This window comes from Cinclus cinclus, chromosome 3 (genome assembly GCF_963662255.1).
Source record: "Cinclus cinclus chromosome 3, bCinCin1.1, whole genome shotgun sequence".
Taxonomy (NCBI): Eukaryota; Metazoa; Chordata; class Aves; order Passeriformes; family Cinclidae; genus Cinclus; species Cinclus cinclus.
Window position 1 is genome coordinate 2,837,902 of NC_085048.1, and position 287,340 is coordinate 3,125,241.

At 47.7% G+C, this 287,340-nt stretch overlaps 4 protein-coding genes across 4 annotated transcripts in view; 3 read left to right on the forward strand and 1 right to left on the reverse strand.

Annotated features, from left to right (window-relative positions):
- Nucleotides 1-13,364: 13,364 nt before the first annotated feature.
- Nucleotides 13,365-180,432, reverse strand: XKR6 (XK related 6). Its single transcript, XM_062489603.1, has 3 exons — nucleotides 179,702-180,432; nucleotides 33,701-33,897; nucleotides 13,365-15,288 (listed from the first exon to the last, which is right to left on the reverse strand). Exons 1-3 carry the CDS (start codon nucleotides 180,430-180,432, stop codon nucleotides 14,324-14,326), a joined length of 1,893 nt encoding a protein of 630 aa, XP_062345587.1. The 3' UTR covers nucleotides 13,365-14,323.
- Nucleotides 180,433-216,353: 35,921 nt separating this feature from the next.
- On the forward strand, nucleotides 216,354-216,929 carry LOC134041614 (small basic protein 1-like). The gene is made up of 2 exons (XM_062488468.1): nucleotides 216,354-216,411; nucleotides 216,799-216,929. The coding sequence occupies exons 1-2, from the start codon at nucleotides 216,354-216,356 to the stop codon at nucleotides 216,927-216,929; spliced, it is 189 nt and encodes a 62-aa protein (XP_062344452.1).
- Nucleotides 216,930-241,614: 24,685 nt separating this feature from the next.
- On the forward strand, nucleotides 241,615-258,249 carry MTMR9 (myotubularin related protein 9). The gene is made up of 10 exons (XM_062488385.1): nucleotides 241,615-241,799; nucleotides 243,297-243,405; nucleotides 243,716-243,841; nucleotides 248,821-248,994; nucleotides 250,997-251,214; nucleotides 252,123-252,284; nucleotides 254,034-254,175; nucleotides 255,323-255,543; nucleotides 256,971-257,122; nucleotides 257,659-258,249. The coding sequence occupies exons 1-10, from the start codon at nucleotides 241,615-241,617 to the stop codon at nucleotides 257,820-257,822; spliced, it is 1,653 nt and encodes a 550-aa protein (XP_062344369.1). The 3' UTR covers nucleotides 257,823-258,249.
- Nucleotides 258,250-278,484: 20,235 nt separating this feature from the next.
- The window catches only part of LOC134042374 (L-threonine 3-dehydrogenase, mitochondrial-like), a 12,655-nt gene continuing 3,799 nt past the window's right edge, over nucleotides 278,485-287,340 (forward strand). Inside the window, exons 1-8 of the mRNA XM_062489604.1 lie at nucleotides 278,485-278,605; nucleotides 281,023-281,136; nucleotides 283,353-283,554; nucleotides 283,875-283,917; nucleotides 285,071-285,141; nucleotides 285,672-285,821; nucleotides 286,148-286,320; nucleotides 287,278-287,340. The exon at nucleotides 287,278-287,340 is cut by the window's right edge and continues 28 nt beyond it. Of these exons, the coding sequence (XP_062345588.1) occupies nucleotides 283,371-283,554; nucleotides 283,875-283,917; nucleotides 285,071-285,141; nucleotides 285,672-285,821; nucleotides 286,148-286,320; nucleotides 287,278-287,340 (684 nt within the window). The 5' untranslated portion in view covers nucleotides 278,485-278,605; nucleotides 281,023-281,136; nucleotides 283,353-283,370. The remainder of the gene's footprint in view (nucleotides 278,606-281,022; nucleotides 281,137-283,352; nucleotides 283,555-283,874; nucleotides 283,918-285,070; nucleotides 285,142-285,671; nucleotides 285,822-286,147; nucleotides 286,321-287,277) is intronic.

Below are 287,340 nucleotides of genomic sequence, written 5' to 3' on the forward strand. Positions count from 1 at the left end.
CTTCCCTCCTCCCTGCCAGCGAGGGCTGGGACAGCGGCTCGCTCGGAGCAGCATGGAAAACTGAGCATCCAAAGAGGAAAAATAAACCACACCAAGTTGCTGGGGCAGCTGAGATGGAGAGGCTCGACAGCGGATGGTTTTGCTCTTGGTGGAGGGTATAACACCGCTTGCCACAAGGTGCAGAGGAAAAGGCAAGGATGCTGCCCTGGGATGCTGCCCCACTGACCCCATCATCCTTCTTCTGTGGCAAGGGGAGACCTCCCCATCCCACATGAGGAGGAAGATGTGGCCTGGCAGCATCCGCTGGGAAGATTTGGAGAAATTTTTAGAAATTTCTATGATGTGAAACAGCATCTTTCACTGAGAGCATTTCTGGGAGTTGGGAGGGGAGAAGGAAGCTGGAAAAAAAAGAACAAAAATCCATAGGAAAGAGAAGCTCCTCGCCAAAGTTGTAATGTTTTACAGGACATTGAGCTGTTGGTTTCCCTTGAGCAGTGTTAATCCTGCAGGGGAATGATCCATTCCCCAGACAGCGCATCAGAACCTCAATTATATATATAATTATAACTATAGCAATCTATCTATCTATCTATCTATCTATCTATATTTATATAAGTATACATTAAAGTGTGTTACTGCACTGGCACCTAATACAGAGGAAAAGTACTGGCGTTGCTGCTGGATAAAGTGGTTGCCTTGACTGGAGTCCTGTGAAGGGTGAGCACCACAAGGAAAGGCACCACGAGGCTTTGAAAGTGGAAATGTTGCTGCCCTAACATAGCCATCATCAACAAAAATAAAGAGCTTGGTGGAGTTAATGAGGACAGGTGGGGCCAGGCTGAATTCTGGCCTTGCTGATGACAGAAGAACAGAGCTTTCCCAGAAAAAAATACTGGGGTTTACACAGGGTGGCTGATGCTGAAATTGAGACCAGAGTTTGGTCTTTTAAGGGGCACGTTGATTTTGCGAGCTCTTACGTAGCACTTTGGACACTTTTTAACAGCTTTCCTAAATTCAAATGGCCTCTTCATGCTGTGTTCAACACGCCTGCACCAATGGAAGAAAAGCAGGATTGAACTTTGAGTGCTCAGTGAATAATCTAACACAAAGAGGGCACAGCCTGCCCTGGGCTGCCTCCCCGGATGTGCTGGATGCCTTCAGCTCCCACTAAACCAGGGGAAGTCGAAGGTGCTCAGCAAGTCTGATCTCATGCCTCTGCAGAGCCCTGCCCTGAATATCTCAATCTGTCACACCCTGGGAGCCCAGAGAATAAATTGTCCTGGAAACAGGCAACAATTTTGATGGGTTGGCAGAAGTCCTGCCAGGCTGAGGCAAAGATGAAACCTGCACCTGTCTGGTTTTCTGAGGTCCTAGCCCATGCTTCTCATTCCCTCCTTAATCAACATTTCCACTCTGCTAAACTTTTGTGTTGGCCCTTGCTCTATTTCTTCTGCTCATAAACTCACGCTCAAGCACATTGCCCTCCAAGATGTAGAAAACAGAGGAAGAGCCAGGAATAAGCCAGAGCACATCTTCAAAGCCCTCCTGCAAACCAAGAAGTTGCTGCAGACACTGCCCATCCCCAACGGGCTCCCTGTGTATAAGGTCATTGCTTGGTGATCGAAAAAGAAAAAGAAGAGACTCGCAGGCACTCTATGCCAAGTTAAGAGCACAGGTTTTGCACCGTGTTGACACCTGTCAGCCCATCCCATCTGCAAATCCCAAGCTCTTCCGACAGCTGCTGATGAGCAGCCTGCTCCTGCTGTCAGCGGCACCGCGCCAACTCAAGGACAAACCAACGGATTGGGTGGAAATTCACTCGCTGGACAGAGAGGAGGGGTAGGACTGCCCCCAGCCACTTCTGGCTAGCTCAGAGCAGGAGTTGGTGGAAGCCACGTGTCACCCAAGCACCGTGTGTGTGGCTTGCTGGCAGAAGCCAGGAATGGTGTTGGGACACCACTGCGGGGCACAAAGGAGTTTCCTGCAGCAGGACTTGATGTAGTTTTCTTTGTTCATTCACATCGACTTTTGGGCGTCTAATTTGGATTCCAGTCTTTCTAGAATCCCAGAAAGGCTGGCTCGGGTGCAGAAATGACCTAGGAAGGAGCCAACCTCTCCCAGATGAACTGAAAATCCTTGATCCTAACTTGGATGGATGGGCATCTAAACCTGCAAGCCACGCTGGGTCAGGATGGCACTGGAAGGACAACTTCAGATGAAGGACCTGGGTTCAGAATGGGCTGAGTTTGGTTTATAAGGCAAATTCAAGGCATGGGCATGACCAAGTTTCAAGCTTAGTTAACAAAAAATGTACTTTTTACTTGGAAAGATTAGGCCATTATTCCTGCCTGATGCACCTGATGGAGAGGGTCTGGGGTGAGCAGAATTCTTCTTTGGAATTTTTTCAGCCAGACAGGATTTAGGGCAGGAGAATAAAACACAGGGATGCCTGTGGCATGAACTCTTGGGAATGCACCTGAGGAACCGTGTGCTCTTTCCACCTCTGCTGTCAACAGTTCCATGGCCCAACAGGACTGTGCTAAATCCTTGGTTTCAGTTGACTTCCCTGGATGCTTTCCACAGGGAGAGAGGGGCATTTCAAAGGGTGGAGAAAAGTGCTTCCCAAAATCTTATTGTGACATTTCAGAACAATCTTCCTGGTTGTGTCTGTTGAGCCAAATGGGGACAAAAGAAGGGTGACATGATGGATTTTTCCTGCTCTGCCCACCACCACCATGGTCCCATAAAACTTTTGATGTTAAGGTCTGGAAGTACATCACCAACATTGTCTAAATAATCCTCCCATCATTCTTGTGCAGTAACCTTTATCTCTTCCAGTTACAGTTGAAACGTGGAGCAAAAATCCCCCAGAACCCCCAGGTTAAGCCCCAACAATATTTTTACCACTTTGTAGTGATAGTGGAATTTGTTCTTGAATAAGGTTTATTTGAGGAATCAAGTGCAAGAGTGTTTTCTAGGTTTTGAGTGTTAACGAATTCCAGTAGTGATTAGTCAAATTTCAATGTTTATGGGAAAAGTGGCACTACTGCAATAGAAGTATTTAAATTGTGCTATTCTCTGTGGCTGTGACAATTTTCCAGTGCTATCAAAATTCATTAATCAAAAACTCTCCTAAGATGACACCTCATTTGAGAGGTTTCCGAGGATTTTTAGGATTTCTTTCAATCAGAAGAGCTAGAAGCAAGAAGTAAGATTGGCAGAGATCTTTAAACGCACATTGCAACACCTAGGGTAAGCATGGCAGAGATCGGGGGATGGAGGTGGCAACAGACTGACCATTCCCATATCACATGGCCTGGAAAACAGGCCAATGGCACCAGGGAACATCTTACACCTGCCAGCAGACACAACCCTAACATCCTCTTGGCTTTCCCATCCAACAGCCCATGGCAGAGATGGAGAGAGAATGTGGATCCTCAGGCACTGAGATTTTCAAAATAAATCCAAAAATATTCACATCACAGGAAGGGCATTTCCTTGCAACCAGGAAGTCATTCAAAGCCTCCAAAATATAGAGCCTACCTGTGATACTCCTGGTTTCAGGGGAACAGCCCCACCATGGAGCACGCTGTCACATTCCCAAACACATCCCTATTAGTCTGGAACAAGGAACACACAGAAAACCAGGCAAGAATCTCACCCCACCTGTTTTCTCATACTGTTTTCATCATGGGTGTCCACATCAGATTTAGTGGAATGGTCCGAACTTGGCCCAGCAACAGGAGTCACCTAACCAAGATATGAAATAGTCCTTCCCTGAGTAAATAAAACACTTTTAAAACTAATTCCCATTCCTCATTGGAACGAAAGGCTGGAATGGTAGAAGTTTGCAGAGCAGAAACAGTAGCCAGAGCCATTGTTTTCTTCTGATAGGAAAATATTTTCCATGGAACCCCCCTCAAGTTTTGGATCCATTTTGAGAGGGGATGTATTTTGTAGCTAAAGGAAAAATTTGATATGCAAGGTAAAATCTCTTCCCTGTCACTGCCCCTACACAGAAAAGATGGGAGACATAGGTATTTGGCTGTGATACCTATTTAGACCCTCCTTCACAAAACACTCATCACAGCTCTCCTCCAAATGACTGCAATTACATCCAATTTAAGGCTTGTTTAATTGCTCAAGTAGTTCTGGGAAGTCTATGGATGGGTGCAAACCAGTCCACTTTCCCTACTTCTTATCCATCATGAGTTTGTTGGCTGATATTGAGATTTCAATGATTATTGACAAAAACAGGTTACATGGGAATGGGGTGGAATTGAAGTAATTTGAGGGGGTTGCCTGGGGAGCACTTTGTCTGTCTTTTCTCTCAGAGTATCAGCTCATAGAATCAGAATATCCTGAGTTGGAAGGGACCCACAAGGACCATGGAAGTCCAACTCTGGCCCTGCATGGGACAGCCCCAAGAATCACCCAGTTGAAGTCAGGAGGCTTCAGCTTCAGGCTACAGAAATTCCTGCCAGCACGTGTCCCTGTGTGTACTCGTGTGCCCTCAGAAACTGAAACCAGCCCCTCAAGTGAACAGATTGCAGGTGTAATCAGCTGGCATTTGTCCTGCATCTTCCTTAGTTAGGAAGGAACTGTGTTTGCTTTTAGAGTGAAGGAAGAGGAAAGGCGGGGGCGGCGTGCAGGTGGCGTTCAGCTGGGGCTGAGGGGAGGAGGTTCTGGCACTGGCAGCGAGTTTTATTGGTAAATACAGCTAGAAAGGAAAATATGAACTGCTTGTCCTTGTGACTGATGAATGGGAATGACATCTGGAGGCAAAACAATAATCATTCCCTTTGAGTGGCATTTGGCATTTGAATTTTAAGGGCTTGAAATCAGATTTGGAGGTTTTACTCCCTGCAAAGGAGGGCCCCATTTACTGTGTGTGTTGACAGGACTGTTCTCATTGCAATGCTGACACCGGTGAAAGGAGAAACCATCTCCTCCTCAGCTAAAGCCAGGGACCACAAAGCCCCCACAGAGATCAGTGGTAGGCTACACTCAGATGGCTGCTCTTGGGAAGGTACTTCTGCTTTTGCCCAAGTTTTGCCGGGGTTTGGCAAACTCTACAAGCTCAAAGATGAAATCTATTATCACAGTTGAAGAAAAAGACCAATAGAGCCCTGCTTGGGCTCCCTAACACCAGTAGAAATGCCTGTTTTTAGCATAGATAGTGTAAGGAGGCACCTGGCCATCAGTGGATCTCTACTGATTTATCCTGATGCTGTGCTTGGCCCTCATGTTTGGTCTGATTTTGGCTTCCAAATTTCTTAAGAAGTGGAAGATCAGGTGGGACAGCATTTCCTCAGGACCTTAAGCCTCTGATGGTATTTTAATTAAAAAAAAAAAAGCCTCTACAAGGAATGTTTATTTCAACCCTGCTTGCAAATCCCAAATTGCTAGCACCTCTCACCAGGAATGACCTTCCTCATCTCAAAAAAGCCCTTTGGAATTCACAATTTGTTCATATATATTAAAACATATATACTGCTGCAGTAACATGGCATGTATGCTCACCTATATTTCCATGGGACTGGGGATATAGACTCAGACATACATGTTGATTAATCCCTTTAATCCTGAAAATTCATAGGCACCCACTTCACTTCAGGCTTAATATATAGTAGGAGGATTTTTCTCTCTTCCTGCTGTGTTACTCTCGCTGCTGAAGTGGGTCATACCAAAACAAGCGGCTGCAAGCACAGCCAGGTGGTTTCCCTGTTAAACACTACAGTTTCAGGTGAATTAAAGGGTGATTTATCAATAATGTGAACTTCTTGTCTTTTATTTTTTTTAAATATATATATATATATATAATGCCCTCAATACCTTATAGGCTATATCCTATTTAATTCCACAAGATGGGCGACAATGAGCTTTGAAAGCAGTCTGCACCTACATCTTTTTGCTCTACCAGATACACATGAGACTTTAATTGCTTTCAAAACCACTCTTGCCCTCTCTCAGCCCTCTCAGTCCACCCCTGTTCAAGACACAGATGTGTGGTGCTTTTTAGGACAAAGAGGGAATATCCATTTGTTGGCCAGCATTTGGTTGGGTCAAACAAAGCAGTTAGCATAGCACCGAAGGAGTTACATTGCTGTTTTTTCCCAACTTCAATCCTTTTTTTTTTTTTTGTTTTGTTTTTGTTTTTGTTTTTTTGGAACAGAAACAGTAAAAAGAACCCAGAAGCACCAAGCTGAGTGCTTAAAACAGGGCAAAGAAACAGCTGGGGAGAAGGAAGGGGAAGGAGCAGACCCAAAGCCAATGCAGATGAACAACAGCTCATCTGCAGGAGTGGGGCTTCTAAATTTGCTCTGCCCCATCAGGAAGATGTGCAGCTGCCTGGAAATTCAGGTGGAAGAGCCTGGCCCCTGGAGCCAGAATATTTTGAACTCCCTCCCCATGGTGGATACAGAGAAGGGACAGGGAAGGTACGTGGCAGACCAAGACAGAGCTTCCTTCTTGCATCATGCAAGGCAAGTCTTGGGCTAGAGAAGACAATGGCCATCTGAAACATCTCCCAGTGACACCAAAGAGACCAGGCTCCACAGTCCTTACTCAGGACAGAAAAAGAGACCCAACAACAAAGCCCAGGAGTTTTGCCTGAGTAAGGAGTGCATGAGCAGACTTCACAAATCTTCTCAACAAGGGAGCAGGGAGCCCTGCCTGGCATTGCATTCCCACAAGAGACATCATGTAATGGTCAGGACACTTAGACAATAAAGCCACAAAAAACTCCTGAACCCCAGGCTTTCTATCACGTTTTCCCCTTCTGAATCATCTGACCAGTGGTGACATTTGGAGCAATGAACTGGATCCCTTCCCTCGTTCTAAAGAAAGTTATCCTGGCTTTCACCTGAGTGGCTTGGGGCTCAACCAGGGAAGAATCCACTTCAATTGACACGGAACCAACAGCCAAAACTCCCACATGTGGCAAGGGAAGTTTTGCCTGCAGGAGGATGGTGAAGGCAGTCTGGTCTGGTCTCTCTAGATGTGGCACAGGTTTTTTCTCCAGGAAAGCAGGGACTTCGGGAAGAGTTGCACAGGAGCAGCGTTGGGTCTATTTTATCCTTTCACATCCCACCTTCGCCCTTCGTGTAAGGAAACAGTTCAAAAACCAAAAGAAAAAAGCCACTGTACAACCAAGTAAACTGGAATTATTGTGCTGTCTTAGGCAGTCAAGGAACTTAAAAGGCAAAAACAGAAAGGAAAAAAAAGATATTTTTTCATGTGTTTATCAGTTGAGACACTAATTTTCCCATGCCTACAAGAGTCCTCAGCAATACCAGCCTCCCAAATAAGGTCCAGGCTATTCCAAAACAGCGTGAGCAAATTTTTCACTGTATTCAGATGGAAGCTGATGACTGAAAGATTAGTGCACATTTAACCGTGGCTGATGAGAGCAACTTTTAAAGAAATTCAAGTATTCATCAGTAATCTGTTCGGTTCAGAAATACTTTTGTCATCTTTAGTTTCAAGTTTTCAGAAACAGCAAGGAAAAGGGAAAGGTCACCTGTTGTGTAAGAAAATAATATTGCAAATAGTGCTGTTACAATTGACCAGGAAAGCAAGGCTGTCCAGTTGGCGCACAACAATTTTCTCCGTTCCTTGCTTTTGGGGAGAGAAAAGACTTCAAAACACTTTCTCAAGACATGCACCAGCAGGATTTCCTTCTGCATGTTGTAACCCACCCCTTCACTGCTCATCCCCCAGAACAGCACAAACCCAGCAAGAATGAAATTTTCACGGTGCACTTCCAGCACCTCTCACACACGTTAACTTAAGCCTCACAACACCCCTGTGAGGTAGGTAAATATTATTATACCCATGTACAGATGGGTAAACTGTAGGCACAGAAAGGTTAAATCATTTGCCCAAGGTTACACAGCAACTTCGTGGCAGAGCTGAGGTCGAAACCCAGGAATACTGTCACCCAAAATTCTGCAATGACTTTTAGACCATGGCCACTTTCTACGCTCTCTGTAAGAGACCATCTGACAAACACAGCATTGCACAAATCCAATTAACTCCGCGGATTACAAAGTGCCTGGCTTTCAAACATTTTCCTTGCTGCATGTGTCCCAAAGGAATGGGGAGGGCATAAGAAGGTTTATGCTCTCAAGTATTTTATTTCCATTTGCAGGGCTTGGTTTAGGTTTGGTTTCGTTTTTAGGTTTTTAATATATGACAGGAAATGGTACCCACATTATTTTAGCAACAACTTCACTTTCCAATTGGGTTCTGTGTATGTCTGAATATACACTGAGGTCCAGATGTTTTTTTTTCAGATTTATTTTAGTAGTCACCAATTGCCTCCCTCCTCATCAGCGAAGAGCCAATGGAACATATGCAGCGATCTGTCATCTCATTTTCCCATTTTTCTCATTCTTCCAGTGCCTGAGATTCAAGTAAGAAACAAGGGTTGAACACAGGCAATACCCAGCACAGCAGGAAAGCTCCTCCCTTTCTTTACATCACACCTTGACAGGAAAGAGTCACCACACCGTTATTCCCAAGTTCAAACACAACAGAACAATGAAGCGATTCAGAACGTGCTCATGGAGAATTAAGTGGATTGCAACAATCTCTAGCGTTACCCAAAGGTCTGGAAATGCGTTCTGCACACAGTGAAAGGTTTGCCCACGTCTATTTGGGATAGCCTCAAATCTCCTCATTCAAACCAGGCTGAGATTCTCTGCACCAGAATACACCTGAGCTCCAAGGAAAAATAAAACCAGCAATCATATCCCTGGGAAAGCACCAACCCCAAAGCCCCCAGGGCTTGAGACAACTGCCAAAAGAACAGCATGCAAGCTCCAGCAAGCAAAGGGTCCACAATGGAGTTCACATCATCCCTACTGTCCTACACCAGCCACCTCAGCTTCTGTGGGGATTGGCATAGACCTTATTTTGTCATGGTTACTTGGGTTTTTTGTTTTCTGGTGGGTTTTCTTTTGCTGGACCACATTTGATCTGAACAGAACCCAGAGAAAAGCAAACCCAGGAAAAGAAGGAAAAATCCTAGGAAGGCCTGTTTCCACAATTTTCCTCTAACTCCAGCAACTTCCAAATTGTCTCCTGCCCAAGCTGCCCAGCAAGCAGGCACTAAAAGGTTTTGCAAATGCACAGTAGTAAGTTTTCCTTTTCAAAGCACCTCTGAGCTTCAATGAAATCATGCTGGACTAGCCTCAGACCACATTTTCTTTAGGAGGTTTAGTCATGCTGCAGGTGTGTGGGTAACAGGTGGGACATGCAGGGGGCAGGGGTGGGATAAATTGTGAAGTGAATCTTGTGTGTACAAAAACATATCTGAAGAGCATGGGGTGATTGCACTCTACAAGTCAATAGTGATGCTCCTCACATGAGCCAGGTTTTAGCAGACCATTCCCTAAAGCTTGAAATTAATTTTGCCCTGTATAAAAATACATGCAAATGACTGCTGATTTTTGGCAGGTGAACAAAAGGACGGGGTGAAGCAGAGAATATGCTCCAATCCCAAACACTGAAAATATATACATTTACACTTGAAATGGGTGTATCACTTGCACTTTGCACTGGTAATTATTCACCATTGGCTCCTCTTCTTCACGTTGGATTTGCTGCAGACGAAAAACACCTGGTGTGGGTGGCAAAGCATGACAAGGGCATGGGCAGGGACCTTGTAATTCTGTGTTTCCACCGTTGATTTGGTCTGGTCTGAATGATTCCTGTCTCCGAATTAGCTGCCTATGGATGTGTAACACTATCACAGTAAACATGCCATCCATCTGACATGGATGGAGGGATGGATGGGTTGGCATCTGAGCCATAAAAGTGACGCAGTTTGCAAAACAACCTCAGCAAAAGGAACAAAGCGAAGTGAAAAATAACTTGTCCATTGACTCAGGCAGAAAACAGAAAAATGCTAGATCAGAGCTGATGTATTCCACCACGTCCTGCATCCCGGTCTGAGGCGTGGAGTTACATCTTTGTCAGGAAATTACGCACTTCCAGGATCCATTCTGGCCACAAAGCCAACTGAATAGTTCTGGCCCTATCCTGACTCCAAAAATCATCTGCCCCTGCTATGGAGCAGCTGCATCCAAACTGCTAACTGGGGACAGTCTCTGGCCAGTGCCAAAGCCTGGACAAGCTGTGTCTGAGCCCAGGGCTCCTTGGAGTGGATCAAAACCATGCCAGGGAAGGTTTGAACAATAACAGTCGGGATGGTGGAGCCCTCGTGCCTCGGCATTGCCCTGGCATGGCACGGTTGGCCGGTTTAGATGATCCCAGGGTGAATCCAGCACCACAAATATGCCAGAGAAGTTGCCCACCAATCTTTTGATGTGAATAAATACACACTCAACTTTTCCGTGACTGTTTGAAAAGTTCCTCATGCAGTAACTTCTGGCCCAAAGGTGGGATATGGTATAAAAAAGGTACCAGGGAAAAGCTGAGGAGTTAAAATCAAAGTCAAACCAAGACAAGTTGCTGACCATCCTGCAAGGTGCACACCAAAAATACAATGGGCAAAAAAACCCCTCAAAAAACAAAAAAAAAAAAAAACCAAACAGGAGAGGATGAGACTCTTAGCACTGGGATTAGTACCAATAGAGAGCTGGGGTAGTTTTCCACCCTGAGTTTTTGGCTTGGCAAAAGACGCTGTTTGGCAACAAGATCATAGGTAATCCCAAAAGGAAATGGTCACCACCCCAAGCTGTCCACCAGGAGCATGTTGGGAGTAGTGGCAGAACACGTGCTTTATGTTAAGGCTGCAATGAAGTGCTGGAAAAAGAAATAGCTCTTCAGGGATGACAGAGGCTCACCCTGGAAATCCTTTGCTAAATGAAGATGCTAATGGATATCATTCAAAGAAAGGACAAGCAGAGGCAGAAAGTTTATGCAAGTAATGAAACAGCCTTAACTTGCAGTGGAGGCACCTGCTTTTGTTGTTTTCCACACGACGAGCCACAAAGGAGGAGGACTTTGGAACAGGGATGTATCAAGCCCTTGGTTAAGCTGGTTTGGTTGTGAGAAGTTAGCACTGCATTGAGAAGTAAGGACACTTCCAGAGAGTTTTGCCCCTCTGCCCCCAGCAAGGGTCAGAGGCGCCGGCTGTTGGTGTGGTGGTGTGGAGTAAGATCCCGTTCCTGAGGGAAGGCAGGCTGGAGTTGCTCATGAGAGGCAACACTGAAGGGTCTCCTCCTCCTGGCACCTGGTGATTGTGCCTTGGCTCGTTGTCACTGTCCTGGTGGGAAGGGTCCAGCTGGTCTATGGGGTCAGTCATCAGCACTCCCTTTCCAAGCTTGATGAGTTTGGGGAGCAGGACATTCTTACAGTGCTTTTGAAAACGAGAATGCCACCTCCTGGAAAAAATGGTCCCCGCGGAACAGCAGGGATGTTTGCCATCCATTCCTTTCTCATGCTTTTGCCATGGAAATGAAGGTGTGAGGAGGAGAGCTCTTCATGCAAGGACCAACATGGGAAATTAGATCAAGATAAGTCTACACTAACATTAAAGGCAAGTCAAAAGAAAATTCTGGAAGGAGAAATGTAGGCCTATAGCTGGAGGATGGGCACCTCCATGGTTTTAGGACTCAGCAAGTGGGGACAGCAAGTTCACTTCACAAATTACCTCTTTTTTTATGGAGACAGCACACTGATCAGGGAGAAAAAGGGTGAAATGTTAGTAGGACACTTGAGAAAGAACTGGCTGTGGGGCACAGACAATGGAGAAGGGAAATGAAAGCTTTTCCCAAATATATATCTGTTCATGTGTATATATATATTTATATGCATTTATGTGCACAGCAAACAAGGGACTGGGGAGTTAGATAGGGGATGATGAGACCAAATCCCTCCCTTTGCATGAAAATGTGACCATCACATTGGTTGTAATCAGAGCCCAGAAACATCTGCCTGAAATGGAGTTTGACTGGGAATTACAGTACCAGTGACAATTTGGCTTTGTATAAACTTTGCCGTGTGTCTATAGTTTGGCGTGAAGGAGTCCTGCCCTCCTTGAAAGGGGCAGACACCAGTTAAAAGTTTGCTTTACAAAACAAAATGAAACAACTGAAGAAACCCCCAATGTTTTCTCAGAACACTGCAAAGGATCACTGATTGAAAAAAATGTTTCTCTTCAGGTATATTCAGGCGAAGAAAGCATTCAGCTTCTTTAAACTGTTATATAAAATTGGTACTAGTTTCTTTAAATACTATCATAATTAAAAAAAACAACTGATTCCTGAAATTAAAAAAAAAAATCATAATCATAATTTAAAAATATCCCCCCATGCTGATCTTCTCTTCAGAATAGGTCAGCATGGGAGTTTTGCACCCTAGACAGTTACAGTATTTCTGGAATAAAAAATTGCAATTACACACAGAAAATACTACAGCATTCACTTAAAAATATCTCATGTTGTTGTTGTTGTTTTTCCCCTCCCAAGCAGAGGGATGGTGGGATTGAAAAGATGCCCTGAAACGGGAATATTCCTTTAAAGGAGCAATACTCTCAAAATGGAAAAAGGGTGTCGGATAGATGCAAACCCAGTGATTTAACTCAAAAAAAAAAAAAAAAGAAAAAAAAAATCAAAAACCCAAGAGATTCCAGCACAGAAACAGAATCCGAGAGAGATGAGAATGTTCAGACACCGAGCGGGTTATTTGGAAATGTCAAAGACAACTCCACAGCCCTCGGCCGGGACCGTCTGGGCTTTGCCAGCTTCGGAGGTGGCAGCATCTCCTGGCGGTGGAAGGCTAAGCTAAACCACAGCGCTCTCGCTACGCTCTTGGATTTCCTCTGGTTGTTGTTTCTCGCCATGTACTTACAGCAGAGGGTGGCACGAGACAGTTTTTATCAGCAGTTCCCCACACGTAACCGAGTCGAAGAATTTTCTCAGCTAAATCACAACAACAACATCAACAAAAATACAAAGCACCAAATCATCTCGAGACGTGAGTCAGTTTTACAGGTTATTACCGTTTGAAGAAGTTTTGTTGGTTTTTTTTGTTGTTGTTTGTTTTTGTGTTTTTTGTGTTTTTTTTTTAATCCCGACTTTTCATGTTTTGTTTTCCTTAAAAACAAAACAGAAACAAAACAAAAAATCAAAACCCAAAAATCCCCAAAATGGAACGAAGGATGCTTTACAATCACTTTAAGGCTCGCACTGAATGAGACATGACAGGTCTTACACGAGATTACAAATAATACATGTATGCCTTTCACAGCCTTAAAATGATACAGTAGGTCAAATTATTTTGCCAGTCACTGATCAAGTATTGTGCCTTTAAATTGACTCGCTTTTTGCTACCATGCTGAGTTTTATTATTACTGAAATAATTATTAGATATGTGGAAATGTACTTTCGGATCATATTTTTGGTTTGTAATTTCGATAATTTTTCATTTTCCAGAAATCAAGGTGGCAGGCCTTATTCTGGGCTCAGACTGTTGGTATTTGCTCCACTGGAGACAGTGGGGCTTTAGCATGAGTAGTTGTTGGGGACAAGATCAGATCCTGTATTTTCACACTGATCTGGTACAATCCCACCTTTGTACAGGGTCCATTTCCACAAGGAAAATGGCTCCAGGGTGGGGTCACCTTTATAACACAACTCGGTCAAGGCTTGGCCCAATGGTGTTATAAATTCCTTGCCAAATTGTCTTACAGACCTGATTTTGTCTTTCAGCTGTTGGAAAAATCAAACTCCATTGGGGTTGTCTTGGCTTTACTTTCTTATCTTTGTTTTCTTATCTTTAGACATTTGGAGGGATTTACTTCTAAATCCAAAAAGAGCAACAGGATTTGATTTTTTTCATACATTTCTCTCTTTTTTGTTGTTTTTTTTTTAACTTTAAGGTTTGCATTTCAGTTGGATGGTTTGTTTTATTTTTTTTTTTTTTTTCCTGGCATATAATCATCAAAGAGTTTTGCATGAGAAAGGTGACAGTACTTAATGAAACTCAGCACCTAAGGGCATAAGGCAGTTGTAGGTTTGTTTGTTTGTTTTTTTTTTTTATTTTTCAATCAGCACCAATCCCATAAATAATGTTCTACACTTGGTGTACGGTATAAAACTGATGTGGAGATGCCTCCTTCTCCACCTGTGAATCCTAGGTGTGGAAGTTGAAATACTGTTTCTTGTGTGTAAAAAACAAAAGAAAAGTTTTTCTTTTTGTTTTTACTTACAAAACATAGAGAATATCTTTTTTTTTTTATACATACAGCAACCAGAAAGAAAGCTTATCTGAAGGTTTGTGTTTGTTTCATGATCTGTGTTTACCGTAAACAAAAATAAGGTCCCCTCTTTTACTTTTGCTTTAAGGAGCTTTAAAGTGAAGATTCATATTGTAGCAACTCATATAAGAGAGGTCCATCTCTATATCTAATACCTACAGCTGTGGGGGTGACATATTGGAGGATGTTGATAGTTCTTCTTAACCTCCTGTCTACAAAATGAGCATCCCAGGCAGGATATCTTTTTCTTGGGATGTCAATCTTAATGAGAGGCCCCTCAGGGGGGTAGGGTCGCCCAGATGGAGTAGATGGTACCATTGCTCTCACCTGGAAAACGGGCAAGCAAGTGTCAGCTGTGAGTTCCTCCTGTTGCTCCGTGACCGCTCTGGTGGGCGTAGCCTGGGCCCCCCGGTACCCAGGGGTTTGGGGCGCCATGGGCTCAACATCGGGGGGCAGAGGAATGCCCCAGAGCAGCTCGGCGCAACAGGAGCTGGCAAAGATCTTAGCTCTTGGCCCCATGGGATGCAGCACACCATAATATAACAGCATCAAAGCTATCCCAGCAGCAAAGCTAAGAAAGACACAACACAGTGCTGGCACGGCATAGGAGTCAGTGGTGTCAGGATCTCTGTAAAAATACCAAAGGAGCGTCAAGGCAGCGTTCTCCGTCAGGACCACCGTGTAATACGCAAACATTCGGTATCGAGTCCGCCCTTCCTTGACATTAAACCAGCAGAAAATGTACACAATCCCTACCACCATGTTGAAGAGGATCTCCTCCCACTTAGACATGCAGAAATCTGTCCCACCATGGATGATCCAGAAAGCCATGGCACACCAATGGACCACTACAAAGATCCCAAAGTAGAGCTGGAAGATGGAAGCAAAGAGAGCAAAAGAAATAACTCGGGATGAGATGGTGAAGAGGCGCCAGAAGAGATGGATGAGGGCCCCTCTGTAGCTCATACTCTTCTTGTCGTCCCTAGAGTCCCGAAGAAGCTTGTGATAGGAGGCTAGCACCCAAGCCAGGGACATCAGGGAGGCCACAGAGGACACACCTGCCGGAAGACACACAGATCCACTGAGTTAGACAGGAGCTTTGGTGGAAAACATCATCTGCTCACTAAATTATTGCATCTGGGGCAGGCTCGGGAGCCTGAAGGTTCAACTCACGTCAGGTTGTCCTTACAGTCTGGAGGAGAGAAATACAGAGATATCAGTGTGGGAATTGGAAATGGTGTGTCATATTCAGGAGTTCTCAGACTCCTTGTTCTTATCTTTCCGAGCCACTGGATTGGCCACCCCACCCAGCTGTTCCAGTAGGGAACAGCCTCTGTGCTCTTCCTGATGGATCCACATTTGAGAGTTTGAAATCCAGATCCCATCTATATGCTGAAGTGCAAGTGTGAAAGTTACTCTCTTGGAGAATAGAATCTCTTTTGGAATGCACCTTGGCAAGAGCAGAACTCCTGTATTCCCTGCAACTGCATGGATTCATTTTTATTCTAAAATACTTCTATTTAAGCAACATTCCTATCGATTTTTCCTTACTCAGGAGTCCCCATTTGCATTTGCCTTTCGGGAAAAACAAGGTTTTTGTCTCCTGCAGATAAAAATATAAATCCAGGGAGCAGCAAGACTCATCAATACCCTCGAAAGAGTCCCAAAACAAAGGATCTGATCTCTCCACCAAATCCCCTGCCTTGTTTCCAGGATGGACCCAAGACCTATATTGGAGGTAGCTCTTCTCCAGACTTGTCTCCTGGCTGGAGCACAAATCCAAGTCACAGTCGTGTCAGGGAGGGCAGAGCCTGCACTGGGGTCCCCCAGCACATCTCCCTGCACCATGGGGCAGAACCCCCCATGATATTCCAAAGGGACCTGGTTTTATTCTCCATCCCAACCAACTCTTAAACAATTTGTTTCCTCCAGTTGATAAAATATGTGGCCCCACCACACCTGAGAAGCTTTTAAAAATATAATTCCATTGGTTATCACAAGGGTGGAATGAACAACTCATGGAGAAATGCATCACAATAAAAGTTAATTGAGAGATTCCTGGGAAAAGAAAGCGCTGCTGGCATCATATTCCTTTGTCCCTGCTGCTGTTCACTGGACAACTGATCTGCAGCTGAGGAAACGGTGATAGACCTAAATCCACATTTGGGAAGCTCAATAACTTGTTAGCTATGGTTGGATTGGGCTTTAGCCAAAGATTTATCTGGGAACATCACCTTTAAAGTCCAGAGGAAAAACTGCTAATGGTTCCAAGCAAAACAATGAGAAATGCCCCTCCATTTCTGACATGTAACTGAGTGATAAGGCCAGACCTTATTTGGCTTTGGCTTCTTTAAGAATATTCAAGGAACATCATGCTGAGCTGTTCAGAATTAAAAAGGTAAAATGTCTGAAAAATTTAAATTTCTTCTCCTGTTTTCTCTCTGCTCACAGGGGCTTGGCTTCCATGGGAATGAAAATAAATTCCATTGACTCCTCAGACCTCACTCTATAGAATTTATCTCGGTTTTGAGGAGCCTGCCCTGCAGTGTGGTGGGGTTAGATTTCCCTTCTTCCAACTTGTCCGTGTCTGGAGGAGAGATGATGGAGAAGAAGGACAAGAATGATGGCAGACTCCAACTCTGCCCTCACTGGAATTCTCACAGCCTGCAAAGCCCACCAAAACTACACCTTTTCATCAGCTCTCAAGTTTCCCTCTGAAGCCCTTGTCTTTGGCCTCAAATGTGCATTATAATTTCAGATTGAATTTTAAAAAACAAAAAACAAAAAGCAAAGTAGTGAGAGCAGTGGCCTTATCCAAGAGGGAAGCTTTAAGCCACTAGCTTTAAGAAAATCACGTTTTCCCCTGAGTTCTAAGTCCTCACTAAGAAACATTTGCACATAGGACTTGGGGATTCCAGCTACAGACTCACAGAATGGCTGGAGTTGGAAGGAAGACCTGGAGATCATCCAATCACTCTGCCAAGGTAGGATCACCTGGAGCAGGTGGCACAGGAGCACATCCAGGTAGGTTTGGAATGTCTCCAGAGAGGGAACTCCCTGCTGTCCCTGGGCAGCTGTTCCAGTGCTCTGACACCTTCAGTGTAAAGAAGTTCTTTCTCATGCTGAGGTGGAACTTCTCGTGGTTTATTTTATGGCCACTGCTCCTCATCTTGTCACTGGGCACCTCTGCAAAGAGTCTGGCACCATGCTTGACACCCCTTGGAGGTATTTATATGGATTATTGAGATCCCCTCTCAGTCTTCTCCAGACTGAACAAGCCCAGCTCCCTCCGTCTCTCCCCATAATGGATGGAAACTTCTAATATGAACAACCACATACTCAAGCAGATGTAGATTAGATTCATTTTTAACCTACAAGATGAGTTACATTTTTTGTAGACTTTATTAACAATTTTGGAAGGATGAGTCATGCCACAAAGGTTTGTTGTGTGTGTAAGTACACTTTGTTGCACTCTCTCTTGGCTATTCAGTTTAAAAGCTTTCCATGATTTGCTGGGGGGGAAAAAAAAAGTCATTTGTTGCCTTGTTTTAGTGCTGTTTTACTAGAAACTTGTACAGCATTAGCTGTACCTGTACAGGAAAACTCAAGCAGCACCAACCCACAGGAGACAGATGTGTCACCCTGGATTAAAAATGTTTCTGTTGGGCTCATTTCTTCTAGAAAAGAGAAGGCAATAAAATACACTCAAAACAATCCCCCAGTTTGCACATAAAGGCTTTACCTAATGTTTTGAGGGCAGAACCCTCCACTAATCACAGCCTTTGCTGCAAATTGCAGAGAGCTGGCTCAGAGTGCGCGTGTTGAGTCACTCGCATGGCACCCGGGCTGCTGACAGTCATCTGAACATCTCCTCCAGCCAGCAGAGAGAGGCAGACACCCCCAGAAAGTGATTCAGCCTGTCCTGACATCCGTGTGTGGGACAGGGAGGGGTTGACTCATGCTCCCAAGGTGTCTGACTCCATCCCTTGCCAGGGGACCAGCAGTCAGGCAGGATGAGTCTCCCCCCGCACAGAACAGCTCATTGTCTCTTCATCTGCACCAAGATCTGAGGGAGGCAATGAAAGATCTCTGGGCATTTTGACATATTTTTGCCGTTGTTTAAAAGTTCACGAGTCTTGTGTTGAATGTGAATTTTGGCACCCTGGTGATGAGCAGGATCTGGACCTGGGTGTAAGGGGGGAGATCTGTAGGTGGATGTCAGCAAGAACCATGGACTAATGTAAAGACTTTAACATCACTCTTACTTCTTGCTGTGTTGCCACAGAAATTATTCCCGGTCTCTTTCATACAGACCTAAATGACAGAGCACTTTTGTCATCTTGACCACAAGTTTCCCATTCCCAGATTTCCCTATGACTTCTAGCCCATGGTATCTTCAAACAATTACAATTCCCACAGACTATGGGATAAACTGTCCCTGCTTTTTGTCCCACCTTCTCCAGACCTTATTTCTAAGCAACTGTAGAGATCTCTTCAATTATAATTAAAACAAGAAGTCCTGAAAAGTTGGATCACATGAGCAGTAAGTTTTTATTTTGATTCTGACTCTTGCATGTGGTAACTGACGCACCTTTGTGGAGCACGAGTAGGTTTCAACTCCCTTCCAAAGTTTGTTTATCAAAGGGATGAGATTGGGTAAACACTGAAGTCACTTCAAAAAAAGCCCACTCCGATTCTTCCCACTCTGTTCTCAGTCTTGGGAGTGGAACATCCCCACCATGCACAACCACATCGCTGTGGAAATCAGCTCCTATGGGGCTGACTCCTTGTGGCTGCAGCTCTGTAGCCCACAATGAGCCAAACTGGCATGGACTGGGATTCTCTTCAAACCTCTCTGCCCTAGGAAGCCATGAGTGATGCACAGGCCAAAGTCAGCACCACTGAGGAGTCAAGTCCCTGTGTCTTGAACGACGCAGCACAAGAAATAATCCCCCAGATTCCTTTAGGAATGAATCCTCAAGTCCTTGCAGTGAGACATCTGCTCACCCATGTTCAGCACGGGGAGGTAGAGCTCTATAATGTCCCATTTGACAGATGAAGCACCAAGATTTGAAGGATTTACCCAAAATCTCATATAAAATCCAAGCTAAAGCAGCGAATAGTTCTCCTTCACATCACAGTGCACTTGACAAGACATTTCAGACAGGACTCAGCTCCTACTGTAGAGACTTCCCCCAGGGTGCCCGTGGTTAAATGATGTCTCTTTGCTCACAAGAGCATCAAAGCTTAGTTCAACCATCACAGGTGGGAATCCAGCAATCTTTGAGATGCTTTATGATATTCCAGACCACCACGTGGAGCTGGCAGATCTGACAAACTTGCATACAGAGGAAAAGAACATTTCTGAACTGGGAGCTGGAGTGAAGGAAGGCACTCAGAGCATTTCAAATTACACCAGCCAAGACTCAAAAAAATTCTGCCTTTCTCAGAGGAGCTCACAATCCCCCTCTGGTGATAAACACGTGTGGCACAGAGGCTGTGCAACAGGAAATGGTGCAGAGAGATGAGAAAGCAATGGGAAATAAGACAGATGCAAAAAAGTTAGATTTCTGAGAATGTCAGACCAAGGAATAGATTCTCTGAGAAAGGGAAACAAGAGCTGTTGCTTTGGATCATGAAAACATGAGTGGACTTGAGTACAATGCAGACAGTGATCTGATACCAGAGGAGAGGAGCCTGAACCACTCTGAGTTCAAGGGAAAGTGCTGAAGCTCATGGGAGCACCCTGAATTTAATCCTGGTTTGGTTTTCCTCCTCTGGTTCCTACCCACAGTCCAGAAAAAGAAAAGGTCATCTCAGATTTGTAAAAATGCTCTTTGTAAAAAGCCCCATCCACATGAAAGAATCAAAGCAATGACTCCCCTGAAATTGCCACGGCTGCTTTTAAAGCCTAGGAACAAAAGCAGTGCAGGGAAAGCCATCCCTGGCCTATTCCTGCTATGCAGTCGTGCGGGGTTTTACAATCAGTCTAACAGGAAAAAACACATACACACACATATACAAATGAATACTTAAAATGAACAGTACATTCATTTTAGCTTTACTCAGTGTTGTCCAGCCGAGGAAAGAGGATTTTCACTAGGGGTAGGTACAGTTTTCATCACAAATCCAGCTGCAGGTTGTTGGCTGCCTATAATTTGGATGCAGTTGCTGTAGCACATTCCTTGAGTACTTCCCATGGTGCCTGTCCCTTTAACGTTGAAAATAATGCCTAAACAGTGCTCTATTTCTTTTTTGACATTAATTCTCCTTAAGACTTTACTAAAACAAAATGGGAAGATACCAACATTTCTGCCGGGTGAGCGGGATGGCAAATATTGAGCGTGACATGAAACCTTCCCTCAGCCCCTGTGCAGAGGCAGCTCTTGCTTAATGCCAAGTGCCACATTTCAGTTCATCCCCATCCCTCACTGCCTGCTCAGGCCCCTGTGCTGTGAACCCTGTTTTCCCCTTTGGGTGGCATGTTCCTCCCTGAAGCTCAGTAGGAGACGAGGAACAGGCTTTCATTCTGATGCACACAGAGTGAAAATGCATTTATACACAAAAGAGATCAAGCCAGATCCTGCTTTTGTAACAACAGGGCCTGAAAGTCACTCTCCCTTATTTTTTAATCTGATTTAATTTGTTTGTGTCAGAGTAAGAGGGGTCAGAATCAGACCCCAGGTCTGATTTTCATTGTTTCCTGATGGATTTTGATGTTTGAGTTTTCTTTATTCTTCCCCATCAGAGGAGGGAATGACTCGTGTCTTTTTTCCTTTATTTTTCCTCTTTATTTGTCTTTTTGAACGTGGAAAAATGTGGAACATTGCCAGTATATGAATAGTAAAGGGCTGCACAGACTATTTTGCCATTCATTTTCCTCACTGGATTTCAGGACACTTCCTTAAACAGTTTCTTCAGTGTGCCATCAGTCCAGTATGGCAGATGAGAACTATTTCACCTATTGTGAACATGGTGCAAAAGTCTGACCCAGGAATGGCCTCCTCACATTTTTGTGACACCTCTGTGCTCTACTAAGAGCTGGAATTACCAGGGATGAAAAACCAGATCTTGACACTGGGGAAATTGGGAAGAGATATCACATCCGTGCCCTGTCCTTTGCTCTTTTCTCATGGAAAATATTTTGGTTTCATAAGGCAAGGGGTGAATTTCACATCCTGAGCACCTGCTCCCTTGCTATGGAGATCCTCTGGGACCTTCCTCCAAGGGGTATCACATCCCCATCCTCCAGGATCCAGCTCACCTGGACACAGCATCACCATTCCGTAAGAAACAGAAAACTGCTGATGACTGGGAAAGGCAGCACACAAAGGTAACTCCTTTCAGGGATAGATTTCCAAGTAGATCTGGATAACAAGAAAGCCTTCTACCACCAAATCCCACTGGAATCTCACACAAGGCTTGTGTTGATTTTCTGCACAGGATATTCCATGTCCAAGCTGGCGGAAGGAGAACTCTTCCACATTAGACCAGAGGCACAGCCGTGCTCCCAGACCTTCTGCTCAGGGAAAATCCATGCCAAGGCAACCCCACAAGAGCTCACTCACATGGAGAGTTGCCCTCCCACCCCTCAACAGTTAAAGGCTGGCTCATGTCCTGAAATGCTGTTTCCTAACCCCTTTTCCTTTTGCTAAATTCAGATATCCTTGGTGACCCCAGAAAAGCTGAATCCCTCCTTAGTTTCTCCCCCAGCCCACATCTCAGCACTGCCTTGAGGAAACACCCACGGGGTCACCAGGGATTGTGTTCCCAAAGGCCTTTCCTCCCCTTTCTCCTGCTGCCTTTCAGCTGTCCCCAGTGTCCCCTTCTCCCTGCTGCAGGAAGAGGTGACCAGTCACACTCTGATCTGTGCTCTCATTATCTCAGCTGCTTCTGTCATGTCTCCTCCTATTCATGTCCTCTGTGAGCTTTAAACCAGCTCCAACCCTGCAGCCATGGAGCCTTCTATCTCCTCCTGGATGCAAGCCAGAGACTGATCCTGCTGCGGGAGGCACGAGCACCCCGGGCCAAGCAGAGATTGGATAATCCACTCTGTGTTTGAGATTGTCCTCGAATAACCTCAGTGAAGTGTCAGTCTCCTGTTCAGAATGTTGGCCATCCCCTACCACATCAGGATTGGCAAAGCTTCCCCTCTGTTCTAAAACCCCCTGTATGAAGATGCTGTCCATCACATGCATCAGTGTTTATTTCACCCCAGGAATGCTGTCTGAGACATGGGATGAGTTGTCTGGAAATGCCTCTGCCTCTCCTTTGACTGTTCCTGGTGAATCATGGAATGGTTTGAAAGGGAAAGGTCCTTAAAGCTCATCTCGTTCCAACTTCTCAATGGGTAGAGACACCTTCCAGTCTCCCAGATTGCTCAGATCCCATTCAACCTGGTCCTGAATGCTTCCAGGCATGGGGTTCAAGCTGAAATAACCAAAGAAGAACATGGAAAGATGAATAGTAAGTAACAGTGGTTTGGCATCCACCAGCTCAGAGGAGAGCACAGAGTCTCAGCAAGGTGAAGAGAGGAGAAAGAAAGATTGCTGAAACCTGTCCCTGGCTCCAGGATGAGCAGAATAGCCCACAGTGGCTCCTTCAGAGCAGAAGCTGAAGGCCCAGCATGACGTGGGAATGTTCAAGTGACACAACACCATGAATTTATACCACTGAAGGTCAAGCAGGAAAAACAAGCCCCCAACACCCTCCTGAAGTGAAAAGGGTGCCATGGGCAGTCAGAGGACATCCTAGAACAGCCCGACAGTCACCAACATCCTCAAGTGGTAGGAGAAAGACAACATCTCTCTCTTACATCATTGAGAAGAAGGCTGGTCTCAACAGGCCTCATCAGCATGAAAATCCATTTTTGTTCTCCCTAACAGTCTTACTCCTTTCCCAAGATGCTGGCTGCAGGTATCTCAGATTTTACCTATTTAGAGAAAGAAGCTGCTGACGGCTTTCAGAGCTGGATCCAGATTCCAGAGCTTCGAGATGCAGCTCCAGAGCGGGATCATTTTTGGCAGCACATAGGGGAAATCTCAGTCCCTGTATACGCAAACAAGCCTCATCTCACTTGGCTAAGTGGGGTCTTTGATCCTGTGTGGTGAATTGTCACCACAGGCTGGCTCATAAAAAGCAGCAGAGAGGAGAAGGACACATGGGAAGAGAACCTGCTGGTGGTACCTTAACCACAAATGAGAAACAGGATTATTTGTTGACCCTGAGCCCAGCTGGCAGAATCTGCCATGCCCATCCTGTTAAAACCTCTCAGGAGTTGTATCCAATCTTCCCAATGGGAATGGTTCCTGGACTATGTGAATTTCTTTTCTCATGCCTGGGAGAGCTTCAGGAAAGGGCTGGCAGGAAAAACTCTACCAGAGACTAATTTAGCACAATCACCTGAGTGCCAGTGCTTGGGCTCCAACATTGTTTGTGTTACAGGTATAGAAAAAATCTAATCATAGTCCTCTCTTTATCACAACCATGGTCATATAATCCCTTTCATCATGTTAAAAATAATGTGGAGGACCTTTGGCTCAGCTCTTCAAAGCCTGGAGATGAAGCTTCTCATATGATCAGATTTTCCAGACTGGGCAGAGTAAATGAGTCCAGGTGGCTGCTGGGTCTGGACAGCTCTGGGGAGCCCAGGTATGGCAGGTAGAGCTTAAGTAAAGTGTAATACAGATGTGGGGACAGCTTTCTGCCAGAAAAAAAAATGTTATTTTAGCAGGATAGGGTAATCCTTCCAGGAATCTGGTCTCAGCTATGCTGCCAAAATTATACCTGAAGAAAGTGTCAGTGTGAGTCCATTGATAGAACTAGAGACCCTGCCCTCTGCAGAGCAGCCTCTTCTGAATAACTCCACCCAGACATCAGAGCCTCTGATGGGAGTTTAATGGTAGAGTTCAAGGAAATGACAACACACAAACCCACTTTTCGGGGGGAACAATGCATGGCAGGTATCTAAGTATTCCATTCAGGAATTTGGAGTGAGTTTGGTGATTTGACTCAGTCCTAAAAAAAGCTGGAGGCAAACAGGGAACAGAGAGACACACACAGTCTTATTTTTGGAGTTCCCGTTGGTATGGCATAATTGATATAAAAGTATTTATAACACAACACTATTTAGTTTGAAATGGCTCTTCCATTTTGAAGCTTCCCTTAAATATTAAGAAAATGGAATGAAATCACTGTTTTTATTTCAGCAAAAGCAGATTTTTTTCCCTCACTGAAAGAGCCCCCACTTCAGCAGATACTACTTTGAGAGTGTTCATGCAGAGCAGTTCTTTCCTTTGTGATTTTTAGAATCAGAATTCTTATTAATCTTACTGATGGTGCTTTCTGTGTCAGTGTGGGGCTGCATGAATGATGTTTCCAATTAGAAGCGCTGCTGTTATCACTTAAATTGGGACTCATGTTTACCAGTAACCCACATTAGAGCAGCAAGTACTCAAGTGCCAAAATCTTTCTAGCATCTTTCCACCATGCCCAAGTTCACCTTTTCCCAGTGCATCCTCTGGAGATCATGAATCCCACAACTCCCTGACTCTCAGGTGGACAGGGATGGCACTGAAGGTGATAGACACACTCAGAACCAACAACCGTGGGCATCTCTGTCTTCTAATGACCCACAGACATGAAGGAGAGATGGTTTGCTCTGAGCTTGGTCTAAATCCCTCCAGGCACCAATCACCTGGGTTAATTCTGCAGTAGAAATGTGCTGGGAAAGCAGCAGCCAGGATTTCCTGGGCACAGATTACCTTGTTTGGAAATAGAGCATGAGAACTGCTCTTCGTGTCTATTTTTGTCAAAAGCTGCATGAATTGCCACTCTTTTCAGGCCGAGGTGCCCTCTGCACAGTCATCACTGTAATTATAAAGACTTTTGCATTAAATCCCCTTTAATCTGAAGCCTTGAAGTGCTGTCTCAGAATGAAACTGAAAAAGAACCCCACCTGAGTCCCTAGAAGTGAACAGCCACAGATGAGAGGATGTGAAGCTCCTCGAGACACCCCAAGAGGTTTCATTGGAAATGCTCCACCAGGATGTTCTGGCAACACCTTCAGCAAGGACAGGATTTAACTCTGTGCAAGCAGAGCAAAATCCCTCTTTGTAGGCAGTGTTAGAAGGCAGGGCAGTCACACAAACCTGGCTCCATCTGACAGGAGCACTACCATCTCTAGAAACTTCCACTGCTATTTCCTGCTGGGAATTTAGCTTTTGTCCCTTTGCTAATTAAAATAGTCTTTCTAGAACAACAGGCACAAAAACCCCACCCCAAACGTGGTTCCTTCAGCTGGTAAGAATAAGATGGCAGCATCCAAGAGGGGCTATTCTCAGAGGAGAAATCACATTTCACATTCAACAGCTGGTTCTTTGTGAAGGACACTTTAGTTACAACTTCTAGTGGCCAATTCTTTGCTCAGACTTTCAAGTGTATCAAATCCAGCAGAGCTGTTTGCAGTCTGAATCCTGAAATTACCAGAAGGAGCCTCGTACACTGAGATTTTTCAGACCTAATGGTATTTGAACTCTACTATTAGGAACCCTTAGAAGAGAAACACATTTTAAGGAACTACTGGAATGCATTGAAATTATTAAAAAAAACCCAGCCCTTTTGCTAAGATAAATAACACATGGCTCCATTTAGTATAAAATCTTTTTCCACCCATTTCTATGTCTGAGTAGGGATGGTTGGCATGAAATAACAGGACTCCACAAACATGTACAATATATGTGCATTTTAACACTGCAATCTGACATCTGTTACAGCACCTCTATCCTGTCACTCTTTTATTTTTTCTGTTTTAATTCAAATGAGGACAACAGCCATTGGGAAATATGAAAACCTGCCTACCACAAGTTGAAAGGATGCTGTAAACCTGCAAGTAGGGGCTCAAATATTCTGAAAAAAGAGGGGAGCAGCACCTCAGTGCTGGAAAGGAAAGCCCAAGGAGTTCTGCTTTGGAGAGGAACCACGAGAATCCCTTTTTCCTTTGCACAGATCTGGGGCAGATTTGGACCCTGTGCCCAGAAATGAGCAACTAAACCAAGCCTAATCCTGTTGACTGCTAAATTCTGTCCCAGCCTCTGAAACAGGGCGGCCCAGAGTGCTTGGTGGGAATTGTTCTTGCCATCCCCCGAGCCAAGCAGGAGAGTTGCTTGGGTTGGTGCTGGCTGCCGGGAGCTAAAAATGTGCCAAAGGCTGTGCTGATAATTGAAGCAGAGGATGAATAAGATCTGGTGGCTGTGCTCATGTTCTGATGTGTTTTGTTTTATCAGCAGGGATGAAACCCGACAGACTTGTCCCCAGATTGGGAAAGCAACGTCTCCTGCCAGGGCTTCGTGAGGGAACTTCCTGCTAAAAACACAACTCCCACGGGCTGCTCCTTGGAGATGAGACAACATCAGGGCAATGCTTCAAAGGGACCAAACAGGCATCCTGCAAACCTTCTTGGGTAGATGGCTTGGCCTGGACACAGAAAACCTTCAGGCAATTAGGGAAACAACTTTTCTGGGAATAATTTTGGCCTGATGGGAAAGAGGAAGGGACCCAGTTCGGGTCACACTCACTGGCCAAAGAAAGAGGTCTGCATCCAGAGACGTGTCAGCAGTGCACACTCCGTGACCTTAGGGTTTATAAACCTTCAGTGCTGTGTAGGGCCTTTGGTGGAAATGCCTCAGCATAATGCCAGTGGAGGGGACTGGTCTCAGCATTCCTGGAGAATACACAGGGCTGGTATCAGTGAGGCAAGTCTGGCAGAGTGTTCTTGTGAGGAGGAGTGACAAAGTGGCAAAAACGGATGTGGTGCAGCTGGTGCTGTCTCACAGTGGGGTGCCGAAGGCACCAGGGACACTGATTTCCAAGGATAACAGCAGGAAACTCTTCTTTCCTCTTCTTCCCACGTTTTTTTACACTCTGCAAAGATCTATGTGATAGGAACCAGGTCAGAACCTGGTGTCCACACATTAAGTCATGCTCGTCCTGGCTTATCTCCTGAGTCTTTTTGCCTTTTGCAAACATTTTTGGGACCTTGATGTGCATCAGACAGGGGCCCCTGTGCCTAGTGGCTGTCCCCCCTCAGTGACCCTCTGTGTGAAGTCCTGCTCTCATACTGAGAGCATGAGGTTGGTCAAATGCCACTCCTGAAAAGTAATTTCAAGAGATTTCTACTGACTCAGTAATTTTGCTGCACACCCAGACTCAGAACTGTCTAATCACAAGATAAGCATTAAAAAAATAATTAATAGTTTCTGAAGAGAGAGAATTGTTTCCTTCAAAACTCAATTATTTTGGGTTGCATCAACCTGAACTTCTCCACATCCATCAGGGGTAGAAGCACAGAGCAGTCCCTGCCCAGCAGGGCATCTTTTCCATGGCTCTTTTTGCACATCCCAGAGCTTATGTGCTCCCTGCTTATCTGTGCTCTCCTAGATGCCTGACAAGAATCCCACACTAGAGCAACCTGAAGCTAAAAAGAACTGAATTCCCATGTATTTCACTAACCAACAGCACCTTTTCCTGTGCTTTAATCCCAAACTTCCCATGCGAGGTGTATCTCCAGAAATCCTGCAGGATGGAATTACCCCCCCCAAAAAAAGTCTGAATTTCCTGCCTGGAATCTGCTTGACAAGAACCCAAACCTCTCTGCACGCCTCATTTTCATGGCTGGCCCCCAGCTCCTGGGAACAGCATGAGCTAATGCTGGTGTAGTGCTCTGATGATGTAACCCCCTTCCCAGTGATTTACCACAGTCTGACAAAGCCTAAAATTGGCAGCACTGGCCCCCTGCCAGCACTGTCCCGTGAATGGTGACTCATCTTTCCTGGCTGTGCCATGTCCTGTGTGTGACGGCGACACGTGGTACAAAACAGACGGGCTTTTAGCAGCACTCCAAAAATAAGAGCCAGAGACAAGGTGGTGGACAGAGAAGCTGCAGGTGGGGATGGACGAAGGGATGACGTCTCTCTTTGGGATGGCTCCAAATCCCATTGGAAAAAAGAGCTGTCCCTGGCTCCGACGGCTCCTGGATCCCACCACGCTGGGACAATACGGATGATGATGGGACAAGCTGTCCCACGCCAGCATGCCCGAGGCTTGGCCTGCTCTCAGCATGCCAGAGCAAGGCGTCCTCGGTGCCACTGCCAACTGTGGAGATGGCTTTTTGATGCTGCTGGGAATTGGCCGGGGACCAGTGGCTCGTTTCCAGCAGGGCACCAAAGCGCTCCGTCTCATCCGGCTTTGGTGGGAAGGAGGGGAAGGCAGTAACAGAGCCATATGCCCCAGTCTGGCAGAGCACTGGAGTCATATGAGTGGCCTCCCAGGCGAGCTGCTGATGAGTTCAGAGCTATCTGGGCCTCCTTGGGCTGCTGGTGAACATTTAAAGGGAAACTGTGGTGGAGTCAGGACAAATTTTCAGGGCAGATCATCCCGGATCTTCCCTGCCCGGCAAGCACACGACTGGTGGGGTTCCTTTCCTACATGGCAATGAGCAACTGCTTTCCTGCTTGTGTCTCTTCTGTCACAGAAAACTAGGTGATGGATGTCTCCCACTTCTTTCAGTCTCCAAGGGATGACATGAGAAAAAAGGAAAAAAGAATATCTGCCTTTGGGGCAAAGTTTTAGCTTCTCTTTTTCCTCATGGTCTCTATCAGAACCTGAGTCAAAGCCCAAAGCATGGCTCTGGTAGATTTTGTCCCCACCTCATCTCCTGTTACTGAGGACTTTATAAGGCAAAGACTTCTTTAGTCATACAGTGAAGTTTTCTTGGTGGATCTTAGGAAAAATGCATCAGTCAGAAAGAGGATTTCCGCTTTGCCCACACAGAATCTGCAGATGCTATATTGAATTTTGCACTAATCCCCATGGGATCTGGTGCCTGTTTAGAATGAAACCTGGTTTATATATGAGGTTATGGCACTCTGTATAAATGGGGACAATTTTGTGTTGTGAGGTCACAGAGATTGGGTTTGGGGGTTTGGATTCCTGTTTGACTATTGCTGGACATACCCGTTTGGCCCAGGCCAGCATGAAGGGTCTTGCACTAACTTTTAGTGCTCCTGCAAGTGGTGAAAAGGATGAAATTTCAAATCACATGAGTCTTTTTCCCACTTTCACTGGAGACCTGGGGAGATTCTAGTCTCCTCATTTATGTTCAGGCCAATGTTGATGTTACTTGAAAATCACATTTTTGAACACCTACAGGCTGAAGGTCCCTTTCTAATTCAGTTGTCCCATTGAGTCTGCTACACTAAGTGACAGGAAAAATCATCTTTAGTTTGGCCCTGAAAAAAGAGATCATAAATGATGATAAATGGTCCCCAGACACGGTACAGATGAGGAAGAACATGATAAAAAATAGGATTTTGCTTTGGAAGGGACAAACTGATTTGCAAACTCCACCAGGATAACTCTGCAGCCAGCACACATCTGTAGCTGACGTCTGAAATCCATTTAATGCCTAATTTGTATCACTGCTTAAAAAAAAGTGATCCCCCCCCAAATCCCATAAGTAAATGTTGCTTTTGCTTAAATACATGAGAAGCTTCAGCCTACTTTTGAGGGCTGTGGAGAGTGCAGACACGTCCCAAAATCCTGGAAATTCCAGCAGGACTTTGCAAAAGGAAGGCTCATGCTACAAATATCCTTCAGGAGATAAGTGATCGACTAGGGTTATCGAGGAGGAGGACACAGCATCTGTGGAAAGATGTGGCTTTTTTTGGAGGGAGACACCCTGTGTGAAAACTGCAGCCTTGTGTAGGCAGGAATCTTTGTAAAGAACTCATGACATGAGTGGAAGGATGCTGGGGCTTCTGCTAAATCTCATTAAGCTTTAAAGAAGCCACCTGAAAAAAAAGAATAAGTGGAAGGAAACCTCTTTAAGAGGAGATTCATGCCAGAAAAACTGGAATCCCTCTCACCTTGCTGCCTAGAGGCTGGGTGTCTCCTTTAAGATGGTTTGATCTACACCTCTGTGGGGTGAAGGGGGTTAAGGATGATTTGTTCTGCAAGGAGTGAGGTAGATTATCTGCTGGGAGTGATTATGGAATGAAGATCTGGGTTGCTGAGTTTTTTCTGTTGTTAGTGTTCCAATTCCCCCTGCAAATATGTGATTTAAATCAGGGGAAGTTCTCTGGCCATTGCTGCCCAAGAGTCTGAGAGATGGACACCCTTTTATCCTCTCCTAAACCTCAGGCACAGTTAGGGTGACAATGCTGCACCCTCTCCATCCCTTCCCCTCCTTCAGCCTGACCCTAATGATAGGTCTAAATGCATCAGATTCCCTGGAGAAAGATTTTGCTGGAGGTTGAGCAACTCACCCCACCTCCTTCAGCTGCTTTGGACATGAGCTGTTCCATGTGTTGGATCCATCCTTTTTCCATCACCTTTTCTTGACTCTGTTTTGGGCCCACCCTGCTGTGGTTGTAGCAGATGAATCCTTCACAGAGGGCCTGCCTACCAATATCCTGTATGGATATTCAGGAGCTGATGTTGTTCCATCTGCTCCACCAACCAAAGAATTCCAGATCAGGCTCTCAACATTCACCTTCCACTGCCCACCTGATGGAGTACACAGAGTTCTTACCTCTTTTCTCTCAGTGCTCTTTTCTGTTGTCCCTCAGACAAGGGCAGCTAAGCTGGGATTTGCTCTGCCTTGTGCTGGGGATATGATGAAGGAATGAATCCTGACCCACATGAAATCCCAGGGGTCTTGTCCCAAGCTTTACTGAGGCTGGGTCTTGACCTCAAATTCCAGCTCCAGCACTTCTCCTGCTGGACATTCTCGCTTTTGGGTGTAGCTGCTCCATTCTTTGAGTGCGGAAGGAACAACAGACACACATCCCACCCAACCCTCTCGCACATGGTCAGATTGTGAGGCATGATGAGGTTTTTCTTTCTTCCACCCACTCAGTAGATTAAAACCCAGGAAATTAAGCACTTTCCTGGTTGCATCCCTTCCTACTCATCCTTCCAAGATCAGCCCTTTCTGCCACCATGCTGCATGGCAGAAATGCTTTGAAGGAGATGCTCCGGGTCTGAGTAAAGACCTCCAGTGTGCTCACCCTTCTTTCCTCAATAGCTCTCTTAACACAGGAATTAGGAGACAAAAGCAAAACCTCCTGATAGCCATTCCAATAACTCCCTTTCTAAAGCTCCTTAAATAGAACTTGACCTATTTGGGGAAAAAGTGGAGCCTGGGCTTGGCATTACAATCTAAAGAGTAGGGAGGGCTGGGGCTTGGAGGAGGGATGTAAGCCACAGGAAACGGTGAACTGACCTTGTCTGGCACTAAATGAATCCAATAAGAGTCCTTGGGGAATGTATGGAAGCAGCTGAGACTGGACACATCAGCCAGGGCTGTACCTGGGCTTTTAAGCCCTTCCCTGGGCCTTTTTTCCAGTGTGCATCCTTCAGGGATGCAGCAGATGCTGACCCTGTTTAAAGGGAGAACTGGCCCCTTCCTGTGATGAGCCACACTCCCACAGGCTCAATGAGCCAGGAGAGACTTGATTTGATCTTTAAACACACTGCCTTCCTGACAGTATCCACCTCCCTTTGCCTTTTGCCTGCTTTAAGTGAAAATCTTTGATGCTCTCTTTCACAACGGCTACCTCTCAGCATTTAATTTGCTTTTGTATAATTATGGACCAGCCGCGGGGAGAAGGAAGAGGAGGAGGAGGAGGTGGAAGAGAGAAGCACAGAACGGGCATGGAGGAGCTTTAGGAAACCTCGCACCGGAGCCAAGGAGCGCTGAGCAAGCTCCGCTGCTCTCATCCATCAGCGCCCGCATCCCCGGCACAGGCGGGGAGGGATGCAGGGAGAGGATGCACTGGGGACCCGGCGAGCTCGGCTGCTGGAGCGTGGCGAGCAAAGAGCCCTCCAGGGCTCGGGAAGGCAGGCGGGGACGTGCGCTGCCTTGGAAGAGAGCGCAGCCGGCTCGGAGCGCTGGAAGAGCAGAGGAACTGCAAAGGAAGGGAGGGGAGGGGGATGCTGGAAAAATGATGCAGCTCCTTCAGTGGATTAGGCAGCCGTGCCTGGAAAGTGGTAAAGTGGAAGAGCCACGGATTTGAAAGCCTGGAGGGATTATTCTCCCGCGTTGTCTGACTCGCAGCATGAGAGAGGCCAACAAACTTCACCCGGCACTTTCTGCAGCGAGCCCAACAATCTGCAGAACGCCCTGGCAAACCTCCTGGGCTGTGATTTCTGCATTTTCAGTCGGGTTAATAACGTTGGAAGCAGAAGGAAAAGGGGCCTGGCAAATGTGAGCCATTCTAGCAGGAGTTGTAGAAAGGCATATTCATCATGTCAGCACTTTGGAGGCCTGGAGAGCTCGTGATGAGAGGTTTCAAGAAAAGACTGCATAAATAGGAAGAGGAAGGCTTCTATAAACAAGTGTGATGGACATGCTGGAAATACAGATGACAGGGAGAGTGGTTGGCCTTCGTTGATGCTGTAGATAGTGGTGACCTTGGCAAAACCAGCAAAATTTAACCCCAAAACAAATTCCAATTTCTGTTCCCACCTCAGCTCCAAAAACTCCTCAGAAATGACAGGCGCCAACCAGGCTGTCTTTGGGAAGATGGATGTCACCCGTGGTGCATGAATTGAGCAGGGGCTGAATAATCCAACAGCTCCACTGTTGGTCCTTGGAAAGGATGGTTGTCCCTCAGGCTGGTCACCCCCAGGCTGCCAGCATGGCCATGGGCTGGGAGAGCTGCTCATGCCAGGGCTGGGACAGGGCCATGTCCCTCTCAGCAGGGACAGATGCCCCATGCTCAGCACATCGCAGCAGTGGCAGGCACCAGAATTGGAAAAATACTCCATGTGGTGGCTTCCAAGCCTTGTCTGATCTGTCTGCCTTTGCAATTAAACCTCCACTACATCCCTGTCCCCTCCACTGCCTTCCCCTTCTCTTTTCCTTGAGCTTGGTGAGAACCATGGTACCAATGACAAGACCTTTATTCCTGGGCACTGATCAGAAAAGTTCCCACAGCATTTAGCTATTAAAAAAACCCCTTTTTTACGCTTAACACCATCAGAGCATTGCATAGGCTTTGAACTATTTGTCCTCACAACACAAACTCAAATCTGGCCAGTTTCATCACCCTACTTATGTAAGGAGGGAAACTGAGTCAGGGAATGGCCGTGTTTGCCCAGTGCCAAGCAACAAATGAGTGGTGCCACAGCAGCAGAGCCTGCTTGCCTCCTCCTGACAACACCATCATTCCTTTAGCCTGCACTGGGCGTGGAAGAGCCGAGTCCCATCTTTTTTCTTGACACTGACATTTATTTTTTTTCCTCAGAGGAACGAGCAGAGATTTTTTTACCCAGCGAACGCAGCGCAGCTTTGTCCCAGAGTGGCAGCCCCCCAGCCAGGGTGGGAAGTGAGCAACACATCCATCAGCTGCTGAGCACTGGGATCAGAGGGGAGACGCTGGAAAAGTGAGGAAGAGGGGGGCCACTTACATGGTAATGTTTCTGCACGGTTCTTTTGGATCATTATGCAGAGCTGTAGCACCAGTTGAGGGGCGCTCTCGAGGAAGGTTTCCAGGAGGCGCAGCATGTTTACGTCTGCATATTCGTACATCATAGCCCAGTAGAAACGCCGCTGGTGTTCCTTCCGCCTCTGACTCTGGATCCCCAGGTACATAGTTCGGATATACCTGCAGGAAACAGGAGGGAAAAGCTGGGTGTGAGATGCTGGAGTGCAGCAAAACCTGTTTTGTGGGGGTTCTGGGGAGACATTGGGGTTTGCACGGTTCTTCTGCTCCCTCCTGTCAGATCTGAGGAGGATTTTAGAATCTGACTAACCATTAATGTTGGAAAAGACCTCCAGCATCATCAAGCCCAACCTTAAATTGAATGTCACCCTGAGAACAAAACCATAGAATGAAGTGCATTTGGTGGTGCGAAGCTGGGAAAACCTTAACTGGTACCACCCAAAAGTTAAGCTGGGGAGCAGGAAATGCTTTTGAAGCACAAGAAAACAACTCCCTCGCCTAATTTTCATCACAAGAAAAGAAACCACATGAAAAATATTGGTCCTAACACTTGGAAGTGGCTTGAGAGACTATCTGAACCCCTTCAGCACTCTGGGAAGGAGCTTCTCTCACAGACACCGGAGCTCAAGAAATGTTTGGACCGTGCTCTCAGGCTCATTGTGGGATTCTTGAAATAGTCCAGGAATTGGAATTTGGTCTCTTCCAGCTTGGAATATTCTGTGATTCTATTATTTGATCCTATTTCACCATAGATGGAGCAACAAGACCCTGCCTTCACATGCAGTACATGTGTGACCCACAGATGTGAAAGGCCACAGTTTGCCACTGGTCAGCTTTGAGGCTTTGGGCAATGTTGGAGTAGAAGGAGGTGTCTCATGTATGGACAGGCACAGCTCTACCATTGCCTCTGTCTCAGGACTCGTGGCATTTAAGAAAAGACCCCTAACAGGGTCCTTTCTAATGCCTGTTGATATCACAGAATCCCAGAATGGTTTGGGTTGGAAGGGATCTTAAAGATCACCTTGTTTCAAACCCCTGCCATGGGCAGGGACACCTTCCACTATCCCAGGTTGGCCCAAGCCCTATCCAGCACAGCCTTGGACACTTTAGGGATTGACAATTTAATATTGGGTCCTCCTCCTTCTCATCCTGAGTGGTGGCTGTAATCTCATTTGGGATGGGAACCATTTCACCTAAAGCTGACCCTAAAGCTGAGCCAGTCAATCACTGGAAATGTCCCCTCCTGGGACATTCATCTGTCCCAGCTCCTCTGCCAGCAGGGCAGTAGGATGAACCTTCTGGAGGCTCTGGGAGTGGCTCAAGGCACAAGCTGGGGTTTGGCCAAAACGATTAGATCATCCCCTGCCACTCGGGCGAGACTGCACAGCCGGGCAGAGCAGGAGGGAAGGACGTGAGCCTGGACATGCTCTGGATCTCCGAATTACACCCAGGGATGGGGAGGAGCTGGGACAGAAGCAGAGGCAGCTCTGCGAGCCCTGCCCTTTACCCAGCATCTTGTCTTTCCTGCCCGCTCGCAGCTGACTGGCACAGGAGGCGAAAAGTCCCGAAAAAGGACTGCAAGGACACCAAAAAAAAAAAAAAAAAAAAAAAAAAAAAAAAAGACGTAGGAAAGCCACCAGATGGAGCTCGACACTAGAGAAAAATGAAAAATGCTACGGCGGTCACATTCGATACTGGTGACACTGATCACTGATGTGGCATCCACAGCAGACCCTGAGTGGGATGGAAATGGCCGTGGAGCACCTGCTCTCCCAACACGCCCAAATCCATCACCTGCACTTGGCACTTCCATGGAAGACCCCAACCCCGGGAGCTGCAGCATGGCACAGGCATCCTGCCTTCCCTTCACCCAGGATTTGAATAAATGCAGTTTAGCTGGAAAGGCGAAGTCAGGGAGAGTGTCGTGGCTCAAGGAGAAAGCCAAGAGAAAAGGAGAATTAAATGGTTTTTATAATGCCAGTGACACTGGGCCAGCAAAAGCCAAGTGCTCCTGCCCATAAGGTGCTGCCCATGGGCAAAGGCAACCATCATCTCTGCCAAATTCCACCAAATCTGTCCTGTAGTCCTGGATGGTCTCCCCCACCCCAGAAGCTCCCATTCCTGCTAGTACACAAAACCCAAAGTCCTCTTCCGAAGGTTAAACCATTCATCCCTCAGCCACGGACAAGAATTTATTGGTTTTCACTCTGCAGCAGTCTTTTACCTGCTTGCACTTAGTTGCCATGTAAACCTCTCATTTCTACAGATTAAAAAACCAAAAAAACATAAAAACACGCATCCATAGAACCATGTAATTACTAAGGTTTGAAAATACCTCTAAGATCCTCGGGTTCAACCATTCCCCCAGCACTGCCGAGGCCACCACCACCATGTCCCCAAGTGGCACATCCACATGGCTTTTAAGTTCCTCCAGAGATGAGGACTCCCTGACCTTCTGCTTCCAATGCCTGATAATCCTTTCCCTGAAGGAATTCTTCCTATTGTCCAACCTGAACCTTCCCAGGTGCAACTTGAGGCTGTTTCCTCTCATCCTGATCCTTGTTCCCTGACAACAGAGCCCAACCTCCCCTTGGCTGCTCTCTCCTGTCAAGAGGGCAAGAAGGTCCCCCCTGAACCTCCTTTTCTCACAAAAAAAATTCTTTCAGTGCGTTCTCCCAGTTCACATTTCCTACACCTCTACTCTTCCACACTGCTGTTCCCAACAGCTGTCTCCAGTTCTGGGTTATTTTTAAGACCATCTTTACGTTATGTAGCCCTCCAGGTTGGCTGAACCAAACTGCAACAATGACATTGGGCCACTCCAAAAGATTAAGAAGGAATTATCAGAAGGATTATAATGTCCTGCAATGATTGCTCCTGGATCTCTGGGCTTAGGGTGAATCTCTAGGGATTCACCACCATCCACAGTTTAAGCATAAATTTTTCTTACTGGCCACAAAAAGAGGATGTGACATCAATCCGTGGAGGCAGAATGCATGGAAAAATATTCAAATACATGGGATTGACACAGTGTCCTAATCCTGTGTCCATCAGTGGCAGTGGCACAAACACCAAGCTCTCCCTGACTGCTGAGCCCACAGCCTTTGGCAAAGGTCACCTGCATTGTACCTCTTCCATGGATGGGGAAACTGAGTCAGAGAGCACCAAAAAAGTGCTCTCAAAGTTTCTAAAAGATCAAACCTCAGATCTTTTAGTGCTGTCCCCTGCCTCCAAACACCACATGAGAGGAGCACAGCCCTAACTGCTGATGCTCCTCCATCCAGGGTGGACACAATTCCTTCACAGCATAAATCCCAGCCCTGCTCAGTCTGACCCCAAAGGACAAATCTGTCCCTATCCTATGGGGCTGTGACCTCAGGAACCCCTTGGCAAATGTTGGGCAGTGTGAGCAAAGCAGCTTCAAGGACCATTTGCAGCTGAAGGTAAGTTAACTTCCTTTTTTTTTTTTTTCTCTTCAGTACATGAAAAAATATGGTGCTCTGTCTTCAGCATCCTTCAGACCCAAATCTGGCAAAGAGAGGAAAGGAATTACAAAGATCCTATTCCTTCTTGATGCCAGTGGATTGTGAGAATAACGGGGAAAAATAGTATTTGGACCTTGTGTGTTTTCAGCAAGTAATAAATACCTATTCAACTAAACAACATAAAATTTCATCCAGCTCCACAATTGATAATTCTTAAACTTATTTCCAAACACCAATGTACAGAACTGGAGTAAATAGTTTTATTCCAGTTCATCTGTTTCCTTGTGGCATTTTATTTACTTCTTCAAGGGTCTTTCCTAACGTTTAAGTGTAGGCAACTTAAGAAGAATGAAGAAAAACAAAATCAATGTCATTTCACCTGAAATTTGTTGTTCTCGGTCAAGCTGGTGGCAAACAGGCTTCTATAATTAGACTTTTAAATCCATATTCAGGCCTGATCCTCAATCTTTAGCAACATGATGCTTCCTCTTATGTCAGTGAAAACCATTCACTGTTCTGTGCTGTTGAAAATCAGGCTAATTTATTTATTTAAGAGCTTAATTTTGGATACAGGAGCCTAACTTTGGGCTTCTTTTTTTTTTTTTTTTGAATGCTATCTATTTTTAAATACGAGTGTGTGTATTTGTGTGTATTTTTAGTTCTAAGTCTCATCACAGCTTCAAGAGATAGAACTAATTTGGGGTTGGGAGGGGAAATGGGGTGGTTTTTTTATTTTTTTATTTTTTTTTTTTTCAGTGCACAAAGAATTGGCTGTCCCCACCCGCCTGGCAGGGCTCCCAGAATTCCTGTTGGTATAATTACCTTCACGCTTATTTACTACGTATGTCACAGCAGCACATGAACTGCTGGGGTCAAAGTCACTGCTGTCCATGCACCAAAATGCCTTTTTAAGGAGCCAAATCCACCAAATGTGGTCAAATAACCTTTGGGAAAAGCTGCAGGAGCCCACCAAGAGGGAGAAGAGGAGATGTTCCTGCTGGAAAAACACAACCCACCCTGAGCTCTGTGGGAAAAGCTGCTCCATGTGCATGACAAGGCGATGGATTCTGGAGGCTGAGGCTCTGGTTTTACATCATGAAATGAAGCAGTCCTTGGCCAGCTGGCAAGGCTCAACTCTGCATGGCTACATCCATCTAGTTGGCCCTGGCCAAAATTTCCAGGGGTTGTGTTGACAATTTTACAGGGTGAACTATTGCAGGGCCTTGGCACGGTTGGATTTACAGAGGTGGCTCCCAGTGTCACCACGAAATGCAGGAGGATGCCTCTGGCAATGGGTTGGTTGAAGGGAGGAGGATGTGGATGTGGGAAAATGTCATGGGAGCCCAGAAAGGCACATCAGGACAGGTCCTGGGCTGTGCTTTGGGGTCAGAAGGGTCCTGGTGGCCTGTCCCACACAGCCACAAGCTGACCAAGGGCAGGAACCTCACCCTGATCACTTTTCCTGAGGCAAGACACAAAAAAAATGAACTCTCTCATCCTCCAAAACCAGGAAATTTCCTCCATAGCCAGCACTGGGAATGATTCCTGGCCACTGAAAGTTACTGAAACCTGCACAGGTTGTGGTGACTTAGGAGAGTCTGAATATATCTGGACCGTTCTAATGATTATATTCAGATTTTGACATGGAATCACAGAATATCCTGGGTGGGGAGGGACCCACAAGGATCACTGAGTCCAACCCCTGGCCCTGTACAGGGTGTGATGAAGCTGCAGTGCCTATGAGCAGGTCTTGAAATTACCTGGTTTATTAGTACAGGTATATGGAAAATGGATTTTGCTCGTGCCCAGCCTTCTGCTGGGGTGGAATGCTGGAGAGACAGCTCTGATGCTGTGATAGCCAAAACACTGGGGTGTTACCAACACCTTCCCAGCTCCAAATGCAAAGCACAGCAGTGTGGGGGCTGCTGTGGGGAAAACAAACTTCATCTCAGCCAGACCCAACACAGAATCACAGAATCTCTGAGGCTGGAAAATATCTCTGAGATCAAGTCCAACCAGCAACCCAGCACCCCCATGTTCAACACTAAACCATGTCCACAAATGCTATATCCACACTTTTTGGACACTTCCAGGGATGGTGGATTCACAACGTGATGGTGATGCCACAATGTGGAACAGCCTGTTCCCTGGGAGCAGATCCTGAACCCCCCTGGCTGTCCCCTCCTGTCAGGGAGTTGTGCAGAGCCACAAGGTCCCCCCTGAGCCTCCTTTTCTCCAGGCTGAGCCCCTTTCCCAGCTCCCTCAGCCTCTCCTGGTGCTCCAGCCCCTTCCCAGCTCTGTTCCCTTCCCTGGACACGCTCCAGCCCCTCCAGGTCTCTCTTGTCAGGAAGAACCCAGAGCTGTCCCCAGCACTGGAGGTGCCCCAGCAGTGCCAGCACAGTGGGCAGTCACTGTCCTGACCCTACTGGCCATGCTGTTGCTGGATATTCCATCCGAGAAGCCCTTGGATATTCCAGCCACCTGCCACTGGTTCATGTTCAGAAATGTCCTGTGGCACTACAGGGACGTGGTTGTGACCTTGGTGATGGGATAGCAGCACACATCATATGGATGGGCACCATCCCATGGCACAAACTTCTCCCTGGTGCTCCCTCCTGGAGGAGGAGGAGGATAGGAATGGGGGGTGTCATTCAGCTGAGGGCTCACCCTCCTGCCACCTCATCCTTTTGCAAGGGGCCTCGTGCACTGGAGGATGTTCCCAGATCCAAATCCCTCTCCTGGGAGGGGAGGAAAGGAGGACGTGTGTAACTGCTAGGCTGGAAGGCTCGGAGCAGAGGCTGCCTGAACATTCCCTTACAAAGAGGTTACGTGAGGCCAGATCTCAGCTGGAGCGAGCTGGCATCCACAGGGCTCTGGCAATTTACACCAGCTGCGGCTTTGGCCCGCTTTTTTAATTTTAATGAATTATTTTCATTCTAACTGATGTAAAAGGAATAGGAGATGCAGTGCTGGAGCAACAGGGGAGCAGGAAAGTGAAACACTGTCTATGAAAAAAATCAAACTCAAACCTAGAGTTGCCATCACCATTAACGTGCTCAATATCAACGTTTGTTAGTTGTTTTCTTGTTATAATGTCACATGCCAGTGATAAGGATTCACAGACGGATTATTATTGCTCCTAGTTTGAGTATCAAAATAGGAATTACAGGGTCCCATCCAGGTGCTGATATTCTACAGCTTTTTCTGGCTGCTCACACAGCATCAAACTCCTCCAGAATGAGGGGTTGCATCCAAGCTGTCTCTAGAGAGTGGTTCTGGTCTGGCCTGAGCCCTGAAAGGTGTGCAGGATTTATTTTCAGGGTGTGCAGGATTTATTTTCACCCCTGCTGGTTGTGTTGGGTCAAAACCATGCTGAACTGGGAAAGATCACTTTCCACCTCAAAACCAAGTAAGGTATCCTTATTTCTGCACAAACTGTAATCCAGGATCCTCACAGGTCATCCCAACCACACAAACATAATAAATAAATAATTAAATAATCATTTTAATGACCTTCATCAGGGCTGTGATGTTTAGAGCTGGGGTTCTTGGTGCTTTCTGACAACTTTGGGGGAATCACTTATATGGTTTATACCTAAAAAAATGAATAAAATGCAACAAAAATGTGTTCATCAAGGGGTTTAGTCCTTCTGCCTTGCAGTTTCTAAGTTTTATCTACTTGTTTCTATCAGCTCCTATTAAATAATTAATAATTTGTATTACAAACTCTCGCTTTTTGCCAAATGTGCAACTGAAATTTGTATGTGAAGGAATGATTGTCTCAGATCTCTGCTGCTCTGGAGAAACTTGCAATTTCAAATTCTAAGCCATAATCTGAAGCTGTTTCAAAGCACAGATGGCTTTACTACACACCAACCTCAAAAGATGCAGCTGATTTATAAATCTTATGTTGGGAAGGATCATATAATGGAATCACAGAAGAATTTAGGTTGGAAGGAGATTTTAGAGGTGTGTGGACTGAGGCTGCCATCCAAGTGGGGATAACTTTGAAGTTAGAGAAGGCTGGTCTTGGTCTGGTGTAGGTGAGTCTTGAAAATCTGCAAGGATGGAGATTCCACAGCCCCTCTGGGCAACCTGCTCCAGCATTTAACCCCAGTCCCTGCAGAATCATGGAATCATTCAGCTTGGAAAAGACCTCTTGAGTTCAACCATCAACCCAGCACTGTGGGCATGACCAAACCATGTCCTCAAGTGCCACATCCACATGTATTTTGAACATTCTCAGGGATGGTAAAATCATTCTCAGCCTAAGATCACTACTTGGAGAAAGTTTACAAATCAGCCCCTCCTTGGGAAGAGTCAATTCCATCGAATAGTTGGTGAGGGGTAATAAAATCATGACCCTGTAGTATTTTTAGGATCTGGTTCCAACAGCTTTGGTATTTGCAGGCTGATTTAGCTTATGCACGATAACCTGGGGGTTCTGATGCACAAAACAGGGCTCTGTGATTGATTATTCCTGAGCAATGTCCCCAGCTCCTCTGAAATTATTGCTTTAGTGGCACTGCCAGGTGAAGGGGACATAAACCTGCACCCCCTCCTCTGGGGAAGCGCTCTTGGTCTTGGTTCAAATCCCTTTTTAGTGATGGTTTAAGTGGATATTTGGGACTGTGAGAGTACAGGCAAGGCTGCAGATGTGATTTCATCCTGCTGACAGACACTGGGGTCACAGCCTCCAGCAGCTGCACAGGCCAGGAAAGTGGGGCAAGGGCATCACTGAAGATAAAACTCCAGAGGCCAAAGGTGCAGGAGCTGCTCATGTTGCTCCATCTGAGGGATGTTTCTGGGATTTGTCTCTGGGACTGCTCTCCTTCCCCAGCTGCAGAGTAATTTTCTCTGATTCACAGGCTAAAAGATCACAAGCAGAAGAAGAGAAACAAATTGTAAGGAAGTGATAGCCCTACATAGCTCCACTTCTTGGCACCGGTTTGTCTATCCTTCCTCAGTCTGGCTGTTACTGAATTAACCCTGCTTAGCCAGAGCCTGTACAGTGTTTCTTTATTTGCAAAAATGGCCATGAATACGTTACTGACATATTCACCATAATTCTGATTTTGGAAGCAGCCAGGCAGCCTCTCCTTGCTGCATCCCCATGGCTGAGGGGTTCCCCTGGATATCCAGGTTGCAGAATCCCCATTTCCAGGTCTATGCTCAGTAAATCAATACAGAATCAGAGAACAGCTTTGTAGCAGCAGCTACCATTGTTTTGACCCAGGCTCCTAGAAATAATGTTTGCGTTTACATTTGTTAGTTATTTTGTGAGATACAGAGTTCTAAAACAGGAATACAAACCCCAAGACCTCTCCAGCACCACGGCATGAATGCCCTTTTTTTTTTTATTATTTCAGTGTGGGAACCCTCTCCATGCTGCATGAAGGAGGAGGCAGAGCAGCGGGGGCTGCTGGAGAGGGTATCCAAGCGATGGGTGCTGCAGAGACATGTCACAGCATCTATCACACGTGGGAGGGTCCTAGCACTGAGCCAAATGCTCTCTTTAATCACAGATTCCCCCCCAAGTTAGTTGTGAATACTTAAACCCCAGTCCCTTCCCTATTTTGCACATGCTTGTTTGCTTTAAGGATACTCCAACACTCAGTGCTATCGCCTCCGGCAAAGCCTTCTGTTTTAAATCAAAGCTGTTAAACAGCTTTACACAGGGACCAGGAAGTTGGACTCAGACTGAGTTTTTTGCTTCAAGTGTGTTTGTGAAAATCAGGTTTAGTGTCAGGGCTCTCCTCGTGGAAATAAAGCTGGTCCCAGTGCACACAGTCCTGCAGGAACTGCTGAAAGCCTTGAAAGTAAGCAGAGGCATTCTGATTAACTTGTCTTGGCTCCAAGCAAGGCAAGTTTCAGGGAAATTCCCTGAAATGCCAAAGAAAATCCCAAGAAAATGCCTGAGGATTCCCAAATTGTGTGTGTTCAAGCACATGATTCTCAGAGGCACATGGGGACAGACAGCTCACCCTTTGAACAGGATGGGTCATGTTACAGTGTTTTAACCCAGATGGTCTTGAGAAGCGACTTGGCATCATGTGGGCTCACCAGAGCCATGGGATATCTCAGGGGAGGAGAAGCTGGCATTGCTCTGGGCTACCAGTCAATGACAGGGACACATCTTCATCTCCTCATAGAGATCCCTAGATGGAGGATGCAGAGCAGGAAAGGGGAAAGATACGATTTTTGCTATCAGTGTGTCCCCTAGAGATGGAGACACTTGTGGTTTTCTCGTCTGAAGGTAAGAGTTTGGGGTAGTGGGTCCAGAGATCTGAACAGACACTGCAAATTGCCTGTGGTCTGAACCCTCAAAAGGCAACGTGGACCCCAGGATCTCAGTAACAAAACTGGGAGTTTGTTCCCTCACTCAGAGGGAGACGTTTCCATTCCCACACTCAGGCTGCTGGAAGAGATGAGGGGGTCACCTCTGTGGCTGGGAGATCAGGGAACAAATACAGATTCTAGGAAAGCCTTCCCTGAATTTCCAGTATTTACTCCATCTCCAGCCATCAGGGTGACTGATGCTTCAGCAGGACCTGAAATCACCAGACAAGATTTCTTTTCATGCAGCAAAGCCTCTCCTAACCCCCATGGAGAGTGGCTTTGTAGAGCCGAGGAGGTGGACACTCCAGGATTTTCAAACAGCATGCCACAGAAAATCAGCAGCCAGGAAGGGTTTAGCGGGAAAGGATTTTGCTTAGGAAAAGGGGAGCTGGTTCTTGAGGAGCTGCTGCAGCTGCAAAGAAGCTGCTGCCTGCTGCAGAGCTGCCAGGGTCAGAGCTGCGGCTCGCTGCCAGCTGCTGCGTGCTCTGCCCTCCGCTCGCATCCCGGAGCAGAGCACCTGGGCTCCCAGAAAAATCCTTGGGATGCTGTGCAGCAGCTACCAGCGACTCCTTAGCCCACCCCAGCCTTGCCAGGGACAGCCACAGAGCCGGGACTGTGCGCACAGCAGCTCATCCCCGGCTCCCCGGTGCCGCAGGGGTCAGAGCATCCCTGGGGCGAAAATCCCTTCGCACGAAGCTGAGGCTGTCGCCTTCGCTTTGCCATCCCTTTGAGGAGAAGGAGCTAAAAATTGGGTGAGCGCCTGTGAAATCCTGGAAGAACAGCCTCAGATCGTGGCTATTTTTAGTTCCACAGAAGCTGTGCATACATTAGTGGGGGCCTGCCTTCCTCTCCGGGCTCGGAGAAATCACACGGTGTCCTCCCAGCCTGCCAGGAAAGAGTTTAACCCTTGTTGTCCCGCCGCAGTCAGCCCCAGACAGCTGCACTCAAGGTGGGTCGTGATGGGGACCAGAGCACAGGGGAGAAAGGTCTTCGCGGGTATTTTGGCTCTTGCAAAGTAAAGGAAGGGTGGTTTTGGCCCATAGACTTTATACTAGTGTGTGTGGAGGGAGGAGCAGGGACTGGAAGAAAATTCCGACACAGAAATGGCATTTGGCTGCCCCCACCATCAGTCCCACACTAGGGGCTGAGAGTGACACAGAGCAGCTCAGAGTTTGCAGAACCTGAGAGTTGATTCCTCGGCTCTGGCGACCTCTCATGACAGCCAGGACAGATGCCACGTGTTGCCTTCAGTTCACCCACCACAGCGTTACAGACTCACAGAATGGTTTGGGTAAAAAGGGATTTTAAGCTTCATCTTGCCCTGCCACTGGCAGGGATACATTCCACTGTCCCAGCTCGCTCCAAGCCCCATCCAACCTGGCCTTGGACACTTCCAGGGATGGGGAAATTAAGGACCATGAGATGCTTAATCCGAATTTGCAAACTTTTAGCCACCCAGCCTCCTGGGAAACTAAACCTCATCACCACACGGGCCCCTCAGATCCTTGGTGTGGCATCTCCTTCCTCCCACTGGCTGTGTCTCCAGACACATCATGCCAGGAAAACCGTGGCTGGTACACACGAAAGGAATGAGGCTGGGGCCAAACATGTGATGCCTTTCAGTGCACAATTAACAAAAAATAATTGCAACACCTATTCCTACACTTTTTTGTCTCTGAGTGTTGAGGAGCAAAGCCTGATCCCTGCACTTCACACCCACAGTGCCTGTCAGCTCCGCTGCCCGTGCACTTTCACATTTTCCAGCTCTTTAATATTTATTACCTCTGCTGCTTTGTATTACTCATCAGCTATTCCTGGCCGGAGGAAATGTACTGGCGGGTTCTGGAGCGTGCACGTTCCCTGTTCTTTGGGGGGGACATGAGTACAACAGAACCTCTCAAACACTCACTCACTGCTGGGCCAGTGCATCCTCCTGTGGCTTTGGAGGGAGGTGACTCAGACAAGCCACGCCATCCCCTCACAGTGGCTTTCCAAAGGCTACCAGGATAAGGAGACAAAGCCTTTTTGGAAGGTACAGGAACCCTTCCATGGGCGTGTCCTGCTGATCCCTGCAGAAACATCCCTCAGGAAGTTCACCTGAGAATCCATCCCTGCTTCTCTTGACGTTGTTTTCCAAGTCTCCCCACAGCCCTGTGATTAAACACAGGCCTGCAAAACCCTTTGCCTGCTTGCAGGATTTCTCCCGGCTGCTGGGGGTTCTAAGTAAGGATTTCGATAATAAAATTCAACAAGTCAAGCTGTGCATGAGCCTGTGGGTGGCAGCACTTGCAGTTGTTCCGTTTAACAGGTAAACTCTGAGTTAGGACTGGTTCTAAACAATATTGTGAAGAGGACCACCTTCTAGCGATCATGTTCAGAAGAACCAGCCCAGACACGGCACTACCCAATATCAAAGAATTTTTACCTTTTCCCTATTCTCCTACTAATTTAAATGGAGCTTTCTGCTTGAAGCTTAGTAGAAGTGAAGCCAGCTGACCACGTCCTTGCTCCACTACCCTCCAGGTGCAGCTGAGTCTTCTCGTGCCAGCAGCCAGTTTATCCAAGTGACACAAATGAGGTCACAGGAGCTTTCTACCAATGAGCAGCATCTGGGAGGTAAAGAATGGAATCCTGCAGCTCAGCCCAAGGGAGGGATGTTCATGCACAGTTAGGTGCAGAAACGGAGGCAGAGAGGTTAAGTGACTTCCCCCGGGCAAGTGGTAGCTGGTGGGGTTTAATTTGGGATGGGATGGAATGGAATGAAATGGGATGGGATGGAATGGAATGAAATGGGATGGAATGGGATGGAATAGAATAGAATAGAATAGAATAGAATAGAATAGAATAGAATAGAATAGAATAGAATAGAATAGAATAGAATAGAATAGAATAGAATAGAATAGAATAATTTCAGTTGTAAGGGACCTGCAATGGCCATCAAGTCCAGCTTCCAGTTGGAGGGGTCCTTTTCTCTCTCTCCCTGCTGGATGGGCTGCTTTTGGAAGCGCTTAATCCAAAGGAAAGAAAGCCTTTCATTATCACACATGTCCTTTCAACCTCCTGCTGCTCCAAATGCTTCCCCAGCCCATTTGGATGCCTCTCACACACCTGCTCCAGCCCAGGCAGCTGCCCTGCCCTGCATGGAGGATGTTTGCATTAACATTGACTGTTGTAGCTGCTTGGATGAGATCTAGCCCAGAAACACCAATAAATTGCTGAATGCATTGATCCAGACGTGACTCAGGAGCCACCACTGAATAATCTCCCTCGGCACCTTCCCCTGCCTGAGCCCGGGCAGAGTTTCTGCTCCCCTCAGCAAAGCAGTGGAGGACTCTTCCATCTTGCATTTCTCCAGGGGCAGGCCCGCTTCAATGATACGTGGGAGCTATTGATTTCTGTAATGAATGGATGGATTCCCCCCTCCCTGCACTCACACCTCCTCCCTCTCCTGTGGAATAACTCAGCACCTCTGCCATTTACTGCCCAAATGCCTCTCCAAAGTGCAAACACACAGCCTTTCCCTGCTGGAATTGTGTGCTGCCTCCAAAGCCCTGACCTTGGCTTCCACTGTTTTCTCCTGATCTCCTCTGATCTTGCCTCCAGGAGGGATGATCCTTGCAGTGAGGCAAGGATCCCAGACAAGGAGAACAGGAAATCTTTCCTCTCCAGACGGAAGGTGTGTGGCCAGAGTGGTTGGGAGAGCTCAGGCTGTGTGTTGGAGGTTGCAGAACTCTCTGGGAAAGGTGGTGGAAATGCCTGTTGGGATGGACCTGGAGGAGATTCCCACACTCCAGGGAGCAGCTCTTAAACAGAACCAGAACAGAGGTTTTGGTTGTTGGGGAGATAAGGAATTGCAGCTGGGGAGGTTGCAGCTGTGGGTTGAAGAAAAACTCAGCATCACTGGGGTCAGCTGACAAGTTGCTCAAAGAAATTGTGCGTACCCCATCCCTGGAAGTGTTCAGGACCAAGATGGATGTAGTTTGGAGCAATCTGAGATAATAGAAGGTGTCCCTGCCCATGGCAGGGGTTGGAATTGGATGATCTTTAAGGTCCCTTCCACCCCAAACCATTCTGGGATTCAATGAGGGTCTCACCCCTAGCCCACAATGCCCATTCCCTGCTTCCCCCAGCTCCTCCCTGGATAACCCTCCCCCACCACCCACTTCTCCCCAGTCTGGTCCCTGTAGCTTATCTGAAGTGCCACAACCCACCTCCTGCTTTTGGGATGCTTCTCTTCCTCTCACCCCACCTTCAAGTGACCTGTCCTGCACCCTGTTGCTGGTGGCTCTTGGGGACAGCTCTGCAGGGGAGGGACGTGCCAGCTCCCTGTGCACATGTTCCAAGGAGCCTGGCACTGCTTGTCAGCCCTCCTGCCACTACAGGTCCTGCCTGGCCCTCCACAGGAGTCAGGACCTTAAACATCACAGGATGTGGCATTTGTCACCTCCTACATCTGCAGAGATTTGGGAAAACTGCCAACAGACCTGGCTGGAACAAGGTCCGAGAGATGTCCTGCCCATAAACCTAGGACTGCAGAGCATCCATAAGAAGCTGAGATTTAATATAATTTCTGCACTACAAACTCCCAGTCTGCCTCAGGTTGCCGTTTGCCTCCACAGCCAGGGCCTCACCATTTAAAAATTTGCAGCTGACTCTGATCGTGTCAGCCCTGGACACAAATCCTTCAAATCCTAGTCTAAAACTTCAGGTATTTGAGCACTAAAACTGCGAGTTTTTGAGCTCCTTTAGCATGTAAGCCATGGCAGGAAGGCACAGGAAGGCCTGGCCAACACCAATGACTGCCCTAGAGTACCAAAAGATTCATCATTTCATCTTCCATCCTTCCCTGCCTCCAACACACCATCCACCATGTTGGCCCAAACCTCAATACCCATCTAGGAGTAGTGTCAATGTGCTCTCTCCTGCCACTCAGGAGAATGTCCAGATGGGTTCAGAGCCCATTTTTGGGGGGGTTCAGACTCCTTCCTGTGGGTTCAAACTTCTTCCTATGGGTTCAAACTTCTTCTTGTTGATTGAAACCCTTTCTTGCAGGTTAAAACCCTTTCTTGTGGGTTTAGATCCCTCCTTGTCTGCTCAAATCCCTTTTTTATTATTTCAAATCCCTTCCTGTATCTTCAAATCCTTTCTTGTGGGTTCAAGTCTGCTCTGTCTGTGTTCAAGTCCCTTCTTGTGATTTCAAATCTGCTTCCTGTAGATTCAAATCCTTTCTTGTAGATTAAAACCCTTTCTTGTGGGTTCAAAACCCTTCTTGTAGGTTCAGATCCCTCCCTGTGTGTTCAGATCCCTTCCTGAGGGTTCAAACCCTTTCTTGTGGGTTCAAATCCCTTCCTGTAGGTACAAATCACTCCCTGTGTGTTCAAATTCATTTTTGCTGGTACAAATGCCTTGGTGTGGGTTCAAATCCCTTCTTGAGGGTTCAAATCCCTTCTTACAGTTTCAAATCCCTTCCTGTAGGTTCAAATCCTCTCTTGTAGATTAAAACTCTTTCTTGTGGGTTCAAATCCCTTTTTGTGGGTTTGAACCCCTTCTTTTAGGTTCAAATCCCTCCTTGTGTGTTCAAATCCCTTTTTTATTGGTACAAATGCCTTGGTGTGGGTTCAAATTCCTTCTCGTGGGTACAAATCCTTTCCTGTGGGTTCATATCCCTTCATGTTGGTTCAAACCCTTTTCTGTGAGTTCTAAGCCCTTCTTTGCTACACGTGCAGGCAGGGCTTGACCTTGGCCGTCGAACATCCCAGACAAACCCATCAACACTCCCGAGCCAGCCGGGGAGACAAAGCTCTCAAGTTCCCGTGTTGGGGCTGCTGGGCAGGATATCCAACACTGGAACACCTCCTGGGACACAGCAGCGTGTCAGGAAGGCTCTTGTCTGCTGGCTCCAAAGGTGGCGCGGAGAGGATTTTGCCAGGGCTCGATTCCGTGCCGTTGGAAACGCTCCCTCGGCCACGCGGGGTGGCCGGGTGCCAGTGGGCCGGGTTTCCATCGTGGTCTCATGAGGACACTCTGCTGGAAAGAGGATGCTGCAGGGTTTAGTCATCTCCAGGCTCTGGAGGGAATTAAAGTCTCCACCTCCCACCCCCCTGCCTGCGTGTCCTGCCGCTTGAGGTGACAGCCAAAAGCAGGACACCGAGCCTGCGCCTTTTAAAGTAGCTTTGGGATCGAATCCTTCTCCCCGTGCTTTCCTCGTGCAGCCTTTCTCCCTGGCATGTATGGAATATTTTGTGTCATGTGTTTCTCTCCCCTCTGACACCCCAAGCCCCTGGAGTGGCCCTTGATGCTCCAGTTGGTCACAGCTTTTTGTGAAGCTCAAACTCACGGGACTGGGAATATTTCTGGACCCACCGCAGTTGACCCAAGTCTCCTCAGATGGGATTTCCATTCTTTGGCTGCTCAAAAATGGGAAAGCTGATCCAAACTCATCATCTCTGTTCCCTCTTTTATCAACAGAGAGAGAGATTTCCAGAAAGCTGCTCATCCCATCTCCATATAAATGTCTGCAACACCTCCCACGGGTTTCCTGTCTCCTTCCCTTGACTACAGAAGGGTCCAGACGACTGGCTGAGAGCTGATGGCTGATACCAGATGTCTCCCATCTCCTTGGCATCATTTCCCTGTCAGATGCCTCTCACCTCCTTGCTGTCATTTTGAGAAGTCCTTTTGGGGAACCATTTGGACTTCCCCCATGGAAAAGATTTGGGGGACATGGAGGCTGTGGTAGTGCCATGCCAACAGGTAGGAAAGGAATATTCCTGTGGGGAGCAAAGTTCATGCTAAAATGGAATGCATTCCCATCTGACAGCTGGAATGGGAGCTCTCAGAGCTGGCTGGGATGTTTTTTGTTCCCATCATCTCTTAATTTGGCCTTTTTTATCCCCTTGTGGAGTGAATGCACGGCTTTCGGAAGGTGACACATGCCATGAGTAGTTCTTGTCTAGAGCAGACCCTATCCCATAGATTTTATGTCCTTCCCCACCCAGAGGAGTGGCACTGCCTTTCAATGGAATCCCTGTGGAGATCAGTCCCATGCATTATCATAGAATCATGGAATCACTGAGCTTGGAAAAGTTCTTAAAGATCATCAGGTCCAACTGTTGACCCAGCAGGGTCAAGCCTGCCACTGCCCCATGTTCCCAAGTACCACATCTACATATCTTCTAAATGCATCAGGGGATGGTGAATCCTGCCCTGGGCAGCTGTGTTAGAGCCAGACAGCCTTTCCAGTGCATAAATTGTTCCCAATATCCAACCTAATCCTTCCATGGCTCAAACTGAGGCCATTTCCTCTCCGCCTGTCCCTGTTCCCTGGGAGCAGAGCCCTGACCCCCCTGGCTGTCCCCTCCTGTCAGGGAGTTGTGCAGAGCCACAAGGTCCCCCCTGAGCCTCCATTTCTCCAGGCTGAGCCCCTTTCCCAGCTCCCTCAGCCAGCCATCATCAGAGTTCAGTGCTCCAGACCTTTCCCCAGCTCTGTTTCCATCTTTTAGAAATGCTCCAGCATCTCCTGCTGGCTTCTCCAAGCCACCCCTTAAGAAGCTGGAGACCAGGGTCAAGACCCACAGATGCCTGTCACTGTTTCAAAGGATATGAAAGATATACAGGGACTGCTGGCAGGTGGGACACAGGACACGAAGAAGATGTCTACCCTTTTAGACCCACACCTGAGGGTGCACTGAGCTGCCCAGAGCATCTTGAACAGTTTGGAAAGGGAATGGAGCTCCTGGGTCCAGTCCAGAAGGGGAATCTCTACAGCAACAGGCCATGGAACCAGGCAGGACAACTCCATCATTTCCTCCTCTTCCTCACTCTATTCATTGCTCCATCCACGTGTTTCCCATGGGAATCTTGCCCCTGCTGCCCAAACCAGCTGGAAGAATCCCTTGCTGTGAGACTGACAGCACAGTCTGCATGTCCCTGCAAGCCACAGCTACTGGGACCTTATGTCCTTGCAGCCTCCAGGGCTGCTGGTCCCCCTGTCACCAGCTCAAAGTTGTCACTGCTCAGTGCTTAGAGAAGGGGACAGCACCCAAAGGGGGTCTGGGAGCTCCCTTGGTAGGTTTATAGCAGCAAAGAGCAGAACATGGACAGAATAAATCTTCCTAGACAGCTTTGCTTGTTGTGGGAGTCAATGGAGAAAGCTGGGAAGTGTGAAGGAGCAGGATAAGAGTCAGAGAATGGAGCCATCACACTTCCCACAAATCCTTTGGTCTGGTGTTGGAGCAGTTCTATGAGTAAGTGCAGCCCCTTCCATTTTTTCCTTTAAGACCTTTTATCAGGAAGCCAAATCTAATTCATATTATTCATTCCCAACTGGCTTTTCAACTCTTGCACCACATCAACCCCACATTAAAGTTATTCATAAACAGATCCTTTAGTCCTCAACCTTCTGATCACCATTCCAGACAGTCTTTATTTTAGAAATGGGTAAAATAAACTCATCCCTGGATTCAGTGCAGGGTTGAGAGCACGGAACCCAGGAACCCTGGCTCAGAGGTATCACTGATATTTATATGATAGCAATGTTAAAAGGCTTCTGCTGAGATGAGAGTTGGATTGTGCAGAGTCCTGAGCGCACACAGAGTAAGAGACAGCTCTTGCCCTAAAGGATTTACAATCTAAACTGACAAGGACAGAACCACAGCAAAGGAAAGGATGTGTTATTAACAGCAGGGAACCGAGGCACTGAGAGATGCAATAAATTGCCTGCAGTCACATGGGCAACTTGTGGAGGAGCTAAAACCTGACCCTTGGTTTCTCACCAATGTAGCCTTGTCTCAGCTATCAGGGAAGGAGCACACTGGGAATCTGGGTGAGTTGGGAATTTTGCTGATGGGTCAGGTGAGGTCAGGAACCTTGCCAAAAGACGCAGCCCCTCACAAAGGCATTCTTGCCCCTGCCCCAGCTTAATTTGTTTATGGCTGGGAGGGAGGAGAAAAGCCCCCTCTGACACGACCACCCCCAGTGTCATCATCATCATCCCAACTGGGACAAGTCCCCTCCAAACCCTGTTAGAGGGCTCAGGGCTGAGGCTGATAAACCACTCCAGGTACTTTTACAGACTGGCAGGAATTGCTGAATCATGGAATCATTAAGACTGGAAAAGACCTTTAAGGGTGTCAAGTCTAACCATTAGCCCAGCCTCACCACCACACTCACCACTAAACCACATCCTCAAGTGACACATCCACACAGTTTTGGAACACTTCCCTGGGAAGTTTGTTCCAATGCTTTACAATCCTTCCTCTCAAGAAATTTTTCTTCGTATCTAATCTAGGAAGGGGAAACTCAAATCACTTTTCCTTAGAAGAAAATTGCCTGTAAGAGTGGGTTTCAGGGGTCACCTGTGTGAAAGAGTGACCCACAGCAAGTTTGCTCTGTTGGGCTGAGATTTCTTGGTAATTCCTGAGTCTTGTCAAGGCATCTCAAAGCACAATGAGATTGTCCCACCTGTCTGTACACACCTGCCCTGCAACATTCCATGTCCACACACCTGAGAGAATGCACATAAGGAAAAATAAATTACTTCTGTCCACTTTTACAGAGGCTCCTACTACATTTGTCATGGCCTCAAGCTGTGTCAGGAGAGGTTCAGGTTGAACATCAGGACAGATTTCCTCATGGAAAGGGTGCTCAGACATTGGAACTGCCCAGGGAGGTTTGGAGTCCCCATCCCTGGGGTGTCAAGGAATGACTGGATGTGGCACTCAGTGCTCTGGTTTGGGTGACAAGGTGGGGATTGGTCACAGGTTGGACTCAATGGTCTTGGAGGTCTTTTCCAACATGAGTGATCCTGTGATTCCATGATTTTTGAGATTTTGTTCTGATAATTTCCTGTATCATAACCTACCAAAGTTCCTTAACTCTCAGGGATGGATTTAAACCATAGCAATGACACAAAGGAGATTTTACCATTCAGTGGGACCCCCAGATCTGAAGAGTTTGGGATTAGGTAGGGAAGGTCTTGATTTCAGTTGAAAACAATCAGTAAATTTAGGTTCTTGACTCACCACATCAGCTGTGTCTCATTTAGGTGCTTGTTGTCCAGCCCTGGTCCATTCCAGGCATTTGGTTGTCATGGAGTCACAGAATCATTTAGGTGGGAAAATACCTCTAAGATCAGCCAGCCCAACCATCCACCCAGCACCACGTGTTCACCCCTGACCCATGTCCCCAAGTGCCACATCTACTCAGCTTTTACATTCCTCCAGGGATGGAGACTCCAAAAACTCCCTGGGAAGCCTGTACCAAGTCCTGACAACCCTTTCAGTGATGATTTTTTTCCCTGATATCCAACCCAAACCTCCCCTGGTGCAACTTGAGGCCGTTCCCTCTCCTCCTGTCCCTGTTCCCTGGGAGCAGAGCCCTGACCCCCATGGCTGTCCCCTCCTGTCAGGGAGTTGTGCAGAGCCACAAGGTCCCCCCTGAGCCTCCTTTTCTCCAGGCTGAGCCCCTTTCCCAGCTCCCTCAGCCTCTCCTGGTGCTCCAGCCCCTTCCTCAGCTCCGTTCCCTTCCCTGGACATGTCATGACACTGGTTTCTGTTCTGAAGCCATGTCCAGCAAGACTCCACTCCTCAGACAAACATAGCCATGATTTAGGACATCAGGGTGAATTGCCTATGGTCTTGCACAGCAAAACCCATATGTCTGAGATCACCCTGCCTTGCTTACAGAGTCATTTTTTTTGTGTAACTGCCTCCTTTTCTCCCTTAGGCTAGAATCCAAGATGGATTAGCAATGGTTTTGATATCAATAAATACTTTACTGCTGTGGGTGCTCTCAACATCTGTGTGTGACCCCTCGGACACAGCCACAGCAACAGGGAATTCAAATAATCTCTCTGATCTCATCCTTCTCCTTGCAGGACCAAACATTCCCATAAATTATTCAGGTCAAATCCTGGAGTCCCCGTGTGCTCTGGAGTGCAAAGAGGCCCTTTCCTTACAGGATATTTATGGAGCAGAAGCATCAGGTGAGGAATGAGCAGTTTTTGGGCTCGTGTCACTTACTGGTCCAGGAAAAGGAATTGTTTGTAGCATTGAGCTTTGTTCCAGTCTCCAGGACCTCATATAAAGTAATTAACTGAGAATTTCAGGGTCAGTGTCTGGCCCTGAGGCCAACAGGAAGAATCTAGCCACATCCATGCTCCGGAATACTCCAAGCCTTCAAAACCAGGTGGGCACATCCAGATCCTGCAGGGAACGGGATGAACAGGGTGGGAATGGACAACAGAGCAGCTCCTCCACAACTCTGCTCTCAGCAGACAGGAAGAACAGGATGTAATAAAGCCTTGTGTCAATTTATTGTAAACATTTCACACTGTGAGAGTTCCATGGGAAAGCACCTCTGGTGCTGTGAGTTAAGGCAGTTTGAGAGAGTTGCTGCATCTACAAAGCCTTTGTCCAGCACAGGATCCTGTCCCAGGGCACTGAGAGCTTGCATATCCCTGGACAGTCCCTGGAGAAGGGTAAAGCCTTCAGGATGTGACCCCACAACTCATTACTGGGGCTTTAAGAGGTTCTTAGGTCCAGTTTTCATCAGAATTGTACTGATTATTCTGCATTTTGCTTCTGATCCATCCCAGCACCAAAAAGCATCGCCTTGGCTCAAGCAGATTTTTGCGTTTGGGCTTTGCAATCTTCCTCTTCCCTCTCCCCTGGCCTCCCTCGGTGAAAAGTTAATTTAGGACAGCAGCCTTCCAGTGAAAAATGGTGTTTTTTGGGAAGCACCAATTGGGGGCAGCTGTCCATGCAGGAAGGGGCAATCCTTGCTTTTAGAAACATCAAGGACAAGTCCCCAGGAGGCAAAGTCATTCCAGAAATTCCTGCTGTTACCCTGATCCAAGTCAGGGAGCTTCTTGGTGATTACCTCATCAACCATCCCCACCAGAATCATTTCAATAAAAAAACAATAAATAACCAACAGTAACACAGCTTTTCTTCAGGGATCAGGTTGCTCTCTACCAAGAAAGCATTCCCTAATAACAGGATTCCACCATGATGGTGTCACCAAAGCCTGGCAATGCCACTTGAGAGCCCGTGATCTTAAATAAATTATTTTCCTTCCCAGCAGTGAAAACTGCAGTGCCTTCACCCACTCCTCTGAATAATGGGAGTATTTCTGCAAGCTTGCCATGGTAATTTAAAATCAATTTTACTTTGGTTTCCCATTATAACTTTTGCTATAGGAAATTAACACTTTAGTAAATCACCTATCACCTGCAAAAACAACGGAGTGCAATAAATGGTAGCTCCTGCGAGGTTTGGTTGGTTTGCAATGAAAAAAAAGTCCCAATGGATATAATAATATAACGATGTGATAATTGAAATACGTATTTTGGTAGAATCAGAGAATAGTTTGGGTTGGAAGGGGCATTTAAAGGCCATCCATTGTGTTGAGGGTTAGTTCTCTCCCTTTTTCCCTCTGTGGAATTTTCCCCATTGTCATGCTAAGATACCTGTTGACTGGGCCCTGGTGACAAGGGCGAGGGGACGGGAGGGAAGAGGGAAAGCCCCGCGAGATTCAAAGAGCCAGAAGAGGAAGCGGAAGGCTGGGCCTCGGCCCATTTCCCCTGCGGAGTTCGGACGAGAAGGACGATCGCCGCCTGTGTCCCATCCCTGCCATCCCAGCGTCGGGAAACCACCATCGGACCCTGCCCGGCTGTCTTCTCGCTGTAACCTGCCACCATCCAGCACTCTGCTGATCACTGGGACCCACACCGTGAGCGGAGAGCTCTCTCTCCATCTCTCTCTCCCCCTGGGACAGCGCTGCCATCACCCCCAGCCCTCCTGCGGCTCTGCGGGACCCGCCCGCCCCCAGCACCGGGAACTGCAGCTCAGGGAAAAGGTGCCTGCAGCCAAAAAACACTGGGACTGAGTCACTGTTCTGTTTGTGGCTAATTTCATAGCTGTTGTTGTTCTTGTTTGTCTTGTTAGATATACTAGTAAAGAACTGTTATTCCTACCTCCATATCTTTGCCTGAGAGCTCTCTTAATTCCAAAATTATAATAATCGGAAGAATCACATTTTTTTTTCAGTCCAAGGGGAAGCTTCTGCTTTCCTTGGCAAACACCTGTCTTTCAAACCAGGACACATTGGTACATCCCTGCTGTGGGCAGTGACATCTTCAACCCAAGTTGCTCAGGGCTCTGTCCAGCTTGGCACTGGACAGCTGCAGGATGGGCTGTACCCTTTGGATGCACCCTTTGGAGGAGCCAGCATGGTGGAATCATCACCCCTGTGCATGCAGGATGGTCACCAGCCCCACAGCCAGTGCTGGGGGTGGATATGAAGGTGATGAATAAAGCTCATTCCAGCCTGTGGCCCTGCAAAGCATTTTGGAGAAGATCTGAACCCAGGTCTTTGTCTCAGTTGGCTTCACCAACCCATTACAAGGTGCAGCAGAGGATCCTGTTCACCCTCCTGTTTTTGGGAAATGATGCTCAAACCCCCTGGTGATGCTGTTGTGAAAGCCAGAGATGTATCTCCCATGGCAAATAAATGGCTCCATTGCTCCTGGAGTTATGGAGCTTATTTTCTGATGGTTTCCTGTTGAAAACTGCCTGTTTTCTCAGCAGTGAGCAGGAATTACAGAATTTACCAGTTAACTCCAGCTCTTCCCATGACTACCACTTCAATAAAAACCATGCAAAAGACATTATGAATAAAAAAACCCCACAACTGTCTCTGAGTTCTCCCTTTTAAATTTTTACAGCCATTCAAAAGCCAGAAATTTCCTGCATTCCAAACCTTCAGATTATCCAACCCAGCTCTTTAAATGCACAGGACAAGAAAAAAAAGGTGTTAGACTGGGCCTTCATCTCCTCTCCTGATGATTCCTGCTTTCAGCCCTTGCTGTCAGCAGTCCCCTCCCAGCACCAGCAGAATCAAAGGTGGAACACGAGGAATAACAAAAGCGCCGGCACTGCTCTTGAGTCATTAGGAAGTTCCTGCCTCTCTCCCAGTTGCACATTAATGAGCACAGGGAGAGCTGGGGATCGTTTGGCTCTGTGTCTCAGAGCCAGCTTGGGAACTGGAACCCGCCGTTCCGAGGCTTTCACAGGAAAAATTCTCTTCTCCCAGGTTCCAAAAAATACTCATCAAAACTCGTGTGTGCAGGCGGATCCAGAGGATGGAGATGGAGGATGGGTTGGGATGGATGATGGATGACTCCTGCAGAGCCCAGTTGCAGAAAACCCCTGTGATCTCTCCATGTATCTCCCCTCGTTTCCTCTGAGGCATTTTGGGGCGTATGTGAGAATTTTAAGTGTAAAACGTCTTTGGGATTAACACCACAGTGCAGGGCACCAAAAAAAATGGACAAGCCAGGGTGGATGATGAGCTTAACAAGAATCTCTTCAAAGGTCTGGAGATCCTGGATAGGATAAAGGGTCTGGTTTGCCTTTCTTAGTTTGGAACTCCTTCTAAAACAAGGTCCAAGAGGTAAAATTGGGACAAAAAGGCTGTACCTACACCTGCAAATCTGCCTTCCAGCTCTGGGTCTACCTCTTCTCTGGACATGCTGTGGTATGGGAGACAGACCCCATCCCTGATGGACATCCCCAGGCTTTGGCTTCAGAAGATGGAGTATGCAGACCGAAGACCATCTTGGTCCCAAAATAAAACACTTCCCATGAATCCCCGAGTCACAGAATAGATGAGGTTGGAAAGGACTGCAGAGAGTTATGTGGTTCCATCTCCCTGTTGAAGCAGGGCCATCCCAGAGCTCAGGGCACAGGATTGTGTCCAGATCATTCTGGAATATCCCAGTGAGGAGACTCCAGACACTCTCTGCACAATCTGTTCAGTGCTCAGTCACTGCACAGGGAAGAAGTTCTGTCTCCTGTCCAGGTGGAACTCTGGAACCCCAGAGCCTGGGCCCTGCTCTGAGCCCTCCCTGCACACAGGGACACTCAGGGACAGACAAGGACGCTCAGGGACACACAGGGACAGACAGGGACGGACAGACAGGGACAGACAGACAGGGACACACAGGGACACTCAGGGACAGACAGGGATACGCAGGAACAGACAGGGACATGCAGAGACCTCCAGGGATACACAGAGATGAGGTTCCCTCCCAGTTGTATCTCCTCTTGAGGCTGCACAGCCCCAGCTCCCTCAGCCTTTCCCCAGCATGGACATGCTCCAGTCCCTTCATCATCCTCCTTGCTGGGCCTGCTACAGGAGTTTTGTGTCCCTCCTGTCCTGATGACCCCAGAGCTGGACACAGCACTCCAGATGTGCCTCACAGGGATGAGCTGCTGGAAATGCTCTTCCTGGAGCACCCCTGGATCCCTTTGGCTTTCTTGGCCCCCAGGGCACTGTTGGCTCATGGACAGCCAGTTTTCCACCAGGACACCCAGATCCTTCCCAGAGCTGCTCCAGCAAGTCACCCTCAGCCTGTACTGGCATCTGGGGTTGCTCCTCCCCAGGTGCAGGACCTGCATTTCCCTTTGCTGAATTTCAGACACTTCTCTGCCCATTTCTCCAACACATCAAGGTCCCTCTGAAGGCCTGCACAGCCCCTGGAGTGATCAGCCACTCCTCCCAGCTTTGTATCATCCCTCAACTTCTTGAGGAAGCACTTCATCCAAGTCATTAATGAGCAAGTTAAACAATTCTGAGTGCAGTATTTAACCTTGGGAGACACCACAAGTGACAGAGCTCCAACCAGACCCTGTGCCACTGATCACAACCCTCTGGGCTCTTTTGTTCAGCCAGTCCATGGAATCACAGAATCATTAAGGTTGAAAAAGACCTTCAAGATCTATGTCCAACTAGCAAGTTAAGACAGCCAGGTCTAGCACTAAACCATGTCCCTGAGCACCACATCTGTGGTGAAGTTCTCAGTCCAGCTCATCCACTCTTACAGTCCACATTTCTTGAGTTTAGCCAACAGATATGATGAGAGACAGTGTCAAAAGCCTTGCTGAAGTCCAGGTACACAAAGCCCACCACTCTCCCCTCATCCATCCAGGTGTTTGTCTCATCGTAGAAGGCAATTGGGTTGGTCAAACATGATTTCCCTTCAGTGAATCCATGCTGACAGCTCCTGATTGCCTTTCCCAACACTGGTGTTTTCCCAATTAAAGTATTTCCTTTTGACAAATGGGCATCTCCCTTTGGGGGACAGCAAACAGAGTCACTGGAAAATGCCTCCCTGGTGTTAATGAGCATTTTGCAGATGTTCAGGGACCCCCCACCCCGTGGATGAGAACACACTGATGCAATGAGAGCTCTGCAGAGCCTCCTGGGAGCTGGCAGGGTGTCTCCCAGACTTCTTGGTGCACAGCAGGTCCTGTGAGATTGCTTGTGCCATTCCACACCACTACAGCACTGGATGGACAGGCAGGTGGAGAAGGAAAAGCAGTGATAAATAAACCTTCCTTGCCCCATCCTCTCTCATCCCAAATCGGTGAAAGGCTGCCTGTGCCTGGGGTGCCACATCCAAGACAATCACGGCTGACAGTGCCTCCAAGGGACACTGTCAAAGACTTTAGGCTCATCACTTGGGGAGGGGAAGATTTCCTGACCGACTTTGTGGGAAGAAGCCCCTTTGCAGACATTCTAGGAGTGCCACCTGCAGCCAGCGGGGCTTCACCCCTGGCTGCCAGAGCCTGACACAGCTCCAGGATGGTGCCACCACCTCCAAAGGTTGGGTGGGTCACAGAACAGGAGGAGAGGCTGGGTGAGGAGCCAGGGATGAGGTCTGTGTGTAACACTGCTGATGGGTGGATGGTGGCAATGCTGTGGTGCAGCCACACCTGGTGGGATGGGAAGATGCTCTTGGCTTCTCCTCCGGGTCCGTGTTTTTGTCATGGTTTGAGGACTGCAGGTGTCCCTGAGATATTGGCAGCACCTTGGGGTTTCTGGGGAGTAGATGCTCACAGCTCCAGGTTATTCCTGACTCCAGCACCTGATGTCTGGTGTCAGGCGGGAATCCTCTGCAGCCCAGGGAGAGCAAGGGGCAAATGCAGAGGGTGACATGTCACACAGCCAGCCTCCCACAGTGTCATCCTGTGGAGGAATCACTCTGGGATGGGGAGAAGGAGGATGAGGTCAGACACCTTCCTCTATCCCAAGGTACTCCAAACCCATCCAACCTGGCCTTGGACACTTCCAGGGGCAGTCACAGCTTTTCTGGGTGTCATGGTGTCCCCACCCTCACAGCCAAGAATTCCTTCCCAATACCCCATCTAGCCCTGTCCTCTGGCAGTGGGAAATGATTCCCTGACCCCTGTCCCTCCAAATCCTGCTAAATGGTCTCTCGTCATCTTTCCTGTAGGTTCTTTCAGGAACTGGAAGACCATAATTAGCTCATCCCGAAGTCTTCTCCAGGTTGAACACAATTCTCTCAGCCTTTCCTCCCAGCAGAGCTGCTCCATCCCTCTGCTCATCCTGGTGCTTCCTCTGGACTCTCTCCAGCAGCTCCAGTTCCTTCCTGTGCTGGACCCCAGATCTTCCTGCTGGACCCCAGATCTGGATGCAGCTCTACAGGTGGGGTCTCCCCTGAGAGGGGCAGAATTCCCCCTCCCCTGCTGCCCACACTGGGGGTTCAGCCCAGGGCATGGGGAGTTTGGGAGGGGTCATGTCCAGCTGTCAGACCCCTATCTCAAGCTGAGATAAATTATGAATTAATTTATAATAAATACCTCATTAGGAAATCTCCATTGCCAAAGTGCCAAGTGGTGTGAACCCCACACTTCTAGTCCAGCAATTCTTCTGTTTAGAAATTGCCTCCATATTCACCCAATTCCTCTTAGCCACACCAGACCTTTGCACCATCTTCATCTTTCCCAGCATTTTGCCCGCAAATATTTTTCTATAATGATTGTGGAATTAATTTTTAAACAGTTTTGATTTTTTTTTTTACATTTATGAGTGCCACACAGGACAATGCATTCCAATGAAAAATGTATGGTGAACAAACACACCATGTATGTAAATTCATACATTAAACATATAGGTTCATATATATGTGCAAACCTATATGAATCTATGGCTTATTTATTCATTTGAGGTGTATATACCTGTATATAGAGAGGAATATGGCATATATAAATGAAAGAATAAAATCTGATTTATGAGCTATAGATTTATATAAGTAAACCATATATGTTTATATATCATATATATGACCATATAGGTGGTATATTTATTCATTTCTGTATCTGTACAAACAATCTCCTGCTGGCAGAGAGGTGAAACCAGGAACTGCTGTCTGATATAAAGATGGGAATTGAGTTTTGAGATCAAACTGGAGTAATTAAATGAGTATTTTGATGGTTTCATGTAAAAGACCTTTAGAATTATTTGGAAAAGTCCTTTTTAGAAATGTAGGCAACGTCACTTTTTTTGCAAAAGTGCTCTTCCTGGTCGTGTTTCCTTTTTTAAACTTCATATTCAGTGCCTGCCATTTGTGGTCACCCATTGCTGTGTGACATACTATCACGACACAATAAAATAAAATAAAATAAAATAAAATAAAATAAAATAAAATAAAATAAAATAATAAAATACTAAAGGCTACTCTAGCTTCATGCTGACAGAATTACTGTCATTGGAAAGGCAAAGGGTTTGCTCACAGATGATGCAAGGAAGCAGCTGAAGATAAGGAGAAAAGTTGCTTTATCAGGTTGCTGCTCCACATGGAGGCATCAGGAGACCATGGCCAAGCTCTCACTGTCCTTTCCCCGTCCCGACATCCCCGGAGATGTTACACGAGCTGAACCCCGCGCAGATTCTGGCACCTCTCTCCGTGCTCCCACTGCCCCCTGCCTTTCTCTGGTTTCCCTCCCCAGCTGCAGACGGCGGGTCTGGGCAGAGTCTCCCTGGAGCCAGGGTAGCAGAGATCGTATCTCTGCTCCTGGATGCTGGAAGGGAGGGAGGGAGGGAGGGAGGGATGCAGGAGCCGCTCCTGCCGTGGATGTGTGATGGGACGGGAGCTCAGCAGCCCCATCCCCGCATCCCCGCATCCTGAATCCCTGCATCCTGCATCCCTGCATCCCGCATCCCCTCATCCCTGCATCCCCACATCCCACATCCCTGCATCCTGCATCCCCGCATCCTACATCCCTGCATCCCTGCATCCTGAATCCCTGCATCCCCGCATCCCTGCATCCCTGCATCCCTGCATCCCTGCATCCCCTCATCCCTGCATCCCCACATCCCACATCCCTGCATCCTGCATCCCTGCATCCCTGCATCCCCTCATCCCTGCATCCCTGCATCCCTGCATCCCTGCATCCCTGCATCCTGCATCCCTGCATCCCTGCATCCCCTCATCCCCTCATCCCCTGCATCCCCTTCTTCGCCACTCCAGTCCCCCAGCCTTTACTAGGGGAGGAGGTGTAGTTTTAAATTTGACCTAAAAAGAGCAACGAAGTGACTCATTGGATTGCAGACAGACCCACACGTGGATCCTGGGCTGAGAGAAAGGAATCTCCTCCACATCAATTCACGAACCCCAGCTCAGATGTGGATCTGACAAACTGTGGTTGAGGAGAGGTTCCCCTCCTGCCACATCAGCCCTGGATTTAGCTCAGGTTTTGATAATCTCAAGACTAACAGGCCGGGATGGGGGGGGGGGGATTTTATGAATGCCTTGATGTTTGGGGAAGGGAGAAAACAGCCAGAAATCACCTCCCCGGACTGAGTGCAAATCAGGGCAAAGAGGAAACGTTCTCCACCATGGAGAACTGGCTGTGCCACCCAGGAGAGCTGGGGGATGGTGCCACGGGAAGCAGCGAATATCTTGCTGAGGAGGAAAGGGAAAGAGCCAGGATCCAGCCCTCTGCCTCTCCTAGAAAATCACTAAAGCAAGCAATAGTAATTGGAGAGCTACTTGTAAGCCGGGCATCTTCTCCCCTGCTAAAAGCTTTGCCCGTAGCGCTGAAGGAGCAGCTTGTGATAAATATATATATATTAAAAATATCTGCTCTGACAAGCGTGAAGCTGGAGAGGCAGAGAGGCAGGGGAGGAGGTAAGGTGGGTTGGAAGCATAAATCAAAATGTTTTGCTGCTCCTAATTAAATCCACCAACCTGTTTGTAACCAAATCCACTCTCGGTCAATGGGAGGAGAGGAAGATGAGGAGCTGATGCTGCTTGGTGGCCACGGTAGCCAACAGCTCCCTGAGCCTCACACAGGAACAGGGGGGCCTGGGAGTCCTTACATTGGGATTTGAGCTTCAGGAAAACCTCCAGCCATCTGTGCCAGAGGAGGCAGAGCAATCACAGCCAGGCAGGGAGGAGAGGGGGGAAAAGCAGTGCAAGGAGGGCTGGGAACCTTCTCACTGCTCCACATCCTCTGCAGCCAGACGGCTGCAATGTGCTGCTGCCAGCCCTGCAGCCACCGTGGCTTCTGCAGCTGGGAATGGGTCAGAAAGAGCAAAATCGGATAAAAGGGAAGGCTTGAGAGGGAAGGGGTTGGACAGAGAATCATGGAGCAACTGCTTCACTGTCCAACATGCTGCCTGCAGAGTGCCTGTGACCCTCACTCATCTCCCAAAGGAGATGCAGAGAAAAACAGTTTCTGTACATTCAGAGAATGGTTTGGGTTGGAAGGGATCCTTAAGATAATCTCATTCCACCCCCTGCCACGGGCAGGGACACCTTCCACCATCCCAGGCTCCTCCAAGCCCTGTCCAGCCTGGCCTTGGACACTTCCAGGGATCCAGGGGCAGCCACAGCTTCTCTGGGCACCCTGTGCCAGGGACTCACCACCCTCCCAGGGAACAATTCCTTCCCAAAATCCCATCTATCCATGCCCTCTGACAGTGGGAAGCCATTCCCTGTGTCCTGTCCCTCCATCCCTTGTCCCCAGTCCCTCTCCAGCTCTCCTGGAGCCCCTTTAGGCTCTGGAAGGGGCTCTGAGCTCTCCTTGGATCCTTCTGTTCTCCAGGTGAACACCCCCAGCTCTCCCAGCCTGGCTCCAGAGCAGAGGAGCTCCAGCCATGGGAGCATCTCTGTGGCCTCCTCTTGAGTAATTCCAACAGTTCCATGCATTTTCCTTGTGGAAGATTCCTTAGCCAAGGACCCCAGGGTATCTGAGCTCTGATGGGAATGGTATTTATTTATGGTGCATATTTGGGGATCTGTTTGGCATCCTCTAACTTGTTCCAGCAGTTTCACTTTCTTACGCTGAGACTCCAGGCAAATGTGTCACAGAGACCAAGATTCTTCAGTCCAGAAAAGGGAGAGATGATGTCAAACAAAATAAAGAGCTGTACAATCCAGAGTGCCCTGCAATGAAGGATTTCCTAACAAGACCCAGGAGCTCCCTATGGGATGGTGACATTTCCCAGCAAAAGGAAGGCTCCTTTTTTTTTCTGTAAAGCACAGTTAAACTGGACAACTCCTTCTCATAATGCCAAAGTTTTAGAAAATAAAGAATAACAGAGAAACTCAACCACCAAAGAACATTCTGTTATTAAATCAACAGCAGCACATCCATCTCAGGAATGTCATGGGATGCATCCCTGTGTGCTTGCCTTGTTCTTGCACCCGTCTTCTCTTACTCAACCTGCTCCTGGTGGACTTTAAACCTGGCCCAGCATAACAACTGTTGTATTTTTCAGTCCCAAATACAGCCCATTTCAAGTTTCTCAGCAAATTCCACCCAAAAGTTGAGTTAGCATCTGCAGGGCAGTCTGTGTTGAGCCTGATGCTTGTGGCTGCAGGAAATTACCCAGTGCCTTGAAATCCTGAACAGGGATGGCTTTGCCCTGGCTTTCCCAGGGCAACATCACAATCTGCCCCACAGGAAGCAGTTTTAACCACAGAATTGGTCAGAGTGAAACTGTGTGGGATGATTTGTCCCCATCCTACATCCTGCTTACAAAGGATGTGTTTTGGAGCCACTTGATGGTGGTTGGGGAGGTCAAAGCCACCTGCTGTGATCTCTTCATCAAGGAGTGGTGCAGCTGGTCCAAAATCTTGTAAACAAGCTACAGCTCTTGCCACTGTCCTGACTTTGCTCCCTGCCTTGTAGTGATGGCTTCCAACAGGAATCTTTATGGGAAGTGAATTCCTTTCTAGTGCTCATATGAACTGTGAGTGGAAATCTGCTGAGCTGTTGGGAAGGGAGGGGGGTAAAGGAGAAACACACTGAGGTTGCTACTGCTATTTAGCCAAAATAAACCCTGTGAAATTCCCAGAGGTTGGTGGAAGTGTTAAATATCGCTGTGAAGTGGGCAAAGTGAGAGTGACAATGAGATACTCAATAAATGACTGTTTAAGGGTTTATTTGTTTCTTCAAGGATGCACAGAGTGGGAGGTGGTGTAACAGGTCAGGAATGAGCTTTGGAATGATTTCCCTTAGCACCTGGGATGGGGAATTTCACTTGAGAGTGTCATCAGAACCCTGGATTTGGCTTCCAGAGCTACCCAGGCTTCATTTATCCACACAAATAATGAAGGAAAAAATACCCACGGTCCCTGCTGGTGATTTGTTCCCATTACTGCCTTCCCACGCTGCTCGAAGACGTGGAGCTTGTTCCAAGCTGGAATTTGACTGACATCCCTCTCCAAACACTGGAGCTCACTGGGTGATTTTATCTCCTCCATAGAGCAGAGATTGCCTTGCTGAGGGTGAATAACCAGTGGTGCCCATTGCAGGAGTGACTGTGCTTTCAGAAATCAAAAGTTCACCCACTGGGCCTGTTCTGTCTCGGGAGACAGGAGCCATGGGAACCATTGTTAGCATTTCACAGGAGAGTGGGTTGATATTTTTTAATCAACATTTGCATGCTTTAATGTCGCTTCTATTTTATTTTTATCCACTCCCTTTCTCCTTGTACGTTTTGCAGTGCACAAAAAGCAAGAAAGGAAGAGAACTTTTTAATTAAACTTTTGAAGAAAACTACAGTACAAAGCTGCTCTTTGTATTGCAGGAGATAAATCACTGCAAACATCTGGAAGAGCCCAGGCTTTGTGTATTGTGCCAGTGAAATCACACATCAGGAATGGCCTGGGGTCCAAGTTTGGCTCCAGGTTGAAGGGGCAAATGAAACAACAAATGGACAACCAAATGAACTTGGTTGTCACTGCTTATCAGGCTAAGGAGCCAAGCCAATGTGTGCTGGACACAGCCAGGTTGGATGGGGCTTGGAACACCTTGCTCTGGTGGAAGGTGTCCCTGCCCATGGCAAGGGGTGGAACAGGATGAGATTTAAGCTCCTTTTTTATTGCAAGGCACCTTTAAATAACCAAAATGCTAAAGCTGAAAAAGCAGTAAGAGGTGAATAATGAAATGAGCTGAGCTGAACCTTAGATGAGTAAAATGTGTGCCTGGTTCTGAGATGCTTGCCCCAGGTCCTTGCTGTGACCAGCTGGAATAAATCCATTTATGTTCCTTTAGGCACAGGTGTCCTTCCATTAACTGTGAAGGAGGTCAAGGAAATGCTCAGAAATGTTGTCTCCATCTTGGAAATGTTCTTCTGGTTAGGTGACTCTTGTTTTCCTTTGAGTCCAACCATTAACCCAGCGCTGCTGTGTTCACCACCAAGCCATGTGACACCTTCTGGACACTTCCAGGGAGGGGGATTCCATCACTTCCCTGGGCAGCCTGTTCCAATGCCTGACCCCTCCCAGTACAGTGTCCCAGTGGAGCTTGTGTCTCTGCTCTGCTGTCAGTGATGGACCAGCTCTATGGAGGCTCAATCCACACAAATCAATGGGATGGAGGGTTAGAACATCCTTAAGGAAGGAAGTGTTCCTCCATTGTTAACAGGTGTGCTCATAGAGGCATGTTCAGCTTTCTCAGGAGTTTAATAGGTTGTTAGTTCTCAAAATTGATCAGAAAAAATGTTTTTTGTCAGATTTTGGAGGAAGCTCTTAGTAGCTCCTTTCAGAAAACTCATTTCTGTGGGTGGCTTCTCCTTCCCCCCCCCCCCCCCCCCCCCCAAGATGTCAAATGTGTAAAACCAGCACAAAGGATTTTTTCAGCAGTAAAAGAATGGGGTGGGGGGAAAAAGCCTTCCACTCTAGACAACGTTTCTTCAACCCATCCTCAGCTGGCTCATTAAAAACAATGAACTGCCAAAATATTCTTTCACTGGTTCCACTGAAGCTCTAGTCGTGCTTCCATGGACTTTGGAGCAGCATTTTGGTCTCCAAGACCAAATTCCCTGCGCAGTTTGGCAGCAGTCAAGGCAGGGAGGGATGCTCCCCTTCCACAGTCTGGGCAGGAAGACCCCTGGATCTAATGGCTCATATCCTGGCCTTGTCCCCCTTGTGCAGATGTCAGACGGATCATGCAGCCATTGCAGCTTGTCACCATGTGTAAGGTGAGCTGTGATAAGCCCAGCATCCCATACAAGCTGTCCTCAACACTGAGCCAGGGTGATTTCCCACCCTGTCGGCAGCAAAGGAGACGGAATGTAATGGAACTTTCCCAAAGTATTCCTTGGGCTGATCCTCCTGGCAGAGAGGGGAAGCAGGCAGGGGAGGGGCAGGATCAGTAATGGGGTGCAGCGTGTGATGGCAGCCTGAAACCCCCACAGCAGAATCCTCACATCTTCCTTTGCTCAGACACCAGCTTTGGTTGAGAAGGGGACTGCAAAGGCTTCCTGTCACACACTTGGCTTTGTGTAGTGCAATATTCAGGTGGAAAAGCAGCCCAGCAGATCTCCTGTCTGATTGGGGTTGCAGAGAATCAGAGAAGTATTGAGAAATCTGGAGGGCTCTGTCTGTGTTCACCTGTTCATCCTTCACCCGATCAGGTCAGCCAGGGCTTGGCAACATCCCTGATTCCAGAGCCTTCACAAAGATGGAGATTTCCCCACATTGCTGACTGCCTCTTCCAGTGCTGCACAGTCTCCTATAAAAAAGCCTTTCCTGTTCCATCTGAACATCCCTGCATCTTGGGGAAGCAGTCATGGAATCCAAGAATGGTTTGAGATTTGGGTTTGGATTAAAAGGGACCTTTAAGACCATCTTGTTCCACCCCCTGCCATGAGCAGGGACACCTTCCTTTATCCCAGGTTGCTCCAAGCCCTGTCCAACCTTGGACATTTCCAGGGATCCAGGGGCAGCCACAGCTTCTCTGGGCAACCTGTGCCAGGGCTTCACTACCCTCACAGGGAACAATTCCTTCCAATATCTCATCTAAATCTCTCCTCTTTTAGTATCCAAAAATTCTTGATTGAAAACATGGCTTAACTGGAAAAGGGAAGCAAAGTATGAGTTTTGGTATCAGTCTTGCATTAGAAATAAAATGACATCAAAGAAAGAGCAGGAAAGTGCAAGAATTTTAGACTGACATTCCACAAATCACGTGTTTCAATCTCCAGTGTCAGCAGTTAGCTCAAAAGAAAATGGAAAAATCACCCTGAAACAAAGGAACTTTATATATATATATATCCAAAAGCAGAGGGCGAGCTGCACTGGGAAGGGGAGGGTCTGCCTGCTGAACATGGAGAGAGCTGGAGCACTTAAAATCATGTAAAATCAGGGATGGATCCCTCTTCCTCCAGGTTTACTCCTGGATTTCCATCCGTGCTCGTATTCAGCCTTTAGCATGATGTGGGTTTGCCTCTCTCCACGCTGCAGCCCAGCAGCAAACCAGGAGTTCAGAGACCACAGCAGGCATTATGTCATCCTGTGAGGAGGAGCTGGGCAATCCTGCAACGACTTCTTTCCAAACCCTTTTATCCAATCCATCCTCTAGCAGCATTGCTGAAGAACTGGGGGGAAAAAGGGAGCCTGGTCCCAGGGGATGGGTATTACAAGAGGAGATCCCACGCCAGGACATCCCGATCAGCATCCCAGAAGGAGAAGAGCTGCAGTGTCGGGATGAGAGGGGTGGAAGTGCCTCCCTGGCTGTTGTTCACCTGCCAGATCCCTCCTGCTTGCAAGAAAACCTGTGCGCAGCAAAAGGTGATGTCATCCTTTCCCTGCTCCTGAAATCCAGCTCCTTGCTGCATGTGGCTCAGGGTTGGTGTTATTAACAGTCCCTTTTGACACATACTGTGCTCTGATGATTTCTTTCTTTCTTTTTATTTTTTTTATTTTGTTTTATTTTTCATTTTCCACTCCTCTTTTCCCCCTTTTGCTGCACAGTGACCAGGCTCCTGAGACTCAGGTTGATTAAATTTCTATGCCTTGCAGCTTCCCTGGAGTCCACATAATTTATGTAAATACGAGAGATAAGAAACGAGGGGGAATCACAAGAAAAATGGAGCATTAAGCTGCCAAGATCCATTAAATTCTCCATCACCCTTTTCAGAATCTCAATGTTCAGCCGCACCGCCCCCATGTTTTCCCCCTGCCACAACAGCGTGGATCAAATTAACACTCGTCGGGCTGAGGAAATCCACGGGATCAGTCCCACCTCCTTCCTGACATCGGGATTTAGCCCTGCCTGCAGTGAATCAGTGCAGGGAACGAGCCCTGTTGGAGAGGCAGGTGGTGCAGCCTCCTTGTCTGCCTGTATCCCTGCAGCAGGAGCTCCCTCCAGGCAGGGATGATGCCGGGCACATCCCAAGGGACAGAGATATTCCCTGGTAAAGCAAGGTTGAGCAGGGCTTCTCCAGTTTAGGATACTCAGGAGAATCTCTGCCCTCCCTCAGGGTGTTTCCCTGAGCCCACAGGCATGACCTGAAAGTCACCCCAAAGCAGCATTTCAACCCCAGTTCCTGGAAAGCTGTGTTGGGAAGGAGTAGGAGTTGTGTCAGCAGCCTGCTGTCCTCCTTTGTGTCATCTCTGCCTTGCCTAAGTCCTTCCCACTCATCCTGATGGATGTAACCCCCTTTTCCAGCCTGTCCATCACTCAGTTGGATAGGTCAGGCTTCAGAGCCAGTGAAGATCTCCCTGAAATAGTGCCAAGAAAATTGGCACTGCAGTTTGGTGTTCCAGCTTGTTAAAACGTCTCTGGAATTGTGGAATGGTTTGGATTGGAAGGCATATTAAAGATCACCTCACTCCACCCTCTTGCCATGGGCAGGGACACTTCCCACTATCCCAGGCTGTCCCAAGCCCTGTCCAACCTGGCTTGGACACTGCCAGGGATGTGATCCAGGGGCAGTCACAGCTGCTCTGGAAAACCTGTTCTTATGAGTGTTTTGGCCCCCAACAAGAAGCAAAACCCAAAAATTATTCCTGATGTTGGCTTGGGAGATGGCCTTGGAGGGAGACCGTTCCCAGTTGGATGGGAATGATGTTTTGGGAAGGATGCAAGGACACGAGGGATAGAAAACATGGCAGTAAGGGCATGGCCAGATTGCACCAATTGGCCTCAGAGCCAGGAAACACATCTGGGAATCTGTTCCTAAGGTGCACAGCACTTGGCAAACCCCATCCCAGGCTTGGGACAGGCACCTGCACACAGACACACACACATGGACACCTCTGCCCTCTCCTGAGCCAGGCCCAGCTCAGGCACCACAATCACAACAATCCCAGTGAGCAGCAGGGCTGGAAGGGCACCTGCTCCCACAAATGACAGCTGAGACCTCTTGTGACAGCACCAGGAGCCTCAGGGCTGTGCTGTCTGTGAGACACTCAGACCCAGAAAGCTCCTCTGAGAATCAACCTCCTGCTTCCCTGGGACTTCCAGGGAAGTCTTGCACAGAAAGTGCAGTTAACCCCAGCTCCCAGGAAACCTTTCCCTCTGCAAATGGATGGCATTAGGAATAATGCCATAGATTTTTTTATATAAGTTTTGAGCTCACAGGGACTACTCGAATCACTTTTCTTAGCAAGTGTGACAGACAGAAACACCTCTTTAATGGAAGCAAAGGCTCTCCAATAACAATATGATTTCAGGATGCTGGAGCTTGAGGGAAAACCACAAATCCTGAGTGGTGATGACATGCCAGGAGCAGAAGCCACTGGCTGTCACTCAGCCCTGTCCCTAACCTGGATGCTGTAGCAGTATCGTGGGTGTTTTTGCCTTCAGTGCTTTGCAGAGTCAATCCTTGGTGCCTGTGCCCAGGGCACAATTAGCTACTCCAATAATCTAATATCAACTTATAGATCTTTCAATAGTCATCCAGGATCAAGGTCTAATTAAGACTACAAATGAGTTAATCATGTGTGATAAAGTCCTCTAAGAAAATTACACCCAAGACTTCCATTCTGTCGGAGCAGCAGATACTTCTGACAGAGCCCCAAAGCAGAGACTAAAAGAGTGGTGATTAAATGGAGTGATGGGCATGAAAAAAAAACCCAAAGCTTTGTAGGTTTTGAGGAAGGACGCTACCTGTAATCTGCAGCTTGGAGTGCTGAATTATTTGAGACAAATTTGATTTGACAGATTCTCTAGAAATATCTGATAATTTTACAAACCACTCAGTGACCAGCAGTTGAAAGAGACCTATTGAGCCTCTCCCACAGGACCAAAATACCTAATTTTGAGCAGTGGGGCAGTGAAACACACCAAGACCACCCATGATCACAGCCAAAAAGGGCCAAGGAGAAGTGACAAACTTTTTGAACCTCCAAACCAGCAATGGGAAAGACCGAGCTCTGTAAATAATGCGTGCCTGACATTCCACAGGGTTTAAAAGGTCTGTTCCTCGGCTTCATCCCATGCCATGGATGCATCATTTGCTGTGCTCTCACGCTAAAAATGACTGCAGTCATTAGGAACAATTTATTCTCAGGGAAATAATTATGGTCATTAATGGGGCTGCAAAGCAGAGGATCTCAAGGATCAGCAGTGGAGTGGTGGCGGCTGCCCGTGCGTGTGCCATGACTGATGGGCATAGCAATTATGGTGTTCCCAGGACTGGGCATCCCAAATAACCCAAATCCAGGCTCAGGAGGAAGACAATAACTGATAAGTCCGAGGAGTGTTTGGGAAAATCTGGCAGGATCACAAAAAAAAAGCCACAGCAGCACCTGGGAGAGTTGGGACACAGAGTAAGGAGGAGTCCCCAGGAGTCACCACAGCTGGATGTTTTAAATCTGCTGATAGCAATCAGTGAGTGGTGACAGTGGCTATTAACGAAGCCATGTCTGGCTTTTGGACCATCACATCACAGAAATACAGTCCAATATGGAATTGGAAAAGTTTTGCTAATGTCTGCAAAGAGATCCTAAGCTGGATTCCCAAGCCTTTGAGGCAGCTGGTGGCATAGGCAGGATTCAGCTGTGTGGAGGAGATGGCTCATCCTCTGGGGTAGCTCTCCGAGTGGGAAATAAAAGTTGAAGGAAATCTGGAAGCATCCAGCAGGAATGACGTTTTCTGTGACCCAGGGAACACTGACCTGAGGAAATCAATGAGAACAGGAAGAGCTGGGCTCACTGATCCTTGTGGGTCCCTTCCAACTCAGGATATTCTGTGATTCTGTGCGTGGTTTCCAGGAAAGTCCTGCCTGGATTTCCTGTTTCTGTGAAAAGCATAGGACTATTGGCAGTTAGCTAATAAATCTCATTTGGGTTGTCTGGACAGTCTCCGAAAGATTTAATACATTACTTAAAAGAGTGGATTTGGAAAGGACACTGGTCAGTGAAATTGGCCAGTGGTTGATTGATAACACGAATATGTGCTGCTTTCACTGAGACCAACTAGGAAAGGAGGTTTAACCCAGCCCATGGTAGTTCCTATTTAAGGCAAATCTCTTCCATTCCCTAAAGCGGAATCTAAAGTCAGTGCTCTGGCCACAGGTATGAGTTTCAGACCATCTACACCCCTTGGTGACCAAGTTATAGCCTTGAGGACCAAATTCCCAGCTGCCTTTAGAGGCAGACTGAAAACTACCTTGTTTCCTCAGCAGAGGAATGACTGATCCTGTTTGTGTCCCTGTGCTGCTTGCAAGTCCCTGGTCCTGCATTGACTTCCAGGCTGAATTTTGCCCATTCAGCAGCTGGGATCTTGTTGTGATTGAACTTGATAAATTAAGCAGCCTTTTAGGACAGGCGATGTCCCTGGTGTTTATTTAGTGAGCCAGACTAAATCAATCCATGGTGCTGTACACAAATGGGGAATTTCACTGTCCCTGCTTGCCTTGGGATTCCCCTTGGTGACAGGCAAGGTGTGACTAGAGGGAGAAGCACACAAGGAGGGGTTTGGTGGGGAAAGAAGGAGCTAAACCATCACAAAAGATTACGTCCTGCCAAACTTCCCGTGTGGCTGAATTAAGCAAAATTAATCAGCTGGCTTGAGAATGATGGTGCTGTGGCCATTTGTCTCCAAGGGCTCCTTGGGTGGGAACGAAGGACCAGCAACATTGTCCCACCTTCAGTAAGACCCTGAGTGCCAGAAGGAAGAATATATTCATATATATAATAATATATGTAAATAATATAATAATATATGTATATTATTATATTAAGTATGCAAAGTGCTCAGATGTTACCAAAATCCAAATGTTGGTGCTTTCAGCTGCAGGATGACCAGAGGGGAGTGGAATTACCACACCGTGGTAAAACAAGACACGGGCTTCTCAGGCCTTGGTGCTGCCTCCCAGGCTTCAGCATTTCTCTAAATAATTCATTTAATAAAGAGGTCTTTTGGTTCTGGAGCCCCTCCCTGCTGCATTCCAGCAGGTATTACATGAAACATGGTGGTAGGAGGCAGCATGGGCAGACGGGCATCATGGAAAAGTCTAATTAACAGGGAAACAACCCAGCAGCCAGGAAGGGAATCTGAAGAGGCAGCATGGAGAGATTAAGGCAGCCAGGAGACTGCCAGGGAATCAATCCATACAGGCATGGGAAGAAGAACTGAAGCCAACTGCAGAGATGAACATGGATGGTAATGATCAAAGAGTCACGGAGTGGTTACAATTGGAAGGGATCTTAAAGATCATCTCATTCCAGCCCCTCTGCCATGGGCAGGGAACCTTCCACTGGGCCATACGCGAGGAAAACACACATTTTTATCCCTGCATTGCTGGGGACAAATTCACACAGGACCTGAGTAAGAGTGGTGCCAATGGCAATTCCCATACCATACCTATTTGAGGATTTTGAGACTGAAATTAAAAATGGGGGAGTTGACTGAACAGTCTCCCGAGGGCCTTTCCAAACTGAAATCCTCCACAACTTTGAGAAATGCCTGGAGTGGGGAAGGTTGTGTCCAGTCAAAGCCATGCAGTCCAAATCCAGATGGGAATGTGGGCTGCAGGAATCCCTTGCAAAGCAAAGGGCAGGCAGCCCTGCCTGTGGAAAGACGTTCAAAAGTTTGATAGCAAAGACAAAATGTGGAGAAATTCCACAAACTTGCTTTCACAGGGAATTGGGAAATGGCTCAGGAGGAAGGTCAAGAAACAAGACTCTGTTTCCCCTGGAGGCTGATCCCTTGCAATGTGGTCACAGAGCACGGACAGTGCCCAGGAGTAGGGAAGAGAAAGCCAAACCAGCCAGGTTGGCATTAACAACCTTAGCCTCTCCAAGCTGGGAAAAATGTCCAAATGGGAAGAAAAGAAAAAAAGAAAAAAAAAAAAAAAGAAAAAGAGATGTCTAATAGCTCACATGGAGCAGAGGAAGCCAAGCTGCAGACAGACAAAGTATCCTAAGGCTGTTTTCCTGCCCGAGGCAGCAGAGCTGTGCTCACCCTGGCTGCCCTGCAGAGGATGAGTTTAGGGCTGAAACTGTTCCATTTTAGAAGCAATAAAGGCTTTTGCTGTGCTGGTGCTCAGGGCAGAGCAGGAGCTGGCCCTGGGTCTGTTCATGTTCACAGGACCAGGTGGAAACGGCATCTCCACAATCTCTGCGGGCAGGAGAAAGTGGATGAGGATCCTTCCCTCTCCACTCTGCTCCTGCCACGATGCAAGGAGTGGGAAGCAGGGTGACCTACTTGTGTCATGCCCTGAATGCCTCTTTTTGCTTCAGCCAAGGCATCTCCACGCTCCAAGGCTCCTGCTCTGCCTGTTGGAATGGTCTGAAAGGATTTTGTTGTTCCCCTCTTCTGTCCCTTCCCGTCCCCTTGGCTCACCTGGAGCTGGGAGGGCTGCAAAACCTTTTTGAGAGATCCAGCAGGATCAGAAAGCAGAAGCCGGATTGTTTTCATCCCATGGTTTTGCTGTGGGAGGGGAAGATGTGGTGGAGAAGCATCCCTTGACATCCGAGTCCTGAGGAACAGGGATCCAGGTGCTCTCCTTGATGAGAGACGTAAATCCATTGGTACCATTAACATCCCTCCAGTCTGAGGGCAGGATTATAGAAATCATTCTCTCCTCTCTTCCCACAAGGAAGGATGGGAGAACTGGGCTTTTGGGGATATGGCTCTTTTTTATTATTTTTTAAAATATATTTATTTATTATTTATTTATTTATTTACCTGGTTAGCAAAAAATATATGAAGGATGAGCATTTCCAAAGCTCTCAGAATCAGCAACTCTGCTCCTTCACTGATTTTGGAGGTAAAACCCTTGTTGACTTCAGTGGGAGCTGAGATAACCCAGCTTTGAAAAATCCAGACCTGAAAGTGTAAATTCTATTAATCTTTATTTTTTAAAGATTTTTTAAAGAAAACTATTGCCACACACATTATCACAGGTTTTTGGCACAGCCCCTACATATCCAAAGTAATTTTCACTGCACCTTGTGAGTGATACACTCAAAAAGAACTTACTGCCTGTGTTACTGAGCTCTCACAGATATTTCTTGGTCCTTCACCTGCAGCTGTGGCCTCAGAGCTGTGACAGATTTCATTTAAGGCCCTTTATTTCCAGCTACAATGCACTCTCATTTAATCAGGGGACTCTGATGGGACTCTGGGCTGCTGCTGCTGCTGGAGCTGGGAGACACAAGGAGCAAAACCCACAATCAGACAGACAGGTAATGACATTTTCCCTCTCCCACGGGTGAAGAGTGGTTGTCATATTGACTTCCCTGAGGAATAGGCTGAGGGAGCTGGGGGTGTCCAGCCTGGAGAAGAAAAGGCTCCAGGGACAACTTAGGGCCACTTCCAGTGCCTTATGAAAAAGAGGGAAAGAGACTTTTTACATGGGAAGATAGTGATAGGATGAGGGGCAATGGTTTTAAGCTAAAAGAGGAGACATTTAGGTTAGATGTGAGGAAGGAATTGTTCCCTGTGAGGGTGGTGAGGCTCTGGCACAGGGTGCCCAGAGAAGATGTGGCTTCCCCTGGATCCTTGCAAGTGTCCAAGGACAGGCTGGACAGGGCTTGGAGCAACCTGGGACAGTGGAAGATGTGCTGTTGTTGGAACAAGATGTCCTTTAAGTTCCCTTCCAACCCAAATCATCCTGTGATTCTGTGGCTCCCTGCTGCTGAGTTTTCCCTGGACAGCAATAGATGAACAAAATTGCCTTATGATGGGTCAAAATGGAGATGCTGTTTAAGTTTTGTCACTTATTGTCCACTAAAACAAGGCCTTGTGACATCACATGTGCTGCCCTTCAGAACGCTGGGAGAGGGGCCACACAGCTCTGGATGGATTTTAATAATCTCCAGGGAAAGAGACTCCCCTGAAAAACACAAGGGAAAACCAGAGTGTGGCACTGTGAGCAGGATCACAGTTAGACCATCCCTGCTGTCCACAAGCACCTTGTGCTGTGAGATACTAGAGGAAGAGCATTCCCAGCACAGCAAGGTGAATTTTGCAGCTCCTGAGGGAGGAGCTGTGGCCTTGCCACCACCTCAGGATGTTCCATCCACCAACACCTCCTCCCCCAAAGAGCAGGGATCCTCTCCTGGCTGAGAAAGCCTGGCCAGTGTCTCCACATCGACATCATCACCATAATCATTCCCCCCGGGAGCACATCAAGAGGAAGTTAATGTGAAGGGAAGGGCTTCACATCATCTGTTCCAGAAGTGACAATGATCCCTGGCCAGCCTGATCTCGGGGGGATTGAGTCCAGAGCCCAAGGGCAGCTGTGCAGAAGGTCTGACCCTGCTGCACTCCAGGAGCTCACCCCAGGCCTCGTTAGTGCCAGCCTCCCTGGGGACCTGAGCTGTCTCCCGTGGTCACATCATGGGGGCAGCAGACAGATGATTTACAGACAGCTCCCCTCTCTAACCTCATATGTTTTGTATTTCACTAATCCTGGTGCCTTCAGAGATCCCTGGGTAGTGCAGCTCCTGCCATTTCTTAGAGCAAAACCTGGACTAGGCTTCAAACCATGAAGAAACACTTTCCTCTTCAATCTCCCACCTTTAAGTACCACCCCATCATTATCCCTGCCCTGTGCTAATTCCAAACGTGCTCCTGGGAACCACCTGAGCCAATGCTACTGGCCCAAAATCACACCCTGGCACTGCCTAACCCATCCATACAGCTGAAGTCTGCAGGTGTCTCATGGAAATGGAACAGTTGATGGTCTCAAGACACTTTCAGGAACTTTTAAGACTTTCCTCTCTCTTTTTTTCACCTTTTTTTTTCCCCCTAAGACCAGAGTGGTTTTCTTTATGCTGCTCCAGAGCTGGAAACCTCTGGGATGGAGCAGGTGGTTCTGGGCTCCAGCACTCCAGATTAGTCACTGATGGGACCTCTCCTTTCTCCATTAATAAATCAGGACTCTGCCTTCCATCTCCTTTGGGAAAGTTCAAAAAGCCCCTTCCTGCACTCAGGCAGGAATTCTGTTTAATTCATGCCAGTGGGGACTTCTCCAACAAAAAATATCACAATCCCATCAAGCTGGAGGAAAGCAACAAGAAAGGGAAGACCCCCTCCCCACAGGGGTGTTGGAGGCTCCAGATGATGGTGAATGCGAGGTCTCTGCCCAGGTCCAAGCTATCTCCTCCTCCACCAGCACACCTGATGCACCATCAGAGAAAAGAGGGGTTCAGCACTGACATTTTGGGTTCTGTAAGTTAGATACTCCACAGAAAATATCCAGTTATTCCTCAGGTACCCAACCTGTGTGCTCCACACTTTGGTCTCTGGAATGATGCCCACACACAAGAGATGAATTATCACTGACCCAAACAGATCCCCAAATATGCACCATAAATAAATACCATCCCCATCAGAGCTCAGATACCCTGGGGTCCTTGGCTAAGGAATCTTCCACAAGGAAAATGCATGGAACTGTTGGAATTACTCAAGAGGAGGCCACAGAGATGCTCCCAGGGCTGGAGCTCCTCTGCTCTGGAGCCAGGCTGGGAGAGCTGGGGGTGTTCACCTGGAGAACAGAAGGATCCAGGGAGAACTCAGAGCCCCTTCCAGAGCCTAAAGGGGCTCCAGGAGAGCTGGAGAGGGACTGGGGACAAGGCATGGAGGGACAGGACACAGGGAATGGCTTCCCACTGCCAGAGGGCACGGATAGATGGGGTATTGGGAAGGAATTGTTCCATGTGAGAGTGGTGAGTCCCTGGCACAGGGTGCCCAGAGAAGCTGTGGCTGCCCCTGGATCCCTGGAAGTGTCCAAGGCCAGGCTGGACAGGGCTTGGATCAACCTGGGACAGTGGAAGGTGTCCCTGCCCATGGCAGGGGATGGGAATGGGATGATTTTTAACGTCCCTTCCAACCCAAAGCACTCTGAATCTCTGATTGTACCAATCATGCAACATCATTACTAAACAGGCTCCTTTATTGTGTGTTTTGGTTTTGTTGTTTGAGGGAGGTTTTTTTGCTTGTTTGGTTTTGCATTTTTCAGTTTTTTTGGTTCTTAGTGTTCATGGAACCTCAGATGAATTTTCTTGTTTGTTTCAAATTTAAGTTTTTCAGCTTTAGGGAAAATAAAACCAGTAAAAATAAAGGAACACTAAATTAGTGATTAGTTAAAATCATACAGTGAGTGGTAAAAAAATGGATAAACTATCAGCACTGTGCCCAGAACAAAGCTCTCCCAACTCCTTGTCCCAGTCAGGCTACTCATCTATGAAATCTCCTGTGTGGATTTATTTTCAGGGGAAAATAATCACTCTGGTTACAGCAGGAAGAGAGTTTAGAGTAGAATTGCTATTTCCAAGTGGTTCTGGGGGCTCTTACACTAAATCACATTACTGCAATTTAAAATACAACTGTACATCTGCTGAGGCTTGGGTATTGCTCACATGTGTGTTTTTTAGTCTGAGGCAGGTATTCTTACATGAAGTTTTCCTCCTCTCTGAGATGTAAAATGAAGCTGAATTCCTTTGCATTTCCCATGGATTCTCCTTCTTATCCACTTGGTTACCAAAGCTCAGCTGCTTTGTGCTAATTTCTTAACCTGGTTTTGTGGCAGGGTCCCGGGTGGATTGAACTAATTTGGAATAAGGCGTGTCTGATTCTGGAATAGGAGCATCAACACAGGGAATTAATTACGAACCACTAATGTCAAGTGCACTGTCCAGAATAAGTCCTTGGATTCATGAAGCTTAAAGCCATCATTTCTAATTTTTCTCAAAAGCAAATTATTTTTTTCTTTGTCTGTTCTTTTCTTTTGATCTGCCTATCAGGAAATAGGTTCCCTGCCCACACCAGGAGGGTTGGGACTGAAGAATCTTTAAGGTCCCTTCCAACCCAAACCATCCTGTGACTTTATGGCTATGGAATGGTCACACAGTTATTTTGTCCTCACCTTATTCCAGCCCCTGATCACTCAAGATCAGCTCTGTGAATGGGGTGCTCAGTCTGTAAATTCCTTACTACACTTAGGGCTTGATCTTGTCCTGGAAGTCACCAGGATTTTCTGTCTAAAAACTTTCTCAGATCCCAGCCCCACTTTTATCAGAGTTCAGCCAAATGCAGATCACAGAATTCCAGAATGGTTTGGGTTGGAAGGGACCTTAAACATCACCTCGTTCCAACCCCAAAACCTTCCACGATCCCAGGTTGCTCCAAGCCCCATCCAACTTGGCCTTGGACACTTCCAGGGATCCAGGGACAGCCACAGCTTCTCTGTGCCAGGGCCTCATACCTTCACAGGGAAAAATTCCTTCCAAATATCCCATCTATCCCTGCCCTCTGGAAGTGGGAAGTCATTCCCCTCTTGTCCCATTTAAAGCCTTGTTTAGCTCTGGGTACAAATTACAGCACATCCTGTGCAGTAGCTTAAGGAGGTCAAATTTAAATAAAAAAAAAAAGCTTTATTGTCATGAAAACCCTGGATTGTGGGTGTGTTGGCTGACAGAAACTACCCTTTGATCCTGAGACCCCCATGGGCCGGATTTCCAGCAGATTTCCAGACGTCTTTTTCAACCCTTTCAATCCCTTCTCAGAGCAACCATTGTCCTGCAGCCTGAAAGGAATTTTCCAGGCGTGTACTCCAAAACCCTCCTTCTTCTCCTTGAGAAACTTCACACCTGCAGGTGGCTGCCATGAATGCATGAACCTGCTTTTCTCAACCTCCTCTCACCATCCCACCTCAGCCCCCAGTGGCTGAAGGACAAGGACCCAGGACATGGCTGTGACCTTAATCCACCCCACCAGGCACTTGTACAAAGCTGAGGACAGCAAAAATTCATCAGCTTTAGCTGAAAATTCCTGGAAACAAAGAAATCCTGATTTTGGCTGTGAATTCTCCCAACCTAAGAACTCTGCAAACTTTGGATTTTCCTCCTTCATGTTAACCCCCTCTTTATTTTTTGGGAACAAAGAAGTGATGGAGCTTAAAAAGACAAATTACCTGATCTGCATATTCAATGAAGCTCAAATGCTCCATAAATGTGACATGAGTTTTGACAGTATTTAATGGTTTGCATTAATTAATAAGTCTTTATAGATGTCAGACATTTGTAGATTTAAAAACTCTATAACTTTCAATAAATTTCAATGGCGATTAATGAATTCCTACAGATTTATACAGCTTTGGAAACACACTCCCTCTCAAAGAACTTCATCAATGTTTGTGATTTTAAGAGAAAGGAAGAAAGAAAAGAAGGAAAAAAGAAAAAGACTGGGGAAGAAAAGGAGAGAATTTATTAAGTTGTGATTTAGTATGAGACAGATTTATTTTTCATTTAATTTCAATATTTTGCTACTTGAATTATTTTTTCGAGCAATTCTCTCAAGAACTGATGCTGCAATGAGGGGTGGGGTGCTCTGCAAACCTTCATGGCTCTGTACCAGACTCACAGGATCATTTAGGTTGGAACAGAGCTCTGGGACCATCCAGTTCATCCTGTGACTGACTCCATCCACCTCTTCATCAGATGACAGAACTGAGTGCCATGTCCAGACATTAAAACCTCCCTGGGCAGCTCCTCCCAATGCTTGGCAACCCTTTCTTTGAAGAAATTTCTCCTGATGCCCAACCCGAACCTCCCCTGGTGCAGTTTGACATTCTGTCCTCTCCTCCTGTCCCTGTTCCCTGGAGCAGAGCCCTGACCCCCCTGGCTGTCCCCTCCTGTCAGGGAGTTGTGCAGAGCCACAAGGTCCCCCCTGAGCCTCCTTTTCTCCAGGCTGAGCCCCTTTCCCAGCTCCCTCAGCCTCTCCTGGTGCTCCAGCCCCTTCCCAGCTCTGTTCCCTTCCCTGGACACGCTCCAGCCCCTCAATGTCCCTCTTGTCAGGAGGGTCCCAGAGCTGTCCCCAGCACTGGAGGTGTCACAGCAGAGCCAGCACAGAGGGACAGGCACTGCCTGCACACACACACACACACACACACACACACACACACACACACACACACACAAACACACACACACACACACATATATATTTAATACCTAAATTTTTCTGGTATTATTTCTGAAGGAAACTTCTCCAGAAATCCAATTCCACACACGTATCTGAAAGGTCAACTTCTTACATCCATTTGGGATGAACACAAAGACTGGATATTCCCATTCCTCCCCACACCTTTGGTAATTACAGATTTCAGAGAAGCTCTTTGCCCAGAGGGAAGCAAAGTGAGAAGCAGGGGCAGGGCTGAAAGCAGAGCAGGGGGAGGAAGGAGAACATAACTCATCCTCATGGGTGGCATATGTGTATGAATGGGCTGGGATTTATCCTGAAACAACTTCCTGTGCTCGTACAGAACAAAGACAAGAGGAGTCATAAAATCAATGAGTGCAGAGAGGGGAATGAGCCTTGGCTCTGGCTTGTACAGGGAATTATTCTCCCAGGCATCTCACTAGCCTTCTAGTTGGGATCACTCATCTCACTCCCACAACCTGGATGTACAAACTCCAGGAAATGGTCACTGGAATGCTGTCCCTACCTTTGCCATGAGGGATGAGTAGGGGATGCCACAGGACCTGTCAGCTGCTCTCAGGTGATGGGGCTGGCAAAGAAATCCCAGGGGGGGAATCACTGCAGGTTCCAGAGGGTTGGCACTGCCTTTTCTTAGTCATCATCATCATCATCATCATCACACAGCATCAGAGCAGAGGCCCCACAAAGAAACCGGATGGTGCCAATGCATGTTAGGATCTTCCCACAGATTCACCAGCAGGAACATGAAACGGGTTTCCCAGAGAAGCTGCGGCTGCCCCTGGATCCCTGCAAGTGTCCAAGGCCAGGCTGGATGGGGCTTGGAACAGCCTGGGATAGTGGAAGGTGTCCCTGCCTGTGGCAGGGGGTGGAACTGGCTGAGCTTTAAGGTCTCTTCCCACCCAAACCATTCTGGGATTCTATGGTTCTTCACAAAGGATTTATCATTTTTAGTGATTTATCCACATTCTCCACCCAGCTGTGCCCAACATCACACAATTTCAGCCAAAATGGACTACTTTGGTCCTGCTCATTTCCAGCACAAAGCTCCCTCCCGTATTCTGTAACCTCCTCCCCTTCACTCATCTCATTTTATCCCCACTCCTGTTCATCGCCGGCAACAACAAGCACGAAGCAAAGGGGCTCCAGAGCCATTATCCCAAACTCCTGCCCCCTCTGTGCCTGTCAGATGCGGCGGCGGGGATGCTTTTCCCCCATCCCCGGCTTTGGCAGGACCCTCTGTCCATCAGGCAGCGGGAAGCTCGGTGCCTGTGACGGAACTCGCAGGGATGCTGCCCATCCATCCATATGGAGATTTGGGTACAAGATGCTGACGTGCTGCTGCCTCCGCTCGTCCGACGGATCCCGGCTGTGCCTCTGGCCCCATCCCTCCGCTCATTTGCTGACAAGGATCGGCTGCTCGGACTCGCAGCATCCCGGGAACTTCCTGGCTATGGGCTTTGCTGGGCACGCTGAGCTGGGAGACTGACAGAGGAAGAGTATGTAATTGCAACAGAGGGGAAAGCTGCGGGGGAGTTCGTCTCGGGATGACGAACAGGAGCTGGAAAGGCTGAAGGGAAAGGGATGAACAGTCACGAGAGTGGCCTGACCTGCTTTGAGGCACGGGCTGCAGCCAGGAAGGGGATACAGATCCCTCTCCTCATCCCTAAGGTGATACCGGCTCACCACACCTGGCCGTGCATCTCGGAGCTGGACTTGAACTGATGTTAAAAAAGGTCTCGCCAAGACCAGAGCATGAATAAGCACTAATTAATGTCTAATCTGTGTGTCCGTATCAGAGCTGTGCGCTCATGGGTTGATGTGACCTGCTGGGTCTATGACTCTGGGAAACTGAGGCACGGGGCAGTGAGAAATGTGCTGCTCTGGATCACAGAACCACAGGATGATTGTGGCCACTGTAGGACCACTGGGACCACTGCAGGTCCTCTAGACTGACACCCCTGCTCAAGTAGGGTTCCCTAGAGCAGGTCATCAGGATTGTGTCCAGATCATTCTGGAATATCCCAGTGAGGAGACTCCAGACCCTCTCTGCACAATCTGTTCAGTGCTCAGTCACTGCACAGGGAAGAAGTTCTGTCTCCTGTCCAGGTGGAACTTGCTGGGATCAGTTCCTGCCCGTTCTCCTGGTGCCATTGCTGGGCCCTGGAGCAGAGCCTGGGCCCTGCTCTGAGCCCTCCCTGCACACAGGGACACTCAGGGACACTCAGGGACACTCAGGGACACTCAGGGACAGACAGGGACAGACAGACCGGGACACTCAGGGACACACAGGGACACTCAGGGACACACAGGGACACACCAAGACACACAGGGACAGACAGGGACACTCAGGGACACACAGGGACACACAGACAGGGACACTCAGGGACACTCAGGGACACTCAGGGACACTCAGGGACAGACAGGGAGACACAGGTACAGACAGGGATGAGGTTTCCTCTCAGCTGTGTCTCCTTTCTCCCTCAGCCTTTCCTCACCAGGAAGATGCTCCAGTCCCTTCACCATCTCTGTAGCCCTCCACTGGCCACTCTGCAGGAGTGTCTCATGTCTCCTTCCATGATGATTTCCTGAAGGAAATCAGCCTTCCAGGGGCATGTGGGAAAAGCACAGCATTCTCACAATGGAAACACAGAAGTCGTGCTCCCTATAAACATCACAAACTTCACCTGCCAACTGCAGCTGGGCACAGCTGGACAGCAGACTGGCTGGTTTGGCATAGCTCATCTTGCCTAAATCCAAAGGGAACATCCCAAGGCAAGACAAGTGGTTGGAATGACCAAAAAGTGGAAAATTTGAAGAGCTTTTGGGAAATAGATTAAAATTTTCTTTCAGTGCTGCTTTCTGCCCTGTGTCCCCAGTCCTCCTTGAAGGTTTGGGAACTCGCTGTTCTGAAGCCGGGGTGATTTTTAAAAAAAACCTCAGTGCCCTTTTTGGATAATATAATAAAGACTTAGATGCTTTTCGGACGTCAGCTGCTGCCAGTAATCAGCGCTTCGCAGCTGCTGAGTCACAAATAGCTTGAAAAATATTTCCAGTCCTTGCTCTCCTGAGAGCTAATCCCAGAACGGGCAGTCATAAAAAAAACATAAATCCCCAAATTACCAGAATGGCCTCAGAAATCTCTTTTAAGGAGATTAGTTTGATGTCAGTTCTGGATTGCCTTTACCTCGTTGTTTCTCCTCCATGTTCCTCACTCCTTCTCTTTTCCCTGGACATTCCCACATGGCTGGGAAAGGTCATCCCTCATTCTCCAAACCCTTCCTAACACCTTGGGATCTGCCCTCCTCCTGGCATGGGCTCTGAGCCCCCTCCCACACTTGTCCTGTCCCCTCTCTGCGTGTGTCCCTGCCAGAAGATGACATAAAACATTAAGCACAGAGAAATTATTTTTTGGGGGGGGGTTGGTAGGGTTGTTTTTATCATTTACAGTGTGAACAGAGATGTTGCCTTGTGGGCTTGTCCACAGATTTTTCACCCTTCAAACCAAACATAAACCTTTGCCACAGCTGTCTGCAGGAGATCTTACCCTGGTGTCCAAAGGGCTCCTCCAAGTTTGCATTGAGCTGGGTCAGAATTTGCTTTATCCATTATTATTATTAAGAAAAAGAAGAAATAACCATCTCCTTCATGACATTTTTTCATAAGGGAATGCCAAGCACGCTGCAAGAGTCGTCACCATTAATTAAGCAGAAGAAAGGCCAGCTGAAGCCCACGTAAGTGTGTCCATGCAGCTGTTGGCATAATTTTGAATAAGTAGACATATAAATATAAAAACTACACCAATTCTATAGAAATTAATATGTATTTATTTAATTTTATAATATAAATGTTTGAGCGGGTTTCAGAGGAGGCCATGGAGATGCTCCAAGGGCTGAAGCCCCTCTGCTCTGGAGCCAGAATGGGAGAGCTAGGGGTGTTCACCTGGAGAGGAGAAGGATCCAGGAAGAGCTCAGAGCCCCTTCCAGGGCCTTAAAAGGCTTATGAAAAAGAGGGAAAAGGACTTTTTACACTTAAAGTTAGTGATGGGACATGGGGGAATGGTTTTTAAACTAAAAGAGAGGTTATTTAGTTTAGATATTAGGACGAAATTGTTCCCTGTGAGCATGGTGAGACCCTGGCACATGTTTTCCAGAGAAGCTGTGGCTGCCCCTGGATCCCTGGAAGCATCTAAGGCCAGGTTGGATGGGGCTTGGAGCAACCTGGCCTAGTGGAAGGCATCCTGCCCATGGCAGGTGGTTGGAGTGAGATGATCTTCAAGGTTTCTTTCAACCCAAGTAATTTTCAGGTATGGCAGAGGATCAGGAAGCATCTGGTAACTCTTGTCGGATAAGTTCTTTTGTATGGAGATGATGTATTGACACTGTCAGTTTGAAGCCATTTCCCCTTGTCATTCCATGTCCTTTTTCAAAGCTCCTCCAGCTCTCCTGGAGCCCCTTTAGGCTCTGGCAGGGGCTCTGAGCTCTCCCTGGATCCTTCTGTTCTCCAGGTGAACACCCCCAGCTCTCCCAGCCTGGCTCCAGAGCAGAGGGGCTCCAGCCCTTGGAGAAGCTCCATGGTCTCCTCTGGCCCCTGCTCTGAAGGGGGTGGCTGTACCCAGACACTGTGGGATCAGTCACAGTCCCTGCCCCACGTCTGGGCATTGTGTGGGTCACTGCTGGTCGGCCTTGGCCCATCAGTGTCAGGACAAGGAGCAATGCAGGCAGTGAAATGCAGACCCCGTGTCCGGGTCCCAGCACTGCTGCATTTGCTGCTGCAGACTCGCTGTGCCTCTCCCTGCTTTACCCTGGATGCCCCACTGCTCTTCCCCTCCCTGCTTGTGACCCCAGTTTGGGACATCCTCAGTTCCATAAATCTCATCATTCCCTTCCCAAGGACTCAGTGCTTTATGTAAGACTGGGAAGACAGGAGGCATCCATACAGAGACAGCTGAAGAGAAGCAAAAGCCTCTATCACTCAGCAAAGAATATTTTTAACATCAACAATAATATCCGGGTGGCCTGGCCTACAAAATGCTGCTCCAGGGCATCCATCCCAACGTGGCAGCGTTCCCAAGTGGCTGCTGGGACTCTCTGAACTAAGTTTAGCCCTGAAATGAGCTCAGACCCCTCGTGGAGGTCTCTGACTCGTGGTCCCCTGGCTGAGCCCATGGAAGGAACTTTGCTACTTCCCCTTCCATCCCTTGGCACCGGTGACTCCATTGCCATGGGTGGCTCTGCCTGTGCCAGCCAAGAAGACGTAAATGCACCCATGGGACGTGGCAGGGACACGTCACCCCCGTGGTGACAGCACAAGGCTCATCCTGTGCTGAAGGCTCCAAGGGATCAGTGGCTGCCCTGGGTTGCTCCCTGCTCTGGTTTTGGCTTTGTTCTCTTCCTTGATGCTCGAAGCATGAAATAAAACCCCAGTGGCCGGAGCCAGGCAGCACAGATAATGTGGGGGTGCTCCTGTCACCAGCATGGCCCTGCAGGACCCTGCCCCAGGGTCACAGCAGCGCCCAGCCAAGAGGAGATACCCAGGGAAGGGCTCTGATATTCCCAGAGATGCTCCTGGGTGACATCCCAGCATCACCCCCGGTTGTGGGGTCACCCACACTGTGTTTGTCACCCCATGGCTGCCCCGATTGATTTTCCTCAGGGAGCTCCCCCCAAATCCTTCCCCTTCTACAAATGCTATGGTCAGAGCTGAGCCTGCCCCCCCCCTCCCCCCCCCGTGAGCTTTGCACAGACCAAGAGGCCTTCAAGGACGTTTTTACAAAGTATGATGTGACATGGATAATAAGGAAATAAATAAGGAATAAAGTGGGGGGGAAGCACCCTAGGAATCTCACAGCCACCACTAGGACCGTGCACGGGCACAGTGGAAGGAGGGGCAGCGAGGAGCCAGCTTGCTATTTTAAGGACAAGCTCCAATAGTAAAGTAATCATCTCCCGAGCAATGCTATTTTCTGGATCCGTGCCCTCAAGTCAGCACGAAGCCACCGCGCTTTCTATTCCGGTCACACCGAACGCTTCCCACCAATCTATCCATCTTAATCCCGGCCCCGGCAGCCGCACAGCCCCACCGGGGGCCGAGGGGTGCCCGGAGACGAGGGGTTTGGAGCTGGGTGCATCCGTGCCAGCCCAGCCCTGGGCACACGGAGCCATCCTCGCCATCGCCTTTTTCTCCCCGGCGGGACGATGCTTTCATCTGCATCCTCGCCGCTGCCGCTGCTGGTGCTGCTGCTGCTGGACAAAACGCCTCCCACGTAATCAGTTCCCAGCTTCCTCCTCCTCCTCCTCCTCTTCCTCCTCGCTCCGTGGCTCTCCTCGCTCCATCCCCTCTTCTGGTGCACCGCGGTTACGGATAAAGGGATCGGTCCTGCGGCGCTGGGGTCATTTCAGGAGCTGTCGCCGCTGGGGCTGAGAGGCTTTGCACGCACAGAATTCCCGTCCTCACTGCAGCAGCGCCTGGGCACAGGCAGCCGAGGAGGTGCCAGGATGCTTCACGAGAGTTGTGCACCCGCATCCCTGCTCGGGGACACCCCGACCTGTGCTCCGTGCCCCTCCTCATCCAAAAAGGAGGTGCTGGGCACGGAGACACCGCACAAAACCTCCTCACCCCCGTCAAGGACCACCACATCCCCGCATCCCATCCTCGCATCCCATCCCCGCATCCCATCCCCGCATCCCATCCCCGCATCCCATCCCCGCACCCAGGGCATCCAGACCACAGGATCACAGAAAGCTTTTCCCCTCTCTCTCTTTTTCCTTTTTTTTTTTTCTTTTTTTTAATCGGTGTGATGAGGCAGGAGCTGCACTTCCTGCTGCAAGAATTTCCCTGCGAATTTACCTTCAAAAGCACCAAGTCCCCAGAGACCCCGAGGCACAAGTTTTCCTTCTGCTGAGAGCTAACAAGTGGTCAGGAGCTTGGGGTTTTGGTAATGTTCCCTAAACAGAACATCTCTTCAGAAGCCCAAAAGATTAGAAGCTCAGCTGACTTCCAAAAAAACCCCAAAAAACTGTTTATACAGAGCACAACAGGATCTGGAGTTTAAATACATATATTTACACAAACACATAAATTAACCTCCAGTTATGTTTTGGGAGGAAACTTTCCCTGGGATTTTGCATTTTCTCCCTATTCAGAAAACTCCCAAATACTGGTCATTGCAATAAAAATACACTGCATTGTAAAGCCTGAAAATTGCCTGATTTTTGTACTTTTTGCTTGCAGACTTGGATTTGAATTCCTCCCCCCCCCCCCCCCCCCCCCCCTTTTTTTTTCCACTGGAATGCTCAAAAGCCCTGAGCTCCAAGAGGTGCCTCCCTCTGTGCCTCAGTTTCCCCATTTTAGAAATAGTCCCCACACTGGACAGGTGACACTGAAGTTTATGATATGTCCAAGACTTGTTTCTAATAAAAATATCTACTGCTAATCAAAAGTCAAAGCTGAGAAAATGCTCGGCACAGGATGGTTGGAGGTTTTGGCAGAGCAAGAACATTTTTTGAGGTTTGGGTGTTTTTTTGAGAATTTTCTAAAAAATAACAGGATGCAAAAAAAAAAAAAAAAAAAAAACAAACAAAAAAAAACCAACCAGAAACAGTCACAAGAGACCCGAAGTTTAAAAATGTGACCTCATAATTCTTCCCTAAACCACGGACCAGCTCAAATAGGGGCATTAATCAAATTCTATCACCAAGAGATTTGCAGTCCACAGATGACTCAGATTTGGTCTTTACACTGATTTCCTCATTCCCATCTCCCCAGTTTGCATTTTTTCCCCTTCTCACCCCTTTTGTTTCCAGCTCAGCACAGTATTTAGCAGGGCAATGCTCTTTAAATACATTGATAAATAAATAATTATTTCTTTATAAATTCAGTGGGTGAGTTTGGGTGAGTGAAGCTGAGGAGAAGATGATGGGAAGGGATGGGATGGATAGGGAGGGGATTTTTTTTTTTTTTTTTGCAAGGGGCTGCACCAGTGTGGGAGATGCACAGATATATAAATTACATACACAAAAAGATATATATCCAATACCCAAACCCAGAATTTGTAAAGGTAAAAAGGTAATGGAAAAAATAAAAAAAAAGAAGAATTAAAAAGGCAGAACAAGCCCAGTCCTCTAACAAAAACAACAATAGGATCCTGCTAAGGAGTAATTCCAGGTCTCCTGGACTAAATTGGAGAAGGTTCCCAGGAGTCAGCAGAGAAGAGGCACAGTGCTGCAAGAGCCAGTCATACTCCCTGCAGCTGGCAAAATAATAATAATAGTAATAATAATAATCAGCCATGTCCAATCAGCCCTAATATCCATCACCACCATCAGCTTCAGTGCAGGATTAAGAACTGGAAGTGAATAAATATGCCTGTGATTTCCACTGTGTTTAGAGACTGATTGGAAGTCCCAGTGGAGGGATGTTTTCAGCCACAGATCCATTTTCCAAGCTTGGGTTGCTGTGGCTCTCTCTTGGCTGCACTCTTGACTCCTGACACCCTGAAATCCCAGAATGGTTTGGGTGGGAAAGGGCCTTAAAGATCAGCTGGTTCCACCCCTGCCATGGGTAGGGACATCTTTCACTATCACAGGCTGCTCCGAGCTGGCCTCAGACATCTCCAGGGATGGGGCAGCCACAGCTTTTCTGGGAAACCTCTGGCAGGGCCTCACCACCCTTGGTGTGTGAACATCCATCCCAAGCCATGATAGGGATTCATTCCTTGAGATGGCCAAAATTTTGGGTTGAACCCACAAATGACACCTTATGCTGCTCTTTGTGGAGCCACAGTAAATGTCCCACTGCTCTGGGTACTTCCTTGTCACCCAGACCCTGCTGTGAGGATTTTCAACCTCATAGTTAAGGAATAAGATCATAGAACTTTATTTCCTCATGCTGGTCTCATCCACTCTCCTAGGAAATGAAATTCCCTCACTTTACCTTCTGCTACTCACAGACCCACTTGCAGATTTCAGTGCCCAGTCCCCAAAATAGCGTGGAAAGTGATGGGAACATCATCAGCAAGGCAGTGTAGGAATGGAAGGTCAGGAGAAGCTGGCCCATGAGGGGGATCTCACTGAGGAGTCTCGTCCTCCATCTCAGCCATGTGGCAAGAGCCAGTGCTGAGTTACTGCCACGCCTGCAGGGTCTCACCATCCCCGTCCTAAACTGCTGAAACAACCCTTGGCACAGCTCACAGCAGCCCAGACCCAGCCGTGTCTGAACCTGGGGGTGAGCAGAGCCCCGAGGATGCCCCAGAGTCCTGTTCCCATGAGGAGTTCCATGACACCATGGATGCAATGGCAAATTCCCCCCGTACACCCCGATGCCCACACGTGAACCTCTGCTCCGTGCCACTGTCACCCCTGAGCCAGACACAGCCTTTAGTGACTTCCCCAGGATTTCCTTGGGGGAAGTCAAACATCCCAATGGTCAACAGAGTCACAGAGAAGGATGGAAAAGTGTCAGAGAACCCCACACCAGCAGCAGGACTGTGCCCTGCCTGCCATGTGTGTCACCTCCATGGTGTCCCTCCCACCCCTCAGAGCTCCCTGAGGAGAGGCAAGGAGGGGACCAGGCTGTTTTTTGGGGAAGGCAGAGGGAGGGGTGGCTGTGTTTGCCTCACAGCTCTCAGGGGATGATGTTCCACTGGTGCCTTCCAGTGCCACCCTGCCAGGGAGGAATCACAGGGATGGGCACAGTGGGAATTCAACGTTACTCCTCCATACACCCCTGGATCCTCTTTCTTTCCTCCCTTTCCTGCTCCTTTTAATTCTTCTTTTTCTTTCTTTCCTCACTTTCCCGCTCTGTTTTATTCTTCCTCTCCTTTTTTGGTGGTACAGGGAGGAAGGGTTTGACTCGGAGGAGGAACAGTGCAGACAAATCCATCAACTCCAGCGAGGAGAAGCCGAGCCAGTAAGCTCCCAAAAGCAGCAGGGAGATGTCTCCTCCTTGGGGGAATGTCTGCATGGAGCGATGAAGGGAGACCCCCTCAGCCCCCCTGCCTCCCTGAATCCTCCACACTCACTCTTGGCATCCCCTCTCCTCCTCCTCACCAACTCTCTGGTTTCCGTGACAACGCTGGGCTCACAGGAGCCTCTCCATTGCAGCACTCACCCAGCCCAGCACCACGCACAGCCCGTGGTGCATGTGCATCCCTTGGGGGCTGCAGCGGGGTCACCACCGAGCCAGCAGCCTCGGGATGGGTGCTTGGAGGAAGTTCCCAACTGCAGTTGGATCTTGGAGAGGGGAGAAGGGTACCAGGATGGGGATTGACTCCTTTGATCCAGCTCCTGGGAATGGTTTATTGCAAGAGGTGGGTCTGAGGGAGGCTGGGATGCAGGGAAGGCAAAGGGGAAAACCCTCACATTGCTCAGGGTCAGAGTTGATCATAGAATCAAAGATTCCCAGAATGGTTTGAGTTGGGAGGGACCTTAAAGCTCCTCCAGTCCCACGCCCTGCCATGGACAGGGACACCTTCCACTATCCCAGGTTGCTCCAAGCCCTGTCCAACCTGGCCTTGGACAATTTCAAGGATCCAGGGGCAGCCACAGCTTCTCTGGAAAACATGTGCCAGGGTCTCACCACCCTCACAGCCAAGAATTACTCCTCAGTATCCCATCCATCCCTGCCCTCTGGCAGTGGGAAGCCATTCCCTGCGTCCTGTCCCCCATCCCTTGCCCCACACTCTCCTTCCAGTGCCTTCCTTTAGTCCCTGGAAGAGGCTCTGAGGTCTCCCTGGATCCTTCTCTTCTCCAAGTGAACACCCCAAGCTCTCCCACCCAGCCTGATGCTGAGGTTACACCTCTACAATGAATCCATGCTGGAGCCTGATCTCCATCCCTGAGACCTGGCCATGTTCACACCATTAACCTTTTGCACCCTCCTAAAGACTGTGGCTGCATTCCAACCACGTGTTGGGGATGATCCCTGGCCCATGCCAACTCCTGAGTTGAGACAGGGATGGTTTGGCTAAATCTGAGTTGGCCAGGGCTGAAAAGGCTCTGGGGATGGTGGCAAAAACAGAAATGGGAAGGTCCAACCCCATCACTTGTGTTCTGACTTTTGCACTGAGCACTCACAATAATCAATCACTCAGCCCTGGCAGGTCCTGAGCAAACCTGAGTCCATTTGCTGGCAGTGCTCTCAATTCATCTGTGCCCCACTGATGTGACAGCAAGTGCCCAGAGCAGCAGCAGTGTCTTCCATCAGTGACTGAGCCCAGAGGGGGACTCACAGAACCCTCTCAGCTGCTTGTCCCCTGCCCCAGGGGATAGACCTAGACTCTGATTTTGGCTGAGCATCCACCAAGTACATGAAGCCACGTTGCAGAGACCCAGACAGTGCTAGGAGTGTTTGCAGAAAGCAAGGGCTGTGCCCAGGAGAGAAGCCACAGAGTGGGAATAAAGGACAGGAGCCACTTAGAACCATAAAATCACAGAATGCCCTGATCTGGAAGGGACCCACCAGGATCATCCAGTCCAACTCCTGTCCCTGCATAGACACGACAAAATCCCACCCTGAGAGTGTTATCCAAACAATCCTGGAGCTCTGTCAGCCTTGGGGCTGTGACCATTCCCTGAGAAGCTCTTACAGTGCCCCACCACCCTCTGAGGGAAGAACCTTTCCCTGAGATCCAACCCAATCCCCAAAACAAGCACAACTGGTTTAGTTGTGTTGATAATGGTGGGTAAATTTTTTATCTCTGTAACCTGGAGCACAGGAAAACAACCAAACAAATCATCCAAACTCTTGCAGGTTTTCTCCACTTCCCAGTGCTTGGCAGAGTATGGGGAGGACTTTGTTTCCAGCACAGCCTTGGCACAGACTAACAAACGCTGTTCCAAGTTGTCCCACCATACAAATCCCAAAAAAGACCCAGGACCAGTTGCTCCACAGAGTCAACACTGATCACAGAATGGTCTGGGTTGGAAGGCACCTTTGAAGGTCATCTAGTCCCAACCCCTGGAATGAGCAGGGACATCTCCAGCTAGATCAGGTTGTCCAGTTGATAGGCTGTCCCCTTTGCTTCTGACCTTACACTTTGACAAATATCACAATGGGTAGAAAAGAGAAGGGTATGATGACTTAATTTCCTCATTCCCATGAATCTGGGGCAAACCTGTTCCAGGACTTAGGGCTGGCCATGTGCAAGGAGGGAGTTCCATATCCTGCTGCCTGCCCTGGCCCATGGAAATAAACCAGTGGAGGAGAAAACACAGCCCAGTGTGAACCTCAGTCTGTAGGAGAGGGAGTTAATTACCCCTCCTGAAAAGAAAGGAAAAGACATTGCACAGTCACTGCTGGATTTTTTTTATCATGACTTCTATCATGACAAGAGAAAGGCAGCTCTGCTCACGAAAAGGCAGCTTTCTGTGGGGTGAGATCCTCCTGCTTCCAGCTGAACTTCTTCCTTAACGGGACCCAAAGGTGATGGAAATGTTATTTACAGGCAGCCAAATTCCCAGGAAGGGACTGGCAGGTACAGCTCTTGGGTATCAGGTGGAGTCATGTTTTTACTCTTGGGATCAGCACCCACTCCAAGCCCTGGACTTCTGGTATTGGTGGGAATTCTGGAACCAGCTGAATGTGGAGTTGTCCTCTTTGACATTGAGAAGCCAGCTGAGATTCTAGCTGCCAGAACAAAGGCTGAGGAGCTGTGTTTAACAGCACGAGGACCCAGCTCTACATTTCACACACACACGCACATGCTGAGCTGTCCCCAGCATTAAAATTTCATTACAAGGAGTGCACCAGGAATAACCATTATCAATTATATATTACACGCTGCTTTAGTCTAAAAGAAATCTGATGGCTTGAGGGTTCTGCTGTAAGAAGGAGCCTCTCTTGCAGGGTTTGGAGCTGGTTGTGTGGTGGAGCTTTGTGATTCACTGCACAACTCCCATTCTCCCAGCCCTGTTTGTCCCAGATCCATGCAGGCCATGCTGGGTTGTCACAGAATCACAGGATGGTTTGACTTGGAAGGGTTCCAGTCACATTTTCCACTGTTCCAGGTTGCTTCAAGCCCTGTCCAACCCAGCTTTTAACATTCCCAGGGATGAGGCAGCCACAGCTTCTCTGGGCAACCCTCTGTGAGATGCCGAGGACAGGACAGGAACTGAGGATTGGATCTTGTGGTTTTTTGTAAAGAACTGGCTTTGCTATCTGGATAATGCCACCATGCCAGGAGCCCCTTGGGTAACTCACCTGGTCACCTGAGATGTCATCTACAGCCATGGGCACCTCCAAAGGTGGCTGTTGCTGTGTGTCCTGGTCACTTCTCCTGGGTGGGATGCCTGGAGGTGTCCCCACTGCTGTCAGAAGGTTCTTTGGTGGCCTAATTTCTTTTTCAGATACTTTGGTCTAAGCAAACCTCACGCACATCCCAGAGCTGAGGTGTCCATGAATTTGTCCTGTACCATTTCCTTGGGACAGCAGTGACTTTCATTGTCTACAGCACCCAAATCCCCTCTTTCCCCCAGTGCACCAGGCCTGAGGGCTGAGCAGCTTTTAAAAACCAAACCCACAAACTCTTCCATTCTCAGGTTGCTCCTCATTCCCACCTGGAGCAGCCTTGGCCCCAAGAAAAATCCACTTCCATTTCTTCATGTTGCGGAATAGATGTTGGCATTGTCTGAAGGCTTTCCTGTGAAATGATCCCCCTCCATAGATGACAGACAATGAACAACCCCAGATCCTGACAGAAGATAATGACAGGGACACTAAGAAGCAATAGGGTGGAGGGAGGGGATGTTTAAGGGTGTTAAAGTTTTAACACTGATATTTTAGTCCAATTAATGCCTCTGGGTGTGATGCCTTAGGATTTCAGCTTTTATATTTTTCATATATTTGTAATCCTTCAAATTCTTTCGTGTGTAACTCTAAAGCTCCATAGCCTGTCAGCTACTGTTCTCACATTTTGTTCAAACAAACAATTTGTCACTAGGCCTGGGACTCAAGGACACTTTACGCCCAAAAATTATAAACAAAAGTGAGTTGGGGGGAGAAGCAAATGGGGGGTATATGACTTCATTACCTTTAATTAGAGGATTAATCCCTGATATGTAAATGGACCAAATTTATAACTGTATGAAAAGCTCATGACCATTGCCCATCTTGGCTGTAATGCCTCGGAGGCTTTTAACTGCCCAATTTTGACCTACTGAAGGCCTTCAATAAATTTTATCCTCTCAGTTTTGTCTAGCCTCTGTTTCAGGTAGCCACTCCAAGGCATGATGTGCACCAAAGTACTGGATACTGTGGAAACATCAGCAGCTGGGTGGGGAACAGCCAGGTGAGTGGGGTCTGGAGGACTTCGTCTACTCCCTCAAAGTTTTTGGGAAGAAATCCTCAGGCAGATAGGGAAAGAACATGGGGAAATGGCTTTAAAACTAAAAGAGAATAGATTTAGATTACATCTGAGGAAGAAATCCTTCCCTGTGAGGATGGGGAGGCCCTGGCATGGATTTCCCAGAGAAGCTGTGGCTGTCCCTGGATCCCTGGAAGTGTCCAAGGCCAGGCTGGACAGGGCTTGGAGCAACCTTGGATAGTGGGAGGTGTCCCTGCCCATGGCAGGGGGTGGGAATGGGATGAGCTTTAAGGTCCCTTTCAGCTCAAACCATTCTGTGATAAAACTACAGTGGATCCCACATTTCTCTGCTGCCAATAAGCCCATGGCTGCACTTTGAAATCCTTATTTCCCTTTCGCATCCAGTGGATCGTGCCTGAGAAAGTGATTTCTCAGGATGCAGATTAAAGCGGAACAGCAGAGAGCCTCCAGTGCAATTATGAAAAGGAAGTAATAAAAAACAGTAATTAAAAGTCATATATCTGCTGGGTAAATGCCTGGGCAGGGCTGGGAATTGTTGGAGAGAAAGATGCCTGAAATACAGAGGATGAAGCAGAGGTAAGGATGGGACAGGAAGGCTCTGTCTATGCCAGTGAAGGAAACAGAGACAAGGATTGCACCATTCCTGCTGCCACCTGTTGGCACAGTCCCTTGCACAGTTTTAATCCAGCAAAAGAGACCTGCTGGATGCTGGTCTTTGCTGTCACCTGCTTGTGACTCAGTTTCCTGTTGGATGAGCCAGGAATGATGAGTCCTTTGGTCATCCTGTCTGTGTGGATGGTGGGACACACGGAATTTCAGTGCAGCTGCTGAAATGGAGGTGGGAGAAAGCAAAGCAGTTTGGGTTGGGTGGAAGAGGTTTTGTTCACTGAAATGAAAACATGGGCAGAGTTTTATTTGGTTCAGTCCTGAACTGAGCACTTTTGACCTCCTGGAGCTGTAGTCAGGGCACAGCCTGAGGGCATCTCAGGTGGCATTTGGCACCTGGTGAAAAACTAGGAAAAAGCAACATCTGTAAACTATCCAGAGCCTCTTCTCTGAGGTCCTGAGGCCTTGTCCTTGGGCTGCCCAAGCTGCAAACACTCTTCCAGCTCCTGATCCAGCAAGGATTTACACCTCAAAGATCCTGTACCTTCTGCACCCCTGTGGGACAGCGAGTCATGGGGTCCTTCTGCCCCTTCCCAACCCTCTCAGACCTGGCCAAAATGAGACCTCTGAGCTCAGTGGTTGGCAGGTGATTGAAGCCTCAACACTTGGAAACTTCAATCACGCTCCTGCCATGGACATTCACCCAGCAGAGGATGCCAGTGGGACAACTGGGATGAGACCTTCCCAGGAAAAGTCTTCCTGCATCACCCATCTTCCCATTTCTGCTCTTTGGACATAGGTCCAGCCCCACGGTCAACAAATGAGACTCCAGCTGAGGTGAACATTTCAGGAAATGCTCAAAAAAAACTTTCCAAAGGCAAAAGCCTAGAGCCCAGAGGGACTCTTTGCCTTCCTGCTGCCGAATCACCAGTGGGGAGCAGGAATTGGACAGAAGAAAGTAAGAATGGAGCAGCAGTGAGTGGAGATTGTAAACACAAACCAGATTAAAATCTTCGTGGGTCCACCAGGGGTGGGAGAGAGAGGGACTGGCAGGGAGGGGAGGCTGGTGCTGCCTGAAAGGGCTGTGGGAAGCTCCAGCAATCCCACTGCACCCAGGGGAAGGAAAACAGACGCTCTGGAGTGGGAGCTGGAAGTGCAGTCACTGGGCTGGGTCATCCCCAAGAGCTCAGGGGACATTTGGAGGAACAAGGTGGAAGTTCAGGACTGCCACCATCCCACCCTTTGCTGTGGTCCCACATGGGGTTTGCGGCAGGGATGGGGTGCAGACTGACAGAGGCTGTTTGAGGGGTGATGGGAATTCAGGGATATAAAGGAAGAAAAGCTTTTCCAGCCCTGTGTAAATGTGCCTGGGGCAAAGGGGATATGGGCTCATGGAAATCAGCCTCCTCAGTTATTAAATTAGGAGGAAGCTCAGGCCAGCCCAGGATGAGCCTGGTGGACGAAGATGCAGAAGACTGAGGCTCAAATCCCAGTTCTTGCTTTATCCCAGGGTTCAATAACTCCTGCTTTTCCCATTTGCCTCCCAATGTTTTCCTTTACATGCTCCAACATGAAATCACATCCAGATCTCTACCCACACTTCAGTTAAGAAAACAAATTGCTCTGTGAGTAGAAGAGCAAAGCAAGGTTGGTGTCCAAGGGATGGTGGATTCTCCAGCAGTCAGTAAAGCACAAAATCCAATTAAAGATTTACCCAAGTCTATGACACTCATCAAGTTTCTCTGAGGGGTGGTTTGGCTGGAATTTAGGAAGGAATATGGTCCAGGGGTGCTTTTTCCTTCACTGAGGATACTGAGGTTCCTATTCTTTTTCCATGTGCCTGGTTATGTGAAAGCTGGAGGATTTATCCCCTGAAAAATCAGTATTAAAAGTTTTGAGGGGTCCATCCTCTGTCCCTATGTAGGTCTGGTTTCCTTGGGAAATAAATGTAAACCTGTGGTAAGACTGCCCAAAACCAAACAGGAAAAATTTGGAAACAGAATTTTGCACCTCTCAGGCAAAGAGAAGCATTTAAAATGTCTCTGAGGTGAGACATTTGGCTTCAAAATTTTCCTCCAGGCTCTAACACCTGAGGGGAAAAAAAATAATGTAGAAATGGAATGCTGATGACTTCTCTGCTTGCCTGGATTTAAAACCATGGAATGATAGAATCATTCAGGTTGGAAAGACCTTTCAGATCATTAATTTTGTTGCTTTCTGAGGGCTTGGGGCGCATCTTGGAGAGCCTGATATTGGCAGTGCCTTAGCTGGAGCCAGTGAATTTCAGGACATGGGGAAAAGAGCTGTTTGATCACACCTTCTGTGATCTGAGCCACAGAAGGGACAGGAACCCTGTCTTGTGGCTCAGCAACCACATCCTGGGGCTGGTGACCTTGTCCCCTCCCTGCTGTGCCTGTCACCCAAACCAGTCCCTGAGACAACCGTGGAAAAGCTGAGGCATCACACAGAGCTCAGCTGAATCCTCTTTTTGGACCTTCCCTGTGTGAGTCACCTCCTCATGTCCTCCTCCAAGACGGGATCACGTTCCTGCATGCTGGAAGCACGTGAAGAGGTGCAGGATGCCACCTTGTCCCAGCAGGAATGTGTATCACCATGGAATCACGGACTGGTTTGGGTTGGAAGGGAAACTAAAACTCATCATTTAACCCTCTGCCATGGACTGGGACACCTTCCACTGTCCCAGGTTGCTCCAAGCCCTGTCCAACCTGGCCTTGGACACTTCCAGGGATCCAGGGGCAGCCACAGCTTCTCTGGGCACCCCGTGCCAGGGCCTCACCACCCTCACAGGGAACAATTCTTTCCCAAAATCCCATCTAACCCTACTCTCTGTCAGTCTGAAGCCATTCCTCTTGTCCTGTTATTCCACATGTGAGTGCATCCATGGAATTGCTCCAGAGGCTATGAGCAAACCCCTTCCACACAGATCCCTGACTTGCAGGCTGACCTGCACCCCACCAGGTATTAACCAGCAGTAAGGGGATCCTGCCATGACTCATCCTCACAGATCTGTGGATCCCACTGATAAAAGCCCAGAGGGTTCTGGCTCCTGGCCAAATTCCTCCATTTCATTCATGGAAAAGAGAGACAGGGAGGGAAACGGGCTCAGATCCAGGGAGCAGAAGCACAGACGGATCTGGCCACTGCACAGAGTCCTCCTATAGCCATGGATGGAGGCCAGGGCATGGGAAGGAGCCACAGCCATCCCTGCACAAGGAGGCTCTGGCCAGGAAACAGCAAGGCAGCGGAGACCTGGGCCAGAACCTTGGGGGCAGGAAGAGGAGCAGACCCTTCAGGAAAGTGTGTTCCTAGGAAAGGTCATGTCCTTCTGGACAAATCCCTCCAGTGGCACCATTAACCTTAACACCAGCAAGACCTCATCAGCAGGACAGGTAAGAACAAGGAAGGAGCAGTCCCTGGGTGTTGTGGGATGCGAATATTCCTCGTGCAATCCCTCGTGCATCCACATCTTTTTGTGTGCCCATAGATGCTCCCAGAGTTGGAAATTACTTATGTTTCTCACAGTCTTTTCCTAACTGTTGCTGGAGGTGAAAAGGCATCCAGGGATTTGAAACTAGGTGGTCTTTAAGGTCCCAAGACAAACCATCCATGATGGGATACCAGAGCATATCATGCACACGGGGACACCAATAACAGGGGAAAAACATGTAAATAGTAACTCCTAAATAATTCCCTGATCACCAGAGTATTAGTTCAGAGGGATCAGAGGCATAATTCCTGCTGGATACATTACTGGAATAAGCACCTTCCTATAAAAGAATTTTTTTTTTTTTTTTGGGCTGAACTAGTATTTTCCAGCAGGGCAACGAAAGTTTGCCTTGAGAAATTCCTAGAGAGCTTTCTCAGGAGATTCGTACACTCATCAAGTCATTAAGGTTGGAGAAGCCCTTTAGGGGTGTGCATCTTGTGCTTTTTCAAGTCCAACCATTCCCCCTGTACTGCCAAACCCACCACTGAGCCGTGTCCCCAAGTGCCACATCCACAGGGCTTTTTAACCCCTGCAGGGATGTGGAATCCACCACTGCCTCGGGCAGGGAATGACTTGTGCCTCAGTGCAATCTGCTTGGAAAAGGCTGCTGAAGAGGCAGGAAACCCTCAATGGGTTTCAAGTGTCAGGCCAGCCAACCCCAGAATATTTACAGCCATGGGAATAAGAGCTGAGCCACAATCCTCTCTCAGAAGGCACACGGAGGAGCCAGGCTGGGCCAGGCTGGACACTTCCCCCCTGTTTCCACTGGTTGCATCTCCAGGTTTTAGGGATGAACTGCAGGGAGTGACAACCTGTCAAAGACAAAAAGACTCTACAACATGACCCCACCTGGACTTTGATCCCCAGCCAAACCTCTTGTAAGAGAGAGGTGATGGCTGGCTTGCTTTCAAAGCTGCAGCAGTGGCTTAAGGCAGTGCAGCCCCCAGACTAGTGCTGGATTAGTCTCACTCCAGTGCTTTAATGTGTCTGTAAAGGTTAAGAGCTGATTCCTGGAGGTGCCAACCACGCAATGGGGTCGTGCTGGGAGGGGAAACAGAAATGACAGCTTGAAAGCAAGCAAAGGGAAAATTTAGAGAGTTTAAGGAGAGCCTTCTGAAGGGAGAGATGTTGGTCTGGGTGGGCAGTGCCTGGGAGGGAAGGGGCTCAATCCCACTCCCCACTTGGGGCTGATCATCCATCCCACAAAAGGCAGAGAGGTGAATTTGGAAAACACGAGCCTAACACAAGGCAGAAGTGCAGCAGCGAGGCCAAAACATCTGCAGAGACCCCAACCCTGCTCCTGGGCCACAGCCAGCAAAACCCTTGGAGGGGGATCCGCACCATGCCCTACCCCTACATCACCCCCAAGCCCTGCTGCAGAATCCAGGGAATCCAGGGAATTCAGGGAAGCACCTCCTTAAGCACTGGCTCCATCCAGCAGGGAGGAAAATGAACACTTTAGCTGTAGCATTAGTCACGGGCTCCTGTGCGTGAGGGAAGTGGATCCCAGTGTTGTGCTCTTCCCACACGAGCAGTCCCATTGAGATCCAGAGCTACTCAAGCAGGGAAAAGTCAAGCAAAGTGAGGATGTGTGGGAAGATCTCACAGTGCTTTTAAGGTAACGTTTGAGGTTGCCGTCCATGTTTTTCCCTCTTGAAATTCACTGAGCAATTTTCTCCCTCTTGTAATCTTTTTTTTTTTTTTTCCCCTTTTAGACCCAATCCACATTACAGAGAAAAACAGCAAGAAAGTGTAATTGTAGAGGAGGGGAAGGAATGCAGAGTAGGGAGAGGAGGCAGCTGTATTGACCATCTGCTATACCACTAAGAACACCCACTTAAGTGTCTGTTTTCAAATCAAGTTGCCCATGTGAGGAGAAACAGAGGCACTTCTTCAGCAGGATCAGACAATTGGCTGTCAACACCCTGGGTTTATTAGGGAGCAGGCTGGGTCTGGGTGAGTTTATGTGGTAGGAGAGGAACGAACCCAAAACCTGTTCCCAACAAGGAAATATTGAGAGGCACAAGGCAGGAAAAAACCGTGCCTGCAAGGACCTGTAAAGTGAGATCCTTGAACCCCTGAGCCAGCTGCCATTCCTAGAGGGATCCCAAGCTTTCCTGAATATGAAGTTTATCTCAAAAAAAAACCCCATAAACATTCAGCTCCAGCTTCGGCTTCATTGTTTGCCAAGGACAATGTCACAGAATCATAGAATCACAGAATCACAGAATCACAGAATCATAGAATCACAGAATCACAGAACCATAGAATCACAGACTCATAGAATCATAGAATCAAAGAATCATAGAATCATAGGGTCACAGAATGTTTGGAGTTGGAAGGGACTTTAAAGACTTTAGTCTCCTTCCACCTCCTCCCAACACCTTCCACTATCCCAGGTTGCTCCAAGCCCCATCCAGCCTGGCTTTGGACACTTCCAGGGATCCAGGGGCAGCCACAGCTTCTCTGGGCACCCTGTGCCAGGGACTCACCACCCTCATAGGGAACAATTCCTTCCCAAGACCTAATCTAAATCTATTCTCTTTTAATTTAAAACAGAGCCCTGTTGTCTTGTCTCAATCTGCCTGTGTAAGAAGTCTCTCTTCACCCTATTTTATAAGCCCCCCTTTAAGATGGAGTGAATTCCAGGTGAGACCAACTCCTTTTCCTTTCTTTCCACTTTGGACAGTGCTCTATCCTTCCTCCAGAAGAGCCTGAATGCCCTTCAGACAGCATTGCTTGGCATTTTACATCCACCTTACACAGAAATATTAAACAAAAAGTCACCAAACACTTTTCCAGAGGTGTATTTAATCCCAGCAGGGATAATGAAGCATCCTGACCCCTTAGATGTCAGGTCATTGCTCATAAGTGCCTAATGGTGCAAACAAAGCTTTAAAGATGTGCTTCTAACCGATTCCTGCATCCATTCCCACCATTCCTGGGAAAGCAGGTGCAGGAGGATCCAGCTGCATTTTGGTATTGTGCACCAGAGCTGAGGCTGTCTCTGTTCCAGAAACCAGGGGCCCTGAGCTTCTGGCACAGCCATGTTTTAGGTGATGCCCTTCAGGGAACCTGAGCTGGGTCTCCAGGGGCCTCCTTACCATCCCATTCCACCCTAAAAAGGATTTAGGGTCAACAGGAATTTTAGGATAACCCAGCAATGATGTCCTAAAGTCAACTGGGAGAAAAAGCTTTCTCTGATTATGGAATTCATGAAACAGGGCTTAAGAAACAGGGAATCACCCAGGTAGAGTTGCCTTAAGACTTAACTGCACTCAACTCGACCAAATCCAGTTTCTGGGATTCTATAAAATCAGAAGCCAGGTGTTTGCTGTGTTGGAAACTCATCCAGCAAAGTCTAAGAGTCCCAGGAGAAGGAGGTTTTAGATGCCAGACATCAGCCAGGGAGCCTTTAAAGGGATTCCCATGACTGCTGGGCACACGTGGCAATGAGATCACGGAATCACAGGATTGGTAAAGTTGGAAAAGACCTCTGAGAGCACCGAGTCCAATCATGAACCCAGCACTGCCAAATCCACCCTGACCCATGTCCCCAGTTGCCACATCCGCACAGCTGCTGAATCCCACCAGGGATGGGGGCTAAACCACTGCCCTGAGCAGCTGTGCCAGTGCCTGACCACCCTTTAAATGAAGAATTTTTTCCCACTATCCCATCTAAACCTCCCCTGGCACAATTTGGGGTGTTCCCTCTTCAATCTGAGCATTTCCACAGTTGTGGATCAACGAGTGGCCCTGATGTTGGTGCCCAAGTCCATCACAAGTGTTGTAAATCAAAGCTGCCTCACCAAGGTCACTCAATTTGCATTTCTTCACATCCATGGAAAGTCTGGCTTGTATTCCAGCTCTGGCACGAGCAGGTGTCCAAGCACAACTACAAAAATAGTTGCGGGGACTCTTAGAAACATTAAAGCAGATGGCACAGCTCCATCCCAGCTCCTGCCTGCAGAAAGCCCTGGCAAACTCCTCAGGAGTCCTGGCTGACCTGCAGCCACTGACCATTCCAGGCTGTGTCAAACCCCGGCCATGTGCCAGGGATCATCTCCTTGACAAACACTCCCACCAGAAGCCCAGCACACCTCTTGAGGAAAGCCCTGCCAGCCTTTCCTCCCTTTTGCTGCCCTATCCAACAGTTTTCTCTCGCTGAGGAGCCCGAGGAAGAAGTCCCCCGTGCAGGCATGGTGATTTTTAAGATCCAGCAATGCCAGAGAGGCAGCCAGGCCTTTCCTGCAGCCTGTGGTCAGCTGGCAAGGCTGCATGGGAGCCAGATCCAGGCAGCTGCCAGCCCTTCATCTCCTGCAGGAGCTGGTATTCCCTGTCCTTTGAACAACTGCACATCACCAGTGAGTCAGTAGAGCAGACACAGCTGTTAATGCTCACTCCAAAGATGAAAACATTTCACATTAAATCAGATCGTAGAGGACAGGATTTTTAAAAATTATTATTATTATTATTCTCTCTCTCGCTCTCTCTTTTTTTTTTTTTTCCTTTCCCTTTTTAATTCACTCCTTTATCTCCCATGGCCTTGATAGTGTCAGGAACTGACTGATGACTACAGTGTTAAGTTGCCTCTGGTTAAATCAAGCACTGCTTCAAGCAGAGAGTTTCTGGCTGGGAGCAGTTCAGGAGTGACATGGAGCAAGGGAATAAAAAATGCCTCTTTGATGGGTGGAGGGAGCCATGCTTCTGGATTGATGGAGAGAGGAAGAAAATATCCCTGTGCCAGTTTATCCCTGTCATGTGGTACACACAGGGAGGGTTCAGATAATCTGGACACCTGTGAGGCTGGTGCAGGGCAGGGGAGCATGACTGTAGGAACAAAAGCTCACCAAGGTGATAGCAGCTTCCACTCAGAGGAGAGAGAGGACCCTGTGCTTTGTCTTCTCACAGAGATATGCACAAACCCCCCACCCCCAGTGCCTCCTGCTGGAGTGAAACTCCACAGCCTCTCTCCCTGCAGGAAGAAATCAGTGGAAATGTTAGTCCAGAGACTCATTTTGCTCAGCAGCAGATGCCTCTCAGAGGGTTGTTCAGCCACTGAAACAGCCCCATCCAGTTGTGCTTCCAGGTGCACACCCTGCTGCAAACCATTCCCATTTTGACAAGCAGCCTTTCCAGTGGTTCACAAATGTCCCAGATCTGAGCCGAGTTTCCTTCAAGGTCAGTTCCTGCCTCTGCTCCCACCAGTGAAGCTTTTCTGGAAAGCTGGTGAACTCCTCCTGCTCTACTTTGTGCCATTTTGCATTAAAATCAACATCACTTGGAGCAGCAAAGCTCTGCTCTTTATTATTTCAGCAGGGCTGCTCATCCCCCTCATGCAGATGAGCACAAAACACATCCTGGGAGCATCCAGGGAATCCATCCCCCACTTAAAAGAGCCATTCTGGTTAACACAGAAAGCTGGAAAGTCTGGAGAAAGGGGTTCTTTTCTTTTCTTTTTTTTTTTTATTTTTTTATGCAGCACATCAGATATGAGCCAGGCTCCCTATGGTGAAGTTTGCATCTCTACATGGATGTGTCAGGGGGATGGAACATGTCACCTTGGTGGCCAGGTGGAGTTTCCAGTACAGCTCTGAAGCCTCACAGCAGCTGAGATGTTGTCTCTGGGATATTTAAGTCCCTTGCAGCCCAAACACTTCTCCTAACAAGGCCCTGCCCAGCCTTTTATGTGCTGTGCACTAGAAGCTGCTGAGCTATCCCAAAATTCAAACATCCACGAGATGTCCCAAGTGGGGTCACAGACCCAAACTCTCTTGAATCACAGCTGGATCAAATCCCGTAAGATCTCTTCTGTAAAAGCACAAAGTGCTCTGCTGGGTCACACTCATCCATTTTCTGGCTCCAACAGTGGTCAATAGCAGATTCCCAAGGAAAGGATGAGAATTGGGTAAGATGGGAATTTCCCACAACTCTCCCAGTCTCCAGCAAGTTTCCACAGTTGGTATTCCCAGAGAAGGGAACAGAGCTGGGAAGGGGCTGGAGCACCAGGAGAGGCTGAGGGAGGTGGGAAAGGGGCTCAGCCTGGAGAAAAGGAGGCTCAGGGGGGACCTTGTGGCTCTGCACAACTCCCTGACAGGAGGGGACAGCCAGGGGGGTCAGGGCTCTGCTCCCAGGGAACAGGGACAGGAGGAGAGGGAACGGCCTCAAGTTGCAAAAGGGGAGGTTTAGATTGGATATTAAGGAAAAAAATATTAGTGGAAAAGGTCTTCAAACTCCACAACAGCTGCCCAGGGAGGTGGTGGAGTCTCCATTCCTGGAAGGATTTAAAAGCCCTGTAGATTGTCCCCCTGCACTTGGGGACATGGGGCAGTGGTGGCCTTGGCACTGCAGGGGGATGGTTGGACTCAATGATCTTAAAAGTTGTCTCCAACCTAAATAATTCTATGATTCCACCTACAGAGATAGACAGTTGGACTTTTTTTTTCCCCCCTCACATTTCCCTTATTCTAATGAGTTTTCCAGCTATGTAAGCCTCCAGAGTCTACTTCCCTCTTTCAGCAATGAATTCCATGAAGAACTGGCAGGGTCATAGAACCATAGAATATCCTGAGTTGGAAGGGACCCAGAAGGATCTGCCCAACTCCTGGCCCTGCACAGACACCCCAACAATCCCATTCTGTGCCTGAGATGATCTTGGATCGGACGAGCCCTTCTGAGCCCTGGCACATTTCTGCAGCTACCTGGGCTCCTGACAGGGTAGGACTGCCCAAACCAGTCACCCACATCCCAAGCAGCACCTCTCTGGTGATGATTTCCAGAGTATGGATCCAGCATCTGCATCCTGTGGGATCCTAGCAGGTCAAACAAGTCCTGTGCCTCAGTTTCTCCTGTGTTTTGACCTGCAAATGCTCTGGATCTGAGGCTATTTCTGCTTGGATGCACAGGAAATACTGGATGTAGGATTACACTGCATGTTTCCCAGGAAGGGGGAGCAGCCAGTGGGGTTTAATTCTCCCATTAACAGCCCCTAAAACTTCCAGACACCTGGCAAAGGGCAGCTCTGCTTGCAGAGCCTGAATCCAGTGCCTCCGGGCCGTGCGTCCCACATTCCTGCTGGGAAATAAAATGGGTCAGGGCCAGTTCTCTGAGGGCAAAGCAGCATGGCACAGCTCACATCCATATGGACAGACCCTCCTGTCCTCCAAAGCAGGCTGGCACAGAGCCTGCTGGAAAACATCCCTGCTAAACCCTTGGGCACGCCCAGATATTGTCTGGGAGAGGGGTGGTTGGTCTGGACCCAGCCCCTGTTTGGCACCATGGTGTCGATTTAGTGGCAGGGATGATCCCAGAGGTGGATTCACCTTCCTGCTCTTACCCTGATTGATTTTTTTGATGTGGCCCTGGGGAGCTCTGAGCTTTCACACACAGATTGTACCTGCCAGGACCCATCACCTGGGCACCATGGCCAAGCCAAACAGTGCGGGACCCTAAAATGTAGAATTGTGGATAACTCTGCTCCAGAGTCCAAGTCTGGGGTTAGATTTGCTGGTACAGACAGACCCTCCCCACCTGGATACATCCTCCCTCTGCCCACCTCCCTGCCCACAGTTTCCCAGGAAAAATCAGCTGAATGGGCACCCTTACATCCTGCAAGATGCTGAAGGTGAACGTAGCCAGGTGTGGGCAGGGTTTGTTCCCATTTTGAGTCATCCCAGTCCAATCCCCAAAGAAATGACAGACACAAGTACCGCAAAATAGGGGGAATCAAAAAATCCTACAATGGTTTGGGTTGGAAGGGACCTTAAAGATCATTTTATTCCACCCCTTGTGCATGGTGGAATGACATGTGCAGGGACACCTTCCACTGTCCCTGGTTGCTCCAAGCCCCGTCCAACATGGACTTGAATGTTTCCAGGGATGGAACATCCACAGATTCTCTGGGCAACCTGTGCCAGTGTTCTAACACCCTCATGATAAAAATTTTCTTCTTTATATTTAATATAAATTGACCCTCTGTTAGTTTAAAACCACCACCCCTTGTCCTATCACCCCAATAAAAAGTTTGTTCCCATCTTGCAGGGAAGAGCTGAGGGTATCTCAAGCCCTGGCTCTGTTAGGCTGCTCTTGGAGCAGCATGCTGGTGCAGGAGGAGACCAAGTCTCTGCCTCTCCATTGCATTAACCCTAATTATCTCAGAGGCACGTAATAGGAAGAGGGCAGAGATCTGAAATGTGGCTTTCCATTTTGAGCCAATCATGGAATCATCAAGGTGGCAAGAGATCCTTGAGTCCTACCATCAACCATCACCACCGTGGTCACCACTAAACCACGTTCCCCAAGTGCCACATCCACACATTTTAAACACTTCCAGAGGTGGTGACTCCAGCACTGCCCTGGGCAGTCTGTTCCAATGTCTGACCACCCTTTTGGGGGAAGAAATCATTCCTAATACCCAGCTTAAATCTCCCAGAGCACAAATTGAGGGCATTTCCTCTTGCTCTATCACTTGTTACCTAAAACATTCCTCTTTCTCCTGTTGCCAAACCCAGTTAAAACCAGGCCTGAGTCTCGGCCTTAACCACCCAACTATTTATCATCTACAATGCTGTAAAACAGATTTTTCTTTCAACAGTTTTAACAGTAGGCACCTTTACACTAAACCAGGCTTCACCCAATTTCAACTTGCACCACAAACACATTCCTGAATGAATTAAATTATTAAATCCCATAGAAATGTGACAGGGGAAAATAGTTAATTAATCTGCAGAATGACCCACTTTGCTTGGGGTCTTTCCAAAATGATGATATTAATATCCTTAATGCCAAAAGATTGAGAGTTTTAGTGAGGATTTGGCTTTATAGAAAAAATAATCAATGGAAGGGACACCCAAGGATCATCAAGACCCACTCCTCTGGCCCTTCATAGGACAACCCCAAGGATCACATCATGTTTTCCTGGAAGTCTGAATCCATGCCTGGAAGAGGAGGGCGAGCAGAGAGCTCTGAGTGCACCCAGGGGGAACAATGACCACTGCCCAGAAATCAAAAACTTCCTAAATTCATACAAATTCAGAAGATGCATATTTCCCACACAGAGAAGAATTAGCCACTGGCACAATTTACCCAGGAACATGGAAAAAGCCTTGTTTACTGCTGTGCTTAAATGAAGGTGGATGTCCTTCTGAAACCCCCTCCTTGGGCTTGGCTGAGGGTACTTAAAGTGGCTATTTTTGACTCAAAACCTCAGAGCCAGATGATGATCCCAGATATCACAGAATCACGGAATTATTTATGTTGAAAAAGACCTCCAAGATCATGGAACTCAACCATCCCTTCAGCACCACCATGTTCACCACTAAACCTTGTTCCCAAGTGCCACGTGCAGGTGTTTTTTGAACACTTCCAAGAAATGGTGACATTATCAGTTCCCCTGTATCAATACCTGAGCACTCTTTCAGTGAAGACTTTTTTCCCCATAACATCCAGCCTCTGGATCTTAGGCTCTTCCTAATCCCCTGAGGGTGGCAGGGAACTCTTCAAGCTGGTCTGGTTCAACTTGATGTGCTTTTAATTTGTTGTGTTCCTTCCCATTAAGTAACACTGTGCACGGATGATCCACTGCTTGTACTACAAGGCTCCAAGCAGATTCCATGGCAGGGGGTGGAATGAGATGAGCTTTAAGGTCCCTTCCAACCCAAACCATTCTATAATTCCATGGTTTCTCTGTGTCCTTCATCACACAACTTCTCGTTCACATTTTTGTGCCTCTGCAAAGACAGCTTCCCATGTGTGAGTGCTCCAGCTCTGCTCCTGTGCCCTGGCTCCTCAACACATCTGAAAGGCTCCAAGTCAATCCATTCATCATTACAGCTTTCACATTTATGTTTTCAACCTCCTTGAAGGCTTCCCAAGGATAGCCAGGGGAGGGATCCTATTTTAGGTGCAGGAAGCAGATGAAAAAAACACCAAATTAGCACTTAGTGCATTTAGCGAACTGGCAAGTGTTTGATCTGATCCTCAGGTTGGAAAGGGTTGGATTTCCTTGTGCAGAAGCCAGACAGCATCTCCTCCTCCCAAATCAAATTTCAGCCTGCAGCATCACCCCCTCACAGGCTGTGGTTTCAGGGGATGCTTCCAGGAGCTGGGAGCACGTGCCTGCCCCGTGTTAGATGAACACACACAGGGCAACATGGAAATGGCACCAAAAAAATCCCTTAATTCTGAGTGGAGGGGCTAGAAAAGCTCCAGTGCATCCCGGCAAAACGTTAGGAATCCAAACTTGCAACAGCAGCAGCTACAAAGAGCTCAGGGACAGACAAACAGCCTGTGCAGGAAGTGTCGGGTGCTTTCTGCATGCGATCTTTTCCTGACAGGGGAGTGCTGTCAACCCTAAAGTGTTGGAAATGCAAAAGGACGTGAGAAGTGTCCCCAGAGACAGCCAGGAAGTCGGGCATGGAGGTGTTTCTAAAGCAGAGAGCATTGCCATGTGAGCATTGCAAACCCATGGGCTCCTAAGTGATGGGATGGACCACCCCCGCCCAAGTTACCTCTAAACCCGCTGAAAATTCCTGTGCTTTCCAAAGCCAAGGGACTGGAAGAGATAATTTTTTCAACGTTTTATTTTGGGTGTTGGTCCTTTCTCCTAAGTAACAAGTGACAGAACAAGATGAAATGGCCTCAGGCTGAGCCAGGGGAGGTGTATGTTGGATGTTTGGAATAATTTCTTCACATAAAATGTTGTCAACACTGGCACAGCTGCCCAGGACAATGATGGAATCAGAACCCCTGGAGGGATTTAAAAGAAGTGTGGGTGCGGTGCTTGGGAACAGGGAATGGCTCTGTGGGCAGTGAGTGGGGGATCTGCCTCAGGAGGAAAACCCGTAAAGGAAATTTTTGTATGGGTTGGTATAGAATTATTGAATTGTTTAGGCTGGAAAAATCCTCCAAGATCGAGTCCAAGTGTTAATCCAGCACTGCCACTAGCAGCTGTCCTAGTGATGCTTTGGCCATCCCAGGGTGTTGCTAAAAAAAGCCATTTGACTTCTGGATTCACCAAGTTCAACCCTTGGGATCACCCTATGCCTGGTTTCCTTGCCATGATCCAACACAGGGACACCTTGACCCCCAGTGTCAAGGCACAGAAGTGTCCCTGCTGGTGGCTCCAACACACAGGATCCTTCCAGCTGCTGCCCCAAAGTCCTTCTATTACCACCCCAGCTGATCAGCTTGGAATGATTTGGAAATAGATCACAGAGTCATGGAAAATTTGGGTGGGAAGGGAAATTTAAAGGTCACCTGGCCCAATGACCTGCTCTGGACTTGCCTCTGAACTCTCCCCAGTCCAGCCTGGACTCACCCTGGGTGTGTCAGCAACACCAGAAATAGGAGCCATGTTCAGCAAGGGCTCCAGGATCAGAAGGGATCCAGCTGGTCTGAAACACTCCTGATCCCCCCTCCTGGCTCCACTTCCAAGCTACATTTTCTACCTCGTGATCAGTCCACGCTGGGTTTTTCTTTGTGTTTCCTGCTGTTTCTAAGCCAAGCCCCTGCACCTTGTCACAGTGAGTCCACCAAGTCCATGTGCCCAATTCCACCTGCTCCACACCTCTCTCCTCAAAGCCACCCAGGCTTATCTGACATCTCTCTGCTCCCCAGCATCTCTCCCTACACGCAGGGCATGGCAGCCCCAAAGCCTGGTCTAGAGGCCAACCTAAGCCTTGTGGGGGCAGCAAAAACAACCCTATTAATGTGAATTCCCAATATATCAGGTGTTTGTGCAAGGCTTCCCAACTCTAACCAGTAATTCCAATTTAATTTGTAATACAAACGCTTTTTGCAGCACAGCATATGCCAGCTCCTGCAAGAAGAGTAAAAAGAGCAGCAGCAGCTTCTGGGAATGCACCTGGTTTCTCCTGGGATGGGGCAAGAGCCAGTGATTCCACTTTGGAGCAGGGACGGAACCTCCTGCTCTTTGCTCTGAGTGAGTCAGAGCTTGTGCAAATCTTTTGCATTTCCACTTCTCTCTCCTGCTGAAGCTCTGTTCATCCTGAGTTCCTGGAGCCCATGGACTTTCTCAGAAAAAAATACACTTCCTAAGCAAAGACCCTCAGGAAAATGAGATACTTGATGAAAAGCTATCCCTTTGCCTTCCCTTCCAATTATTTTTAAGTTCTGTAGGCATGAAATAAAATATTTTTTATTAAAATGTCAGCAGGCAAACAAAAAAAAAATCTGACAAGATATTCCCCACCAAAGCCAAAATCAACTCTGAAAAATGACTCAAGCAGAAGGGTTAACCCCCAGACTGTAATTTCTTTCCCAGGGAGACAGCAAATCCTCTCGAGTTCTCTGTACAGAGGGACTCCTGCAAAGTCTGGCATTATTTGATTTTACTGTTTTCTGAGTAATAACAGCCCTTCTCTAAGGCGTGGGGACTGGATTTGTCCTTATAAAATGACCTTTTTGTAGCCTACAAGTAGTGAGAAAAGGACAAACTGCCAGAAAACGGATGAGATCTGTGGCTTTCTGCTGGTGGAAAGTCAGGTTTTATCCACCCTCAGCTCTGAGCCTCTCCAGAGACAAGAGCGTGGTGATCTCTGTAATCCCTTGGGATCTGCCATTTCCAGAGCTCCTGGAAACCACATCCACAATGTGGTTTTGTTTTTCCTGTAATGGTTGAGCAATCCCTCCTCACTCTTTGGAGCAGGTGGAGCCCCTTCCCACTGCCAGTTTCCCTACAGATGCCCACAGCCTTCCTTCTCTTCTTGTGACATCATTCCCTCTCCTGAAATCACACCCATCCTGTCCAAAGCCAATGATTTTTTCTCCAAAAGCAGAAGGAATCATGATATGCTGGAACATCCAAGTGCTGCTGTACAGGTTAATCTACCCCAAATCTTTCAAATTCTGCAAAGTCCCTGCTGGATCATCAGAAGTTTTATTCCTCATACCCCTAATGGGATTTTATCTCTTCTGGTCAACTGCTTCTTCAGCTCCACTAAGAAAAGTCCTGGGAACAACTCTCTGTCTGTTTGAAAGGTGCAGAAGCAAAGGAAAATGGCCAGATACTGAAAGAGGAGGATAAATTGCTTCCTTGGGTACATCAGAGCAGGCTGGTCTGCACAAAACCCACCCCTGTGCACAGAGGTGCTGTGAATCTTCATTTCCAAACCCACATTTTCAATGCAGCTACAAGGAGAGGGAATGAGTCAGACGACAGAAACTGAGTGAGGAAGCATGAAGACCATCCCAAGCAAACCATCTGGGCCTGAAATGTCAGGCAGATCCTTCCTGGAGGAATCAATCAGACCAGTCTTTCTTCCAGTGTGCACATGAGCGAGCGAGTACCTCAATTACAGCTCTGTGTTCCACTGCACATTGACCTTAAGAGCTCAGTGCTTCGTAGGAAGGAGATTAATTCAATTAACACACCCAGGGGCTTCCAGCCAGGCTCAAACTGACCTGCTGACAGCAGGCATTGGAAGTAGCACAGGGCACTGCTACCCATCTTCCCCCGCTTTCCATCTTCAGCCAAGAAAAAGGGACATCAGTGGCACCACCAAGGTGAGGTTTGTCTGAAAAGCATCCCAATGGTTTGGGGTTTTATTGTAGTTTTACAGGCAAGGCACTGAGAAAAGCCTGAGCACGTCCACTTCTTAATAGGATCTGACCTTGTTCATGAAGTTTGGCCAAACTGGAAAAACAGTGAACAGCAACCTGATATCCTAAAATCCTGGAATGGTTTGGGTTAAAAGGGATCTTCAAGATCATCCAGTTCCACCCCCCTGCCGTGGGCAGTGACATCTTCCACTATCCCAGGTTGATCCAAACTGGCCTTGGACACTTCCAGGGATCCAGGGGCAGCCACAGCTTCTCTGGGCACCCTGTGCCAGGGCCTCCCCACCCTCCCAGGGGGGATTTTCTTCTTAAAGTCTCACTGAAATCTCCCCTCTGTCAATTTAAAACAATTCCCACTCTCTGTCCATGAAAAAAGTCTCTCTCTCTTTTCTTTAAGCCTCCTCTAAGTACTGAATTGAGGTCTCCCCAGAGCCTTCTCTTCCCAAGCTGCTCTTGGGATCAGCTATCCTGTTTTCCTCTTGACCGTGTGAATTCCAGCATTTCTTCTGGCAAGAGGGAAGGAGACCTTGCATTCCACAAAGCCACTTGGGAACCAGAGAATCTGTACAAGGGACATTTTCTCTCTCCCCCATCCTATCAGAGGATGACTTGGGGGGAAGGAGCGTTAATCCTAGAATACCAAATTCCACCTCATTCTAAACCAAGTTTTTTAAAAATCCCCAAGTCTATGTGCAGGTGTGTTTTCCTTCTTGAGGTGAGAAAAGAATCAGAGGATCATGGAATCGTTGAAGTTGGAAAAGACCTTTAAGATCAACAAGTCCAACCATCAACCCCACAGCACCACCGTGTCCCCAAATGCCACATCCACAAATTTTCTGAACACTTCCAGGGATGGTAACTCCAGCATTTCCCTGAGCAGCCTGTTCCAGTGCTTGACCTCTTCTGTGAAGAAATTTTTCCTAATATACAATCCAAATCTCCCCTAATGGACAAAGTCAAAGTGGAAGATCCAAAACTTTTGAAACCCCAGTGATTTCACCAGCTCTGTCAAACCACTGGCTGTGTCACACTTCTCCAGGCAAGATATGGATAATGCTGCATCCTTGGGCAGAATTTGGTGGCTTTTATGGTGTTCATGTGAGTGGTCATCAACACCACGTACCTTCACCTCTGCACAGCATCCCACTGGCTCTGCAGAAGTGCTGAAAGCAAGAGAAGGAGATATCAGAGATCCCAGAAAGCACCGAGGGAACTCAGGGAGAGTGGGAATTGCTGAGCTGCAGTGAGCTCAATACCCAGAGGGATGGGCAGAAGGGGTTAAAAACAGGAAAGCTTTGAAAACTGGGGGCTGGTTCCCAATGCTTTTGCTCTGAGGATAGCAAGGGAGCAGGTCTGGAGAAGCATGGGCATCGACGGAATCTCAGAGCTGCGGGGGAAAAAAAGAAAAAAAAAACCGTCCAGCGATCTCACTGAAATTAGAAACTTAACAATGAACACGCTCCACATACAACTTGTCTCGGTCGTCATGGAGACGGGTACAAATCTGTGTCAGCCGCAATCCGCTCTCCAGTCCCGAAAATTTCAACGAAAAAGGAGGGAGCGCGGGGTGGGAGGCGGGAAGAGGGAATTCCTCTGCTCTGCTTGGCTTTGATGTGCATCACGTTTAAAGGCACAGGGGATTATCCGAGCCCGGTGCCGGAATGAACCGGGGGCCGTGGAGCAGCTGATGTGTGCTGGCCACGTTTGCCTCCAGCAGAGCATCTTCCCAGATTCCAAACCGTCATCTTCCCAGATTACAGCAAAACATCTCCCCACATTCCAAAAGAGTATCTTCTCACATTCCAGGACAGCATCTTCCCAGATTCCAGGACAGCATCTTCCCAGATTCCAAAACATCATCTCCCCAGATTCCAGCAAAACATCTCCCCAGATTCCAGCAGAGCATCTTCCCAGATTCCAGGACATGATCTTCCCAGATTCCAGGACAGCATCTTCCCGGATTCCAAACCATCAACTTCCCAGATTCCAAAATAGCATTTTCCCAGATCCTAGGATGTCATCTTCCCAGATTCCAGCAGGATGTCTTCCAGGACATCATCTTTCCAGATTCCATGACATCATATTCCCAGATTCCAGGACATCATCTCCCCACATTCCAGCAGAGCATCCCTCTAGCCTCCACAGGGGCTGAGTGCAAACATCCCAGAGCCCAGGATGAACTCAAACCCATGGCATTCCCGGGAGGATACAGAGCATCAGCAGCATCCTGCAGGCAGCAAGATGAGGCAGCACCCCAGAAGGGACAGAAGGACTGGGACAAGAGCTGGAAAAGGAGCATCCCAGGGGTCAGTGGAGGTGTTCAGTGGGAAAACACCCAGCAAGGAGGTTGGTGGTGTCTTCAGGGCAAAAAGGGCAGAGTCAGACAGGAATTACTGCTTCTGGCATGGCAGGAGGGAAGATGAAGCAGAAAGGAGAAAGATGGGACCAGAGATTTGTTTGTCCTGGGTTCAGAGGTCACAGTTGGGATCTGGAGCATGACCACCCTCCACACTAGGTGGCTATACAAAAAAAATTGTGGGAAATGGCCATTTCAGCTAGGAAAGAGCAAAGGCTGGGGATACAGGATGGTAAAGGTTGGAAGGGAGCACCAGTAGGATCATCTGGTCTCACCTCCCTGCTCCAGCAGGGTCATGCCAGAACACAGGGCACAGGATTGTGCCCAGATGGTTCTGGAATATCTGGAGACTCCACACCCTCTCTGGGCAGCCTGTTTCAGCTCTCAGTCACTGCACAGGAAAGCTCTTCCTGAAGGAAATGAAAAAGAAACATTCCACAAACTTCTGGAAGAAATTCTCTTCCATCTTGGCAACTCAGCCTCCACCTTTGGTAATTCCTAGGATTTGGGTCAATATTTTGTAAGACTGGAGGGAATTACTGGACAGGAATTCAGGAAAACAGAGCAAAAGCATCTTAATTTCCTTCTTCATTCATTTCCTGCTCCACCATGTTCCCACTAATATTAAAAGGAGATTTAGGATGGAGAGGGTGGAGAATTGAGAAGTGATGCAACAGGGGAAGACTTGGGAAACTGTCCCTTGGGCAAGGATGCAAAACAGAAATACACCTCACAGTAACTGCAGTAACAGAGAGACCAGGAATTCCAAATTCAATAATGTCTTCTGTGTAATAAGCCTCATTCCAGCAGGGGTGGAATTACCTTGCTCACTGTGATGCACTGTCCAATACATTACCACTGGATTAAGATCTAAAATGTGCATGGAGGATTTGTTGAAATGGTCTCAATTTTCTGCAAAGCAATTAATTAGAGATACATTCCCAGCCAGGTATGTTTTTAATGCTATCTAGAGAATCAGCCTAAAAAAAAAAATTTAAAAAAAGTTTAAAATTAGTTAAATCCATAAATTAAACACATTAGTGTAACTCCTCTTCCTAGAACACAGAGGTTCTGCTTTTCCTTTCTGAGAGAAACCCTTCAGAAGGCATCTTTGCTGAATTTTGGATTTCCCCATCAGTGAAACACAGCTGAAACCAGAACTTAGACTGGAAGGAGAGAATGAACAGGAGCACTTGTTGACCAGAGCTTCATCAACATTGCACCCTGACTAATTAGCAGGGCTCTTCTCGTTATGTGCACTGCAGTAACTCCCCAATTAATTTGTTCGTATTTGCAGAGCCATTGCAAGAGGCAAAGCATTAAATATGGATGCTAAATAAAAGGGAATAAATAGCAGGCACCACTTGGCTCTCCAGGTTTCCAGGCCCCATCAGTGGGGATGTTCACTCCCTGCCCGGAGCAGGCTCCTTAACTAAGGTCTGTAAGTGCATTATTAATTTTTCAGCAGCATCTACCAGACATAATGAAGACATAGTTACTCTGGGCATGAGGACACTCCCCAGAAGAGCTTTAAAAACTCCAGCCTTGTCGCTGGAAGGGTCAGTGCTGCTCTGCATCCCAGCCAGAGCATGGGTCAGGCACAGAGAAGTGGCCCCTTTGCAGCCAGGAGTGCTCCTGGTGCTCATTTCTGTGTTCCCAGTACACCTTCCACTATCCCAGGTTGCTCCAAGCCCTGTCCAACCTGGTCTTGGACACTTCCAGGGATCCAGGGGCAGCCACAGCTTCTCTGGGCACTCTGTGCCAGGACCTGCCCATACTCACAGGGAAGAGTTTCTTCCCAGTATCCCATCTAAATCTCCTCTCATCCTGTCCCTCCATGACACATCTCTGCACATCCTCCATGGAACCCAAGATCCCAGCTGAAACCAGGCACTGCTGAACAGCAGGACCTTGCAGAGCTCCTCTTCCTTGAGGAAAGCTCTGTGCAAACAGTTGTTTCTACATCCCAACATCCTTGCTCTGATCCCACTGGCACTGATGAAATAGAAAAAATAATCCTGTCTTCAGTAAAAGCTTGAACAAAGGATTTAGAGTCCAACCCTATGGCTCTCAGAGGCAACAGAAGACCCCCCTACTAAGAGGACATTGGTGGAGATGGCCTCTTTCACAGAATCCCAGAATTACTTAGGTTTGACAAGACCTCCCAGACCGTGGGGTCCAGCCTGTGACCAATCCCCACCTTGTCACCAGCCCAGGGCACTGAGGGCCACATCCAGTCATTCCTTGGACACCTCCAGGGATGAGGACTCCAAAATTCCCTAAGCAGTGCCTTCCAGTGCTTGACCACCCTTTCCATGAAGAAATTCATCCTGAATTCCAGCCTGAAACTCCCCTGGTGCAGATTGAGGCTATGAGGACACAGAATAATGTGGAGATGCACCTGAGAGCTGGACACCCCGTGGAAAGGATGTGATCCCAGTCTCTCACTTGGTAACTCAGAGGGAATTGCAGCCTGCGCATGCACTGGCTATACTTGTAACAATAAAACAGCAGTAGCAGACAGAGAAGTGACCTCCATCACTTGTGGATGGTTATCTTTCTTCCACAGTAGTCCAGAGCTGTGGGCTGGCCTCCAGAGAAGGTATCAGCTTCCTGAAATCCATCCCCAAAGCACCTCTGGGTTCCCAAATCGTTCCTTCCACTCCCCACTCACATCACCCACTGCTGTCTCTTTACTTTTGATGATTGGGTGGCAGCATGCAAAAAACCAAAATCTTCTTTGCATGTCAACGCCCCTGGCCTGCAGGTGCTGAGGGGACAGGTTGATAATCTGTGCACTCAGCTGGTATGTTCCCTTGGTTTAGGATTACATCAATTATCCCTATTTTTAGGCTTGAGGGCACAGTCCTGTAGACCACGACAGAGGCAAAATGACTCCCAAAGAAAAGGTATAAATGTATCTTTATATTCCAGTCTTTGTTAAGCTCCACAAGGGATCCATCAAGATCCAGAAGCCTACCAATTTCCAAAGCCTGGAGTGTTTCCAGGAGTCAGTTCTGCTCCAACCCAGATGGGTTCCCCACCCCCCCCCCCCCGTTTCCTTTCCTTGTTCTCTGCTATCCGTGGGAGTTCATTTGCCTCAGAGTACCATGTACTTGCTTGAGCTTGTGCCATGATTATCCTCCCGGCAGAAATCCTTGTATGGGGGTTTTAAAACACCATTTCTTCATTTGGGGCCTCATCCCCATTGCAATCAGCAGCCAGAAAATTCAACCCCTTATCTGAATTTTCTCTTTGATTGAGCCAATCCTTGCCAACCTTACCTCGAGAATAGAATCACTGAAGGGTTTGGGTTGGAAGGGACCTTGGATCATCCAGTCCCAACCCCCACCATGGGCAGAAACACCTCCCACTATCCCAGGTTGCTCCAAGCCTAATCCAACCTGTCTTTGAAGCTTTCTTGCCCCAAAACTCCTTGTGCACGTCTTATTTTTCAAGACGTTATAATTAATTTGCACAAGTGCTGGATTCTGTGCTGGACAGAGGTGATGGACAAGCATCAAGTAGAGCTGGAAAACCTCTGAAGGATGCTCTGGACTCTTCACACCCTTCATTTGGTTCCTGCACCACCACACCACAGAATTTGGGAGTGTGGCAAGGCAGGTTATGCAATGAACTCCCCACTCTCGGGTGCCAATGTCACAAGGAGCTTTCTCGTGTCTCCACCTCTCCTCCATGACATCATTTGGCCTTTCAAGGGCGAGAAGCAAACAAAAGAGGCTTTTAAAATGAGCCATTCCACCACCTGGCTGTCCTGGCTTTGTTTCCCCAGCCTGTGTGACAGGGCAGCTCCCAGCAGAGAGCGAACAGCAGCTGGTACAAAGCCAGCACTTCAAGAGCTTTTGGACATCCTCCTCCAATGCTGGGAAAGTTGGGGACAGTAACAGGCCCTAAGCCACCACAGGCATTGTTATTCCCATTTGGAGGCCAGCTGTGAAGTGGGACAGGGGAGCAGGAAGGTCGTGGCTGGAAGTGGCGTGGGACACCTGCTCAGGATGGGAGGAGAGACTTTCTGCCTGTCCCTTTCCCTGCTAAACGTGTGTTCACCAGCAGAGGCATCACCTAGTGAAGGTTTCACCTAATGAAATTTTCATTTAGGACTCTGCTTGATGGAACCCAGGCCTGTGGGTTTTAAGTAAAACAAGGTACTCCAGGCCGCAGGGCAGTGGTTGCTCAATATCCACCTCTGTGCCTTGGAACTCCACAAACAGGGAAATGGAGAAGGGTTGGAGGGAATGGGTGGCACAAAATACAGCCAGGGTCAACAAATACGAGTTCTTCAGTGTTTCAAAGTTGCCACCTAAAATGCGGAAGTGATACTGAGATGGAGCACAGGATTCATGTATTATATCAATTTAAAATAAATCTTAAATTTAAGAGAAGGCAAACATATCCCTGCAATAGAAAAGAGTTTATTTAAGAATAATCATGGAATCTTTAAATGGTTTGGGTGGAAGGGACCATATAAATCATTTAGTTCCATCCCCTGCCATGGGCAGGGACACTTTCCACTCTCCCAGGTTGCTCCAAGCCCTGTCCAACCTGGCCTTGGACCCTCCCAGGGATCCAGGGGCAGCCACAGCTTCTCTGGGCACCCTGTGACTGGGCCTGTGCACCCTCACAGGCAGGAATTCCTTCCCAATATTCCATCTATCCCTGCCCTCTGGCAGTGGCATTCCCTGTGTCCTGTCCCTCCATCCCTTGTCCCCAGTCCCTCTCCAGCTCTCCTGGAGCCCCTTTAGGCTCTGGAAGGGGCTCTGAGCTCTCCCTGGAGCCTTCTCTTCTCCAGGTGGGACATTCCCAGTTCTCCCTGCCCAACACCAGACACAGGAGAGGCAGCTCTGGGAGTGGATGATGCCACACATGAGGCTGTGGAATCACAACATCTCCTGTGTTACATGAGCCTGAACACGAATAAACCACAAAGTCACACTGAAAAGGGCCCTGATAGACCTTCCCACCACCTCCAAAACCCTGTAGACAGAGTTATTTAACACAGCTACAAAAATAGCACCCAGACTGCCCTGCTGTGCCAGACAGAGCACAAACATCTGGCAGGCAACAGATCTTGTCCCCAAAAATTTACCAGGTTAGTGGGTAGCTCAATTCTAGATCCATATGTCCCAGAACCCAGGAAAATATTTTATCCTCTATTCAATGCTAATTCTCCCAGGCACATGGGGAAAGCTATTCCTGCCCACAAACTAGAGGGCAGGAATTTCCAACTCAGGAAAGCACAATGCCCAGACTGGCTTTTTGTACTCAGATGCGAAGAATCACAGCCTGTACCCAAGATTCATGAGCGGCACTGTTAAAAAGAAAATTCATATTAAATAAAAATGCAAAGCATCTCTTTGAGTGGAAACAATTCTCGGTGTGAAAGGAAAGTGGAGGCTGCTCCGTCGCTCAGCTGTCTCTGCACTCACAGCTCCTCCTGAATTCAGTGTTGGTATAAAAACACACTCCCACCTGGGACTCGCTTCCCCCATGTCTCTGCCTCGCTGGGATGCTCCCAAAACCCTGGAGAGCCTGCACAGGTAATGGGATGTGCATGGTTTTCATGGGATGTTCCCAGCTTTTCACTGCAAACCTCATTGCTCTGCCATCACGGAATCGTGGAATGGTCTGAGTTGGAAAAGACTTTATAAATAATTTAGTTTCCACAATCCCAGATTTCTCCAAGCCCCATCCTGGCCTTGGACACTTCCATGGATGGGGCAGCCACAGCTCCTCAGGGCATGGACGGTGCTGTGTGGATGGGGCTTCATCCCAGATATAATTCCCAGCCCACCAAAACACAGGTATCCACATCCAAGCCTCCTCTCCAGGCTCTCACTGCAGCTCGTGGCAAAATCTTCAGGCAGGCCAGTGGAGACTGCAGAGGTTTTTCCTAGGAGCTGCCTCCCACATGTGGGTTTAGGAGGAGATGAACACAATCCCAGCCTGGCAGAGCCTCTTCCCTATCCTTACTCGACCCCTCAATTCACACACAGCTCCTGCTCTGGGAGGTCTCCTCAGCTGCTCCCTGGCCTGCCTGTCCTGTCTGTGCCTGGAGATGCCTCCTCTGGGGTTGTAGCACTTGCTGGGATCACAAGAGGACAGAGCCATGGATGGCGTGCTGGTGCTGAGGTCAACGGGGGGCTCTTCAGGCATGATGGGATTTCCTCATGGAAAACATTTTGGTGCAGGGCATAGACGGGGACAAACACCTGAGCACAGCAGCTCTTCCTGCAGCCAAAGCAGTGGGATCAGCTAAGGTGGGAGGGAGTCTGTGCTGGATTCCCACGGAGTTTCTCTGAGTGATGGCTCTCAAATTGCATTAGCGAGTGAGATTGTCCCCAGAGGCCTCAGAATGAGGAAATACTGGAAATGAAGGCACCACAGGGACCAAAATCCACCTGGCATCTCGCTGACAGCTGCACTTGCTCTGGCACTGGCTCTGGGGCACAGGCTAGGAACTCCTGCAAACTCAGCTGGAGGCTGCTAAATCCAAACATAATCCAACACCTCACCCAGCAGTGCTGGGAAAGGGGCTCAGCCTGGTGAAAAGGAGGCTCAGGGGGGACTTTGTGGCTCTGCACAACTCCCTGACAGGAGGGGACAGCCAGGGGATGTTGGGCTCTGCTCCCGAGGAGCAGGGATAGGAAAAGGTGAAACAGCCTCTTAGTTGTGCCAGGGGAAGTTTTGATTGGATATTGGGAGATTAGGAAAAAAAAAATTCTTCATGGAAAGGATAGCAAGGCACTGGAACAGGCTGCCCAGGGCAGTGATGCAGGGATTCCCCATCCCATGGGATGCCCCATTCCTGCAGGGATTGAAGAGCCCTGTGAATGTGGCCCTTGGGGACGTGGGTCAGTGACGGCTTGGCAGTGCTGGGACAATGGTTGGACTGGATGATCTTGTAGGACTTTTCCAACCTCAGCAATTCTCTGGCTCTGTGCTCTAATGAGGGACTCTGAGGTGTTTCCAAGCTGTGAGCACTTTGCACTTTGGAGCTTTCCTCCAAGAGGCTGAGCATCCCAACTCTGCACTCAGCAGCAGAGCCCATGCTGGTCTTTCTCACCAGTTCCAGGTCCCACAAACCCTCACGTCTTTATCTGCTTGGCTGGAGCAGAATCCCAATTCAAAGTGGCTGCACAAGGGGACACCAGGAAATTTTCCCTCCTGCCATCCTGGCCAGTAGTGCCGGTTTTCTTAGAAACCTTTGAGAATTTCACCCCAGGAATAGGTGTTCATTTATTTATTTGAAAATGTCTGGCTTTTTTGAGTGGACAGAAATCTTCATGCCCACACACAAAGAAATTGAGCTGCAGGGCACTTTGAAAGCTGCTGCTCTTGGGGCTTTCTCCCCAGGTTTGGGTTTATCCTTTTGCAAATAAAAACCACATTTTTGTCGCCACAGAACCACACAATGGGACTGCTCCTGCACCAAATGAAGATTCATTTATTAATCACATTTGCAGTTTGCAAAGCAACCAATTGGAACTATTGGTTGGAAGGGACATTAAAGAGTATTGCATTCCACCCCCTGCCATGGGCAGGGACATCTTCCACTATCCCAGGTTGACCTAAGCCCATCCAACCTGGCCTTGGACACTTCCAGGGACCCAGGGGCAGCCACAGCTTCTCTGGACAACTTGTGCCAGGGCCGCACCACCCTCTCAGGGAAGAAATTATTCCCAATACCTAATTTAAATTGTTTCATACAGAAGATCCAGCCTGACCCCAGTGTCTCCAAGTGCTTCTGTAACTGCTGTGATTCCCACACAGAGCCTGGAACACACTGGATTTCTGGCGTAATCAGATTGGGTAGCTCCAAATGTCACAGATGCACACAAAGGGAATGACTGCACCTTGAAAGCATCTGAGTAACCATGAGAGTCGTTCAGTTCAGAGAAAAGGCTGATATTTAAGCTACAGATGGAGAAAAATTATGTCAAGAGCATGGTTCAAACCACTGCAGTTTAAATAACCTCCTCCAGGCAGCTTTGGTAAACACAATGCCAAAAAGGAGCCCTTGTGCTGCCCATGGAGAGCTCTGAAGGCAGGAAATGACAGTGCTGGGTCACAGGGATTCCTCTGCTCCTGCTCAGCTCCTCTCCTAGAGGGAGGCTGCTCAGAGGGTGCACAGCCTGGCTGCCACTCCTGATCCAGGAAAATGCTGCTGTGAAGGAAGGATTCCTCCCTGAACAACCTGAGAGAATGGGAGGCATCCTTGCCCGTGCAAGGGGTTGGGCTGGATGGTCTTTAGGGTTCCTTCCCACCCAGACCATCTTGTGGCTCAGTGAATCAAGGCTCAGGTCTTACATAAAGCATGCAATAATCTTTAAGTGATGCTTAATCTTCTTCTCCTCTCAGTCCCTTTATTTCTCTTCTCCTGTAGACCAGAAGCACTGCAAACAGAATCCCAGAATGGTTTGGGGTGGAAGGGACCTTAAAACTCAACCAATTGCACCCCCTACCATGGGCAGGGACACCTTCCACTATCCCAAGTTTCTCCAAGCCCATCCAACTTGGCCTTTGACACTTCCAGGGATCCAGGGGCAGCCACAGGTTCTCCATGCCAGGGCAGACCTGGATGCACTCCCTAGCCCCCACAAAACTTCACCTCAGCCTCGTTAGCTCCAGCATATTACCATTTTAATTGCCCAAACTCGAGTGCTTGTAATACCTTTATTAAATTGCACTCATTCCCCAGTGCCAGACACAGCCTGATTTAACAGGTCCAGTGCTGCATTTATGAGCAAGCCTGAGCACAGCCTCTTTCATTACTGTCGGAAGGTAATTCCTCTTGATCCAAAACTTCCTGTGGACTGGAGTGATACCTGGGAAGGGAGAGAAGGGAGAACTGCCAGGCAGGTTAAAGCACCCAGCTGGGAAGCTTGGAGCACTCGTGCCCTGTCCTGGAGCTCCCCAGCTCCACTCCAAGCAGCCAGAAGGAATTTGGAGACTCCAAGACACACAACCTGCAGCAACGACTCTCACCTGCCCTGATCTTTGCAAACCAGATCCCAAACTGAGGTGGACTGAGCTCCCTGATGGTGTTGAACAGCCTCCCTGGCTCTCCTGTGCCCCAAATGTGCAGCAAATGTTTGGATCCTCAGGGCAGGGGAGCGTTCCTGGTGCGGGGATGGTGCCTGAGGGGATGGGAGGGAGTTTGGGGGGGAGTTTTGACACGCAGGGGAAAACAAGGTTTAAAGGCCAGTATCTTGGTCAACTTGTCATTTCATATTTTTGTAAAACAGAAGAGGGAAAGGATTTTCCACGCTGGATCCTCCACTTATAATTAAGGGCAGCTCCAATTTCTGCTGTCTGTGAGCAGGGACAGGACCCAGGAATGGCTGGAGCTGTGTCAGGGGAGGGTGAGGCTGGGTATTGGGAAAAGGTTCTTCCCCAGAGGGTGTTTGGGCACTGACCAGGCTCCCTAAGGAGCTTGGGGCAACCTGGAATACTGGAAGGTGTCCCTGCCCACGGCAGGGGTTGGAATGGGAGGAGCTTTAAGGTCTCTCCCCACCCAAACCATTCTGGGATCCTGTAACAGCACCCCAGTTTTTCAAGGCACTACAACCTCAGCATCTTCAGTATCTGAAGCAAACATCACAGGCAGAGTCTATTTTAGACCGTATTACTCAGTTTCAATACTTTTCAACTCTGGTTTTCTTTCTTTTTAATTGCAATTCCACCTTTGGGATTAGTGATTTTATTTTATGATGGGATATCAAGAGTAGGCAGCCAGTCTTATTTCTTTTTTTACCTTTTCTAGTCCAAGCCAGTATTCAGAAGGAATAGATTAAATTATTAAATACACACAAGCACAGGAAACACAGGAAACTCTCAGCCATTATCCTATGAAGACAATGCCAATGCAAACACCGTAATAAAATATTCTTCACTGAAATCAACACTAATTTTCCCAGGCAATCAAATCCATCCCTGTGATCCCTCCTCTCAGGGAAAACAGCCAGCACAGCTAAATTCAGATCTCTGTGGCTCCGTGCTTAAATTTGGCTCAGACACGCTGCAAATCAATGACTCCAGAAAGGTTTTCTAAGGAAAAAATTCCCGGTGGGCAAAGTTTGCTACAGCCCACGGCAGCTCTCCCAACACAGCAGCAAAGAGCCTGGGGCTGCATCAATCTGGGAATCCAGGAAAGCTGAAACTTCCAGTTATGAACTTGTTAAGGCCATTGCTGTTGGGACATGGCTCCTATGTCCAAGGGGACAGTCCCCAAGGATAGCTCAGCCATGAGGACACCCTCAGAGGATGAAGCTGCACCAGCAGCCCTGAAACAGCACCAAGTCTCTCACAAGCTCCTTCTTCATCCACCCCCAGTGGGGAGAAGGATGGGATGGAGAAAGGGATGGAGCAGATCTGGTCAGCACCTGCCAGCTCATGAGGACAGGACATATGACAGGGAGTATTTTGGGTTGGAAAAGGCTTTTAAAGGCTTTCCAAGCCCCTGCTGTGAGTGGCGACATCTTCAACCAGATGAGGCTGCTCAGAGATCCACTCAACCTGACCCTGAATGTTTGTACGGCTGGGGGAACTAGAACTTCCTTGCCCAGCTGCAGGAAATCTGTGGATTGCCCATGCCTGGGGCTGTGCCAGTGTTTAACAGAAACACAAGAAACCATCAGAAAGCATAATTTTCTTGTCTCCAGAAAGTGTTGGTACCTCTCTTTGACGTCCCTGAACTCTTACTTGGTAAGAGGATGAATAAATGTTCCACTGAGGTAAGGTGGGGGCAAACCCTCCATGGTCTCTTTAAGGACCTTGCAGCTCCTTGGCCTCAAGACCATAGGAAAGTAACACAATCATGGAAGATCAACCATGTCCTAGCACTGCCAAGGCCATCACTAACCCATGTCCCCAAGTGCTACATCCATGTGGCTTTTAAATCCCTCCAGAGATGGGGACTCCACCACTGCCCTGGACAGCTGTGCCAGGGCTTGGCAGCCCTTTTGGTGAAGAAATTATTCCTAATATCTAACTTTAATCTCTCCTGGGGATTTTGAGGCCGTTCCCTCTCCTCCTGTCCCTGTTCCCTGGGAGCAGAGCCCTGACCCCCCTGGCTGTCCCCTCCTGTCAGGGAGTTGTGCAGAGCCACAAGGTTCCCCCTGAGCCTCCTTTTCTCCAGGCTGAGCCCCTTTCCCACCTCCCTCAGCCTCTCCTGGTGCTCCAGCCCCTTCCCCAACTCCATTCCCTTCCCTGGACACGCTCCAGCCCCTCCAGGTCTCTCTTGTCAGGAGGGTCCCAGAGCTGTGCCCAGCACTGGAGGTGTCACAGCAGAGCCAGCACAGCAGATGGGCACTGCCCTGGTCCTGCTGGACACATTTCCTGGGGCAGCCCATGGCCTTTTTGGCTACCTAGGCACGCCTGGCTCTTGTTCAGTTTTCTGTTGCCCATGGCATGGAAGTTTCAGCCCCACCAGACTGGAGTTGGATCCCCTGTCCAGCTTTTAAAACACCCCCAGCCCACGGCAGTCTGTCCCCCCAGTCCTGCAGAGCAGTGATGGTGACAGTCCCTTGGCCAGGCAGCCAAAGCTGTGTCATTAGGCTGGGAAACAGCCCAGCACCAAACTGATAGAGGCTGAACCATTTCTCCTTCCCATATCCATGGCTCAGGATCAATTAACCTCTGCCATGGATCTTCCTGTGAATCACTTAAGAGGGGTAACAGTGAAACCGCTTCATAGTTTTAAAAATGCCCTGCTTTGCATAAGACGAGTTTGCCACAGAGAAGGGGGGATAAAATTCAAGCATGTTCAGCATCTTATAGATTAATCCTAGGCCTAGAGCCAGGATAATTACTGCCAGAAGGAATAAAAGTAACATAAATATAGGTTAACACACAAAGGGTCCTGTTTGCAAGGTTTTACACATCACCAGCTTACAGGTGGATTTGTAAATTTAATTATAGAAAGATTTATAAAAGCAGGTAATATCCAAAGGGTCGTAAAAAAATAATTTTACTACAGTGAAGAGAACAAAACAAAAATAAAAAAGAAGCTCCAAACATTTTAAATTAAGTAGGGCATCTGATGGATCTCCTGAAGCCCTTCTGCAGGATTCAGCCCAGACTGCCAGAACAGCATCCGCCACAGCCTTCCAGAAATGCCATTTCCAGAGGAGAGCAGATCAGTCACTCTGACAACCTTGTGACCTTCCAGAGCTGATGTACTTAAAAAAAAAAATATATATATATATATATATTTTATTTTTTTTATTATTTTTATTTTTTTTATTTTTTTTTTGTAGAGGGTGCTCCTGGTATGATCAAAGCCTTGTTAAGATGGGAGGAGGACAATTCCAAAACACCTTTGCTGCAGGGGTGCTGTGAAATCCCTGGAATTGCTGGTTCCCATCAGGATTAATGGTGCTTTTCTGCCAAGGACAGCTTTGGGGGAGGATGATGCTTCCTTGTCCATGGCAGGGGGTTGGAACAAGATGATTTTTAGGGTCCCTTCCAACCCAAACCATTCTGTGATTCTATGATTAAATATCACTGGGATGGATTTAGGTTCTGAATGAGCTGTTGCCAGTGAAGGAAAAAGCAGGAGCAGGGGCTATCCAAGCAAATCAGAATGGAAAAACAGGGATATTCTCTGCCAACTGTGCCACAAGAGTGTTAAAAAACTCTCTCCTATGAATGCTGCATTCTTGAAGAAAAATGAAATAGTGTTACAAGGTGTGTAAGAAAGGAAAGCTCAGGGCAGGGACAGGGAGAGTTCCATTCTGGGATCTCCTCGGCTTCCCACTAAAATACAGCCACCCTTAGAAACCTGAAATTTTAAGTCTTACCTATAAACCCCGTTTTTGGTGTTTAAACCATGTTTCTGACCTGTTCAGTTCTTTCTGCTTCAGGAGGCACTTCTTGAAAGATCCCTGGGAGTGGTGCAGGTGCTAAACTGAGCTTTTGTCAGTCCAGCAAAACACGATGTCACTTTTAAATGCACCCTTTGGGGACTTCAAACAGGTCTTGGCTGGAATGCTCTGCTACCCCCATTCCTAGCATGTATGTGAGGAGACAATGTTCAGGATGCTGAATGCTTGTAAAAAGGCATTTTAAAAGATCACAGACAAAGATTTTTTTCGGCCTGAAAATACATATTTATTAGGAAGAAAACTTATGGGGTTACAAATATCATAAATAAAATGTAGTGTGATAAAAAGACCCACAGGACTGAGCACTAAATCTTTGGAAAACGGGGAAAGCACCCTCCACTGTGCCATGATCAGCATCAGTTCTGCACAGGTGGCTCTTGGAATTTCGTTTCACACCAGTTGTTTCCATGCACAAAGATCCAGGCTGGACACTCCAAACCCTTTTTTTATGTTCCTACTGATTGAAAACCTCCACACAGGACAGAGGAGCTGTTTGCAAGGGCGTGGTTTAAACATATATCAACGTATATTAATGTATGTAGTGAGCACCCAAAACAGCACGGGGAGGGTAAGGATCCATCTGCCTTGGTGGATCCCAGGAAGCATTATGGGATGGCACAGGACGGAATGGGATGCAGTAATGGCAATGCAAATTGAATCTCGGTATCAAGGAAGTGCCACTAAATCAGAGGCTGCAGCAGGAGCCGGGAGGAGCCCGGTCCCCCCGGGCGTGCAAAACTGGATTAGGTGTGAACTTCAAACCCAGCGTGATGTGGAATAATCCTATGCTGGCAGAAAGGGATCAAAGCTAATTTCTCTAACTTGCTTAATCTTCTGTGGACATGTCTGAACTCGGGAGACACTGCAGGCTGGGGGTTAAAGCCCTGCTCTGTCAGAGGTTTCAGCAATGGCTGAGGGAGAACAGAGCACATTAAAAATCCTGGGGAGTGGAGTTATTTCTGATGAGCTTCTAGAAAATCAGGGAATCACACGATGGACTGGGGTGGAAGGGACCTTAAAAATCATCTCGCTCAGCCCTGGAAATGTCTAAGGCCAGGTTGGACGGGGCTTGGAGGTTGGGACAGCGCAAGGTATCCCTGCCCATGGCAGAGGGGTGGAACAAGATGGGTTTTAAGGTCCCCTCCAACCCAAACCATTCTGATTTCATGACTCTCTGTCTCTATACCTGGATCAGCCCTGGCGATGTAAAATACCAGAAACTTAGAGTAATCCAACCAAACAATAGCAAAAAATAAAATAAAATAAAAAAAAAAATTCCCACTCCTTCCCACATTAAACAAAACAGATTGATCCAAGCACTGGAACATCTCACCACCCATAAAAACCTTTCATACCTAAAAAAAAGAAAAGAAAAGAATAAAATTAAATAAATAGTAATGCTCAAATCTTAACTGAACAATTATCAATGAATTAAAGCTTAAATGGTGAAAAGAGGATGTTCAGGGATCCCTGATGGGGTGGCAGAGCTTATCCCACCACAGGTTCAGTGTCTGAGGTGCAGATCCAGTCAAAGCTGGAGCCAAAAGGTCAGGATTAATAGGAGAAGACACATGGCAGTGTCACTGACTGAGAGGGAGCCAAGATCAGCAGCTCTGACTGGGCACCTCACTTTGCAATCACTGAATCTTTAAGTTTGGAAAAATCTTTCAAGTCATTGAGTTCCCCCAGCACTGCCAGGACCAGCACTGTCCCATGTCCCCAAGTGCCACACCCACATGGCTTTGAAATCTCTCCAGGGATGGTGATTCCACCATGGGCAGCCTGCTCCAGTTCCTGAACACCCTTTCAGTGAAGGAACAAATAAATTGAATAAAAAACCCCAGCAGTGTAATTTAACCATTCCAAAGCATTTAAGAAAATAATTGTACAGGTGGGTGCCAAGAGATTGGCAACTATATCTGAAAGTGGGACAGGAATTGGGATTTCTGGTTTGGGATGAGATCCTTCCACACTCAGTGCTCCCTTTGTGCTCCTAAAAGGATGCTGGTAACTGATAAACCCAGAGCTACAGGAGAAATAGTCTACTTTGAGGTGTAAATCAGCTCTTACACTGCAATGTACAAATGATTCCGCTGGATAAAAAGCACAAAAAATCAAGTACAAAGAGGCTCAATCACCTCAAATAACGATTAGCCATAAGTGGATACATTATACCACAGACATGTTTCTGCTCTGTTAAATATTAATTTAAATGGACACATTTTAAAAGACATATAATAGGGATAAGCACTTTTTGTTAAAGGAGAGCAACTCCTGTTAGTGTGTAAGAAAGGAAAAGCTCAGAGGAGAGCAGAATGAAGGATTTCAAGCAAGAAAGTCCAAGGATAAGAAAAATATAGGTACAGTAGCCTGATAAAATGATATTCATTGTACACATGTGCATTCAGTGCAAATTTTCTAATTAAATTCCTTAATATCTTGAATTGCAAGCTGAATAACATAACATATTGCTGATCTCCAGATCTGTGAGATCATTCAGCTTTACAAGAATGACTCCAGTATGGAGCAACACTGAACTAAAACGCACATGGGGCTGAAACCAGCTCAGCTTTGGCTGCAACTCGAGGCAGCATCAGTGGCTGCCACTGCAAAATGTGCACAGAGCTCTCTCCAAGCTTCATACACAGCCCCTAAATAAATCCTGTGCCAAAACACAGCAAATACTCTCTGTCAGAGACCAAGCTGTAAAGCTGTTTGACTATTTTTTTTTTTTTAATTTCCTTAATTTCCAGCTTGAGGAGTGCTTGGGAATGCTCTGAAACGGGAAGGGAAATATCAAGCTGAGCATGTGTCCACTGTATTTCCACCACTGATGGTATTATTGTATTATTACAGATAAACTTTCTGGTGATAGTTTACTGAGAAATTTGGTACATTTGCCAATTATCTGTCAACACAAAACTTTATTTCTTACTTAGTTATGGAATCATAGAATCATAAAATCACAGAATCAGGGAATGGTTTGGGTTGGAAGGAACATTAAAAATCATCCATTCCACCCCCTGCCATGGGCAGGGACACCTTCCACCATGCCAGGTTGCTCCAAGCCCCATCCAGCCTGGCCTTGGACACTTCCAGGGGCAGCCACAACTTCTCATGCAATTTTTGGCTATGTACAATTCTGCCTAAATTCCCCTCTGCTCCCCACGCAATTTTGGGGAGAATTACACGATACCCAGGATATTTGCAAGAGGGAACCCCATGGAAAAGGAAAGAGAAGCTTTGCAAAGCAGTAGAAGTTGTGTCTGAAGACAAGAACAGAACAGTGACAGCACAACAGAAGCCTTTCTTTGACTTGTTACCATTTTGTTGGAAGTTTTCCAGAGCGCTGGTCTCCTACAGCTCCTTCTATGATGGAATCAGGTGATGTCAAAATAACCCCAATTCTGCCTTAATGCTCCATTCTCTTTGGTTTAAGCTAAAAACAAAGACACACATGGATGATTATGGGATGGAAAACACAAGAAAATGAAAATAATGCTTTTTTGCAGGATTCTGAATTGTCATGTGTGGTGAAAACGAATAAATAAATATAAACAAAGGACAAAAATGCTTTATATTAAACAATGGATATAATGTATATACATTAAAAAATATATACACTGGAATAAAGGAATGAAAACAACAGGTAAGAAACCACATTGTGTTTGCAACAGATGATAGAACAAACAGAAATCTGCTTACAGGAACTGAAAACATGCGGCCACGGGGTAGCCCTGACTTTTTTTTCACCACTTACCCAGCTGGAATTACCACCACCTCAGCCACAAGCAGCACATCTGGGAAGGGAGGGGGATTATTAGGGGGCTCCTTTGTCATCCCGAATTACCTGCCTTGTGTGTGTACACAAGCACAGGCTTAAACATTCAAAGGAATTTGCCTCCAAGAAAAGTCATCTTTATTGTCATTGTCCCCAATTTCACGGCCAGACCAGCGACACAACCCGACACAGCCCGACTGTGTGTCAGCACAGCCCCCAGTTTGAGGAATCCACACTGACACGACAAGAACTAATCCTATTATTTCTTTAACGGCATCTGAATAGGCATTTTCCAAGTCCTGCTTCTTATTGTAAGTTTAACCCATGTGTTAATTCTCTTACTGAGATCTCAAGCTGCTTTCTCTAGAATCGGGGATTTAGGGGAATCAAATCCCTTCTATTCAATTTGCTACTTAAGAGACAAACCTTTCAAAATTAAACTTGCAGGCTGTTTGCCTGAAAAACATAGCTTCTCTTTCCAAGGAAAGTATCTCTAAAACCCGTTTTAAGCACAGAGAGAAGTTTTTAGCACATCTCAAGTTTAAACCTGACAGCAGCTGCCTTGAAGTAAGAACCAGGAGGGCAGAAATTCATCGGGGGAAAGATTTTCAGTTTATTTTAATATCAATTTGATGAGTGAGCAACCAAGCAGTGCTTTATTTGAGTAAATTATTTCCTATTATTGTGATTCTTCTCCAGTAAACCACAATCACAGAATGGTTTGGGTTGGAAGGGACCTTAAAGTTCATTTTGTTTCAACTCCCTGCCATGAGCAGGGACATCTTCCATAATCCCAGGTTGTTCCCAATCCTATCCAACCTGGCCTTGAACAATTCCAGAGATGAAGCAGCCACAGCCTCTCTGGGCAATATTCAAAAAAATTATTCAAAATATCCAAAACCTGAGCAAAACCCAACTCCTCAAAGACACCTTCCGTGGCTCAAAAATTTTTGGAGCACACAGTGCTCAGGGGAGTCTTCCTTTCTGTAATCAAATATTAAGCTATGAAGCCTTGTGAAAACAAACACCTCACTCTACACACACACACACAGACACTTTCTGTGCTTTCCAGAAAAACCACAACACATTTGCTATGGGTCTGCAGGAACTTATAGGTAGCTTATTAAATATTGATTGAAAATAAATCCAAATAATCAGGCTTAAATTTTAATACCTACGTACATTTCTGTATAATTCGTCAGGACTGCATTTTCTGAGGTTCCACGAGAGGCTCCGGGTTTAATTTTAATTATGCATTTATTACATAATTCACCAAATTCAGTAATGTGCAGTGAGTCTCCCAGCCATTGAAGTGAGTAACGAGATTTATCAGCCCAGTTTGTCACACAACAAACAGGATTCAGAGCCGTATAAAAGCGAGTGATGAAAGATACATAGAGGGAGGGAAGAACCAGCAGCAGCTTTATTTCCATGTAATAATGCTAATAATATGCAAATAATTCCCCATCTTAATGAATACTTCAGATGAATGCCACGTTCCAAGCAGGGATGGCACAGGGAAGAGAGGGAACTCAGCTGCTGGGAGTGTTCAAAGCTCTTTGGAAGCCACAAAGTTACAGCTGTGGGTACCACTGAGCTTCCCTTCTCCTCTCAGAGGGAGGCTGGACACTGGAACAGCTCCCCAAGGAATGCCAGAGCTCCAGGAGTGTTTGGACAATGCTCTCAGGATGCACAGGGTGGGACTGCTGGGGTGTCTGTTGGATCCCAAAAACCTGGGATTTTTGAGCTTTCTGTGCTTTCTGGCACTGACCCCCAGGAGATCACTGCCTTTGACCTGAAGCCTTGGAGAAGGCTTCCAAATTTAAGCGATGGAGGTAGTTATGGGTGTGTAGTTAAATAGAAGTGTGTGATTTCACATGGTTTTAATTTGGAGTTTTTAGAATACAGTAATAGGTATGGGACAAGATGGAAGATTTTGGTTGTTGTTTCCTTATGTCTTCTTCCTCCTCCTTCTTCTTCATGGTTTCAGGTGGTAGTTTTTGGTTGGATAGTTAGTGCTGTACTGTGGATTACAGGAGTCTGGTTATTGGGTCAAAAGTATAAATAATATAGGTGTTAATTCTCTATTGGACTGTTTAGCTTTTAAAGACCTTGTAACTAGCTAGGTTCACCTCCATTTTGCTCACTTTTAGCTGGTAGCTAGAAGTGTTTCAGAACTCTCTGTGCTTTAGATAAGATTAAATAAACACCCAAGCCTGAACACAAGAAAATCCATCTCCTTCGTGTTTTTAATCCTGACTCTGAGTGAAGACAAAAGAAAATAAAACCAAGCCACTAATTAAGTGGTGCAGACACCACCTTTACAGGTGTACTGTGCAGGGCCAGGAGCTGGATCAGTGATCCTGATGGATACCTCTGAACTCAGAATATTCTGAATCCATGATCCTCACCTACCAGGAATGGCACTGTCACAGGGCAGAAGGTACCTAAGCTCCTCAAGCTCCTTACATCTTGTTTTGAGACACTGACAGTCACATTGAAAATGTGGGTAATTTTAATAGGCAGGGATGCGCACACACACTGCTGTAGGGATCTCCATCCGGAGTCTGGAGCACAGACAACATTTTATTTGCCCAAAACACCAGGGGTCTGAGACATGCTCTCCTAAATATTTCTAGTGACTCTTCAAAGCTGGATTTGGAAGTTTCTTCTGAATCCCTGCAAATTTTAGGAGAGTGAGTCTTGCTGTCTTTTAACAAACATTTCAATGAATTTTTTTTACCGTTTCCAAAGCTTTTGCAAACTTCCCTCCTTTTAGCATGAATCATCTCCCCTGGAACACTGGGCATGTGTATCATGTGTATTTGCCATGCTGTTCTTCTCCCTTATTTTTTTTAGCCTGAAACATCTTCTGGGAGCTCAAATATTAAAGACTTAAAACCTCCTCACACGGCCAAGCCAGCATCCCTTCCCATGTTCTCACTTGACACCCACTTTTTTTCAGTCCTCCTTAGACATCCCTTTCATTGAGCTTCCCACATCCTCTGGGATTTCCAGTCTATCTCCTCTCTCAACAAAGTGTTAGGAGAAACAGGAACTTTGGGGGAGGTCTTCTCCATCTGCAAGAGGATCCCCTGAGCCTCCCAGATCCTTCAGCTGCTCCTCACGGGACTTCCTCTCCAGACCCCAAATTCTCGTGCAACAAAAAGGCCCCAAATCCCCCAAAAGTTCACCCTGATGCTGAATGGGGGTGGTGGATCCTCCTCCATGCTCATCCTTGGGGAAAAAAGAAAGTGTGAACCTCTCCCTTCTCAGGCACCAAAGGATCTGCACAGAAGAGAATCCTTTAAATGGCACGCAAACCTTCCACCAATTCTCTGCAATTTCCCCCTGTGTCCCAGAGCAGCTAAGTGTGAGACCAGGTTTTCTTAGGTCTGGCACTCACAGCACTGCTCCTGGGATATCCCAACGGGAAGACAACAAAACCTCCCCCTATGGAATGCACAGCTCCAATGCTATGATAGGACTTGACTGTGGAATCACAGGTCCTTGAAATATTTTGTGTATTTTGGCCTCAGACACAGAGAAGAATCTGCTGCTTTCACTGTTAGGTGGGACCAGCAGAGAAAGAATTTTTCCAGCATCTGATGCAGCACCAGCAGAGTTCTTTGCTTACTGAGTGCAGAGACACTCTCTGAACTGAAACATAAACTCAATCCTCACCTCTGCTTAAAGGATGCCCTCAGACACCAGATGACAGTGGGCTGTGACCAGGAATTTACTGCAAAAATATCAAAGCTGCTGCAGGAACAAGGAAACCCTGAGCCAGAAAAGACACAGAGACTGTGCTGCACTCACTGAAACACAGCGTTCCCAAAATGAGTTTAACACCAGGAACACAGAATGGTCTGGGACGGAAGAGAACTTAGATATCATCTCCAAACCCCTCTCAAGGGAAAGGAAACCGTTCAGCAGACACTGCTGCTTCAGCCTGGCCTTGGACACATCCAGGGATCCAGGGGCAGCCACAGCTTCTCTGGGCACCCTGTGCCAGGGACTCACCACCCTCCCAGGGAACAATTCCTTCCCAATATCCCATCCATCCCTGCCCTCTGGCAGTGGGAAGCCATTCCCTGTGTCCTGTCCCTCCATCCCTTGTCCCCAGTCCCTCTCCAGCTCTCCTGGAGCCCCTTTAGACTCTGGCAGGGGCTCTGAGCTCTCCCTGGATCCTTCTCTTCTCCAGTGAACACCCCCAGCTTTCCCAGCCTGGCTCCGGAGCAGAGGAAGACACCAGTCCCTACTTGGGGAAGACACCATCTGAGACCAAAACTGGACAAATTGCACCGCTCCTTTTCCATGTATTTCTTGAGTGACACAAGTGTCAAATACTTCTCCACCTCTGAAACATTCTGCTCTAATAAAAAACACAGCGCTGCCAAGTAGGGCACTGTGAAAATATTCAAACTCCAAGTAATATCACAAATGTGCAATAACCCACAAAGCCCTTAATTCTTCCCCTAATAATTTCTGAGTAGATTCAAGCCCACAAAGGAAAACAAGCAGGGAAGGAACGAGAGAGTGACTTTCTACATGCACTGATAAGGGATGGGACAAAGGGGGAGAGGGGGGAGAGATTTAGATGGGACATTAGGAGGAAATTCTCCTCTGTCTGGGTGGGGAGGCCCTGGCACAGGGTGCCCCTGGATCCCTGGAAGTGTCCAAAGCCAGGTCGGACAGGGTTTAGAGCAACCTGGGAGAGTGGAAGGTGTCCCTGCCCATGACAAGGGGGTAAAGTCTTACAGCAGAACTGTTTCAACCTGTTCATTGATTATAGAATCTAAATAAAACCTAAGAAGATGGACAAATAAGCAACCAGAGCAGCACATCTGAGCTCCCAGGTGGGGAAACATCACTTAATAAGGGAATTTTGTGGGCAGCAGCACCAGAGCTGGAAACCTTTATTCTGGCCTCTACAATCAGCACTTGCAGCACTTTGTTGACACAACAGAACATGGCTCAATTTCAAACACCGTTGAGGTTGAGTAATTTCAAACATCTTTTAATGTTTGTAGAGAGTCCAGAGGGAAGTTGGAAAAGATCTCCAAGGCAGCCACGTGGAAATAAGATACAAACCCCTTCAAATCACTGCAGTGCCAGTCAGGAATGGAGACAGAGGAGGGAAAAGGGGAAAGGTGAGGATCCACACTTCCAGCTAAACTGCTTAAAGCATTTATTTATGTCCAGTGGCTCCATTACAAGTTCACAGTGTGCCTCGGGGAGCAGTAACAGACCAATTCTATGAACACAGATTGGTGCTTCAGAAGTAAAATTTTAAGTGTAATCTGTACTCCTATTTCTTCTCATGGCATGAGCACTCCTTTTAGAGGGAGGTCATCCTCCTGTTCTCTTCTAGGTACCAAAATTGTGCATGAGAAATCAGATAAGACATTAATACAACTGGATTTAACTTGAGTATTATACACTAGGGCATTGGTGCTTTCAGTGAAAATCTGGGGAACATTGCTGATAAACCTGAGTTGGGAACAATGACAGGGAAAACAGGCTAAAACTCATCTACAGAGCTTCCCCTACACTCATGAGGTTAAGGGTGTGCCCTTTGAAAGTCTAAATTAAATTTACAAATGACAAAATTAGCTGCTCACTGTTGGTATTAGACCATTTTTAAGTGCGGGATTCAGCAGCAGTATCCCAGCAAGGAATTTCAGGGAAACAAATAGTAAACACAAACAAGCACTTAGGGTTTGTGTCTTTTTTTTGTCACTCATATCATGAGGATTCAGAATAAGGAAATTTGTCCTGAGAACTCTGAGGGAAACACGGCTCTTTGGGGATGCCCCATTGGAATAGAAATGCCCTGCAAAGCTGTGTGTCCCTGGAATGAGAAGTTAAAACACACGTGAATGCTCATGAAGGGGTGCCCACAGCATTCCTGTCACATCTAGAATCACAGAACCACTGAATGGTTTGGCTTGAAAGGGGCCTTAAGGACCATCCAGTTCTAATCCTCTGCCATGGACAGGGACACCTTCCACTATCTCAGGTTGCTCCAAGCTCTGTCCAGCCTGGCCTTGGACACTTCCAGGGATCCAGGGACAGCCACAGCTTCTCTGGGCACCCTGTGCCAGGGCCTCACCACCCTCAGCCAAAAATTCCTTCCTAAAATCTCTAATTCAACCCTACTCTCTTTCAGTTTAAGCCACTTCCCTGTGTTCTGTCCCTCCATCCCTTGTCCCAAGTCCTTCTCCAGATCTCTTGAAGTTCCTTTAGGCTCTGAAAGAGGCTCTAAGCTCTCCCTGGATCCTTCTCTTTCCAGGCTGAACACCCCCAGTGCTCCCAGCCTGTCTTCATGGGACGTTTTATGGTTTTATGTTCGGAAAATAAACAGCAGCAGGACTGTCAGATTTGCTGTGGGGACAGTGATGGGGACAAGTGTGCAGCCTCACCCTGAGCCAGGGGACAGCTGCTGTGCAGGTCTGCCTGCTTCCAGCAGATCCTGCTGCATCTGCCACTTCTGAGCACCCCTGGCAGCATCACTTTTAGAGAAAAGCCAAGTTAAATCCTTCCTGTGCATTTGCTTTCTTCAGGACATGATTCAACCCCTTGCACAGCTGTCCCAAACTGCATCAGGATGGTTTAAATTCTTCTTTAAGTTTTAATTCTTCTTTAAGTTTTATGATTATTCCATGGGTGAAGGATGAAAAAATCCCTTCTCCCACATCACGTCAGAGAGGAAAGAAAGCCTCAGAGGCACCAGCAGCTGCTAAATTGCTCATTCTATGCCTGCCCTGACACCTAAAAACCTGAAATCTTTTCCTGAAGGAAGATTTTCCTCAGTGCAGCACAGGCTACTGCACTAAGCTGCAATTAATTTGCCATTTGCTCCCGCCCAGCATAGGTAAGGAGTAAATCAGCACCTCTGTGGCTCAGTCATAGATACCACAGGATTTTCCAGACAGACAGACAGACCGACAGACAGTCTGTAAGTGCTGCCCTGCTGGGACACTGCACTCGACATCACTGGTACATTAAGAGGATCATGATCCCAGCATTAGCTGTGGGAACACTCCCAATAAATAGCTATTTTTCCAGCCTGATTTTTCTAGCTTCCATCACTTCACATTTTGATGCAGATTTTCCTGTGAGCAGACTCATCACTGCCCAGCTAACTCTGTCCATCCGGCCCAGACAACACATTTGTTCACACAAGGCTGTGGCATATGGATTTTTCCTTCAAAAAAAAAAAAGAGGAGTGTCAGCATTTTCCTATCCTTCTTCTGGAGCAAAAGTGATCTTAACTACCCCCTCTTAAAAGCTGGAGCACATTTCACAAGAACTCCACTTTGTCAGGCCATGGTGAGGTCACAGATCAGGCTGGCAGGTGGAAAAGGAGGTTTAAATGTGTTTTTAGGGTCACCAGAGGAGGATCCCTCAGCCATTTGGGTTTTCAGCAGCTCTCTACTGCCTGAATGCAAAGCAGTCTCAGCTGAATTTCACTAATTCCTTCAAAGGCTCTCTTACACTCATCTGCAGAGATTATGCAGTAAATACGCTTTAAGAAAGCACTCTCTAACCCCAACAAGGCTATTCAAAAAATAAGGCTTAACCAGCTGACCTCTGATTATCTTCAGCAGTTCACCCATCTGTCTCCAATACACAAACTGCAGCCCCAAAGCAAGGCTTCCTTCCTTTAAGTGTCTGAACTGGATGCTAATAATTACAATGCTCTTCAATGAAATGGTGACATGGAAGTGTCCAAACTGTCCCCAGAAAAGCTCACTGAGGGCTGTGAATATTTAAAACCCTCTTGGAAGTCACTATATCCCAGGCACAGGACACTGAAGCAGCATTTCTGCTCCCAAGTGACACATGAGCACCACCCCATGAGGATTTGTCCCTCTGTTTCACACTAGGACAAGATCAGCCTAAATGAAGGGAAGCCAGGTCCTTAAATGTTAATTAACTCCCACAGCGGCTTTGGGAAGAAACTTTTCCAGTAGCTTTGCCTTTTTTAGTGACAGTGTTTACAAAATTTGGGAGCTGTGAAGAAAACTGGGATTGCTCAATGGCAGCTTTCATGAAGTGCAGCAGGCTGCAAAATAAGTGACATTTTAAGCTAAAAATTAGTGAATTATTTGCCTAGAGGTGGAGGTGCTCCATGGTGGTGGCACCATGCTCCAGTTCCTTTATGGCCTTCTTCCCCCTGGACACCTCTGTTACCATTCCACAGGAGCTGCAGGAGAAACAGCATCCATCAGGAAATGTTAGGGTTATCCCAAACCTCCTGGGGTACCACAAACTTGAATTTTCCCCTTGTCCTCAGGTTATGTTGAAGACTCGGCCACCTTTAACTGCAGCCAGGAGCTCACTCAGCCACCAGTCATGGAATGACAGAATGGCTTGGGTTGGAAGGGACCTTAAAGATCATCCAGTTCCACCCTCTTGCCATGGGCAGGGACACCTCCCACTATCCCAGGTTGCTCCAAGCCCTGTCCAACCTGGCCTTGGACACTTCCAGGGATCCAGGGGCAGCCACAGCTTCTCTGGGCAATCCATGCCAGGCTCTCCAGATGCTGCCAACTCTCTTCATGTCTGTGGACTAAGAGAGCAATTTCAGCTGCTCCAACCCTCTAAAAGTGATGTTTGACCCTTTCCAGCCTGGAATCCAGCCTCTATACCATTCCATACGGACACTGTAAGCAGCTTTTGAATTTGGAGGGTTTCCACTGAGTGTATTTTACAAATTAAGTCTCTTCAGGTCCAAATCTTTCTCACAGTGTATTTGAAATCATCCAGAGAGATCCTGATCCTGGCAGGGCTTGGAGATTGTTTTGTTTTGATCACAAAAGAGAAAAAAAATGCACAAATGCATCTTAAAGAAAGGGGAAGATGAAACAGGAGCTTTCAAATGGATGCAGGAAAAAAAATCACAGGAAATGGAAACCAGGGAGCACCAGTCTGGGAAACAAAAGACCTGCAAGAGGCTGATTATGGACTTGATTAACAATCCTTGCTCAGGGCTGGGGCAACAGGTACAGCAGTGGGCAAAGTCACCCCTGGGAAGAGGTGAAGGAAGGCAGGAGCTGCTTTCCAGAAGAACATAGCTACAGGGACTCTTCACATCCCCAATACCCACGAGGGAAGAGCACAGGACACTTGGAAATGAATCTTGGCTCAGGAGTGACACAGAGCTGTGAGAGTGGAGGAAGCAGGAGGAAGCACCCATACCCAACTCCCCTGCCTTAACAAGCCTCAGAATATATCAGTATTTTGTCACCTTTCACCCTGAATATTTGGAGACTTTTTCATTTCAGGAGAAAAGGAGGATGTAAACCCACAGCAATGCTGGGTGGGGCACTCAGCTGGTTCGAAAAAGATGTGTGGACCTGGTCTTGCACCTCCAAATTCCAGTGGTGAAGTGGTGAAGCCAGACTGTGAATACAGCAAAACTCATGAGAGCAAAACTCGGCCTGAGGCCACCAGAAGTGTAAGGAGGGGCACTGGATGCCCTTGTAACCTGGGTTTATGCACAAAATCCTCTGCTCATACTCATAATGTGTCCTCCTGCAAAAAATACTGTGCAGACTGTAGGTTTAGATGAGATATTAGGAAAAATTTTTTCCTTGTGAGGGTGGTGAGGCCCTGGTATAGGTTTCCCAGAGAAGCTGTAGCTGCCCCATTCCTGGAAGTATCCAAGGCTAGGCTGGACAAGGCTTGGAGCAACTTGGGATAGTAGGAAGTCTCCTGGCCATGGCAGGGGTTGGAATGAGATGAGCTTTAAGGTCCCTTCCAACCCAAACCATTCTGTGATTCTGTGATATAACAGAGCAAATCTCTCCCTTCATCTCAAATTAAATCTGAGCATGTAGCAAAAGCAGCTGCATTTGTGTAGTGATACATGAAAGTGTCTGCAAAGCATTTTAGGATCCTTCAGGAAAAATGCTAAATATCTGTTCTATAATTCAATGAATGTTAATATATTCATCACAGATTTTGACTCTTCAATTGCACAGGAGAAAAACAAGAAAATTGGTGCTTGTTGCAATGTTACGATGCCAAGGGATGGAAGCCATCCAGGGTCTTGGAATATTCAAGTTTTGTGTGGGATGCAGGGAAATCCCCCATGAGAACACAAGCAGAGCCTGTGTGCTGTGGGATGAGGAGTGAGGTCACTCAGGCAACGCTGGCTTCCACCTCCAAAACCACAACCCAGATGTTGTTTTACCTTTTCTTTAGTTGCCAAAATCAAACCCAAACTTGCCTCTGTCCTCACACAGAGGTCCTCTGGTCCTGCTTGCCAAGCAGAGCTGGGTGAATCATTCTCCTCGCACATTTTTCACTTCGTGCCCTCCTAAAAAAGCAGTACCTGAGGTGCCTCCCTGTGCCAGCAGCTCTTGCCTGACACGACCTCATGAGGACAGGGCTCCAGACCACAAAGGCAGAGCACTTGCCCTCCTTTTCCCAGGCACGCCATTCACTGCTACTCCAAGGTATTTTTGTTCGCTGCTTGGAGTGACTCTGAGCATGTAACTGCCCTCCTTTGTTCAGGCTCTTCAACAACAGAACCCACTGCTTTTGCAGTGTGCTCAAACATAAAGACTCCCAGCAATACCGTGCATTTAACCAGCTCGGGCTATTTTAGCCTGTGCTAAATTAGGGGAGTGTTTGTAATGTGCTCACCTAAATGACACACACCTCGTGCTTTTACACCCGGGTGGAAAAAATAAATCCCTGCTGCGGTTTGTCCACATGGGAATAAACTCCTCTGTGGTCTCCCTGCAATTTTCCCAAAAAGTTTTGCCATTCATCTTCTCCCCCAGCATCTTGGGTGTTTCAATGACTATTTAAGCAAGTCACTTCAGAGGGTTGGAGCTCCTCTGTGACAGGCTGGGAAAGCTGGGGGTGTTCACCTGGAGAAGAGAAGGATCCAGGGAGAGCTCAGAGCCCCTGCCAGAGCCTAAAGGGGCTCCAGGAGAGCTGGAGAGGGACTGGGGACAAGGGATGGAGGGACAGGACACAGGGAATGCCTTCCCACTGCCAGAGGGCAGGGATGGATGGGATATTGGGAAGGAATTGTTCTCTGGGAGGGTGGTGAGTCCCTGGCACAGGGTACCCAGAGAAGCTGTGGCTGCCCCTGGATCCCTGGAAGTGTCCAAGGCCAGGCTGGACAGGGCTTGGAGTGACCTGGGATATTGGAAGATGGGGGGTGGAATCAGATGATCCCCAAGATTCTTTCCAACCCAAACCATTCTCTGATGCTATGACTTTTGCTCCCAGCCCTATTACAAAGCTCCTCCCGTTTTTCTCCCAATAATACCCCTCCTCCTGACAGCTGGAGTTCGTTTGCAGGAGGGGCAGGAGAAGCACTTCAAAGTGAGAATATTATTCTCCTGCAATGGAGCACCCTTTCCTCCAGCCTGGAGCCACAGCAACCCTTCTGCTCCCCTCCTTTCTAACAACATCCTCCCCCTGCTGCACTTAAGACCTTAAAATCAGCCCTTAAAACAACACCAGCAGTTTTTAAACCCTACTAAGCTGTGCACTGGAAGGAGGAGGGGAACGAACTGCCCCAAGAGGCAAACTCCAAGTCAGCTCCATTCAGCCACAGAAACTAAAATGTCAAAATAAAACAGGGGTGCACAGCGGTGAACCCCTGAGCTGGCAGGTCACAGGGTGGGCAAAGCACAGGGTGTGCTGGCAGGGGTTTGGAACAACCTGGGACAGTGGAAGGTGTCTCTGCCCATGGCAGGAGGTTGCAACAAAATAATCTTCAAGGTCCCTTCCAGCCCAAACCATTCTAGGATTCCAAGCAATACAGCAGGGTTACAACACTTTTAACGTCTGGTTACTTTTAGATGTTAGTCTCAGAAAGGGCTTAGCAAAATGGCCATCCAGCATCTCATCTTGAGTACCTCAATGCCATCAAATCCACACAGATTTTGCCTCGTAGTAAATGCAGAGTATAATATTTAAGCATTTTAGAGTATCAAGGCTGGAAAAGCCATTTCAATCTTAAGAGCCTCAAGAAGAAATAAATCAAAACAGCTCAGACAGGAGTTGTTTTTGACTCAGTATTACTGAGGTAAATTACTTGTAACATTACAGAAGAGTAATTCTGTGTGTGAGAAACTAGTAGCAGCACTTTGGTGATAAGGTTAGAGAGATATTTGTGCTAACGAGGAAATTTAAGCTCCATTTCAACGCAGACTCAGCCGTCAGTGGTGTCTCCTGCCTTTCTCCAGGGACCAACTCAGTATCACTCCCACATCCTTCTCTGGAGTGATGAAAGCACATTATAGGCTGATAAAAGGCAATCCATGGTATTTCTTACAGGTCTCCAAAGATCAGCAATTTATTAAAAAGTGCTTTTCAGGAACCAGGCAAAACCAAAACATTCTTCATCAACACCTCACCCTGAATCCATCTTTCCTTAAATAAATTCCCAGCTCTAGCAATACAAATTCACTGTTCCCTAATTGCTGCTGTTCCACATTTGCAAATTCCAAGTGGTGATGCTTGTCAGCAGAGATTTATCAACCCTGCTCCGAGTCCAAAGGTCACAGGAGTAAATCTGAGTGTGTTCTGAGCAGGAATCCCCCTCTCTGCTCCTGAGCTTTCCCACCCACAGCAGTGCACAAACCCAGGGTGACACAACGCAGAATGCAACAGCTTAAATAATTAAAACCCAAACGATAATTATCAAATGTAAGAACAAAGCAGCTCTGAGATGCAACGAACTTCGCTTTGCTTTATCCTCCCATGGTTTATTTGCAACAGGTCTTGCAGGCTCTGCTGTGAATTAACAGCAATGAAGGGATGCTCTGGGGCTTGGTTAAAGGCTACTGCATCCAGCTGTTCATCTGTCATCAAAACACAAAGAAACCAACAACAAATTGAAGGTCTGAAACTCACTTCCCACTTAAAACCACCCTGGAAATGCAAATATGAGAATAAATTATACTCCTCCAGCAGCAGCCTAAATGAGCTGCAGTGGAAAGGCCGATCCAGCTGAAGATTTCAAGTTACAAACTAAAGCAAATCCAAGTACAGATGTTTTGCAGTCTGGTGCCTTGTGCAAATGCTGCTTTCAGTGTGTGCTGGAGCTGCTCAGCTCCCCTCTGAACAGCATCTGGGAGCTGTAGTGTCATGTCAGACACCAAAACCAGGCACGGAAATGCCCAATAAATGTAACCATCCAAAAATTTCTTTTACTGTGTCTGCACCTTCACAGGTATCAAAATCTTTCTCCAGCCCACCTGCTACCATGGAGCTCTTTGATTCACCCCTGCAGCTGAGAAAAGCTTCAGCCAAGCCCCTGTGTGTGAAATCAGGGGAAATCAGTTAAATCAGCCAAGTGAAGTGGAATAACCAAGTGGGGAACTGCTCCTTACAGGAGTATCCTTATCCATGGTGGGTCACACTGCTGGAATTCAGGCCTGTTTTTCTCTTGGCTTCCCAAGGCACTCTGCACACAGAGTGACACCTTCAGCTGTCTGCACTGATGAAAGTCACCACCCAAAAATTCACCCCTGGTAGCTCAGCATCACCCCGAGAAGCCCAACAATGAGGGGCTGCAGGGATGTGGGACACCAGGGCAGGAGAAGCCTGGCACAAGCCCCACTGTGTTCTCAAAGGTTCTTGTTCCAGGACCTGGCTGACCCTGACTTCAGTGTTAATATACTTATTCTATGCTGTCATTTTTTTAAACAAATACGACTAAAATTGGAAGATGTGCCTGCATGGCTGAGACACAACCTGCCCTGACAGGGGGGAAAGATCAAGTAATCCTGTGATTTATCGACTCTAGGATGTCTGAGTCACAGAACCATAAAATCACAGAATTACAGAGCCTGGCTGGAGAAGACCTCTGAGACCACCACATCCAACCAGCAACCCAGCACCATCACCACGTTCACCACAAAACCATGTCCTCAACTGACACATCCACACACTTTTAGAACACTTCCAGTGATGATGACATGGACATCCTACTCTGAAAATCACAGTTATCCAACCTTACAGTTAATAAAACCTTATTCTCCTTTTTCTCACAAAATTCTGAGGGGTTCTGCTTCACTACTGAAGACGCCAGAATGTATCACCTGAGTCTGTTATAGTGCACTGAAAGCAGAAAAACTACCAAAATACATATCCCAGGCCAATATACTACCAAACTGAATTGGGTGAGGTCAGAATATTTTGGTAGAGAATGATTTGAGCAGCTCATTTTTCTAAATTACACTGCGGTGCTGAAAGCGAGCGGCGCTCAGTGTTTTGCTCAAAGCCTAATTCAATTTCACTCTGTCTCAGAAAAAGAAAACAGCACATTAATCCCAAATCCCGTAAACACAGAGTTGTAAACACTCCCCAGCACCCTCCCCACCCATGCTGAGGAGGGCTGGCCTGTTTTCCAAGCCTGTGTGAAAACAGATGGCAGCCACCTAATTCGGATTCAGTGCAATCTGTTGCTGGTGGGAAAAAAAAAATATATACTCGACTGCTTTTCCTTATAAATGTAAAACCTGGGAAGTTCAACCCACTTCATAGTTTTGTGAGCTGTTTGATAACAGTTTTGCCAACAGAGCCAGCTCTGCTGCGGGAGAACACATGCTTCTTGTTCTCAGCCTGAACTCTGCAGTGAAAAATCCCCTCGGATCATTTTGGGAAGGGAGAGTTGTCTATGGGCTCAGTTCTTACTCTGGCTTTGCTCCCTGCAAGTGCACCACTCATGACACCACATTATGATACACTAAGACACCTTACCTACCTTAGTTTTTATCACAGCAATAAGGATCTTATTGAAAGTAGAAATATATTACAGCAGATATAAATGCTTTTTGTGTCCAAACTCCCCACGCTGTCGGCCTGATGATGAATCCCCTCTGGTTCAGAGAAGTTCTTTTTGTGAGGCATAAAACTGGATGTGGGATTTTGTGTTTGACCAGCAAAGGGGGTCAGGTCACTTCTCTTTTGTGGTTTGACTCCTGTTTAAAATCCCTTGTGGCTTCCCTTTTCTGGGAAAGCCAAGGAGCTGGGGAAGGGGCTGGAGCACCAGGAGAGGCTGAGGGAGCTGGGAAAGGGGCTCAGCCTGGAGAAAAGGAGGCTCAGGGGGGACCTTGTGGCTCTGCACAAGTCCCTGAGAGGAGGGGACAGCCAGAGGGTGTCAGGCTCTGCTCCTGGGGAACTCTTTCTTTCCCTGCACATGCCTAGAAATTTGTTCAAAAGGACTCACCCCATGATGCCTTCAGGGGTCAAAATGGAGCTGGTTGCCCTGTAGTTCCTTGGATTGTCCTTGTAGCCTTAAGGAAGATGGGGGTGACAGTTATCAGTTTCCCATCATCTCCATGAATTTTCAGAGTAGCCTTGCTCTGACACCATCCACCTCTCAGGACCCACATGGATCTGCAGGTAATCCCTGGCCCCACCCTTATCCACTGTTGATGTTCCTCTGTGTCTCAAACCCCTCTGTTCTTTGCTTATGGCAGAGGCCAAGGCACATGAGTAGAGGATCATGGAATCATTTAGGCTGGAAAAACCTTCCCAGATTACCAACTCCAACCATTCCCCCAACACTGCCAAGCCCTCCATTAAACCACGTCCCCAAGTGCCACATGCACACAACCTTTGAAAACATCTTGCTCTTCCTGACATCCCTTTGCAAGCATCAACTGTAGGTGAGTTCTGGCTTTCCTACATTCCTACAAACCCAACATGCCTGGATAATGTTTATACCTCCAACTTTGTAGACAGACTCTGCTCCTACCTCCTGAGTATTGCTTTTTTTTGCATATTGAATGCCAAATGAACCCGTTGCCTTGTTGTGCCTCTAGCAGAGGTCATAACACGATGCCTCAAAGTGAAAAACCTCTTCAAGCCCGCTCAAAACTCAAGGGCTTCGATAGTTCTTCTCTCCAAGCACGAAAGACTGGATAATGCTGCCAGTGATTAGTTAAACCCCTTCACAGCAGCCTGTAAATAACCCTGGCTTGACACAAATGCCAGTGGTCACAAAGCTTCAAAGTCCTTGCAAACTGGCCGATTTTATGTGACTGGGTTTCTCTGCGCAGGAATGAATTTGAGAGGTTGATTCTATGTGATACAATCAGGATGTTTTAGTTCCTGGAGATAAGTTGACACTTCTCCTCCTACCCACAACTATAGACTTGAGAAGCGTGACACAGATTTCCTACAAACTTACAAATGTTTGCTTCGCTGTTTCAGCAGCCTCAAAGTGCTTTAACTGCATTTTTTTTTTAATAAAAATCACTAAATGCTGACGTTACAACATTTCTGTCATCCCTGATGTTTATAAACATTAAATGAAGCTTTCAATGAGCATGTTCACGCTGCCACCAGCACGGAGCTGCCTCACTTTGGATTTTGTCTCCTGAGGAGAAATGCAGCTGTGAATGCCCCTATCCAAGACTAACAGCAGAACCTGGTCATCAGCTGCTGAGTCGGGTTGTGCTGGGAACTTTACTGGAATAATGGAAAATGTACCAACACACAAGACTAGAAAGCTCCATTGGTCGTTCTTTTGCTTCGTGGAACTATTATTTTTTTTCCCTGATCTCAGTGCAACATTTTGGCCTAAAAATGCCTCCTATTACTGCTGCCATCAACTTTTCACCTAAGTAACGTCAGGGACTTTTCCATATACTTGATGCATTTCCTTGGGGCATTAATCTATCAGATAAACAAACTGAAAGGAAGGGTCAGATCACCTATTTCAGGAAGAATTCTTCCCTTTGAGGGTGGTGAGGCCCTAGCACAGGCTGCCCAGAGAAGTTGTGGCTTCCCCATTCCTGGAAGCGTCCAAAGCCAGGCAGGACATGGCTTGGAGCAACTTGGCATAGTGGAAGGTGTCCCTGCCTGTGATCCTACAATATTAGACCAGTCACCCACCGTGGAAGATCTGCTGTCTTTGTAAGAGAAAAAAAAAAAAAACTCTTCAGGAGAAGGCAAAAGGACCAGTCCACTTCTCCCACTTCCCTTTGTGGAAAACAATTACCAGAAACTGCCCCACAGCCTGGAAGAGGAGCTGGAGGAATTTGTTACTTGCTGACTTGCTCCTGTGCTAAGGCACAAAGCCTTTTTAACCCATTTGGAATAAAATCACACCAAGACTCCTGCTCTGCAATTTCAAAGAGCCCCAAGGCCACCAGAGTTCCAGGACTGTTTGGAAAATGTTCTCAGGCACTGGGTGGGATTGTTAAGGGTCACTCTCAGCTCAGGACATTCTGTGATTCCTCTCGATAAGGTCCTGGGTGAGCAGAGCAAGAACATCTCTCCTCAAGCAATGCAAGGTTTAGCATTTCTCACCTGCTCTGCCTTGGAACAGCTGCTGTGGCTGAATCTCACCCAAATCTGCTCTGCTGACAAAGCAGAGCTGTTGTACCCTGGCCTCACCCACTGCTGCTTGCCCCAGATTGGGAACTTTAGGGGCAGGATCCGAGGCAGCAGCCGGCACAGATGGGACACGCCAGCACTGAATAAAGGAAGGTTGGTCTCAGGTGATGCTGCTCCCGTGCCAAAACCACTCTGGAGACTCTGCAGGGTCTGCCTTCTCCTCTGGAGCTGGTCTGGCTGCTTCCCTCGGGTTCTAAGGAATCACTTCAGGGCTGTCATGAGATGCTGGACCCATGTCCACCCTCAGGGTCATCTGTGTGCATCAGTTCAGTCCACGGCAGAACTATCTTGTACTAAATCCAGCTCAATTCTTGTCACACCATGGGCTTGGAATTATGTGCTGGCTCTTGACCCGTCAGGTTTTCTCTGCTAGATGATGGCAAGACCAGGGGCTGAATTTTAGTGCCCTGGAGCCAAGAGAGAGATTCCCCTCGGTCTCTTAACAGTGTAATTTCACAGAATCCATCTCTCCAGAAGTACTCCTGCTCACTTTAAAGGTTACAGACGTGGTTTCACAAGATTTATTTTTATGAAATGAGACTTTTATACCCCTTTTTATAAATCATCTGATCTCCTCGTATACCTCAGCTGTGATATTAATTGTAAAACCCACATGTAGCCAGGCAGAAATGTTAAACAGGGAATGCTCAAGAACTGGAGAATTATATGAGGGATACGGAAGGAAGCTCAGTGCAAGGACAATCCAGCATCCTGCTGAGAACAGAAGATAGGCACATACAACCACCTTTCACTGATCATGTGAAAAAACTTTGGGAAAGACGAATAAATCTAAGGGATAATTAAGAAGGCACTGTTTTTGAGAAGTGAACTGCATGAAATGTGGAGAAGGATGTCAACACTTCATTTTAACACCTCCCCCAACAAAGCCTTCCACTTTCAGCCTCTGCCACGCTGTGTAGATCAGTTCTCAAATCTTTTAAAGCAGAGTGGAGCTCTCCAGTCTAACACTACTTCCAGTATACTGACCCCAAGCATGAAAAAATCAGCAGTCGTAACTATTATGGGTTTTGGAAGCAGCTGCTTTATTGTAACTTGGGCAGAAATTACATGTCAGTGAGAAGTAGGTGAGATATTATTGCACCTAGCTGACCTAAATAGTAACAAGTCTGTGTGTCAACAGCAAAAAGGGAAAGACCACAGTTGTCTAATAAGAATGCAATTCACTGCCTCAGAATGGAAGTTTTGGCCAGATCTTAATGCTGTAAAAACTACATTTGTTTCAGCAATCAAATCTCCTTATCATTACTTCACTGCTATCAGACTTCTGATATAATTGACATGATCACTTTCAACAGGAAAGTCTGGATTTCAGAACAGCCAATCTTTCGGCTTTTTCTATAGTACTTTACACTCATCCATTTACAAAATCAGATTTTTTCCATATGAATACTCCCTTCCAAGGAAATATATTCAAAACAGTTTCAATGTCCAGCTAATTAAGAATACAAGCAGAGTAAAAGATACAAAAAGACTTTCTAAAGGGACAAAACTCCTTTCCTTCTCATTTAAGATGAACAGGCTTCCTAATTATTTCTATCCATGTTAAGACTTGTCTCCAACATGGTGACACAGAGCATTATGTGCCCCTCTGAAGGTCCCATTCACACCTGGCTGTCCCCACCTACCCATGGTTCTCCCCTCTCCAGCACAGGTCAGGGATGTGACAGCTGAGGCTGTGACTTGTCCTGCTCAATTCTGGCCTCCAGAAACCCTTCTCGGTGATAAAACCGATTTACAGAATAACTTGTCCCAGTGGTGACAACGAGGCTGCCTGTTGTAAAGTCCTGTCCCACGACCACACAGTTCTGACATAAATTATCCTCTGCAGCAACTGAGGCAGGTAAAAACTCTCCACAGAATCATGGAATGGGTTGGGCTGGAAGCAAACTTTAAAGATCTCTGTGTCAAACCCCCCTGCCATGGGCAGGGATATAAACTTGCTCAGGGCTCCATCCAATCTGACCTTGAATTTTTGCAGGGATGGGGCACCCATGGTGTCAGTGTTTCACCACCCTCACCACAAAAAATGTCTCCAAAACCTACTCTCCTATCCACAACTGTTGTGATTCCCAGGTCCTCTCTGCACAAATTCCTCTTCCCTGGGATTCTCTCACTCCTGCAGGAGTTATCCTTTCCTCTCTGCTTGCAGACCTACTCCTGCACTGCTCAAAACCCGCCTGGCTGAAAAGGCAGCCAAAAAAAAACACCCCTAAAACAAAAGAACCTAAAGCTTAGACGCCTGGAATTTCATCTTAACACCTCTTCAAGCATTCACTGTTCATTGAGCCTTTCATTTCCTTCTCAAATAACCTCCCACTGAGTTAAACCAACACAATCGAACAAAATCTCTGTAACCAGGCCAACACATGGAGCTCCCAGAGATGCAGGGAACACCTCTGAGCTGGGATGGGCAGCTGCAGGAGCAAAAACACAGCCCTGGGATCAGATTATGGCACCACTTCTCCCAAAGATTTACCTGCAAAACAGGAATGACCTTAGAGGTGGACAGAGATATGAGCAGAGGGGTGATGAACTTGGGGAAAAATATTCAGAGAGTCATTTAGGTTGGAAAAGAACTCTGAGACCACAGAGTCCAACCTGTGACTGATCCCCACCTTGTTAACTGGAATAATTGGTGTGTCCTGGTAAACTCACTGGTGAACTCTCACAAACGTGGCAGCATTTACTCCACTGGACCTGTAATAGGTTCTTCTCTCCCCTCTGTTTTCAGGGACCCAGCAACCATTTGTGATCTGAAAAATCTGCACTGAATACTCTGGTTGAAATGGGTCAAATTCAGAAGTCACTACAGGGACAGGCTCTGTGTCTTCTGCATGCATGGAGGACACCACAACAAAGATCAAATAATTTCACAGAACCCCAGAAGGGTTTGGGTTGGAAGTGACCTAAAAGCCCATCCCAACCCCTGCCACGGGTTCCATGATCCCAGGTTGCTCCAAGCCCCATCCAACCTGGCCTTGGACACTTCCAGGGGTGGAGCAGCCACAGATTCTCTGGGCAGCCTTTATCAGGGTCTCCCCACCCTCAAATGGAAGAATTCCTTCCTAATATTCAATCTAAATCTAAAATTCAGAAGAGCCTAATTATCCAGTGCTTTATGCTATGCTTTTTCATGATTCAGATGCTCTGATTTCATAATTCAGGATATCAGGAAAAGAAGCTAAAGATCACTATGGAAAACACTGATCATGTTTTCTCCGAAGTTTTTTAGAAAACAGCATAAATACCAACACTATTTCTTCTTAGTCACCCTGCTGTGCAAAATTTGAGGAAAACTCAATAAAAGTGACACTCTTCAGACATCTTTTTATTTCACTTGACCACAACACCCTCTTCTTCTGGCTTCTCTGCTACAGTACAGCCACCTTCAGGACTTTCCCATTCCAGCTCCCTCTCTGCCCCAAATTTTGGGCTTAGCTCTGTCATATGTCCTGTATCCTTATGTCCTGTATCCTTCCCCATGTTCCAACTTGTGATTCCTTCACCGTTTACCTCCTCAGCAACATGATACCTTCCAAGTGCTTATTTTAAGAAGCTGTTCAGATCCATGGAGAGCAGCAAATCAACTCTCTGCCACCCCGTTTCAGCTTCTCCACTAAACTGGGGCAATCCTTGGGATCTGTGAAGGGAACGCAGAAGATCTCACCTCCTCCTCTTGGCCTCCATCCTCCTCCTGTACTTCTGGCTTTCCTTAAAGCTCACACTGCCAAAAAGGACACCTCTATCATGAGAGAAAAGTGTTCTTTCCTCTCCTGCAGTCTTCAGGGTGGCAAAAGCTAAACATGAACTTTTTTGGTTTTTTCTAGTGAGAATTCCCCGGTTTTACACGCAGAGCAGAAACACACAAAAGTTAGAAAAAACTGGTTGTTCCTGAGGTACAGATATTCCCTCTGTGGGAAGGGATGTGCTGTGAGCCTGTTCCCTTCCCACAGGGACGTTCAGTGCTTTCCTAAGTGATCAGAGACATCCTGAGTCACCCTGTCAATCAACACCATCCCTTAAAATACAACCACCAGACTATCTTCTCCCAGTACATCAAAACCACACAGCAAACCAGGTACCAGAGAATCACCCATGGAATTAAAGAAGGGTTTAGACTGGAAAGGACCTTTACAGATCTTCTCACCCCACCCCCTGCCATGGGCAGGGACACCTTCCACTAGCCCAGGTTGCTCCAGGCCTGGTCCAGACAGGCCTTGGACACTTCCAGGGATCCAGGGGCAGCCACAGCTTCTCTGTGAAACCTGTGCCAGGACCTCCCCACCCTCACAGGGAAGTTTTTTTTCCTAATATCCATTCTAAACCTACTCTCTTTTATTTTGAAACTATTCCCCATTGTCTTGTCCCTCCAGGTCATGGTACACAGTCTCTCTCCATCTTTCTTGTGGGGTCAATAAGGTTGCCCCAGAGCCTTCCCTTCTCCAGGATGAACAATCCCAATCCTTTCAGCCTTTCCTCATGGGAGAGGTGATCTTTCCCTCTAGGATTTACCTCCAGGGACAACTCCTCTGCAGGTTTCCTGCTTTCCTCCCACCCCACAGATCCACTATGAATTATAAGTGAAAAAATACTAAATCCAATATAAACCAGTGATGACAAGGCCCAGCTCTACTGGAATAACAAATTCCTGTTCTGGCTGCAAGGTCAGTGCATCCACAGGCTCTGGATTCTGCCAAGACAGCACATGGATATGGATATCACAGGGACCCTGACACAGGCTGACAGAGACCTTTTCCTTAGATCCTCTGCCAGGTCTCCTGTGTGCCAGAATATTCAACCACCTCCATCCCCATCCCTGAAAAAACACCCCCAGCTCTGCCTTACCCTAATCCATGGATGAGAACAATCTGCAGGACAGAAAGCAGCGGCTCAGGTGACACCAACCAGCCAAGGCACTTTTTATTTCCATTTTCCATGCTCTGGAGTGGTACCTGATGGCTGCTGAGCCAAACCTGCAGAGCCTGGCATTAGGAGCTGCGTTTGTGCTTCGTCAGAAAGCCAGCAGTTAATGGCATTCAGGCTGCCTCCAGAATCATGAAAATATCTTTATTAAGCATGTCAGGAAACGCAGCAAAATGCTGTGTCGAACAATTGGCCGTAGCAATGCTACTCAGCTCTGCAAAGCGAGTCTGGATCACATCTGATGTGCTACATAAAATATATGTCAGCATTTTCCTGGCAATAACAATAGAGCACTTGCTGAAAAAACCTTAACACGTTGCAAATAAAATATTTGGAAGTGTGGTCACTGCAGAGCTTAACACACTCAGCTGGAGACTCACATGTCTCAATCTCCTTAGAGGAAAGCTGAATAAGCCCAACTTTTTCAGGTATATTTAGACACAGTGTTGAGTCTAAGGGTTTCTTATATATTTCAGGTATAAAAGACGTTTTTACTTAGCCCTATCTGTGCTTTCCTGCATACAGACATATGACCTGAGGAGGGGAAAAATAAAGAAGATGAAAGCAAGAAAGTAAGGTGAGTGTAAGGAAGGAGGCACAGGCAGCGAAGTCTTTTATGAGTCTTGAAAAGTGTTGTGCTTAGTCATGGAGTCCAACTCCTGGTCCTGCACAGACACCCCAACAATCCCACTCAGAGGCTGAGAGAGCTGTCCAAACACTTCCTGAGCTATGACCATTCCCTGGGGAGCCTGTTCCATGCCTGACCACCCTCTGGGGGAAGAACCTTTTCCTCATATCTAACCTAAACCTGCCCTGAACGATCATGTAAGGACAGGAGGGAAAGCACTAAATTGAGGGGATGGGGAAATTTAAAAAAGGAAAGGAAAGGAAAAGGAAAAAAGGGAAGGGAAGGGAAGGGAAGGGAAGGGAAAAGGAAAAAGGAAAAAGGAAAAAGGAAAAAGGAAAAAGGAAAAAGGAAAAAGGAAAAAGGAAAAAGGAAAAAGGAAAAAGAGAAGAGAAGAGAAGAGAAGAGAAGAGAAGAGAAGAGAAGAGAAGAGAAAGCAGAAACAAGCAAAAAATCCAAACAAACAAAATCAAACAGAGAACTAACTTTTAAAGAGTTTTAGTATTGTCTGGGATCATAAAAGAGTACCAGGAGTGAGGAATGTACCCTCAGAAATCATTGAACATGATTTCTTCCAGGGACTCTGTGGATTTCGTGATTTTGACACTATGAGTAAAAATCCATCTGGCACAACAAAAGTACAAGAACAAAATTCAACTTCACCTGAAAAGTCCCACACAGGCAGTGACTGACCACCGGTTCAGATGAAATTCAGCATTTCTCATAAGTGAAGAAACTCCAAGACTTCCCAACTTTCCCCACTGTAATATCCCAGGACCATTATGTACTCAGGGCTGGAGCATTTGGAAAAGGAAGGGCTGTGCACGTATCCCCAGTGATGCTCTGAAAGGAGCAGGACTGGGCTGATGGCTGTGCTGTGCTTCAGGTACCTTTGAAGAGACTGACACCAGCAGAAACAAAGCACTTGCATTTCTGTGAGTGCAGTCATCCCAAGAGAGCACTTCTGAAAGGTTTAGGAAGCCTTTTGATTAGAGGGGAAATTGGAATTCCTAGCTCCAGATCCTAGCATATAATAGGCCAGAACCTGCTGTCACCAAAACCACCCATTTAATTTTTTTTTCACAGCTCTACCAAAGAATGAGTTACACAGAAAACAAGATTAAGGGGAAGGAAGAACAGAAAGGGCTGTGAGTGTGATCTCCCCATCACCTCCACAGATGATCCCAGCTTCAGGTAATTCCTGCTTTGTCCAAACCTACCACAGAGAAACCCTTGTGCTCACCTATTTTATCTGTAATTTCTCTATAGAGATGACATGACTGGGTGGTAACTTTGATGCATCTTGACACCTAACAAGGCTCCTGATATTATAAGTAGTGCAAGGTGCCGTTCCCACCCTTTCCAGCCCTCAATCTTCCTTGAAAATCTGCAGCAGACAAGGATTTTGTCCTAATCCCAGCAGTTTAAAGTAGTCATTCTCTTAACTGAAGGATGGTGTCCACACGTTTGGTGGTGGAGGGGTTAAACATCACCAACATTCCTTTTCTATTGCTATAAAAAAAAGGGAAAAAAAAAAACCCAAACAAGTAGAAACTGGGCCAGTCTTGAGCCAGAATTGAGTGGCTGATCCTTTTCATAAGTCCCGCCTGCAAGGATTTGCAGCAGGGAACACAGGACCCACCCCACAAGGATTTTGGGATGTCCTTGTGCAAAGGAGAAAGCAGATTCCAAACCTGGCTGTAGCACCCTGGGACCCAAAAGGCCAGGTGAGTTCCAGAAGCAGAGAAAAAAAAGGCTTGAGGAAGCAGGAGCAGCAGGGTGGGAAGATCTGGCAGGCCCACTGCAAATGTAAATTTGCTTTTCTTAGATTATTTAGGGTCTCCCCTTAAATCTTCCTTGGCCCTGCCTTGTCTAACACTGGCCCTGCCAGAGACACTAATTTTCCCTGCCCCATCTGTTTGGATTTGCTTACTTCCTAATTTATCCAACGCCTAGCTCCATGGTGGCTAAGCATTTTAATCACAGTGATTAACACACTGAGCAAGAACAAAACAAAAATGGTTAATCAAAGGCTATTAGCAGCGTTTGAATGTCTAGACGCAGTTTTACACATGAATGCTGGTTAACGATCATCTCCCCAGAACGTTCCCTGATATATTCCTTCCCCTGCCAGCTCCACTGTTTGCCACCACCACGGCAGAGATTTTGACCCATTTGGCACCAGGAAAACACAACACTCTCCTGCAGGAAACACTCAGGCTTTCCAGGCTGCCTGAAGTGCTTCACACCACCAGCAACCTCCAGCAAGAGGAAATCCTCAGCTCCATCCCTCATCCAGTAGGATGGAGATGAAACCCACGATGCTCTGAACTCCCCGTGCCTCCAAAATAAAGAGGATCCTTCCCAAATCGAGGAGGAAATGCCAAGAAATGTCATTATTAAATGCACAATGTCCTAACCAGTTTGTCACATTCAGGTATTGTTTATACACAAACATAAGGAACTGGGGATTTATAAAAGTCTGGGTTTGCTCCTACAACGCTGGTTGTTGAAATTCCCACCCTAAAATTACTCCCCCCCCAAAAAAACCAGAGCCCAGTGCCCAGCTGGGAATGAGAACTCCTATGGGTGAAGGCATGTCTGTCCACAAAAAGGCTCTGACTCAAGGATTGCTCACAGGGATACACACGGAAAGGAAAGGATGCCCTAATACCTGGACAAAGCAATAATTTAGGAAGCCCAGACCTCTAAGAATGAGTTATGTGGGCAGGGAAAGTGTCTTATCTGTGTTTGTAAAGCCCTGTGTAAATTAACAGTCTTGCACAAACAGGATTTAAAACAAAAATACAAGTGCAGCAACAGGGTTTATGGCTTTAAATACATCTCCAGTGGTTTAGGCTGTGAACACAGTGCTCAATGGTTTATTTACAAGTCACAGCAGAACTGTAGGTTTGGTGGAGGCTTTTTAGAGTTAATACAAATAGAAGCAACCAAAAAGGTTTGGCCACTTTCGATTCTGCTGTCCTTAACTGGTCCTTCTGTCCAGAAGCTTTTTCTGAGCTCCCTTTGTCTGTGTAAGTTTTATTTTTCTTATAAAATAAGGCTCCACAGCTGCAGTACTGAGCTCTGGGCAGGTTCTGGGTTCAAAAGGCTCCAGTAAAAGCTGAGTGCTGGGTGAATCATAGAACCATTAAGGTTGGAAAAGATCTGTAATTTCACGGATTCCAACAGTTAACCATGATAACCAGTACACTTTCAAAATGCTACAATCCCATACCAGCACACACACAGTCACCTCCCTCAGGATAACAAAGGTTTATTTGGTGGTAAAGTGGAAAGAAATGGAATGAGCAGCACAAGGAATTATCCTTATTCTACCCAGGTTTTTAACCTCCCTTTTCCAGCCTGTCATTAATCCAGGGATATTATGTTAGCTCAACCTTTCTCTTCCTTGAAAGGGTATGTTTACAGCAAAATAGCAGTTTTGGGGGGTTTACCTCTGATGAAATCCTATGAAAACACCTATCCAATGTCTCAGTGCTGTGCAAAAGAGAAGAGGTATCTCAAGATGGACCTCAATCAGCTCAGTCAAACCACATCTCCAGTCACTTAAGTCCCTTCAAACAGCATTACCAGCCACAGGAAGCAATAACAATGCTGAATCTGCACTTTAGTGATTTAAAAAGCCTGACTGGTAGATCCTTACATTGACCATCCCAGCTTTCCACCAGTTCTACTCCACTGTTGACTGTTTATTTATAATTTACTATCCAAGTGTCTCTGGGACAACTTAATACACTATGATAGTCTCTCATCTCTTCCCTGCTAATGAAGGCAATAAATAACTACAGTAAGCATTCCAATCAATATTACACTCTGCTCACATCCCAGAGAACACGAGGTCTGTGGCCTGCAATCCTGCTGGAGATGAAAAGTCTCCCTGGGATCTGCTCAGTGCTCAGGCAGAGCAGGTGGATTAGCAGCACAGAGCTGGGCTCTGTGTGCTTCAAAGGGCTGGGAAGGCACCTGCAGCTTGGGGCTTCACGTTACAGGTGAGATACAAGAATGGTGTGAAACTAAAGGAGGGGAGATTTAAGCTAAATGATAGGGGAAAAGTCTTCCTTGTGAGGGTGGGGAGGTCCTGGCACAAATGGCCCAGAGAAGCTGCAGATGCCCCTGGATCCCTGGAAGTGTCCAAGGCAGCTTGGAGCAACCTGGGATAGTGGAAGATGTCCCTGCCCATGGCAGGTGCTGGAATGAGATGACCTTTGAGGTCCTTTCCAACCCAAACCATTCCATGATTGTATGAGGAGACATCCAAGTTTTATGCACTGAGTAACTGATGTACACGATCCTAAAGATCCATTTGTAATTTGAGAAAATAAATTAATTTAATGGGTAATGTCATTAACTGCATGAAATGAAAAGGCTGTAGCTGCTTGGAATTTTCCTTCCTACAATGCAGAATCACAGAAAACTCTTGTGATCTTGAATTCAGCTTTTTCCTTTTATCTCCTGCCCTTACAAACTCAGAATTTCACACAAGACTTCATGCTGCCTCTTGAAGCAATGATATTCCTCAATTCATCCACCAGCTCTCCATCTTCTCCCTGAGCTGCTCCTGCACTGCCAGCTCCAAGGCGTGAGCCAAACCACGTTATCCAGAGGCTGAAATCAGATACGAGCTGCTCTTTTTAAACCACCCCCTCTGAGACCAGTCACTATCACACCCCTTGGTACCCTCCCAGGACATATTTAGCCAACCCATCTCCTTGCAACGCCCACTCTCCCTTCCCAGTGCTTCCCCCATTCCAGGACTTTTCCTCAAATCCTGCTGCACATCTGGGAGCTGGAATCACAACTGCTGCAGAGAAATCTGCAGGGACCAATTCTCCCCAGAGCCTGTGGGGAGTTACTCCAAGTGGTAAAAGATGAGAAAAAGGAGATAAACCACAACTAATGACTCATCTCAGAAAGGAGCATTGCTGCTGAAGCTGTTCCTGGTGTAAAATCACCTCTGCTCATCAGCATGAGCATCCCATTGGGAGACAGGATTTGATCTGAAGGAGATCCTGTTTTCCTTGGGTCTCTCTCCTCTTCACGGCTCAGCTCTCTGTGCACCAGCTGTAGAGAGCACAGGCATTTTTAAAATTCAATTTTACCTTCTAGAAAGGTGTCCCTGCCCATGGCAGGGGGCTGGAACTGGAGGAGCTTTAAGGTCACTTCCAACCCAAACCATCCCAGCATTCTATGATTCCATAAAATCCTTCTCACTAATACACCCTTTGACTGCAGAGTAAATAACACATTCACACTAAAAATTCTGACAGCACAAGAGCGTTTTCTCTATACATACTCCCCAAGTCCAATACACACAAAGCATAATTACCCAATAAAAATTGCACTAAATCCAACTGTCAACACTTGACACCACACTGAAGCTGGAAAACTGACTTTGGAATACTCAGTACCTCGCTTCATTAAAAAAATAAAGAATGTCCATAATTAATCTATGGAAAGGTTTTTGTTGCAGAGGTATTTTCTCTCTCTGCAAGGGGCAGAAACTCACCCTGCTGATTTCAGTTGCTGAGGATAACTTACTATATGAAAAGCTCAAGTAATCCCCATTCCACAGAGGAATTTGCATGAGAAAAAAAAAAAAGCCAACTGTAATTGTCCCACTCTCAATATTTGCAGGAGAACAGTTTCAAGCCCACAGAATGCACAGAATCACAGAATTGTTTGGGTTGAAAGAGACCTTGAAAATCATCCAGTTCCAACCCCTTGCCATAAGCAGGGAACCTCCCACTAGAAGATCCATGTGTGGGAATCTTTCTAATGGCAAAATTAAAAAAAAAAAAAAAAAAAAAAGTTTTACCAAGCTCCCAAACCCCTCAAAGGACTAAAGTATCCATCATGGACTATTAAACACACATCACCTCCTTGCTCAGGAACTTTTACAGCCACAAGTGCAGATTTTTATTTTTTTTTCCCTCATGCCAGATGATGGCACAAGAACCTGGAGGAAAATCAGGACGTACCTGCCCACACCCAACCCCTTTCCCTGGGCCAGCTGTGCTCTTTTGTGCTCACCATCAGAAAGAAGATAATGAGCTGCACAGTGCTTTGGCCTGAGATCTCTGAAGCTACTTTCCTATACTGCCAGAAAAGCTCTTTCAAGCATTGTGTTTTCAGTAACTGATAAAGTAAAAAAAAAAAGAAAAAAAAAAGAAAAACCAGAAAAGGTATTTCACGCTTAAATCAGAACTACTTTAAAAACACCAAATTTTGTTGCTGCTTCGTGGTTTCTTCTTTTAATTCCAGCAGTTATTAGGGATCACAGGGAGCTGTGCACAAAAGCTGGTTATCCCTGTCACCCTGAGCCCTGAACCATTCAGGACACAGAGTGTTCTCTCACATACAGGAGTTACTTCTTTAATTCACCAAAGGCACGGTGGAACAAGTGCAGGACACCCCAGGAAAGGTCCCCATCAAAGGCAGTGCAGAGCCAGGTTGGGAAGGATGGCAGAGCAAACAGCCTCATTTAGGTAATCCCACTGGTTTGACCCAAAGAGATACAACTTTATCAGGTAACAGAACTCCTGTGGGGGGGAAGAAACGAGTGTGAGATCATAAACTGACAAAAGCTGATTTTGCTGACTGAATCCAGAGGTTTCAGATGTATCTGACACTTCACTGTTGTGGCTGAATGGGAAAGTGCATAGAGGAAAATAATGGCATCACCACACAACTGGGTAAACAGCCTCATTTAAAGCAGGAATTCTTTTTTCTAATTCTATTCCCATGATTAGGAAGAGTAATAGATACTCTTTAGTGGGCAAATAATTTCTGTGTTATCATAAGAATCATGGGCAAAAGGATGTGGGAGCAAATTTTATGTCTGGGATGGTGAATTTTCATGGTCATTCTCCGCTCCTGTGAGGAAGTTTTTCTGAAATCCAGTAACAACACTTTCAGTAAAAACAGCCTTGGTTTGTCAGGCCTTTAAGTTGCATTTCTATTATGAATCTTATCTTTTATTAAAAAGCCAAAGGTACCCAAGCTCCAAAAACCTGAAACTTTCTGAGGTAACCCCAGCAGATGATGCTTGAAGTGCAGGGACAGTCTGCCTCAAGACAGGTCTCCCATTTCTTAGGTGATCCAAGAAAATTGACATGGATCAAAGGAAACTCTGAAGCCTAAACTACCTGACAGGAGGTTGTGGACAGGTGGGGGTCGGTCTCTTCTCCCATATGACAAGCAACAGGATGAGAGGAAGTGGCCTCAATTTGTGCCAGGGAAGGTTTAGACTGGAAATTAGGAACTATTTCTTCACCGAAAGGAAGGTCAAGCTTTGGAATTATCTGTCCAGGACAGCAGGAGTCACCATCCCTGGTGCTACTTAAAAGCTGTGTGGATGTGGCACTTGGGGACATGGGTCAGTGGTGGCCTTGGCAGTGCTGTTGGACTGGTTCTGAGAGGGCTTTTCCAAGCTTAGCGATTCTCTGATCCTTTGGTTAATAAAATGTTGCAGTTCCTGGGTTTCTGCCACTCAGTTCCATAAATGCAGTGAGTAGCCCAATCCTGGAGACACTCAGTTGAAAAGTAACAGTGACCACAGCAACTCAAGGCACTGATTGCACAGAATCCCCAGGTCTGGGGACAAGAAAGAATCCAAATAAAACACTTCAACCAACTTCAACAATACTGAAGTAAACAGTAAGTTCCACGCTGGAGAAGGGTCAGGAGCACTGGTTGGATGAGGAATGGCTGAGGGAGCTGGGAAAGGGGCTCAGCCTGGAGAAAAGGAGGCTCAGGGGGGACCTTGTGGCTCTGCACAACTCCCTGACAGGAGGGGACAGCCAGGGGGGTCAGGGCTCTGCTCCCAGGGAACAGGGACAGGAGGAGAGGGAACGGCCTAAAGTTATACCAAGGAAGGCTCAGGATCGACATGAGGAGGAATTTCTTCCTGGAAAGCGTGGTCAGGCATTGGAAGGGGCTGCCCAGGGAGGTTTGGGGTCCCCATCCCTGGAGGTGTCCAAGGAATGACTGGATGTGGCACTCAGTGCTCTGGGCTGGGGACAAGGTGGGGATCGGTCACAGGATGGACCCCATGGTCTTGGAGCACTTTTCCAACCTTAATGATTCTGTAATTCAAGAATCCTGTGAAAAGTTGAACACACTCCCATGGAAGGAAAAGGATAAAGAGCAGAGAACAGATGAGGGGCAATGACAGGGGAGGAGGACAGGACACACCTGACCTCAGAGCTCTTGGCAGGTATCAGAGTCCCACCTGCCTCATAAACAAGAACACAAACTTGCCCTTAGAGTTAACACTCTAGATTTGATGTCCTACTGAAAGGTTTCCTCTTGGAAAAAGGACTGGAAGAGAAGCAAGTATATTTACAGGAGTCTGATCGGTAAAAATTTCCAGTTTTATGATGGTGAAATTGTTCCTAAGAATGCAGACTCATATTCTGAGTGACTAACAGATGTTTTCACGGAGGATTTAGGACAGGAAGAATACAAATGCACTGATAATGGCAGCCTAATGAAGCTCAGTGCTCAGTTAATTCACACAACCAATTAATCCTACATCCAGTGGAAAGTGGAAGCAAGGCAAGGACCCTTTCGCTGACCATAAGGAGCAGTGCTAGGCAGAATATCCACCCTAAATATCATGGAATCATGGAATGGTTTGGGTTGGAAGGGAAGTTAAAGATCCTAAATATGTGCATTTTCATTCTTACTTATGGCTGTGGTCTTTTATGAGCCTCACAGCAGCAGCACACAAGGACTCAGCACCCGAGCCCAACCAGGCACAACTCCCCAATCCCAGCCTGGCTCCTCCAGCAGTCAGGATCCTTAAACAGCTTTCTGCTCCAGTGAGACCCATATTCCATGTGGGAATCAGCTCTAAATAATAATTTTTCAATTAGTATATCCTCACTCATCAATTCCTACTTAAAATTCTTCATCAGAATTATTCCAAAATAAATATTCCAAATTAAAAGTGTGATTTCCTCACCATTCCCCCCAAAAAGCAGTTTCAGGATGTCAAAAGCAATTCATTTAAAGTGAATGGAGGAGGTGTGAACCTCCCAGTGCCTCAGACACCCTTGTTAGGAGTGCTGCTTCACAAACAAATCCCCTAATCCCCGGAAAAAAAAGGGGAAATTATCCAGTCCCAGGCAAAGAAGTTGGCAAAGCCACCAGAAATTCAACTTAACCCCTGAATTCAAACTCCCTGCTGAAGTTACGCAGCTCCCGACAATTGTAGGAAATCAAAAAAAGTGTCATTTTTTTTCCTCTTGGAACACAGTTAAATATCAACAAGAAAAATAAGAGTTAGAAATAATTTGCCCTCGCTGATAAAGAATTGGTCACTTCCCAGGAATGCCAAAGAGCCAATTCCTGGTGAAAGGAGCAGCAGGGAATTACAGGGAGATCTGTGTGTTCAAACAGAAAATTCAGAGGTTGAAGGCAGAGCTAGATCACAGCCAAAAAAATAATGAGAGCTTTTAACGAAGCTCTCATTGTGCAACAAGCCATACCAGGGAGAAACGAAACAGCAAAACCCCAAATGTTTGGATAAATGGGATTATGAAACTCTAGAGCAGTAAAACAAAGACTAAGAACACAAATGGTAATAAAGAATCATTAAAGACGCTGTTTTGAAGCACTGCTGAGGACACAGGTAAATGTCAGGTTACCCAAGGCAGAGTTTTAGTACTCAAAAGCAATGTTTAATCTGATTTTTTGCTCTCCTGAATTTCTGGATGGAAGATATTACTCTTACTTATGGATGATTTTGATTTTCCTATGAGGATATGTGAGTTTTTTTCAGCCCCTTCTGAGACAAGGGGCACCATGAGAAAGGACCAAGCACTAAGATCAACCCTATAGGGACCATTTGTCCCTTGTGTTCACTGCCCGACAAAGAGATTTCAAACTGGGCTTTCCATCTCCAACAGAAAAGCCACATCAATTTTAGAGCAAGCTGAGGAAATGCTGGAGAACATCTGAATTTAGGGATGCCAAGATTTTCCCACAATAAAACCGGGACAGATCGACCATAATTTTTTGCAAAATTATAAATGACACCTGAAGTCCTGACTGGCTTCACCTACTGAGGGATGATTAAGCTGCAAATCTACAATTACTTCTAATCTTAAATAACTGATAGGATTTCAACTCCCAACATACAGTAGCTCAGATGTGATATTACTGGGAGCTTTTTGAAGCCAATCAATAACTATTAAAGCTGGATCCCATCAGCTACCACCAGGTATTAGCCACTTTCTCAATATTTCAAGGATTCAGTTATTCTTAGCTACAGTTAAAGTAGTAAAATGAAGTGGTCTCATACTGACACTGCGATAAATATGAGATTAAATATAGAACAAATTTATTACTCCCCGAAGTCCTACTGAGTGTCCTGATTTTTTTTTTTTCTGTATCCACAACAATCTGGTTTACTTTGATGTTTTATTATCCCAGATCTAAAGCTCACCATTGGAAAGCAAAGCCTGCACTGGTTCAAAGAACCCAACGCCAGCCACGCCAGGGGAAGGGAACAAATTCCAAAGGGAAAGTGCGGATGGCGGAGCCGGCCCTGTGACAGCCGTCATGCCCCACTTAGAGCAAGTGGCACTCACAGGCGACTGATTTGTGACACTGAGCGCGTGTGACACGGCACAGCACCCCTGGAGTGCCTTGGGCTGCCAGAGGATCTTGCCTGCAGGAGCCGACTTTTCCTAATACCCTGCGCTTTGAAGAAAGCGGAATAATCAACCCATTTTTAAAGCACCGGTTTGAAGGGCTCTGAGGAGTTTTAAAGGAAAGCAGTTAATTACTTGGCTCGTTTTAAAAATAAATTAACCCACAAATTACAGTCGGGATGGGTCTGGGTGATGATGGGTGACCCCAATAGTGCATGTTTTTGGCTTGCTGCATGTTCTGAGCTCCCAAGGATGATCCCAGTTAAAGCCCAGAGAGTCCTCCCTGAAGACCAAAGCAAAAAAAAAAAAAAAACTGCAGGGGGAATGAATCATATCCTCCTCCACCAGCATCCAAGCAGGAGGAGTCCACAAAGACATGAGTGTTTGGGTCTCAGCTAAATTCTCTGGAAGTGTTCAAGGCCAGGGTGGATGGGGCTTGGAGCAACCTGGGACAGTGCAAGGTGTCCCTGTCCATCAGAGGGGACTGGAACTGGATGAGCTTTAAGGTCCCTTCCAACCCAAACTACTCTGTTATTCTATGATTTATGACATGTCTTGGCATTTCTCTGCTCTCCTCACCTGGGATTCACACCTAAGCATCAATTCCAAAGTGACCCACTAAATATAACTCTCCCAAAGATGAAAATGACAATCTAATTCAATGGAGGGATCTGACCTCAACTACTGGTGCACACACAGGACTCATAAAATAAATGTAGTCCCAAACATGTAAATCTGATGGCCATATCCAAAAGCTAAAAGCAGATTTTCCTGGAGACTCTGACAAGCTGGGTACACCTTCATCAGGTTGGAAAAGCAGGCCCACACTCTCATAAGAAAATTAAAATTAACCTTAAGTAATGGGAACATTTTCCTTCGGATGTGTTGCATCCTTCTAGGCTCCTACTTGTCTACTAGGCAGGGATGCTGTTGCCTTCAAGGCTCAACCAGCACAGGATCATCCCTGGCACCTACAAGCCCTCACCTCAAGAAGCACCACCAGAGCCATTCCCAGCTGGCATCCTGGAGGCAGCCAGCCTCTCCCAAACGCCAAGAAAGCTTAACATGACAGAAACAGCCATGTTGTGCCAGCCCATCTCAGGGCCAGAGGGCAAATCCTGCCACTACCAAGCTCTCAAGAGATGTGGCCACTGAGGATGAGTTCATGGCAAGTGAGATGAAGAGGGCTCTGTCTTTGATCAGCGCACATAGTTGGACTTTGAGATGGAACCACAAAAGGGGAAAGGTGTCCCTGTCCATGGCAAGGAGTTGGAATAAGATGATCTTTAAGGTCCCTTCCAGCCCAAACCATTCTGAGATTCACTGAAGGGTTCTGGTATCATCCTAGAGTGAGCTGCATCACATCTGGGGCTGGAGCCTTTGCTGGCGTCAGTGGCACGACGCATTTACGTCAGCGTGTGACAAGGGGCCCGGAGTGACAAGGACTAAGGTAAGATTAAGCAGTCGGGACCAAGCGTGTCCTTCACTGAAACAAGGGCGCCAAAGCCTTATCGCGCTGCCTTTTGGCACAGCCACGTGCCCAGGCACAGCCTCAACCTCCAGCTCCAGCCCTGGCTCGGATGCACATGACTTGGCAAGGCACTGCTGCAGCTTTTCCCAAGGAAACCACTCCTTCCCCAGCCCAGCTGGAACAAACGCTGGGAAATAAAGCCCCGGGACAACCTCCTGCTGCATCACCGACGTGTCGCCGTGACAGACTCCGTGTGGTGACTTCACATCCCAACGTGAGCGCCTTCCCTGCACAGGGGAGTCTTCCACGAGGGAGGAACTGATGGATTTCTGCAGCCGGCAGTGCTCGGAGAGCCGTTGGTGCACACTGTTCCAAATTATTTCTATTTCTAATTAATATTCATAAACAAGCCACAATACTGCGCCTTCCATCAGCCGTCACACACCACCCACGCTAGATGAAAGGACAACTACACGAGATAAGCAGTTTATTGGATCAAAAGTCCCCTTTAGATGAGGAGACAGCTACTGCAACAGCTTCCAACTGATAGCATCCCATCACATGGAGTGAGTATCAGCAAATCTCCCTCTTTAAACCCAAGATTCAGCACACGGAACGCACAACGCAATTATGACGTTAATTTGGCTGCATTTTGCTGCCTGCTTGAGGCTTCAGCTGGAAGGAGGAACTTGGTTTTGAAGAGGTGCCATTGAAAATGGCTACTTCAAAAAACGCAACTGACACCCAATTATACCATCAGCTTTTCAGTTTAATCCCCTGTTGTCAGCGCCTCACCTGGCTGGTTTTGGGCAGGGACTGTACCCTTCAGCCTTTGTCTTTACCAACCGTCTTGCTCCAGCAAGATCCTGAAGGAGCTTTACCTGTCCTCCTCCCCAAATTCAGTTTAGGTGGCAGAAAACAAGGATTTCATCTGCTTGCACAGAACATAAGGAATAACAGCTGTTACTGTCCACTACCCCTGCACTGACAAGAAATTAATCAAAAAGACACCTGACATTCACATCAAGCCCATGCAGGATGACAGAAAACACTGGGACTGTAACATCGTATTCCCCCTCTCCACTGATGGGGAACAAGCGTTTCCCAGCTTTAAACTGAAAGACAGTGTAGGGTTAGTTTGGATATTGGGAAAAATCTCTCCCCTTTGAGGGTGGAGAGGCCCTGGGACAAGTTTCCCAGAGAAGCTGTGGCTGTCCGTGGATCCCTGGAAGTGTCCAAGGCCAGGCTGGATGGGGCTTAGACAGATGGATGTTGGGGGGAGCAACGTGGGATAGAGGAAGGTGTCCCTGCCCATGGAGAGGGGTTGAAACTGGATGATCCTTAAGAGTCCCTTTGAACCCAAACCACCCCAGAATTCCATGATTAAAAGGAGCACAGGAAGATGCATTGCCCACTACTCTCCAGAACTGTTCTGCTCCTCATCCACGAGGGACCCAAACAGTCTGCTCAAGAAAAAGCATATTTACACCCATTGCCAAAGAGGGAAAGTATAAATATTTCCAAAGCTTTATGAAGGCTGGTACTTACAGTCATGCTTTGAAAGCGAAAGAATAAAGCAAAATATTCAATTAGAAAAATTACTGTAATTGCAGGTTCTATTTTATCCCTCCATTAAAGCAATAAAGTGCCTTGAAATATTGCTGAGCTGGGATACAGAGCTTAGTCCTACTTAACATATTAATATACATCCAGGGGGGTTAATCTAATTTAGATCTGCATGAGGGTCTTCTCTCCTCCCTGGCCCCTACGGTCTCCCCCTACACTTCCAGCTGGATATCCATGCATGCTTCTCCCCCACTCCAAGGGATGGACACACAGTGCTGAGGCTGGACATAAATTCTGACGTGTGCCACACACCTCTGGAGCCAGAGGACATCAAGCACATCCATGCACAGCTCCACACACACTGATTCCCAGCTTAAACCACGTTTTCCTGCTCCTCCAAGCTCTGATGTCTGAGTATTTGATTTTCTGTTGGACGAAAACGTCCAATTCCTGCTCTCAGAACATCAAACAAAATCCTCTTGGAAATGTAAAATCACCCCATTTTGCTCTAATAGCACATGAATCCCATGGGAAGGGATTTGCTGTTGAAAGTCACTGAGTGAGGAACTGCTGAGGCTGAAGAAGGGGCTCTTCCTCCCAGCCTTGGCTCTCTGCATGCTTTTTCCACACTACGGTGCCATGAGCTGCAGTTTTCTGAATATAACCTCGCTCTTCCCTGCGACAGAAGATAAGTGAATCTTATTTTAGGGAGCCCTTCATCCTTTTAATTAAACAAATTAATATCACTTCTCCGTATCTCATAGCCTCCATTATCTTTTGTGAACTCCAACAATTCTGTTGTAAAGATATATTGAAAAAGCACTAATTGAGATAATCTCTGGAATTCAAGAGTTGCTGTATTTTTAGCCATGTTTTAAAACTATTTTCCCTTTGTTTCTGGAATGCCTCCCATCCTTCCTCCCATGCCAGACTGTTTACATTATTTAAATGCCTTCTGCTTATACCACTCTTTACAATTTTTACTTCAACAACATCGGCCTCTGCTGCTCTTTTTTCCCTCGCTTAGACATAACTGGGATGAATTCCAATCCCAAACTCAAAACCACTCCTGGTGCTCTACTGCTGTCTTCTGTGTTTGGTAGATCAGACAACGTACTTCTGCCATCCTGTCATGCAGGGCTGCCTGTGTAGGGGTTCCAAGCATGAGGAGTTTAACTGATCCTTTTTTTACATGAGAAAATGGGAGAATGGTGGTTTTCCCAGAGACAGGAACTCTTTAAACTCACAGGGATATGTGACATGTCTCTGCTTCAGGAGAAGATCCTGAGCCACCCCACTGAAAGGATGGGGAAGTTCATCTATCCTGGGTTTTTTTTTCAGAGTTGTAATGTCCAGTGTCCAGCAAAGAAGCAAAACATGATCCTGCTCCCTGCCCCTACAGAAAACTCCACAGAATACCATGAGCTGAGGGAGGTTCTGACAGCTGGACATGATCCTCCCTCACTCAGGTTTGGGTTTTCCCCACATGTTTAATTAGAAAAGTGGTAAAGGCAGCTCCAGCTACCAGTGCTTTTTGCATCATGGCTCCTGAGGAGTTTTTAGTAAGAGTTCTGCCAAAATGGTGCGGGTTTTATGGGAAACTTCTCCCGCACCAAGGAGACCTTTGAAGGCAGAAAAGGTGATGTAGCTCAGCAGCTGACAGGAATTTTCCAGCATGAGCTGAGACCTCTGCAGTGCCCATTTAAACCTGTTCACAACAAGCCTGGTTTTCCTAGTGCCATCAACAGGGCACTGAGGCAGCACTGAGCAGAGATTCCTGTCTCAGTCCTATTTCCCATGGGGTTTTGGGACAGGATGAAGATGCCTGTTCCTCAGCCCATACTGTACAAATGGGGGTACTTAAAGAGGCTGTATAAAAAAGAGGGAGAGTGACTGTTTGCATGGACAGATAGTGATTGGACAAGTGGGAACGGTTTTAAATCAAGAAGAGAGATTTAAGTTAGATATGGGGAAGAAATTCTTTCCTGTATGGGTGGGGAGACCCTGGCACATGTTTTCCAGAGAAGCTGTGGCTGCCCCTGGATCCCTGGAAGTGTCCAAGGCCAGGATGGACAAGACTTGGAATAACCTGGAATGGTGGAAGATGTCCCTGCCCACGGCAGGAGGTGGAACAGGATGATCTTTAAGGTCCCTTTCCATCCAGTCCATTCTATGACATTATCCTATTCCATGGTAACACAGGGATATTTCTCTGGGATGCCAAAATCGTGCTGGAGGTAAATCAAATCAGAATGGAGCAGAGGAAGAGGAGGTCATGCTAAAGGCTCTGGGCCTGAACACAGAAAGTTTCAACAAAGCTGCCAATTCTGCAAAAGATCTCCTGTGCAGCTGAAGTCACTTAAGGACAGACTGTAAATATTTCAGAGGTGAACCTGAGCTCTCACAGATTTCCAAAAAAAGGAGACGTGAGGAGCAGCACAGTCTTTAGGTCCCATTATAGTTTTGGGGACACAGTTGAGATGGCCTTTTGCTCTATTTTTCTGTCTCTTGGACAAGATTTGATTTTATTCCTGGTTCAAGATATGGAAGTAAGGAATAAAACACCCATTTATACTGAAATAACGAAAGTCCATCAGTGAAATTTGTTCAGGGATGAACAAATAGCAACTCATGAGACTCCTCCTCAGCATTCCTCTGCTACAGCATTTCCATATAACCAAACACAGGCTGAAACTGGAATACAAGGTGGTAGGACATGTAAATCCCAAGTGGAGAGAGCGACAAAAAAATATAACAATAAAAATCCATCCATGGAGACGTGCAATGGGCTGCTCCTGGGACACAGCTAAATGCTTGGTCCCACAATCCAGAGGATTTTGGGAGCATCTTCGATGCAGCCCAAAGGCTATGGGATGTGCCTGATGTTCTGCCCTGCAAAGATCAAGCAATTCCACTCCACAGGGTGAACAATACAAGGTGTTCCTCCCTCCATCAGACTGCTGCTAGGTTGGAGGATTTTCTAAAGATCCTCCTCCCTGGAAAGCTCTTTCCCCATTTTCTTGGGATCCTGTTTGGAAAAGCATCTCACTGCCCTAGAGCACCACCATGGCTTGGCCATCATGCTGAATTCCAGCACATCAGAAGAAGGTGGGTCAAAGAAGTGACAATATTTGGCACACGTTCTTTGCTTATACCTTTAATTACAATTTAATTTTCTCTCTAGAAAAGCCTTACTCTGACTCACAATTCCTCCTGCCTAAAAGCTTCCAGGTGTTAAAACACTGACTTGTACTACTGTTGATTTTCACTACAGTCAGGTGGTAAAAATCAAGTCAGGATTCACGGGAAATAAAGCAAAATGAGTAGAGAGTGAAGTTGTGTGAGGGATCCAGACTTCTCCACAGGCTCACCTTCATTCCCCAAGTAAAATTACACGTTTGACATCCCACTTCTGCTCCTTGCAGTCTCAAGGCAGAGCAAGCAGCTCTCCTCCAAAGAGATGCTTTATCACCATCAGTTTTTCCTCCATCCTTTTCATTAAAAGAAATGCTCCCTGAATAACCTACATTTGTTCGGTGAGGAGAACCACTGCAAGGAATAAAGCTGGCTCAGTGTAGCTGAAAGCAAAATGGAAGTGTCTGGAAAGGTGGAAAATACAGAGCCTGGAATTTTAACACAAAAAAAATGGTGAGCCATCTTTCCTCCTTCCCTTGGCACCCTGCCTCCCCTCCACCAGGAAAGGCACTGTCAGGCTGCCACTGGCATTGGAGATAAAGCCATAGGGAGAGTGCGGAAAAAACAAACAGCTGTTTTTCCTGGAGTTCAGCTTGAACAGCTGGAAAGGGATGCTGTGGTCAAGGACCACATGGGTGGGTGCATTTAGGAAAGCAGCCTGCAACACAACTTCAAAGCAGTTGGCTTCCTTTACAGTTTTTGGACTCCTGGAGTTGCTGTCCCCAAAATACCTTGCAACGGTGTCTTCACCTTGAAAGCCATAGAAATTTTATGCTGGTTCCAGTAAGAACTAAGTCAGGTCACCCAAGCAGTTCTGCTTCTCCTTCTTCCTCCCCAAAAACCAGGGCAGGGGGGTGATGAGCTGCTGTCACTGCCCAGCCCCAGGGCACCACCTCAACAGCATCCAAGAGCAAAGCAGTTTCTCTTCCAAATCCCACTCCCCACCTGCCCAAGCCATGCTGTCTCTGCAGAAACACTGGGTCGTATGGGAAGGGGAGTTCCCAGCAGGTCAGGGCAGGATATTATTTCTCCCAGGGAAATGTTTAGTGAAATGTCTGCCCTCCCAAGGCTGACCCAGTAGATCTGCTCCAACATCTGTGGTTGGACCCCCTCTAGTGGGAACCACTCAACAAGGCATGGAGCATCACCACCACACGCCACCCATGGAGAACCCACCCAATGGACAAAGCCCTTTTTCAGTTGTCATTATGATTATGATTATTATGATTATTATTACTCTCTCTGTAAATGTTATTGGACCTCAACACCCACAGCCCAGAACTTCCTTATGGAAATCCTGTAGAAATGGGGGTGGAATGGGTAAGTTTTTTGGAAGGGAGAACAACCTCGCTGGAAAAAAAATAGGAAGTTATACCCCAGACCTGATTTTGTAGGGAGAACATAATTTATCATCTATCCCAGAATGTCTTCCCTCTGCCAACTTGTCAAAAGCTGACAAAACTCCATACTATAAAAGCAAGCTGTTAAAACTTGGCTAAAAGGAAAATCTCAGCTGCCAGACAAGCTAACCAGAAAAAGCTGAAAAAAATATTCCAACGTGCCAGGGAACGCAGTAAATTTACAGAAAGGCTCTACAGAGCTGAACATCCCAAACCAAGACAAGGAGGCAGCATTAGGTCAGCAGCTTCTGGTTCATCTGCTGTTCGCCAAGCAGATGGCTCCCACTTCGAGGGATTTGGGCAGAGAACTTCAGGATAGTAGAGCTGTCTGTATTTCTGAACTATCCAAAATAATGTGTCTCTAACTCACAAAGTTCATCCCAGACAAAGTACTTTAGGGGAGGCTGAACCCACTCAACAGAAAGTCATTAAATGCCACATATTCCATTTAAACCCATTGATTCATCCTTCCACCTCCAAAGATGAACAGCTCATAGATTTGGTCTTTCCACTAATAAAAAAGATGCCAACTCTCTGCCTAAATGTTAGTAATTTCTCACCATGTACATACACAAGACAATTTTTAATGTCACAACAGTGACAAGGATTGTTGTGGTTTGCTGGGGTTTCTTGCACAGAATGTTGTTCTCCTAGATCTGTATTCAAATCTGTTTTAATAACAAACCCCATAAATAGAGCACACTCATGTCCCAAAACTCACCATCACTGATAGTTTAATAGACACAGAGATTTCCAGCTGGTCAGCACTCATTTTAGCTCAGCTCCACATCCTGTTAATCCAATGGAATCCAATAACGTTTGCTTTAATAGCGCAGCACAACGCAAGGGATCGGACTTTCCACTCTAAACCCCCTTCCAGGGCAGCATCCATGACCCAGTAACCCACTTCCAGCAGAGGTTAAAGTAAGGTACATCAGACAGGAAAGTTCACTCCTGTCATTCATACAACCTGTGCAACTACTCAAGATACCAAAACTTCTACTTCTGAATTTACACGGCTGAACAGCTCCAGCAAAAGCAACAGCCCTGTCTTCATCCTGTTTCCAGCAAAACCACAGTGTTCCTCCTCAAGGAACAGCCCTCGGCAGCTTGCACTGCAGCACCTCTATAATGAGCATAATGTGCCCCAGCTGGCATCCTTCACTTCTTGGACAGTCTGGATGAATTGTTCAAGTCCTCGAGACAATCTAAGATTTGAGAGGAAAGGTGAATATTGTGGGTTTATGTAGGTAAAAACCCCAGGAGCTGAGCTCTATTGGTGGGAATGGCATTGGAGATCAGACTACTGGCATCCATTTGAGATTGGACTACTTCTAGCAAGAATTCAAAATATATGTATCTACACATACACATATGTTTTTACTATTTTTCCAACAGCCACTATAGACAGACAGTATTAACACATCCTTCAGATCCCAGCTGAACTAAAAAAGCACACAAAAAAACCCAACAATATCACTAAGCCCCCCCCCTCAGCACTAGCACTGCCCCCTCAGCCCTCCTGCCTGGTCACGATCCACCCTCTGAACACAACACAAACAGACAAAGCCCCCATCCAGACTGCTCCAAAACAAGCTGCTTCTCCCACAATCCTGACAAAATGAAGAGACAGCCTTGCTAAAATAAGATCCCGATGTATATTTATATTTCTGCCATAAAATGCTATTTATTCACCATCTTATTGGCGAGTCTTCCCAGTATTTACGAGAAGAAGTTACCACAGGAATTGTGTCATCCCTCAAAATCCAAACGCAGATTTACCCAACGTAGTCAGGATGAGAATTCCTGTACTACTCCAACCTGCCCCCCTCCAATTCTCCATGATTTCGCTCCCAGCTGCTGAGCACCACCCACGCCATCCCCTACGTAAGGTACGATCCCGATTACGCTCCATACAGCGGCAGCACGGATCTGTGATCCCACAGCAAACCAAGCTGGGAGCATTACACACTGAACTTACGCTGTCCTAGGTTTTCCTCCTCCATCCCCACGTCTAAACTTCTCCCCAGCACGCAGCGATTGCGCCGCAAGCAAAGGCAGCCAAACCAGTGCGTTCCAGTATTAGTCCCATCACCGCATCCGAGATTAATTTTAATGGCATTGGTAATAGCTGTAGTGGGAATGCAAAAAGACACCCTCGCGGAGGCTGCTCCACAGATCCCAGGAAGTTAATTCTGGCTGTGGTCAGATATTGGGAATTGGCTCCACGCTGTCCAGCGTGCCTTAAAGAGAGGGAGCTGAGAGCTAGTGGGATTAGAGATCAACAGGAGAGAAAGCTCCCTGATTTCACCTAACGGGCTGCAGCACTCCTTGTCAGTACCCTTTGGCATTCCCAGCCCTGCACAGTCTCAGAAGCAAGTATTCTTCCTCTGCATTAGTATAGCAGGGAAAAGTCTGGGCAACTTGAGTTTTGTTTCTTCTTATTACCCAAAATTCAGCCCCCCACATGCACCCCCTCTGTCCCTGCTGGCATCGCTTCAGCATCCCCCTCCCCACGCGCTCAGTCGAGCGTGCCGCAGCATGGGGTGTTAGTGCACAGCTAAAACACAATCGTTTCTTCTGCCTGACTCCAAGAAAGGAAAAATTCAACTTGCCAGAGGAGCATCTGCATTGAGAACTGCTTTTGCTGATGGGATCAGCACTTGGGAGTACCACGGGAAGCAGCAGAAAGGGTCGCCGACCAATTCATCATCCTCGCACACACCACCCGCAGACATCCCCCTCCCGCCACCCCCCAGCCCAAATCCCGGCCTCAAAAAACCCATAAAAATAGAATAAACCCCCAAGCAGAAGTTGAGAACAAATGTGCTTTGAACGCTGCACAAATGACATTGAAGATGCAGAAGAAATATGTATTTGCTGTTGCACTGCATGATCGCATGAGCTTATTTCCTACGTACACATCTCACGCACCCTTCCAACGCAGATCCCCTCCCCTCCTACCCCCGCAGCTTCTTAAAAAAATAATTTGGGAAAATAAAAAAATCTTTGATCCCTAAGGATTATTTTAAAAGCCACAAACGCCAAGTGACCCCCATCTGGAGCTTCTTCCCTACAGCCTGACCCATCCATGGGGTGGAGGGGGTTGCAGCCATTACCCTGTGACACAAGCCAGAGTTGTCCCTCTACCCCCACCCCAAATCTCACACCCCTTCCACGTTACCAACCCGAGCCCCAGCTCAGAGGATGCTGGGCCACGCCGGGTTTTTACAGCTGTCCTTACACCACCTCTTTCCCGTAAGCCCGACATCTCTGTGGCAGTGTTTGCATCCACAGGCTTTCATCCTGGAGAATCCCTCCCTGCCTCCTCCCACCTCTCTTTTTGGGCAGGATAACGTAATTTCCAGCTCACACTGAAGGATGCTTTTTTATTCCTGCCGAGCCCGAGGTCACTTCCCAGACCCGTTCTCCGGCCAGTGTCTCCTTCACCCCAGGACCTCTCCCTCCGGCAGGGAACAGTCCTTTATCCCTGACCTTCAGCCTCACACCGGCAGCCCCACCGCCGCCGTCCCCACCGAGGAGGTTTCTCCTTTCTCCAAAGCCACAAGCCGAGGCATCACGCTGCGTTTTTCCACTCCCACCGCCCGCTCCTTCGGTTCAGGGGGAGTCAGCGAGCCAGCAGCTCCCGCTCCGCTGGCTGGGGAGAGGCTCTCGGGGATGGACGAGACCCTCACCCCGCATCCCTACGGCATCTGCGCCAGGGGGACATCAACCCTCTGGAACCGGCATGTCAGCCTGGCAGCCACGGGTCCATCCCCCCGCAGACCCTCTCTGGAGCAGCCCAGCCCCTGCATTCCATGGGGTCTTTTCCTGGCTCCAGGAGGGGGGTGGTGGGGTGAGGCCACAGGACCTCTCTCTGCAGCGCTGCCACTGCCAGGGTCACCCCCAGCCCCGGGCCTGTCCTGAAGGGAAGAGCAGCTCCATGACCCCCCCTCTCCATGCTGCCCCATGTCTGTGGAGCACCATCTCATTCCCACGGAGCTAGAATCCCTTCCATCTCACACCATGGGAGGCACAGAACTGTGTCCCCTCGAAGCTGTGAGCTGTGTCCCCTCTCCCCAGCCCCACACGCTCATTCGGAGGGGGAATCTCTGCTCCCTTTGGGGCTCTTCTCAGTGAAGATGGGGTCACCCCAAAGCTCCACGTGGGAAGCACCGTCTCATGTCCTGCTTGTACTAACCAACCCCACTCTTCCCACCTCAGTCCCACAGACACATTTTGGGGGAACTTCTCCTCAAATGTCACCTCAACACAAGGGGAACCTTGATACCTCCTCCACCATGGGGAGCACTGGCAAGGATCCACCTCAGACCATGAGGTGACAATGACCCCCATGGCCCCCACCTCAGCCAGGTGGGAATTGCTCCTCACTCAGAGTTGGAATAACCCACAAATCTCCTCTCCTTCTCCATGTGGGGAGCACTGCACTGAACACCACCACCTCAGACCAGGAGGTGACACTGAGCCACGTCTATCTCAGACCACAAGCTGACAATAACTCCCATCTGCCCCACCTCAGCCAGGGACAGTGACCTATGTCCACCTGAAATCAAGAGGAGATGCTGACCCCCATGGGTCCCACCTCAGTCAGGGGACAGTGATCCATGAGATGAGGACCTCAAGCCATGAGATGACACTGCCCCACATCTGCCTCAAACCATGAGGTAACAACAGTGGCCATCTGGGCCACCTCAGCTAGGGGACAGTGACCCACCTCAGCCCATCGAGGTGACACTGACCCCCATATGCCCCACCTTGTCCAGGGGACACTCACTCACATCAAACCATGATGACACCGGCTCACCTTAAATCAGGAGATGACACTGATCCACCTCAAACCAGGCGGTGACACTGACCCACGTCCACCTTGGACCACGAGGTGAGAGCTCCCCACCTCACCCAGGGGACAGTGACCCATTTTAAACCAGAGGGTGACACTGACCCACGCCCATCTTGGACCACGAGCTGACAGTCACCCACATCCACCTCAAACCAGGGGCTGACACCCACCTACACAGCCCCTCCTCGGCCAGCGCACACTGACCCACCTCGGACCACAGGGGACACTGAGCCACGTCCACCCTGGACCACGAGGTGACACTGTCCCCGTCCATCTCAAACCAGGAGGTGACAGTGCCCCGCATTCCCCCTCGCAGCAGGGGCTGACCCTGCCCCACGTCCCCCTCGCACCGGGCGCTCGCAGCCGCCGCTCCCGCCCCTCCGCGGCCGCGCTCCCCGACCCAGCTCGCCGCCCGCCCCGCCGGGGGCACGGCGGAGTCCCCGGCCGCCCCTTACCTCCAGACCTGCCCCATCTGCAGCAGGTGGATGACGGACTGCCAGACCCAGACGGAGATCCTGCAGAGGCGCTGCGCCCCGGGGGTGGCGGTGCCGCCGGCTCCTCCTACCCCGCCGGCGGGTCCCCCACGCCGGCCCGCGGTCCCCCCCATCATGGGCGGCCCGCGGCTGCTGAGCCCCTGCACGGCGCCCAGCCCGCCGCCCGTGTAGTCCTGCACGAACCAGCGGAAGCTCAGGATCTGCACCAGCACCGAGGGCAGCAGCACGAAGGCCAGGGTGAGGCCGCACCACACGTAGTCCCGCCGGCCGTAGTGGTGCAGCGCCAGCCACAGGTCCGTGCCCACATCCCCCAGCAGCACCAGCAGCGCCAGCACGATCCACAGGCAGTCCAGCCACGGCCGCTCGGCCGCCTCGCCGCCCTCCGGCGGCCCTTCGGCGGCGGCGGCGGCGGGGGGGCGCGGGGCCAGCGGCTCGGCGGCGGCGGTGGCGGCGGCCCGCCCGAAGAGGTTCCGCAGGCAGGCGCTCCGGCAGCCCCAGTAGCAAGACGACGTGTTGCAGCAGTGGCAGATGTGCAAGGAGCTGCTTGCGCCCGGCTCCTCCGCCACCTCGGCCGCCGCTGCCCCGACGCCGCCGCCCGTGGCCGCCGCCGCCTCGTCCAGGTTGTGCAGCTGGGCGAAGCCGCCGCCGCCGCCGCCGCCGCCGCCGCCGCCGCCATCCGACTTGGCCGCCATCTTGCTGCCGCCGCCGCCGCGTCCCCGGCCCGTTCGCCGGGCGCTCGCTCGCTCTGCCCCCCCCGTGCCCGCTCCCCCCGCCCGCCGCTTCCGGGGGCGGCGCTTCCGCGGCGCGCGGGACGGGCCGGGGCCGCCTGGCGGCGACAGCGACCGGCGGAGGGGCCGGGAGCGAGCGGCGCCTCCCTCAGCCCGGACGCCGTCCCCCGCAGCGGGCTGCTCCGTGCCCCTCCGTCCCACCTGGCCCGGGGAGCTCACGGGGGTGAGGCCCGGAGGAGGGGAGGCTTTGAGCGGGGACCTCACGGCGATCTGCAACTTCCTCGTGAGGGGAAGAGGAGGAGCGCGCTGGGTTTTGCTCCGTGCTGACCCCGGGACAGGAGCTGAGGGAATGGCCTGGAGTTGTGTCAGGGGAAGGTTCTAATCCCAGAGGGTGGCTGGGCACCGGAACGGCTCCTCGGGGAATGGTCAGAGCGCCAAACCTGGCAGAGCTCAAGGAGCGCTTGGACAGCGCTGTCAGGCACAGGGTGGGATTGCTGGGGATGCTCCTGTGTACGGCCAGGAGTTGGGCTGGATGATCCTTGTGGGTTCCTTCCAAGTAGCCTTATTCTGTGATTCTCTGGACAACCTCTGCCCTCGCAGATCTCAACACCTTCACAGGGAACAATTTCTTCCTAAAATCCCATCTAGCCTTGCCCTCCTGCAACTTGAAACCGTTCTCCTTTGTTCTGTCACTCCATGCCCTTGTCCAACGTCCCTCCAGCTTTTTTGGAGCTCCCTTACGGAATCACAGAATTAGGTTGGAAAAGACCTCTGGCATCACCGAGTCCAACTGTTAACCCATGGACATGATCATGCCTAAATTGTATTCCCAAGTTCTACATCTACATATGTTTTGAAAACCTCTGGGGCTCGGGGTTCCTTCAGCCTTGTGCAGACTGTTCTGCTGCCTGACCACTCTTTCCATGAAGATTTTTTCTGAATATCCAATCTAAACCTCTCCTGGGTACAACTTGAGATCTCAGAATCACAGAATCCCAAAATCGTTCATGTTGGAAAACACATCTGAAATCATTGAATCCAACCTATGACTGAACACCACCTTGTCAACAGCAGAGCACTGAGTGCCACATCCAGTCATTCCTTGGACACCTCCAGGGATGGTGAGTCCACAACCTCACTGTGCAGCCTGTTCCAATGTCTAATCACCCTTTTTTTGTGAAGGAATTCCTCCTATTGTCCAACCTGAACCTCCTCTCCAGCTACGTAAGACCTAGGCTCCAAGATCTCCCCAGGGCTCTCTTCTCCAGGTTGAACAACCCCAGTTCTCTCAGCTTTTCCTTGCAGGAGAGGTGTTCCATCTCTAGTCATCTTGAAATCACAAAATCTACACTGAATCATAGAATATTCTGATTTGGAAGGGACACAAAAGTCCAACCCTGACCTTGCATGGGATACCCCAACTATCCCATCCTGTCCCTGAGAGTCCAAACACTCCTGGAGCTCTGGCAGCCTTGGGGCCATGGCCATTCCCTGTGGAGCCTGTTCAGTACCTGACCATCCCTGGGGGAAGAGCCTTTCCCTGATACCAACCTAAATCTTCCTGACACAGCTCCAGCCATTCCCTGGGTCCTGTCCCTGTCACTGGGAGCGCAGATTGGATCTGCCCCTCGGGAGGAGCTGCAGCCCTCAGTGAGGTCTGACCTCTGTCTCCTCCAGCTGAACAAACCCAGTGACATAATTTGCTCCTCAAATGGCCTCTGAGATCCTTCACCCTCTTCCTGGTTCTCCTCTGGACACTCAAAAATTTCCATTGTTCTTCTTCCCCCAAGACCCAAGTGCTGACACCACCATTCCCCAGGCCAGCCTCAGCTGGACCCCCTTGTGCTGACCCCATCCTGCTCCCAAATAAGCTCCCCAGTCCAGTGTCAACTGTCCTGTCCCTGTCACCTGCTCAACCTCAAATCCCAGGATCACCACTCAGTTCATCCTCAGGGAGACTGCTTTCCACCTTCCCTCCTCTAGCAGCTCCCAGGTCCCTGGCAGATGCAAGACCTCTGGGTTTATTTTTGCCTTTTCCCTTCCCATGATTGTGCTGGGGAAGAGAGGCTCCCATCCCACCCCATCCCACAGGTCCCTCTCCTGTACTCAGAGGGTGGTGAAGCTGTGGCTTCCCCATACCTGGAAATGTTCAAAGCCAGGTTGAATAGAACTTGGAACAACCTGGGATAGTGGAAAGTGCCCCTGCCCATGGCAGTGGGTTGCACTGGATGAGTTTTAAAGTCTCTTCCAACCCAACCCTTTCTGGGATTCATTCTCTGTTGATAACAGCTCTCTCCAAGCACACCTTGGCACCCCAACCTCATACCACTTTGTTGCTTTCTCAAATCCCCCACATTGGAGTCTTCCTGTCCTTCTCCTAACACATTTCCCATCCCCTCCTCTGCTCTTTGTTATTCCCTTACCCACTTTGGGGGAAACACTGCTTTTCTCACCCTGTACTTACGGAGTCAGGCAGACTCTCCAAGGGCTCAGCTCTGTGCTGGGGAAACTTCTGGCGTGCTGAGGAATCAACTTCCAGTTCTGTTTTTGGGATTTGCCTGGAACTGAGCTGCACCCCAGACAGCTGTTTCACAAAAGGATCCACTGACAGTCTGGGAAAGCCAAATTCCAGGTCCTTTCCCCTCAGTTTCATGTTGCATATCTGTTCATTCATCATATCCATCTTTTCTGAGCTTTCTTATGCTGTCCTCTGTAGGTTACAATCTCCTCTTTTCCATGTTTTGTTGTTTTGTTTTTTTTCCCCACCATTCAATAGGAAGATTCCTTCCAGATGCTCCTTCTCCGGCAGCTGCTTCTGCCTCTTTCTGTGGGAGTTTGTATTCTACCCTTTCTCCCTTTTTTTCCCCTTTAAACAGTGTCAAAATATCAGGGCTGAGAATGTCAAGACTCCAGAACCGGCTGCAAAAGTTGTTGCTTTGCAGAGTCAAAATTTCAACATGGAGAAAAGAAGAAACAACTCCAAGTAGAAAAATGTGGGTAAAGTGCAGATAAAATGCTTTCTCAGGCAGGAAAAATTAATTTATTCTTGAAGAAAAAGTGGGAGGACTTTCATATATTAAACAGGCAGTCTGGGAAGGGTGTATTTGGTGTTTCTGGGTGCTGTCAGAAGAGCTGAAAAGTTTTGTGAAGTCTGAAAAAAAATGCTGCTGGTTTTGAAATAGTTGGATCCTCCTTTAGCAGACAAACAGAAGGAAGGGAACAGAAAGCAAAGCTTTGGGCATGATCCACGTGGATACACCTGATGCACACCCGGATGTGGACAAATTTCACTTGGTGTGAAACTCTGGCACAAAGTTCTCTGAAGAGAGAAAACTGGTATTATTTATAATATTATATAGTGGGATCAGACACAACAGGATCCAGCAGATCCCCATCATAACACCTTCAAATGTTGAAGATGCTCTCTTATTTTCTGCCAACTTCAGCTCTTACAAGAATATGGAAATAAATAAGAGCAAAAACAACCCTCGACCAAAATTACTTATGTGTATAAGAACGTGTGTGTGTATATATATATATATATATATTTAACATCAACACCTTCTCCTGATGGAGACTTTAAAACCTAAATATGGATGTTAATTCTCACAGCAGTAAGAAATAAGGACTCTGGGACCCATATTTTTGGGTGAGAAGCATCCAGATTAAGCTTCGACTTCTGATTTGCAGTACAAGGAGATATAAATGGAAGCATCCCTCATTCCTTCAAACTTTTCTGTGTAGCAGATTTGCTACATATGATTAAAAGGATAAAAAAATCCCCAAAAGCCCAAAACAACAGAGAAGTAAACAAACTATTTGTTCTTATTACTTATATAGAAGTGTAGGTGAACCAGTAAGGGGGCAGACGAGTCATATGTTTTGGTACAAAACAAATCCAAACTTATTTGATGAGACATTCGGGTGGGAGAAGGCAGCAGTTGAGGATTTCAGCATTGGCACGTGGAGTGAGAGAAGCAGCTGCTTGGGCAAGGGATGACACAATGACAATACCCTGCTGGCATTGTCCCCAAACGCCTCGGTGCAGTTGTGGCCACCTGTGCCCAGGAAGGGTGAATTCCAGCTGCAGGGAAGAGCTAGATGTTGATCAGAGCTCAGGACAATCTGTCTTTTCTCCCGTGGATGGAAAGAATTTGGCTTGTTTAGTTTAGCTAAAAAATGAGGCTGGAGAAGGAATATGTTTTCCTGCCTATAAATACATCCTGGAAAATAAATGTGAGCGGAGGGAAAGGCGTTGGGACACTGAAGGGCAACGGTGGAAAAGCAAATGAGTAGGAACTGGCCATGATTATTTTTAGCCTGAAAATCGGAAGATCTTTCCAGTAGGAGTATCGGAGACTGAAATAAAAAAGTAACTCGTTTAACACATAACTTCCTGATTTTATCAAGGAAAAGGCATGCCATTGTGGAGGGATAAACAGCCGGGATGGAAGCCCTTTAAAGGTCTTCCATGCCAGATCATCTCTCCTTGGAAAGATCCTGTCCATTTTGATGCACGGTACGCTACGTTCCTTCCTGCACCAGGGGATGAGTCATGGCTACATGACTCCGTGGGTGGCCAGAAGTGATATCTCCACCACTTACATCTTAATTCCTGATTATCCCATGATGTTCTCCAGCTCCTGCTCCCTCACTTAGCAGGCAGCAGAGATGTACCCATGTCCCAACCTCCCCACAACCCCCCCCTCCCCCCCGATTTCTCTGTTTCCCACAGCTGCTGTTGTGGGGTTGCTTTGGCCAAGGAAGTGGGGGTGATGCTTTGTCCCTTCAGTCCACAAGAGGTCCCATTCCCTTGTAGTCCTGGCTCTTGCAGAGAGCCAGAAGTCATTACTCAGAGCCTGTTTCTTTTATTAGCCAACACTCTGTATTTTTAGGGATTTTTTGGAAGTTGTGAGTGTCAATCACACCCATGTTGAGATCTCTCAACTCATATTTTTGAGAGGAGAAAGCTTTCCTCGGCACTCAGCAACATCCTACGCTTCCATCACACTGGAGGCGCTTGTGTCCGGAGGTCTCGGTAAACTCTGGGTGACCCCAAGATCTGCAAGTATTTATAAAACATGTTTAGCCAGGGTTTTTCCCTCACAGCACTCGGAGCTGATCTGTCTGCGCCTTGCATTTTATGTTCCTGCTGTTCTCCAGGAGCACCAGGGAGACACCGGGAAGGGGAGGCGTGTTCGCTGCTCCAGCAGCACCCCGGCATGGGATCACAACCTCCTTGTGCTGCTTGGTTAAAGGCTTTTTCCATCCTGATCAATACCCTACTTGAGCTGTGTGGTCTTCCATCTTCCAGGCATTTATTCAGATCAGGGGAACAAACACTAAATATAGAGAGGTATGTAAGCCAGAATCAGAGTTGTGTAAATCTGGAGCTACCTCATTTAAATAACTGAGGGATGGATCCAGCTGAGTGTTTGGTGTACATGGAGTACAGATAATTACAATTAATGGGGATTTACTTTAAGCAAAGTAGGTCAGAAAAAAATGACATCTTATTGTGTCATTAGTTTCCATCAATTACTTCCATGTTGTTTGCTCAGTTCCCAAGTCAAACGAGTGTGGGCTGACAGCCTCGCAAGCTCAACTTGGTATTGTCTCTAAAAATCAAACTGCATTATTTCTGCCTCATGCATCATCACTAACAATAAAGCATCCACTGCTGGAATATAGCAGGTGGCTTTTTTATTCATGCATGAGGCAGAAAAAGCTCCAGCTTCCATTGCCACGATGTTCATGTCTCCGCAGGATCAAAAGTTGGGTGTGTTGGTAAACTTAGCAGTTATTGTGTGAGCTTGACTTAGAAGGCTCACTCAGGCCAGTCCTTCTGCTGATTAACTTTGTTAATTTCTATAAACCTCTTTGAATGCTATGTGTATAAACCAGGGGAGGGTCAGCAGGATGCTGCTTTTGCTGCCACTTGTTTCCCTCTGGCCACACTGTCATAGAAACATGGAATCCTGGAAGGGTTTGATTTGGAAGTTATTTCTTAAAGCTCATCCTGTTCCAGCTCCCTGCCATGGGCAAGGACACCTTCCACTATCCCAGCTTGCTCCAAGCCCCGTCCAGCCTGGCCTTGGACACTTCCATGGATGGGGCAGCCACAGCTGCTCTGGGTAACCTGTGCCAGGTCCTCACCACCGTCACTGTAAAAAAACTAATTTCTTGTGTGTTTTTCAATCTAAACTGACCCTTCTTTAGTTTAAAACCATCAATCCTTGTCCCTTTTGTCCCCATCTGTCCTACAGGCCCCCTTCAATTACTAAAAGGCTGCAATAAGTTCTCCCCAGATCCTTCTCTTCTCCAGGTGAACACCCCCAGCTCTCTCAGCCTGGCTCCAGAGCAGAGGGGCCCCAGCCCTTGGAGAAGCTCCATGGTCTCCTCTGGACTCTCTCCAGCAGCTCCACGTCCTTCTGCTGTTGGCCCCAGGGCTGGATGCAGCTCTGAAGGTGGGGTCTCACCTGAGAGGGACAGAGGGACAGAATCCCCCCCTCCCCTGCTGCTCACACTGGGGGATCAGCCCAGGACATGGGGAGTTTCTGGGATGTGAGAGCACATGGCCAGGGCATGTCCAGGTCTCACCCACCACTTTGTGACACTTGGCTCTCTAGGAAAGGTGCATAAAGTCCCAAATATTCTCTGTTGAAAAGCCAGTTCACAGCCATCATAAGAACTGCCTCTAAGGCAGCGTGAGGAATGTTTGAGTAATTCCATCCCTTCTCTTTTATATGAGGGCTTCATTTTTGAGTTTCCATTTTAGCAGTGCAATTGACTGGTAAGTCTTATCAGTGACTGCCAGTAGTGTTAGTCCTTACTGATCATAAAATCATGGAATCACTGAATGTTTTGGGTAGGAAGGGATGTTAAAGACCATCTTGATCTATTCCCTGCTATGGGTTGGGAATCTCCCACTAGACCAGATTGTTCAGAGCCTCCTCCAGCCTGGACTTTAAACAGCTGAACACTGTTTAGCTGAACTGAACTGAACCCCCTGCTTCAGTTTGTTCTCACAGCTGGACCAGGTGCTGCACTTCCAGTTCCTTACAAGTCCTGAAACATGTTCAGGTCCTCAAGTGTTAAACGATAAAGCCTGGATACCAATTCCCCACTAAACATGAAATTAGATGAATCCCAAATTGTGTCTATTGGGCAGAAATGTTACATTTAAATCACTTTACACCTCCTGACAAATTTAAGAATTAGTATGGTCTCAAGACGTGTGCATTAGTGAGCTTCATTGTTCCTGTTATCTTGATCTTACCTGAGGTGACAGGGTTTATTCAGCTCTCCTCAGGCTCCCTTTAATCTCCTGAGAGCTGCAGCTGTTTTCATTTATTACTGTGCATCAAAAGGAACCTGTCTGCTCTCTCTGCTTCCCCCAAAATGCCTTTGTGGGACACCATTTCAATGCCATCAGCTGAACTGGTGACATTGGATGACTGGTCCTGGGGCCACCTGGGGAGTGGAGCTGACCAGGAGAGGGTGACTCCAGGATTTCCATCCTGCATGCCTTTCCTGGAAGTATTTGCATCTTTCCCATTAAACCAAACATGGGATAACCCCCTCAGTCCTGCTCCTTGAGGATCTCGTTACCCAGTAGGAAGGAGCAATGTGACTTCATCAGCTGAGGAAGGTGGTGAGCAGTGCAGGGAACTGTGTTTCTCCCCTTGGAAAAGCATTAACAGCTCAGGCCTCCAGTTTGATGGACTTACTCAGGGCTTTTCCAAGCTGGGATTTAGGAAAAGCGACTACACAGCATTTCCTACTTCCCCCCTTGGGATTCCAGTGATTTAATTGGCTCTGAAAGGCAGGGATGTATCTCATAGAGTAGCTGGCTGCTGTTGTCACTGTGCCATGCTGCTCCTTGGAGCTCAGTGAAAAATAAACTTATCAGGCAATGCTTCCCGTTGCAAGCAGGGTGAAGGTTGGCCCCTGTGGCAATGGGACATGTGGGTAACATCCAGTTTTTCTTTTCTTCTGGGTCACTAGAAAAGCCAGTGTGGAGCCATGGACCGTGGGAGGAAGTGGAGCTGGATTTCACACCTTAACTAAGGTAAGGTATATTCCCTGTACAGTGATTCCTCTTCCCACAGTCCCTGATGCTTGTTTTTTTATAACTGATAATCATGGAATCACAGAATGGTTTGGGTTGGAAGGGACCTAAAAGTTTATCCTCTTCCACACCTTCCATGGGCAGGGACACCTTCCACTATCCCAGGTTCCTCCAAGCCCAGTCCAGCCTGGCCTTGGACACATCAAGGGATCCAGGGGCATCCACAGCTTCTCTGAGCACCCTGTGTGAGGGCCTCTCCACCTTACAGGGAAAAATTCCTTCCCAATATCCCATCTATCCCTGCCCTCTGGCAGTGGGAAGCCATTCCCTGTGTCCTGTCCCTCCATCCCTTGTCCCCAGTCCCTCTCCAGCTCTCCTGGAGCCCCTTTAGGCACTGCTAGGGGCTCTGAGGTCTCTCTGGAGCTTCTCTTCTCCAAGAGAACACCCCCAGCTCCTAAGCTGGCTCCAGAGCAGAAAGAACCTTCAGATCATCACCATAGCATCCTCCAGACTCAGTCCAAGAGGTACATGTCCTTATTATGTTGGAGGCCCTGGAGTGGAAGCAACTCTGCAAGTGGGGTCTCATGATGCTGTAAACCTCCCCCAAACCTCTGAATCTAAGAGAATATTTTCTTGTATTTGACACTGTCGCTACAGAATTGTTACTTAAATGCATGATCTTTTATATCAACCCAAATTTAGACAGGATGGCACACAAATACGAACATACCTGGTTTTCCCCCTGGAAAATAGTTAATGAAAAGGTGACTGGTGACTGCAGCTTCTCACATCTCCCTCTGGCTTAAACGTCAGCCCAAGCATTGCCTCTTTCCAATGTGGGCTGCTACACCTTGGTGTCTTTACTTCTCTTCTTGATCCTTCCTCTAGACAAATTACTGCAGAGAGATCACCTTCCCCTGGTTCCCTGCTGATCTTCTGAGAACCTCTATGGCCCATTTTCCTAAAGCTCTATCCACACCAGGTCTTTTTCCTGAGGATACAATTTCCATTTCCATTTTATTCCTGTTGTTTATGGAATGAACCTTGGAGTTGTCCTGTGCAGGGCCAGGTATTGGATTTTGATGAACCTTGTGGGTCTCTTCCGTCTCTGGAGAGTCTTTAATTCTGTGTTGGTGACACCTTTGCAGCTCTTCTCTTCTTCCCGTGCACCACACGGGATTCTGATTTTTGTGTCCTTTTGCACTCGGTAAATCTTCTCCCTCTGCCTTGGCTCCACTTCAATCACCATTTGTCCCACTTGGGTTCTGAGTGGGAACATAGAGTCCTAGGAAGGGACTGGGTTGGAAAGGACCTTAAAAATCATCTAATTCCAGTCCTCTGCCAGGGATCTTCCCATCCCACTACTTTGTCTTCTCCTAGATCAGCTTCTCTTGGCAGAAACATGCTCCCATTTCAGACAATGACATCGAATTTTTGCCTGCTTTGGGGAAATCCATTCACCTGCCACTTGGCATTACGTGTAAGGAGATGGGGCATAAACATTATTTATCCCATAATGGAGCAGAACTCTTTTTTTGTGGGCTAACAAACTCTTTCTTTCTTTTTTTTTTCTCCCACCATATTAAAAGCATCAGCAGTTCCCCTTCTCTGTTTCTAAATGTTTTTAATTAATTTGGCTTTGCACAGGTCATTTAATAACTCGGGGGACGGATGAAATTTGCCCAGCTTGAAATGGACGCTGGAAGTCTCTCATCTCTATGGCAAAAATTATCACGTGGCTGTTTCAGACAACATCTCAGGATTAAGTCTGGCTATTCTGAAGTCCTGGTTCAGGCACACTCTGTGCTTTCTGATATGTGCAATCACCAGCATTTCCAGCTTTGCCAAGTGCTCTTATAATTTCTTCCATCTGCCAGCGCACACAATATTTCTGAATCTGTTAATTAAGGAACTGAAGTTTTGCCCTAAGACACCAGAGTAACTGGTTCAGTTTCTTTGCAGGGAAAACTGATGCCTGCTTTGTCCATAATTACCTAAATTGTTGAGGGAAAAAAAATGATTCTGCTTTCATGTTGATTCACTTTTGTAATTTCATTGCTGGGGCTAAGTGTGGCACCCATTTAAATTATCTCCTGCTCTCATTTTACTCAAGACATGTTATTTGCTAACAAAGATTCAATATGGAAAAACTGGAAGGTGACAACTACCTCCTTCATCAGTGCAAATGACAATAATCTCCTCTCCTCCACCGTGTAAATATAAACACTGAATCATCCCAGACAGAAATACCCTCCTGCATTTAGAAATATGAATGTGCAAAGGAGACACCTGCTCTCATTTATGGAGCCATAAAACTCAAGTTTATCCAGTGATTCCATGACAAATCATTTAGGAGATCAGTGGCAGCGTGGACACAAAAGTGTCCCCAGTGTTTATTCCAGGAATATGGACATTCTTCACTCTTTGGTTACACTTGCTCTCAGAAAGAGAAGATTAATTTTTCTTCTTGTCAAATTATTGGAATGATTTATTTTAAAAGCAAGCCCATACAATTCCACTATAATTTATTTTTCTAGTAGCTCTTTGATATTACTAATAGCCTCTCTATAGCTTCTAAAGCAACATCAAACCTTCCACAAGTGAACACCTCTTGGACTAAGTGCTGTTGGGTGTGCTGTTCGTTCTACTGAGGGTGATCTCAGGGTGATGCTCCTTTTTGTCAGAAACTCAACTGATGGATGAGCACGTGGAAGTCTTTGCCATCAGACTTCCAGATGTTCAGTTCTGTAGTTGAGAGTACTTGAGTTCAGCCATAAAATCCCAGAATGGTTTGGGTTGGAAGGAACCTTAAGGATCATCCAGTGCCACCCCCTGCCATGGGCAGGGACACCTTCCACTATCCCAGGTTGTTCTAAGCCCCATCCAACCTGGCCTTGGACACTTCCAGGGATCCAGGGGCAGCCACAGCTTCTCTGGGCACCCTGTGCCAGGGCCTCCCCACCCTCCCAGGAAACAATTCCTTCCCAATATCCCATCTATGCTTGCCCTGTGGCAGTTTAAAGCCATTCCCTCTTGAACAACTTTTGAAGAATATGAAAGTTTGTGACTTCCAGAGGCTCTGTTGACTGCAGTGGCCTCTTTGCCTCCTGAATCTCCATGAATCCTCTCAGTGGCACTGGGCAAACTTCACCCAAATTTGTATTTAACAGGAGCACTGCAGATCTACAGCCCCCTGCCCCCCCGGCCTCCCCCACCGTGGCAGACCCTGCACACGAGGAGCATCCCCAGGGCTCAAACTTTTCTCAGCTCCACTTGGGGCTGTTGGAAGAGCCCACAGGCTTGGGCACCTTTGTGGGTCTGGGCCTGAAAGGTATTTTGGTAGATGTAAGGGTCCAGCTGTGGTGTAAAACATCTCTGAGGAGCTGATAATGCAAAAACTTTGTCCAAATTCTCAAACAAGAGGAGAAAACCCTGTCAGAAAATCTCCCTGGGATGGGTTTGGCTGCATTGTGCCATAATCCAGCAAAGCAGAACACGGAGGAAGTTCCTGCTGAGTTACTTTTTGCATAAGAATATTAAACTTAAATGCATAAAATAATACCGTCCTTCTTCTCAGACAGTGTATCATAGAACACAAAAGGGTTTGGAAAGCATCTTGAAGATCATCTCATTCCAAACCCCTGCTAAGGGCAGGGACACCTTCCATTGACCAGGTTGCTCCAAGCCACTGTTTCCTAAACAAAATTAATCAATAGACCTGCACATGGCTCCATGAATCTTGCAAAGAAGAAAAAAGTTAACAGTTCCAAAGGCAACCCTTCTCTCGCCCTGCTCAAAATCCAAATTCTCCAGGCTTTGCTGGTTTCTCTTTTCATTCCTCCTCATGCTTTGAGCCATTCTTTTCTCCATGAGGATGGGTATTTAGATGCTCGCCTTCTAATCAGCCACAATTACAGCCTTTCCCAGGATCTTCTGCTGCCAAATTGGAGGGGGGAAAGAGAAAAGGTTTTAAAAAATAAGAGAGAGAGGCTAATGCTTGCAAAGACATATGTGTTTAGTGTTGTTGGCAGATTTGTAAACTTATTAGTGCCTCCACACACCATGTAATTAAGATCTACTGGTAATTAGTCAATAGTTAAAAATAGGGGTTGGTATTGTGCTGCTGAAAACGCCTACAAAATAATGTGTTCTCTTCTCTCAAGATGCAGTTAGTGTCTCTAAAAATGTTAATTTAAAAAACATGTATTCGTTTCAGAACCAGATTTTTTAGCAAAGAAGATTTTGACAAGTTTGTGTGTGTGTGTGCATCCAACCTATTTATCTTTCAACATTTATGTGTGTTTGTGTATTGTCCGAAGAGCTTGACTGCATGTTTTGTCTTGGATAAAAATGTTAAGCTACAAAACTGCAGACTTGGCAGAGCTGTGGAGAGGGGACGGGAGCTGTTCTCATTTGTTAATTTCCATTGGAATAAACCTGCTCATCAAAAGAAATTGTTCAGAAATCCATGGGAATGGCAGATGTGCAGCACCATGGGGCAGATGTCTGGTGTTTGGAGAGCCGTGTGTGTATTTTCTAAATATTCAGGGATTACCACAGTCTATGGATATAATCCTTTAGTAACCTGGAATATCAAAGACAACACAAAAGCTCTAATGCCTTGTAGCAAACAATTTGGCCAAACTGCCCTGGAAGAGCAGGTTAGAAGTCACTTGTCTTTATCCCATGAAAGAAGACCCAAAAGAGGTGATGTGTTTTTTTAAGATTCCTTAAGTTCTCCTGTATAATGTGCTCCAGAGCTGTGAGAGTCGCTGGTGATGTTCTGAAAGGACGTCTCATTTGGCTGTCATAAGCAATCTGTGGTGATTTGTTGTGCAGACAGGCATTTGTCTCAAGTAATCCAAAGGGCTTATTGTGATTGCTTGCTAGATCCAAGGAACGTAGAGTCGACTCGATGGGGGATTCATTTATTATGCTCCCAAACCTCTCCTAAATCTTCCCTTATGTCATGTCAATGGATTTGTCAGGCCACCCCCAGACAGCAGGGATGTACTGGTGGGGGAGATTTGCCAAGCACAGTTGTTTGCTGTGTGGATAGAGCTGCTCTTGAAGTGCCTGTTGAGAGAGGAATTCTGCTCCAGGAAAGAATCTGGACTTTATTTCGTTCTCTGGAAAGAAGCACAGGTTGTTGACCTTAAAAGAAAAAAACCCTACTCCAAATCCAGGGTAAAGCAGAACAGACCAAGCCTGGACCGTCCTACCAAGGACGACAAAGTTATTTCATGGGTTGTTCATGATACCACATGAGTTCATAGAGTCATAGAATCATGGAATGGCTTGGGTTAGAAAGGACCTGAAAACCTCATTCCAACCCCTGCCATGGGCAGGGACACCTTCCACTATCCCAAGTTTTTCCAAGCCGTGTCCAACCTGGCCTCGGACACTTCCACGGATGGAGCAACTACAGCTTCTCTGGGTACCCTGTGCCAGGGCCTCCCCACCCTCCCAGGGAACAATTCCTTCCCAATATCCCATCTAACCCTGCTCTCTGTCAGTGTGAAACCTTGTCCTGTCTCTCCAGGCCCTTGTAAATGGTGTTCCTCCAACTTTCCTGTTGGCTCCTTTTAGCCATTGGAAAGCCACAATTATGTCACCCCAAAGCCTTCTCTCTTCCAGGCTGAACAGTCCCTGCTCCCTCAACCTTTCCTCTCAGAAGAGGTGCCCCATCCTCTGGTCATTTTGGTGCCTCTTCTGGACTCACTCCAACATATATCCTTCCTGTGCTGGGGAGCCAGGTGGGCTCTCACCTGCCTGAGGAAGAGGGGCAGACTCCCCCCTCCCCTGCTGCCCACTCTGTGGGATCAGTCCAGCACATGGCGGTTTCAGGGCCAGGGTATGTCTAGCCTCTTGATAGCACCCTCAAGCCCTTCTCCCAGGATTGCTCTTGATAGGTGACATCTGGAAAACCCTCTGAGCATCTCTGCTACCCAGACATCTGGCATTGGTACCTTTGAGTTCACAGTAGGATTTATAGCAATGTTTCTTTGATGCTGAAAATGAATTTCAATTTCATTGTGTTCAGCTGTGGCACTTATAGAGTGAGTTTTCTGCTCAAAAACCTGAATAGCCATTGAAACTTATTTTCAAATATCTTTTTCAGGTGTGAATGTGTCCTTTGAATCCTTTCACCCTTTCCAAGGCCTCTTTCCCTTGTTAAGAGTGGGAGTTAACCAGCACATGGCAAATACTTTGGGAATGTCACAATGTTCATTACGCAGAACTCATGAGCAGACCGATGTTATGTGATGATAACTAAAATGTATAGATGCATATTGGGGATGCAGATTGTTTCTAATCAAACAAAATCACTCACTGGGAAAAAAAAAAAAAAAAAAAAAAAAAAGAAGAATCCAAACAAATTATAGAATCGCAGGATGGTTTGGGTTGGAAGGCACCTTGAAGATCATCCCATTCCATGAGCAGGGACACCTTCCTCTAGATGAGTTTGCTCAAAGCCTCATCCTCAAACCCTATCCCCAAATAAACTGAAAGCAGCAATCTGAGCAAGGAGTCTTTAAGATTTCGCTTCTCTGGGAGCTGTGCCTGTCATCTGCAGCTTCATCTGGGAGAAGACGTTGATAGGATATCTTCTGTCTCCTTGGGGTCTGGTAGAAACTGTTGGAGGAATGAAGGAGTTGTTAGAGCAGATAGGAATGATAAAGACACAGAAATCAGAAATGGGCACTCTGAGGCTGTGACCTCCCCAGTTTTGTTTCCTCAAGAAAACATAAAAATATAAAAAACCTCTTTATTTCCTTGGCTCTTTTCTCTTTCACTTCTCTCAGTTCTTTTATAAAGCACCATTCTCAAATCTCACTGTCCAGCCTGGGCTCACTGGGGACTCAAACACATCCTGCAGCATCACCTTGGGGTAGGTGCACATTTTTCCTGGATCAAATCTCCATTTACCAGCTGATCGGCCACCACTGGGGAGCACCAGCTGATCCCCACTCATGCCAGAGCTTGGGAAGAAGTCACTGCATGAGAACTGCTGGGGCGTGAGGACCTCCGGGACATGAGGCTGGACAGTGACAAACCTCTCCAGAGGGACCCTGGACATCTGCACAGCTTGCAAAATCCTGGAGGACTCAAGGACTGGGAATAGGAAACCGCTGCTGTTGTTCCAGAATGTGACTGAGTAAGAAAAGCCTGTTTGAGGAAAATGGCAACGAGTTTAAGGAGTCCTCTGGGGTGAAAATGTGTGGAAAGTGGAATTATTAAAGATAAATAAGTGTTTTCCCTGATCATAGTTTTCTTATATGACCTTGCTAATGGCCAGCAGTGGGGACACTCTGTGAGGTGAATGTTTGATTTCACAGGTTGGACAAGTCTTCAAAGGGCATCAAGTCCAAACTTGGACCAATTTATCAACTGAACCAGAGCACTCAGTGTCACTTCCAGCTGTTCCTTGAACACCTCTAGGGATGGTGATTCTACCATCTCACTGAGCAGCCTGTCCCAATTTTTAACAACCTATTTTGTAAAGAAAGTCCTCCTGAAGTGCAAAGATTTGAAACAATCCAGCTTCTGTAATGCTCCTGGGTCACCCTGCTCCCCAAGAGGATGCACAGGACCAGTTTGGCCCAGGGTGAGGAGAGGCTGGAGCAGCCCCCATGCTCCTGTCCCTGCAATACTCAGCCCGTCGGGGTTTGCTGCCCAGCAATGCCTTTTCTTCTCAGTTTGGAGTTTTGCTTTGAAAGGAAGTTCTGGTGACTCTGATTTGTGATGACAGCAACTTCAATGGCATTTAAAGAGACTGGAAGGAAGAGATAAATAAGCTTGAAGATTGCTTAATAAAGCAGTGGAAGAATTGTTCTTCCGTGTGAGGTTCCTAAACAAGAAGCCAGGCGTGGGAATTCGTCTCGTCTTGTTTTAGCCATCTAGAAGTTGGACATCTTCCTTGTCGAAGCTGATCCTTCAGGGTTTTTCTGGAGGATTTGGAGAGGGTGCCAGCACAACTGGAAGGCAATTCCCCCCCTGTGTTAGGCATGTATTTTGGGACAGGAGCAACCATGCTCTGGAGTTGCCCATCCATTTTATTCTGACTGCAAAGAAATTTAACTTTTAGAGGGGTGAAATTAGGCAAGGCAACCTAGACCAGAGAGAGTGAGAAGAACTTCGTTCAGAGATAGATCCTTTGGTCAGGTGACACTTTGAATCTTTCTTCTTGGGGTGCCAGAGAGCCAGGAATAATGAGTTTGGTCTTTTGGAACTGCCACAAACTGCTCCTTGTGGCATCTCCCGTAGGAAACCCAGCCAGAACCAGAGAAACCCTCTTCCTGCTCTGCTCAGGGGATGTGCAGTGCAGGACAGAGGGAATCCCATGGAGGTCAAGCAAAGCTAGAAAACAGCAAGGACTCCTCAAAGAGAAGTGTGAGGAGCCCAATTCTCTGTTGGTTAGGCTGATCAGAAGGGGCACGAGGGAGTCTGCAGCACAAATGCTCAGGTTGAGTCTCAGAGAAGATAACAAGGTCTGGCATTTTTAGGGCAGAATGGAAAGAAGATTTTAAAAAAAAAGAAGAAGAAGAAGCTGAAACAGCAGCAAACAATAACTCTTGATCTAAATCTTAGAGATCACTGCACTTGCAGTGGGGCAACTGTCCAGGTAAGGACTGAAAAACTGGACCTGTTGAACGAGACCTACTTTGACCCAAAAAGTTCTTAATTATCCTTCCACTACCAGCAGAGATTGTGCAGGCTTGACTAACCACTCTGCATCACCTGTAATATTTCAATTTAAGAGAGGAAAGAATTCCCATTCCTCTGATCATTCCCTGTCATCCCTATCTTCTTGCTGAGGACTCCCTGTCCCTGGAGATGTTTAAGACCAGGCTGCATGAGGATCTGAGTGACCTGATTTAGTGGAAGGTGTCCCTGCCCATGGCAAGGGGTTGGGCCTGGATGTTCTTTAAGGTCGCCCCCCTCCTTCCCAACAGAAAACATTCCACAATTCTATGATTCAATAAAGAGAGACCTAATTCATAGACCTGAACATGATGAACAGTCCTGGAAATGGCAGAGGGAATGGTTTTAAATTAGGAGAGGTTTAGTTGAGAGATCAGGGAGGAATTGTTCCCTGTGAGGGTGAGGAGGCTGTGGCACAGGTTACCCAGAGAAGCTGTGGCTTCCCCTGGATCCCTGGAAATGTCCAAGGCCAGGCTGGATGGGGCTTGGAGCAACCTGGGATAGTGGAAGGTGTCCCTACGCATGGCGGGGGGTCAGACTAGATAAGCTTTTAAGTCCATTCCAAGCCTGGAATGATCCTGCTTAGGACAGGTCAGAAAACCCCCAAGAAATCTCCAGATGAGAATGGCACTCATTGCTCTTTCAAGTCACCATTACACAAGGTACTGTGAGGATACAGCACGCCTGGAGTGTGGAATTCATTAATTAACATTCCAGGGAGAAGCCACCAGTTCCACTCCCGTGAGCAAGCTTCCCTCCTTGGTGTGGCTGCAACTCCCAGCTGCCAGGAGGATTTGGTGCAAGGTGGTCGGGCCAGCAGGGTGAGAGGCAGCAAACTCCTGTTTCCAGGTAGTGCTGTGAAACTCCAGGGACAAGCACACACCCTGTTCCTTGCTTCAAGTTTTACACAAGGAGTCCAACAACCTTGGATTGCTCATGTGTGCTTTCAGGATATCATGTACACACCCCTGCTTCCACCTCCTTGTCAGCAGCTCTTTTATCACTTCTTGATTAAACAAAACATTTAAATCCTTATCCCTTATCATGTCTCAATCCTGAGATGCATCTGTGTGGCAGAATATTCAAACCAGCTCCCAGTGCCACTTGTTCCAAGGAGCACAGATGGGCTCCAGGTTAATTTTAAGTATAATATTTTGCTGAATCAGGATCTTCCCCTGCAAAGGACAACTTCCTAGGTACAGAGAGGGCAGTGCAAGGAGACATCCCTGTTGCTGCAGGAGACACAAGCTAACATTGTTTTTGCAGGAGAAAATGTGCATGGAAGGACCTCACAGCTTCCTCCTGGGCCTGCAAGTCTACCTTGAATTGCTTAATAGGGTTGTTGATAGGAGGTGACTTGGGAGCTGGAACTCACCTGAGGGTTGAAGCCATGACAGCCATCCTGCCCTAGGAGGGATCTTGGTGTTTTCAGTGTATTTTCTATCCCTGTTGTTCATTCATCCACTGAGGCTGTGCATGGGCCTCAGCGAATACAGTCCTTGGATTTTTCCTGCCAGATAGGGATGTCTTCACCTCTGAGTTTCTTGTCTAAAGCACTTGAACGACAGCTTGAGTCTCAACAGGTGAGCTGTGCCACAAGCTCCTTTTGGAGGCATCACTGCTGGGAAACAGAATCATAGAATCATGGAATGGTTTGGGACAAAAGGGACGGTAGAGATCATCTTGTTACAACACCCTGCCATGGGCATGGCCACCTTCCACTATTCCAGGGTATTCCAAGCCCTGGCCAGCCTGTCTTTGGACACTTCCAGGGATCCAGGAGCAGCCACAGCTTCTCTGGGCAGCCTCTGCCAGGGGCTCACCAACCTCTGAGCAAGCAGTTTCTTCCCAACTCTTCCCTCTGCCTGTCTGAAGCCTCTCCACTTGTCCTATCACTCCATGCCCTTGCCAAAAGTCCCTCTCCCTCTTTTTTATAAGCTCCCTTTAATTACTGGAAGGCCGCAAGAAGGCCTCCCTTTCTAGACTGAACAATCCCTACTTTTTCAGCCTGTTTTCCTAGGAGAGGTGCTCCAACCCTCAGATTATTTTTGTGGCCTCTTCTGCACCAATTTCCCAGAACCTCTCCTTTTTTTTCCTTGGAAGAGGCTGGACATGGCCCCAGAACACTCTCCCTGAGTGGGCTGTATGGGTTTTGGGGACAGAGATGATGGATGGCTCTCACAGCACTGCAGCAAAGTCTTTTCTGTGCTTCCCTCTGTACTCTTCCCCAGAGCTTGGGGAATTGTGGATCCGGGTGCATTTGACAGTGTCAAGGCAGAGTAACAGTCTGGCAGCTGAGCCCCTCTGGGAAATCCTGTGCCTGCCTGGTGCTGGCTCCTGACATGAGGGAGCTGCAATCATGACCAGAGGTGACACCTTCATTTCCAGGTGCTTCTGCTCTTTCAGCTATTTGCCTCCCAAAATCACTCTTTATTGCTACGTGTGAAAACTTCTGTAACCTTGCACACCACTGTGCAAAATTACCATGGATCAGATGGGAGTGGATCCCTGGTGTTGGCTTTCAATAGGATATTTCACAGCTCTCTGCTTGCTGGGAAACATCCATTTCTGCTCCAGCCTGTGCTGATCTGCAGAAATCACAGTTTTCATGGCCTCCTGATGCAGAGCTTGGGCCCTGTAATCAAAGATGCAGCCCCTTGGATGTTTAAGTTTGAAGGGCATTAATTCAGAGTCCTCTGTACCCCCACAGTAGGTATTTTTGTCTGAGCAGTTTTCACATTATAGCTGGATGCACTTTTCTCCAGGATGCTTCTTGTCTGTGCCCTCTTCTTCCCTCTAAATATTCCAAAAAAAGAAATTGTTCACTGAGAGGGTGGTGAGCTAGTGGAGCTGTAGCTTCCCCATCCCTGGAACTGTCCAAGGCCAGGCTGGACGGGGCTTGGAACGTCTTGGGTTAGTGGAAGGTGTCCCTGCCCATGGCAGGGCATTAGAACAAGGTGAGCTTTAGGGCCCCTTCCAACCCAACCCATTCTAGGATTTTAAGAACTCTGCAGTACCTGTTTTTTTCTCTCTTGCATGTGTTACAAATAGTTAGGGTGCGACTGCATAGGTTCTGATTTCCCTGATTTATCCACATAAATACATGTAGATCCCAATCCTTGACCTCCATCAATGCACCCATCAGGGTGTTACCTTTCCTCTCTGGTTTGCAGTAGAACCATAGAATATCCTGAGCTGGAAGGGACCCTCTAGAGCTATTAAATCCAAATCCTGTCCCTGCACAAGACTTCCCAAGCAGTGGGATGGTTGTAGCACCATGATTGGGCTTTTTATTGACGTGGAAACCAATGGGTTGCCATGGGAGGGAAGTCAGTGTTTCAGTGTTTGCTGTGGATGGAATTATAGAATCACAGAATGGTTTGGGTTGGAAGGACCTGGAAAACCATCTCACCCCCCTGCCATGGGAAGGGACAACTTTCTCAGACCAAGTTGCTCCAAGCCCTGTCCAACCTGGCCTGGAACACCTCCTGGCATGGGGAGTCCACACCATCTCTGGGCATCTATGAGGGCTTCTTCATCACTCCTCACTCCTGAACTGGGCAAAGTGTCATCTGCAGTCTCCCAGGATATTTCAGACTCCATTGCATAAGTGCCCTGTGGTGCTTTGCTGATGTTCCAGGCCAGGGTTTGCTGCTGGGGCGATCTCCTGAGCCACAGATTTCCCAGTGCACAGTGACTGTAGCTCTAATCACACCCGGCCCCTTCCGTGATCTCCCCAGCTCCTGCACAGGAATTGCCATTCCCACTTAGACCACCAGCTCATCAAACCTCGCTTCCTGCCTCCGGCCATGGCCAAAACTGAAGGCTCCTGAGGTTGCCTCCGTCACACTCCAAAGTGACTGCACAGTTCTGGGTGAGCAGTGGAAAACCTCTCCCCTGGCTGCTGCTGAAGATCCACTTATGCGCTGGAGCATGAGATTTGATTACCTTCATTACAGGATCTTCGCATGCAGAGCTGTAAATGTTCGTGGCCATGCAATTATCCAGTCACAGCAGTTGACTCAGTGACCTTCTTTAGCAGTGAAGTCCATAAATTTTTCTTTACACAGTGGAGGGACCCCTGAAATCCTGCTCCTCTACTGAACTTTACAAAGTGACTTGCATTATACGGGGCAGGGGAAAATGGAAAGAGACTTTTGGGCCTGTGGTTTCCTTCTCTTTTTTTTTTTTTTCATTTGAATATCCTAAAACTCTTCCATTGTCTTTACAAAGCATTTTTGGATTTTTGACTGTTTTCTTTCCTGAATCAAGATAAACTTGTGCAGCTCCTCAGTGTTTTCTGGCACCCTGGAGCACAGGTGAAGATCCCCCATGAAATGTCCATCACATCCTTTGGCTGCTCTGGGCAAAGATCTCAGGTATGTTTAGGAAAATACGCAAATGATCATGGAATCCCACAATGGTTTGGGATTAAAGTTTAATTAAAGATCATCCCGTTCCAATCCCTTGCCATGGACAGGGACATCTTCCACTATCCCAGGCTGATCCAAGCCCTGTCCAACCTGGCATTGGACACTTCCAGGGATCCAGGGGCAGCCACAGCTTCTCTGGGAATTCTATTCCCGTGCCTCCCCACACTCACTCTGGAAGGGGCTCTGAGGTTTCCCTGGAGCCTTCTCCAGGTGAACACCCCCAGCTCTCCCAGCCTGGTCCCAGATCAGAAAGGTTCATCTCTTAGGAGCATCTCTGTGGTCTCTTCTGGTCTTTTTCCAGCAGCTCCACGTCCTTCTGCTGTTGTCCCCGGGGTTGGAGGCAGCTCTGAAGGTGGGGTCTCACCTGAGCAGGGCAGAATCCCCCCCTCCCCTGCTGCCCATGCTGGGGGATCAGCTCTCAGGACATGATCATGGCTGTGTCATGTCCAGGTCTCATCCACCAGCACCCTCAAATCTTTCTCCCCAGGAGAAGTCCCATTCTCCTCCCAGCCTCTTCTTGTGCCTGGGATTGCCCAGACAGAAGTGTAGGACCTTGCAGTCAGCCTTGCTGAACCTGATGAGGTTCACACAGACCCCCCTCTACAGCCTGTCCTGGTCCCTCTGGATGGCAAAAGGCAAAGAAGGTCATTTCCAGGGCTCATAGCATCTGAGACGCAGCAGAAGAGGGCAGATAACGAGCTCACCCTTTTAAATTTCAGGAGAAATTGAAAGACAAGAAGAAACTCGGGGATTACAAGTACGATTGGTCCAGAGCTCACATTTCTCAATGAAAATGCATCAGGTATCACAAGAACCAGGGGAAACAGCTCTGCCGGGAGAAGGATAAAATGTTACTTTTAGGGAAAAACAATGCCACAAAATAACATTTAGCATCTCTTCCAACACTTGCTGCTGCAGCCTTGAGTGCAGGGAGCCGTAAAAGTGACTAAAGCAAGAGTCTCTGGAGCGGATTGCTCAAGTGAAAGGAAGCTGGGATGAAATGCCAGCCAGCCCCGTCGGTCCCTCACCCAGCACTGCTCAGAAATGCCTGATGCTTTCTGACTGGATAGCCAGGCCTGGAGTAATTACTCAGTTCCAGCATTTTCACTTTTAAAGCGAAAAAGAGGCTTCTTATCTTCACATGAGTTAGAATTTTGCCTCGTGTTTTAGGAGCTGACACTGAAGGTCTCTGCTTCTGGTTTGCTCTGCTCCTGGTCCTTGTGGCCACTGTCCTACTCCACCCTACTGGAATTAAAATCCCTGCGACTATGGCTACAACTGGGAATGAAATTATTTGGGGCACAGATAGTCACCCCTACTGCTGAACCGCTTGTTTGAGCTCAGGTGGAACATTGGCTGGAATAACCTGGGAAGCTCAGGAGTTAACACGGACCAGGGACCATTCCCAGTGGACCACCAGGAGGGATCATCCTGTTTGGAAGACTGAGAAAGTTTAATAGCAGGTCCAGCCCAACTGGCTACTTGGCTTTGGGGCATCCACGAGACCATGTTTAAATTATAAATCTCTTAAGAGAGTTATAAATTTCTGGGGAGAATCTGGGGTGCTCTGAGGTGTTCTGGTCCTACACAGTAATTATGACTGGGGTCATAAATCACATTTAGGGACTGAAGGCCTAAATCCACTCTCCAGGGGAATACCAGGAGCTGTGTGTCTGACTGCTGAGTGATCCAAGTCAAGCTCAAGGCAAAAATGCTGAAAGAGCCATTCCAATAATTCTGGAAGAGTTGTTTGGCCACAGATTGGGCTGGCAGTTGCCCCAAGACTTGTGGGGTGTGACTCTTCCCTTCTAGTGACACCCAAACCAGCCCAGGTGGTGTCCCAGGATCATCTCTAAATCCTCTTGGTCATACAGGCACTGCAGCCCTTGCCTTTATTCCCTGACATCGTTCCTCCATCCATTTTTCCCCTCTTCAAGCTGCAGCTCCAACTCCTCACTGGCCCTTTCTTGTGTCAAATACTGGGATCCTAATGAAGCCACCACATGACCTTGGTCAATGTAAACATTCCCTTCCTGGTCTATGCTCATGTTCTGCTCCTGGAACTCCTCCTGCCCACATCTCTCTTGCCCTTGTGGCCATCCTGCTCCCCTTCTCTCTTCCACATCTCTCTTAAGCCTCTGTGCTGCTTCCCAAGGACCTTTCCTGCTCTCTCCCAGCCCTTGCAGCGTCATGGATGCTGAGAACTGAAGGACTGGCCTCCAAAACCTTGGGATTCCCAACACCAGTGAAGCAGCCCCCATTCCAGCTGAAAAGCAGAACAGTTTCTGGGGCAATAGCATCACTTTGCCTCTTTTTCAGCTCTCCATGCAGCCCACAAGTCCTTCCCTCCCACCAGATCACTCTTTCCTGAGGGGAATCATAGTCACCAGCCCCTGTAATACTCTAAAACCTGGCATTGCTAAGCCATTCCCTATTTCTCCATCCCAGCCACCTCCCCCACACTCTTTCCTTTTCTATTATCCAAGGAGCCATGGCTTAGGAGCTCCACCTTAGCATCACCTCCTCTAATAGCATAAGCTGTGGATGAATCCCCTTGATTTTAGGGCACAGGGTGTTACTGGAATTCCTTGCCTTGTTCCAAGTGCTTAGGTCTTTTCTGTTATTTCTGTGCTGGACAGTCAAAGCATGGGAAGATGGATTATTATTGGGATTTTAGAGTCAGCATTTGTTTTTAGAAAAGAAAACGGGTGCAGCAGAGGGGTTTATATCATACATTCTCAGGAGGTAAGAGCTGAGTAAGGAGTTAAAGTCATCATGATAAAAAGTTCTCTTTAAAAAAAAAAATCACAATTCTTATTGTTTGGAGCAAATATTCCCAGTATTGGTCAGCTTGATACTCCTCCCATGCCTGCCAAAAACAGAAACAGCTTTAGGACAGTCACTTTATTTTATTTTTGGGCCTAGGTTAAAGGTCACAGCTTGGTTAGAGCTGTCAGGAAGGACAAAAAATGGAGATGCAGAGCTGACAGGTATGTGGGGGTGGAAAATCCTGGAAGGCCTGGATGTGTTGGCTCTGATTTTATTTGAGTTTTGTCAGGCTAATTAGAAAGTGCTGCACACTCATGCATTGGCAGATCCTAAACATTGTGGTGTTGGCTGGGTCTGCACATATGGAATTGGAGGGAGGGGTGTGCTTTGGGATATCCTGGAGAGATGGAACAGGGTGGAAAAAGGAGGCAATAGTGGGGATTTTCTTTGGTCTTGCAAGACAGGCCATTTCCCTTTGTCCAGTATGGGGTAAATTCCTCACTCCTGGAAAGGAGATGAGCAGCCTGGAGGCACCAAAGGGAAGGAAAACAGATGAGGCATCCATAAGAAATGCTTTGGAGTGGGGGCATAGCAGTAGTCCCAGCAGGAGGCCATTTATTCTAGGGATACTCACAAAGGGGCTTTGCCCAAGACATGTTTAAGCAGCTTATGGCCATTAGACAAATGTTTAATCTGCAGGAAAGTGGGCCACGAGGCAGGCAGGTGCTGGGATGCTTTTTGAGCCATGGAGCAGCTGGTTTTGGGAGAGAGGACAGTGGAGGGGACCCTGGGGACAAGGAACCAGAGGAGTGCAGGGTTTGCACTCCAGGGCTTGGCAGGGCAGGTGTGGCCGAATGGTTTCCTGTGGAAAGCTGAAGATCTCCTGAAATCACCTGAGTGCTGCAGGGATGGACAAAGAGAACCCAAAAAGGCTGTCCCAAGTCTTGTGGCACCTCTCACACCTGTGTGCGACCTGCAGGACCTGAGGCAGCCAGGTGGAAGGCGGCTCAAATAAAACTCTCCAGATGCGCAGCCCCAGCCTCACAGAGGCAGCCACCACCAAAAGCCACGGAAAGCCAGATGGAAAATCAGCTCATTCCCAGATCTGATCCCAGTTTGCCCTAAAAAACGACGTGGATCGGCCTGCGGGGGGCAGGGATAACTTCAGCCCGCACTTTCCCTAGAGCACGGCTGGAGCTGGCATCCCTCGGGTGCCTGAGCAGCATTTCCCAGGCAGGTGCCGTCGTTTTGCAGTTATCCAAGAGATGGCAGCCTTCCCTAAATCTTCTCCCGGGCTCTGACCACGAGGCACGCGTTTCACCTTGAGCCCTGACACAGCGGCTGGCTCTCAAACTGCAGAGAGGTGCTAAAAGCCGTGTTTCCAGCCGTGCTGCCGGCATTCCCTGGTTCCTGCTTGGAGCAGTAGTCGTGGAGAAGGGATCTGCGTTTTCTCGTGGTTGCACATCACCCAAGATGTTGCCTTCTTGCTGGCAGCCCCAGCATCCTGGAATGTTCCTGTGACATTCCTCACCACCCGTGAAGCCTGGAGCAGTTCTGTTGGAGGGAGTGTTTGGGTTGGGAACTGGAACTCCAGAAGGAAGTCTAGGAGCCAGCAATACACTGGCCTGAGCTTTCAGCTCCCTGTGATCTCTGTTCCCAAATTGTTCTTCCCTGCAGAAGGACACAGTGAGATGGAGGGATGAGCTCTGCCTCCCAGTGCCTTTGCTGTGTGGCTTTGTGGTCACCCACCCAACAAAATTCCAGCGTGTCCCCTCGAGAAATCACAGAGTCACAGACTGGTTGGGGTGGAAAAGACCTTAAAAATCTTCTCAGTGCCTTGACTTGGGCAGGGACACCTTCCACTAGCCCAGGTTGCTCCAAGCCCTGTCCAGCCTGGCCTTGGACACTCCCAGGGATCCAGGGGCAGCCACAGCTTCTCTGGGCACCCTGTGTCAGCTGCAGCTCTGCTCCCACCAGTGGGCCAGTGATCATCAGATTTTTGTCTTTCACGTGTTCCCAAGTGATGCCCAGAGATGCTGCCTCAGCTGAGAAGAAGCAGCTGGAGGCACTTTCCCCATGCTGTGTCCTTGGGAAGAGTCTCCAGCAGAAATGCCATGGGCTGTTTACCCCATCTGGCCAAGTCCAAAACAGGGCTCAATGACACATGAAGAGACACAACTAAAGTCTTTCTATGGACAAAACTTAATTATTGGTGGCAATTTTCAGATTTAGAAGCCACAACGTGGTTCTTATGCTGCACTAGCCCTGGCTGGATCCAACCTGTTATCTGAGATTGTGCCTCTCCTCTCCATCAGCTCAATCCCAAGGATCCTGTGGCTTCCAAGTGTTCCTGTGCCACCAAACGGAGCTGCTCACACAGCCATGGTCATTTCCAAATTATTTGCATTTCAGGGGATGATGTTTGGGGCCCCTCTGCTCTGGAGCCAGGCTGGGAGAACTGGGGGTGTTCACCTGGAGCAGAGAAGGCTCCAGGGAGAGCTCAGAGCCCCTGCCAGAGCCTAAAGGGGCTCCAGGAGAGCTGGAGAGGGACTGGGGACAAGGCATGGAGGGACAAGACAAGGGGGAATGGGTTCAACTGGCAGTATTTGCATTTGACCACATCATCTCCATCTCCATGGGTCTCTCTGACAAAACAAATTTTTCCTGGTCCTCTGCACCCAACTTTTTAGAAGACAACGAACCACACATCACATTTCAGGGTAGTTTTTTTATTGAAAGGAGCAAAATGTATTTCCCTCAAGAAAAAAACAAAAACAAAAACAAAGCAACAAAGAAAGAAGAAAAAAAAAGAAAGAATTTTTTTTCCAGGCATGAAGAAACCACTGCAAACATCACTTTCTGTTCTCTATTTCTTTTTCCTATGTGTCAGGCAGCAGTGCATCCTCCCACAGTCCTCAGTGTGCTCCTCCCTCTCTCCTTTGCCACAGGTCCTGGAGCAATGCCCTCTGCAGCTCCTTTTTGGCTGGCTCTTGGCTGTGGAAAGAAGGAAAGATCTGCATTTACATTGACTAATTCCTCATGGTCACCAACATGGTCCAGTGACCATGATGGGGCCCAGTTCCCATGGACACCCACAGATGCTGAATGTCTAAATTTAGAGTGGTGTAATTCTGAAGCTGAACTCCACTCCAAAAGTCTTTTGAACCAAACCCAACATAATTCTCCACCCACACCTGCTTTCCTGGAAAACTTTTTTTTCATGGAATCCTAGAGTGGTTTGGGTTGGAAGGGTCTTTGATCCAGTTCTACCCCCTGCCATGGGCAGGGACACCTCCCACCATCCCAGGTTGCTCCAAGCCCCTGGCCTTGGACACTTCCTGGAACATTTTCACTTTAATTCCTTTATGGTTCAGTCTTATCTCTCATTCTGCTCCACACAATTTCCCACCTTACCTGGGGTGGCCATCAAGGCCATTAGGAAAACAGCAAAGACAACATAGATGACCCTCATGGCTGGATATCCACCAGGATCACAGCAGCTCTGGGATGCAGCCTTGCAGGGAGATCTTGCTAAGAAAAAGGCTGGAGACCCTGATATTTATAGACATTTCCTGAGAGCGTGACTTTGCTGGTGTCGAGGACACATTGTTTGCTGCTTAATGGGACTTTATGTCACTCCAACCCAGTGGCCATCTCACAATGAGACGTCCACTCTGTGCCCATTTGGCTCTTTGAAGGGCTCTCATGTGCCCTGTGCTGGTGTCCCTCCCATGAGAGCTGGGCTCCTCTCTGTCTGGCTGCCAAAACTTTTAGCACAGACAATTGTGACCGTTCCCCCTGTTCAGGGGACTTGGTGCTGGCTTGTAGGAGTGGTTGTAGGTCAGTGTTAAAGCAATGAGTTTGAGAAACCTTTTTCTCCCTTTCCAAAGCAGAGGCCTGGGAGGACTGGTACTACCCTGTCCAATCCCACCCTGGGCATTCCCAGCTGCCTGTTGAGATCCGGACCCTCTACCAGAGCCCCAGATCCTGTGGCAATGGACATGCAAGTTGTTATCGAGTTGAAATGTCTTTCCTACCAAAAGAACTCTCTGACTGCCTTAAGGGAAATTTTACACATAAATTAACAGAACATAACGAAGTGCCAAGGGCAGAGATGGCCTCAGTGGCTCAGGGCTCTGAGTGCCCTCCCGAAGTGTCCTTCACCACAAACTGGGAAGAGTCATGGAATCACAGAATGATTTGAGTTGGAAGGGACCTTAAATCTCTTCTGTTTCCAAACCCCTGCCATGGGCAGAGACAGGGACAGGACAGGGCAGGGACACTTTTCACTAGAGTAGGTTATTGGCAGAAGAAACAGAAGTCCTGGCATTTACATTTATATCAGATTGTGATTGATGTGTTCCTTCCCACATTTTCCTTTCCCCTGTGGACAAACAAAATATTCCTTCAGCACCTCCAGTCCAAGAAGAGGCTGAACCCAAGCAGAGACCCTACAGGTTGTGTTTCTGGCAAAGCATGGATGTTTGAGCCTGAACAATGTTGGCACTGCACGATGCTTTTCCCTCTGGAATGGTCTGACAGCAGGCTGGGGCTGCCTGCCCTGGGGTGCAAAAACTGGAAAGGCTTTTTCTCCAAGTGTATTCACGTGAAGGGACTGGGAACAAGGGGCTCCCTTCCACATCCAGCTGGATGTCACAGCTCTAAGATGCTGAATGAATCCCAGGCCCTGTGGATTTGCAGATGTTCTCTCTCTCAATCCATTGCATTGCAAGGTAATAGCAGGAGGGAAGATAAACAGAGGATTAAATTGCCCCAGATTTTCCAGTGCACCCTCTTGCTGTCCTTTCTCTAGAAGGGAAATGATCCCTCAGTCCCTATGGCTCTTTTGGGCTCTGACCCCTCTATAAATTCAAATTGCTTCAGGATGGATGCTCCACTGGGTAAGGCTGAGCCCACCAGTGACATTGGCAGCACCTCTGGGATAACAGAGGTAAGAAAAGAGGAGGGAAAATGCAAAACAGCACCTGGAGAGAGGAGTGAGGATATATGAGAACGGCCCTGCTCCAAGGCCAGTGCAGAAGGAGGAGCAGGAGCTGCTCCAGGAATCAAAGCTGAGATTCCCAGCCCAGGGAGAGGCAGCCCATGGGGGCCCAGGAAGGTGCAGAAATCCACCTGGAGACCCCATTGGAGCAGGGGGATGCCTGAAGGAGGTTGTGACACCATGGGAAGCACATGTTGGAGCAGGGTCCTGGTAGCACTTGTGACTCCATAGGTGACCCATGTGGAGCAGCCCACTCCTGAAGGACTGACCCTATGGAAATGACCCCATGGAGCAGGGAAAGTGTGTGAGTAGTCCAACCCCTAAGGAAAAAGGAGTGGCAGAAACAACTGACCACAGCCCCCGTTGTCCTGCTGAGGGGAGGAGGGAGAGAATTCAGGAGCAACACCCAGAATGGGAAGAAGTAGCAGGCAGGGAGAGCAGAATTTTAAGATTTTTTTCCTTCCTCATTTCCCATCCCGACTTTGATTTTCAATAAATCAATAAATTTCAAATAAATCAAAGATATTAATTTTCTTAAGTGGAGTCTGTTTTGCCCATGGTGGCAATTGCTGAGGGATCTCCCCCTGTCCAATCCATTACATGGGATCTGTGAGGGCCTTGTTGCTTCTCTGTTTCCCACTTGCTGAAATTTTCGTGGAAAGAGGCTGTCTTATGCTTGGGAAGAGACATTGCTGAGCCACAGACATTTTCAAAGACATCTGCAGATAACCTGTGACCTGAAAAGCCTCAAGGAGATGGAAGAGTCTCTCCTGTCTCCAGAGGGCTGTGTTTAACACAGCCATTGAGAAGTGAAGAGGAAAAATATCACCTTATTCCCAAATCCCCATCCTGTCAGACCACTGGCAGTCTTGCAGCTCATTGTCAGTGGATGTTCAGGCTTTTTTTGGTGCTGCTGAGCCTTTGGGCTGGGCCTGGGGACCCTGTTTTAGTGCAGGGAATGTGAGGACACAATAACCACACCACACACACCAGTTACATCTTTTTTTTTCCCTGTGTTTTATTTATTAAGAGGAGGGGATGACAATGGGGTCAGACAGCTGGGAATCTGCTCCCAAAGCCATTGTGGTGCCTCCTCTTCCCCAGGTGCTCCCTTTACAGCTCCTATTTCCCCTTCCAGGCGGTTGGGATGCAGCAGGAGTACTTGCAGTCAGCAGAGCTGAATTTCAAATCCTGCACGTTACACTTTGGGGAGCAGTACCCCACAGGAGCACAGGTCTTCCTGATCTTCCCATAGCCTGGAAGAGGGGAGGGAGAGTGGTTATTTCTCATTTGTGTTCCAAATTTCCCCATCTCCCCATTTCCCCATCTCTATTCCCCATTTCCATTTCCCCATCCCCACCCATCACAGTGGGCAGCAGGATCAGACTCTGTCCATAGGGATGTCCTGCTCCATTCTCTCACATGTTCAACATTCCTGTCCAGCCTCAAAACTGGAAGGGATCTGGAAGGTCACAAGGCTGAGCAGCTCCTTGTGCACCTCCCTCCCCTCATCTTTGGAAAAGATGCTCCCACAGGACGCAGATCCATTTCCCCTCTGAGAGATGTCCCAAAAGCAAAGTTTCTAAAGATGTTGTTCCCCTGTGTCCATAGGTGCTTCCTTCCCTTGCACCTCTCCTGAATGAATCAGTATTCTCAGAGCAAAGCAACAAAAGCCACATCAAGGATGTGGTCTGAAAACTGGTCCCACAGCAGCTGGGCTCAAAATATTCACCATCAAAAGGTTAAAAGTGGGCCAAGGGAAAGACTTGCCCCAGGTGGGTGAGAATTGATATCTGAGGGGGGTTTCTAATACCCCTTTAGGAAATCTCAGCCCAAAATCCCCTCCTGATTCCTGGGGAGGGACAAGAGAGCTTTAAAGTCTGAGAAAGAGGGAATAGCAGCAACAGTTTTGTCACATCCATGAACCAAACATAAAATCATGGAATGGTTTAGGCTGGAAGAAACTTTAAAGATCACCTTGTTCCAATCCCCTGCCATGGACAGGGACACCTTCCACTATCCCAGGCTGCTCCAAGCTCTGTCCAACCTGGCCTTGGACACTTCCTTGCCCAGCTTCCCTGGGCAGCCTGTGCCAGGGCCTCCCCACCCTCACAGGGAACAATTTCTTGCTCATATCCAAACTAAATCTACCCTTTTTCAGCTCAAGCCATTAAACACACCCAGGACTGAACTTTGACAGAGACACTGAGCTGCCTGAAAAGTCCCCCCCAGTACTATGAAATTCTCCAAATCCCTGGGAGAAGTGTCCACATCCTGACTGTTGTTTGGAATTGTCTATCCTGGTCTCACTCCTAAAATGAACACTGACAATTTAACATCAATTTTTCCTATACAAATCCCCCCAAGGCAATTCTTATTTTATTGTCCTTCAAAAGAAGTCATTGAAGCACCTGCCCAGGTTACAGCAGCCACCTCAGAGGGTAAGAACTGAGCTAAAGTTATTTTAAAAGCATCCCAGCTAGTATAAAGCTCATCCCACCCCATTTCCCATCTTACCTGGAGTGGCCAGGGAGAAAAGGAGGAAAAGAGCAAAGACAAGGTAAAGGAACTTCATGGCTGGAGTCAAGCTGGGATCTCAGTGAGGCTGGAGAGAGGAGAGCCAGAGACCTCAGAGGGAGGAGGTGATGTACAGGCAGGCTGGAGCTTCTGGGTTTTATAGAGAATTTCCCCGTGGAGCAGAGGATGCTGGGGACACACGGGAATTCATCCAAGTTGTGTTGTTTGGGGCTGGGCGTGCAGTGATGGCACAAGAATTCCCCAGTGGTGCTGGCAGGCACCTCCTGTCTGTTCTGATGAGGTTTCCCAATATCAGATAGGATCCCAGCACTGATGGGAACACAAAGGAATAGGGGATGTCGATATCTAGGTCCTTAGGACAGGGCTGTGGGTCAGAGGGACCTGATGGAGATCTGCGGGTGCAGCGAGGAGGGGAGAACAAGATCTGTATCACAGAATTCCAGGCCTTTCCCAACCTCTGGCAGGGATGCAGAGGGATGCAACAGGGCCACGATGCACTGATAACTCTCCCTGCATTGTCCAGGCTGATCACCATGTGGGACTGATGGCCTGGAAAGGATCCCTGCTCCCACCTCTGAACCGTGTCTGCAAAATCTACCTGATAAATTCAGGGAGGTGCCTTTGGTTGTCCCTCCTGATGGATGGGTGGCTGAGAGCTCTGGGAGTGGCAGCTCCAGAGAGCCTGGAGGAGACACTTTGATCATCACCTCATCCCCACAGACCCTCCAGACAGTCCTGGGCTTTCAGACAAGAGCCGAGATCTGTGAGCTCAGCTCACTGGGCTGTTTAATAACTTGATAAACAGACAGGAAAAGAAAGAGGCTGAAGGGACAAGAAGCTGCTTCAGAATTACTCAATATCATCAATCCTGAATCCTCAGAGTGCAGCAGATAAATCTTATAACACAATAGGGCAGCAAAATGATAAATGCTGAATCGGTGAGAATTTGGAAAAATCCATAATCTCTGTACAAATGGGGGGTATGAATTACTTACAGCCAGTTAGGAAGGAGGTTTGGGCATTCTGCATCACCCTGTGAGATGGGCACTGCTCATTTCCCCATCCCCATTTGGTCGGGAAAGAGGAGGTTAAAGAAAGCTGGCAGAGCTGGGGACTTGTTTTCACAAAATTAAATATATTGGAATTTGTCAGCTCAGGGTAGAAATGGTGTATCACAAGCTGCAAACATTTTAGAGGCCTAAGCAGGACAGAACTACAGTTCTGCAATTTTCCTAACCCAAGAAGTAGGCAGGGTATGAAGATAATAATGATTTACCATAAATGTAAAAAAAAAAAAAAAAAAAAAAAAAAAAAAAAAAAAAGCCCTCTTAAAGCCCTCTTTCACACTGAGGATCACTGAAACATAGAACTTGAACAAGAAATGCAAGAAGTTAAAATGCACTTAAAGGACAAGTGCATTGAAAAAGCAGTTAATAAATTAATGTAGCAAATTTAAAAATGAGGTGCAAAATCTCCCTGGGGAATTTGCCAAAATTCATGTCACTGGCTTCTCCTCTTGGCCAGCCCTTTCCTGCATTTGAGGGCTGCCATGTTTTCCATGTCTTCTCTTTCCTGATCATAACCATTCCACTTAATTATTTTCTTTTTTTTTCCTGGCAAGTCACATCTTAATCAGAGAATCATTTAGGTGGAAAAAGACCCTAAGATCGAGTCCAAGTGTTCCCCCAGCATTGCCAGGGCCACCACTGACCCATGTCCCCAAGTGTCACATCCACAGGGTTTTGAAATCCTTCCAGGTATGGGGACTCCACCACTGCCCTGGGCAGCCAATTCCAATGCCTGGCCATACTCTGGGCGATTTTTTTTCCCCCAGTATCCAATCTAAACCTCCCCTGGCACAGCCTGAGGCCGTTCCCTCTCCTCCTGTCCCTGTTCCCTGGGAGCAGAGCCCTGACCCCCCTGGCTGTCCCCTCCTGTCAGGGAGTTGTGCAGAGCCACAGGGTCCCCCCGAGCCTCCTTTTCTCCAGGCTGAGCCCCTTTCCCAGCTCCCTCAGCCTCTCCTGGTGCTCCAGCCCCTTCCCCAACTCCATTCCCTTCCCTGGACACGCTCCAGCCCCTCAATATCCCTCTTGTCAGGAGGGTCCCAGAGCTGTCCCCAGCACTGGAGGTGTCCCAGCAGAGCCAGCACAGGGGACAGGCACTGCCCTGGTCCTGCTTGGTGACCTTGAGTCATTTTCTGAGCCCCTCTGAGCCCCCTCCCTGGGCTCATGTGGAGCACAGGACTGGATGGATGCACTTCCCAAGGGCTGTGCCTGGGTACGTCCTGTGTTTTCCACACCCAGCTTTTGTTTGCACTTGTAGGACAATTGGTGCTGCTTTCCCAATACCCTGGCTCAGCTTTTTGGTGCCTGCCTGTGATCTGCTGCCACACAAATGATCCCTGCAGAGCTGCCCACAGCCAGAAACTGCTTGTTCTGTGTTCTCCAGCTCATTATTCTTGTCTGTATAGGCAAGGTAGCTTCCACTCTTAATGATTTTTTTCATTATGGTTTTAGCATGAGGAGATTCACTGGGTTTCTAATTCTGTCCCCTAATGCTTTGTAGTCTTTTTCAACCTCTTTTTTGTGAATTTTTGAAGCATTCTTTCCCGACAACCATGAAAATTATTAGTCAGGATAGCACTGGAATCACAAGAGACTTCTGATCAGATGTGGTGTGGCAATTCGTTTCCTTAGCTTCATTTACATATTTGCCTACATCCCTTTTAATCAGCATCATGGTCCTTTTGGAAAGATTTCAGGAAAAATACCCAAAAAGGGCTTGGGCCAAATCAATGTGATGAAAATCGGGCCAAGTGCACAGTCCTGCCCATGGGTTGGGGCAGGACGAGTCCAGGCTGGGGATGAAGGGATGGTGCAGTCCTGGGAGAAGGGCTTGGGAGTGCTGGGGGGTGAGAGCTGAACGTGACCTATCCCTGAACTCCCCATGCCCTGGGCTGATCCCCCAGCCAGAGCATCCAGGGCAGGGAACGGAGCTGGGGAAGGGGCTGGAGCACCAGAAGAGGCTGAGGGAGCTGGGAAAGGGGCTCAGCCTGGAGAAAAGGAGGCTCAGGGGGGACCTTGTGGCTCTGCACAACTCCCTGACAGGAGGGGACAGCCAGGGGGGTCAGGGCTCTGCTCCCAGGGAACAGGGACAGGAGGAGAGGAAATGGCCTCAGGCTGTGCCAGGGGAGGTTTAGATTGGATATTAGGGAAAGTTTCTTCACTAAAAAAGGATCAGGCACTGGCACAGACTGGCCAGGGCAGTGGTGGTGTCCCCATCTCTGGAAGTGTCCCAAAGGGATGTGGATATGACATGTGAGGACATGGTTTAGTGGTGAACACAGTGGTGCCAGGTTCACTGCACTCAAGGATTTCAGGTATGTTCCCACCTTAATGAATCTTTGATTCAATAAGAAGGATGTGGACCTGTAGGGCTAAGTCTAGAGGAGAGCCACAAAACTGATCACAGAACTGGAGCCCCTCTGCTCTGGAGCCAGACTGGGAAAGCTGGGGGTGTTCACCTGGAGAAGAGAAGGATCCAGGGAGAGCTCAGAGCCCCTTCCAGAGCCTAAAGGGGCTCCAGGAGAGCTGGAGAGGGACTGGGGACAAGGGATGGAGGGACAGGACACAGGGAATGGCTCCCCACTGCCAGAGGGGAGGGTTGGATGGGATATTGGGAAGGAATTCTTGGCTGTGAGGGTGGGGAAGCTCAGGAATAGAATTCCCAGAGAAGCTGTGGCTGTTCCTGGATCCCTGGAAGTGTCCAAGGTCAGATTGGACAGAGCTTGGAGCAACCTGGGATAGTGGAATGTGTCCCTGCCCATGGCAGGGGGTGGGACTGGGTGGTCTTTAAAATCCCTTCCAACCCAAACTGTTTTGGGGATTCTATTCCATGACTCTTTGATCCTCAGTGCCAGAGCACTGGTCAGGGTTGGATGCTCCATAAAACCATTCCCCATGGTGGATCTGATACCCCATTGTGCCCGTGCCTTGCAGACAGTGCCCAGAGCTTATCAGGAACCATCCCAGACTGAATTCCAGCTGCCCTGGGAGCAGCTGTGCCGTGGGCAATCCCGGCTGGCACTGCTGGAGCACGGCCGTGCCCCAGAGCCGGATCTGGAGGGTGGGAACAGCCCCCACGTGCCCATGGAGCACGGGCCTGGCTGCCAGGTGCCTTTGTGAGAGGGTCAGGGTGACACTGCACAGCCTGGAGAGCAAATAACAGCACTCTGGAGATGGTTTTGCCCAAGGTTCTCCTCTGGCCATGCTGCTGGTGGCCAGAGTCCCTCTATAAAACCTCTGCCCTCAGACACCTCGCACACGCTTTTCTCCCAGTGTGCCGAGATCCCCCCTGGCCTCCAGCCATGAGGGTGCTCTGCGTGGTCTTTGCTGTGCTCCTGCTTTTCTCCCTGGCCACCCCAGGTAAGATAGGAAGGTGTGGAGGTGGAGAAATCTGGGTGACCTCTGTCCTCTGTGCCTCAGGGTGAGGGAGGGGGGCTCATCTCTGGGGATTTACCCAGCCTGGCAGGCACCGTGGGTTTGGGGTGGGATGGATGCCGCACTGCAAATCCCATCTCTCACCCTCGTGCAGAGGCATCCAGCATGAGTAGAGGGATGGTTTGTTTGAGCCCAGTTGTCCCCCAGCCCGGTGGGGACACGAAAGGCATCCTGTCCTGGATGTGTCAAACCCCAGAGGTACCCAGAGCATCAGTACCACCCTGGAACCAGCAGGGACACAACTCCTGGGGCTCTGCCCTCCTAATATCCATGATTCTCTCCATAACCCCCCTCTGTCTCCTCCCACGACAGGGCACGGGCAGCCCAAGGGCTTTTGTGATGGGTACTGCGCCCACGCCTGCGGTGAAACCGAGGAGTGGTCCTTCAGCCCCTACTGCGAGGAGCTGCACTGCTGCATCCCCTCTCCCAAAAAGGGGAAATGACCCTGCAGGATCCAGCCCCGGAGCAAGAGCAGCACTCACCCCGGAGCCCCCGGCGCTGTTTGCAGGGTGTGGGGAGGCGGTGCTCAGTGCTTTGAAGTAAAGATGGGCAGATAAGATGATTTCTGTGTGCTGTGAGGTTCATTCGCCTCCCGGGAGAGGTTGGCAGCCACAACTCCCTGGAGAGTGGTCATGACACATCCCTGACGGCCCCAGCTGCTTCTGGCAGCCCCAAAACCCTGACACCAAAACACCAGCCAGGAAAAGCAAATTTTGGGATTTTCAAAGCAGAGTGGTGGCAAAGGCTGGGAGAGGGCTCAAAGTTTAATCCAGTCCTTCTCTCCTCCACAAATTGAATCCAAATTTATTTGTAGGGAGCACAACAAGCCCCATCAGTCCCACTCAGCCCCTGCACTGGGGTTCCCTTTCCCATGGAGAGGTAGGAATGGGAGACAGGCAGCACCACCTTCCCCTTGCACCCCAAAATCCCATTCCTGGGGTGCCCATAGAGAAACCAATGCAGCCAGTGAGGCTTTGGGGTTGTCCTGGACACCCTCACCAAATGCCTTCTCAGCAGGGTCTGTGACCAGATTATTCCATGGGGATCACCTACAACAGGAGAGCAGACGATGAAATCCTCCTCCTCCTTCCCTACCTCATCCACTGTGGGATTGTAAATGGGTTAACTGCACTACTTAATTAGTAGCTTGCTTTTATTTTCTTTTGTTTTCACTCAGAGTTAGGATTAAAAACACAAAGGAGACAATTTTTTTCCATGTTTGGGCTTGGTTGTTTATTAAATCTTATTTAAAGTACAGAGAGTTCTGCAACACTTCCACTTACCAGCTAAAAATGAGTAAAATAGAGGCAAATCTAGCTAGCTGCAAGGTTTTTTAAAGCTAAACAGTCCAATAGAGAATTAACACTTATAACATTGCTACTTTTGACTTAATAACCAAACTCCTGTGACTTGTAGTGTAGCATTAACTATCCAACCAAAAAACTACCACCTGAAACCATTAAGAAGGAAGAAGACAGAAAGAGACAACACCTAAAAATCTCCATCTTGTCCCATACCTATTATTATATTCTAAAACTTTCAAATTCAAAACGCTTCACCATGTGAAATGACACTTTTATTCCAACTACACACCAGTGATTCTAACTCTATCATTTAAATTTGGAAGCCTTCTCCAAGGCCTCAGGTCAAAAGCAGTGATCTCCAGGGAGTCAGTGCCAGAAAGCACAGAAAGCTCCAAAGTCACAGTTTTCTGGGATCCACCATGGGATAACCCAATCCCTCCAGGTATTCTGCAAGGGCACATGGACTGATCCAGTGTGGGGTGGCTCAGAACACTCCACAAACACTCCAGCAAAACTGGAGCCTGGGATGTTTGTGTCCCAAAGGGCCACAGGGCAGAAATCAGCTCTGTTTCTCTGAAACCCTGTGGGAAATAAAGGAACTTGGCAGCCCTGGGGCCTTGCAAACAGAGAAAAAACGCTTTGCACAAGTATTTGTAGGACTGTAAGGTGCTGCAAGAGAAGAGAGTACAAACTTCTCCCTCTGTGGGATGACTCCCAATTTCTGCAGGAGGAAGGGCCCTCCTCCTCTCCTCTCCTCTCCTCTCCTCTCCTCTCCTCTCCTCTCCTCTCCTCTCCTCTCCTCTCCTCTCCTCTCCTCTCCTCTCCTCTCCTCTCCTCTCCTCTCCTCTCCTCTCCTCTCCTCTCCTCTCCTCTCCTCATCTTAGCACATGGAGCTGGGGGTAAAAGTAATTTCTTCCTCAGAATAATTTACATATTTATCCAAGACTCCCATTTTCCAGGGTACATGGGGTGGCTGGTGCATCTAAATATGCAATGTGAGGTGCTCCAAGGGTTTTGTGACCACCCTGGTCTGAATGAGGGTCCCTGGAAATTTTGGGGCAGATAGGCAGAAAAAAAACCAATAATAGCAGGGACAAAAAGATAAAAGGACCAAGATTATGCTCCTCTATTTTACCTTTAGGATAAAATTTTCATCCTTAGGATAAACGTGAAATCTGATAAGCTTATCATTATAAAGACAAGGTTATATAACCTTATCTTTATAATATTTAAATTTAATGATAATAATATAGTAAATAAGTGACATAATAACAAAATAATAAATATAAGCTTTAAATATAACCTTTATCATTTTGAAGACTGACCAGGGATACAGGAAGCCTCATAAGGCTGTGGGATTTCTTAGGATATAGACAAGAGGACTGAGTTTCCTCACAGACTGGGTGAGATGCTGAGTGTGAGGGGGTTAAGGTCCAGTTTACAGAGGCTGAGGGCTGGCAGCAGGTAAAAATCACATTTGATACAGGATGGCCTATCAAGAGTAACAGACTTTGTCAAAATTCACCTGAACCAAGACAAGAGGACACAAAAGACAGAAAATTCTAAACTAGCCCTGAGTTGGTGACACTTCACAGACACACAAGGCTGAAAGTTTGATTAAAGGATGAGAAATTCTAGAAGGGAACATAGAACAAAAATTTAAAAAACTCCTTTGCTGTTTCTATTCTTTTTTTTAGTGCTTTTTTCCTGGGAATTGTGAGAGAACAGTGAAAAAATAAAAGCCGCATGAAAGTGAATGAACTCCAAAATGGGGTTTGGAGCAGCCTGGGGTAGTGGAAGTTTTCCCTGCCCATGGCAGGATGTGGGATGAGACAACCTAAAAATGTCACTTACAACCCAAACTGTTCTAAGATTCCATGAAATTATAAATTCCAACTATGCCAAGAAGCAGATTCATATCCTGGAAAGAACATTTTATGGAAGAAATTCATTGAATATCTTTTTGTTATACCAATGAATTACTGGATTAAAAGGGTTTCTCATATTTACAGGGAGAAAACATCATTTACTGGGCTTGGTTCAACGTTGTGCCCTGGGAGAGGCCCTGCAACTCAAATCATACAGAATTTCCACTCCACAACTTTCCAGGGGCAGCAGGAGATGGAAAGGCCACTGCTTCTGCACTCAATTTCAATAAGGAAGTGATATAAAAATGGGGGAATTGTTAAAAAGGAGACAAAGGGTGCAGCTAAAAGAGTCAAATGCTTGCAAATAGATTCTTTGCAAGCACCTGGGGAGATGTTTAAGGCCACTAAGAAGGAGACTCAGGAAAAAAAATCTATGACAGGTGTTAAAAAAAAAAAAAGCCCTGGGAAAGAGCAGGAAGGAAAAGGTCACAGCAGAGCAGTGGGATGAGGGAGGCTGTTAGAAAGGAAAAGATGAAATTGTGTCCTAACATGGAAAATAAGAAAGATAATAAACTGAGCCTGACAAAGTATAAAACACAATAAGGCAGCTCAGCAGAGAATTGCAGGAAGAGATTGAAAAAGGTAAGGAAACCTCTTCAAATCAGTCTCTTTCTTATTTATTTCTTATTTTTTTTTAAAATATTTTTCCAAACACATTGGGAATGTGAAGCCTGACAAAGAGCGTGGCCAGGGAAATAAAGTTAATTAAAGCTAAGGACAGTCCACAGGAGCTGAGTGAAATATTTGCATTGCTTCTCACCTGGCAAGAAAGAAGGGATGCTGAATCCTCCTTTGTGGAGACTCATCAAAGGGCTTGTCTTGAATGTAGTAGCAGTGGAAGAGAAGAAAAAGCAGCAACAAATCACCAGCACCCAGATATTTTCCCTGAAAAAAAAAAAAGTCTGAAGGGAATTCAAAGATGAATCAACCACTTCTGACTGCAGTGTGTGATCTCTGCTGCCTGGAGAACAGAAGGATCCAGGGAGAGCTCAGAGCCCCTTCCAGAGCCTAAAGGGGCTCCAGGAGAGCTGGAGAGGGACTGGGGACAAGGGATGGAGGGACAAGACACAGGGAATGGCTTCCCACTGCCAGAGGGGAGGGTTGGATGGGATATTGGGAAGGAATTCTTGGCTGTGAGGGTGGGGAAGCACAGGAATAGAATTCCCAGAGAAGCTGTGGCTGCCCCTGGGTCCCTAGAAGTGTCCAAGGCCAGGCTGGACAGGGTTTGGAGCAGCCTGGGATAGTGGAAGATGTCCCTGCCCATGGTAGGGAGTGGAACTGGATGATCTTTAAGGTCCCTTCCCACCCAAACTATTCCATGATTCCATGATCTGTTGCTCAAGAAAATTTTGCTGTTCAAAGATGGGAGATGGTAGTTTCATAAGGAAAAAAAAAAAAAAAATCTTAAATCTGGTAAAGCTTAATCCCCTATGGGATTGCAAGCCGGGATTGCACCAGTTTTAAATATAACAATGGTGGGGGGGAAGAGGAAATCTGGGAAATCCTGACCTAAAACCAAAGGACAGGGCCCAGCACTTTGGGGCTGAGATGCAAGAGAGGTGGTTAAGAGGAGTATTGTGGGGAGAATCACTGCTGGGGCTACAGCAGGAAATTTGATAATAGAACAATCTGGAAAAGGGATGGGAGGAATGGAAAGATGCATTGTTGAGGGTAATAAAGGTGATGGCTGAAGAAGGACCTGGCTTGGGCTTTGGGTGTGACTCCTCCCCTGGCTGGTGAAATGCAGGGCAGGTGGATGTAGTGAGGAAATTCCAGGTCATTTGCTACGTCCACTGAACGGCTCCGTGTGTGTTATTTGATTGTAGAGACTGGGAATGCAGGAGCAAGACAGGACAGGGAGCATCAGCAGCATCACACACTGAGTTGCTCGATAAGCCTTGGGAATTCTAGCCAGACATTTTGGGACTCTTTACTTGCCTTTTATTTATTTATTTTTTTTTTTTTTAAATTTTCACATGTGTTCGCTGTTCCAATAACAGTGAATATCCTTGTGAAAGGAGAGGGAAGAACTGGGGGCACCTTGTGACCACTCAGGGAGTGAAACCTGGGATCTGCTGAACCTTCAACCTCCCAGGAAGGATCAGCTGGAAAATCCCTGCTGGACCATTTTGTATTTTTTTATTCCTGTTTACACAAACTGCATTCATCAGGAAAGTCCCAGTGTTTAAAAAGAGGCAGTGCAGGGTCTGTCCTGCTCCCTGTCTGTGGCTGTGTGGGGGTGGCAGTGACAGGGAAGCAGATGGGCACATTAACAGGAGTCACTGGGCCAGACATTCCCGTTCCTCTCTCTCCCAGGGCAGATGCTCTGACTGTCACTACAAGGAAAGACACATCTTTAAAATGTACAGCACCAGGCAATATGGGAACTCCAGATTTGTGGGGAAAGCATTGGGGTTTTGTTTTTTTTTTTTATTTTTTTTTTTTTTTTTTCTGCTCTATGTGGCTTTTTCCTTTAAAAACGTTTCTGTTGAAGGCTTATTTCACTGAAAATAAGATACAGAGGAAAACGGGGGGGGTGGAGGGGGGAAAATCTTACAACCTTAAAGCTCATCCCATTCTCACCCCCTTGCCATGGGCAGGGACAGCTTCCACTATCCCAGGTTTCCAAGCCCTGTCCAGCCTGGCCTTGGACACTCCCAGGGATCCAGGGGCAGCCACAGCTTCTGTGGACACCCTGTGCCAAGGCCTGCATCTTTGAGAAGCAGGACTCAGCAAAACACCTTTTCTTTTGGAGCTGCAATTTATGGGGCTGTTTTAATTGATATTCATCACATCTCAGGCACCCGGTGGGATTTTTGGGGGTGTCCTGTGCAGGGCCAGGAGTTGGACTGGGTGACCCTTGTGGGTCCCTTTCCAGCTCAGGATAGCCTGTGATTTTATGAACATTTTTCAAATTACTCTGTTTATGCCAGATAGGAAAGATAAGGAAGGTTTGTTTTTGGTTGTTTTCCCCAAACACCTGTCCTTTCCAGATGCAGAACACTGTGAAAGCTTGACATGAGAGGAGTGGGTAAATGACAGCTTTAAAGTGGTGTAGTTTTATCTGAAATCCCACAGCAATTCAGGGTCACTTCATAATTCTACTCCTGCACTTGTTCCATTGCCCTGCACAAGTCCCTGACAGGAGGGGACAGCCAGGGGGGTCAGGGCTCTGCTCCCAGGGAACAGGGACAGGAGGAGAGGGAACAGCCTCAGGCTGTGCCAAGGGAGGTTTAGATTTGGTTTGGGACAATTTCTTCACCAAAGGGCTGTTCAGCCCTGGCAGAGCTGCTCAGGGCAATGGCGAGGTTCCCGTCCCTGCAGGGATTTAAAAGCCACATGGATGTGACACTTGGGGACATGGGTCAGTGGTGGCCTTGGCAGCTCTGGGGGATGGTTGGACTTGGTGATCTCAGAAGGCTTTTCCAACCTTAATGATTCTGTGATTCTACTGATCTCTATAAACATGAGGGTAACTCTGCTTTCTCTTTGGAAAATGTGGTTTCCTTTGCAGATTTATTTGAACCCTCACGAACCCCAAGTCTTAAGGATCTTTTTTTTAAAAAAAATACATTTTACAAATATTTTTGGGTTTTTTACTTTTCTTACTGAATTCGGTGGTCAAAAAAATGCATTAGAAGGGAAATACAAGTGATGACCAAGGGAGATGCCTCTGCTGAAATTTCTGCAGTGACTTGAGGGTATCAAGACCCAAAAATCATTCAAATACATGGGCTCAAACACAATAAATCCAGCCCTGGATCAGTGGCATAGAGAACCTCCTGAAAAGGGTTGTTAACAGTGCCCTAAATATACAATTCTGAAATTCCTCCAGAGTTGGTGAAAAGGGATTTTGGCAGCACCAAAACCACAGGGAGGTCAGAGCTGCAGCTGCCAGAGATGTGCTACATTCCCCAGATTGTCTTTTTTAGGAGAGACCAAGTGGGACACCCAAACTGTCAGTTTTCAGCCCTTTTCCTCATCTGCTGTAGAGATCTTTGTTCTGTGTTTCCCTTCAGTTTTCCCAGTATCCATTCCCCATCCAAGACCATCAGAGGTGCCTGGAAATGGTGTTGGCTTTACTTCATGTATTTGCTGCAGGACACGGAGATGGAATCTGCCCCGTGGCCAGTGAGGGTTAATCCAATTTTCAGGAGATTCCTGAGCACCTTCTTGTCATCCCTGGGTGGTCTCTCCATGCTTCCTTTAAGGTCCCTCTATTTAAATATTTCCTTTTCACCAATCCTTGCTTTTTTTGTCACGTTTCCTTACAGTTCTTTGGTTTCTCCAACCTGTGGCCCTTTTTCCCCCTTCTAAATGAGGAAGGATCTGAAGAGTGTTTGAGACCTTGCCCCCATTCTTCCCTCTCATTCCCCATGGTCACAACACTTCTGCCAGGATTTCCAATGAACACTGATTTTTGGAGCCCCAGGACTGAACCAGGTCCCCTCCCACCCCTGGAATTTGCTGTGAGGTTCAGTGGGGAAAAGGAGCCAGGGGGGTGATGTTCCAACCCCGTCTTTGTCACCCAGCATTGCCTGAATTCCCTCTGGGAAACAGAGAGGAAAACTCCCATCTCTTTAACACTTTCACTATGAAATGTGTGGAAAAATGAGACATGATGCAAACAAGTCTTTGTGGCTGGGCTTGGGGAACCTGTCCTAACACTAAATGGGACCATGAGCACACAACAAATGGGATCTCATTTTTTTCTTTGTTTTATTTATTAAGAGGAGGGGATGACAATGGGGTCAGACAGCTGAGAATCTGCTCCCAAAGCCATTGTGGTGCCTCCTCTTCCCCAGGTGCTCCCTTTACAGCTCCTATTTCCCCTTCCAGGCGGTTGGGATGCAGCAGGAGTACTTGCAGTCAGCAGAGCTGAATTTCAAATCCTGCACGTTACACTTTGGGGAGCAGTACCCCACAGGAGCACAGGTCTTCCTGATCTTCCCATAACCTGGAAGAGGGGAGGGAGAGTGGTTGTTCCCCATTTGTGTTCCCCATTTCCCCACCTCTATTCCCTATTTCCCCATTTCCCCATCTCTGCTCCCCATTCCCCCATCTCTGCTCCCCATTTCCATGCCCTCCCATCCCCTCCCAGTCACAGTGGGGAGCAGGATCAGGCTCAGTCCATAGGGATGTCCTGCTCCATCCCCCCCCATGTCCAACTCTCCTTCCCAAGCCCAACCCCAAAGCTGGAAGGGACTTTGAAGGGTTCAGAGCAGCTCCCTGTGCATCTCTCTTCCCTTTCTGGTGGCTACAGGGCCACTGGATGACCCTGGTGCACTTTGGGAAAGATGGGATTGCATCTCAAAACACCCCAAAACCAAAATTCATAAAGGTGTTCCTCAGGGCAAGGCTTCATCAAGTGCCAGGCATCAGGGTAAGAAGCTGCAGGCTTGAAAAACCTGGGAAATGACACCCAAAGTGAAGGAATATTGGAATGGGAACATTTCTAAGCCCCAAATCTCCATTTCAGTCATTAAGACGGAGGTGAGAATCAGAACAGAAGGGATGTCTGAGCACTGCACATTAAAAATGTGAGGGAGCTTGACCCTGAAGTATTGCCAGAAGTAGTCTGGCACAAAAGGTGGCATCAATCAGAGGAAAGTTCTGGAATGCTAGGGTCTCTTAAAAAGACATCCAGCCCTCATTTGGTGCTTCATCATTCAAACAATTACACCAGGGCCCAGCTTACCTTAACTTAGGTGTCCAAAACATCCTAAATGTGCCTCTTACAGTACTTTAAAGTGGTTTGTTTTTTTTTTTTTTTTTGTAAAGACTAATTTGTATAAAAAATAAAGCCCCATTTAAGACAACGTGGGGTAACCAAAACATGTCACAGGATCATAGGATCCTAAAATCACAGAATCATGAAATCATAGTCACAAAATCACAGAATCATGAAATCGTAGAGCCACTGGATTGGGAGGAGACACAGGTGAACCCCCAGAGGATTAGGGACATTTATGTAGCCATCAAAGTCACAGCTCTAAAGCTCTGACCCTCCTCATCCTGCTTTTCCCCCTTACCCAGCTCACACTCCCACATAATTCCCCCTCTTACCTGGGGCAGCCAGGGAGCCCAGGAGGAAGACAACAAAGACAAGGCAGAGGAACCTCATGGCTGGAGTGGAGCTGGGATCTCAGCGAGGCTGGAGCAGGAGGTCGGAGGGAGCCGGAGCTGGGTGCTGTGAGCGGCACGGTGGGGATCCTCGGATTTATAGGGCACAGAGGAGGGTCTGGGGGAGGTCCTGCTGCTCAGGCCACCTCTCATGGGTCACTGCATGGCACCTCCACCCTGCTGGCAAAACTCTGCTCACCCCAGATTTGGGATCAGCCCCCGATTCAAAGGAAAAGTGTGGAGTGTGACAGGAGTGGACGGGTGGCAGATGGAACAGATGTCCTGGGGCAGAGGGACCTCGCAGGGAACAAGATCAGTATCACAGGCCTTTCCCAAGCTTTGGCAGGGATGCAGCAGGGCTGGGATGTGGCCAGGATTCACTGACAGCTCTGCCTCTGGTGTCTAGAGCTGTCCCCACACGGGTTGGACACGTTGAGAGGACCCGGTGTCCGTGTGTCACCCTCCTGGGAACCTTGACTGCAAACCCCTCTGGTAAATTCAGCAATCACCACATTCCCTGCAGCCTGATCTGTTGTCCCCTCTCACTCCTCTGAAGGGCAGGAGCCCTGGAGCTGAGAGCCTTTCCCCAGAAAAGAAGATCTGACCACTTGCAGACGCTTGGATCAGCCCCTCTCCATCACAAACCCTCCAGACAGCTCCGAGGGCTTGAGTGTGTTCAGTTTCTGGGGTGGACGTGGCCTGATCCTGGCTGTCAGGGGTGCTCTGGTGCCAACAGAAGGTTATTCAGAGCAGGGAAATGGGAACTGACTGCAAGGAGTCTGGAGGCACAAGGATCTCAGCACTGAGCGGCAGCTTCAGCAGATGGCAAATGAAACTGGCTCAGTGATGGCAAACTGATTTTCACCTTCCAGGAACGAGACATTCCCAAAGAGCATTCAGAAAAAAAACCCCAGTGCCTAGAAGCAGGAAGACTGAGTGCTTGGGTTTGCTGGAATGGGTGCTGATAGAAATTGGGGTGATTTCGTGATAGTTTTGAAGGTGCTTCATGCTGCAAACGGTGCTGGTGTCCCTCTCTCTGCACATGCAGAGCAAGAACAAAGGTACAGAGGACAGCAGGGAGGGTGGTGAGAGCTGGGGCTTTATTCCCAGGCAGTAAGACAGTAATTAGACTGGGAACTTCCACTGTAGAAGGAGAGGAGTACATGGGAATGTGTGAGAGCACTGTTAAAGAAGTGCCCTAAAAAAGAGAGAGAACTCTGGTTTTCCCTTTCCATAACCAGGGAAGCAGATGACACACGGGAGTTTGATGCACTGAACAAAGGAAATGTTCTTTCCCACTGCCCACAGGTGCAACTCACTGTGCCACTGACAGCAGGAGAGGAAAGAGCCTCAGGTTTCACCAGGGGAGGTTTAGATTGGATATTAAGAAAGATTTGTTCGCTAAAATGGTGGTGAGGGCAGTGATGGAATCCCCATCCCTGGAGGGAATTAGAAGTTGCGTGCATGTGGCACGTGGGGACGTGGATGGCCTTGGTAGTGCTGGGGGAATGGTAGGACTTGGTGACCTCAGAGGGCTTTTCCAACTTTATTGGTTCCATGGCTGCCATAGATAGTGTGGATCAGGGAGTTATAAATGTCTTCAGAAGGTAACTGAAGGTAACTGGGGCAACCAATCTGACTTTGAAGATTGCTCTGCTCTGAGCAGCTGGGCAGGCTGGACCAGGTGATCTCCAGAGCTCCCTCCCACCCTGTGTTATTCTGTGCTTCCATGAAGTCCCTAAAATCCACCAAGGGCCATTGAGCACAATAGTATTCATCCATATCCGACACAACAGCCCCAGACATCAGACAGCTGGACTTGGGTGGGTTTCCGATCTAACACTGCTGTGTGTGGCTGTGCTGTTCCACCCTTCTAAGCATCAGCTGTTTGTCACTGTCACACTGCGGACACCTGGCTGGATGGGGACATGCTACACAGACAGAAACACAGATGGGAAGGGGCTGGAGCACCAGGAGAGGCTGAGGGAGCTGGGAAAGGGGCTCAGCCTGGAGAAAAGGAGGCTCAGGGGGGACCCTGTGGCTCTGCACAACTCCCTGACAGGAGGGGACAGCCATGGGGGTCAGGGCTCTGCTCCCAGGGAACAGGGACAGGACGAGAGGAAAATGGCCTCAGGTTACTCTGGGGGGGGTTAAGTTGGATATTGGGAACAATTCCTTCATGGGAAGGGTTGTCGAACCCTGGCACAGCTGCCCAGGGCAGTGGTGGATTCCCCATCCCTGGAGGGATTTCAAAGCCCTGTGGATGTGGCACTTGGGGACATGGGGCAGTGGTGGCCTTGACAGTGCTGGGGAACAGTTGGACTTGATGATCTTAGAGGTCTTTTCCAAACCCAGATGATTCTAAAATCCTGTGACTCTGTGATTCCATGGCATGGTTTACCTTTCTGTTACTGACTTCTTAACAAACCAACTGTCCTGGCACAAGGAGTTGCCTCTCCCTGTTGGTAAATTTTTAGAACAACCCTGGCCACGCTTTTTTCTGAGGCTGCTTTACACATTTGCAAACACATTTCCCACTGCATCTCCTGTGTCCCCGTGAGACAGGCATGATTTCCAATGGGACTGGGACCTGGTCACCCTGCTTGGAGTGGAAGAGATTTCATAATGTAAATGTCAGCAGGGTGGGACCACTCACATCAGGGCCAGGGAGTGGGGCATGGAAATGTTCAGCTGCCAGCAAAGCTGCAACCATGGAAATACCGTGTGTTATCAAAAATGAATAGAATCACAGTGTCCAAGGAAAGCCACAGACATGCTCCAATGGCTGGAGCCCCTCTGCCCTGGAGCCAGACTGGGAGAGCTGGGGGTGTCAACCTGGAGAAGAGAAATTCCAGAGAGACCTCAGAGCCCCTTCCAGAGCCTAAAGGGGCTCCAGGAGAGCTGGAGAGGGACTGGGGACAAGGGATGGAGGGACAGGACACAGGAAATGGCTTACATGAAAAGATGGTGTGTTTAGATTGGATTTTGGGAAGAAATTCCTGGCTATGAGAGTGGAGAAGCCCTGGCACAGGGTGCCCAGAGAAGCTGTGGCTGCCCCTGGATCCCTGGAAATGTCCAAGGCCAGGCTGGACAGGGCTTGGAGCAACCAGGGACAGTGGAAGGTGTCCCTGCCCATGGCAACAGGTGGGACTGGATGATCTTTAAGGTCCCTTTCCATCCAAACCATTCTGTGATTCTGTGATCACAATCTCAATTCTTCCAGATTTTTGTTATAGATAATTTTCTTGGTGCTGTAACCATCTCAGCCCTGAGCTCTCTCCAGCTATTCCACCTCCCCTTGCAGCCTGGTCCTCTCAGCAGCAAACAGCACCACCTGGAATTCTAATTTAGAATAATAAATGAATTAACTGACGTGCCTGACACGTGATAAACCTGGTGGTTATTTTTATAGAAAGAATATTTCCTGCCTTTTCCAGAAGAGAACAGGGTGACATTGTCCCAGTGCATGCACATTGCAGCCCCACATCTTTCCTGTAGAATCCCTGAATTGACAGATATTTCTTATTCCAGCTTCTTTACCAACTGTTCCTGTCCTTTTCCAAAAAAGAAAATCCAATCCCCAGTGCCCTCCAGAACACAGCAACCCCTTTCAGCCTATTTGCAAATTCAGAAAGGAGGAGCTTTATTCCATTATGGAATTTTTTAATGGAGACCCTAGATAGTTCAGGACTTCAAACACCCTTCCATGATGTCCTTCTACGATCACCATGGTAACTGGAAATTTATTAACTCCTGCTCATAAACCATTTTTTCCTTCATTTCCTTTAGGTCGTGATCAATACAAAAAAGAAAAAAAAAAAAAAAAAAACCCAAACAAACAACAACAACAAAAACTGAGACGAAACACCCAGAAAAATGAATGTGATGAAAATCTTATAGAAATCACATTTGGCAGAGGCCCTTGAGGCTCCTCAGTGCCAGAGCACTGGTCAGGGTTGGATGCTCCATAAAACCATTCCCCATGGTGGATCTGATACCCCATTGTGCCCGTGCCTTGCAGACAGTGCCCAGAGCTTATCAGGAACCATCCCAGACTGAATTCCAGCTGCCCTGGGAGCAGCTGTGCCGTGGGCAATCCCGGCTGGCACTGCTGGAGCACGGCCGTGCCCCAGAGCCGGATCTGGAGGGTGGGAACAGCCCCCACGTGCCCATGGAGCACGGGCCTGGCTGCCAGGTGCCTTTGTGAGAGGGTCAGGGTGACACTGCACAGCCTGGAGAGCAAATAACAGCACTCTGGAGATGGTTTGAGTCATCTCCAGGCACAAATGTTTCTGTCTTTGTTGCTTCATGAGCGTTGTTCCGTGCTCCCAGCACAGCAAGAGCTCCCCTGGCCTTGCAGGCATTAGAGGGATGTTGGGGGAAATGCCTTCATTGAGAGGGTGGTCAGGCACTGGAATGGGCTGCCCAAGTAAATTGGGGAATCACCATCCCTGGAAGTATTAAAAAAAAACCATCTAAAGGTGGTGCTTATGGACATGGGTCAGTGGTGGCTTTGGCAGTGCTGGGGAGTGGTTGGACTCGATGGCCTTAGAGGGATTTTCCATCCTCAGTGATTCCATGAGTCTGTTTTCCATGCTGTTCTGTTTTTTCCTCCTTTTCCTCCATGCTCGCCCAGGTAACACAACAGCTGGGGAGCTGGAGAGGATGGAGAGACCTGGAAGGACAAAATTAGGAAATGTCACCTCCAGAGTCACCTTATTGAGAAATCCTTGAAAAGAAACTCCAGTGGCCAGAAACTCTCCAGGAAACTGGAGAAAGTCTCTTCCCACCCTCTCCCTTGTCACTCTTTTACCCCCTTTCCAGATTTCTCTATTCCTTTTCTCTTTTTATGCCTCCATCCAGCTATTGTCCATATCCAGTTATTGTAACTAAATGTTCATACCCTCTCAGCTTCCTTCTTCATTCTTTGCTTTTCCCTTTTTCCTTCCACTTTACATTTTTCTGTTTTCCATGACCGCTGCAGAGAAATAACACTGCTCATTTCTGCTGCTGACCATTCATAACCTTTTAGAAGGAATAATTCTATTTACTGGAATTCTGAAGGAAAATAAATCATTACACTGATCATTACACTGCTATTGAGCAGTGGTTTTGTTTTTTTCGCTTTTTCACAAGAAACTGTGTGGGGTTTTTTTTAAGATGCAGAGTTTATTTTCTAGATATTGAATGTGTTTGTTCCTGCAAATGTTCAGCAGGGAATCCCTCATTCTATTTCTTCGCATTCAAATTCAAACAAATACCACCAATCGTTGCTGGTGTTTTCTCTTCTTTTCTGGATTCATCTTTTCTGGATGCAAAACCAACAGCTAAAATCTCCTCCTCTGAGTTAAGGCACAAAGAGCAGGAAGGATGAGTCTGGATCTGCTGAGAAACACCAGAAAAAACCCAGTGCTGGGAGATGCTGAAGCCGTTTGCACCACGGGATAAAAGCAGAGCTGGAGAAAATCCTGCAGAGGAGAGGAAGAATCTTCTATGTTCCTTCACACAAAAAAAACCCCCACAAAAAACAAAACAAAACAAAAAAAACCCCAAACAAACAAAAAAAAACCACCACAAAAAAACCCTGTATTTTTGAATGAGCTATGATCCAGCCTTGATGTAATTTGGGGGTTTTAATTCCCAGAAATTCTAGAAGCATTTTCCCCAGGCAGCTCTGTGGCTTTGCACAGATGTTTTCATTGGGCTCATTTCTTCTCCTGGTGCATGCAGTGACCTCTGTGGTCCTTGTGTCAGTGACACGAGCTGAACCCTGCACCAGTACATGAAATATTTTCAAATATGGCAACAATAAATGTCTAGTCTATCCTCCTGATATAAATCTGGGATTATTTTCCCTCAATTTTCACCTTGCAACTGTGGTATCCTGCGGACTTCCCTTTCCCACTGCTCTTGGGTCATTCAACACAGAAAAGGGAAACACAGAGGGGTGAATGGCTCAGACAGGGAAGCAGCAAAGGAACTGTGACCTCTTCACTCTCCTCTGGCTCTTTCCAGTTAAAAATTTGAAGCCAAGTCCTTGGCATGTCTCTCAGGGGAGTTCTGTGCTGTGCAGCAGGAAGATGGCACAAGCATGGCCTGCTTTGGTCATGCCCATGGGATTAAACTGCTCCCAGCTTCCAAAACAGTGGCTTTCTACCCCAATTCTGGGTGTAGTCCTTGGTCTATGGCCAGTCCAGAACTTGCATTCGGGATCTTGCGAACCTGCTGGTTGTTCCAGGGGCACAGCAGCTCCTGGGGCTGTGCCAGCCCTTTGGGAACATGGCATGGCTTAAACCAGAGTGTGGGTGCTCCCTAGGGCAGCTCCAGATCACAGCAGCACTCAGGATTACAGCAAGAAAGAGGAATAAATGGAATCAGAACTCCTGGAGCTCAGAAGCCGTGGAAGTTGCATTTGTGGTGAAAATTTTCCCTGGTGAGGAATATCCAGTCATGAGCTGAAAATCTCCAGGCACTGAAGACACCACTTCTATTATTATTGAATCTCGCTTTTAATAACTAAAGTTTCTTAATAGAATCATAGAATGGTTTGGGTTGGAAGGAACCTTATAGGACATCCAATCCATGGACAGGGACACCTTCCACTGTCCCAGACTGCTCCAAGCCCTGTCCAACCTGGTCTTGGACACTTCCAGGGATCCAGGGGCAGCCACAACTTCTCTGGGCACCCTGTGCCAGGGCCTCCCCACCCTCACAGGGAAGGATTTTTCCTAAATTCCAATCCAAACCTACTTTCTTTCAACTTAAGCCATTCCCTCTTGTCCTGTCACTCGAGGCTCCTGTAAATTGCTCTTCCCCACACTCCCTGAAGTCACCCTTGAGACACTGGGAGGCCACCCAAGTGCTGGGTTTGGCAGTGAACACGTAGGGCTGGGTCAGTGCTTGGAGTCAATGATCTTACAGGGTTTTTTAACCTTAATGATTCTGTGATTCCATTAAAAAAAAAAAAAAGCCGCAGGACTGCAACAGCAGCTCTGCTTTGTCTCTGATCTTAGAGTTAAAGAGACTTTCCAGCACTGCTGCTGAGTTCCAGCACAGCTGGATGTTTTTCCAGCGCTTGCTGTCTCCGTGTCCTGTTTGATTTCCAGAATGACAAGTCACGGCTCTAAATTTATCCCACTGCCTGCAACAGGGAGTGGAACAAAAGGAATTTCAGCTGGTGGGAGCATCTCTGACTCTGCTGGGCTGCCCTGGCTCTCATCTCTTTGTTGCTGCTACTCTGGCCACTTGTTCTTTATTAACTGGGATCATTAATTGGATTCTGGAAGAAAAGATTTTTGGTTCTCTGTGACCAACAGAGAGGGCATTTACTTCCACACTGAGAACCCTTTTTTCCCCCAATAACAATGGTTCACACCTCAAGCTACTCAGGAGACTCAGCCTAACAAATCCTAACTCAGCCTGTTCATGTTTGATCTTAAATACTCAGCACAACCTCAGCAGTCACTACTGAACTAACAACACCAGAGGATGGTTCCAGCTCCATTTAAAACCATTTTCCCTGGTTGTGAGGCCAGGTTAGACAGGGCTTGGAGCAACCTGGAATAGTGGAAGGTGTCCTTGCCCATGGCAGAGTGGTGGGAAAAGATGAGCTTCAAGATCCCTTCCAAGCCAAACCATTCTGTGATTCTATGAAATTCAAGTCTCCCTGCCCACTAAAACAAAACTTCCTAAGCTCCATCAAGCCCGGGAGGGCTTGGTTTTGGAGATGTATTGATTTATGCTCTTCAGAGGCAATTCAGGATTCAGCTTTCTGGCAATTTCCCAAACTGGATCAGACCCCAAGAATCCAGTTTTAGAGTTGTAAAGAGTTACCCCAACACATGCAGCTCCCAGGACAGACAGAACCTGAGCCAAGTCTCATAGAAAAGCAGCCCAAATGATGTTTTCAAAGTACCACAGCTCCTAAAGAGCAATTTAAAAAAAATCAGTTCATAACCAATTTATGACCTCACATTATTCTCATTTCCCTTTCAGAAACAGGTGGTAGAACAATCCTGTTCCTGAATGACAGAATCAGAGAAACATGGAATGGTTTGGGTTGGAAAGGACCTTGAAGATCATCCAGTTCCAACCCCCCTGCCATGGGGGGTTTATAATAATAATGCTTCCTTGTAGCCTCCAAAGAAATGACAGTTGTCTCTGTTGCAACCTGTGGTCACTGAATAAATATGTTTCATTATCTTTCTACTTAAACCCAAATGCAGATGAAGATAATTTTATTAATGCCCCTTATTTCACACTCCTTTATAATAGAAAGCCTTTGTTACCACAGAGGTTTCCCTCCTCTGTCACCAAATATCTTATTTCTTTCTACTTTTCTCCCTCCTGGAGTCTCTGAGCCCCCCAAAGTCAAATCATATCCAAAGCAAAGCTCTCAAAGCCACTCACCTAAAAAATCAGATCACGGCACATCAACCCATTAAATATGTATCAGACCCCTGTGCAGTGGCCTGAGTGATTCCCTCAGAATCCAATGTTTTTTTAATCGATGAAAACGTTGGAATTTCCTGCCTGAAAATTTGAACAAGTCAAGTACAGATGATATATCAGATATCCCACCCTTCATACTTGAGTTTGGATAAAGGGAAAGTTTTGGGGACTGTCTGTAACTGAGCAATAGTTCTCACTCACTCAGAATAATTCCAGCCAGCTCTGGCACCAGGCTGTGTACTCTGTGTACTCCAGGAGCACAGAGACCTGGAGGTTTGTCCCTGGGGAGTGCCTGGAGAGTTCCATGGCAAGAAAAGATTTTCATAAAGTGAGGAGGGGGAAAAAAGAAAAAAAAGACAACAAGCTTTAAGGAAAAATGTAAAATTTAGAATCCCAGAATGGTTTGGGTTGGAAGGGACTTTAAAGCTCATCCCATTCCCACCCCTCTCCATGAGCAGGGACATCTTCCACTATCCCAGATTGCCCCAAGCCCCATCCAGCCTGGTCTTGGACACTTCCAGGGATCCAGGGACAGCCACAGCTTCTCTGGGCACCCACCACCCTCACAGCCAGGAATTCCTTCCCAATATCCCATCCATCCCTGCCCTCTGTCAGTGGGAAGCCATTCCCTGTGTCCTGTCCCTCCATCCCTTGTCCCCAGTCCCTCTCCAGCTCTCCTGGAGCCCCTTTAGGCTCTGGAAGGGGCTCTGAGGTTTCCCTGGAACCTTCTCTTCTCCAGGTGTCCAGCTCTCACATACCAGCACCCCAGCCCCTTTTCCTCACGAGCATTCCATTGTGTCCCCCAATTTCTTCTGACAAAAAGAAAAAGCTTCACCAGAAACTTGTTATTTCCTGGAGGGGAAAAAAAAAAAAAAAAAAAAAAAAAAAAAGAAGAAAAGCAAATCGGCTAGAAATAATCAGTGATGGAATCTCAGCCCTGAGGAACACTTGTGAGTGTGGTGTGGGGTCCATCTGCCTCATCCTGCCACCCTCCTTCCTCCTGCAGTCTCACTTCAGAGCTGCCCAGTGACCCCCTGCTTGCCAAATCCCTGATGTGGCCTTGCTGTGTGTTGGGAATGCTGGCTGGGAAGCTCTCCCACACCTGCAGGCTCCCTCCTCCCAGCTGCCAGTGGGATGGACCCAGCTGGTGGGGTTTAGTGAGGAATTGTGGATGGCAGCTCCTGGGACACACTGAGCTCAGACATCCCAGTGGATGTAAAGTGGAAAACAACATCTAAATCAGCTCCAGCTGACTTTCCTGGTGTTTTACCAAATTTCATATAAACAGGATGATTTCTCTGCTTCTTCACGGAAGGGTTTTTCTTTCTGCCTCTTTCTCCTCCAGACCCTTGGCTGGATCCACACCAAGCAATGCCAGGACCAGGCTCAGGCATAAAATTCCCCCCAGCCCCTGGCAGACTTTTGGTCTGGGCAAACTGGCTCCAAGACAGGGCTCAGGAGTTAGCACAGACACCAATCCCCAGCAAGCTGCCCACTGGGGACCCCTTTTTTGGGCAGTCAGGAGATCTTCATGTCTTGTCTATGGCTTGGCCCTGCCAGCTGGCCTTGGATTTATCCCTGTGGATGTGGTTACTGCACTCACAGATGATTCTCAGCAGCCACAAACCTCCTCTACCTTGTGTTTGCAGAGAAGACAGCAGAGGATGAAGCAGCTGGGTGTTGGGATAATGGGATCACAATCTTTTTCAGGAATGAAAACAGCACAGAGAGAGCCCCAAGAAACACCAGTGCTCATCCAAGAGGCAAATGGTCACAGAGCTGCAGCATATGGAGGGTGATCCTCTGCCATCCTGCAGCCAATTACTCCTTGGATTCCACAGGCAAACCCCTGCTGGTGTCAGTGCACACGTGGTGGAGGAGAGCTCACTCTCTGGGAAGCCCAAAACCACGGGAATCACTCCAGATTTGGGACATGTGGCCTCAAGGGTGACTGCAGAGCAGGCAGAGGGACATGTTCTCGCCAGGGTCTGCCCCACGCCCTGGGGTTTTTCAGGAACAGACACAGACAGCCCATGATCCTGCTCTCCAGGCGGGAGAGGAAGACATGGGAAGAGCCCTGACTCCTGCTGAGGACAGACAAGCTTCTTGGCAGAGCTCTCCAGCCCAAATTCCGGGGCAGAGGGAAGCAGATGGCCAGCCATTTAGGACTCTAGCCGGAGGAATCTCTTGGCCTTTGGCAGAGGGCACTGATTTAGCTGCATTTCCTTCTGCTTGGACAATTTCTGTTTGTGCTTCTTCCACTCTTGGGGTTTCTTAGGAGGCTTTGTCAGAGCAAGGAAAAGCAGCTGGTGCCTGGAGCCACCTGCTTCCAGCAGCTGGAGAGGCCTCCTTGACCCATTATCGGTTATTATGATCCAAATCCATCCTCACAAATATCTGTACAACCCACAGACCACAGAATATTTAGGTTGGAAAAGCCCTCTGAGATCAATGAGTCCAACAGTTTCACCAGCACTGCCAAGGCCACCACAGAGCTGTGTCCCCAAGTGCCACATCCACATGGCTTTTAAACCCCTCCAAGGCTGGGGATTCCACCACTGTCCTTTGCCAGGGCTGGACAACCCTTCCCATAAAGAAATTTTACCTAATATCCAACTCAAACCTGTTTCCCCTCATTGTTTTTTATTTGGGAGAAGAGACCAACCCCCATCCAGCTGTCCCCTCCTATCAGGAAGTTGTGCAGAGCCACAAGGTCCCCCCTGAGCCTCCTTTTCTCCAGGCTGAGCCCCTTTCCCAGCTCCTTCAGCCACTCCTCATCATCCCAGTTGTGCTCCAGGGTTCTCTGCCGCGTTCAGGGCGACTCTGTACTCCAGCCATGAGATTATCCTAAAATGAGTGTTCACAGCCCAGCCTATGGGTTGGGATCTCTCCCATGGAGGGAGAACACAGGACAGGATGATTTGTGCAGGACCCAGAGATAAGGCTGGTGTTTTATTGCACAAGAGGTGTGTTGTTCCCTTCCCCATGTCCCGTACATCCCCCATTGTTCCCGAGACTTTGGGCAATGTTTGCTGACCAGTATCAGGGCTGAGCTGTGCCAGGCAGTGACACAACACAGGGAGAGGCTCCAAATGTCTCTGCTCCTGATTTTACAGGATGAAAAACAAGGCAGGATGGCTCTGCTGCCATGTTCAGGGGTTCCTCTTGGAGAGGTGACGTCCAAACCAAATTTCTGAGTACGGGATGGGTACATGTACAAATGAGTACAGACCTACAGCACAAGGACAGAAAAAGGCAGGCTGTGAATCCCATCTCAGTGCCAGCCACTCCTCTTCTTAGGCACATTCCCAGTGCACCTCTAACTCCTTTTTCTCTGTGTAATATCTGATATATCCCCGACTTGAGGGCTGTATGTGATGGGTTTTTCTCTGAGTTGGGCAGTGATCCCCTCCCACACATCCCCTGGGAATTGCAGAGCTCTCAGGACTTACACTGGGGTAACAATCAGTCCCTCCATGTGCAGCCACAGCCCCAATTTGCCTTTCCCTTCCTTCACAAAGGCAGCAGTGCTGTTTCCCCACTGCCCATAGGGCTGAAATCCTTTGTTTTCCTTTGCAGCCACTCTGGTTGTGGCTTCCCCATCCCTGGAAGTGTCCAAGGCCAGGTTGGACAGGGCTTGGAGCAACCTGGGATAGTGGAAGGTGTCCCTGCCCATGGCAGGGAGTGGAACTGGATGAGTTTAAAAGTCTCTTCCAACTCAAACTATTAAGACACACCCAAAGACCCCTCTTCTCTCTGATGATGTGCATCAGTGCAAACCCCCATAAGAGGAGAATTAACCGTCCTTATTATCCACCTTTGCATCTATCTATGAGATTAAAATGTCATTAGACTTTCGAATCATTCCAGACACTGGAATCTCCAAAACTGCCAGCATTAACGAGATATGTGGGCAACAAACTGGGCAAACTCAGGCTGAACTTAGCACCAGGGGTAGGGATGGAAATTCAGGCAACCAAATCCAAACACCTCTGCAATCCTTCTCAGGGGCAATTGCTCAGAACAGGCTGTGACCCACCCCTGCCCGCTGGCATCCACTCAGGCTGATTCCATCCTGCAGGGGCTGAACAACATTGAACCTGAAGCAATCCCAGGCAGGACGGCACCAGGAGCCATCCATCCCCTCCAGAGGGAGCCCCAGCAGTGGCTGATGACCAGATTTCCAGGCTTTGGATTTGTTCCCTGCCAGAGATAAAGCTGAGGAGCCTCTCTGGCTGTGTGAGATCTGTGAGATTTGTGAGATCTGTGAGATCTGAAGCTCTGGATCAGAGCCCATATCCAACCTCCCTTCCAGCAACCCCAGTGGCCAGTGCAGACAGCAGAGTGTCTCTTCAGGAAAAATCTGGATTTTTATTTTATTCCTGAAGATCCGGAGATCTTTTTCCCATTCCCTAAAAGTTCACTTTTCCTGGGAGCACACAGGTTTGTGGCCAGGCCTTGTCACTCTCACAGATACTCTCAAGGTAGATGCTGGATTTCAGGGTCACCAGCCTTGAATTTGGTTTGGAACCACAGGACAGTTTTGGTTGGAAGGGACCTTAAATACCATCCAGTTCCACCCCTGCCATGGGCAGGGACACCTTCCACTATCCCAGGCTGCTCCAAGCCCTGTCCAACCTGGCCTTGGACACTTCCAGAGATCCACATTCTTGCTTACACCTCTGCTAAAATAATTTAGTGGTAAGGTTTGGGTTTTAGCTGTGCCCAAGCTCTTCCTGACAGGGCTGTACTTTACAGGAATAAACCATGGAAAAGTACTTGAGTTTATGCAGCCCTGACCTTGCAGCCTCACTGCTGGCTGTGGGATGTTGGCAGTGTCACAGCTTCCAGAGCCTAAAGGGACTCCAGGAGAGCTGGAGAGGGACTGGGGACAAGGGATGGAGGGACAGGACAAGGGGGAATGGACAGGACACAGAGGGCAGGGATAGATGGGATATTGGGAAGGAATTGTTCCCTGGGAGGGTGGTGAGTCCCTGGCACAGGGTGCCCAGAGAAGCTGTGGCTGCCCCTGGATCCCTGGAAGTGTCCAAGACCAGGCTGGACAGGGCTTGGAGCAGTCTGGGATAGTGGAAGGTGTCCCTGCCCATGGCAGGGGTGGGACAGCATCATCCTTAGGGTCTCTTCCAACCCAAAGCACTCAGTAATTCCGTGATGGAAACACAAATGCCAGGTGATGACCCCACATAGGGGGGGCTCTGCTGGGGCAGTGTGACGGGACTGTCCCCTGCCACAGCTGGGTGGCTTTGGAGAAAAACCCGAGGGGGATTTCAGAAAACACCACATGTAGTGTGGCCAGGCTGAATTTTTGTCCATTTCCCCATTTTTTGCAGGAGCAGGACGGTGCTGGGCTGGGGTTAGCAGGGACCTGGCCATGTGTCTGTGCTCAATTCCTGTGGGTTTGTACCCAAAATGTGGCTGCTGATGAGACCGGCCCCAGCCCTGCTCCCTGCCCAGCCCAGGACTGCGGCTCTGGCATCCTGCCTGCTCCTGCTCCCTGCTCCCTCCACTCCCAATCCCTGTCCGCTCCATTCCCAATCCCTGCCCGCTCCATTCCCAATCCCTGCCCGCTCCATTCCCAATCCCTGCCCGCTCCATTCCCAATCCCTGCCCACTCCACTCCCAATCCCTGCCCGCTCCACTCCCAATCCCTGCCTGCTCCACTCCCAATCCCTGCCTGCTCCACTCCCACTCCATTCCCAATCCCTGCCTGCTCCACTCCCACTCCCTGCTGGCTCCATTCACAATTCCTACACATTCCCTCCCCATTCCATTCCCCCTATCCTCACACTTTCCGCTCCCTTTTCAATCCCTTACTATTGTTTTCCGCTCAGTTCCCAATCCCTGCTGCTCCATTCCCTCTTTATTCCTATTCCCAGTTCCACCCAATCCCATTCCTGCTCCGTTCCCAATTGCGCCCACTCCATTCCCTCTCTATTCCCATTCCCCTCTCCGTTCCCAATCCCTGCCCGTTCCTATTCCTTCTCCATTCCCAATCCCACTCGTTCCCATTCCCTTTCTATTGCCATTGCCACTCCATTCCCAATCGCTGCCCATTCGTATTCCCACTTCATTCCTTTCCTATTCCTGCTCCATTCCCTTCCTATTCCCATTCCCAATCCCTGCCCATTTCCATTCCTGCTCAATTCCCTCACTCTTCCCATTCCTGCTCTATTCCCAATCCCACCCGTTCCATTCCCTCTCTATTCCCATTCCTGCTCCATTCCCTCTCTCTTCCGGCTTCATGCCCTCTCTATTCCTATTTCTACTCTATTCCCAATCTCTCCCCATTCCCATTGCTACTCCATTCCCTCTCTAGTCCCCTTCTCTCTCTGTTCCCATTCTCCATCCCAATCCTGCCCGCTCCCATTCCCAATCTGCCCCTTCCCATTCCCCCTCTATTCCCATTGCCGCTCCATTCCCAATCCCTGCCCGTTCCTGTTCCCGCTCCCTTCCCTTTCTATTCCCATTCCCGCTCCATTCCCTCTCTCTGCCGGCTCCATTCCTGCTCCATTCCCAATCCCTTCCCGTTCCCATTGCTGCTCCATTCCCTCTCTAGTCCCATTCTCTCTCCATTCCCTCTTTATTCCCATTCCCTTTCCCAATCGTTTCCGTTCCCTCTCTATTCCTATTCCCGATCCGTTCCCTTTCCATTCCCATCCCCTCCCTCTCCTTTCCCGCCCTCTTGCCTCAAGCCCCGCCCCTTCCCCGCCCCTTCCCCATTGGTTCCCTGAGGGCCACGCCTCCTCCCGTGAGCCCCGCCCATTACCATTTAGTGCGACGGAACGTTTGTGGCGGGGCCATGCCGCACGCCGGACCCTTTCCCCGCGTCGCTGTTTCCGTGAGGATACCGAGCGCGGATTGGTCCAGGTGCACGTCACGTGATCCGGGAGGCTCCCGGGCGGTGCTTCCTGCGCATCCCGCTCCGCCGGCGGCTCCTGGGAATCCCGGGAATCTTGGGGGGCCCGGGGATCCTGGGGCTCCCCCGGCGCCTTAACCTTCCCCGAGTCAGCACCGAGGGCCTCCCCGCGTCGCCCCCTCGCTCCCCTCTGTTACATCCTCCCGACACCCCTGGTCCGGCCCTGAGGGAGAAGGGAGGCCCTGTGCCCATCTCTTCCCGCGCCCCGCATCCCTCTCGGTCCCCAGGGAACTGCCACCACTGCGGATTCTGCCCTAGCCTGCCCGGTTGGGACCGCGCGCACCCTCCCCGGCTTTCCCAGCCCGGCCCTGCCGGTGTTCCCGAGGCTCCCCATCATTGTCCCAGTGAATTTCCCAAGTGGGTTTCCCCCTCCTTCCTCTCCTGCATGGAGTTCGCCGAGCTGATCAAGACGCCCCGAGCGGATAACGTGGTGCTGCACTGTCCGTTCCACCTGGCCGTGGAGGGGACGCTGTGCCTGACCGGCCACCACCTCATCTTCTCGTCGCGGCGGCAGGACAACGCCGAGGAGCTGTGGCTGCTTCACTCCAACATCGACTCCATCGAGAAAAGGTGATGTTTCCCTTTTCCCTGGCTGCCCATCCCTAATGCGTCGTGGCTGGAAAGGCTGGCTGGCACCTCAGCTGTCCCAAATCCGGCTGTGGAGAGCAAGAAGGATGCTCTGGGCATAGACATTGTCTTAAGATGTGCCAGGGGAGGTTCAGGTTGGGCATCAAAAGGAATTTCTCCACAGGAAGGGTGATTAAACCCTTGGCATACCCGGGGGGGTTTGGAGCTCCCATCCGTGGAGGTGTCCGAGGAATGACTGGATGTGGCACTCGGTGCTCTGGGCTGGTGACAAGGTGGAGATCGGTCACAGGTTGGACTCGGTGATCCTTTTCCAACCGTAATGATTCTCTCAGAGCCCAGGGCAGGGTTCCCGTTCTGTTTGGATATTCATGTTAGATGTTGCTTCTCAAAGGTGGGGTTTTTGGTCCTGTAGAGGGTCAGGATTTTTGTGTTTAACCCCTTTTGCTCTGTGTTCATTGCTCAGTGGATTCATCCACCCTTGAAGTGCTTTATGACCAATGCAGCTTCCCCCACTGTGCACAGAGGGGGACATCAGAGCATTGCTGAAGGGATTTCCTTCGTGTCACCCTGCAAAACTGGTGGCAGAATTGGGCTCTGGACTTGCTCAGCCCCAAATCATCTCCTGTTGCTCGACAGCATCATCCCTTCTGCAGCTGCTTATGGCAATCAATAACCCTTCAGCAATGTGCTTTTTGTGGTACAGCTGAGCTGTAGCTGCAGGGCTCTGTCTTTTCTCTTGCCCGTCCCCTTTTAACTACAAAGAATTCAGCAATTTCTCTTTTCCCGCCTCATTTCTTCTTTACCTGCACTATTGCCCCTCATTGAGTGTCTGCTCCATCTCACCTGGTCATTGTCTTCTGTTCCCTCACCTTGGTCCTTTTTCTAGCTTGATGATAATACTTCATTGTTATATTAATTACAAAATTCTTCCCCTGCATTTAAAGCCTTTTAAGGAAATCTGGTAAAACAGAGTTCCTTTCTCCCAGCAAAACAGGAGAAATCAGGCAGCAGATAAAAAAAAGCACAGAGCTTGGAATGGGGAAACTGCTGGGTGCTAATGAAGTTTGTCGCTGATTAAGTTTGTTACTGATTTCCCCATGTGTTTGAGAGAGAGAAAAGGAGCAGAGGGGTGGAAATCTCAGGGGATATCTTCCCATGCTCAGTCCTCAACCTGGCCTTGGATACTTCCAGGGATGAGGCAGCCACAGCTTCTCTGGGCACCCTGTGCTTATGTAATATTTGTAATGTAATACCTTCACTTCCTGCCCCAACAAAAGGATGGAATAAAGGAAAATAAAACCAAATTTGCAAATAGCAAATTAAGAGTTGTGTTTGTTCCTTTATTTTCTTGAAAGTAGGCCCTGCACCTTTAGACAAATTGCCACTAATGGAGATTTGCCTTGTAAGAAGAGCTGTGACACTTCTCCTGCCTTAGAGGATCCTGTTTTTATGGGACTCTTATTTCCTGTCTTGCTGTAGGTTTGTGGGTTCTTTGGGCACCATTGTCATAAAATGCAAAGACCTGAGGATTATCCAGCTGGACATCCCAGGGATGGAGGAGTGTCTGAACATCGCCAGCTCCATCGAGGTGAGCAGTTACCCTCAGCCAGAAAACTGCAGGTCTTGAGCTCACCTCAACCTTAAGAGTTTGGTTTTTTTTTCCAGTTAGGTTTTCATGTTTGAAAGGCAAAGTAGAATCAAGAATATTTCACATGGGGTTGTGGGCTGAGGTTTTGGACTCCCCGTGCCTGGAAGTGTTCAAAGCCAGGCTGGTTGGGGCTTGGAACAACCTGGGATAGTGGAAGGTGTCCCTCTCTATGGCAGGGGTGAAATGGGATGAGCTTTAAGGTTTCTTCCAGCCCTCACCTGTGATTCCATGATTTCTCTTGTTCATACAGGCGCTTTCCACCCTGGATTCAGTCACCCTCATGTATCCCTTCTTCTACCGGCCCATGTTTGAGGTCCTGGAGGATGGATGGTCCTCCTTTCTGCTGGAACAAGAGTTTGAGCTCCTCAGCTCAGTGGTGAGTGGCATTTGAGGGATTTGCCCAAGCACTTGGATATCCTGTGAACTGTTTCACCCAGTAGTGGCTGGAATGGAAGTCCCAGATGGTTAAAAATCCATTTGGTGCCTGGGTGAGAAGTGAGTGTTGTTGAAATATTCCCTCTGTAACATCAGACATTTGTTTGCTGCTTCACCTTGCACAAGAAGAGGTTTGAGGCCTTTTTCAGGAAATTACAGAGGTAGGAAATGTTTTTGGCCTTTGGGGATGGTTCTCTAATTGGAAGAACAGATTGAAATCTTTTGACTTTGTTGTTCTTAATTTTGATCTGGGGTAGAAAATGAGATGAACGTTTGTCAAACCCTTCATTGAAATGACATTGATTTTTTTTTTTTTTTAAATTGCTCTTTAGCAGGGTGATAATGAAGATGCTCAGTTTGAAACACTTTTTCCTTTAATTGATGCTGGGGAAATATTCAGGAGGTTCAAAAAGCAGGAAACTTCCAGTTCTCATTTTCCAGGTGCAGCTGAGCACATTGACTTTGTTTTGGGTAGGAATTGTTCTTGTGGCATTGCCTCTTGTGTCTCTTACTCAAATTTCCTTTTAGGATGTTGAATTTGGTAGAGTGGGAACTATTCTGGGTGCAGGAACCTGTTTTAATAATTCCTTGGATTTGCACCTCTGTGTTCCAGGTCTTAGTTTCAGATCCAGTCTGTGTTCTTGCTCCAGCAGCTCAGCTTCTGAGCCCACATCCATTAATGCAGCATCCAAGAACATTTTATTTACTTTTTTTGCTTTGTCTGCAGACCAGCTTGTCTGCAGCCTGGATCACTTCCTGGCTATGAGTAACTGCTGAATAATGTGATCAGCTTGACCAAATTCAGTTGATGAAATCACCAGAAAATTAAAGAGGATCACAGGCCTTGCTATTTTTGTCTCATGATTAAAGCACTCTCATGTGTCTTATCTTCCTTTGCCATCCAAAGACAGACCAACTGTTATCATATCCAGCACATGGATCCATTGATGTGCTCTTTTTCCTTGTTTTTTCAGGGATTTCAAACATCATTTGTCAATCTCTTGCCTTTCTGAGCACATTCTCTGTGTATGAATTACATTTAAAAATCTCATTACTTTTTAGCACCACGTTTCCAGGGCAATCATTCATTCCTTTAAAATCTCTGTGTCTGACAGCTGTTGATTAATTCTTGGCTTTTAACCCAAAGCCTTCACATTTTGAACAAAATGGTGTCAAAAGCCACCTTCCAATGATTTACATCTCCCAAACAACAGATAAATGTCGAGTTGACCAAATAATTCTTGTTCTGTAATGACACTGCCTTGTGTGACAGGATGGAACAAGGAAATGTCTGATTTAAATCTTTCTCCCAGAAGTCAAATGAATAGAATTCCAAAAATTCCTGCCTCTGCTAAGTCATCCATCTGGATCTGTACCTTCCCCAGTAGGATAACAAGTCAAAAACTATTTAATCTACTCTACAGTCCTTGTAATTTATTAATTACACATTTATTTGCTATAGGAGAGTTGTTTCCAACACTCTCTAATGGCAGAGTGCAGTGTAAAAATTGATACTTTTTTAAAAAGTTGGGTAATACATTAAATATTTAGATAATATAATATGTAATTTGTATTCTTCACTGCACAGTGAGAGGCTGAATGGAATTCAAAGTATGTGCAGGGGTTCATATCTTCTCTGAGCAGTCAGAGGAGACCGAAGAGGTTTCTCTTCTGCCAAATTCCAGAACTGCTGGATGCTGCAAACTGACTCTGGAAATTCAGTTTCCTAAAATGAAGTGAGGAGGCTTGTGAAGTTTGCACACTGACAGAATAATTAACATAAAGGTGTTTTATTGCCAAGAAAATCACTTGTTTCCCTCTCCTTCCCTCTCCTTCCCTCTCCTTCCCTCTCCTTCCCTCTCCTTCCCTCTCCTTCCCTCTCCTTCCCTCTCCTTCCCTCTCCTTCCCTCTCCTTCCCTCTCCTTCCCTCTCCTTCCCTCTCCTTCCCTCTCCTTCCCTCTCCTTCCCTCTCCTTCCCTCTCCTTCCCTCTCCTTCCCTCTCCTTCCCTCTCCTTCCCTCTCCTTCCCTCTCCTTCCCTCTCCTTCCCTCTCCTTCCCTCTCCTTCCCTCTCCTTCCCTCTCCTTCCCTCTCCTTCCCTCTCCTTCCCTCTCCTTCCCTCTCCTTCCCTCTCCTTCCCGCAGGGAAGATCTCAGCATTCTAAACAACTCAGTTATGGTTCATTTTCATGTCAGAGCTCCTTTTAAAACTCAGAATTGTCTGGGTTTGACTCAGGTTAAATGGTAATTGTAAACCATATTTTGCTCTTTTCAGACAAGCATCAATCTTTACATCTTTTCTGCTCCTTATCTGTGCACAATCTGCTCCAAGCAGGGCTTGTTCCTTGGGAATGGCCTCTGCTTTTGCTTCTTTGCAGGATTTCATAAGATCCGTTCTGGGTTCTTGACTTTTCTTTAAGGCCTTTTGGTAGAGCTTGACTGTTTCAAATATTTTGTGGAAAACGACCTCTCCTGGCAGTTTTAGGTTTTAGGAGGAATGATAACTTCAACATTTGGGAATCAGTGTCTCCACAAACAATGATTCAGACAAGAAAAGTAAAAATCCAAGAGTTGATCCTTCACTGGGTTTAAAAATCATTACTTTCTTTTTTCTAACTTCTTTCGATTCCTAAAAGCTCAGATGTCTTGCTGGGAGAATTAAGGGTTCACTTTGCACTCCCCGAGTTTCACACAGCACAATTACCTGGTTAAAAGTAAGGTCTTCCTTCATCCCTTTTCCCTGCAGTCCTTCTGCTTCCTCTGCTGCTGCCTGGCTCTTCCAGTTACTGATGGCCCTTTTTGCTTCCAAATTCCAGCCAGGCCAAAGCTAAAGGAGTTGATTTGTACAGTCTTGAGCTGGCAGTGCAGAGGTTAATGGGATCTCTGCAGCAGGAGCTGTTGGAGGGAAGACAAATGGTGCCAAGTGCTGCCAGGCTCCTCCTCCTTGCCATGGAAATTACACCGGGAGGACATAAGGGGATGGTCTGTCTCTGCTGTAAATGGGGAGGAGAGCAGGCTGTGGGCAGGGTTAAATTATCAGAGTAGGGAATAAATCAGGTGCTGCTCCCCCATTCCTTTCCATACAGGTGGTGCCAGTGGCAACCAGTCTCCCACACGTTCCCAAGAATTCTGGTTTTGCCTTCTCCACATCCTGTGTCACCCTGAGGTTTTCATCAGTTTAATATTCCAGATTCATGCAGATTTTTTTTCATGCACACCCTCCTACGTAAATCAACACAGACACCCCAAAAATCCTGTTAAAAATCCCATTGCTGGTCCATTAAAAGGTGGAGCTGTGAGCAGCCACATACCTTTTGTGTCCCAGAAGTTTTCATCTCAGCTCATAACGCAATGGCCAGAGGCAATTTGATTTTGCATCTAGGAGAAGCTCTGCTTTTTATAAAATGGAGCTGTTCAGAGAAGCTGCTTTGAGGCTAATGAATAATGAAATAAGGTTATAGCAGGGATGGTGCAGAACTATCCAGCTGGGCTGCTGCAAACAGGCAGCAATTGCTGCTCTTGATGATGGTATTTATTTTTTCCCAGAATCTTTTTTTATCTGTCCACCAAAAAGGACAATTCTCCTGTCTCCTAAGCCACATAGTCCATGCCTGGGAGCTGCTGCTGCTGAAATCGTGTTGTGAGTCAGATCAGCTTGTTCAGCTGATGGAAAGGTTTCATTGGCAGAAGATATTCCTGAATTGATCCCACTTTTCCACTGGACCAGTGAGCCAGTCAGGTGGATTTAAATAAGCAGGTAGCAATCAGGAGGTGTGTGGCAAGAGGTAGTAAGGATCCAGAAGAAAGGAATTCTGATCAGATATGCACAATTAATTCATGTTAACAGACCTGAATTGATGTGAATTTTGTGTGTTTTGTCACAGCCTAATTTAGCTCTTGTGCTTTTCTCTCACTTTGTCCTGCCTGCCTTGTCCCTCTGCCTATTTGTCTGCCTCAAACTTTCCTTGAGCTCAGATGAGCAGAGGTTTGATGGATATCTGAGGTCTCTCCCTGCTGCAGAAGCTCCTTTTTGACCTTTTTTCCCTGAGCTCGAGCCAAGGCCTTTGGGTGACCCTGGGTGTCAGGTAGCTGGAATTCTCATGCCAAGTGCCTGTGAGGTGCCACATTCAGCTCTTCTTTCCCATGGCTTTGGCTCTTGGGAGCTGGAGAAGTTACATCACAGGAGCTCATGATGAGCCCTTGGTTCTTGGCTGCTGGGCCTCTTCCAGAAGGTGCTTTAAGAGGAAGAACTGTAGCTGAGGCCATGGAAAAGAACCAAGCTGGAGATCTGTAAATGAAATGTTAACTTCAAAGCAGCTTCAACATCTGGAGTGGGTGGAAATTCTTGCCTTTCTTGGCAACCTTTGTCTTGTGAACTCTTCTTTCAGAAGAAAATAAGATGGAGATGGAGAGTTGGGTTGATATTCTCTGTATCTACATGGACTTTTTTTCCCCTCTTGTTGTGGGAATACATTTCTCTGGGAGGTCTCCCCTTGCTGTGTGCCATACCCATGAAGTAATTTAAAGCCACAATCACCCATTTCTGCCTGCGTGGGCTTATTTTGTGCTGTTTGAGGTTATGGATAAACCAGAGGGGGAACTGTTGCTCAAGACCCAGAGGTACCTACCTGATCATTCTTCCATTGCTTCCATTCTGAGCTTTATCTGTGCTCTGGGGAATGAGCTTCTGGGAGCTGCTGCAAGGAGATGATTGCAGGGAGCACCAAGAGATGTGCTGGAAAAATTAATGGGTCAGCAGCCCTGTAAGTGGCTAGTTAAAGGATGAATTGTGGTGCAAATGGAACAGATCACAAATACAACTCTGTGTCTGCGCTTTATCCTGTGCATGGAAGTCTTTCTTCCCTGTTACCTCTCCCATACAATGTCTTTTCTGACCAAAAGCTGTGTCCTGGTGTTTTTCAGACCAATGAATGGCGTCTGAGCTGTGTGAACAAGGAATTTTCTGTGTGTCCTTCCTACCCTCCAGTTGTCATTGTCCCCAAATCCATCGACGATGAAGCACTCCGCAAAGTCGCCCTGTTCCGCCACGGCGGCCGCTTCCCGGTGCTGAGCTACTACCACAAGAAAAACGGGATGGTGAGCTGGGTGTGAGGGGTGCTTGAGCCTGAAGGTCTTGAAAGGGGTTAGCTTTATACTTTTGATTCAATGACCAAACACTTGTGACTCGCACTGCAGTGCTATTTAATTCAAAAACTGCTACCTGAAATCATGAAGGAGCAGAAGGAAGAAAGAGACAATGCCCAAGAACTTCTAATTTGTCCCATACCTATTACTCTATTTTAAAACCTCAAATTTAAATCCCTTTACTATGTGAAATTACACGCTTCTATTTAATTACACTCCAGTGATTCTAGTTCTGTCACTCAAATTTGGAAGCCTTCTCCAAGCCCTCAAGTCAAAAGCAGTGTTCCTTTAGGGGTTAGTGTCAGAAAGCGCAGAAGGTTTAGAAGTCCCAGGCTTCAGGGTTCCAACATGAAGGAAATGTAGGAATCTGTTGGTTTCATGCTCTGGAATTAACAGAGCTCCTGGTTTCTTTTCCAGCTTCCTCAGTGAAGCTGGTTCTGGGCAATGGAATGAGTAATCTCCATCCTAGAAATAGCCATTAATCTGCTTGGTTGGGAATGTGCATGGCAGGAGCTCACTTACAGCAGTAAGAACAAGATGAGGCTTGTAAAGCCACTGCTGGCACCCTGGCTGGCTGTGTCTGCCAAGAGTTTTCATGGAAAGGATGGCAGGAGCCACATTGTCCTGTCTGTGAGCGGTGGGCCCTCGTCACAACCGTGGTGACAGCTGAGCCAAGGCTGCTTCTGCTGTGTGACTGTGCAAGGAGGATCTGAACAATCTGTTCTCTGAGCCTGGCAGGTAACTCGATTCAGCAGTGCAGTCTTCCTCTTGCGCAGACTTTGACAAGCCAGAATCTAATGGAGTGCCTGATACATTGTAATTAAGAAATGCACTGTATGAATTGTTGGGTAATTGTGTCTCTTGCTGATGTAACCAGTTCTGAGGATGCTGGGATGTCCAACCTGCAGCTTTTAAACTTGATACAGTCTCCTCAAATGCTCTAATAACTTCTTACCTCCTGTGACCAAGATTTGTAAACCTTCAGTTTGAAGCTGTCTAGTCTGACTCAGAAGTACCTTGGGATTTTCTTTGCTTCAAAAGCAGCCAACCACCTACTCCACATCAGTTGTGCTTTTTGCTTGTTCTCAACTCAGCTGAAAACCACTGAAGGAAGATTTTTGCTCAGTTATCACTCCAAATTGTGCATGTTTCATGAGGAGCAACACAGTGTTTGGCTCAGAGTATTGCAGTTGTGACAGTAATGCTGTCACTCATTACCCTCCTGGCTCTGAGTTCTCAACTGTACCTGGGGTTGCTGACTGGCTGCCCTCACATTTTATTATGATTTGAGCTGCTGAGCTGCTTCTGAATTGAAAAGCATTTGCTAAAGAGAAATCTCAGCTCATCAGCCTGTGGACTTGAGGCTTATTAGTCCATCCATGGGGTAAAAATTGTCACCTTTAGCAAATGAGCAATATGAGTTTTTAAAGAACAGAGTTGGGAATAGACCTTGAAAATGAGAATCCTGAAGAAGTTGGTTTCATAGAATCACAGGATGGTTTCATTGAATTACTGGTTTTGGTCAGAAGGATCCTTAGGGGCTATCTAGTTGCAGCCCCCTGCCATGGGCAGGGATGCCTCTCACCAGGTCAGGCTGCTCAGAGCCCCATCCAGCCTGGCCTTGAACACTTCCAGGGATATATAATACTGCCAGGGTTTTTAAAGGAGCCATCAGCAGGAAGGCAGCTCCATAGCTCACAAAGATGGTACTTGAAGCGTAACTGAAGGGATACAGCCTCTAAGATTATGCCTGGCATTTAAAACTTGCCCAGCCAAATAGTTGCTGGATTCAAAGCTTTCCAGTTCATTTTTAAATACATTCAATCCTTGAGAGGCATCGAACTTGAAACAGCGGAAGGATTCAGGGCAAGGCTTGGAGCTCAAGTGCTTGGTGCCTTTCAGTCAGAATTCTCTCCACTTCCAGTGCCTCCTCCATGGTTTTGTGTCTCCCCAGGCGATGCTGAGGAGCAGCCAGCCCCTGACAGGCACCAACGGGCGGCGCTGCAAGGAGGATGAGAAGCTGATCAACGCCACGCTCCGCTCCGGCCGGCGCGGCTTCGTCATCGACACACGGCCTTTGGCTGTTGCCCAGCAGGCCAGGGCCAAGGGAGGGGGCTTTGAACAAGAAGTCCACTACCCCCAGTGGAGAAGGATTCACAAATACATTGAGAGGTGGGTGAAAGCAGGCTCTCCTTTGAGCTTGGCTGTGTTGGGTCACGCTGGCAGAGCAGCGATACCTCCGCGAAGCGTTTGCTTGTGTAAGATTTGTGTATCCTGGTTCCTTGCAACAGGGTCACGTTGCTTCTGTGACAAAACCAGGATTTGTGGATGATAAGGGGACTTTTGGTTTGATTCCTTGTTTTGTGCAACCTGCTGCAGGTTTCAGGTTTCCCTGTGCTGTTTTTCTTGCCTGACCATCCTCAGCCACACTCCAGCCTTTCTGTGTTCCCCTTTGTACAAGAAGGAGCAGGTACCTTGCTAGAAAACTTCTGCAGGGGAGGGTTTGTTCTGTGGCTGTCACACTCCTCTTATCCAGAGGATTTGTCCAGGAAAGCTGTGGCTGCCCCATCCCTGGAAGGGTTCAGGGCCAAGTTGGATGGGGCTTGGAGCAACCTGGGATAGGGGAAGGTGTCACTGCCAATGGCAGAGGGTTGGAATGAGATGAGCTTTAAGTTTCCTTCCAACCCAAACCATCCCATGATTCTGTGATCCAGTGCTTTTCTCTGGACATCTAATACTGTTCAGTCATTTGGAGACAAGTTACTAAATCAAACAGACTATTAGTCTGGCCTTGTTCAACTTTTCTTAAAGCCTTAATTTTGGGGACTCTTTCTACACAAGCATGCAGTAATGGTACTGAGCTGTAGGCCAGCTCTTGAGCAAATAAATAAGGACTTTTCTGGCAAATACTTGAAGTATTTGGTTTTGTTTCTGAAGATTTTAATGAACTTACATTTGTTGTTATTTACAGCATCAGAGAGAGAGGAATGAATAAACACAATACACAAACACTAAATAATCCATGTCCTCATTCCTATGTTACTGCTTTTGCTTTCAACAGTATTTTCCTTTTCCCAAAGGTTTAATATCCTGCAGGAGAGTTTCATCAAGCTGGTAGAGGCTTGCAATGACCAGTCCCACAACATGGACCGTTGGCTCAGTAAACTGGAAGCTTCCAACTGGCTCACTCACATCAAGGAGCTGCTGACTGCAGCTTGTCTGGCTGCTCAGTGCATTGACAGGTAAATCTCCTGCAGAAAGTCTTGGGTTGCTCATTCACTGGTTACAGATTGCTCATTAAATACCTCTGGCAGTCTCAATAACTGCCCACCGTGGTCTGGCTCACTTGTACCCATAGTAGATACCGTTTCCTCATGGTGAAGGAATGCTCCTCCAGTAAATCAGGAGGAGGGGGCAAATCTCAGCTAAGAAGAGCTTTTGGATCACGTGTTTAAGGTATATCCCTGTGTCTGTTGCAGCCAAGCTAATTTAGAGAGTTTTATTGAAGGTTTGGGTTAAAATGAATCCATCTGAAATGCTGTTTGATGGCCTGGAAAAGGGGACACAGAGATGTCTTTTTCTCTTTTAAAAAAGTATTTTTTTCTTTTCTGCTGCAAATTTCCAGTACCACCCCTCACTTCCAGAGGTTGAAACAATGTAATCTCCTTGTTCTTCCCAGGAATTGGTCCAATGCTTTTTCCCTTCTTATATTTTTATCCCCACAGCTTTATCCAGGCAATCCTGCTCATCCCTTCTAAGTGCTTGTGACCTCTTTTAACCTGACATTTTTTTTCTCAAATGCTGCTGACTCAGCACACTCGTGCTCATACCTCAGGCTGCAGAGCCAATGCTTGCTGTCAAGTGCCAGTGTTTGTAAGGCCAGATGCAAGAATCTAAATTGGTTTTATCTGTGGCTCTGGGTGGGAAAAGGCCATCCCAAAATTTAGGGAAAACCTGGCTTTTCATAGGAGCTGGGGCATGTGTTCTGCAGGCACACAAGCAGCTGAAATGCAGGCTCAGTGGTGAAACAGCACTGCTGCATTAAAATGGGAGCTCTGTGCTTTTTAAAAGCTCTGACAGTGCTGGTTTCATTACTGACTGTGCCAGGAAAGGATTGCTCTAGGTCAATAGTTTTATCTGAAATTCTGTCCTGCAAGCATGTAATGGGAAAGATCAGTGATGAAACCCTTCTGGCTTGTTGGGACAGTGGCTGATTTCATAATTAACCTCAGCTTTGCTTTTTTTGTTTACCTGGAACCATGGCAGGTCAGTTCCAGGTGCCTGACCTGCCTCACTCAGGGCCTGGAGGTCAGAGCTGAGCTGACAAGGAGAGTTCTGTTGTATTTTCCACGGGAGGGAATGGCTGGGGCAGTTCTTTCAGCATCTTAAAGGCCTGAAAGATAAAAGGGGAAAATAGTTTTAGAAAATAAGTGTAGAGAAAGTTGAAGATTAGGTAGGGAAGGAAGGTTTAAATTAAATATTAGGGAGAAACTCTGTATTATAACAGTTGTGAGGCCCTGGCACAGGGTGCCCAGAGAAGCTGTGGCTGCCCCTGGATCCCTGGAAGTGTCCAAGGCCAGGCTGGATGGGACTTGGAGCAGCCTGGGATAGTGGAAGATGTCCCTGCTCATGGCAGGGGTGGAATGGGATGAGTTGCACTTCCAAGCTATAACTCAAAGGGATGCTCATGCCAAAGAGTGAGAACCACAAGGGAGATCTCACTGTGCATCTCCTGTCAGTGTGGGAAAGAATCTGGAGTTCCAGACTGCTCAGCAAGACACTGAGCCTTTAGTGATTCAGAGCTCAGGGTAACTGAATATCCAGGTGAGATCCTTGTGGGATTTATGTGGGATGGGGCTGCAGTGGTGGTAAAGAGCCAGCAAAACCTCAACACTGTCAGCACTGGTGTCCATGGGATGTAATGGCATCCACTGGGGTGGATTCTGCTCATTCATGCTCTTTTTATCCCTTCCCACCTTTTCCTTTCCCAGGGAAAGTGCTTCAGTGTTAGTCCATGGCAGTGAAGGAACTGATTCCACACTCCAGGTCACTTCCCTGGCACAGATCATCCTGGATCCAAGGTGCAGGACCATCCGTGGCTTTGAGGCTCTTGTAGTGAGGGAGTGGCTGCAGGTGAGAAATACCCCCGGACAGAACAACAAACAATTCCAGAGACACTGGGGTTGAGAAATAGCCTGAGAGGCAGCCAACAGGTTGGGCCTTATTGCAGCCTTGCTAAGTGTGAGTGTTCTTTGTCCTAAAGAGCAGCATCATTACCTGAGTCATTTGTCCCTCTGGCACTCCTGAGGCCTCTGCCTCTCATGGCAGGTTTTTGATTTTGGGGAACTGCCTGTTTTGTGTGCTCTGGGTGAACATCTCTTACCAAGAATGGTTTGGGTTGGAAGGGACCTTAAAGCTCCTCTCATTCTGACCTCCTGCCATGGGCAGGGACACCTTCCACTGGACCAGGTTTCACCTCTTCCATCTCATTAGTGAAAACTGTTCAGACCAAACCACAAAACCTGAGTTGTGCTCTTTGTACCTTGGCAGTCTGGTCCTCCAGTGCACCCACCCCAGCTTGTTCCTGGTCACATTCTCTGATCAAACACAGCCTGAGAAGGGCAGGGAAATTGGTCATAGAATCGCAGAACCGTTTAGATTGGTAAATACCTTTTAAGATTGTCAAGTCAAACTGTCCCCCAGCACTGCCAAGGCCACCACAGGGCCACATCCCCAAGTGCCACATCCTCATGATTTTTAAGTCCCTCCGGGGATGGGGACTCCACCATTGCTCTGGGTAGCTGTGCCAGAGCTGAACAGCCCTTTCCATTAAGAAATTATCTCTAATATCCAATCTAAACCTCCCCTGGCACAGCTTGAAGCCATTTCCTCTCCTCCTGTCCCTGTTCCCTGGGAGCAGAGCCCTGACCCCCCCGGCTGTCCCCTCCTGTCAGGGAGTTGTGCAGAGCCACAAGGTCCCCCCTGAGCCTCCTTTTCTCCAGGCTGAGCCCCTTTCCCAGCTCCCTCAGCCTCTCCTGGTGCTCCAGCCCCTTCCCTGGACACACTCCAGCCCCTCAATGTCTTTCTTGTCAGGAGGGGCCCAAAACTGAATCCCAGATTTGAGGTGCCCCAGCAGAGTGATAATAGTTTCTAACAGCTTGGTCCTGGCTGCCCGAGCAGTTGCATGGGCAGAAGTGTTTTTTCCTGAACTCTGAAGTGTTTTTTCCACATCCTCACATCCTATTCCTTGGTGTGTGATGTTGTCCCTGATTCCCTGCAGGCTGGCCACCCTTTCCAGCAGCGCTGTGCCCAGTCAGCCTATTCCAACAGCAAACAGAAGTGGGAAGCCCCAGTGTTCCTGCTCTTTTTGGAATGTGTGTGGCAAATCCATCGGCAGTTCCCCTGCTCCTTCGAGTTCAACGAGCAGTTCCTCATCATGCTCTTTGAACATGCCTACGCTTCCCAGTTTGGGACTTTCCTGGGAAACAATGAAAACGAAAGGTTGGTAAGGATGCTTGACTTGAATCCTTTAAATTGGCTGGATTTGACTAAAAGAAGGTCCCAGAATCATGGAATGGTTTGGGTTGGAAGAAACCTTAAAAGATAATTTCATTCCAACTCCCTGCTGTGGGCAGGGACACCTTCCACTATCCCAAGTTGCTCCAAACCTTGTCCAACCTGGCCACAAATCTCCACCCATCACCAGTTTATTTAGTTTCTCACACAAAAACTCTTCCATAAAAGAGTAACCACCTGGAGTTCAATGTGAGTCACAGCTGTGGGAAGCAGACTTGTCCCTGCAGGCCTGGAGGGAGGAGGAGGAGGTTGAGGCAAAGGCCACAGCTGATAATTCTGTCCCACACCTGTGAGGGAGGAACCTTTCTCTGTAGTCTGGTCGTCCTGAGACCACCCTGGGAGTAGAAACAGGGTGAAGGACTGGAGCTGCCCACAGCTGTCAGGGAAGGTTTGGATTCCTGTTTGGAGCTTGGCAGTTCTGCCCTCAGGACTCCTGGCTCCAGTAAGGCCATGGCTGAGAGACTCCTGCTGGACTGAAGGCCACTGGACAGGAAGGGAAAAACAGAAGGGATACTCAAGAGGAGGAAGGCAATTTAAAGCTTCCTGTAAACTTCTCTGTCCTTAAAGTAATCTGGGCTTAGAAGAGACACTGCTGCCTTCTGCAGGGCTACTGAACCAGTCATCTGCAAAACCAAGTTAGACTTGAAACCAATAAGCTGAAATTTGGAGGAGTATTGAATGTTATGTGTAATAACCTGCCTGTCACATCTGAGCACATCAGCCTGGGAGTGCAGACAGGGGTTGACAGAGTCTGATGTTAAGCTTGTGCTGTCTGGAGAATTCACAGGAGTGGTGAATCTCCTGCCTGGCTGGCAGTTCAATTTGCCAGTGCAGGCAGAATGAGATTTGCTGGAATCTGAGGCATAGGGATTTCTGTAACTGCTGGAGGTGGGATTGCCCCAGGAAAGCAGCACTGCTTGTTCTCTGTGCTCAGTTCTTTCCTGCCACCAGAGGGACCTGTCAGACGTGCCCATTCCAGCAATAAAACAGCGTTTATGTGCTCATGAATTCCATTTCCATCCTTCCCTGATGCAGCCCTGCCCCACCTTCCAGCTCTACCTGTACACAGGAGCCTGATCCTTTTCCAAACCTGGCACTCAAACCACAGTGAGGAGGTGACTGATTCTTCACTTGGGCAGTGGGCAGCCAGCTCACAAGTGTTATTTCCCCATCTTTTATTCAAAACTAATTGTAATCAGCCAGGCTGAGTAAATTGCTTTAGGTTTACACCCTGTGCCATGATGGTGAAGGGATTAACTTGAAGTAACACATGGAAAAACTTGTGGCCTTGTCTGTGTAAGAGCCTTACAGATCCAAGTGTATAAAACTGACTTTTCCTGTGGATTTCTTAGGGCTAAACTGAAGCTTCCTCAGAAGACCATGTCCCTCTGGTCCTGGGTGAACAGGCCTGAAGAGCTGAGCAGGTTCCAGAACCCTCTTTATGAGGCCAACAGCCTTGTCATCTGGCCTTCTGTGGCCCCACAGAGCCTGCAGCTCTGGGAAGGTGAGCCAGGTTTGCTTTCCCTGTTGCAGGTAATATTTCTTTAGTGGTTTGGGGTTTTTTTTGTTTTGTTTTGTTTTGTTTTGTTTGTTTGGTTGAGGTTTTTTTTGTTTGTTTTTTTTTTTTGTTTTGTTTTGTTTGGTTTGGTTTTTTTGGGTCAGACTTCATTGCTGACCATTCTGGAGAATCCTTGTGCAGTGGGTTCCCTGCTCCAGAAACTTTCCCCATCCCATAGGTGCTGAAGAGTTCATGACAATAACACAGGCAGGCTGTCATGGCATGAAAATGAAGTGGTCTGATAAGTGTAGAAGGGAAAAAAGGAACAAAACCCTCTCAATTTTCATTTTTCTTTTATTAACCTTGTTTAATAGGCTGGTGAGCTTGGAGAGGAGTGGGGGAGGCCATTTAGGGGGGAGGGAAAGGGAAGGAAATGTGAACTGTGTGCACCTTACTTGAGAGCTGCTGGAATGTGAGCAACCTTCACAAATTCCTCCTTGTTTCAAGAACCCCTTGTGACCTGGCTGTCTGTGGGCTTCCAGGTGTCTTCCTGCGGTGGAACAGGCCTTCCAAATTCCTGGAGGAGGCCGAGGTAGAAAGGATCAACATTATCAAGTACAACAAGGAGCTGCAGGCCAAGGTGAACGCGCTGAGGCGGCAGCTGGCAGAGATGGAGGCGGATGAGGAGGTGCAGGAGGAGCCCTGAGCTGGGCTTTGCCTCAGGCCTTGCCTGTCCCCTGTACGTCGAGGAAGAAACGTGGAAAGTGCATGTTCTGCTGAGCCCTTGGGTACAGCTGACCCTCCCACTGCTGAACCCCTCACTCCATGAACCTCCCTGCTTTTTGGGGAGGGGTTTTTGTTTTGTTTACAGAAGACACAGCTGGGCACAATGTCCCCTCTTGGCAGTTCTCCTGTCTCAGAATTGGGTACAGTGTCCAGCAGAAGCTGGAACTCTTTACCTCCAACTGTGTGGATGAATAGGATGGGCCAAGAGACGGGATGTCTCCAATTTATTTTGGACTTTTTCTGGTTTTGTTGAACACTCGCAGGATTAAAATACAGAGTTCTATGTAGATAGGTAAAGGCATTTTGTCTGGAAGCACCTTTTCTCTCCAAGAGTAGGTAAGGCAGCTTAGTTCTTTAATTTCCTAGGAAATCTGGAAATTGTTAAAATCAAATTACAGGTTCTGCCAGTCTACACAATACTCTCAGTAGCCTTCACATCTCACACTTGGGTTTTTGTGTTCAGCATTGGCTGAGGAGCAGGAAGTTAAATACCAAACTAGAGCAAAGCATTTCAGTGCAATACAGAATTGAAGGAGGGATTCTGCTGCTAATGTTTAAGCCATGACCTTCCCATGGAATTGTCCCTTGTGGACAAGGATCTCCTAAGGAGGAACAAACTTTTTTTCTATTCTACCTGGAATACAAAAACGTTTAGTAGTTAGTGGGGGTGTTCACTTGCAGAACAGGGCTCAGAGCTGTCCTTTAAACCAGATCCAAGCTGCCTTCTTGGAAATTCCAACCACCCTGGCTGGGTTTGGACACCTGGCCAGGTTCACAGCATTGCCAGGGTACAAGAGCAGCATTTCATTTACAGCTCAACAAAACACTTTTGTGGCACCTCACGTGCTTTTCCTTCTTGTGCTCTTATGCCCATCTTGTGAAACCTCAAAAGTAGAAGCTAGAAGTTGGTGACCTCACAGATCTGCTGCAGGTGAAGGGGCCATCACACTACAGAAAAATATTAAGAGTTTAGATGATTTGTAGCTGCTAAAACTGCTTAAAGACTTTAGGGATAAGCTTTTTCCCATTTAACTTTGTATTTTGTAGCTGCTCTTTCAGTTTCTGTGGCTTCAATCTGCTTTTTATAAAATCAGAGTTCTTTCTTGTGATTTTTTTTTTCTCCTTTAAAAAGACAGGTAGGGGTAGGTCTGAAATACTCCCTGAGGTGTTTTTTCCAGCTTGATTCTGTGGTAGCTCCACAGGACTGGGAAAAGTTGATTTAACAGCAGCACATGTGGCTGGGATTATCCAGAAAAGACCTTCCTGTTAGCCTGGTTCTGCTGGAATGAACAGAGCTGCAGTATGTCAGTGGTAGAATCCCTCTGGAAACTGTTGAGCTTACAAGTCTATGGGATGAAACTGCCTTTATTTAAAAGCCACTTCGCATAGATATGTGTGAAAATGCAGGATCTGTAGTTGTAGAAATAGCTGGGCAGGAACCTGCAAAAATCATGTAGTCACTAAATGCAGTCTAAAAAAATTCTATAACCAAGGAAATGGTATAAAATTATGTGATAGTGGTCAAGTGCTACCTTAATGCCTTTTGTTCAGTCCTTATTTCCTTAATTATTTCCTCTTGCCTAAGCTAAACTTAGCCCTGAAGTCCTCTGGCTTAAAAAATAACACAATTCCTTTTAAAGCATTGCTCACTTAAGGCAGAAGAGCTTTCCCCTGCTTGCAATGCCAATTTCTTTTTAGGTTTGGAGCCTGGCTCCCTAAATCCAGTGTGACACAGGGAATGCTGTTCAGGGTGGCTGGGGAATCTGTTCTGCATGACAGGGGAGGCAGAACTGGGCTGTTCCCTCCTCCAAACCCAGAGGTTCTTCTGGGTACCTTGCTCATAAAAGCCCTTAAAATGATTGTTCACCCGTTGAAATGATGTCTTTGGGATCTGCACCTGCCTGGTTGGTGTTTCCTGACCCCATTCAGAATTTCTCCATCTGAAATCCATTATCCCCAGCCAGATGGGAAGGATTCAGAAGGCACTATTTTCCCTGTAATAGACTATACATAAAACACTCCTAAAGGTTATGCAATTCCCTAACACAGTAATTATAGATGGAGCTAAATAATAGAGAAGCAGAGAGGGTTTTTTGGGATCTAATTGCCTGGCTGCTCCAGCCTCTCCTGCAAACTGCAGGCATCCGAGGAAATTGGGAAAGCAGCTGTGACAGCCAACAAAAGGCAGCACATTCCATCTGAGCTGGCATCAATTTCAGCTTCCACTTGTATTGAATCCACACCCAAGTGCTGTGTGTGCCTTGGGAACGAGGATCCTGGGAATGTGCCTTCGTGGGGCAGTGCTGGTGTCCTTGTGAGCAGCCCCTGCAGTTTATTCCACATTTCCTGGGCCGTGCAGCACCTTGTCCCTCTGTGGCACAGGCCTGGGAGGGCTGGCAGGAGCTGGAGTGAGGACAGGAGGTGTGGTGCTGTAGGTTCTCCTGGGACAGGACACTTCCCAGAGCTGTCCTGCCATGCTGCTCCCACATTCCCTTTGAGCTTTCCCATTCCCAGCACCTCCCAGGCTCCAGGTTCACAGCGGATCACTCCCGGTCTTTGCTTTGCTGCTTGCCTCCCCTATTCAATCACATATTGAATATCAGTGATGGGTTTGCTCCCTCAGAGAGGGATCCCTGTCCTGTGACACCACATTTGCAGATTCCCTGTGTCTTCCTGAGCTGGGGCAGTGCCCAGCCCTGGCTGTTCCCTGTGCCACTGCCTTACTCCCTCGCTGCCACCCCACTCCTGCTCTTTTGCACACACTCTGTATAACAAGCTGGACACTGAAAGCCCCATCTCCTAATTTTGGGGCCAATCCATGAGGACACTGCCATTTACCAAAAAAAAAAGGGAAAAGGAACTAACTTGCACAGTTTTCATAAGGGAAATATGAAATATGTACCTTCAATATTTTTGATTGTATCTATTAACTCTTGAATGTGGCGCTGGTTTTGACGTGCACTATTGTCCCTGTTGCATAGGATCTCATTTTAAATTGCACTGTACAGCATTTTTGGTGTCTCATGTGTGCTTTGCTACAGCCTTGGGCAGTGCTGTGGTTGTGTGAGGGGTGAGGTTTCTCCCAGCACTGCCTGTGTTCTGTCACAGCAGCACTGTGTGACGTGAGCTGTGTCTGTCCCCTACTGCCCATGCAAGTGATGGGTGCACTGCTGGCCCAACATCTGGAACTGCTATTTGGACTTGGCTGCTGCATCAGTCCTGATTTTTTTTTATTTTTATTTTCCTGTACAATTTGAAATGCCAGGGCTGGGGATTGTGTGCTGGTGTTAGTTATTTGCTGTCTGTGTGCAGAATCCCAGTTGCTGTGGTGTGGAATTTCTTGCAACAACAACAAAAAATGTAACAAATCTGAGGAGAAATAAGATCATGGTTCAAGGTTCAGCCATTTGGGGGGAACAAAACAGATACAAAGTGGCTGTAAACTTTGCTGTAGATATGTTTGGAGCATAGTAGATGTGTCTGTTTAAATTAAAACCCTGAGGACTAAAAAGTTCTTTAATTACACATTGAATCTTCTTTATTGCTGTGTCCTTTGCTTCCCACAGGAGGGATGTGGGTGGGTGTGACTTAGATTAAGCTTTTGCTTGAAATTTTAGCTTTTTCAGCTCTATTGTGTTTTATTTTACAGCTGAACAGGCCTTGTGGTGGTAGAAGGGGAATGAAAGGAGAAGGGTGAGACCCTGAGGCTGCGAGGGTCTTGCAGAGCTCTGCTCCAATGGCTTTGGGTCTTGGACAGCAGCTCTGCATGTGATGGAGGAACAGTTTGATTAGCCAAGTTTTTATACTGCTATTCATCTTCTAATCCTGGTGTTGATCTCTCCAAAGGAAGAAGGTCAGGGATGTTCACAGGGACAGGGACTTGGAGCAAAGCGAAGCCTTGCAAGAAGGTGGGTGGTGAATGGACAAGTGTTTTAAACAGAAACATCAGAGATTTAGATGAGATATTAAGAATAAATTCTTCCCTGTGATGTTGGGGAGGCTCTGGCACAGGATTGCCAGAAAAGCTGTGGCTGCCCTGGATCCCTGGAAGTGTCCAAGGCCAGGTTGGACAGGACTTGGAGCAACCTGGGATAGTGGAAGGTGTCCCTGCTGGAATGGGATGAGCTTCAAGGTCCCTTCCAGCCTAACCCATCCTGTGACTCTGAAGTCCATCAGTGGCTGGGGTCACAGTTTCCTGTTGGTTTTAAGGCAGGGGCGGGCACATTGGTGCCAGGGGAAGGAGAACAAAAAGCACAACCAGCTCCTGGGCAATGGAGGCTGGGAACTGTGGGAGCTCCTGGATCTCTCCTGGCTGGTGAGTCAGGAAGCTGGGAACTACTGGGCTGTCTGTTTCCCTGTGGTATCATTATGGTCTCTACAGCTGCTGGGGAAGGTCATGAGTTTTTGTGGCTTTTGGGGTTGGAACAGATGGAAACTGGGGTTATTTGTGCTGCCCTGCAGTCTGTGCAGCCCCTGAGATAACACAGGGATGGGTGCTGAAGGTTTTGATGTGAAAAGATTGATACTCAGCCACTATTTGTGCAAAAAGTCCCAGCTGAAACACAGTAGGTCTGTTTTAAAATATTTTCAGGAGTGATCTGCAGTCTGATTTGGGTTAAACTTGATTTTATTTTTTTTTTTTTTGGGGTGGGGGAGAGAGGGAGAAAATAACTAAAGAATCATTCTATGGTTTGGGAAGGGACCTTAAAGCTCAACCAGCTCCATCCCCTACCATGGGCAGAGACACCTTCCACTATGCCAGGCCACTCCAAGCCCTGTCCAACCTGGCCTTGGACACTTCAAGGGATGGGGAATCCATCTGAACAAGTGTTGAAATCTTTCTTTAACTTTTTCCTCAGTCTGTTGGATTTTTCTCTTGCAAATCCCAACTTTTTTTGCTCTGTCCCATTGTAGGAATCTCTTCCATGCTGCCCATTTTTCCCCTGAGCAGTGAGAGAGAAAACAGTAAGGAGGAATTCTCTTTGGACTGGATGGAACTCGGGATGCTGAGCTGTGCTGTGCTGCTCACAGCTTCCCCTGCCATGGAAATGTCACCACAAGCCCCTGGCATTTTTTGTCTTTTAGAGCTGAGCTGATGATCCTCTGATGTTCTCTTGGGAGGGTCTTGCTGATGTCTTTGGATGCTTTATCTGATGCAGGTCACCTCATGGAGAGTTTGCTCTTAAAGCTTCAAATCTGCTCCTTCAGGATCTTAAAATACTGGCAGACAACCTGGGCACTGCACAGATGTAGTTACACCACTAAGAACCGCAGTGTAGTCACTAAAATCATGTTTTTTATAGCTAGGTTTTGACCATTTATATGACCAGTTTGCACATCCCAGTTGATACTGGTTCTGTTTGGAGATAGTTTCAGGTTTGAAAGGTGGCCTGTGGTCACTGTGTGAAGGAAAAATGCTCTTTTGGCAAGTGGCTCATTCAAAGGTACAAGAGAGAGAAATCTGCTTCCTGCTGTTCTTTCCTGACATGGGAAACATTTGCTGGGATGCCCCACCAAGGTAAGTGCAGCATTTCTACAGGGAATTTTCTGGGTTTGGCTTGTAAGTACTTGATGGAACAAAATAAAACCTTTATGGCAGGAATAAATGTTGTTCCAGAGTTTGGGTTGGTTTGTTTTGTTTTCTTTTTTTTGTTTGTTTGCTTGTTTTTGTTTTTGCTGTTTTACAGAGAACTACTTGGCTTCTCTGTACTGTGCTACATTTTTTGGGGTCCAACTTGAACACTTCCAGAGATAGGGCAGACATCCATCAGTTGTGTTGGGACAAAGCAGCAATTTGTACTACAGTGGGCTAAATACAGGGTTATGGTTTCTACAATTCCCTCAGTTAGGGAATAAAAACAAAAACAAAAAAAACCCCACAAACCTGTACCTTACTGGGAAAAAGATTTTCTTCAGAGATCCTTAAAGGACACTTGTGCAACATCAAGCCATAGAGTGTCCTGGCTGTGCTGCCAGCAGTTGGCAATGCTGTCATTTCACAGTGGGGAAAGCTGTGGCAATCCTGAATTAAAATTCTGTTCTGCTCTCCTCCGCCTCTTTTTCCTCCTCACTTGTGCTGGTCCAGGTGTTTGCAATTCCACGTGGCACATGGGATTGGAGACATGTATGGAAAAGTGACAGAGCCAGGGGGGAAGAGCCCTGCAGGCTGCGTCAGCTCTGGGATGTTACACGTGGCATCAATGCTTGGAGTAAATGGAGTCCCAGGGAGGATTTGTAAGGTGAAAACCACGTGGAGGAGCTGGAGAGAATCCAGAGGAAACCATGGAACTGCTCCAAGGGCTGCAGACCCTCTGCTCTGGAGCCAGGCTGGGAGAGCTGGGGGTGTTCACCTGGAGAAGAGAAGGATCCAGGGAGAGCTCAGAGCCCCTGCCAGAGCCTAAAGGGGCTCCAGGAGAGCTGGAGAGGGACTGGGGACAAGGGGTGGAGGGACAGGACACAGGGAATGGCTTCCCACTGCCAGAGGGCAGGGATGGATGGGATTTTGGGAAGGAACTCATGGCTGTGAGAGTGGTGAGGACCTGGCACAGGCTGCCAAGAGTAGCTGTGAGCAAAATGTAGAAGAGGAGAGCAGACACACCTCGATCCTTTCCCCACTGCCACGCTACAGGAACCCTGCACTGAGCACCTCTGGGATTGTCACAGGGACCAAAGGCAGCTGCTCTTTCCCAACCCCACACTGTGGGCAGAGCCTTGTCCCCTGCAGAACGGGGAACCAAAGGGACAGCACATCCCTGATGTGTCTCCAGGTGTCCTGAAAGGCTGGGAAGAGCCCCTGAGCTCTCCAAGCAGCGTGGGTGGTGAGGGTTTGCAGGTTCAGCAGGGCAGAGGGCAGAGGAGAACACAAAACCCCTGTGTGTGGGAGGGGGTGGGAGGGAGATCAAGCCCCAGGCTCTGGGAGAGGCTGCTGCAGAAACTTTGAAGGAGCAGCACTTCTGAATGTGGATCCATGGCAAGGGAGAGAAGGAAGGCAGTGGTGAAGAGAGGGGAGAGTGACGAAAACACTCGGGAAGCCCCTGGAGCAATGGCACCATGCTGCCTCTGAGAGGAAGGATGTTGGAATGTCTCCTGCTTTCTTCCCTTTGATTCCTATTTCCAATATTCCCCCATTAGCCTGTTTCTGGACCTCAGGCTGGCTTTTCATGTTTATAGTCCTTTGGACATGGATTTATGTTTTAAAAATACCCCAAATTGGGCAACAAACCAACCCAAAAAACCTTAAAATCCAGATAATGTGAAAAATACAGAACATACAAACTCCTCAGTAGCATGTTACCCTCCCTCTCTCCCTGGAGCACTTCTGGGGACATGTGTTGACACACATGGAGATTCTGTGAGCAGGATTGGAGAAGGCTGCCCAAGGAAGCAGTGGAATTATTACCCTTGGAAGTATTCCAAAGGTGTGTGGATTTGTCACTTGGGGACATGGTTTAGTGGTGGATTTGGCAGTGCTGGGGAACACTTGGGCTTGATGATCTTAAAGGGCTTTTCCAATTTAAATAATTTCAGTACACGCACAGGTGAGGACTGTCACAGAATCACAGAATGACTTGGGCAGGAAGGGACAATAAAGAAAATCTGATTCCAGGGGACAGGGACACCTTCTACTATCCCAGGTTGCTCCAAGCCCTGTCCAGCCTGACCTAGTGAGCAGCAAATCTGTGCTGCCCACAGAGAAAGACACTCAAGGTGTCTTTGCTGCCCACAGGGAGGTTCATCAGATGGGAATGTCAGCCTCAGCAGGCATTGGAATGAACCCTCCACACTGCTCAGATGCCATCATCCCACTGGGTTGGAGTTTTCTCCCCTTTTGGGTTTTCTACTTTCCCATGTTGATGCTTTTCCTCTTGTCCCCTTGCTGCTTCCTATCACATCCTGACAATCCAGCCTCTGTCCTCGGTTTTACCTTTCTTATCTCACAGGGCTCTGTGCTCTTTCTCACAAGCTGGCAGCCTCCTCAGCTCAGGGAGGAGGGTTTTCCAGCTGGGCTATATCTGGGAGGCCTTGGCTTGCAGCTGAACCTGGAGGATCAGGGAGTTCAGGGCCAGCTTTGCTGGATGCTCCATTTCGCTGAGTTTGTGCCAGTTTAGTGCTCCAGGTGCTTGTCTCAGTGCTGGAGGAGGGAATTGGTTTATGGAATCACTCCTGGTTCCCTGCCAGTCTGGGGACCCTGCCATCCTGGAGCAATCTGGGTCTGGGAGAGAACTGTGCTTTGTGTCCAGGGGAGGGAACAGAGCTGGGAAGGGGCTGGAGCACCAGGAGAGGCTGAGGGAGCTGGGAAAGGGGCTGAGCCTGGAGAAAAGGAGGCTCAGGGGGGACCTTGTGGCTCTGCACAACTCCCTGACAGGAGGGGACAGCCAGGGGGGTCAGGGCTCTGCTCCCAGGGAACAGGGACAGGAGGAGAGGAAATGGCTTCAAGCTGCACCAGGGAAAGTTTCAGGTTGTACATCAGGAAGAATTTCTCCATGGAAAGGGTGGTCAGGCGTTGGAAGGAGATGCCCAGGGAGGTTTGGAGTCCCCATCCCTGGAGGCGTCCAAGGAAGGAATGGACGTGGCACTCAGTGCTCTGTGTGGGTAACAAGGTGGGGATCAGTCACAGGTTAGACTCGATGATCCTGGATGTCTTTTCCAGCCTAAACAATTCTGTGATTTACATTGAATCAAGTGATCAGATACAGTGAAACCACCACTGCTCCATGGACTCCCCTTCCTGAGCAGAAAAATCTCTTTTGCTCAACTGCTCCTCTGTGTCAGGGCTCCGGGAACAACAGGCTCTTTTCTTGTCCCCTCTGCAGAATTCCAGGTGAACTCTGTTTGCCCTCCTGCAAGGCTGGATCCACAGTCCTTGTGAAAGCAGCCATGGAGCTGTGCTGGAGGCTCTTGCTTTCCTTCCATTTGGTGCAGGCTCCTCAGACTGGAGCAGGAATTGCTGAGGTCGTGCTATGATTCAGGTCTAAGGTTCACTGGCGTGGAAGTACAGGATGGGTAAGGTTGGAAAGGACCACAGAAATCATTTCACTGCAAGAAATTGTTCCCTGTGAGGATGGGGAGGTCCTGCCACAGGGTGCCCAGAGAAGCTGTGGCTGCCCCTGGATCCCTGGAAGTGTCCAAGGCCAGGTTGGACAGGGCTTGGAGCAACTTGGGATAGTGGAAGGTGTCCCTGCCCATGGCAGGGGTGGAATGAGATGATCTTCAAGGTCCATTCCAAACCAAATCCTTCCATGATTCCGATCTCATTGCTGGTGGCTTTGAGATACCACAGGGGGTTAGTGACCCTTGAATTTGACCCTTTTTTGGAAGCTCCTGCTCAGTCTGTAGCAGGTGGATCAGTTCTGCTGACGCTCCCACATCTTTGCCTTAAAAGTGTTGTTTTATTTTTTCCAGGCTCTGCAGTGGACCAAGAGGGTTCTTTGTGTTTCTTTTCCTCCTGGAGCTTTCCCTTTTTTCAAGAGAGACATCTGCTCTGGTCAATGGTACTTAACAAGGCTTTCAAACTCAATTAGGCACTCGAGAGCCTGGAGCTGCAAGCGCTCACCTTCCCCAGCTAGCAAAGGATTTTCCCCTCTGCAGCTCCTGTAAAACCATGATTTTCCAAGGTTTTTTTTTTTTTTTTAATAACTGGCCGTTTGTCAGTATCTGGAATGATTGGAAATAAATTCCAAAACATCCTGATTTGTTTGCTCTCCGAACAATTTTATTCAGCACTTTTTAAGAGGGAGAGAAATAAAATGAAAAAAAAAGAAATAATCAGTCTCTGCCCCAACCCTGAACTGGCTCGAATCTCAGATCCACAAAAAATACCAGGGATTTTTATTTTCTTTTTTCTTTTTAGGCTTGACAGTAAAACCATTCCTGCATTTGAAATGGTGAAACCCGAGTGGGTTTCCCCTTTCTGGAGGTGCATCTCAGGGCACAGGGGTTTTTGTAGGGTCTCCTCCTGCCCTGGAGCTGTGCCCACGTTCTGCCCAGCCGGGCGGGAGGGATGGGATTAATCGCTGTCAGATGTGGTTGGCTCTGCCTCTGATCTCCAAGGCCAGGGATATCTCTGTGTGTGCACTGCAGAGTTGGATTTTGCTTAGCAGAGCTCTGGGAAAGGTTTTCCCCTCTCAGGAAATTGCTTTAATGTTCATCTTTGTCCTGAATGAAAATGATGACCTAAATATATCTGTATTTTGGTATGACTTTTTTTTTTTTTTTTTTGCTTGATTTAGTTGAGCTCCTCTGTGTTTTCCTGTGCCTTTAACAAAAGCATTTTAATATTTCAGGATTCCTTTTTTGGGCTGCTGAGCTAAAGGTTCCAGCTCACTGAGCTGTGTGCTCACAGAGGCCTGGGATACTTTACGTGTCATATTTTCATGCTCTGGGCTCCTTCTCCAGAAGCTTCCAGGGGACACTGAGCTGAGCTGGCTTCATGCAGGCATGTAAGGAGAACCAGGCTGGTCAGAGCAAAGGCACTGGCACCTCCATGCTTGTTGTCCAGCATCCATAATCTATGGATATTAAAGGAGAAAATGTAGGGAATAGGAACAGAGCAACCTGGACTGGTGGGAGGTGTCCCTGCCCATGGGAGTGGAATGAGGTGAACTTTAAGGTCCTTTCCAAGCCAAGCCCTTCCAGGATTCCAGGGATTTCCCACACGCTGCCGAATTCTGATTTTGATTTAAGACAGAATTATTTAGGCAAAATCCCCTTTTTGTCCCCAAGGACCATTTTTTCTTTGCTGAAATTGGTCTTTTTGCAGATGGAAAATTCCCAACCCGTGTGAGTTGGCAAGCTCTGGTTTTCAGGTAAAGCAGATGCTGATGTATGTTTATATCCTGCTCCAGCAAAAACTGTGGATAAATCAGGAGCTGAAGGCAGGAGGCATTTCCCTTCCCCATTCCAACAGTCCTCATGTTGCCAGTGGGGTGGGTGAAAAATGTCGTTACAGTTCGGTCTGCAAAACTATGACAGCAAAATTTAATAAAATATAATTCCAGATCTCTCACCTGTCCTTCAGGGCATTTCCCTGTAAATTCAAGAAGGATTTTTTTTCATGGAAAGGGTTGTTAAGCATTGGAAGTATCCCTGCCCAGGGAGGTTTGGAGTCCCCAAGTCTCTGAAGGTGCCCAAGCAATGACTGGATGTGGCACTCAGTGAGCTGGGCTGGTGACAAGGTGGGGATTGGTTGGACTCAATGGTCTCAAAGATCTTTTCCAACCTTAATGATTCTGTGAAATTAAGAAAGATCCAGAAAAGCTGACCTGCAGCACCCACTGCCTGAGAAATGCTGTGTGAGAAGAAGCAACCTGCCTTTATTTTGAGCAGAGGACTATTAAACTTCAAGAGCAAAGTCTGTAGCCTCATCATGTTAAATTACAGTGATTATCTAATAACACCGGATGGAAAATGGAATTCTCTAAAGCCTTTGCCTCTCTCTGGCTCATAACATGATGCCTTATTCCCTCCAGCAAATGCAAGGAATTCTTAAACTGATTTTTCAGTCCTGCTGTGGCTGCTCTGCTCCTGCACAGCTGTGAGAGGCTGGGGAGGCTGTGGGAAAGGTGCTGCCTGTTCCTGGAGGCATCCAGAATGCTCCCAGCACTTGATAAATGACTTTACAGCTGTGGTAGCAGCTCTGTTTTGCAGAGGTGGCCAGTTTAGATTTCATTTTAAATGCATCTCAACTTCTCTGCCCCGAAGTCTCCCCCTGAGGTCTTCTGCCAAAAGTCAGTTTTGGTTTAGAGTGGTTTTTTGAGGTTAATAGAACAAAGCACTTGGGGATGAGAGGTTTAGGTCTGTGAGACCTTGCAGATTTCATGGAATGCATGGATATGTTTTTAGCAAGCTCAGGTTGGGTCATTCTTCAAGCCCAATGGAAGACAGTGTTCCCTGGAACATTAGGAATTGCAGACTTCCAGTACCCGAAGGGGGCTCCAAGAAGGCTGGAGAGGAACTTTCACAAGGGTGTGGAGTGACAGGACAAGGGGGAATGGCCTTAAAATGAAAGAAGGGAGACTTGGATGAGGTACTGGGGGGAAATATCTTGTCTGTGAGGTTTCTTAAAGAAGCTGTGGCTACCCCTGGATCCCTGGACATATTCAATGCCAGGTTCAATGGGGCTTGGAGCAACATGGGATAGTGGGAGGTGTCCCTGCCCATGGCAGGGGGTGAAACTGGATGGGTTTTAAGATCTTCTCAAACCCAAATCATTCTGTGATTCCCCTCTGAGCAGTTGTGTCTCTATTCTCATATTTCACAGGGATAGAGTTCCTGACAGGGAAGATTTGTGTAACGTTATCAGATGAAACCTGAATCCTCTTCATAAACTATTTATTGCCCTAAGTCTCATTAACAAATGTGCTCAGTAAAGAGAATTGGGAAAGTGGCTTTTCACTGGTCACAGGGTTCTTCTTCTCCTCCATCTTGTTCCTGGCAGAAAATGACCCTGATGATCATCACCTCCATTTCCCAGTGAGCTCTTTTCTGAGTATTCAGTGTTTCAAGGCTGATTCCTGATGATCTATGGGCTTCCATGTCTTGGACAGATGGATGTGAATCACAGAATATCCCACAAGGATCCCTGAAGTCACATTCCAAAGGAGGGCGGTGATCTTCCATTGTTCTTTGTGGTGTTTGATAACCTTGGTGTGAGGCTTTGTCTGGATTTTTAAACAGTTTGGTTTTCACAGAGTACATTCCTTAACCCTTTATTTTGCAACATCTACTCACCTCAGAGCCCTGAATGAGTTTGTTTCCACACGGGTTGGTGTTGTTCAGAAGGACACAGGCCTTTGGGAAAGCAGGCCAGGATTTACTGGGCAGGGAAGGCTTACAGTGAGTGAACTCTGTTTTCGTGGCCTGAGAGTGTTTGATATGCTGCTCCTGCTTAGTCTGGTAACACATCCTCCTCATTAGCTGCACTAATTATGCATCTTCTTTCCACAGCCTGCATGAAATGAATCCCTGTGTGGAAACTTGTGCTGTCAGGACCAGTAAGGAAGGAGGAAAAATGGATTCTGTTTACACTCCAGACACCATCAGAATCCAGCTCTGCAATAGCAACTGCTGAGGGTTTATAACATTACCCTTCTGCCTTTGTTTCTGCCTGTGGTTAGTTATGTTTGTTTCAGGGTGAATGGTTTTGGCTTTTTATGACCAAGCTGTGAAGGGCAGAAAGATTCCTTGGCTTGTTTCTGCTGAGAGACTTCCATGTGGTTTTCCCAATGTGTTACACGAGCCCCATTGGAAAACTGGGAAATCATCAGAGACTGGTTTGGGTTGGAAAGACCTTAAAGCTCATCCAGTTCTAGCCCCTGCCATGGGCAGGGACACCTTCCACTATCCCAGGCTGCTCCAAGCCTATCCATACTGCCCTTGGACACTTCCAGGTTACTCAGAGCGCCATCCAACCCGGCCTTGTCAGCAAAAGAGTAATTTTAAATTGGAGCACTTGTGAATTCCCTGTATCCACTCCAAGGCATGAAATTCCTGCTTAAGGGCAAGTGACCACTGCTGTGGTTTCTTTAGCAGCATCAGGGCCACTCTGCAGGCAGATGTCCATGAAGGGTAAGACCCAGGTCCTGATTTTTTTCCTCAAAAATCCCTCCTTTCTGTCACCAATCTCAAATCATTGTTACATTTGTGATGCACCCTTCATCCATTCTGTTTGCTGAGATGTGAGGCTGCAAGGCAGTGGATGAAGGCGTAATAAAAGAAAGCCTTCAGGGAACAAAAGGAGCTGTTTCCTCCCCCAAAATAACAGTGTGTCTGTCTGGGCTCTAGGAATTCCTCCTGGCTGGTTGCAGGGCAGGCTGGGGCCTCTTGAGGATTGTGTAACCTCAGAACTTGTATCCCTGACATTCTTGTACATTCCCAGGATAAAAAAACTCTTTATTTTATGTCTTTACAGGAGAGGCAGCAAGCAAAGGGGAGAGATTCAGGCGCTAATCTGAAGAGGGGAGGTCTGTGAGCCTCTGCCCTGTGACAGGAGCCACTGAGCACACATCTCTGCTGATGGTTCTGACCTAACCTGCTCTTTAATCTCTTCACAGCACAAACTTCTCCCTTCCCAACTGATCTTTTCCAGGACTTCCTTACAGCTAAAGGTTTATCCTGAGGACTAATCTGGCTGCTATTGGAACACATGCCTTTAATATTGATTTATCTGGAGGTTTTTCTTGTTGTGATGATGGTGCTTCATGCTGTAAGATTGGTACCTTGTCCCCTTCAGCCACTTTTGCTTTTCACAGGTCTGACAGTTCTGTTTTTTTTTTTTTTTTTTTTTTTGTTTGTTTGTTTTGTTTTGTTTGTTGTTGTTGTTGTTGTTGCTGTGGGCTGTCCTTAATTGTGTTTCATCTGTCTTTAACACCTGGATATACCCTGGTCTCATTGACAAGGTGGGGACTGGTTGCAGGCTGGACTCAGTGATCTTGAAGGTCTTTTCCAACTTTCATGATTTAGTAAGTGTAAAACCAATCACAACGAGGGTGGAAATTGAAATTGTGGATATAAAGAAAACTAGATCCTTTATCTACCATCAGTGCATGAGCAGTATTGGGGTGTCCCCTGAGGGGAGATCCTTGCAGGATTTTTGCCCCGTGGCCACAGAAAAAATGCTAATTTTACAGAATGCACAGAAGCATCTGGGGGGCACTGAGGGTTTGATTCCAGTCTATTATGGTGCAAGATGCCATAAGGTCCCTTTGCACAGGGAAATGCGACTGCAGCCACTGCTGTCCCCAGGATGTGAGCACCCAGCAGGAGTTAACCCTGCTGAGAGGCTCCTTTCAGGCAGGGATCTCACACCACGTGTGGAACAGCCAGGTAGGAGATGCCACAAGCAAATACTTCCTTCCTTCCCAGCCTACCTGGAGGGGGAACATCTGTGGTTTTGTGTTTTCCCTTTGCAGGAGCTCACAGGGAGGGGAATGATGCCAGGAGAATGTGTTGAAAAACAAGGCATCTGTGGCTCACACAGTGCTTTCACCCCTCATTAAAAAAAAAAAGACAAGGCAAATCTAATAGAACAAAAGATCATCAAGTGTGTTCTTTTAATTAAAAAGAACAACTTCTAAATAAAATCTTCCATTTTTTTCCTTCTCCAAGCAGGCAGCAATGCAGTGTGACACACATGTTTGGGTGCAAAAGTGACACTTTCACTCAGAGAGGGAAGATGAGACCTGACTGTGATCAGTGTGAGGTTGTCCCGCACTGCCAACACGATGTGACACCTCCCTGTGCCCGGGCACAGCCTGTGTCACATCTGCTGGGCATGATGAGCATCAGGGTCAAACCAGTTTAGCACCACACAGAGATGTTTCTTCTTTTCACATCCTGTGTGGCTGAGCTGTCACCAAGGCCCAGCTCAGTGTCCCTCCTTGGTGACTCTTTGTGGTTGCTGTGGCACACGTGGACACAGCAAGAGATCCTTTCAGGAACTGAAGCTTTGCTTGGGTCTGAGGGACAGAGAGCCACATAAAATCCAGGCAAAATTCCACTTCCTAACTAATCTATCTCTGGGCAGCAGCAAAGACTTGTGGAAAAACCATAGGAAAATGAGCTGGTATAGATTTGTAGTCCCACCTTGCAATGGGGAAGCTCGAGAGGGGGGTCTCCTTCAGGAACTGTAGTGATAAGACAAGGAGTAATAGGGTCAAACTGAAGGAGGAGAAATTTAGGTGAGATGTATGGACAAAATTCTTCCCTGAGATGGTAGTGAGGCCTGGCACAGGTTGCCCAGAGAAGTTGTGGCTGCCCTTGGATCCCTGGAAATATCCAAGGCCAGATTGGACAGAGCTTGGAGCAGCCTGGGATAGTGGAAGGTGTCCCTGCCTGTGGAAGGGGTGGAACAAGATGAGCTTTAAGATCCCTTCCCACCTAAACCATCCCATGATTCTAAGAATTGTGGTGGATCCCTGCCCTCCTCGAGTGACAGCAGCTCAGTGGGTCTCTCTAGTGTTACCCAAGAGGGAGATCTGATCCAGGAATTACCTGCTGCCACCTTTCCTGAGTGGCCTGGAAGCAGTTCCTGCAGGAAAGCTCCAGCTGTTCTCTCTGCTTTCTGTGTCTGGTTCAGTCAGTGAGCTCAAGGGCTGCTGTGCAGCATCCACATTCCTGGTCAGGACTGCACCTCATCCCAGAATCCCAAATTGGGTCTGGTTGGAAGGGACCACTGGAGGTCATCTGATCCCACCTCACGCCTCCAGCAGGGTCATCCCAGAGCTCAGGGCACAGGATTGTGTCCAGATCATTCTGGAATATCCCAGTGAGGAGACTCAGGCCCTCTCTGGACAATCTGTTCAGTACTTGGTCACTACACAGGAGAAAAGTTCTTCCTCATGTCCAGGTGGAACTTGCTGGGATCAGTTCCTGCCCATTCCTTTTATCCTCTTGCTGGGCCACCCAGAGCAGAGCCTGGTCCCTGCTCTGAGCCCTTCCTAAAGACAGAGATAGGGAAGACATCCCCTCAGGAATAAATAAAGTATTGGATATTTGCCTTTTCATGTGGAAGAAAGTGAAAAAGCAAGAGCTGGAAGGTGTTTTAGCTCCTGTCTTCCCCACTGTGAACAGTTTAAGACCTATTTATGGGCAGAAATTAGGCAAGATGGAAATACCATTTTTTGCAGAAATAATGAAGTCATTTCATATTATTTGATATTTCACCGTGAAATTCAACAGTCTTCAGAAAGGATAGGCAGTTTTTCAGAAATATGTTTAAATGTGAGCTCCATGTCAAAGGAGGAGGTTGGTTTACCTTCAGCAGCACCTTCAAACACAATGTGCTGCTCAGAGGGAGGGTAAACATGACTCGAGCACAAGTAGTTTTTGAAATAGAGGCTGATAAGCTGAACACCACATAAAAATGACTCCATTGTGTGAATAACAATCAAGTGGGTCCAGCAAACAGAAATGACCCGTGCTTCACAAATATAATTACTGCACTTGGCTCCCTCATGGTTCAATGCCTTGCTTATAATAAATGGCCTTGAAAAACAGCATTTTTATAGAGTGCTTGGTTTGCAGAGCTCCTCCTCTGCTCCTTGCTGTGCTGAGGCAGGAATTACTCATCACTCAGGGAACCCAACTCAGAACATAAAAGCAACACCAGCAAATCAAGGCAAGATCCTCCTAATCCTGCTCCTTTGTTTCCAGCAGCAGCTTTTTCCCCACAGTGCTCTCACAGACTGGGATCTACAGCTGAAGGACTTTCTGAACCAGAAATTGTCACTGCACATCCACAATATTTACAGTCACTCATTATTAATGTTTTTCTCCTCCACTCACAACTCACCCATGTGCTTTAGAAACTCAGGTAAGCTTGTGCCATCCACATTGGATAATATCTCTGCTCCATCTATAATTTTATGCCCTCTAATTATGTGTAGCTAAGCTATTAACAATCCCAACCTGTCTGCCAAGGGGTGGAATTCATAAGCAGGAGGGAATGGAAAAAAAAAGGGTTATAAACACCTCTGTGGCAAGATAATCTTATCTCAAAGGCTTTGTTCTTCGAGATTGCTCAGAGAGTTAATGTTTGTGGTTGTGAAAGATAGATGTGTTTGGAATAAGGCGGGGGGGGAAAGAAAAGTAATAACGTTGTTTGCTGGAGGTACAGCTCAGCAAAAGGAAGTCAGAGAAGGATCTGGAAGCTCTTTGTACAAATGCTGCTGGGAATGAGAAGATATGTCAGGATCAGCTCAGGGAAAGGAGGATTTGATCAGCTTCTGTCTGAAGAGTTGCTGGATCAAATTGAGAGAGCAAATCACTGGTCCATCAAACATGGAATTCTGCTTGCCAGCAGTTTGTCACTTTGTCCTTCAGAGGACTTCCCACTGCCCCACACCCTCCCAGTGCTCCCCTGAGAAGGGCAACAATGAAAAAGCCTCCCCTGTGGGCAGCTCCTTGTGCTGTCAAAAGTCACCCACTCCCTCAGCCAGAAACAGCAGGAGAACCTGGGTGGTCCTTAGGGTCCTTTCCAACTGTAATAATCCCAAGATTCCATGATTCTATCCTTAATTTGGGAGTGGGGTTCCCACATCAAGCCCTGCTTCTGAGGCTGCAAAACCCCATCACACCAGGATTCTGCTTGGAAATTTAGAAAGTGTGATGTTGAATCAGATTTAACTCCAAATACTTTGCACAAACTGCTCCAGGCCCTCTAATCCCTCCTGGTTGCTCATTAAGAACTCCCTTAAGAACTTCCTGCTCCACGCAGCTTTACTGGATGTCTAAGAGATTGGGCAGTGCCTGGGCTACACCAAACCATGATGTGTTTCTGGATTTCTGTAGTTTGGGCCAAGTAAGGCCCCTCTTTAGAAGGATTTTTGGCTGGGAAATTTGCAACATTGTCCTTGCTGCCTCCATTTTTAGAACTTGCTCCTCCCAGTTTTGGGATGGAAGGGACATTAAAGCCCATTCAATTCCAACCCCTTGCCGTGGCAGGGAGACCTTCCATTATTCCAGCTTGCTCCAAGTCCTGTCCAACCCAGCCTTGGACACTTCCAGGAGTGGGGCAATCACAGCTTTATTGTCAGGCTACCAGCTGGAGCTGCAGGGGTTTCAAGGGAAGAATAATTCCCCAGAAAGGAAAAATTAAAAGCTAGAATTTGCAAGCAAGAAACACAGCTCCAAAACCTCAGCAGAAATAGCTCTGAAGGACATGGTAAAACGTAGGACTGCATTTGTCATCTCACAGGGCACACTCCTGTGTTTGAGATCCAAAAATGCTGAACCTGGGTTCATAACCCACCAAACATTCAGCTCCTCTTCATTCAAGAAGAATGTGCTCATTCCTACACTCTTGTCCTCTAGAGAAGTGTCAAGTTCTCGAACAGCATAAAAAGAAATGTGTCCAATGGAAAGTGCCATCCTATTCTAGTTCAACATATCTGATACCAAGAGAATTTTCCCTTTCTAAGGCTATTTTAGTTTTCCCTTGTGGAGTCTTGCAGAATCTGAGTGTCAGCCTCATCCAAGTGGAGTCCTTGCTGTGGACATGCAGCTCCACCAACTTTATTCTCTTCAAGGCCTCTTACTTAAAAAAAAAAAAAAAGTATTGATAGGATAAATTTTCTTCCCAGAACAGCCACACCCATCTGCTGCACACAATCAGCCAGCAGGCTCTGTCCTGTGATACGCTAAAGGCTGCCCAGGAGTTTGATGAGCAGCTGTGAGTGTGGGTGCTGATAGGAGGGTGGATCTCCAGTTTTGAGGCACGGTGCCACAACTCAGCTGTGCAGAGAGCACAAACACGACCGTTCCTACAGTCCCTGCCCCAACAAAGAACCTCTTGGCTGAGCAAATGGTGGTTTCTGCACCTGAGATCAACCAGGTGGCTCATTTTGCTGGGCTGAAGCTATTTAGGACTTGGCCATATACATGAGACACTGACCTTGATGGGAAAGGGGGAAATATCTCTTTCTGAGATTGAACCTTTAGGAAACAGTGTAAAACCTAACAGATCCTGTCCAGTCACTGTGACGTCAGTAAGAGTGGGAACACTTAAAACCAGAGTCTAAGCAAGGGAGAGTGAGTTTTAGAGGCTGTTCATGTAGAAAAGCCACTGGAAGGATGCAAAGGCAGCTGAGGAAATTTGAAATGCAGAAGTGATTTTTTAGCAATACAAAGATCATTTGAGTACTACATCCCTCTCTGATGTCTGGGCAGTCGAGGAGCTGGTGGTACAGCCTAGGAGAGACAATTATACTGGCAATGGAAAGGTGATGAAGGGAGCATCTCTCTGCCCAGGAAAGGCTGAGGGAGCTGGGGCTGCTCAGCCTGGAGAGGAGATCCTGAGAGGGAACCTCATCCCTGAGTGTCCCTGTCTGTCCCTGAGTGTCCCTGTGTGCAGGGAGGGCTCAGAGCAGGGCCCAGGCTCTGCTCCAGGGCCCAGCAATGGCACCAGGGGAACGGGCAGGAACTGATCCCAGCAAGTTCCACCTGGACAGGAGACAGAACTTCTTCCCTGTGCAGTGACTGAGCACTGAACAGATTGTGCAGAGAGGGTCTGGAGTCTCCTCACTGGGATATTCCAGAATGATCTGGACACAATCCTGTGCCCTGAGCTCTGGGATGGCCCTGCTGGAGGCGTGAGGTGGGACCAGATGACCTCCAGTGGTCCCTTCCAACCAGACCCATCCTGGGACTCTGGGAATTAGGGATTCTGGGTTTTGGGGATTCTGTGATCAGTGCTGTGGTGTTGTACTAGGGCTCTGCCAGTGAGTGCTGACCAGAGAGCTGGAGAGGGACTTGGGACAAGAGCATGGAGTGGCAGGAACAGGAGGAATGGCTTCCCACTGCCAGAGGGCAGGGTTATGTGGGATATTGGGAAGGAATTGTTCCTGGGAGGGTGGGGAGTCCCTGGCACAGGGTGCCCAGAGAAGCTGTGGCTTCCCCTGGATCCCTGGAAGTGTTCCAAGTCAGGTCAGACAGGGCTCGGAGCAACCTGGGATAGTGGGAGGTGTCCCTGCCCATGGCAGGGGGCGGGATGGGATGAGCACTGAGGTCCCTTGCCCCTCAGACCGCTCCATGTCGCGGCGCTCCCCTCAGCTCCTGCGGCGCCCCCGCGCCCCGCCCGGCCCTCACGGCGCGTGACGTCACGCCAGTGTGACGTCACCGCCCAATCCCTTGGGCGGGCTCCGCTGACGTCAGGCCCCGGCGCGAGCGGCCCCGGCTGAGGGACGGGGCGGCGGCGGCGGGAGCGGGGTGAGCGCGGGGCCGGGCCGGGGGACCGCGGGAATGAGGGGCTGCGGGGACTGGTTTTGGGGATTTGGGATCCCGGGGCTGCCCCGGTGCCGGCGCGACCGAATGAATGAGGTGGGGGAGGGGCGGCTTCCCCTGGCACCGCGCGGTCCCTTCCTTTGGGGACACTTCGGGGACGGACCGGGACCGGCACCGGGACCGGGACCGGGGCGGGGATGGGGGCGGCGGTTCGGTGCTCGTGGCACTTGTGTGCCTCACCGCAGACTCGCTGGGAGCGGGCGGGTTTTGTTGGAGCGGCCCTTGGCAGAGGCTGTACCGGGTGTAGTGCCAGGGAATCGGGAATTGTTTGGATTGGAAGGGACCGTAAAGATCAATGCCACCCCCCTGCCATGGACAGGGACACCTTCCACTATCCCAGACTGCTCCAAGCCCTGTCTAGCCTGGCCTTGGACACTCCCAGGGATCCAGGGGCAGCCACAGCTTCTCTGAACACCCTGTGCCAGGGCCTCACAATCCTCACAGGGAACAATTCCTTCCCAATATCCCATCTAAATCTACTTTGTTTGTACGTTTAAAGCTACTGCCTCTTATCCTGTCCCTCCATCCCTTGTCCCAACTCCGTCTCCAGCTCTCCTTTAGGCTGTGGAAGGGGCTCTGAGGTCTCCCTGGAGCCTTCTCTTCTCCAGGTTGGGCATTCCCACCTTTCCCAGCCTTTCTCCAGAGCAGAGGGGCTCCAGACGTTGGAACATCTTTGTGGATTCCTCTAGACTTGCTCCAACAGCCTCACTGATGTTGGCCCCACTGGCCCCAGGACTAGAGCAGCTCTGCAGGTGGGGTCTCACCTGAGCTGGGCAGAGGGACAGAATCTCCCCCTCTCCTGCTGCCCACTCTGCCCAGGATACATTGGATGTTCTGCACCAATCTTCCTTACCTGCTCCGGGAGTTTCCTGCCGTTCAGCAGCTGCGTAATCTCCCCCTTTTTTTTTTTTTTAATGTTTATTTTTGGTGGCTGAGGTCAGGTTTCTAGCGGGTCCCTCACTGCTCGGGCTGACGTCTCCTCTTGGCGAGCTCTGCGAGGGGCTCGGCCTCATCCCCGGCCGTGCGTCACCCTTGGGACAGGAGCTGTGCGTGTGTGTCAAGGTTATTTCAGCCGAGCTTGGCCAACAGCTCCCTGCCAGAGGGAGCAGCTCCAGCCTAGACACCCTGGCACATCCCCCCTGCCAGGGAACACCGGCAGGGACACAGCATTCCAGCCTGGGGGGCTCTCAGAAGCAGAGGAATTGCCAGCAGGGAATGTGTGAGGCATTTGGGCTCTCCAGCTATCCGGGCAGCAGTCACGGGGGTTGAGCTGAGAGTATCCCTTAGTTTTTGCAGCTTGAGTGCTCCCAAGTGCAGGGATCTGATGGAGTTTCCACTTGGGCACCAGAAAGGCTTTCCCGTGGGCAGAGTGGCTTGTGCTTCATGTTCTGGATGCCTAAGGAAGGTGCTGTCTTTCTCCTCAAGCTCTTGGTACAGTTGGAAAAATTAGAGGAGCTTCCCAATGCATAAGCAAATCTGCAGGTCTGAAGCAGAAACTTGGGGTTTGTAGCCTAGTTGGGAGTTGAGAAATTGGAGCTCAGTGTGTTGGATGTGGTTGAAATCTGTGAGATCCTGTGCCCTGCAGAGTCCCATTATTTTTCTTCCGAAGAAGAAAGTTCTGGATTCTTTGGTTTAGCTCCCTGGAGGGGCGTCCCATGGCATCCCAAGAGCTGTGCAGCCTCAGAAATCCTGTGGGAGCTCTGGGGTTTATTTTCACCTCTCTTTCCTTCCTCTCTCCCATTTTCTTTGAAGCTTGCAGTGGGACTTTCCAGACCAGGCCCATGACTTCTTTATCTTTCTTATCACCCTGACATTCTATTAATAACTAATTAACAAGAACTGCTGGTTCTCATAAACATTTTTGACTTTAATGTGAGCAACAGGTGTTGCTGCTTATGTAACACCTTGGAAACCTCACAGAGGATCAGCAGCTGGCAGTTCACTCACTAAATGTCATTTTATGAATGTCTTTTTTTTTTTTTTCCCTTTATTCCCTCTTTTCCCTCTCCCCATGCTTTAATCTTCTTACAAATCCCAGAAATTTCCTGCTATCCCAGGCAGATTACTGTACATTGGAACACGTGTTTGCTTTCTACTAATCTTTTACACTGCCACTAATTAGTTTAAACTCTGTCCCTCAGCCATGACCCGAGTCTGTCTGGTTCTAGGACTTGGAGGAGCTGCTTGTGCACCTTCAGAGCCCTTTCCCTGCCTATCCCAAACTTCCAGGCATTTCAAAATCAAGCAGGAGAGAACAGTGATATCCCTGGCGGCTGTTGCTGCTCTCAAACACATATTTTTTGTTGGTTTTTTCCTTTTTTTTTATTTTTTTTTTCCCTTAGGTGTGGGGCAACTCCTACTCTCTGTCAGGTTTTGATTGGCTTTCCAAAGAGGCAGTGTCCTATAAATTGCCTTCTCTGCTCTGCTTCTGCCTTCTGCCACCAGCTGAGACCCAGGTGAGTACAGGAGAGGGAAAATTCCAGCTGCAATTCCGTTGCCTAATCCTTGAAATTAGCTTTGGTTTTTGGTTTAAATTAGTGGGATGAGGGAAATAACTTTGTTTCAGGATAAAACTCCCTCATTTTGCTGAATTTTTTCTATATTCTGTTTGAGTTGATTAATGAGATCAGGGACTGAGAAACTACTCAGAAGGGGATATGGGAGGGGGGTTTGAAAATATATCATGGAATCATGGAATGGTTTGGGTTGAAAGGGACCTTAAAGCTCTTCCTGTTTCATAGGCAAGGACATCTTCCACCATTAATTATATCTGTATATTATATAGATAACTTCTTTTCCTCTTCATTTCCTAACAGAACAGAAGAATTCCTTTTTGGAATAGCAAATAAAGGAAGCCTATAAAAATTAGTTATTTTACCTCAGTTAAATTTTTTTGTGTGTGTGTTCAGAGCTGTGAATAACTCCTGGAAGTAATTTAAATGGGAAATTTGCATCTCTCAGAATGAACTTTCTTGCTCATTCTGAGCAGGAAATGAGTTGCTTTTTCAAGTTATTCACTGTGTGGGGCTGACTTCAGCCATTTGTGGGAGTGTTTTGAAGGCATTATATTGATTTCTTTATCTATCTGTGCATTTATGGCAACTTTAGTTGCCAGTCACACGTGGTTTTTTCCCCCTTTGTATTTGAAATAGAAATAAATGTCATCAGTGGAGGTTTTTGCAGCAGCTCTGCTGCCTGGCTGTTTCAGAGCCTGCTATAAAATGAATTTACTGTTCTGAGTCAGACCTGGGAGTAAATTCTCAGCTAAGCCTTTGTGGTTTCACTTCAGGTATGTTTGCAAAAACCAGTCCAGACATTGGGAAACCAATTTTAGTCACAGCCAGCTTTCATTTGTACTTTCAGAGCTCAAAATGCCTTTTCAGGTACTTGGAGTGGAATTTTTTTGTCACACAGACCAGTGAGTCTCTCTCAGTGCTGGAATATTTTATTTTTCCATGCTGAAATAGGAAGGGATTATCATGAGAGCTGGTGCTTGGGTGTGAGTCCAGATGGAATGTGGATATTTCCAAGGATGGACACTCCTGTCACCTCCATGGGCACCTCAGACCAAGTCTCTTTGATCAGTTTAAATGTATTTTTTTAATAATGCAATTTCATGGGGCTAGACAATAGGCAGTTTAGCAAATCTGTATTTAAATAGCAAAACACCCTCAAGTACCAGAACATTCCCAGTCAGGTGACCTGAGAAGTGAAAGGAACACCCACATGAATCACTAGTTTGCTTTTCTCTGCAAGAGGAATTCATCTGCAGCAATTTCTTGTGGAGAGCTTCCATCTGCCTGGCTCTCTTCTTTAGAATATATGCCCCAAGAAAGGATTTGACAGGGTAACCTTATCAGGCAAGTTTGAAATGTGCTTTCATCTGGGAATTTACATATTCTAGATCCTTGGGAAAGAGTTTAAAATTGTTCGTTGTTCAGAGGGGATAAGGAAAAAAATAAATGATTGTGCCTTGAGGATTTTATTTGAGAGAATTAAATTTGTACCACAGAAATGACCAGTTGTGGCTGCAGGTATCATTTATTTGGGGTACTTTGCATTTCCTTCCCCAGTATGAAAGATTTGGAGAGAAAGAATCCAAAGTTGAATGCAGCACAAAGTAAATTATAGTTAAGTGAAATAATTAGGACTTTTTCCTGAGGCCTGGCTAAGCCCTGCCACTCCTCTGCTTGCTGGGTACCGTCCATCCTGAGTGTTAAATTGGCGTAAATCTCCTTTTTTCCCCAAGAGATTTCCTGCTCCCTCCTTGGCTCAGCTGCTCTTGCTGATGCAATCCTGAGGAGGTTTGCTTATTCACAGCAGCCTGCAAAACTTTCACTCCAAACGTGGCACCACAGCAGCTTTATTTTAGTCTGTATTTATACTTAAAATCACAGTTTGGAGTGATGTTCAAAAAAAAGAGGTTTAAACTTGAGCTTTAAAATGTTCTCCCTGTCTATTTTCCTGGACTGTAGATATTTTCCTGAGCTCACTCCAGGCAATAAATTACCTCTGCTCTTGTTACATCCCAGCCCTAGCTTGGCACAGTCCCCCAGCCCTCGGATGGCATCACGTTCCTCCGGATCCCTGCGGAGTTTTCTGGGGGAGCGTTTAAAAACCATTTCACGGGGCTGAATCAATCGTGACTCGTCTCTTCTCTCTCTCCTCACAGCACACTTGAAGGGGGAAGATGCCAATCCTCAGGAACCTGGGCAGAGCTGCCAGCCAGCTGCTGCAGAGCTCTGGCTGTGGCTGTGGGGTGTCCCTCGTGCCCGTCAGGGCCATCGGGGTGTCCCCACGCCAGGTGGCCTCCGACGCCAGCTTCCACTCGGTGACGTTCTCCGAGTCGGATCATCCCCGAGTGCTGATCACAGGTCAGCATTCCTGGCACAGCTGGGCTCCTGCTTCTCAGCTGAGCTTCCCCACTGCTCTCCTTCCTCCCCAAAGAGCACGGTTCTGGAAGTAAAAATACCCCAAATGTCCTGGAATTGGGATGATCTTTCCCATTGGGTGGTAAGACCAGAGTCCCTTGTGACCTTTCGTATTTTAAATCTGGAGCTCTTCTAAAACCAGTTCCTTGGAAAAAAAAGCTTCCTGACTCGCTGAGAAAATCATGCTAATTCTTGGTGTGACAAGGATAGTAATGGAATTCTGCATTGTGACCCCACTTTTCATTTGATTTTTTGTCTTTTAGGTGGTCTTGGCCAGCTCGGGGTGGGACTTGCAAAGCTGCTGAGGTGGGTCGCCATTCCCTGGCTTGCTTGTGAGTGAGGAATTCCAGCTTTAGCCATCACTTCTAGGAGCAATAGTTCACTGGAAAGTTGTTTGTAAAAGAAATCCTATTTTTCAAATGCTGTTTTTTCCTCTTGGCTTTGTAAATAACGTTAATGGCTGGACTTGATGATCTTAAAGGTCTTTTCCTTAATGATTCTTAATGATTCTATAATTAAATTTTCACCATAATTTTATTTGTGCTTGCTGTGGTTCCTGATGTACTTTGTGTGTCCTTTGGTCACAGTTCCCTAAATAGCAGGATTTTGTCTAAGGGACTGTCTGCAGAGTTGTTTGCTCCCAGTTAAATGGGAATATTCAGATTCTGAACCCTCAGAGTTTCCCTTCCTTTTCCTTCTCCTCTTCTCCCATCTCAAGCACACTTACCTCATTTTTTTATTGTATCTTTTCAAGAAGTGTGGAATGCTCCAAGAACTCTCCCTGATCCATGTCCTTGTCCACATCCACCTCAGCTCCACTTTATTACTTGCTCACAGTCTTTGCTGGAGTGCATTTGGACCAAGACCAAAAGTGAGCAGACTCACTGCACTCAACACTGTGGCAGTTTGGATATTTTCTACCATTTCTATGATTTATTTTAAAATTATCCAAATAATGGGAAGCCAGAACGTGCTCAAATGTCCCCAGATTTGCTCTCTCCAGCAGCCTTGTGTTGATTAACACGTGGTCACAATTTCTCTCTTTTATTTGCTTAGTTGATAGAAAAGTAGCTGCACTTACAACAATCCCAGTGGCTTTTTTGTTTTCTGCAGGGGAGTAAATTATTTGTGGGTAAAATTTCCAGCAAGAAAAGGGAAGGAAAGTCTCTTTTCCCAACATATTTTCACTTTCTAAAAAAAAAAAAAAAAAAAAACTCTATCTGTATGAAAACCTTGACTGCTACTAGAATATTTATCATTTATCAAAAATTTTATCATTTTTAAGATGCTATGTTGGCATTTAAAGGATTGTTGGGGTTTTTTTTTGTTTAATGCAGTGTCTGATTTTATTGTGGAAAATTTTGTTCCTCTGCTATTGCTCCTGCAAAACAAAATAGCAACTGATGGATTACCTCAAAAAGCTGTGGACTCACTGTTCCCTGTGGGTATTTTTACACAGGAAACGCTTTGGAAAGAACAATGTGATCTTGTCTGACATTAGAAAGCCTGCAGATAATGTTTTTTATAGTGGTAAGTGAATGGGGAAGCACGTGGAAAAAAAATCTTGACTTTACCTCTGATGTTCATAAACTAATTATCAAAGTGATAAGTGGATTACACTGACAAGCTGCTGTTCAAACCTTTGCATAATACCTCCCTGCTTTGAAATCTTACCAAGATGTTGATTTCTTCTGTTATTCCCTTTTCCTAAATATTTCTCTTTGCATTTTTTTTCACTGCTGCTTTTCCACTTCAAGTAACTCTTTGAGGCACGTTGTGCTCCTGCTGTGAAAAGAGGTGCTTGTATTCTGTTGGAGGGAGGAAGTTGGAAATGAAACTTGTGCTTTATTTTCACTTGCTCAGGGAATTTGTATTATGAGGTGGATATAGAGTCGGATTTAAGATTCCTTGTTTTTCACTGCAAACTTGCTAGAATTTTTCCTCATCATCGCTGTTTAGCGATGTATTCAGGTGGTAGAAGCAACAGCCTGAGCTTCATGCAGGACCTTCCTTCCATCCATTCCTGACAGCCAATTTCCCACTGCTTCCATCTCCTGCAGGTCCTTTTATCTTTGCGGATATCTTGGACTACAAGAACCTGCGGGAGATCGTGGTGAACAACCGCATCACGTGGCTGTTCCACTACAGCGCCCTGCTCAGCGCCGTGGGAGAGGCCAACGTGCCCTTGGCCAGAGCTGTCAATATCACTGGTCTCTGCTGCCTTTTGAGTGCCTAAAGATGGGTCAGGAGAGGTTTTGGGGGGAGATATCAGGGAAAGGTTCTTCCCCAGAGGGTGTCGGGCACTGGAAGGGCTCCTCAGGGAATGGTGACATTGCCAAAGCTGCCAGCGCTCCAGGAGAGTTTGGATGATGCTCTCAGGGTGGGATTGTTGTGGGGGGTGACTGTACAGAGCTAGGAGTTGGACTGGGTGATCTTGATGGTTGTCTTCCAGCTGAGAATATTCTGTAATTCCCACAATGTCTTGAGAAAGCAGAAATGTTCTGATAAATTCTGTTGTTTTGGGGTTTTTTTCCAGGTTTACACAATGTTCTGGATATTGCAGCTGAGCATAATTTGAGGCTCTTTGTTCCAAGCACCATTGGAGCCTTTGGACCCACCTCTCCTCGAGATCCAACTCCTGATCTCTGCATTCAGAGACCAAGGACAATCTATGGAGTCTCCAAGGTCCACGCTGAGCTCATGGGAGAAGTGAGAATTTTTTATTTTATTCATTTCCTAAAAGGTCTGGGAGAATTTCACTGAAACAGGTTTTTCAAAGAAGCTGTGGTTGCCCCTGGATCCCTGGAAGTGTCCAAGGCCAGGTTGGACAGGGCTTGGAGCAGCCTGGGATAGTGGAAGGTGTCCTTGTCCTTGGCTGGGGTTGGAATATTCTTTAAAGTCTCTTCCAACCCAAACCATTCCATGATTCTATGATTGGAATTTCACTGCCTTTTTTAGGATTCCTCACTCCTTTTCCCCATTTTTCCTTCCTTCAGACTTCAGTACTCAGCAGTAGTTCTGAGGCAGCTCTGAAGGTCAAATATCTTTTGAGCTTTGTTGGGAAAAGCACAAAGCATGGGAAGCTGGCAAACAGCTGACTTTCAGTGTAATTTCTTTCCCTGTTTTTTATGCTTTGGCCTCTGTGCCAATGTGAATGGCACAGCAGAAAGGACACTGCACAAAGCCTTGTGACAGCAGGTACACAATGATGACTTTTCACTCCTCTCCAAAAAAAGACTTAAGAGCCAAAGCCTTGTGAGCCTGCACATGCACAACTTCTCTTTTGGCTTTGTAGTTATTTATAAACAACATTTTTAAAGCTGATATCTTTATACAGTTTCCTTATGTAGGTCTGAGGACTGTATTGTCCTGGAAAGTCTCACAAACTTGGGAATGTTCCGTTTCTGAGCATTGTAGACCCTGCATGAATAACATGACAATCTATGTCAAAGATCCATATCTACTGATGTGGATGTGAGCTGGAAAAGGGCAAGCAGGGAGATCAGCTGCCAGGCAGGGTATGAGGATTGTTCAGTAATTCCTTTCCTTTCATCCCTGTCCTGGGACAGCTGAAGGTCCATCCTGTGTCAGATTTTTTCCTGTGAAATCATTGGCTGTGTGACCAACTCTTGGTGTGTAACTCTGTGTTTTTCCCTCCTTCCCCAGTACTACCACTACCGCTATGGCCTGGACTTCCGCTGCCTCAGGTATCCAGGGATTATCTCTGCT

Excerpts from the sequence above, each read along its gene's own strand:
- MTMR9 (XM_062488385.1), top strand. The coding sequence starts at position 241,615 with ATGGAGTTCGCCGAGCTGATCAAGACGCCCCGAGCGGATAACGTGGTG. Across the intron at positions 243,406-243,715 it reads ACATCGCCAGCTCCATCGAG|GCGCTTTCCACCCTGGATTC; the intron begins GTGAGCAGTTAC and ends TTGTTCATACAG. Across the intron at positions 251,215-252,122 it reads ATTCACAAATACATTGAGAG|GTTTAATATCCTGCAGGAGA; the intron begins GTGGGTGAAAGC and ends CTTTTCCCAAAG.
- LOC134041614 (XM_062488468.1), top strand. The coding sequence starts at position 216,354 with ATGAGGGTGCTCTGCGTGGTCTTTGCTGTGCTCCTGCTTTTCTCCCTG. Across the intron at positions 216,412-216,798 it reads TTTCTCCCTGGCCACCCCAG|GGCACGGGCAGCCCAAGGGC; the intron begins GTAAGATAGGAA and ends CTCCCACGACAG.
- XKR6 (XM_062489603.1), bottom strand. The coding sequence starts at position 180,432 with ATGGCGGCCAAGTCGGATGGCGGCGGCGGCGGCGGCGGCGGCGGCGGC. Across the intron at positions 33,898-179,701 it reads CAGATGGGGCAGGTCTGGAG|GTATATCCGAACTATGTACC; the intron begins GTAAGGGGCGGC and ends TGTTTCCTGCAG. Across the intron at positions 15,289-33,700 it reads CCGTGCAGAAACATTACCAT|GTGTGTCCTCTGTGGCCTCC; the intron begins GTAAGTGGCCCC and ends GTCTTCCGGCAG.